Raw genomic sequence first — 288,358 nt, forward strand, 5'->3', positions numbered from 1 at the left:
AAAATAAGACCAACCTAAGTAGAACCAGTGTGGTGTAATGTAGAAGAGTATCAGACGGGGACAGTGCCAGATTTATGTATAAGCTAAACAAGCTATAGCTAAGGGCCCCACTCTCTCGGGGGGGGGGGAGTTAAAGGGGGGGAAACCTAGATGTACATTTCCAAAATATAAGATAAAAAACAAATAAAATAAAACCTAGATACAGCAACAGTGTTTTGTGTTGTGTAGGCTCCTATGATGTAAATAATGGGCCCTGCCTGCTAGCCCGCTCCCTAAAATATCACTGGTTTGCTCATTTCTATATACTGTATAGGGTGCCTACATTCTGCATGGACTGGTTGCCTAGCAACATGTGCAAATGACTTTAGATACCTATTAGGTCCCTAAATTACCATATAGCTTATACCGTATTCAACACAAAAAAACAGCGACAATTTGTTGTTGACAAGGGACAGCTGGACATATAAAGGGCCCCATTACCTTCAGTAGCTTAGGGCCCCATCAAACCTAAATCTGGCCCTAGATGGGGACTTGGGAATTCAAATCCCCACTCAGCCATGAAGCTCAGTGAGTGACCTTGGGCCAGTCACTGCCTCTCAGCCTAACCTATCTCACAGGGTTGTTGAGAGGATTAAATGAAGAGAGGGAGAACCGTGTGTGCCATCGCTAGCTCCTTGGAGAAGACGGTGGCATGAAGATACAATAAAATCTAAATAAATAAGGGGTGGTATTCATAGAATCATAGAGTTGGAAGAGACCACAAGGGTCATCCAGTCCAACCCCCTGCCAAGCAGGAAACACCATCAAAGCATTCTTGACATATGCCTGTCAAGCTTCTGCTTAAAGACCTCCAAAGGAGGAGACTCCACCACACTCCTTGGTAGCAAATTCCACTGCCGAACAGCTCTTACTTATTCAAATAAGTGCTACACAGACTAGACCCACTTAAATTACCGAACATGAGTAGATTAGGGCGATATATCTCAATAAATGTTATCTGAGTAAAACTTAGTTGAATACAACCCAAGGCCTTCTGGAACCTTAAAGACTAACACAGTTTATCACAGCACAAGCCTTCATAGAGTTGTGCCCACTATATCAGAGACACATGATAAAATGGACTCTAGTACATGAGAATGTATGACACACACAAAATGTGCTAGTCTTCATTGATTTTGCTGCAATAGACCAGCACAGCTATCCTTCTAGAAGTTGTTACAATAATTAGCTGGTTCTTAACATGAAAACTGTTGCTTGGCCGTCTTATGAGAAACGCTGTCCTTTAAGAAGGTGATAAATGGACAGGGTGATTGGGTGGTCTTTCACATTGTTCATATATCACAGGAGCCCATCTATAACTAAACGATGAGAACTCAGGCAATCACACAAAAGAGAAACTCCAAGGAGCTCCTCTATTAACAGGCCAGTCCAGTGAGAAGTCAATTGGCCTCCATGCTTGCAAGTAAAGAATAATGGCCCTGCCATCATTTCCTCTCAGAATGTAGACTGTTTGCATTCAGTCAACACTCCCATTTTATAGGTCTGTGGAGCCAAGCACTGCTAGACATTTGAACCTTGGGCTGCCTTCTGTCTGGCTACAACCTCATCTTCTGGAGCCAAAATCTTTTTAACAACTACACAATAACAGGTAATTAGGATGAAGTCTGCTAATCCTCTCTTTTAGGCCTTGAGGTGATGTATTTAGCAGAATCAGCTGGGGTGAAGGTTGAATTGCTGTTATCAAAGCCTGAGGTCACTATGTGAAAGGCTGAACTATGGGGTCAAGGAAATGTTAACTGAAGAAAGGAAAGCCCAGTCAGGTAATGTTCAGATTAAAATCACTCCATTGAGACATTGGCTGTGGTTCCCTTTCAAAATAAGTCAAATGTGTTTGATGTCTCTAGACTAGAGGAAAGTTGACCCATTCTTTAAAAACAAAAGAGCTTTCCAACACTAGTTGAGATAGTTTTCCACTCATATCTACATCCCTATCTTAGGGTCAAGTTAAGAGCTTAAGTTGGTATACCAATTATACTGCACTGTTTATCACTTGTGCAGAGGAGCTTTTGATAGCAATTAGAATTAATCTCAGCAGTTTTATCCAGAGTCAATACCCAGGTACAGAATTTCCATAGAGGAAACTTCCAGACAGAGAAGCCACTCTGTCACAATTTTGATGTAAATAAAGGGAAATGTAAGGAATTATACTGTGGTTGTTGTCCTGGAATGCTTTCATGATATTCCAGTCAAGAAGCTAGTGGAGAACTTTATTGTTGCTCTTACACCAGAAATTCTTGACTCCAGCAAGATACGGTACACCTAAAATCCTCTTCAGGATTTCAGTCTGAATACACAAAGGGCAGATGAGAATATGTCATACCCTCCAACATTTCTCCAATGAAGATAGGGATGTTCCATAAGGATAATTTTTACTATCTTACATCTTACTGGGTTGCCCCAGCCACTCTGGGCAGATTCCAACATATATAAAAACATAATTAAAACATTAAACATTAAAGAACACCTTTCCTATACAGGACTGCCTTCAGACGGCTCAGGGGTCAGATACCCTCCAACATTTCTCCAATGAAAATCAGGACATCCCTAAGGAAAAGTGGGACATTCCAGGATCAAATCAGAAACCAGGACGATTACTTTAAATCAGGGATGTCCCTGGAAAATAGGGACACTTGGAGGATCTGAGATGTATGATGAGATGGGACATGCCCCAGCCAATAAGTTTAAGTGCAAGGAATTAGTCTGAAGGGGGCTGCCACACTCACACGTGGAGTTTCTAACACAGGGATGGGTGCCTAAGTCTGTCATGGTTGATCTAATGCACAATCTGACAGCTAATTCAGAGCAGGGACAGCCAGCATGGTGCCCTTCAAATGTTGCTAGACTACAAGAACCCCCAACATCCCTGACCATTGGCCAAGCTGCCTGAAGCTGCTGGAAGTTGAAGTCCAACAACATCTAGGGAGTGCCTCCTGCCCCTTCCCACCCACAAAGCCAAGGTGCAAAGGATCCAAGACTAGTCAACTTATTTTTACACTGGAGTCAGAAAAACCCAAAAGTGCTTCTCTCCCTTCCCATCCATAAAAATGCAACAATAAGAAATTAACAAGCTAATAGTTTGCTGCCCTTTCAGATCCTCAAAATCATCTGCCTATAGGGGTGGTGGTGGAGTAAGAACTAAGAAACACAAGCGTGGGTCATCTGGGAAGATGGCAATATTGCTTTTAGCCCAGCTGTGTAGTGTTATCTGCCATCTTTTCCATTACAGTAATACCTTGGTTCTTGAACTTAATCCATTCGGGAAGCCCTTTCGACTCCCAAAAACATTCAAAAACCAAGATGCAGCTTCTGATTTGCTCCAGGAGCTTCCTGCACTCGAGCGGAAGCTGTGATGGATTTTCAGTTTCCGAAAAATGTTCGCAAACCGGAACACTTACATCCAGGTTTGCGGCGTTCGGGAGCCGGTTTGTTCAGCAACCACGGTAAGCTATTTGAGAACCAAGGTATTACAGTACTGTACATCCCTTGGTTCCACCTGCAACTTAGCAAGCATAAACCAAACCCCTTGAAGATGCAAGAAAGTCTGTAGTTTCCCAAATTAACTCTCCAGTCCCATCTGTTGGTACCATGGCAATAGATGTTCCGGACATCCCCTGCATGTCTGTGTGGACAGCCTCTCTTATCATCGCCTCATTATTTTCTTTCAGCGACTCAGTGACGTGGGTTGTGATGATACTTTAGCTGTTTAAATTGAGAGGGAGACTGTTTTCCCTAAACGAGACACAAAATTAGCACAGGCAGGTGCCAGAACACTCAGTGAAAAAAATGTCCGTCATGTAACTACTCCCACAATGATCCAAAATGCAGAGATGTGGGCCATGAAAGGAATATTAGCATCCAAAGGTGGGAAGCCCTCTATGCAATGCAATACACCACCTGGCTTGCAGGTGACAACTCACATGTTAACTGTAGGGAGGTGCAGGAGGGAACCCCAGATTTCTAAAAGAAGTCTTTTAAATAGTGAATCATAACAGTAGCAGGCACTAAAGAAACCTGCGTATCATTTTGGAAATTGTCATATGATGTCCTTCCTCAGCCAATTTCAAGTTTGCTTGGTTTTTATTTTTAACTAAAACTCATTTCTTGCTTCCTATATTTGGATTCCATGGTTTGTTTCTTTCATCCAAGTTTTAGTTGCATACAAAGGGATGCAAACTAGAATTCAAAAAGGACTGAAGCTTTATTTTTCCCCACCCCCCATATTGTATATCATCTATATTCGATCCCCATTTGTGCAGATCTTCCTGCATCAGCAGCTATATGGCAGCATTAATTAATCATAGAAGCAAGTCTAAAAATATCATTCTCTCATATATCATAGAAGCAAGTCTAAAAATATCATTATCACGTGTGTGTGTGTGTGTGTGTGTGTGTGTGTTGCTAATTTGTTATTCAGCTGTACAAACCTGGCAGACAGTAGCAGAAATAAACACAGACTTTTCTGGACTCCAAAGGACACTGCTACACCTTTATTACTTATTAAATTAATGGCACTGTCTCTGTAAATAAAAATAAAAAATGCAATGAAGTGGATACATTGTAACACACAAGACAATAGACACAAACACATAAATAAATGGAAAAGTGTGCATTAACACGAAAGCTGATACGAATGACAAACTTAGTTGGTCTCTAAGGTGCTACTGGAAGGAATTTTTTTTATTTTGTTTCAACTACAGCAGACCAACACGGCTACCGACCTGTAACTATTAATAAATGGAGTAAGCAACCATTTTCTTGAGCACAAATATTTCTCTGATGCTTAAGGACAAACAGCTATTCCATTTCCACTTCCTCTAGATGTTTCCATTCCCTCTGCACTCCTTATCTCCATCTTTAATTTCCTTGTTACAGGTAGGTAGCTGTGTTGGTCTGACGTAGTCGAAACAAAATAAAAATAAATCCTTCCAGTAGCACCTTGGAGACCAACTAAGTTTGCCATTTCTTTCATTTCCTTTTTAGCCTAAACCCTCAGCTATTGCGCACGCATGCGCACACTCACACCCCTTCATGGATCCTGGCAGAAAAAGAGACACTGTCATAGAGCGGGCAGGTGGGCCCAGCACTTCCAGTGACAGATCATGAGATATTACCGTATATGTTACTTTACCAACTAAAGAAGGACAGTGAGTAGCCACTCCAAGACAATTGAGCCCCAGTCTAATAGTGTCAAATCTTCTCAGTTACTCTCCTTCATTTGTTCCTTCTGTCTGCTACCTCATTGCAAAGCAGCAGTTACTGAAGATCTTTATTTATTAAATTTATATCCCACACTTCCTCCCAAAGGAGCCAGGATGGCAAACACGCAAGAGATAAAACTATTAAGACATCATTAAAACATCATTGAAAAAAATCTGCAAATCTTGCAGATGAAACACAGCTTTGCCCCTGTGGAATCTACTTTGCCTCCCTGTTTTTCATCACTTTGTATTTCCCCCCCAATTGCTGCCTTTTGTTTTTTAAGAGCGTAGGGTTCTGGGAAAGGAAGCAAAAACCACTACAACTATCTGTTCTGTTTTTCTCGTCAGCATGAATCTGGCTGGGACTACCCAAAATGAACAACTTTGTCTTCAAAATGAATTTTTTAACAGTAATCCAAATGGCGTGATTAATGGAGACTGCAGCAGGGATTGGAGGTGAGGAGTAGAAGTAAAAGTAAGTCTGTTCTTATGTAATAATTGTAAACCCATCAACGCTGACACACACATCCACATATATAGGTCTATACACACACAAGAGAGAGAGAGAAACGGGAGATGTTTTTAACAGACTGAAACCAGCATGGATTTCTTTAACAGTCATGCTTTTGGCCCCATGAACAAGGTCTTCACCCCAGTCTCCTGCTGAAAATAAACAGACCTCCCATCCAGTATCATTTTTTTGTCATTATATCTCCAATATCTGCATGCTGGATAACTCAGCCAGCTGGAGAATACTTTGTCTCGACTCCTACGGAACTGACACAGTTGTGAAATAAATTAGCCTTATTTCCCCTCCCAAATATAGACCTAAAATTCCTGCTTCCTGTGCTCCAGTGGGTTTTCTCCCTCTTCTAAACATGCCCTTCATTCTCTTGTTACACATTATTATGAATTATGGGAACATGTGTCGAGCACATGTCTCTAGACACACAGGCGACTGCTGTAGACAACGACAGGCTTAATGCACAAACCTGCTACCTTGGTGGCTTCCCTCCCCACCCCACACCCCCTGCTCCTGCGGGTCGAAGAAAGACAATTCTCCATAGGCTGTCTCCGTAGCCAAGCTCATCAGCACAAGGACAGTTTCCTTTATGCCTTTCAAGCTAAGACAAATGTGCTACACAAATGGAGGTCCAGTTCAGATGAAGCAGGGAGCATTCTTCTGCCCCTTTGCCCCTTATACCTGTAGTCACCTCCTCCCAGGAGGACTCCCTTGCTCAGCGCCTGGAGGCCCCAGTCCTGCCACTCACCACCTGACCCAGGGCGGGGCCTGATGGGCTTTAAAGGACTGTTCCCGCCGCTGCTGCTGGGCAGAGAGGTCTCCATTTTGTTTTGTTTTTTGTTTAAATTCCTGTTATTTTTTACCTATGTTATTTTAAACTGTATTCTTAGATTTAGTTTTAGATTTTGATTCATGTCGAAATTGTTTTCCATTCGGTTGTGTATTTTTTGATGTGGTTTATGTATTGTTTGTGACTTTTGTAATTGTGCTATTGCTGTATTGTTTTGATATTCGATTGGAAGCTGCCCAGAGTGGCTGGGGAGACCCAGCCAGATGGGCGGGGTACAAATAAAAAATTATTATTTATTTGTTTATTTATTTATTTATTTATTTATCCTTTGGTACTGATGCCTGTCTGCAGAGCAGCTCCATTAATATTGCCTACTTCAATGCCCTCTCCTTTTTATGATGATTTGTGCTCATAATGGTATTGGGGCAGTTATACGTGATCTCACTTTCACAACTGTATATGATTATAATTACAATTTATGCACCACCCATCTGGCTGGGTTTCCCCAGCCACTCTGGGCGGCTCCCAACAGAATATTAAAAACCTGAAAAAACACCAAACTTTAAAAACTTCCCTAAACAGGGCTGCCTTCAGATGTCTTCTAAAAGTCAGACAGTTTTTTTTATTTCCTTGACATCTGATGGGATTGTTATCAAACCATCAATTCTAGCACGCGGGGGGGGGGGCAACCTAAATTGTATAATTTGGCATCTCAAGGATTGGTATTGGTATTATAATTTGGATTGTATTATAATTTGGAATTGTTATATTGAGACTATTATTGGATTGTTGTAATTGAAAACTAATAAAAAAATATCATCAAGCAAGGGCGTACCCACCATGCGGCAAGTTAGGGCAGCTGCCCTACTCTAGAAGCAGGGCTGGTGGGCAGAGGCGGAGCACAGCCCGGCGGAGCGCGAGTTCGCCATTCCCGCCGCACCGCGCCGCACCCTCCCTCCAGCTCCCCGGCGCGCCCTCAGGCAAGGCCAAGCGCGGCGGGGAACCAGAGAGCGCGGCGCGGCGGGCGGGAACGCTGAACTCGCGCTCCGCTGGGCTGGGCTCCGCCTCCGCCTACCAGCCCTGCTGCTAGGGAGGGGCACAGCCCGGCGGAGCGCGAGTTCGCCGTTCCCGCCCACTTTGTGGCCCCTCCCCTTCTGTGCCTTGGCCCCTCCCCTTGCCCCCCCCCCTAGTTTTGATCCTGGGTACGCCCATGTCATCAAGAGATCTGATGGGAGGGCATTCCACAGGGTAGGCGCCACTACCGAGAAGGCCCTCTTGCATCTGCAAAAGTTTCAGAATACTCATATTGCTTGGTTTCCAATCAGTGCATGCCTCTCGTGCCTTGCTGCTGTAATCCTGTAGGTTTTTTTACCCGTAAATGTTCCAGGGTGTTGTTGTTCCATGGTTGTTGTGCTATAGTGCAAGAGAGGGCAATAGTGCAACAACACTGGAAAAGCATTACAAGAACTGCTAAGAAATCATAACGCTGTGTCAACGGTCCAGTCTAAACCCACCATGGATGCACTATTGATGCATCAGTGGCATATTGCAGAAATAAAAACCCTGTTTGTAGAAGCAACTGTATGGCAGGTTGTATTTTCGTATGTATGTGGGAAGGAAGGGTCCTATTGTGAGCCTTATAGAAGTGTGTGCATGCACACGAAAGTTGGTCTCTAAGGTGCTACTGGAAGGAATTTTCCTTATGGAATGTGCAGAGACATTTGGGAGGGGGGTTGGAAGCACATTGTAGTTATTGAAAGGGGATGGGGCCCTCAGAGTGAGAAATTATTTATTATTATTATTATTATTATTATTATTATTATTATACCCCACAGCCACTCTGGGTGGCTTCCAACACATATAAAAACATAATATAACATCAAACAATAAAAACTTCCCAATACAGGGCTGCCTTCAGATGTCTTCTAAAAGTTGCGTCCTTCTTTATCTCCTTGACATCTGGAATGCAGTGCTTGGAGGTAATAAAACTTCTAACTTTCTTAAGAGATCCAAATACCCATATACAAATGTGGTTACAAAGTCAGCCAAGTTGTCATAGCATATGCAAAAGAGTGGCTTCAAAATGCAAATGAGTATTTGGAGTCAGTCTAGGAAGGCAGACCCTTTGCTCTGATCAGAGAAACAGATATTTTCCTCTTTAAAAAAAAAATTGAAATGTTTAAACAGATATTCAATTCCCGCCCCCCCCCGCCCCCGCTTCTCCTGTCTTCTTGTTGCAGCTGGGGTGCACAGCAATTAACACGGAGAGATGACTTAATGAAAGGATCCTCCCCCCCCTTCCAATTTGCAGTTGAAGACACCACCACCTCCTTGCAACTTGTGTGGCTTTTGCTTCAAGTCCAGATAATTTATGACTCCATCTTTCAAATGATTTTATCAGCTGCTTCAGCAGCTGCCAAAAGAAACACCACCTTACATCACGGAGCTCACTCTTAACTCCATCAAAAAAAAAAAACACGAAGGAAATGACATTTGGCAAAGAGAGGGTGATGGGAGAGGAGAGGATAGTTAACCTCCAACTGGGTGTGATAAATGGCAAGGAGGAATGGCTTTCCTGGTTAGCTGTGTCCTAAAATCAAACAGGTTGTGTCCTACAAGAATGCACTCCCCCCAACACACACATATAACATCCTGTAAAGATGGTAAGTTTTATATCTACTTGTCTGCATCCCCCACCCCCACTCCACACACTACTGTATCTATATCTAATCTATCTATCATCTACCTACCTACCTACCTACCACTTAATTGCCAAAGCGGCTTCTAGGTTGTTTACAAGTAAAAAAAAAAGGTAAAAGGTAAAGGGACCCCTGACCATTAGGTCCAGTCGCAAATGACTCTGGGGTTGTGGCGTTCTCGCTTTACTGGTCGAGGGAGCCGGCGTACAGCTTCTGGGTCATGTGGCCAGCATGACTAAGCCACTTCTGGCGAACCAGAGCAGCGCACGGAAATGCCGTTTACCTTCCCGTCTGAGCGGTCCCTATTTATCTACTTTGATGTGCTTTTGAACTTCTAGGTTGGCAGGAGCAGGGACCGAGCAACGGGAGCTCATCCCATCGCGGGGATTCGAACCACAGACCTTCCGATCGGCAAGCCCTAGGCTCAGTGGTTTAGACCGCAGCAAAGGTAAGGTAAAAGACCCCTGGACAGTTAAGTCCAGTCAAAGGAGACTATGGGGTTGCGGCACTCATCTTGCCTCAGGCCAAGGGAACCAGCGTTTGTCCACAGACAGCTTTCCAGGTCATGTGGCCAGCATGACTAAGCCACTTCTGGCACAACAGAGCACCATGACAGAAACCAGAGCACATGGAAACACCATTTATCTTCCAGCCGCAATGGTACCTGTTTATCTACTCATGCTGGTATGCTTTCAAACTGCTAGGTTGGGAGAAGCTGGGACAGAGCAACGGCAGCTCACCCCATCGCAGGGATTCAAACTGCTGCCCTTCAAATCGGCAAGCCCAAGAGGCTCAGTGGTTTAGACCACAGTGCCACCAGGGTCTATATCTATATCTACAAATGAATGAGTTGCAAAATACCCAGTTTCATTTCCCCCCTCCCCATTTCTGTTTTATCTAAGAGGAAGGGAAAAGGAAAATTTTGTGACTAGAGGACTTTTGAAGTACAACTTGCAAACAGGATTCATTCTATTTCCACATGTGGCCGTATGTGTCCAAAAACAGCCACCTTTTTAAAAGATGGTTTTAACATGGTCTTTTTAAAAGAAGGCTTAAGGTTTTGTCTACATGTCTTCTTGCTAGCATCCGCCTCAAATAAAACTGCTCCAAGGTGGGCAGCTGGAGGTTTCAGTTATGTAACATGAATAAGGCACCTACTCAAGACTCCGTGGGGAGCACATTTGGCTGTGGCTGTGAATGCAAACCATTTTGCAGGCATCACGCTCATAAAAATAGTACTTTTATCACACTTATATCCCACCTTTCATCCGAGGAGTTCAAGAGAGTAGGTGCACATGGTTTGCTCTTCCCATTTAATCCTCACAACAACAACAACCCTGTGAGGAAGGGTAGAACTAGAAATGATTAACACTAGATACACACACACACACACACACACACACACACACACACACACACACACACGAGAGAGAGAGAGAGAGAGAGAGAGAGAGAGAGAGAGAGAGAGAGAGAGAGAGAGAGAAGGAGAGGGAGGGGGAGGGGAGGGGAGGGGGAGGGGAGGGGAGAAGGAGGGGGAGAGGGAGAAGGAGGGGGAGAGGGAGATTTTTGAACCTTGATCTCCCCAGTCCTACTCTGACACTTTAATCACTATCCTTTACTATCATTCTTTTTGCATACAGTAAAAAACCACAATCCGGTCGCATTTCCCTATGCCAGAGGTGAAGAGTCTCCATCTCAGTGGCTGAATATTGCCCTCCAGGCTGCTCTGCCTAGCCCTCAAGACTCTCCCCACCCCACCCCATACCTACATCTGCCCAAGACCTTCCCACACCCACACCCACCCACACACCCCGAGTGTTTTGCTGCCTGGAATGTGTCCTTAAGTTGTGATAGTGCTTCTTTCTTGCCTGGATGGAAGATGAAGATGTCTTGACTATGCATGTACATAGCATACCCTGACTCTTCCGGCTGAAATGTAGCCTACCCCTGTACCAAGGTTTCTGCAGCCATGCCCCAGCTGAGTTTTGCCACCCTTGCTAGCAACTGGAGAGGCTCGAGTCCCATTGCTTCCCCTGCCCCTTGCCGGAGACAACAACAGGCCTTCGCTGTCAGTCAAGCAGAAACTCTTCCAGCGCTGTGAATCGATGATGAAATGCAAAGGTTTTGCAGTGAATTCCCCCCCTCCTTTATTTTAAAAGGAGTGGGGCGGGCAGGACGGGGGAAGGGGCAGGAGAAGGGAAAAAGGAAGCGGTACACTTTGCTGAATGGGAGCAGCTCAAATTATGCTCAGCTGGTTTAGTTCACACAGTGACCCTGCCTGGCTTCCTGCTATTCAGATGTGTGACTTCCCCTTTGTGGTAATGGCCTGTGGCACTGGGCCAGGGAACGTTATTAATTTCAGAAGTGGCCTGACAGCAAACCCACAGCGAAGCGAGAGGAAGTGGCAGGGAGGCCATCTGTTGGTTTCGGCAGAACAGTAGGAGCCCGGCTCCGTAGGCTGAATGAGGAGAGCAGATTAATAATCCACAAAGAGGAAACTGCCTAAAATTATCCACAGACCTTTTTTTTTTTTTAGGGAAAAAAAGAAAGATCACTTGAGCTGCAGCTGGACAGGAAATTGCTAGGGCTGCTTGCACTTTTCTGCTTTGAACGACACAGAACAGGGAAGGCCGAGAACTGTTCAAGGCTGGCTTATAGGCAACAAAGCAGGTCTCTCTGTAACTCACCTCTGTTTATAGGCACTCACTCAAGGTTCAGCAAAGTTGACTTGCCCCACCACCACCACCCCATTCCACTGCAATGTTTTGTTTTCCATTCCCAACCTTACAATTGCCCATTTTTGCATGGGTCAGAATTTCCCCCGATTCCAGAAGCTTCGAAGCTCTTGAAGGGTGCTGCCTTATTTCTGTGGTTCCCAAACATTTTCAGTCCGCCGCCCCTTGGCTCCAGAAATTCATAGTCACCGCACCCTTCTCTACCCTCTGAAAAGCATCATTCAGAACTGTGGTTCGCACAACCCACTAAAGGACGAGAAAAACCAGCAAATATTGCATGGGAAGTATTTTTTGACGCATTCTGTCTAACGAAAACATAAGGGCGAAGGAAATTGATAGCGCAAAATATTTATCTAGAACTAGTTACCAAACATGCACAAACCGTTAGTATAGCAGTGAATTCGCAACAGAATCAATAGCTGTTACCCAAAATTGGCTGTCCTGTGACAGCTCTGAATCGTAAATACAAACAAACGGGACCAAAGGAAGTAGCTTTGAAAGTGATAAGAGCAGTAAATCTTTAAACAGGAAGTCAAGAAGGTGTAGTCCGTTTCAGGGGCCTAATCCAGCCCGCTGGTTGGTTTATTCTGGCCGCTGTGGCAGTTTATTTCCTGGGGTAAAATCCTAAACTTCAGTCCTAAAATCAACAACTTTGGGGTAAAATCATAAAAAAGCTCAACGACTTCAATCCTAAAAAAAGGTTAATATCTTTGGTTGGCCCTTTGATTGGCCCTCACAGCCCTTCCCTTCATCAAATCTGGCCCTCTTTGAAAAAAGTTTGGACACCACTGCTAGGCAGTGGCTTGGTCAATCATAAATCAAAGATCAGCACTCTTGGAGGAGCCAATCTCCAATGCCTCCCTACGGTACTGCCTGTTTAGCGCTTCCCCCCCCCCAGGTAATCCCACCCTGCAGGGGGTAGTACCACCCAATTTGTCAGCCACTGAACATCCTTCCTCATGGGGTTTGTAGGGAGACTAGACCAACTTGTACCGAGTGCCACCGCACACTTTCCAGTGCATTTCTCTATCCCTTTTCATATGGCAAAAAGTCTGTGATCTTGCCCAAGGCTTTCCAACCCACAATCCTTGTGCAACCCTGAAAAACTGTGGCTGTCTCACAGCACCCTATAAATGAGGAAGCAGCCACCGCCTCCTTTGGCGGGCTGCACATGAACCTTGGCTGAAATAAACAGGAAGTGGCAGCGTGCAGCATTTTGGTTTCTGCCGTGTGATTTGTTTCCCCTTCCTTTCAAAGAGAGTCATCCGGAGGCTTTTAGGGAAGGGACAGCGCTGTTCACACGCTGGTTGCACGAAAATTGCTTCCCTCACATCCCCACCCTTGCTTTCTCTGTGCAGCTCCAGCCCATGGGTTACCCAATGGCACAATCAACTGGCTACACAAGAACAGGGCTTTTCATTTGTGGAGTGTTTTTCCCAGGGAAACACACCTGGTGCCCTCTTGGCCAGTTTGTAGGCACCAGGCTAAGGCATTATTATCTACCCAGGCCTTCCATAGATAAGCTAACCTCCATTCATTTTTTAGGGGGTGAGGTAGGACTTGTTCTTTGTGTTGTGTTGTTTGACGAGCTTCCTTAAGTCTACAGCAGGCATTATTAAATAGGCACAGGTGGACCTGCAACAAAATGTTGCAGTTCAGAGTACTTCCTATTCAAGAATCTTTCTACTATATTCCATTGTATTGCTCCAGCCCAGGTTTTCAATTTTCCTCCATAACAGTCAGTAATCATGCTATGGGCAATGAGCATGGTCAGTCTTCATGCTGGCCACACAGGCAATGTGAGCCTAGTGTTATAAGAATTTTGAGGTCATATCTATATATATATATAATAACAATGGTTCATAAAACATGTACATGAATGTACAGAAACATGTCTGAAGCAGCACAGGAAAACAGGCCTGACTGACACCATTTTGACTATCTCTGACCAGGTGTTCCTCTGCAAGGAAGAAGTGGGGTGGGGGGAACCTTCTCATTGTCTCAGGAATTAAAGTGATAATCCCTGGCATCCTGATACCTGAGTGCCAGACAAAAGGGTGTGATTAACTTGGCTGGGAAACAGGGAAATGTAAATATCTCTCAATTTTGTTGATTAGGTTTTGGGGGCAGGGGGCAGGGTCCAGACTGCTCAGATTACTGCCACCAGACCTCCCCTTTCATGATGTACCTATGATGAATCTAGGGAGGGGGGTCTTGGGCTACACCCCTTCTGTGACATATGGATGATGCTTCTGGGGGGTGGGCTGAAACCAATTTCAAATTTCTTTTTAAGGGCAAGACACCTCTGTTTGGTGTTCCTTCCTTGTTCTCCTGCGTGAGAGGAAGGACCCTGTTGCAACAGTTTTTATTCTTTAATAAACTGTACTTTGCTTTTGACAGCCTTAGTTTGGTCTCTGTCATTCTACGGCCAGCGGCAACATCGTGCCTGCTTGCCTGGATCCTTGGGCTCTCCCTGGGTCAGGATCCATTTCTCTGGGTTCATAGGAACCAGCTTAAAATTTTACTTCACTAGGAATAACTATACAAGACACATCACACATCATACTGGGTGGTGAAGCTGGAATCTGCTAAAAAATAATCCTGTATGCTGCATAACCTAAGCAGAGCACTTTTAATGTGCTCAAAAGTGCTTCACGTACATTATCTTGCTATAATCATTAACACAACCCTATTAATATGAAGGATAGTGGTGTCCTTTTTTGTGTGTGTGGAGGGAGACAGAACTAGGGATGAGTTTTCTTACCAGTTTGATGCTATTTTTGCAATTTGTCTGCAGAGAGACACCCAGTGTGGTACGAATGAAAGGTCCCATTAGCCTAGCGGTAAAGGGAACTGGATGAACACAATCTCAGACTGAACGCTGTGTCTTCAAAAAAATATAACTGAGATCTTGTGGAGGATGCCCAAGACAAGAAATTCTCTCTACACATTAGGAAATCCTGTGTAAATTTTCACTGGCAGAGGAATAAGCAGCATACCCTTTATATGGGAAGTGAAGAGAGTGCCTTTGCAGTAGAGAGCTCACCTCCGCTTTTCCATGTTTGAAGGAAATGCAACAAAAGGAGTGAGAGAAGATTTGAAGATGAGGGCATGTGTTTAAAAGTCATGGAATCCTTTTTTTAAGCCCACTAAGAGAGAAGCAGCTCTAGAAACAAAATGCAGACCAGCTAAAACAATCTGTATGTCGCGTACAAGCATGTGGTTAGGGGAAGATGAACAGCTTTATTGCAGACTAAGAAAAAAGGAGATAAAAGAATAATTCAGCATTTTCTTCCCTTAGCTTGAGCCTAGTTCATAAATGCACCTTTGTCACAACAAAGGCTAGCATCAAAGGATGATTTGCATTTGTGAGCAAGCTACCCAAGATCTAGCATTTACCTGTCCCTCACTGCCTTATTGCACCTGTTCTAAACATCTTGAAAATTGCTAACAAGGTGATTGTACTTTCAAATATAAATAACAGCCCAGAAAAGGTGAAATATTCCTGGCAACAGGAACTATGGGTGAAATTCAGACATACATCCAAATGGTGTTTATTATTAATAATTATTATTAATTGTTATTATTATTATTATTAAAAAAAGAGAGAGGATTTACATTGCTTTGCCTTCAATAGCATGTTTATCTGCATGTACATCCCTCCCAGAGGTGCAGGAAAGGGGGTGTGGTGGGTGCAGTCTGCCACGGGTGTAATGACTGAGGGGGGGGTGGCAAAATGGCAGGCGAGTGGGCGGCACACCTCACACCCAGCAGCAGCTCTTCGGACTCTGTGGTGGAGAGCAGCCCTCCTCAGCCGTGGCGAGGCGTACCCAGCCGCAGCAGCTCCATTGCCGGGTCATGGAGGAAAGTGAGCAGTAGCTTCCCCACCCCTCTCCTACCCTGAAGTGTGACAAGTAGGAGTGCAGCCTTCGTGCCCCATGCCCCCGCTCTGGGCAGTGCGGCCATATGCTCCGCCGCTGAGCCCTCCCCTAATAAAAATGGATATGGATGCCTACTCTGCTGTGTTTCTGAAAGCACATCCCATTGAAAGTAACACAGTGCAAATAGATGACCCACATTCAGACATGCGCTTCCAGTTTCTGATCCGGCAAGTTCCATGCGTAGAGAAGTTTGCTTGTGCGCACTGATCATCTCCACTTTTAAAGGTTAAAAATTCAGCTAGCTGCACCGCTCTTCTGCAAATGACGAAGTGCTGAACACGATGGCAACTCTTAGCAAGAATCAAATCAGTCTAATTCTCAAATAGCCAAAAATAGTTATTTATTAATAATTTATGATCTCAACATTCTTAGAATAAAATCCCAACTTTTACACCGGCAAATCAGAGACACTCCCTTTTTTGACAATTGTGTGCGCAAGACCTTCTTGCATATTACACAGGTACACATGCTCACACCCACACACACACTTCCAGTTTTATACAAAAATAAATGCAAGGTATTGCATTTGAGGCGAAGCTCCCTGAAAAGTTTGTACAGAGGTAATGCACTGTTTAGCACAAAAATCGTTTTGTTTTGAATTTGATAATTTACAGAAAAAAGAATCTTCTGTTCTGAAGACGTAACTCTCTTCCAAAAGAAAAATGCAAACTAGGCTATTTACAAAAGGTAAGGCCAAATAAGTCATAATGAGACCCTATGTTGATGGCACACCCCTGCAAAATAATAATAATATCATATATATATATATATATATATATATATATATATATATATATATATATGCATATGCGCACACACCACAAAATATACTTTATCCATTCACAAAATGCGAGTAAACAAACCTCAAAGCAATAGACAGATTCCCTAAACAAGGAAGAAAGTTTGCCTCATTTCAACAGTAAAATCAAGCATGCTGCAAAAATGTATCCTTTGCATTCAAAAGGAAGAATGGAGAGAAAAATGACACCCCTTGAGTTGACCTCTTGTACTGTACCTATCGTTTTACTGATGTTGCTTATTGATTCAGGATTTAAAACTTTTAACATCAACCAAGCCAAGCATTACAAAGCTCTTGGCAAACAAAAATTCCAAACACATTTGAGCGTAAACCTCTCTTTGGCTCCTCTAAATAAAAATTGGGGGGAGGGGGGCACACAATTAGTCTTCACTGAAGACAACACAATATATTACAAATGCATTGAATACATTTCCCCCAGTCTTACAGGTGCTCATATAGTGTCCATTCTTCCCCCCTATCTGTATTTGGAAGTCCTCAGTTCCAAGTCACTGTATAGGTGGCAGTTTGTGCATCGAGCAAAAATACGTGGCCTACCTAGAGGCAAAGTCTGAAGAGTTTGTGGTGGTTGTATCCCTCCCCCGGAGAACTCAGCTAGTTCCCTCCCTTTGCAATAGCAGATTCCAAACTTTGTTAACCTTTTTATTTTTAAGCACACAGGCTGGCTACTGCTCAAGAGCAGCATCCACAAAACAGAACTGGATTCCTTTGCTGCCGTCAAAGAGAAGCATCATCGAGGAATGATCACACAACCCAATGCTGGAAGAGCTAGGACATGGCTGGTGCTCACGTGGACTGCAAGGAGTCTACCTGGAAGACATTTTGGTTGGAAGGGGTGGTGAAATACAGCTGCTGGCTGGGGACGCGGTTGTCACAGGGGCAGTTCAGCCCCAGAGTCCTCTCAAAGTCCAACAGCTGGCCCATGAAGTTGAAGTTGGGGGAGATGTTGGACTTCTTCATCTTGACAATGTCGTAGGCATCGTTCATGGACAAGTTGAGCTTCTGCATCAGGTAGGCAACCGTCACGGTGACCGAGCGGCTGATCCCTGCCAGGCAGTGCACAAGTACGCCACAATTCTTCCCACGAGCTTCGTCTGTGGAGGAAACAAGACAAAGACAAGAACCGTGAGATCTCTCTTCTTCTCCCAGCCCAAAGGTCACGCCACCAGACGAGACCAAACATGACAGAGAGCTTTGTTAGCTCCTCATAGAATTTGCATCGCCTTCCTTCCTACTCCCATCCTCCAGGCTTGCTTTGCATAGCGTTTTCAAAGCCTTGCTTTATTTGCCCTCCCAATAAGAGACTTATTTCTATTTTGACTGGGCCAAAGTCAAAACACAAGAGTTCTAGGCAGAGGTCTTCTGAACTCAGGCCTTGAACCAGCTTTGAATGCACCAGGAACAACATGAAAGCAAGTTACACCTCAATGTGGTACAGGCTTTGTTGAACTGTACCAGGCAGCCTACAGGGTGGGCTCGACTGTTCGGATGCTCAAGAACTGAAAAATACTCCCTGGACATCGGAGACTCAGCTAGGAGGAGCATAAATGGCTCTAGCCTGATTTGGCGTGCAAAAGGGAATAGTTTTTGCTTACTAGGGAATATTCCAGAGGGTAAACCTACACCTGTAATCTGAAATAGACTACAAGAGGAACTGCAGTGTGCAAATCTGTTGACCACGCAATTTGGTTATAGGCTGGTTCTGACCATATTCCAACCATGTTATTCTGCAGTTGGGGGTCAGAGGCAGAAAAAGCAGGTGTGGTCCCCCCCCCACACACCTTCCTGCCTATGTGTTGTAACATGAGCAGCAATAAACAACAACATGCTGTCAGTCACAGAAGCAGCTCATGGTGGATATGTAGTTGATGATCTGTGGTTTTAGAAGATGCCATCAACATTTGGAGGGCTTGTTTTGAACTACAGAAATGTGAAGTGTTTTATGTGCCTTTTCTGTTCCCTTTTACGACATAATGCATTTGTGTTGACGTTGTTAAATGTAAATTGCTTGGAGACCTTCTCAGGTAAGCGACTAAATACTAAATAATACTTCATAAGTTCTAATACTAAAAAGGTAAAGGTAAAGGGGCCCCTGACCATCAGGTCCAGTCGTGTCCGACTCTGGGGTTGCGGCGCTCATCTTGCTCTATAGGCCGAGGGAGCCGGCGTTTGTCCGCAGACAGCTTCCGGGTCATGTGGCCAGCATGACAAAGCTGCTTCTGGCGAACCAGAGCAGCGCACGGAAACACCGTTTACCTTCCCCCACCGGAGCGGTCCCTATTTATCTACTTGCACTTTGATGTGCTTTCGAACTGCTAGGTTGGTAGGAGCTGGGACCAAGCAACGGGAGCTCACCCCGTTGCAGGGATTCGAACCGCCAACCTTCTGATCAGCAAGCCCTAGACTCTGTGGTTTAACCCACAGCGCCACCTGGGTCCCTAAGTTCTAATACTAATAGGTCACAAAAATAATTTGGTGTACATTTGAAGTTCTAATACTAATAGGTCACAAAAATAATTTGGTGTACATTTGCCCTGGCATATAAATAGGGAAACCTTACAATGTCCCCATTTTTTTAATGGAGACAAGCAGATTGCAAAGGTCTATTAAATTATTCTCCAACTGTTGTGCAGTGCAGCTGAACAATGGAGGTATTCAGCTGTTTTAAAAGAAAGAGGGAAGTCACAGGGGACAGCCCATTAGGAGAAACAGGATGTCAACATTGCCAGAAAATGGGTTCCTTTGTAATATGAAATGCATTATAATGCCTGGAGATTAGTTTCTTTGTGGCTTCCAGCCTACAGTTTCTTCTTGCTGGGCTCAGATTACCTACATTCTGCTCTATTACCAGTATCACTCAATCAGATTACAGCACAGTATTCATTGACAGATAACACAATGACCCTCCCCAAAGAGGGGTGAGGGTGGGGAGCATAACTGAACTATTCCACAAAGAGAAGGGGAGCACTTCTCATATATTTTAGGGCAATACCTGCTTCTGAGAAAACAGTGGTTTTTATGGAACCCTCGTCTAGAATTCAATAGGGCATGCTTCCACATGAGTGGGTACGAAAATGCAAGCTTGGAGGCTCTAGGGGGTATACTGCTGAGTAGATGTACATAAGATTGCACTTTTTGAGAGCATAAGGAACTGAGGAATCAGGTCAGGCAGAGTTAAAGAAAACATTAACTACCAAAACACTGGAATCTCTCTCGTATTGTGTTTTTAAAAATTACTTGCTTTCTTTTAAAATAGTTTTCCTGGGCAAAATTCAAATATGCTGGCATGGAAATTATGACTTTAAAATACAGGTATCTAAAAGATCAACAACTTCTTACAAGGTTTAACAATAGCTAAACCCTGGCAGAAGTATATTTTTATTTCTTAGATCCCTGAAGGCTGAAAATTACAGTACATTAAAATAAAAATTAAACAAGCCATACTGCTAATAAGTTGCAGCAAAATCCTGTATAGTTCTACACAAAGGCAAGTCCCACTGAAATTTAACAGGGATGACTCCTAGGTAGGTGCATTGAGGATTGCAGGCATAATTATGCTACCTACCATACCACAAGACACACCCAACACTCACTTTGCAATTATTATAAACTAAATCTCACCTATAAAAGAGATGGCCTCGGGGAAAAACTGAGACAAGTTTTGGCTCCAGTGGTCAGAGATGGGGATCTGCTTGTATTTAAACTCGCCAGCATTCTCAAAGAGATTAGGCAGGTTGGGGGTGACATTCAAGATGTATTTAATGCCAAACTCTTCTAGAACGTCCAAGTTGGTGGAATCCTTGGCACAGCCCAGGTAGAGGTACGGCAAGATCTCCACTGGGAAGGAAGGCTGGTTGTTGGACAAGGGGCTGCCGTCAGAGTCGGTGGCACTGTTAGGATCTCGGTCAATGTCGGATTCAATGTCCGAAGAGGAGTCAGAGCTGATTCGGAGGCCACCCAAGCCCAGGACTGGCAGAGGGGGAGAACTGCTGCTACATGAACTGTCCAAGTTAGTTTCGCAGTGCAGGGCATACTCTGCCTGGAACTTGCTGAAACCACCTGGGAAGAAACGAAAAAAAGAAGGGAACTAATTTGGATGAGAGATCACTGTTAAGGCTTTCCTAACCACTACCACCCCACACACCACCGGGGTCAGTTCTATAACTGTAAGATGCAGAAGCAGAAAGCCACACAACAACATACAATTTGAGAAGAGACATACTGTAACTCTGTAGTGGCTTAACTGGTTCAACTGACTTTTGTCTGAAGCCAGACAGTGCAGGCAGCCCTGACCAATGGCCCTGCTCATCAGAAGGCAGCTTCCTCTGTTTCAGACCATTAGAAATAAAACTGGAAGCTAGGGAGGGTGAAAAAAAAGGGGATTCCCCTCTATCACGGCTGTCAGATTAAGGATTAAAAAAATATTTGTGGCAGATGCTGCTCCTGTGGAGTTCAGTAGAGGAAGGGGGATTAGGAAATGAATGGACAGTCCTGAGAATGACAGAATGGAGATACTGCAAGGGAGCCATTGCTTATTCTGCCATGGAAAGCGGAATTCTGTTGCCCACCAATAAATGCACTGGATCCTTTTACTTGCACTGGAACGAACATTAGGTGAAAGTGAAGCAGCCCAGATTCAGATTGCAAATTTTGGAGTATTGTTAAAGGGCAGGAAGTTGCCAGCGTTTCTGTAGTGACATCTTTTTAGGTATTTTGCCTAACCAGTGTAAAATGCATATCCCACCCATCATAAAAGAAATGAGCTATAAGGAGGAACCATTCAGCAGCCCTAAACTGAAGAGGACAGCACAGAAGGGGTTATAGCTCTTCCCCCACTCCACTTCCTATCCAAGATCTTGCAAGCGCCTTTGCTCTTCCAAAGAGAGAAGCGGGAAGCAATGGGGTTATCAAAACCATCCCTTCAGGGCATGTCTCCTTTGAAGCGGCTGCCTTTTAAGACCAGACAATATAAACCAGGCCCTTTTATTGCACCACCGTATCTCCCCTAGTCTCCCTATACGTAACACTTTGACCTAGTAACGCCAGACTCATCCCCGGGGCTTTGCCTAGTTTGACTTGAGGGAGGAGGAGCAAGCAGAAGATTTAGAGCAGCCGGCATATTTCGGAGTGACTTTGCGATAGATCAGCAAGGATTTAAAACGAAAAAGCTCGGCTGAGCTTTGGGGGGGGGGGGAGGAATGGAAAGGGCGTGTGAGCGAATTGTCCATGAATGAATATAGGTCTGAAAGGATTGTAAGATCAATTCAGGTGTTACGGTAAGCATCTCCCGAGAGGACACCCTGTTCCTTCTGCCAACCCACCCTCGCAAACCCGAGTCGCTCTTTCACACGCGGTTTTTGTTTTTTGCTAGGAAAAAGATCTAACACCCTTCAGGAGTTGGGATTTTCCCCGGAGAGTACAACCATTTAAGATGGCAAAGTTTGTTCTTCGGGTATAGTGCCCCATGTTAAGCAACTTAGGGAAAGGGGGCTGTGTGTGTCCTGCCCTATGGCTTTCCCTGGCAGGTTTTAAAAACAGTGAGATTTGCCCAGCATGGGGGTGGGGGTGTTTTCCTCCTCTGGGATTTCTTTCTCATTCCTTCCTTCCTTCCTTCCTCCCCCAATCAGGGACCATCTGGCAACGCTCCGCTGCGTACAATAGGGGGCGAGGATGCCTTGCGCCCAGACGCAGGGGGCTGGCGTCTAGACACTCCCCTGGCGGCTGGAGGGGAAGGGGGGCGGTTCCGAAGGCGCCGGGGGGCCGGGGATGAAGGGGGGGCGGAAGGAAGGAAGAACTGGATTCCGGGGAACCCGCTCCCGGGCTGGCGCAGCGCCTGCCCGCTCCGCTTAACCCCTTACCTTCCAGGAAGAAGGCCTTGCAGCCGTCGTCTTTGAGGCGCTTGAGGAGCAGCCCCAGGACGGAGTCCCCGGCCGTGTTCTCGTTCCAGTCGCTGCTGCTCTCGTCGTAGAGCACGACGGTGTCGGTGCCGCAGCGGCGGGCGAACTTCTCGCGCTCTTCCTCCCCGCTAGCGAAGAGGGCGCGCAGGGGCAGGTTGCCCTTCTGCAGGCGCCTCAGCATGATGCCCGGCAGCGCCACGCTGATGGCCGATTCGATGTGCGACGACTCGTACAGCTCCTGCGGGCGGCAGTCCATCAGCAGCAGGCGCTCGGTGCCCAGCTCCAGCTGCTCGTTGAGCCACGCCACCGTCTTGCACAGCGCCATGTCCGACACCACGAAAGGAGGAACGGCGGGTCGGAGCGTATCTAGCATCGGGGAAGGCGGACGGGCCGGCGGCGGCGGGGGCTGTAGAAAACGCCCCTCTCCAAAGGGCCACGCGGACCACTGGGGGCAGAGGGCACGGGGCGAAGCCGGTGCAAAGGCAGCTGCAACTCGAGAACTCCTTCGGCAAGCTCGCGGCCTCCGTTAGCAGCCTCCTCTTTTTTTGTCAATGAATCCTCGAATGAACCTCCCTAATCGCCTCTGCTTTTTTGCTTCTCCCGAATAAAAATCCAATTAAATGTGCTCAGATGCCTTTCTTCCGTGCAGCAAATGGAAATGCATTTAAATAAATAACTAGTTAGAGAGAAGAGACAGACCCTACTCTCCCTGCCGGTGTTATTGCTTTGCCTGCTTCTCCTGTGCACAGCTTCTCCTGCTTCTCACATCTTGCTCCACGGCCCCCCTCCTCCTCTTTCTTCCTAAGTCTTCGAGATGCGATCAATGTCCCTTTTAATCAGCCCTGCACGCTCTGCTGCTGCTACCGCTGCTCTCCTCCTCGCTTCCCCCCTTCTACCCCGCGCCAGGCAGTTCCTCAATGGATACAAACATGGAACGTCTCAATGGATACATTCTCTCGGCTGGCCAATCAGCGCTCGCGGAAGGGGCTGTTTCCGTGGAGACGGGCCGGCTGGAACAGGTTGTGTTGATGAATTGTTAATGAGTTTGTCATTCACAAAAACGGAAAGGAATTTCCGCTCCGGATAAGCCGAGTGCAAACAAGCAGCAACAGCAGCTCAGCGGGAGGAAGGAGGGAAAGGAAGGCGCGCGGGGGGGGGGGGACGGAGGGGGAGAGAGAGAGAGAGAGAGGAGGAGGAGGCGGAGAGCTAAGAGGGGAAGACACACAGCCGCTAGAGCTGCGCGTCTGCGGCTCGAGTTTCCTTCTGTTGCAGCTCACGCAGAGCAGCCCAGCGATTACACAACAAATGGTCCAATTAGAGGAGGAACAAAAGGCAGCCTCTCCTCTTCGGTTTTTTCGCTGCACAAGCGCCCTCGTTAAGGGCACTTCGCAGGCGCGCGTTTCCTCCTTCGGGCTCTCTTCGCAGCGAGGCGAGGGAACTTTTGCAGGGCTGATAAGATGCAGGAGGCGGGGGTTGGATTTTGCAAGCATATGGGGACACCCCCCCTCCCTTCCCATGGATTTTTTTTCCCGTTTCGGGAATACTGTACCGTAATGACTATATGCGTGCATGCTTTATTTTCCGCCCATTACAAACACGTGCGCTGAGAGTAACCATAATACATGCGGGCACACAAGTCCTCCAGGTCAGGAGACTGGCTGGGGAATTGAGAAAAGGAAGGGGGGGAGCCCGATCGCACCAGTGAGTGACCTCAAAAAGTCAGCTACGAGAAAGCGCGCCGCCGGCTTGCTGCGAGAGCCGCAGGTTTTATTCTTCCCTCCGGGCAAGCAGAGTTAATTGTGGAAGAAGGAGCCGGCTTTTCATCAGAGCGGAGCGTGGGCCGGAGTTAATGGGTAGCGGAGCGGACAGAGCCGCTTGGCATTTGCAAGGGTGGCTGCTGGCGCTCGGTAATTGTGGCCCATTGTTCCCACAGCCTGAAATCCAGGCCGGCAGAGCGGCTCTTCCTCCCCCTTCGGCCCGGGCGCTTTTCTTGCTATTAACCCTTCCTGGGCTTCCAAAAGGAATATTTCCCACGCATTAAACCCATTTCCCCGGAAACCCCCCCCCCCAAAAATCCTTCCAGTAGCACCTTAGAGACCAAGTAAGTTTGTCATTTGTATGAGCACATTCGTGTGCATGCACACCTCTTCAGATACCATTTCCCCACGGAAGTGCTGCATCTGCCACCGCTTCCTCGAGGGGGCCTTGGGGGAGTCCTCGGCGGAGTCCGATCCCCCCCCCCAACGCGTGTTTACTCGGAAGGAAGCCCCGCTGCCTATTCAGACGGGGCCAGCTTCCAAGAGGGTTCGCCTGCTCGAAAAAGAGGAGCAAGGGCCAATTCGTTGCGAGGGAGGCGAAAGGCCAGCAAACCACCCCGCAAGTTCGAGCAGGCACCTGACGAAGTGGTGCTTTAGCTCCGCGGAAGCTCCTGTTACCATAAGCTCATCGGTTAGTCTTTAAGTACACAGGGCTCTCTGCTGTTGGTCCAGGCTGGGCGCAAAAAATCCGCCTCTCTACAACGATCCAGCTCCTTTCCAAGGGCGCAAGGGATCTTTGGTACATTCCCCCTGCTGCTACTACTACATGCATGTCAAAGATACAAGGATGACAGGGCTACCCTCCCCCACCCCCCATCAAGTTTAATGCAAGCATTTGCTGGGCTACCCTGGGAAGAGGTTTTCTGCTTTTTCTATACTATCCCACAGTGATATGGTGGGAGGGGGGGGGCTTTCTTACAGAGTTGAGATTTTGCTAGGTATTACAAATGGGGGGAGCTGACCAGAGTGGCTGGGGCAATCCAGTAAGATGGGCAGCATATATTATATCATTATTTATCTCAGTGCATGTGGTCTGGTAGGGAAAATGCCCTTGGGTAGCCCAGTTAGGTGCAGCTGGGTGTTGTTGGCCTGCGGTGGGACACAAACATCGCTATATGGATTTGGCTTCCAAATTGCACCCAAATTGCTGTTCTGATTATGATGGTGGTGATTCATTTGCGGACACACGTGCTAAACCTTGTCTGTGGTGCCTACCCCTTCCCCCAAAGAATGAGACAAGAGACCAGAGCATGGGTTCAAATTGGCCACAACTTTATTGAGCTTCAGAAGTGGGGATCTTGGCATAGGCCATGGCAGGTAACCCTCTCAGCCTGTCTGGCTGAGGATATGCAGGCTGATGAGGTACAGTGGGAGGGGACTGTCAAGCGCAAACTTACACAGCATGCCCTTCCAATAACCTCAGCCCGGGAGTTTGACCTACATGCCGTCGCTCTAGGGCCAGGGACTCCTGATTTTGCCCTTTAACGGGCCCTGCAAGCGCCGCCGCATGGGAAGGGAGTATGAATGCTCCCCCCCCCAACCTGACTAAAAGATACCTTGCCAAGGCCTAAAACCGCCACCCAAGGTCCCTAAGGGCCTCGCCACCAAGAGTCCCCCAACTGAGGAACCATCACCCATACACTGTCATCAAACCTTGCTGTCCACCCAGTCCCTGGGTAGTGAGAGGTTCCTGCAGTCCCCTGACCAGAAAGGCCTAGAGAAGATGGAGCACTTCTTTATTTGGGCAGGCTTTTAAGTCATTCCTAGGCAGAAACATAACAGCACAACAAGATAAAGCAACTTCAGATTTCTTGCTACACATGCACACCCTTGTGCTTTCCCACTCTGTCCGCTTTCCTTCCTCCCCAGAGCGCATTAGGTCACATCAAACGCTAATAGCGGAATATCCTGTCCCCACATAATGGGAGAACGTGTGGGAGCTGCCAGGATGATTGTGTTGTCCACGACATCGGCTTTTATTGATCTGATAGAAGTTAGTTTCCCCTGCCCCTTCAGCACAGTATAGGAAGGAGGGGGTGTATGCCACCAGGAATTTCTACCATTGTGTGTGTGTGTGTGGCCTGGGTGATTTAAAAAAATTGCTTGGGGGGGGAGTTGCTTGAAAGGAATGTAGCCCAACAAGCTTCAACTGGACAGTTAACAGGTGGAGCAAGTCCCAAGGACTTTACTCTGAAACAAGGCATATAAATGACCATCCCTTTTGAGACAGTAACAATAGGGAGAAGACCAAACTATCAGGCTGCACAGCTCCTTTGAATAATCAGCTTGAATTATATCTATGGGGATCACTGTGATACACCGTGAACACATAGGATTATGCAGTATGGTATGTTGCAGGTCCTAGGATATGCCTCATCTGTGATGCCTTTGGGGCAATATTAGGTTAGCAACAGAGTGACAACAATACCGGGGAGTATAGGAACATGAATCTGGATTTGACACTACCACTTCCAACCTGACCCAAGCCAAAGTTTCTAATTTGTTGAAAAGCTTACACTAGGATGGTGGGTTTTTCAGCAAGAGTCTATAGTTTCATCAGAAGGAATTCTTTATTCAAACTAGCAAAATAAAAAAATTCCTTCAGTAGCACCTTAAAGACCAACTAAGTTTATATTTTGGTATGAGCTTTCGTGTGCATGCACACTTCTTCAGATACCAAACTAGGTATCTATTTATTCAAACTAGGTGTTTTTACCTGCTGAATAGAGGCTACCTAGATGTTTTAAATTGTTATGGATGAGATTAATCAGGGCTGTAAGAGAAAAATGGTATTGGCAAGTGCGCAGTGGAAAGGAAATGACCTAACTAATGGAGTCACTTCTCTTCTTTTGGAAAGATTTTCCAATATCACACCCTTTAAACAAAAGTTTCCTGGGTGGCTGATGGGTTTATAAAGTTACAAATAAAATTTGCATCATATATCGGATGTGATATGGCCTTGTTATTAATTTGTATATTGGCCTTCTTCCAAGGAGTTTAGAATTACGGCACAGTCCTGCTCATATCTACCCAGAGGTAGTCCCTATTGAATTCAAGTGGATTTACTCTCTGGTACAGGTGTATAAGATTGCGACCTTTGCCTCACAACAACCCTGTGGGCGATAGTGGCAAGCCCCAAAACAGCCGGTGAGCTTCATAGCTGAAGAGGAATCTAAATCTGGGTCTCCTCAGCTCAAAAACCATGCTCTAGGCAAGGCTTTCTTTGCACAACCCTGGCACAGCATTGCTGCAACGGGTTCTGTAGAGCAAAGAACATTTTGGAGGTGGCACGGGGTGAAGGAAGACTCAACCAAATGGCACTTCTTCTTTTTTTGGAGTCTGACTGATTTACGTTTAGTGTCTAGCTTTGGCAGGGATGTGATGTGACAGGCAAGCTGCTGTGCCATTGGCAGCTGGAGGGCATGGCGCTTGGACAGTTGACTTGCTTAAAAAAAATAAATACCCTAGAGGTACAGGTTGTGCTGGAGGCAATGGGTGAGTAGCTGACTTAGACCGAACCGCAGGATGATGCCAGGAGGCAATTGGAAACAGCATGTTCTAATTATGAAACACATGCACGAGCCCTAGCAGTGAGGGTGGGCGGGTGGGGCATATCCACAACAGTCCGTAAGATCGTAAGAACAACTCTGCTGGCTGAAGACTCATCTCAGCCAGTGCTCTGCTTTCAAAGTGGCCAACCCACATGCCCATGAGAAGCCTCCGAACAGAACCTGAACCACTGCATCACAGTCCCCTACCTGCAAATTTCAGTAACTCATATTCACAGCTATATTGCCTCCAACAGGGGAGGTACCATGTTCAATTGCTGTTTCTGGCTCATCCTCCATGAAGTTGTCTCATCCTCTTTTAAAGCCATCCAAGTTGGTTTTAAAAATTCGTGCACGTTTACTTAGAAGCCAGTTCCATTGAACTCGCTATTTTGTGGAATTTGGGTTGATCCCTATAAAGCAGGTGGGGATAACCTTTTGCCCTCTGGTCATTGCTGGACTACAACTTCCATCATCCTTGACCAGGCTTGCTTTGCTGGGACTGATGGGTATTATTGCTCTACTATAGATCTGTTGCAATACAGTTCTGTCATTTTAACCCCTACCTTAGAGGCATGTGGCTTGCTCTCCTTTCACCTGGTCCTCTTCAAAGATCCCCAAAGTGTAAACTTCTTCCTCATGACACAGCACTAAATTTTTTTTACCTGTTCTCTCTGTAAAAGAGTTGTTTTCTTCTGTGTTTCCAGGCTCCTCTTATTCCAAGCCTCTCTCTAGGCACTTGCTCTGACCCCTTGGGACTTAAGTCACAAGAGAACTGAAGGGTTGTTTTATAATCTGAAGAAAGTAAACAACTTCCACTTTTCAACACCAGTGCAAAAGTTAAAATGACAGGGGGGGGGGAAGAAGAATGTCTCAAATGTTGCTTTTCTGGGGTTCACATTAGGGAGACGGATGTGTTCCAACAAACAGGCATTGCTGTTCCAAAATGGGGGCAATTAGGATGCCATCATAGATAAAATAACCTAGTTTTCATGTGGAAGTTTTCTGTAGGGAGCTGAAATAATGTATATACAGAAGTACAAGCCCAAAACATCCAAGAGCAGGTGTTCAGGCTTGTATAAAACCCCGAACCAGATTGTACAAAAACCTGCTGGATAGCTGGGTGTTAGGATGCGTATGAAACAAGGTTGTTTTTGCTCAAAAGTTTATTGCAAAGGACTAACGCTCATAAGTTTAGGAAGACTTTTTACTGTCTTTAGATTGTTATGGGCTATGTAGCAAATGGTGCTTTGTGACAAGTAACAAGACTTTTCATCCCCATTACCGGCGGTGCTGTTACACTGATCATAAAACCATTCATTTTTCTCAGTTTATTATATTAATATAGTGGGCTAAGTGCCACAGGTATTGCACAATGACTGGTTGAACAGAGTCTTCTTTTCCCTGTGATTTTTAGCCTAGAGCCAATTTTTAAAAGACAAATTTGTGAGTTCCTTCCTCTGCTCTGCTTCACGCATGTGGCCAAGACGCAGGCCTACCTTACTGAACCCTGGGGTCTCACATCCCAGGGTGAGCCAGCATGGTATAGTAGCCTGGGAGACCAGGATTCAAATCCCTGCTTGGGCATGAAGCTCACTGGGTAACCTGGGGCCAGTATAACCTACGTCACAGTGATGTTGTGAGAATCAAATGAGGAGGGGGAGAAGCATGTATGCCACTCTGAGCTCCTTGAAGGAAAAGGTGGGCTATAACTGCAATAGATAAATCACAATTAGCTCTTAAATAGGATGGTTACACCCAATATAACCAAGTGACGGAACAATCTGATTTAGGATAAATCATTCCTTGTTCCTCAGGTTCTTCCACACTTCCTCCTCCTTCCTGTAATGGGCAAAGCAGACAATTATATCACAGTGGGGGTGGGGGTGGGAGCTCCCTCCTTCAGTTTGGGTTCAAGTGCTCTGTGTGCCCATTCAAAATCATCAGCAGAGATTATGAGGTCTGGAAGCAGTGATTGAAGCCAAAGGGCAATAAATTGTGCAGGATCATTCTCTTCCATTCCCTTGTCAAAAAAGAGGGTAAATATAAATTAATTCTCCTCTTTCGCATTTTCTGCCATCTTCAAGCTTGTTGCGTATATCTATATTTTCTTTTTTAAAATTCTTTGATCTTTTTTGTCATGGATTGTTGGCTTAGTTCTTTTGCTGCTGTCATTATTTCTGTTACAGTGTCAAACCTTGCATTAAATTCTGTCAGTTTCATGCTTCCATTGGAAGCATTAATTCCTTCCAAGTATTTTTTTTAATAAGCTTCTTTATGGATTCTTGTTGCACTGCAAATTCTTCTCTTTAAGACAATGTTAGGAGGTTGGGAGTGGGGAGTAGGCTATATGCAGAGACTCTTCTAATACCTGGGCTCCCCTTCCAAGTCTTGGAATAGCCAGGTTAGCTTCCTGGTGAGGTAATGGGTCATTAAGGTAACAAAGGAAGTGGATCTGTGCTAGACAAATGGGTGGGGGCCCTTCCCCCCCCAAATTGCTGGTAGTTAGGTAGAAAGAGAAAGGTCAGAGCTGAGAGCAGAGAGTTGAGTGATGTGAGCAAAGCAGCAAGTTGAGAAGACAGGAAGACAGAGCAATGTTCCGTTTCTGTTTGAATCCAAAGCTGTGGCTATTGGGGAAGCAAGACTTTTTTTGGGTGTTAATGCTGTGAACCCCTCCCCTGTAGGCTCAGATTGTATATATATGCAAATAAACCGTATATCATGAAGATACCACAGTCTCCACAGACCCACATGCCGAAGGAAACACAAACTCTGGGTAATCGCCTGGAATCTCATGGTTCTCAAAGATTGGGTTTGCATGCAAAAGTATTTTTAACACTTTATTTCTTCAATGAAGATGAGGCCTCTTTTGAGGAAGAGGCCTCTTGGCTAGCGTCCCTGTGTCCTATCTTGGGGCAGGCAGAATTGAATGAGGTCTTTTATTTGCAGCTTTCCAAAATCCTGTTGCATTCCCCTCTCCTTCCTTCATGGCTTGGGGTTTTTTTTTTTAGACAGCAGGGCTTTTGCTCTAAACTGTTCTTCTGAACCTTGGAGCAGAGCTTAGAATTAAGTGGCAATCTTCTTTTTTTCCAGGTCTCCCCCACCCCCAGCTGCCATTCCTTGTTGGTCTGCACTCTATAGATTCTATTCAGTGTGTGTGTGTAATGGGGGAACTTGCAGACCCCACAGCTCCCCTATGTTGAGGATGCATTGCTACAGGAGAAGGGCCACACACCATCTCTTTTGCTCATTTTTGCAGAAAGGGATTGAAAGAGCTGGCCAATAGTTCCCCCAAATTCTGCACAAAAGCAAAATGGATGACACAGCCAATAGGCTGCCGTGAACGTGCTGCTTAAACAAATGGGCACTGACTGAGGGCAACTTCCTTGAATGACAAAGCTGGAACTCCGGGCCAATCAATGTATCAATCAATTACAGTTATTTATATCCTGGCTTCCGAGATACTTCCAAGGAGATTTATAAATAACACCCAGGCACATTTTTAAAAGCTCAATAAACTATATCAACATGTAACAAGCCAACAGGAGTTCCCCTTAGGCAGATAGCCCAGAGGTGGGATTGCAAAGTCCAGCAAGTATCGGCTCGGAGATGGTCTTTACCTTCTGACCTCTTTCCTGGAATCCTTCCCCGAGGGTAGTTGGTAGGTGATGGCCCTCTGGGTTGGGAAGAGTCTGACTGAAGTAGGCTCTGAAGTAGTTTTCACCTGCTTCCATCTCTCTCCCAGAATATTTCGCTGTAACGAGACTTTAAAGTGGCATGACTAAACTCCCTGCAAAAGTCATATAAGGATGCCGGGCATCTTGAGGCAGGAGAACGGCATTCTGAAGGCTTCCTCTAGCCTGTACTTCTGCAAAACTATTCTCCTGCCGCAGCTTTTTTCTTTTCTTTTCTTCAGGGCACAATTCAAGTTTCCAGGTGGTGGTCCATAATATGGAAAAGGTTGCAGAACAATTGAGGATTTCTGCTCTTGGCCCTACGCTTGCTTTCCTCCCCCCTCGTTGGCAATGGAAGAAGTTAAGATTAGTTGGTCCACCTCCTTTCCTGTTCATTCATGGAACTCGGACAGTTTTGCAAGAGGGCATGAAAAGTTTTCTGAAATGGGGCCCATGTAAGAGGAAGTACTTTGCCAAACCATTTGCATAGATGAAGCTTTCCTTGAAGTGACACCCACTCCTTAACTTTCAGCATTATAAATCTTTTCTGGGAATAAAATTTCGGATGGAATTTTGCATAATAGGAACACACCATGACTCACACATGCAATTTTGAATGGTTTAGGGTCTGTTCCAGTGTGTGGGTGTCTGTGTAGGGCAATTATGTAAGTGTCAGGATAGCTAAGAACTTTTTACATTTGTGGCAGCATAGTTCCTCTCATGCTCTCAAATGCTTGTGTGAGGGATGTTATGCACTGAACTTCCCATGCATCTATGAAATGTTTAGCAGGATATTTTTTATAAATGTCTGATTTATTATTGTCTCAACACATTAGGGTACGTTGGCTTTAAAGAGAAAAGTAGTGAGGAGAGAGACATCTTCTAAGTTGTCTGGAAATTGCATTATAGAATAAAGCTATTCTATATTCCTGACATTTTCAATGCTAATTGAATTCATCACATATTTGAAAGAGAATGTTTGGATATAGTACAAGTGGGACCTGCAACAAAATGCTGCAGCATAGTTGCTCACGTACACTGTCCCAGCAATGTCGCCATCCAGGACAGCCTCATTCTATTTTCCCTTCCACCCTGACTACAGACACAGCATACATTTAAAGCATTCTTATACTTTACCAGCAAAGTATTTTGGTAAATTTAGTTTGTTAGCCTTCATCCAATTGTGTGTGGGAATCACATTTAAGAGTTTTGGTGGCGTATCTTCTATCAGAATGAGATTTCCAATGTACGGGGGTGATACTTTGGCCCCAGATATGTGTTATTTCTAAAGTCCCAAAGCCAGTAAAGACATATTCAGAGAAGGTAGACTTTTTCTGTGCAATGATGATTTGCCCATTTCTGGTTATTTATTAATCTTGTGGCTTTAATTTTCAATTACAAACAACAAAAACTATCAAAGTAAAAATGTGATGAAAATATTGAAAACGGTTTGGAAACAACTTTATTACAACTGACATTTAACATTAATGCTTTTGTGGGGTGCTTTTCTAACCCAATTCAGAAACCTGCAGGAAAATTCTCCTTACTGAAATGTCCCCAAACAATACGGTTATATGGTTTGTGCCAACCTGTTAACATTTAATAGTGCTGAGAGTCTGTGCATGTTTGTGTTAGTTCATCAGGCTCCCTTGGCTTGTCACCTGTTTGTTTGTTTGTTTGTTTGTTACACTGTTAAAATATTATTAAACGTTTCCTGTGAAATCTTGGACACAGCATCTGGTCTCCACAAAAAGCAGTGAAGGAAGGAAAAGGTTTAAAGATTTGCTGTTGCATCAATCTGGATTTTATGACTTTATTTTTACTGTGGCTTTCTCTTGAGCTCTATAAAATATACTTACACTTTCTTTTCATTCGTTCCCACAGCATGTGGCACAATCATGGGACTCCCTAGACAACAGCTTTACTGAGAAGTGAATCATTGCTATGAATCATCATCATTATTATTTAACGGATGAAAAATGGAAACTGAAATACTGGCCCACCTGTGGCTACTAAATCAGTTCATGGATGAAGGCAGCTTTGACCCCAGAATTCTCAGGTCTGATTCCATCAACCTGTATATCCACTAGCCGAGGCTAGCCCTCAGCTAGCTATTGTGTATCACATTTCACGGAACAACACCATCCCCAAATCTCTTTGTTCAGCACCCCCTTGTCTGGAGGTTCAAGACTTACCGGTAACTGCTCAGCGGTAGAGCACATGCTTTGCATGCTTCAATTCCTGACATCCCTAGTTCAAGACAGCCAATGCGATGCTTTCTAGATGTTGTTCGACTCCAACTCCCATCATCCCTGTCCATTGCCCACGTGGCTGGGGCTGATGGAATTTGCAGTCAATAAATATGGAGGGCATGATGTTGGTGACGCTTGCTCCTAGCGGAAAGGATCCAGGGGCTGGTGCTGCAAGCGGCTTCTCCATGAGATCCTGATCTTCTGCCACCAGTCAAAGGAGACAAGGTCTGATAGAAACCAATAAGATTGCTTCCAGACTTCCCTTCCCTTCCTTCCTTCCTTCCTTCCCTCCTTAAGATTCCGGGGAAAGAAGTGGAGTGGGGGTGGGGTCTGATGGCAATGTTTCTATTTTACTTAATGTACGTGTGAGGTTTTGTGTCAGCATCATTTGTGCAGGTTCTCTTTGCTATTCGCTTGTGTTCCTTTGGTGGTGAGAGAGGTTGGGGTTGGCCCTAGGGTGTGGTTGCTTGTTTGTGATTGGCTGTGGTGAACTTTGTTTTCACGGGTGAGTGGGGTGGGTGGGTCTTTTGAATCAGGTTAGCCATGTTGATTCATATGCTTTTGGTGGGTTCTTGTCGTTATCTTGTTGGGCTGTGTATGTGATCAAGGGGAGCCATAGCGGGGTGAAGGCATCTTCTTCTATTTGTCCCCATCTCAGTTTCAGTTTATTGGTTAATTTTTCTAGTAGGGCTGTTTCCCATAGTATTTGGTACCATTGCTCCATGCTTACTTCTTCCCACCCTTTCTATACATCAAATTCAAGCAAGCCACACTGACACCCTTGCCACATAATACCCGTTCTGCATTTGTAAGAACTCGGTCATTTAGTGTGACAACCACTCACACTTTAGAACTCCCCACCTTTTGAGATTAAGAAGGCTCCTTCACTTTACTCCTTTCGGCACCTGCTGAAAACATTCTTGTTTAGACAAGCCTACGGTACTTAGATGCTTAGAAAGTTGTGCATGGGCAATCTATCTGGAATATATTTGTCTTTCGAGGAGTTAGTGATCTGACATGGTTATCCTTCCTGCCCCCTGTTCCTTCCTTTCCCCTATCTTTTGTTAAGCTGTTTGATGGCTGAGAACAGCCTTTAATGTCTTAATCAGTTAGGATGAAGTGATACCTTCTTTGATGTTGGACATTGTTTGGAGAAAGTGAGGTACTGGGAGAGGGTGGCTAATGAATAATCTCCACTTGGCCAGTCTGGCAAGCAACACAGGCTAACAGGTAGCTACCGGTATCTATAAATTGGATGGTTGTGGGCAGAGTGTTAGGGAGAAGATCGTGCATGGACTGATGGCCGCAGGGCCGTGCAACCTGGGGCTACCTGGGGGATCACTTCGCCACTTCTTGAGGGCTTCCAAGTGGCAGATTGAAGGGCTTGCTTGGTATGTATATATTACTTGCTGTGTTTAGAACAAAACCTTTAATCTTCTCACTCACTTGTGTTTTGTATTACTTCTGAATCTCATTTTTAAAAGAACCACCTTGCATTTTGGCAAAACAAGATTCCATCAATGGTGTCTCCGAAAATTTTTACACATCACTTGGGAAGACAGGCGAACTAATATCAGTGCACTGGAAGAAGCAAATATCACCAGTGTTGAAGCAATGATTCTTCAACATCAACTTCGTTGGCCTGGTCATGTTGTGTGGATGCCTGATGGTCGTCTTCCAAAGCAACTACTCTATTCCGAACTTAAAGATGGAAAGCATAATGCTGGTGGTCAACAAAAGAGGTTTAAAGACTGTCTCAAGGCAAATCTTAAAAAGTGTAGTATAACTGGGAAACACTGGCCTGCGAGCGCTCCAATTGGAGAACAGACTTTACCAAAGGTGTCATGGGCTTTGAAGACACTCGATCTCAAGACGCAAGGGAGAAACGTGCTAAGAGGAAGGCACGCTTGGCAAATCCATACCGTGATCAACTCCCGTCTGGAAACCAATGTCCCCACTGTGGAAGGACATGTGGATCCAGAATTGGCCTCCATAGTCACTTATGGATCCATTGTTAAAACCGTGTTTATGGAAGACAATCTTATTCGGCTACGAGTGATCGCCAAAGAGAGAAGAGAATGTTAATCCATTTTAACTTTAGTATGTTTTAAAGTAGGGTTGTGGTTTTTTCTTGATTCCATGGTCTTATATTTTACAAACTGTTTTGAGGGTTGTTTTTTAGCAATCAAGTGGTGCATTCATTTTTTAAAAAATAAATGAAATACATAAATAACCTGTCTGTCCATGTCTCAGGACTGGTGAGTTCTGGGTATTGCTCACTAAGTGCAATTCACTCAGGGGAAGTTCTGTGTTTTAATAAATGCACAACCCTGCATGGTATTGTTCTTTCTTTGGGAATTGGTATTTGCACTAAACTGACAGGTGGCGAACAAAGGAAGCTACTCTTGCAGGATTCGCGATAGCCAAATAAAGCAGGGATAGAGAACCTGTGAACCTCCAGATGTTGTTCGACTCCTATTATTATTATTATTATTATTATTTATTTATTTATTTATACCCCGCCCATCTGGCTGGGTTTCCCCCACCACTCTGAGCGGCTTCCAACAAATACCAAAATACATTAAAATATCACAGATTAAAAACTTGGGTGTTTTCTAAATGTCAGGTAGTTGTTTATCTCCTTGACCTCCGATGGGAGGGCATTCCACAGGGTGGGTGCCACTACCGACAAGGCCCTCTGCCTGGTTCCCTGTAGCTTTGCTTCTCGCAGTGAGGGAACCTCCAGAAGGCCCTCAGCGCTGGATCTCAGTGTCCGGGCTAAACGATGCAGGTGGAGACGCTCCTTCAGGTATACAGGACCAAGGCTGTTTAGGGCTTTAAAGGTCAGCACCTACACTTTGAATTGTGCTCGGAAACGTACTCTAAAGGCATTAGAGTTGTAGCTATGCCTTTTAAATTTTTTTGTGAAAAAGTTAAAGTGGGCAGCTTAAAAAAAAGAAAAGGCTTGCCATTTGAAAATGTGTTCTAGCATGATGAATACCTGAAGGAGAACGTCATCTCCCAACAGGGTTGCCTGAACCAAAAGCTCCAAAACCTTCGTTACCAGATGTGAACAGATGACAAAATTAACTATTTGGCTCCTTGGGCTTGTCTGTGTTTCAGTGCTGGGCTTCGTTGAAAGGTCGAGGACATGACATGCCAGGCTATGCAAGAACAGGCAAGTCCTTCTGAAGCCAGTTTTTATGCCAGCATGATAAATCCTTTCTTTTCTGGTGCTACTAAACTAAGACTTAACCTTTCTCTCTCATTAAAGAATCTGGGTTGTATCAAATGCTAGTGCTACTCAAAGTGCAGACCTGGTAGAGCCAATGAAGCTAAGCTAGGCATCTCGATTAATTGCAGTGGACCTACACTGGATATAGCCGCCCTCTGATATTTTTTTGCACATTAGATGAATTCTTTTTTTCAGCTGTGTCACCAACCCTTTAAAAGCAAAAGCAAAAACACAAAAAACCCACACAGTTCTTTCCATCAGTAGACAGCACTTAATAGGACTGGCATGGTAGGAAAGAAGAAGAGCAAGTAGATATCTGGAAGCGGTAGAAAGGCAGGTCTATCAAAATAGTTGATTTATAATCAAGAGGGGTGGGAGGGGACCACTTAAATCTTCACTTACCTGGGAGTAAAGGTAAAGGTGCCCCAGACCATCAGGTCCAGTCATGTCCGACTCTGGGGTTGCGGCGCTCATCTCGCTCTATAGGCCGAGGGAGCCGGCGTACAACTTCCAGGTCATGTGGCCAGCATGACAAAGCTGCTTCTGGCGAACCAGAGCAGCGCACGGAAACGCCATTTACCTTCCCGCTGTAGCAGTCCCTATTTATCGATTTGCAGTTTGATGTGCTTTCGAACTGCTAGGTGGGCAGGAGCTGGGACCAAGCAACAGGAGCTCACCCCGATGCAGGGATTCGAACCGCCGACCTTCTGATCAGCAAGCCCTAGACTCTGTGGTTTAACCCACAGCGCCACCTGGGTCCCTACAGCGCCACCTGGGTCCCTACCTGGGAGTAAGCTCATTTAATTCATTGAAACTTACTGCTGCATAAACATGGTTAGGATTGCAGCCTAAATCATTCGTTCATGCCAATGTGTTTGTATACCATCTGTTAATCATGTTTTAGGGGCGGTTTACATAGCATAACATGGTTTTCAGCACTGCTCATTAAACCCAACTTATGCGACCTGTCAGACTATCCAGTTTGGGGGGAAAGTCAGAGTTTCCTAGGATCATGTAGGGTCCTGTGTAACATTCTAAATGGCTTGGTTGCGACAACTAAGGTAGGCTTACATTTCCTTTTTATCACTGCAGAAGGCCAACTCAAGATGGCAGGGCTGCCAGGGGATGTGTGCATTAGCATCCTTCAGGAATTGTGGGTGTCCTGGATTGCAGGCCTTTTCCTTTTCCTGCACCCCTGTTTATAGTTCCCTTATTCCTTTTTAAATAGTACAAGGCAATGGTGTCCACTTACACATTGCTGAAAGAGAGAAACTGCACCACTAAAATAGAGGATAGGAGAGGACACTAGTTAGCATAACATTTGCACATGCAAATCTACAAATACTATAATTTAACTAGAAACACAATACATCTCATTGCAGCAAGGGAGACCTGTGTGGCTGCCTAATCTGCTGCCCAGGTTTAAACCTCTGATGGAAGAGAGATGGAAACTAGCAGGTCTCCCTCGGAGACACTGAAAAAAGGCCTGAGTTTATCTAATGTGTTGATATAAATAATAATAATAATAATAATAATAATAATAATAATAATAATAATAATAATAAATAATTTGTTCTTTATACTCCGCCCATCCAGCTGAGTTTCCCCAGCCACTCAGGGCGGCTCCCAACAGATTAAAAACAGAATATAACATCAAATATTAAAAACTTCCCTAAACATAGTACTGTACCTCGTAACAGCAATGGGACACACAGAGTCAGCAGGGCCTCTGACATTCGTTTTTATATATGGGAGAAGGGGGATTCTTATCGCAACATGGCACAGCTATACAGAGTTGTTCATTAAGGTTATTTTGCCCTCTCCACATGTCATGCTCATGAAAGTAATATTCAGCTTCATCCTCTGCATTGTAAGAGGATATTTATCTCACTCTTTCAAAGGTGGAAGAGAAAGGCAAGGAGGAAATCGGAAGCAGGAAGCTAGCCTGTGAGAGGAGGCTGGGGAAGAGAGGAAAGTGCATCTGTGAATGCCAAAAGTCCATTAGGTTTCAGGAAAGTGGAAGGTACAATCGAAGTCACTAGCTGCTGTAAAGCAGTGAGGCTGAATGGAAGCCTGCCAGTTCACACCACTTGGGTGATTAGGCTTGCATCCTTCACCCTAAAAGAAAAAAAAACTCACACTGATCTCATTTAAACAGTAAGTCAATATGAAGCAATCCATGCCTTTTCCTTTGCAAGAGGGACTCAGCTGGCATTAGTGGCTCCTGTGATCTGCAGCACCTGTCCTTTGGGAAGATGGAGACATTATCAGCTTTTTATCACTTAACACAGGAAGGGATCCCTGGCCTGATGTTATTTATTCAGCTGGATGTATTGACTTTGTCTGAGAAGATCTAAGTGGAAGGCTGGGGGTTGGGTAACTTCAGCCTGTTAATTACCAGAGCTTCAAAAACCTTGATTTATGAGCTTATGCCCATGAATGGTTCAGAGTCATGAATCTGAATGCCTTTTGCTTTCAATGGAAATAAAGGCATCAGGACCTGCGAAAGATCCTACAGTTAGAGAAATTGACATGGTGACCTCCCGGATAACATTACACTAAACCACATTGTTGACAGGCTTGTTTCTGGTACTGTTTGACAGGCAAAGGTAGCTCACGGAGTCCATTCTGATACAGTGGCCCTTGACATTATGGGTTGTAGCCAAGGAAGTTTTACTCAAGAGTACAGCCATTCAAAGGAATGGAACTCAATTGGCCTAGTCCATTAATTTCACTGTGTCTTCTCTGAATATAATATTAGATAATAACCCAAACTTTCCAAATAGCACTCAGAAGTTCTGATACATTTCTCTCAAAACAAAGAAACAGAAACACTTAATTAACCTAGGCAGGTAGTGGGGATTTTAAAACAAATTACCTCAGAAAACCAGAGCATGTTTGTTGCCTTTCACTAAGGTAGAAAGAAAAGCCATTAAGACAAATCCTCTTCAAAGAAGATGAGTGAGGATTTTTGTTTTGCTGATATGGTACCCATGTTGGAACTATCCTGTAAGTAATTTAAAGCAGGCATAGGCAAACTCCGGCCTTCCAGATGTTTTGAGACTACAATTCCCATCATCCCTGACCACTGGTCCTGTTAGCTAGGGATGATGGAAACTGTAGTTCCAAAACATCTGGAGGGCCAGAGTTTGCCTATCCCTGATTTAAAGCATACAAATTAGTTATTCGAAAAAAATAATAAAAAAATCCTTCCTTTAAAAAAAATGTTTCGACTACGTCAGACCAACACCTGAAATTAGTTATTGTTATTAAATAAAGGTAATGAACTAAACAGGGGAACAAATGTTACTGGTTTACTGCTCATGGTTCACACATCACAATAGGCCAGATTCTGGACTGTGCAGGGTAGCCTGAAACAACACAGTCAAGAACAGAGAAGGAGCAAAATGTCCATATGGATTAAACCATTATTATATTATTATCATTAATCATCATCATCACAATTTGCCCAGCATGATCATACAGCAGCAGTACAATATCATGCCCTGAAATTGTCTTCTGTGAGATCATACCCACGTAGCTTATAATGGTCCATCTTACCTCTTGAAAGCAGACTGCTTCAGAACATGCAAAGTGTGAGTGGAGGGGAAAGAGTGATGGGATGCCACACGGTTTTCAAAAGGTCAACTGCAGATGCTGTTGGGAAAACACCTAGAAACGATTGTTCTCAAGAAGGCAGGAACTTTGTCTGAAAACAGGAAGGTCTGCCTCAAAAGACACCAGCAGATCCCAGTAGAGTTTGAGAAGGAAAACAAGCTGGGCGCCTCAGTGAGCTGCAAAGGGAAAACATCCCACTGGGTAACAAGACAGCATGTCGGGTAAACAGGAAAGGAGCAGTCAGCAGAGTGAGAGGTCTGGGGGTGAAAAAGGCTGGGGAGAGCTCTGATCTACGAGCATGATAAGGAAACTTGAAATGAAAGATCTCTTTGCACAGCCTGGCAAAAAGTGGCTGCATAAACATGACCCTGGAGAAAGAGGCACCGGCCTTCCGACTTAAAGTCGTGTGTGCTTCAGGGTAAGCAGAACCAGGTAAAATGAATGGTGGGAAACCATAGATTTCATTTGCTCTCATATGAGAGACATGTCCGAATTTCGAAGTTCAGCCCCTGGCATCTCTAGGAAATACAGGACGTCTTTCTGAGAGCTGCCGGTCGGTGCAGCAAACCAGATGAATCAATGGTGTGAATTGGCAGAAGGCAACTTCCTATGATCCTATGTGGTTACAGCACTGAGGTAATCACATTTCCTTTCAAGATAACGAAACCTTGTCCAATACCTCCTTGCTGTGTTCTGTTTTCCCTCTGAGTTGGCTAGTTAAAAACAGGACTGCTTGGAAGTACTAAATTACTGACAGCAACTTGCTGCCATGGGCTCTTCCCTTCCACACTGCTTGAAGCTGAGGCTTGAATATGCAGCTGCCGGTCAAATAGGAAAAAGCAACTTGAGGGGAAAGGGTTGGAGAGGGAAATGGAGGGGCAGGAAATAGTTAAGCAGGAATAGGGAGACTTTTTTTAGACTGAGGGCCACATTACCTTTTGGACAACATGTTGGGGGCCACATGCCAGTGCTGGGCGGGGCCAGAAGCAAAAGTGGGTGGGGCAATGAATATAAATGTTAGCTTTGTACAGTAGGTTGGTTTCTCCCTCCCTCCCTCCCTCCCTCCCTCCCTCCCTCCCTCCCTCCCTCCCTCCCTCCCTCCCTCCCTCCCTCCCTCTTTTATCCTGTTCTAAGCAAAAATCTGCTCTTATTCCCTTATGGGGTACACAAGAGCCTTATTGGGTTCTCCATCGGTCGGAGAATATATAACAGAGGCCAACCAGAGAAGTTTGAGAAGCAAAGCCTTTATTTGCTGTTGCAACAGGGTCCTTCCCCTCACGCAGGAGAACAAGGAAGGAACCCAGAACAAAAGAGAACCTCCACTTTTATCAGTTTCCCCATCACCAAGAAACACCCCCAATACATCATTCCTACATCACAGCTATGTAATCAATACCTCACAAAAAGGAGGGTTCAAGGTAGAAATCTGAGCACTTTTGACACCTCTCCTAGTCCTCCTATCACCCCTCCCAGGTGTGAATTCCTAAACACAAAGAGAAATTAACATTTTTATAAGAGTTGATCACTGTCTTTTGTTCAGAGGAGTCTTCCATTGTGAATGAGATACCACTGACAGCAAATTATGGCTCCCAAGTTGCTAGTCATGTGGAAATGTGCGCATATGCTGATCCTTAAGCCTTCCTTAAGGCAGGGTTGAGTCCAAGCGGGAGGGGTGCGGGTCTCTGGAGTGGAGCAGAGGCGAAGAAGGTGGTGTTGCGAGGGATTCTGGGTAACTGCAGCTGTCAGGTTCGGTCACCCCTCTCTGTTCATTAGTAATGGTGTCCTGCAACCCCCCCCCAATATTATTTTATTACAATCCATACAGGTAAGCAAGAGGCACTACGTCTACGAGGTTTCAAGCCAAGCAAAAACATTCAAGGGTGAGAAGCCAGGCCAATGAGGACTGTGTGGCCTGGGGAAGGGCGTGTTTGCCTGAGGAGAGTCCTGAGGGTGAGTTCTGGAAGGCCACATTCAGCCCCCAGGCCTCAGGTTCCCAACCTGTGAGGCTAAGCAGTCCCGCCCCCACCCCCTGCCTTTCTTCCTCCACAAACCTCTGCATTTCACTCTGCTTAAATGGGGTTGCGAATCACGGATTTGTCTGCACAGCATCTGTAGAGATGGGATCTGCTGAAACAAAAGGGTCTGTCTACTTGTGTGAGTCAGTTCTCCAGTAACCCAGTTCAAAATCGTCTCCTCCGGTGAGGAAAAAAGAGATGAAACATGATGCTTAGAAAGAACCGCCTGAGCCATGCAACTGGAATGTACAAGAAAGGAGCCAAAACAGTCGTGCTCAAACGATCCTTTGTCCTGAGCCTAGGCAATATTTTGCATTTGGAAGAATGATGTCAAGAATGTGGCTGTAAATGAAGTACGCATGGAAGTTTTGACTTGAGAGAGCCGCACACTGTGTTTTGAAGAGTTCCTACGAAACTCCCTGCCCCCAATATGCACAAGGGCTCTATCCAGTACTAGTCATAATAGGGTTATTATCTAGTGTTAGCCATATTTAGGGTAGACCCACTGAAATCAATGGACATGATTATTTTAGGTTCATCGTTTTCAGTGAGACTACTCTGCTTACAACTTAGGTTTTGGTCCTGCTACACCACTGACACCCTCTTCACTAAAACCACAAATGGTGTCCTAAATTGCAATATCAAGAGGTCTCTGTGGCATCCTCTTCCAACTTTTCAGCTGCCCATCTGACACCGTCCCCTCCTTGGTCCCCTTCTCCTCTTTGGAATCCCCTCAATTTTCTCTGGAGTTTCTTCTTCTCTTCCTTGTCGGAGGATTCTTTTAACGGCTCTGTGGCTGGCTGCTCTTTCTTCCTTCAAACTCCACAAGGCAAGGCTCTAGTAGAGTAGGCCCTTTCTTGCTCTCTCTCTTTCTCTTTCTCCACACTTGCTCTGGGAAAACTTATCAAGCGCTACAACTTCCATGACCACCACATTTTTCTCCACATGACTCACCAGCACTCCCACCTCAGCCCCATTCATCATAATCCACCCCTAAACCTTGCTTGCTTGCTCAGCACCATTCTTTCCAGCCATCTCAACCACATTGTCTCGTTTTTGGATCTCTCATCACTTGCCCTCCTCTTGCCCTCAACTAATGGGATAAACATCTCCCTCCAAAACACTACAAAATATCCATCATTTCCTCCCCTTCTCCCTGTTCCTGTGGCCTAAATGGGCTCAGGCATAGCTTTCTTTCTCATCCAAACTCTCTCTCTGTGATTCATCAGTTGCAGATCATGTATATTTCAACATCCATACTTAAAAATATCCACTTTAGTGGTGATAAAAGTGTCTCTCCAATACTCTGCCTTACTCCATTGTCCTGTGTATCTTTGCTGGGCATCACTCACCATTCTTTCCATCTTACATACCTGTGTGACCTCCATGAAATAATACAGCAATCACATGTCAATGTCAATTCAAGTTACACAGGAACAGTTTCTGATTCAAAATAAAGGCATACATAACCTACTGTGTAGTTTGACCTCAAGTATAAGCTTTGTTTCCCCTCCTAATTTCAGGCTAATTGGAGAGACTACCCTCTTGCCATGGGACCCAGGTGGCGCTGTGGGTTAAACCACTGGAGCCTAGGGCTTGCTGATCAGAAGGTCAGCGGTTCGAATCCCTGTGATGGGGTGAGCTCCCGTTGCTTGGTCCCAGCTCCTGCCAACCTAGCAGTTCGAAAGCACATCAAAATGCAAGTAGATAAATAGGTCCCGCTACAGCAGGAAGGTAAACGGCGTTTCCATGTGCTGCTCTGGTTTGCCAGAAGCAGCTTTGTCATGCTGGCCACATGACCTGGAAGCTATACGCCGGCTCCCTCGGCCAATAATGCGAGATGAGCGCGCAACCCCAGAGTCGGTCACAACTGGACCAAATGGTCAGGGGTCCCTTTACCTTTACCTTACCCTCTTGCCATACTTATATGCTTTGTAAGAAAGCAACCATGTGTTCAGCTAGTTATACTAAATTGTTTTCATGTTGTTTTATTTCTAGGGAGGATCCAAATAATTGAATCTACTTAGAAACCTATTCTGGCATTAAGCTACATATAGAGATAGAATAACAGCAACAAAACAATAACAATAAATTCATCATCATCATATTATTATTAGTTGTAAAGACCCTGTGTTTCAGAGAACATAGTAGCTTCTAAATACCACAGATTTATTGATCTGTCATTAGAGGCCACATAAAAACAGAAGTTTAGTTTAGCTTCAGAGACCTGTGATGCTCTCCTTTCTGCATAACATTTAGAGAACAAAAAAAGGTTGTTGTAGGTCATTCCCCTCCCCCCACCATATTTTTTTTTGTACTTAAGAAGCCTTCAGAAGCTGGTATTTCTTGAAGTGTGTGGGTGGTACTGTTTTGGCTGCATAAGCATGAATATCAGAAATAGGAAAAGCAACTTCACTCATAACCATATTGATTTATTTATATAGAAAGAGCTAGCTGTTATCAAATCTTTCTCTTTCTCTCCCCTGAGTCGCTGACTCCTCAGATGGAACTAATTCTGCTGATTAACTTAATTCTGTCCTGGGAATTATATATTCATTTATTTTGCTTTCCCTGGGAGAGGTAAATAAGGCCAGGGTCCAGGTGAGAACATGGAATCCTTTGAAGGGCAAACTATATTCTCTGCTGCTCCAGAAGGTCAAATCTAATGGGCTAAAGTTACAGGAGAGATTCTGTTGGCATGTTAGTAGAAACCTCTCAGGGATAGCAGCAGTTGGGCAATGGAAGCAAGTCTGCAGAGAGGTGAATGGGGTCTCTCTCACTAGAGGTTTATTGGATTGTTGGACACCCATGCATTCTAGCTCTGGATTTTCCCCAAAACAGTCATTTATTATTATTGATTGTAAGCCATCTTGAATATGGCAGGATACGAATTATTATTGGTAATAAATAAATAAATAAATAAATAAAGTGGCTAGACATGGTGGCTTATCTCTAATGGTGGTGGAATGGCTTCTGCTTACACCAAGCAGGGCACCTGAATTCCACCCTTCCTTTCTTTCTGATCCAGAACTCCCATTGCCCAAGCTTCTCCTTGGCACTGTGAGATCTGCTGAAACAGCATGGAGTATGGCATAGAGCAGGCATATCCAACAGGTAGATCGTGATCTACCGGTAGATCACTGGATGTCTGCGGTAGATCACTGGTAGATCATTGGCTCCCCCCCCCAAAGAAGCTGAACAACTGTGGCTCCCCTAAAAAAAGCTCAACATTTTACCTCCTCCCTGAAAAAACTCAACAACTTTGACCTGAAAGGGGCCTTCCTACTTCCTAAAAAAAGCTCAACAATTTTGACATGAACCCCAAAAAAGGGGGTAGATCACTGCCAGTTTTTAACTCTGTGAGTAGATCGCAGTCTCTTGGGAGTTGGCCACCCCTGGCATAGAGGACTACAAGTGCTAGGGGCATAGATGGAAAGAGGCTACTGCTCTTTTTTATATTAAAAAAACACAATTGAGCACCAGAATATCAACCAGATCTTCATGGCTCAGGTAAAGTCCTTTTACTTTGATTTTTTTGTTTATTTAAATTGTGCTAATCTCATAGCTGCACCCCCACGCAACCCAACTTCTGGTGCTTGTGACTGGCAGTGCCAGTCACAAGCACTAGAAGTAGGAAAGGCAGGCACAATGGGACTAAAGCTCTTCTGGCAATTTGGAGCAAATAAAATATTTGGAATCAGCTATGAAATAAGAACTTGAAAAATATGCAGCCATGGTCACAAGCGTTTGTGTCTTGATGTCTCAATGTGCCCATGAGTGAATGACCACCCAAATGATCTTCAGCTTATAGAGCATTGCTCGATATATTCACAAGTACGTCCTGCTGCATTCAATCCAGCTTACTCCCACTGGCGGAGGAAGAGGGGTAGGGGGGGAGCGATTCCGGTGGGGTGCCATCGTGGCTACCCTCCCAGCCCGCGCTGGGTGCCACGCCCCCGCCTGCTCTCTGTCGTCCCCCCCCCCCGTGCCTGTCCATGGAGCTCTGCTACTGCTTACTCCCAGGTAAGTGTGCAGAGGATTGCAGCCATTATCACCTTGAGTTTTGCCAGGGGAAGGGGACCTCATATATATATATATATATATATATATATATATATATATATATATATATATATATATATATATATAATCTACAGCTCTGGAAGAGATAGAAAGAGCTGTTGAAGGGAGAAATTAGCCATTTATTTCAATTTCATGCAAAGTGCAAAGATGACTTTCTTTGTAAATAGCAAGTACCCACTTGACATTTATCTAAGGGAATTCAAAGAACGCGGAGAACAGAACTGAGTTTGACTAAGAAGAACGCAAACCATCCGTAGGATTTTTGTTTAAAGTGGATTAAAATGAAAGTGATTGCAGCTCGGCTGCTCTCTCTTTCTATGCTAATAAAGCTATACTATAGCGTGAATTCATACCTTCTCTGTAGCTCAATATATGGTGTTCAGGCAGTGCCCAGGTGTCATCTAGTACAAATTTGCAACCCAGACTTCCTTCCCCTCCCCTGTCCCAGGGCAGGCTGCAGCAGGCTGAGAACATTTACAGTCAAACCTCCGTTTGCGACCGCCTCCGTTTGCGACCGCTTCGGTTTCCGACCTTCGCGGACCCGGAAGTGTTTACATCCGGGTTCCGCAGCGCTTGGATGCGCAGAAGCGATCTGTGCAGCACGTACAGAAGCGTGCCTTCGGCGAGCGACCGATTCGGGGAGCGGCCGCCTCCGCGGAACGGATTGTGGTCGCAAACCGAGGTACCACTGTACAGGGATCTTGCAAAATAGTCCGGTGAGAATATTGCACAGGGCCAGCTCAACCAAGAGCAAGCTGAGGCAACTACTTCAGGTCACAGGATCCACAGGGGCAGCAGGCCCCAATGTTGATTTTTATTCCCAATGCAGATCTCCCCTCCCCCCTTCTTCCCTGGTGGGGAGGGGGCCCACCTCAGATTCCAAAAATGCCTGATATTGCAGGTCAGGAGTCAGACCAATATGGGTTTCTCAAAACCATACATCATTTCATAAACATCTTAGCACATTCTCCTTGTAAAACATTTCCCTCCCCTATTCCATATATACAGCCCAATCCTATGCATCTTTCCTTGGAATAAATCACAGTTATTTAAAAGGGGTTTCCTCCCTACCAAGCACATTTTGGATTGATGCCTAACACACACACACCCCAAAAATACCTTTCAATCAGTGGAAGATACTTCAATTCCCCAGTTATCCAAGTTGCTCCTTTCCAGGTGTTATTGGACTATATCTCCCATCATCCCCGCCTAATGGCCATGCTGGGTGGTAGGTGAACCCATTTGGGGTTGAGCCCTGAGCCCAGAGAGCATCTCCCTCCCCCACCCAACCCCCTGCTCTACAGCATCATTTTTGAGCTGGGGCACTGAGAACAGGAGTATTCAAAATGCAGCTGCACTCTACATTTTTTTTATAAAGGCACCATGACATCGGCAGGTCCGCCCCCCCCCCCAATTCCCTTTCTTAACAATTCCCAATATCAAGCTTCCTTTCTTTCACTGCAACTATTCTCCGAGTTGCCATTTTCAGTAAGCTGTCTGTCACAATCTCAGTATCTCTCTCCTGGGTAATCATAGCCAGTTTGGAGTCAAACTGGTATATATGAAGTTGGCATGTTTTGACCAAACCTTGTATTATATGCCTGCTAGACTGAATGGATTTTGCCAGGTGTTTATCAGTTGGGTTTATAATAGTAACAATGCAAATTTCCTTCCTATCTGGTGAAACCGCTGGGACTGCTTCTTGCTGGGTAGGTGGGAAGGAATCAATATGATCAAGATTACTGCAGCGAGACTCCAATTTCCATCAGTAGTGATCTTATTGGGAAAGGTAAAGGTAAAGGGACCCCTGACCAATAGGTCCAGTTGTGAGCGACTCTGGGGTTGCGGCGCTCATCTCGCATTATTGGCCAAGGGAGCCGGCGTACAGCTTCCGGGGCATGTGGCCAGCATGACAAAGCCGCTTCTGGCGAACCAGAGCAGCACACGGAAACAGCGTTTACCTTCCTGCCGGAGCGGTACCTATTTATCTGCTTGCACTTTGACGTGCTTTCAAACTGCTAGGTTGGCAGGAGCTGGGACCGAGCAACAGGAGCTCGGGGATTCGAACCACCGACCTTCTGAGCAGCAAGCCCTAGGCTCTGTGATTTAAGACCACAGCGCCACCTGCGTTGATTTTATTGGTACTTCCCCAATATTCAATCTACTTACCGTAGATATTGTCTTTGTAACTTTGGCAAGGCGCTGCGATGTTATCTCTATTACGAAAGTGATGCATTATTTTTACATTTGTCAAGAGGAAAATATAACTCAATCATTACTAGAAATTGGGCAACCCAATATTTTCACATTTTCTGGACAGCTTTAAGGAAGGGCATAACAATTCCATATAATATATTTTTAAGCTGTACAGATTGAATTATGTATACTTTTTAATGAAATGAATAATAGTAGTAATTATTCTACTGCTGCCCAGACTGCTCTTTTGTAGTGTTTTGTTTTGTTTTTAAGCAGAGTTTGTGCATCCCAAAGTTTTCTTTATTTGGACAAGTCCTGCACTTTTCAAAAGATGCAATCCTTTTATGGCTTCTTTAATGCCACTGTTTAACCACACTGGTATCTTCTGGGCTTGTTCATACTCTTTCTAATCCATTGTCTCCATTTGTAGCTGAAGCTCTTTTATAGTGGTTTAAAATTGTACCCAACCTTCCTGAAGGGAATGGACTTTCCCGACTCCTCCCTCCACCTACTTTTTAAACAAAGCCCCTCAGTTTAAATAATTCTTTCTTCTGAAATTGGATACAACTCTGTCAGACTTTTAAGGCAATTTTCCACTTGTATGTTCATTAAAACCTGCATCGCTGGGGTCACAGTTCTGAAACTGTTTTATAACTGTTGAAATTTTTGTTTTGTATTTGGCAAAGAGGAAGTAACACAATATACTGTACAGTAACTAGTATCATGAAGCCCGTTAAATTAACGGGTGCTAGAACATATGGAGCAACTTTGGGGACATGCACCGAGCTGACCTAGTGGCTCTTGCTTGACATTGCTCGCCCACCGCCCGTTGTTTAAAACACACAGGCGAAACCAGGATTTATGGGGGGCAGGCTTTAGGTTTGGGGCGGGCAGAACCGAGTTACCTGCAATGCAATTGGTCAGATGAGTATTATTATTTATTTACTTGATTTTGGGGGGTGGAAGCTGCCCCGCCACCACTTAAACAAACAAAACAAAACACCCCCACGGCGTTCTTCCCCGTCTCAGCAAGGAAATGAAAAGCTGCCACGTTGCTGCTAATTATGAGCCATTTCCCTTCAATAATGCTCAGCTTGGTTGTTGTCACAGGGTTTGCCGTTCCCCTCAGGTGGGCCGTCTGGAGCGCTTACCAGGGAGTAGACCCCACAGAACACAGGGACTTACTCCTGAGTAAACACACGCAGGCTTAAGCTGGGCTCAGTCTCCTCCCCCTCACCCCCCCATTTATTTTCGCTCCTCCGGCTCCCCCTCAGCCCGACCAACCGGCCAGAGCAGACCCTCCGGTCCTGCTCTGCCACTGCCGCCAACGAACAACACATGACTCTCAAGCACTGACAGACTAATTGGCTGAACTGAGGGAGGGAGGGAGCCGAATGCCTTGTGTCTCTGCGCTCCAAGTCCCAACGGCTGCCCGTGGGGCACATGCGCAGTAGCGCGGACACAGGGACTGGACACAGAGACACAGGGACTTTATTATATAGGATGGTATGTATAATAAAAGGAGGATTCCCTGGTTGCCGAAATCCAGGTTGGGGCAAGTACTCCGTGGTGAGAAATGTCCCAGGAGAGATGTAAAATCACAAAACATGCAGCAAAGTAAAGCATGAAAATATAGGCTGTTAGACCTCAAAATATTCCCTTCTAAGTTGCTTCCAAAGTACCTCACTTCTCTGAGCATAGAAAGAAACCATGTTTGGTCAGTTAAAATGGTTTGCTTCAAATGGTTTCTGGGAGACAGTGGGGGAAAGCAGACGGCTCTGAATTAAGGAATGGCTTGTTAAAATGATGTTCCCCGGGGTCAAATTTACCTCTCCTTCTGTGCCTTGTAGCCACTGTGTCTGGGGCAACAGACACTTAACAATGGTTAATGTTTGAAAGGTACAATATGTTCTGTGTAACCAGACTGCTCGTTTCCTCTTCCTAATAGCTTGATTGCTATTGCAGGACGCTGAAGATTTTTATTTACCTCATTAGACCACAAGAAACAATGTCATTAATATTTAAGCCCTGACACATTTTTAAAGACAAAAAACCCTTAAGCCTTAGTAACCCATTAACTATTCTTTTTCTTTTTTTAAGGTCAACATATTTGATTCTAGTGTGAAACAAAGGATGTTGGAAGCACTTCATCCTTGATCACCACTAGATACACAAGCAGGTCCTTCAAAAGGTTTCAGGGTGGAGATCTCCTGTCCAGGCCCATTTCCAGGATACTCCATTCTACCACCTTCCCTCTCATTCCCCCAATTTCTCTCTCCAAACTGACACTTGGCATTCCATGCCCACTCACTCAGCATGCTCATTCTTCATTGAACTGTTTGGAGGATTTGCTCTCTTAGGTCTCCCCGGGGCGGGAATATGCAAAGCTTTGGGTTTTCATAACCCTGCTGCTATCTTCTTCTTTTGTATAGGCATCTTAGTGGACCACAAGCTTAACATGAATCAACAGTGTGGTGCAGCAGCAAAACAAGCTAATGCTATTCTAGGCTGCATCAACAGAACTATAATGTCCAGATCAAGGGAAGTGATAGTACCACTTTTTTTTGCCTTGCTCAGACTATATCTGGAATACCGAGTCCAGTTCTGGGTGCCGCAATTTAAGAAGGCTATTGACAAGCTGAAACGTGTGCAGAGGAGGGTGACCCAGGTGATCAAGGGTCTGGAAACCAAGCCTTATGAGGAACGGTTGAGGGAGCTGGGAATGTTTAACCTGGAAAAGAGGAGAATGAAAGGAATTATGAAAGCCATCTTTAAATATCTTAAGGGCTGTCACATGGAGGAGGGAACAAGCTTGTTTTCTCATGCTCTGGACCTGAACCAATGGATTCAAGTAACAAGATCTGAAATTCTGACTAAACATCAGGAATAACTTTCGGACAGCAAGAGCAGCAGGACTCTCCTTCCTTGGAGGTTTTTAAGCAGCAAAGGTCTTGGATACTTTAGTTGAGTATCTAGGAGTTTGGACTAGATGCCTCTTTGGGGTCCCTTCCAACTCTACAATTACATGATTCTGGCTACAAAAGGAGCTGCCCTCAGAAAACTGATTGTGTTATTAGTATGCATGACAAAGTATGCACACAAGTTTATTTTGTTGCCAATGGCCTGCACCATCCTCAAGATTTAAGAATGAGCATCTGCTACCACAGGGTTTCTGCATCTCTCTGCCAAATGAGGCCTATTTCTCAGTTTGTACCAGTATATTTAAGGGGAGCTGTCACTTATCACTTAGAATGCAGAACAAGAGACAGGGGCCAACTTACAGGCACAGGCAGGCATAAAGCAGACCTGTGTCACATCCAGTTGTCATGCTAACATGCATCACCACTGGCTTCTCCATGTACAAAATTGCTGTATCATCATTTAGCACCATTGACATTTATGGGGTAGCATGGGATTAACATTCTAGTATTGTCATTTCAATTCATTGGGCAGTGAATTTGCCTACTGAAAATGGAAGCATGATCAAACGTGGGCTTTAAGAATAAGCTTGTGAGAGGGGGCTCGCTTACGTATCGTGGACGATTCCCGCTAATTAAAACATATTCTGCTAATTAATACCACCGTAAAAGCAGCATAGCTGCACTCAACTTAATGAGCCTCCACTGGTTACATTGGACGAGTTGGCCCATTTCAATGAACCTTAAAAATACTTCTCTTGTTAAGTCTGTGGCGAGAAAAGTGCTCACGGGAGAGCACTAGGAAATATTCTATTGCCATATGTTTACTAATATGGGGCTTCCTGAACATTGCTTTCTGTTACATTAGAGAATCCCATCTCGAATAATTGCCTGAGCACATCCTAAATGGTTGGTTAAAGCAGAAGAGCACAACAGATACAGCAAGTAATTAAAGGATTATTTCTTGTTAACCCAACACAACAGCAGCACAACTGGGGAATGACTTCTAAACAGCTTTTAATAATCTTACAATAGGAGACATGTTATTCCCTTCTTCTGTATGCTCCAAATAGCTGAAGCCAAAGACTAAGGAGGAGAGTGAGTTTGACAAAGGCCTGTACAACTTGTGACATATAAAGGTTGTGTTGTCATGAAGATCAATACAGTCTACCATGTCTTAATGCCCCTCTGAGATAAATTATGATACACTATAGCCTGGGTTTACTCCATGGGTGGGGGAGTATGAAATAACATGTAGAGAATCTCAGTTTATGGCACAAGACTGAAGAAGACGACCTTCCAATCCTTCCAGCCCTATAATTCTGCACATGATGGTCACAGCATTACCGGATCCGCTTCTGAAAAACGGCAAGAGCCATTTCTCTCATTTTTCACTCCAGCGAGCAAATGGGTTTTGACAACAAGATGCAGAATTTGTAGTTCACCGAGCAGATTGTTTGCAAGGATGAAAATAGCCACCGGAGGCAGATGTTCCAAATACTCTCCAACATTCATTCATACCTACTTCCAAAACACAGATTCTCATTTCCTTCCATCGTGTCTCAAGGCATAAAGGGTTGAAAAGGAAAAAAAAACCAAAACCCTACAGTCATTCTAACTTAAGATGGCAAAACAAACACTATGCCAATCTGACAGAAACTTAGAGGCCTAGGTCATATACTTTACTAAATAATTCCATCTCTCAAGTGTGGACAGAATGCTCACAAGCTCCAGGGACATCTACCAAGCAATGTAGCCATGTGTCTGCAGGATTCACATAGGGCTGCCATACGTCGGGGATTTCAAAGGCGGAATTGACGTTCGGGGAAAATTTCAGAAAGGCGGCACTTTGTTCTGGATCTTAGATTGGAAAATTGCAAAAAATAATAATTGTGTTTTTGAAATAAAAAAAGCTCAACAACTTTTGGGGTGTTGTGCGTGCACACACAACATATATGTGATAATGTATTAATGCTTTCCCTCCTCAGCTATGGTCAGTGGTGAACTAGGCTTAGCATTATAGAGATGGAACAGATTATGGACACAAACCTAATTTTCTACAATGTGGCTGAATTGGCAACTAAAAACAGACTCTTGTTGTTATATTAGTATCTAATGATGGGGAGAAAGTACAATTACAAATTACAATCACAAATTTCCGCAGCAAAGTCCCCAAATCTGCCCACTGTATACAACTGCAAATCCAGCTTCACTCAGCCAATTTACTCCTTGGGCGCAACTGAATTGTGGTATTTTTCTTTCCATGAGACACACTTTCCCCCTCCTAAATAGTAAGAGGAAATGTCTGTGCGTCTTATGGAGCGAATGTGTGGTCGCTGGAGCCAAATTGTCCAGGGGCTAAAGGCAGAACTGCTTTTTTTTTTTTTTTTTTAAAGAAAGAGCTAAAGGCTAACAAGAGGGAAAGAGAAAGGAACCTGCTCAGCAGCTGATTGCAAGAGATCGGAGAGGGAGATAAAGGAGCTAGCTCTCTTCCCGGCCCCTTGCCTAGGCCTCAATTGTTGTCTGCAGGGGGAGACATGTGACTGGCTGATTAGATTATCTGTCTGGAAACTGCAGAAATGGGTCCCTTTCCTAGAGAAGCTGCAGAACTGTCAGTTGGACCCCATAAAAACAGGATTTTTCCCCCTTTGCAAGGAAACTCAGCAAATTTGAGCTGATCCTAAAAAATGGAGCTGTCACCCTTTGCAAAAAAGATGCACAACTCTGAGCTGACCCCCACTCCCCAAATGGGGCTTTTCCCATTTGCAAAAAAAGCTGCACAACTTTGAGCTGATCCTTAAAAAAATGGAGCTTTCCCCCTTTGCAAAAGAAATTTCCTCAAATATTTAATTGGGGGGGGGGGCAAAGGCACCTAGGCCTCTAGGAGTTGGCTGCTCTGCCTAGGACAATTCAAGAAAGCAAAATATTTTTTCTTGTTTTCCTCCTCTAAAAACTAGGTGCGTCCTATGGTCAGGTGCGAAAATACAGTACTATTTGGCAGTCAATTGGGAATATTACATTTTATACCTGCGGTTGTTTTTTTTAAAAAAACTTCTCCTTCCCAAGCCTGATGATCCCTTTAGTCATAATATATTCCCCAAAATATATTCATAAAAACAAAACAAAACTGCAAGCGTGACAGATGTTTTCATCCAGAAAGAAATACTACCTGCCACAGTCTGTCCTGTTTCCTGCCTCAAAGGGGCCGGCAGCTTTAATGTTTTGTTGACAGAGATGTGAGAGGAGGGAAGGGAACATGAAGCAGCAGGTCTGTTCCATGTGGCTCCGCTGGAGTTTACCCGCTTTAAAAAAAACCCAGCTTACAGATGCTTTAGCACCTTTTGAACTTCACGGAACTTTTTCCCTGACACAATTGCACCCAGAAACAACCCTCTGGTGCGAACATGCTTTGCTGTGCTTTCTAAATGATTTATCTTGCCACAGACCTTGATATTCAATACAGGTGAAGCAATAAAAACAGTAAAGCTTTCAGGTTCGACCATCAAGGGTTGGAAAGGCTTCAATGGAAATTAAATAGCATCAAGGTGGTTCCTGAGCCTTTCCTCTTTTGTTTCCTCCCCTTTATCTCTTCTCAAAGAAAAAGGGATTTACACAGGGGATTTGGGAAACAACCTTAGCTGGAGGTACCTTTGCTTTGCAAGATAAAGCACAACCCTGTGAAAAGATGACTCAGTCCCCGCTCCTGGCATTGTCTCCAATTTCTTAAAGCTGGATAGGAGTTTATGGGATTCATTTATCTTCCTGATCTATTTTATATGGCCTCCTTGTTGAAGCTTCTTCATGGTAAGGTAACATATAGAAACTGATAAGCGTCATATGGGGCTGAAAGCAAGGGCTGAACTACACATTGTTGTTGTTTAGTTGTTAGTCGTGTCCGACTCTTCGTGACCCCATGGACCAGAGCACGCCAGGCACTCCTGTCTTCCACTGCCTCCTGCAGTTTGGTCAGACTCATGTTGGTAGCTTCGAAAACACTGTCCAACCATCTCATCCTCTGTCGTCCCCTTCTCCTTGTGCCCTCAATCTTTCCCAGCATCAGGGTCTTTTCCAGGGAGTCTCCTCTTCTCATGAGGTGGCCAAAATATTGGTGCCTCAGCTTCAGGATCTGTCCTTTCAGTGAGCACTCAGGGCTGATTTCCTTCAGAATGGATAGGTTTGATTGTCTTGCAGTCCATGGGACTCTCAAGAGTCTCCTCCAGCACCATAATTCAAAAGCATCAATTCTTTGGCTATCAGCCTTCTTTATGGTCCAGCTCCCACTTCCATACATCATTACTGGGAAAACCATATACGGACCTTTGTCGGCAAGGTGATGTCTCTGCTTTTTAAGATGCTGTCTAGGTTTGTCACTGCTTTTCTCCGAAGAAGCAGGCGTCTTTTAATTTTGTGACAGCTGTCACCATCTGCAGTGATCATGGAGCCCAAGAAAGTAAAATCTCTCACTGCCTCCATTTCTTCCCCTTCTATTTGCCAGGAGGTGATGTGACAAGTGGCCATGATCTTAGTTTTTACATAGAAACAAATGGCAGTGGTGGCTGCTTCTGGGCAAAGCAAATATGTGAGAGGGCAGCCCCCAGCAGAGAAAGGGCAGGAGGAGAGCTGCAGTGGCACACACATTGTCAAATGGATTTTTGCAATGTGGTTCACGTGGGGCTGTACTTTGGGCTTGGTTCAGAAGCTGCAACCTGCGCAGAACATTGCGGTAAAGCTGGGAAGTGGCAAATATGGTACAAGAGTTCCAGAGATTGCACCGGTTAGCAAGAACAGCTGGCGGGAAGGCATGCTGCCATGGACCTGGCCTCCTGGAAGTGCTGCTGCTTACTGGAGTGGTGTGGTAGCGACGTGGCAGCAACGTTGCGGTGGGCGCATCTGTAGGATGAACTCCGCCAGGGCGTCCCTACCGCCTTGCCCTCGCCACACTCCCCCAGAACTATTGCTGGAGGCCAGGCCTACAGTGCTGCTCCTCCCCACTGGCCTCTTCTGCTTGCTGCCAGTTAACTTCCAAGCCAGGTACTTGTGTTGATCCATAAATGGCTTTGGGCCCAGGCAGGCAGTTGCGGCATCACCTCCTCCTCCCCTATATATGCCAGCTTAGTCCTTGAGATCAAGTGGACTGGAGACACCCTCTAACAATGCCATGCTTGCCATTGGAGGGACATGGGAGAAGACATCCTTAATAGTGGCACCCAAACAGATATAACAGGGCTTTTATTTCAGGGGGAACTCGCAATAACTCCGTCCTGGCCTCTCTCAGGTGGGCACCATTGCCATTCTTAGAGAACAAGGGAGGCATTCATGGTGAGTTCCAGCACCTCTTTTTCTAGAAAAATAGCACTGAACATACTAAGGCATTTCCTTAAGTTGACTGGAGATGTTTTGTCGCTCTCCTAGTGCTGCAATGCAAGCTGACCTATTGTTGCCATTTGATTCTTCAGATTTTATTATGTATTATATATTTTATGATGCATTCCAATCTGTGATTCGGTTGAATTAAGAGGAAGTTATAAAACCTTCAAGACTGCTACTTTTCCACTACCATTTCCCTCTGCCATAAAACAGGCTGCTGCTTCCATGGGTGGCAATGCAGCTACAGAAGCAAAGTGGTCATGGTGAAACCACCCTCACTGCTCTGCTGATGACCATTCCTATTGAAGCCACTGACACTTTGCTGAGCAGAGGTCTGAACTTTAGTGTATCCAGGCAGAAGCCCAACACACACACCCTTACCCTACTGTACAGTATCTTCTCTTTACAATGCCTCCAGGCCCAAACAAACAAACAAACCCAAACAAACAAACAAACCCGTTTCTGTGTATCTGAAGAAGTGTGCATGCACACGAAAGCTCATACCAAAATATAAACTTAGTTGGTCTTTAAGGTGCTACTGAAGGAATTTTTTTTATTTTGCTTCGACTCAGACCAACACGGCTACCTACCTGTAACTAAACCCAATGGAATACATGCATAATTTGTGCATGTGTGACATGAAGAATCTGGTGGCATATGCAAAGAATCTCAGATTTAGAACACAAAAGAGCACTTTCCTAGCCTGTAAGGTTTCAAATAATTAAGAAGTTGATACGGATTTCAGTTTCCTGTAGTCAGTGAGCATGATTTCCATGCAACTTGTACAGCCTTTCCAGGCAAGCTCCTTTGAGCCTGGTGGCGCCCAGCCCAAGCACTTTTCTGTTGACCCTATGTGCAATAATTATCCTTGAATTAAAGACCATTTATCCAGTTCCTCTTGAATATTTTAGTCATTAGGGGAATGAAAGAAATTTGGGGAAGCGAGAATTATGGCCAATGTTCCTGGTATGAAGTCTTGTCTTATTTTGCTCCTCTTTAAGGCAGACAAGGGGAAAGAGAAGACACCCTGTTTGGCGCAGAAATGATGTCCCTGCAGGATTCTTGCATGCCACAGATGTTCCTGCTCTTATACTAGCTCAGGTCTGCTCGTGCATCTAGCTCAGTATTGACTAGTTGTGGCTCCCCAGGGGTTTCCTACCTGACAATGCTGGGTATAGAATACGGCACTTTCTGCTGCAAGTTGCAACCTCGTTTTTCCTGTGAGTTAAGGAATGCCCCACATGCATCAATAAGAACTCACACCATGATGCATGGGAAAGGAATGGGGCAGATACTGTGCCGGCACTTGACTATACATGCGCACTGGAAACAGCAGAGTTTTGGACTGTGCTCATCATGTATGGGAAATACAAAATAGATTGTATATTCAGAAAAACACAAATATATATTTAATAAACGCGCACACACAAAATTACATGTTCAAAATGTTATCAATGATTTTTGGGGAAATCACTTACACCAAAGAGGCACATTTTATTTGCTTCATGTCACTGTTTTGTCTTCCTGAGAATGCATCTGCATTGTTTATTTTCAATCTCTGACAGAGAGTAACAGTTTCTCTTGGTTCTCTAAGCACTCTTTCAGTTTATCTTCCGTCAAAGTCAGGCGCTGCTCCAAGATTGACACAGTCTGTTAGGAGAACAGGGCAACAAATGCTTATTATTGATCGCAATGTTTTATTTACAAAATAACTTCTCTTAATACACTAAAGAAACCAGAGAAGTACAATATTTGATTCAGATATTCCACCATTTCAGTTGCTCATGGAAACTTTTAAAAATACATGGGTTTTTTTTAGCCGTGCTTTCAGAATGGAATATTTGTAAGTCTAACTCTAACACATCATGGTCTCAGCATCAAAATAAAACAAACTATTGGAGAAGAACTCTAAAATCCCCAAAAAAATTTCTGGCAGAGCATCCCTATATGTGCTGTGTATTCAGTTGTATCAGACTACATAATTGATTCAGAGAATAAAGCCTCCAGCTTCTATAACTCTGGAAACTAAAGTGCTGAGACATCCCCTTTCAAAGCTGATACCCAAAGGGCCACATGAGATGTTCTGCACACACGCCAGGGTTTTTCCAAATCTCTCCCTTCCCCCAAGCAGCTGTAGTCCTGAACAGCTGCAGGTAAGGCATGCGATGTGGAGACTGCAGGTGGGGAAGAATGAGTGAAACACACCCTCCATACCCTTGGAAGTGCCTTCTCGGGGGGTCCTCAGGTCAGAAAGGGCTTGGATGAACATCACAAATGTCTGAAATACTTTGTTGTATAAGAATCCAAATTTTCAGTGATATCTGCTTTCAAATGTATTCTCCACTGTATTGTGGAGCACATGAAATTGATAGGAATTGTGTTACTGAGAAGTGTTGAGCAGGTTTTTGTGGATGTAAGACATGTTCTGTGTTTCTCAGGTACCAGTGGAAATTGGGTAATGCTCTGATAGACCTTAATTACATCGACAATAACAAAAATGATTAAAGGATGGATTTGTTTTCTTTTTCTTGGTAATAATTTTTTTATTTTCACAAGTTTTACAAATTTACTTAAGTTTCAAAATATTCAAAATTTTGACTTCTCACCCTTACCTCAATGATGTATTTTATTCCCACCTTATAAAAGGTAAAGGTAAAGGGGCCCCTGACCTTCAGGTCCAGTCATGTCCGAGGGAGCCAGCATTTGTCCGCAGACAGCTTCCGGGTCATGTGGCCAGCATGACAAAGCTGCTTCTGGCGAACCAGAGCAGCGCACGGAAACGCCGTTTACCTTCCCGCCGGAGCGGTCCCTATTTATCTACTTGCACTTTGATGTGCTTTTGAACTGCTAGGTGGGCAGGAGCTGGGACCGAGCAACGGGAGCTCACCCCGTTGCAGGGATTCAAACCACCGACCTTCTGATCAGCAAGCCCTAGACTCTGTGGTTTAACCCACAGCGCCACCTGGGTCCCACCTTATACCTACTGCTTTATATAACATATTTTTATCTAATACAATTATCCTCTATTTCACCTATTACTGTTTTCATTCTGCGGCTGATGTGTTTTTTCTAGGTGCTCAAAGTACTTCACATGTAAAGCTGTTTGTTTTAAATCAGTAGATCAATCTACTAAGGCATTTGCTAATTGGGGTGGGGAGGAATTTGTTATTGGGCTGAGCAAATTTATATTATTGTGGAAAACTTCTTTCTCAACACTATTTTAGCTCAGGTATGTTAATTATGGTGGCATATCCATGCGATAAAGAGTAGCAACTTTTATTAAATTTAAAGTGCTTCTACTTCCTTCAGTATCTCAGAAAGACATCTATACTGGAATTGACATATGATACACAATTTCTTTCGCTGACTGATCAGAAGTCCTACTTCACGAACATTATATTGGTAATTATTACAACTCTGTAGATATATTTATGATATTATATATTTATGATAGACGAAGGGCTGAGGCAGAGAGACTGAGTGTAGGCTGCCTCGGGTCAGTGAACTTGTGAAGGAGTTACCATTTGCGAAGGCCCACCTGAGAAATTTTTTGAAGGGTGGGATGTCAACCTTTAAAATAGATAAATTTTGAACTGGGGGCCCACCCAGAGGTGTAAGAAGACAGGAAGAGTCCTGCTAGCTAGACCAAACACAAGGCCCAGCTGGTCCAATGTTCTGTTTCCACAGGAGCCAACCAGAAGCCCACATGCAGGCAGTGGCTCTTTCTCACTCAAGTCCCCCAGAAACTAGTAGTCAGAAGCTGAATTATGTGCTCTGTGAATCAGCCCACGTTTGGGTTTCATTGGATAACCCCGGCTTCTAATTATGAGAGGAGAAAAACATGCCTCCAGTCTGGTAGAGAAACCTGGTGACTGGGCACTCGCTTGACACACTTTCCTTGTGCACTTGCCCAACCTTATTTGTTGTAAATGAAACCTACAAAAAGAAATGAAAACTGTTTAATGAAGGGTCTCAGCTTTGTTATTTAACCACTCCCCTGGTAGCTCTAGGTCAGGGGTCGCCAACGTTTTTTGAGGCCGGTCTGGTCCACTCCACGGCAGACTTATTGGGCGTGTGCTCTCAAGCTATTTCCAGCGCTCTTTTGGGTCAGAAGAGCACTGGAAATAGCGTGAGTGCATGCACACAGGCGCTCCTCTGTCCCGGAAGTGCGTCGGAAATAGTGTGCACATGCGCACACACTATTTCTGGCGCTCTTCTGACCCGGAAGTTGGTCCCCGTGGCAAGATCCACGGAACAGCTGTGGGCCAGTTCCAGGAAGCTCATGGGCCGGAACTGGCCCATGGGCCTTAGGTTGCCGACCTCAGCTCTAGGTGACAAGGAATTGTATGCAGGGATGGGGCAGGCCATTCCTCCTCTGTGCCCACTAGAGGAAGCAAGCAGGCTGCCAGAGGACAGAAGCACACTCTTCCACACCCACATATAAAATCAGTGGGCCCCTGAAGGAGGAACAGGGCTATTTGTCGCTTCACCACTAGCCCCAAGGAGCCTAGTGATTTATTATTTATTTGCAGGCAATCCAGTACATGCAATGGTGTTGGGGATTTACTCACAAGAGTAAGAACATCCAGCTGCTCCACAATGTGTTCCAAGGCGTTAGTCAAAACTGGAGAAATGCCTACTGGCTCGTCCATGGTGTGCGCAATGTATTTACTTCCGTCTTCCAAACTTGTCCTTGTTGCTCTTGTTGTTCTAAAACTAAGTGCTGCTGCAGGTCTTGGCTGTTCTAAAACTGAATGCTGTTGCATGTCTTGGCTGTTCATTCCATCTTGCTGCATGATCCCTCTCTCTTGTTGCATGGAAGGTTGAGCTAAAGGGATACTTGGCTTTGTCTTGGATTAAAAGGAAAAGCAGAGGGTGGTAAGCTTGAAAATCTTCAGCTTCCTCTTTTCCCTTTTGGGAAGCAAACCTGAGAACTGCAGTTGTTACCCTGCATACCTGTCCTGTTCTCACAAAAAAAACAGAGGAGGCTCATCCTCAGCCTGCATCTTTTCTCTCTCACATTTCCCCAAAAGGATTTACTAACTCATAAAATTTTAATAACTCATATTCATTTTTCTTTTATTCTCTGCTGTTTTGGAAACTCCCAGAAGTATTTTACTTGTAGCCTTTCACTATCATGAAGTGGTTTACAAAATAAATCTCCCTGGTGACTGCTAGCAGGAAGACTTACCATGAGACTGAACTAACACAGTGAGATTAGAAGCCTAGTTTTGTATGCCCTTGAGGGTTGGTTCCAAGGCCACAAAGCAAGTTCTTTATGAGTTGGAGGGGCCCTACTAGGCAAGCCCAAGCTCTTAGGGCCACCTAAAGTAGCTCTTTAGATCTTAGCCACAGTTAGAAGTGTTACTGCACCGAAGCAGTTTTTGCTCCATGGAAGCAGTTTTGGCAGATTCCAGCCTTGAGTGTGGCAACATTTGAACCTGCCAAGTAGGCTGAGGTTATTGCAGACTCCAATGCAAAATAAAATAAAATCAGGACTATTTTTAAATAAGGTTGTAGGGGTGGGGGGCAGAGGCATTCTGTATGTATGTTGAAACACATATGGAAATAAAAGAAACATAAATTGAATTTTCTGTAGCTTAAATGTAAAGGGACCCCTGACCATTAGGTCCAGTCATGACCGACTCTGGGGTTGCGGCGCTCATCTCGTTTTATTGGCCGAGGGAGCCGGCGTACAGCTTCCAGGTCATGTGGCCAGCATGACAAAGCCGCTTCTGGTGAACCAGAGCAGCACATGGAAACGTTGTTTACCTTCCCGCCGGAGCGGTACCTATTTATCTACTTGCATTTTGACATGCTTTTGAACTGCTAGGTTGGCAGGAGCTGGGACCGAGCAACGGGAGCTCACCCCGTCACGGGGATTCGAACCGCCAACCTTCTGACCGGCAAGCCCTACGCTCTGTGGTTTAACTCACAGCGCCACCCGCGTCCCTATGTAGCTTAAATGATGAAGGCTAAAAAGATGGAGCCAAGTATTTAGCATCACAAAGCATCACAGAGAAACAAATTCTCTTCTCCACATTAAACCAAGGCTAAGTTCTTATTTATTTGTTTGTTTCGTAAAATTGATATACTGTTTGATTGTAGGAAAAAACCTCAGTACAGCAGTCCTGCACGAAGGTTGCTATAGTCAGTGTCCCTGCCATTTGACAGATACAACAAGCAGGTCTAGTCAAAGAGACCAGGTGCTGGTCTCTCTGAATCTATGCAAGAAGGAATTTCTTCCATGTATAGCTGCCATATAGCTAATGACATCAAACACTGGTACAATTCAAAGGCAAAAGCACATCCTTAACAGAATCTATTTAACTCCAAAGTATATCAGTTGTAAGAATTTTGCCTGCAAATAAACTAAGTCGTAGTGTTCTGGAGAAAGCTCACGCCATGTTATCCGACTCAAAAACCATCTGCATTTAATCTCTGGCCAGGCATCACACACATAAAGCACATCTGACAGCTTCCTGTGGAATACCAGGAATGATCTCATGACAAACAAGGATTTGAAGATAGGCTTTCTAATGAATCATGACGTTGGTGAGGCATGTACTTTAAAAATAGGATGGCCAGCTCCCAGTTTGCCTTCTGATGTTGAACTTTTTTGCACTGCTCTGTTGCATGCAAGGTGAAAAACACACACTCTACCTCTTATTTAAGAACAGACTAGATACGTAATATGGGAGTTCGTTAATAACTAGATCTTCACAGTGACCTATGCTTAAGGAGTAGCTATTATAGAAATAAATATCAGTATATCTGACTGCATTGTTTGGGAGGAAGCTTATGCATTTTACTTGGCAGTCTAATAGTTTATTAAATCACAAAACCAGATGACGATAATTGAATTGAATTTCGCTCAAGCAAAATAAATACAATTAGCCAGTTTGTAATCATTTCTTATTACTCCTACCATATTACTTCCTTTGTAGCCATTTGCTACTAGTCCTTTGATATTACTTTCTTTTTTCTTTATTATAGTGCCATCTGAATTCATGACACCTTACAAAGAATGAGAGAGCAGGCCTCTATCTTCAAGGCATATACAATCATACCTTGGTTTTCAAACAGCCTAGTTCTCAAATGTTTTGGCTCCCGAACGATTGAAACTTGGAAATGACTGTTCTGGTTTTTTAATGTTCTTTTGGAAGCCTAACGTCCGACGGGGCTTCTGCGGCTTCCGGTTGGCTGCAGCAGCTTCCTGCAGCCATTCAGAAGCTGCGCTTTGGTTTTCAAATGTTTTGGAAGTCGAACAGAATTCCGGAACGGATTCCGTTCAACTTCCAAGGTATGACTCTGTGTGTGTGTGTGTGTGTGTGTGTGTGTGTGTGTGTGTGTATCCTATCAGATAACACCCCCCCCATGTGACTGTGGAAGAAAGCAATTACTATGTACGTTTTATGTATTCCATCACAGCAACCCTATCAAAATTACTGGAATCTGCAATGGCAGCAAGACTTGGTGGGCTGCACCCTAAGCAGGTTAGGTTTTGAATTGGTGTCTGACTTTTGTACAATGTTACCCAGGGATGGGACACTTCAATTTCTGAAGTATAGCACAGATTTTTCAATTAAAGTTCACATTCCCTTGATTGATACAGAGTTCAGAAAAGTGCCTGAATATACAGAATAATAAAATGTTAGTAATAATGTCAATTTATTAAAAAGAAGTGATAAAAACTACTCTCTTAAGGTTAGGCGTTTTAATATGTTCAATTTCTTGTTCGACAGACTGATCCTATGATTCAAGAACAGGCCAAGCCTTAGGATCTTTCTACTGGCTTTACACTACAAAGATTGTTTGGCGCAGGACAACAGAGGAGTCAAGAGTCCTTGCACATCACAGCAGTTATACACAAGGAAGTTTGTACTGTTTTGGGGAAGGGGAGGAGAGAGAGCACGGCCAACTTTTAAACTGTGCACTGCTTTCTATTCACCTTCATAATCCACAGAAGCTCCAAGTCTGGCACAAATGTACCCTGCCTAATTCTATAAAATAGGGAATGGATAAGTACTCAAGGGAGGCTTCCCAGGGAGACAGAAGTAGAAGTCGCTTCATATATTCTTGCAGCTTAAGCCCTAGGAATGAGCTGTAAATCTGTGGCAATGCAAGGACCCCCTAAACCACAAGCGGCAAGACTAACAGGATTACCAGCTCCCTTAATGAAACTGACATTTTCACAGCTCACTTTGTTATTATTGCTAATTTAGCATAAAGCAGGTCAAGCTTTTGGAGGGCACCAGGCCATTTCAGAACAAGAAAAAAAAAACCTCATCGACTTGATTTTATGATAACATATGCAAGGGAAATAAACTCAGCTCCCCAGTTGCTGCCTCTGCAGCTGTGGTTGGGGAAGCCGGTTTTATTTATTTATTTGCTGAGGTTGACAGCTGTGCTATATTTAGCACAACTACAATGGCATTAAATAGCAGCTGCTTTTCAGCCATGGTCGATCGGAACAGTAAGTGGGTCTATATGGTCTGTTTGACAGATCTGGGTTTGGGGTGCGAAATATGGAAAGCCCCGTGAGTGTTGTGCTTCAGATTGCAAATGGTCTTAAAGGAAGCTTCCTGAATAGCTCGTAAATCAATGGTTATTGCTTAGCATTTTTAACAGAGAAAAAAAAATCTAGCCTATTACAGGTGTGCTCAAGGGCTGCAGATGCAGAGGCAGGAAAAGATCCATCCTGCTACAGATGTGCACAACAGGAAATGCCGATATTCATTAGTTATGTGAGCTTGATTAACCTGTCCCATCCTCTTCAGTGTCAAGTAAAGGTAAAGGTAAAGGGACCCCTGACCATTAGGTCCAGTCATGACCGACTCTGGGGTTGCGCACTCATCTCGCATTATTGGCCGAGGGAGCCGGCGTATAGCTTCCAGGTCATGTGGCCAGCATGACAAAGCCGCTTCTGGCAAACCAGAGCAGCACATGGAAACACTGTTTACCTTCCCGCTGTAGCGGTTCCTATTTATCTACTTGCATTTTGACATGCTTTCGAACTGCTAGGTTGGCAGGAGCTGGGACCAAGCAACGGGAGCTCACCCCGTCACAGGGATTCGAACCGCCGACCTTCCGGTCAGCAAGCCCTAGGCTCAGTGGTTTAACCACAGCGCCACCTGAGACATTGGAGAGAACATGGCATTTTCTACTCCAGTAGGTATTGGTTGCATATAATTACTTGCATAAAATTATACTTCTTTGTAGATATGAATGTTAAAACATTGCATTTTTATATTAAGCCAATGTTTTCCATGACCTTTTCATATGCTATATTTAATTTACATTTAAGAATGCAAGCTGAATTTTCATCTATCAGCAAAACAGGTTGAGTTTAAAAAAGAAAAGAAAAGAGGGCACCACCAGAGACTAAAATCATCAGGCTCTGGGCTCCCAAAGGTGAGAAATTCCCTGACAGGAAGTCAACTCTAAATATAAATGCTTCAGGAAGGAGAACATACAAGTGCCTTCATAAACTACAAAAATTCTTGTGAAGACCAGAGGCGCCAAAAATAACAATATGATCTCTACAGAGAGGGGTAAAGAAATGTCATAAAGGCTGGTTTTCAGTGTCCCTGCAAACAGCTGCTGCAGGAAGCTCTTAAAATGAGAAGGACAAATAACTCAAAACCGCTGAAACATTCCCACTATTTGCTATCAAAATAAAAATGAGCCAAGTTTTATTTGCAGCAAGTTTTCTCAGACCATAGTTAAGACCTTAAAGTGAAGCCTTTTGGCAATGGTGCAGAGCAACCTATCCCTTTCCTGGTGTGGAGTTCTAGCACCTTCTCCAAAAACAGCTTGGCAAGCTCTACCCCTCCTTCTTGCCTTCCCTATCTTGTCTTTGATGCACAAGAGGACATGCCACATGAATACACCACCTTTGTCAACTGGATTTTCAGTCTGAAATGGTGCAGAACTGATATATATGGAATCTATTCCAAGCTAAAGGGATGCGGGTGGCGCTGTGGGTTAAACCACTGAGCCTAGGGCTTGCCGATCAGAAGGTCGGCGGTTTGAATCCCCCCCGATGGGGTGAGCTCCCATTGCTCGGTCCCAGCTCCTGCCAACCTAGCAGTTCAAAAGCATGTCAAAGTGCAAGTAGATAAATAGCGGGAAGGTAAACAGCGTTTCCGTGCGCTGCTCTGGTTCGCCAGAAGCGGCTTTGTCATGCTGGCCACATGACCTGGGAGCTGTACGCTGGCTCCCTCGGCCAATAATGCGAGATGAGCGCTGCAACCCCAGAATCGGTCACGACTGGACCTTTACCTTTACTCCAAGCTAAGCAGTTCACCAATGCTGACTGTACATATCCTTTCCTTACAAAAATGATTAGTTGTAGTCTCCCTCCACTTGAAACACAGAGAATACTTAGGGAGCTATTTCACTCTCTCTTAATAGTGAGCCATCTTGTCTGCAAGTCTTGAAAGACTTGCTCCCTGCCTTGCAGGCTTTTCCGCACCTGGCCTGGGAGGGCAGCACCTGGACTGACTCCAGCTACAAAAGCTGAGTGTTGGACCTTCTCTTGTTAGCATAATGATTTCAGAATGGCTTTGTTCACAAGCAATAATAAACGTTAAGCTTCTTCTTCTTTCCCTACCAGCAGTCTCGCCAGACTAATTTTCTGCACTCTGCTGTGCTACACACACACACACACACACACACACACCAAAATCCAGCAGCAAGGAATGTTGAGTGTCAGTTGGAAATTTAAAAAAATGGAAAAGGGGGAGTGAAGAGTGTTAAATTGTTTGTTCAAGTTCCTAACAGTTCATAGAAAGGTACTCTGAACAGAACAATACCACTGTGGGGTGCAGACATGATATGCTGTAATATTTTGTTGTAGGTTGAAATAATATTTTGCATATATATGGATTTTGAATGGTCACACTGTTTTGCATCTAATCATCCTGGTAAACCTTGCAATAGCTCTGTAGAGCAACAATAGTAACCTGGGAGCAACAATACTAACCTTATTGCAAATTGTGGGAGGACAAGATGGAGATGGGCAAACAATAAGGCACGAGGGGAAGGAAAACTCTAGATGTACATTACAAAAGCACCGCGACTCTGATGGAAAGCACACATATTGATGTCATGTGTGGGACTAAGCTCAGGAGGAACAAGTTCTGCTGGTCTGAAGGACAAGGGACAATGAATAGCACTGACTATCTTGGTGCCTGAGATATCACTGGTGATGTTCCCACCTTTCCCTCTTTAAGAAAAGTGATTTAAACAAGTGTTTCTTTAAAGGCATAAATGTGCAAATAGCAGATAGCTCTTCAGAGGCCTGGGGAAGACAATAGTGTGCTGAGGAAATGAGCATCCACTACTACAGGATCAGGTATGCATGGCATTTGGAGAGTGACAGCAAGGGAAAGGTCACCCTTCAGAAGCTAAATACTTTGTTAGCTTCTGCTTTGATGTAGGTCGGTAAAACCCCTGGTGACTTTTGAGCCAGAGGCAAGATTTGAATCCAGCGCCTCCAGATTCACAGGCTCAGCTTGGTTTCTTTCCTGCTACACCATAAAAGATTGCAGTTTGTCTGAACCAGTTTTCAATTGTAATTACGGCCCTACTCTAGAACCACTGAATTTCTATGCCTTAGTTTTATCATGACCCATAATCTTACCACTTTCTCCCACTTCCTTCATAACACCACTGTGTGTGTGTGTGTGTGTGTGTGTGTGTGTGTGTGAAACCCTCTTAGATTCCAAGATTCCAAGAGCCTTTTGGCCTTTTGGCCTTTTGTCCAAACAAGTGCATGTCTCTCATTTACCAAACACAGACTGCATGTCTTTCCTCAAGGCTGCATTCTTGACATAGGGACACAATCCAGCCAGAGAGTTTAAACTGCCATGCTGACTTCAATGGGTTGATTTCAGAGGAAAACGGGCATAGAACTGTTCTGTTAAAGTGCTCAGCTTTAGCTGGAACATGCACAAAGGGGGAATGCAACAGGTTTTTGCATCTTGTAGGCATGGGCGTAGCCAGGATTTTTGTTAGGGGGCCAGGCCTTTTGTTGGGGGGGACCTCAGTTTGCTATGTATTTTTATTGAATTTTATTGATTGGGGGGCAGCTGTCCCTTCTCCCCCTCCCAGCTGCACCCACGCTTGTAAGTCAAGACAACACCCACATTCCTGTTTTGACTGTGCCCATTTTCAGGGGGTGGGTGTTTTTGGTGGCATAATTTGCAATGACTGGGGGGGGCACACCTCCCGCTCCCCATCATGTGTGTGACATTTATCCTTGGCACAGCTATATCCTATTCATTTTTAAATGAATCTGAAGGCTGTGTACTCCCATATGTGGTGTGTAATGCACATATATCTAAGATTTCCAAAAGGAGAGCAGGCAGACAGACATACACATGGTTATTCTGCAATGGCAAGGTTATTTCCCTTATCACCACCCATCTATATTATGTGTGGGTAGGTAGGGAACTGTACTATTGTTACTGAAGAGGAAAGCATGGGCTGTTGTGCAGAGGCTCATGCTTCGATTCCCCCAGAAAAATGGGCCTTACAAATATTACTAACAGAGTTAGCTATACAAATAGGGCAAGGGCAATGTTCTAGATTCAGATCCAGCACTGCTTCTCCGTGACTCCCTTTCATTTCAGTGGGGCACATCAAGATGGCTGATGGAAGCCTTCTGTGTCCTGTTTCAACTATTTGTGCTATAGCCATCGAATGCTTAAAAAAGAAATTGTTTACATTTAATGTTAAAGAACTAAAATTGTTTGTAAATGGTTCTGTGATTCGCAACAATATTTTCCACTTTGGAAAGCAGGCACAATTTGCTACCTAACCATACTTGATGGGATCTGAACAAGCTGGGCCAAAGATATGTGCGCCTACCACATTCAAGTTTAAAGCAGGGCAGTTACAGATTTACAGAGCTGCTGATTGCCAGCTTCATTAGCTGCTGGTTATGCTTACGGACTGGCAAAGGCATTTAGATCAGTAGTAAATCATCTTGTAGGTCAGCAGGAAGCTCATTATGGGCAGACAGTCCAAGTGACAGAAGCACTTTCTGAGAGTGCTAGAGTAGTAATTTCCTGTGTGAAAGGCCTGCCGCTGTTTCTGCATTCCTCAGGGTACAGTTCTCAGAGAATGCTGCTTTTCCACAGGAAGAGGAAGGAAGCAGTTGTTCGTGATGGCTGTGAGGAATTTTATATATGCCTCAGAATCAGCTGTGAGAATCAGCTTAGATTCCCAGAAAAATGGGGGAAATGAGAAGGTGTGAAGGAGAGAATTGGTGATGGAGGCAGGATGTCACAGTTCACAAGCAAAATACCCCATGAAGCTACCATGGGAAAGGAATACAGAGTGAGCATCCATGCCCAAATCCCACCGAGCCACCGAGGTGTTAATGCAGCGACAAAGGAATCCTCCTTTCACACAAAGCGCTTGGTAAAGACTATTAATGAACAACACAGTGCTGCACATTTTCACTTAATTTCAGAACACATATTCTAGATCTCTAGGATCTATTGGTTGCTATAGCACATACTGAACTATTATTTGTCTTTTCCAAGTGACACCTTTGGTCAAGAAAATACTCCCTAGCTGCAGTATACAACGGGGAGGTCCCACCCAGAAAAGTGGAGCAGCTCTTTACTTGTAGTTCACTGAACCAGAGTAGCCACCAACAGCTCTTGCCCTGGCATCTTTGGCAACAGTCTCACAGGGCTGAATTAAAAACCCTAGCAGGCAGCATTTATTGGTGATGGTCTACAAAAATCACATAATAAGAAATCTGAAAATAATACACCCAAAGTTTGCAATATATAGTTGCTGAGGCATGGACAGTCAAAGTATTTAGGAAGCAGCAACATCAAAACAGAAGGACAGCCTTTGGGCAAAAGGTAATCTGTAGCGTTGGATACCCTTGTAATTTGGCTGTAATTAAATAAATAAGGCGTGAGTCGCAGATGCTGTGCAAGATTTGGAAGTCAACCCTACCCAAACGTATGTACAGCTTTTTTATTGCTCTGGGTTAAAAAAAAAAGTATTAGAATCAATATTTGGATTATATTTTAGTTTGTAATTCATCCTTGGAAAACTTACCAGTAAATCAGAAGGTGAGGTAATATCTACGACAGGAGGGTCAAGTGTTTGCATATCTGTGACGTCGTAGCTGGGATCTATCTGTTGAAAATCAGAGTTAAAAATATTATGATTGTTTCATCTACGGAAAATGGACACAGGATGAAACCCTCAAAGACCACATGTCAAGAGAATATTCTCCTTGTCAAACTATTAAATGTATATCAAAATCATAGTTGTCAAACTATTAAATGTATATCAAAATCACAGAATTGGAGAACTGGAAGGGACCCCCTTTAATATAGGAATCTCAACTAGTAATCTCAGTTAGTAGCAGCCATTTACATACAGCACAATTTTATTCTGTATGGCATTTATCTCCTCAAGGTGTTTTGAGCAATTACTAGTTATAAGCCACATTCTTACTTCTAAGATGAACCAGTGCTTTTAAAAACGGTAAGTAAAAAAATGTCTGTCGGAAGCCTTATCCACAAATGCAGAGTGCTAACAGCAGGACTCTCACCGTGACAAAGCATCCTAAAATCACACAAAGCACACTAAAATACATCTGAGAAAGTCAAGAACAGATCAGTCACAATCAACGGCATGATGTTAAAATATCCCTCTGTCACATCAAAGCCTTTAAAAAGCTTGCTGACATAATTTTTTAAACATCAACAATTCTGTGCAAATGGCCTGGACATTGTTTTAACTTCTTCCATGGATGGGACTTCAAGCAAGGCCTCACAGAGGAATCTAGTGCAGTAGCTTCTGGATAGCTGCCCAACAGGGTCCATGTGCTCTTGTCTTCATTTAAGGCTAAGGCATTTTGTCCAACCGAAGCTTCCAAATTTTAGCAGCTTCTGAAGTGGATCATAAAGCTATTTCTACTCTCTTTTCCAAGTCACCAGATTTAAAACAGTTTTACAAAACTGGTGTGTGCATGTGTGTGCAAAATAAAGGATGGCAGAAGGAAACTGAACAGTTTAGGTTTAGGAAATTAAGACCCAGAGAACGTTTTATGGTAATCTCTTTGCCTGTGGCTGTAAAATCAATCCATAACCTGGTCCTTCATCACATATATTGCCCAGGTAAGATTGAAACTATAGGACACAGTGTAACATTTCCAGTATTTAAAAACATTCAGAGGGGGGGGGGTCGGGTCATACTGGGCTGTGCAAACTATTCTTAAATTTTAGTGCCATCTAGTGTCTGTTCGCCTTAGATGACAACTATTGATTTAAACTTTCTATGGAAAGCATAGGGGTAGAGCAGGGGTCAGCAAACTTTTTCAGCAGGGGGCCGGTCCACTGACCCTCAAACCTTGTGGGGGGCCGGACTATATATTTTTTTGGGGGGGGGGATGAACAAATTCATATGCCCCACAAATAACCCAGAGATGCATTTTAAATAAAAGCACACATTCTACTCATGTAAAAACACGCTGATTCCTGGACTGTCCGTGGGCTGGATTTAGAAGGTGATTGGGCCGGATCCGGCCCCTGGGCCTTAGTTTGCCTACCCATGATATAGAGCTATCCAATACTGTACAGAATCTTGGATGATACAATGATAGCATGACATGGCCTGCTATCAGCATTATTACTGGGCATCAAGAATATGACTGAGAGTATTATAAACCATCTACAGTTGGTAAATATAGAATAGCCATATTAAAAGGTATTATTTTTCATTAATGGGAATACTTAATAAACCCAACAATTATGGTGACTGCCTTTCAGTGCGTGCCACTGTTCCCTTCTTTTTGCATGTGCACATGTATTTCTGTCCTTCTCTGTCTACACCTGTGCACAAATATTTATTTAGTTGATAAAGATATGTACTGATCTACATTTGACTCCTAGCAGGTTAGCAAAAACGTGTAAGACAAGTACAAACACCTGCTGGAAATGTAAAGAAAAAGAAGGTACCGTTCACCATGTGGTGGTTGTGTAAAGTAATAAAAGCATTCTGGGAAATGATATATAATGAAATGAAAAAAATGTTTTTTAAAAAACAAACCAGCAGCTTTTTTATTAGGAATGATAGGTACTGGCATCCCAAAGGACCAGAGAAGTCTTTTTATGTATGCAACGACAGCTGTGCGGATGCTACTAGCCCAGAGATGGAAAGAAAACAAAGTCCCGACCAGAGACTTTATGTTTGTAAAACCAAATAAAAATTATTTTCAAAAGGGAAAAAAAAACTTGTACTGATGTACATGTCTGCATTAAAGGGAGGGGTGAATATTGGGGTCTGTGCTGGTAATGATTCAATGATTACAGATTTGAGTTACTGAGTGAACGCATTACTTCTTTACTGATTTGATAACAAGCTGGTTTTTGTTGGGCTTATTTAGGAACATGGGGGAAATGGACCATATAAAACCTCAGGGTCTGTAGTAGAGCAAAAGAGTAGATTGAGAGGGAAAGGAATGAAATAGCCTGGAAGAGAGACTGGTTGGCTGACATTCCAGTAAGCAATATTTTGCTGCAGGTCTCACTTGCAGGCAACTACTTGTTGACTTGTAAATAGTTAGATGTTAGAAGCCATAATGTTTACCTCAACAGATTGTGGTTTTGCATCATGGCGATGAGGTGATCGAGGGTAAATATCAAGAAGGTGAGGGGGTTCATCCCCATGTAATTTTCGCATGTGATTTTTAAGAACTTTCTTGTATTCAAATGCATCAAAGTTTGTTTTCCAGAACAACACCTGCAAAAAGTCATAAATAAAAATATTGACTGATGTTTAACTCACACTTACTTTTTTGGTTTTGCGGTCCTTGCATTTGGCACGAGGACAAAATAGAGACGCTGCTAGCTACCTTGCCTCTCTTAGGCAGGGAGGCATCTCAAGGCAAGACCTCGCAGATGCGCAAACAAAGGGGCAGGGCCTCCAATTATGTCAATAAGACTGTTAAGAAAGTATTAATAAAACACAGTGAACTCTTATTTGTTTAGAGCGTCTAATAAAATTATGTTTTACGTTAAGAAATCAAAATCTTTAACAAACCTGTGCATCCACACCACCAGAGACAAATGTTTCTCCGCCTTTTGAAAAGGCTACAGAGAGAACAGGTCCCTAGTCAAAAAGAAGAAAAGAAGCCTGATTAAAAATAAAATTAAAAGACTTAGTAGTGTTTATAATTTTAATATATTTTTCTCCTCCCCTTCATAATGATGCCTATCCTTTTTTTTGCCCATCATCTTTCCTATTCCAGTATACCTGAAGGAGTGTCTCGGCCCCCATCATTCAGCCTGGACACTGAGGTCTAGAGCTGAGGGCCTTCTGGCCCTCACGGTGAGAAGTGAAGTGACAGAGAACCAGGCAGAGGGCCTTCTCGGCAGTTTCATCCATGCTGTGGAACACCCTCCCATCAGATGTCAAAGAGATAAACAACTATATGACTTTTAGGAGACACCTGAAGGCAACCCTGTACAGGGAAGCTTTCAACGTTTGAGGTTGATGTCTCATTTCAACTTGTCAACTCAAAGCAAAAAAATAAAAAAATGGAATTTTTTATTAATATTGCCTGTGTCACAGGCAGAAATTTCATTTAAGCCCTTCTCCTCTTCCACAATGCAGTTTATATTGAGGCCATAACATTGTTAGCCATTCATTAGCATGGCCTTTTGCTCCCTTTTAAACAAAAATATAAAACACGGATGATGTTCATTACCCTATCCCCTGTGAAGTCCTGCTGAGCTTCATTCTAACTCTAGCCCAGTTTCAAAAGATACACAGAACTGAGCAAGACTGCATACAAATTGGAAACTCAGATAAACATATCGATAACACCCAGCTTCACTTTTTCTATCCCTCCAACTCTGTTTAGGCTGTCTCAGTACTGTTTCAAGCTAAGTAGATACCACTTAGTAATCCTTGTAATAGCGGCTCATCTCTCAAGCAGCAGTGGAGCATATGCCCGCGTGCTCCTGAGGGAGGCATGGCGTGGAGGGTGCCCTCCCAGGCGCGGGGTAGCCACTCGGGTACCCTTTAGCTGGGGGTGGAGCAAGCCGCCCAAGGCGGACATTCAGCACACTGCCCGCCTGCGACCCCCAAGCTGTCAAAATGAAGGGGGAAAGGGGAATGCCGCAGGCAAAGTGGCGCAGCTCCCCCCTTACTCTGATGGCTCAGGGTAGGCTTGGGAGTCGCGGGTGGGTGGCGCACCCAATGAGGGCCCCAGGGGTGGTCCGCCCGCTGCCCCCCTTCTTATGCCCCTGCTCTCAAGTCCTGTGTGAACTAATGCAGTCATGGCTGGCTGGGCCTGGTGTGACAGGTAGTCCAAAAAAATTACAGGGCACCAGGTTGGTGAAATCCAGGCCACTAAGTAGTATAGAAATTTAATAAATGTTTGAGCTCAAATCTGTTTCCCAGCAGAAGCAAAGTGCCTGCAGAATCAACAAGCTGCACCAGCACACTGCTCATTCACATTAAACCAAAGTTCATCTTCCTTGTGGCTTCACCTGATGTGTGAACCAGGCCTGTGTAACTCAGTTCAGTTCTCTTAGCCTTAACTCAGTGTAGGGAATCAGTTTTACTGTAATGTGTGAAGTAAAACAGCCAAAGATACAGCTGTTGAGCATTTTGTGTTTGCAAAGTTTGCTGAAGGGTTGTATTCACAGCCCAAGTGGATACATCCCAGTAACTTTGCATTTCCGCTGGAAACAATTATGTCTTGCAAGAAAGCAGCAATGCATGAGGTGGTCCTTAGAAGCTCAAGCAAACAAGAGGGTAGGAGAGAGAACAACGTGCTACCTCATGCCCATGGAGCGTGTACAAGAGCCTTCCTCCTAAAAGATCCAAAATCTTAACAGTACTGTCGCTGGAAGCTGTGAGGAGATAGTTGCCAGAAGGATGGAAAGACGTGCAGTTCACGCCCGCTCTGTGAACTGATTGAAGTAAAAAAAGAATTCAGATTTTGATAGCAAATAAAGGAGCCAATATCTGCACTGGCTAACACTGCAATCCACAGCATGCTTATTGAGAATTGTTTTCAAAGGCACTTACTCCCAGATACATGTTCATAAGTGTGCAGCTGAAAACTGATTCATTAATATAATAATAATAATAATAATAATAATAATAATAATAATAATAATAATAATTTATTTATACGCCGCCCATCTGGCTGGGTTTCCCCAGCCACTCTGGGCGACTTCCAACAGAAAAATAAAACACAGTAATCTATTAAACATTAAAAGCCTCCCTAAACAGGGCTGCCTGTTATAAATGAAATTCATTCTCTAACGAGCAACACCTTTTGTTTTAGCTCTGCAGTAATCATTGAAAGATTTTCTACCTATCCCCACCTCTAACCTTCCTGACTCACTGCCACTCTGTTATCCCTAAACTGTGCCTTTAGTTCCCTCTCAGCTGCTTCTGTGTTGCATTGTGGTTAGGACTGCATCATTCTGTTGAGCAAAACCCAGCAACCCTGTGTTCTTCTGCAGAATTGCACACAAAGTTGTTAACAAATACACAATAGTGCTGCTTAAGATGGAGACATATAACCATCAATTGAGGCCCTTTTTCCTATGCCTCTTCTGCGAGAGGTCGGCACCGTGAGAACAGGGCCTTTTCTACAGTGGCTCCCTGCTTGTGGAATGCTCTGGCTTGCCTGGCACCTTTGTTACATATATCAGGGGAAAGCATTCCTCTTCTCCTAGGCCCTTGGATAACTAAACATCCCATGGCCTTTTAAACTGTCTCAGGAGGGGAGGTATTGTTTTGTTTGTTACTAGGTTCTGCATTTTTGTGTTTTTAAATTGTAAACCTCCCTGTAATCCTTGGATGAAGGGTAGTAAATAATAATAATAATAATAATAATAATAATAATAATAATAATAAAGCTTTGTGACTCACATCAGTGAATCCAAAGTATTCAAGAGGCAGGCTGGGAACAGAAGGCACAGAGTTATCTAGTTCTTGGGCAGGGATAATCAATGTGGTGCTCACCTGATGCTATTGGACCACAAATCCCATCACTCATGTTCACTGGCTATACTGGCTAAGGCTGATGGGAATTGGAGTCTGTCAACATCTGGAGGGGGAAACGTTGGTTACTGTCCTAGGGTAAAAGATCTTACAGCTGAATCCCTGAACCAGCTGTCTCGAAACAATTTTTAAGAAGGCTGGTTAAATGAATGATTTGGAAAACCATCCATTTTCAAGGGGTTTCAAACCATGTGTAAGGATCTGATATGGGTTTCTGAGAGAATGGCTGTACTTTCGGATTCTCCTGCCCTGGTTTTAACTGAAAGAGACTGTAGACCAGAGGTGAGGAACTTTTTTGGTTCCATGGGAAGTATCCATATTAGATCTAGCTTTGTGGACCCACCTGTCAATCACCTGACATCCCAGTGCCATCAGGTGATTGGGAGCTTTGAAGTTTCGATGCTGAGACTTCAAAGCACCACACAGAGCTTGCAAAGAGACCTGCACAGTGCTTTAAAGTGCCTGAGGCTTCAGCTTTCTGCAAGCACTGGTTATGCAAAAGAGATCCAGACAGCTCCAGCTCTGCTACCCATCTGCTGGTGGTGGAGCCGACATCAGCTGTGCGAGCCAATCCCATAGGCTTTGGCTCTGCTGCAGATAGTACACAATGAAATGTACATGAGTAAACGAGAGCTTTTGGCTTCTGAAAGAAATGAATCTCCGCACATCGGCAGAGTATTATTACAGGGTTAGGGATGGGTCTTTGGGTACAGAGAATAAGAAGCTCAAAATCTGGACCCCTTCAACAACCAAATGCAAGAAAAGCAGAGCATAGAAACACAAGCTGCTTTTATTTCTCTCTCCTAGGTCAAGCTCAAAGTTTCTACTTTATTAGAGGATTGAAAAAGATACTTGTGATTTTTATCTACACTATTGTGCTGCCATCCTGTGGCTTAAAGTAGCAAGAACACTTAGTTCTTATTGAGGGAAAGCAGATGGATTCTTTTAAAGCCTTGATCAAGACCAGGAGTCAGCAAACTTTTTCAGTAGGGGGCTGGCCCGCTGGCCCTCAGACCTTGGGGGGGGGGCTGGACTATATTTTTTTTGGGGGGGGGATGAACAAATTCCTATGCCCCACAAATAACCCAGAGATGCATTTTAAATAAAAGGACACATTCTACTCATGTAAAAACATGCTGATTCCCGGACCATCCACAGTCTGGATTTAGAAGGTGATTGGACCGCATCCGGGCCCCGGGCCTTAGTTTGCCTACCCATGATCAAGACTTAGGGCTCATCCAGACTTCTGCCTGTCCTGCCACTTTTGCCTGGGAAACTCTGATCTTTAGCATGGAATTGGAGCAAACATCAACTGGTTTTTCTGCAAGTTGGTGTTTGCTCTGATTTAGCGCTAAAGAGCAAGTTTTCCAGGGGGAAACGGCAGGACAAGCAGAAAACAACTCTGACTCATGCTTTCTAAGGTGCAGTATTGAGGAGAAAGACCATGTTGGTCAAAGAGGAACGTTTCACTAAAACAAACAGCAATATCCAGACTATGCACCACTTTAAACTATAAGTAGAATATATAGCAACCGTAACTAGTATTACAAAGGCATGTTGCTACTTGGCTACACGTTTTAAATTTTTGTCTTTGTTTTTCTTGTTCACAATGCAGGGCCGTATGAGAAAAATGCAGTGTATTTATATTTATATCTTGCCATTCCTCCAAGATGAGGGACCCACAAATTCACAAAACACATTTGGTAGCCCTCCCTGTTGTGGCATGTTTGGCAAGCTCCTGTCCTCCCCCTGAACTTCAATCTGGAGAGGAGAAGGAGAAGTTCTCCCTATGGTTGAACTGTGCATTGGAGGCACTCCAAGTTACAGCACATTGTATCACAGACAAGCCCCCACCTTTCTCCTGCTCTTGGAGCTAGGAAGGGGTGGGATTCTTCCTGCATATGGACTGTGCTTCTCTAATGCTCAGGGTAGCATCAGAGGGAGTTGGGGGAAGGGCAGGGTTGTATCAGCAAGTTTTTGCTAGCTACCAAGACCAGCCAAAAATCTGGGGACCACTGACACTAGGAGCATGCAATGGGTTATCCTATGAAGTAAAATAGGGCAGAGAGGTTGCAGATTTTACATGGCCACAGAATGAGCTTAAGGAGCGAGCTGGGATATTAATTCCAGTCATTGTGGTCCTCTATTGTTTATCGCTGATACAGTTTGCATAGCATTGCTATACAGCTGCCATCTTTTCAGATTTACACACACAATGCTTTAGGAATCATCATTTACTATGGCCCTAAAGTGGAAATTGTGTCAGCAAATAAAACCAAAGAAACAACAAATGGAAGATAAGGGAACATACTTTTAAAATGGCTCGTGCAATTTATATAATTACATGCTGCTATATTAGCCATATGCTTATCAAATAGTCCTCTTTTGAAATATTAGTTTTGCATTTATGTATGCTTTCAGATGCTCAGAATGCCAGATTTTAATTCCTTCTGAAATATTTAAGCCAAGTCTGTAACATAGGCTTGTTTTATTATCCCCAAGTAAAAGATACAAGACAAAGGCTTGGCCAGTGAAGTTAGCGGCAGAGATATGATTGTAACTGGAAACTTTCTGGGATACAGCCGGCATTCTTAGTTACTAAGACCTCTACTACCTTTAGAGAACTTGCAAAAGGAATAGGTTTAGTAGCCTTTTACCTCGGTGCTGCTGCAATAATTTGTTTATTCGAATGTCCCAGATCTTCACTGTGTGATCAGAGCCTGCGCAAGCTATACACGTACCATCAGGACTGAAGTCCACATAGTTGGCAAATCTACAAGGAAACATTAAAAATAACGATTTGTCATTTGTTACAAGAACATTGCCATCCACTTGGCTTACTTTATTGGCCAATGGTTTTTAATGAGTTTTACATCACATCCTAAGGACTCAGAGCCATGCTGTCTGCCCTCACTGTTGTCTTGTGAGGTAGGCCACACCGAGATATGTTTATTTATTTCATAGTACTTACATTATGATTATTTAAAAAAAAACCTCAAATCAGTTTCCATAAAGAATAAAATGAAGTTGTTAGCAGAAGCTATATTACTGAGCAGGATTTGAACCTAGATACCCCTTGCCAAGATACAATACTTTCTCTTGACAGCCATGCTGGGGTCACTTGCATGTCAGAAAGTCCCTCTTTTCACAGCAGTGATGGGATGTTGCTTCCCTGACTTTCTGGCCTGCTTAAACTCCTATTTCCTGCTTCCCAAACTTATGTCCCACGGAGTGAGCCCCTGGAGACTACTACTGTCAGTGTTTGTCTGTGGCTGCCTTTGTCATATTTCCTACCCCTTTCTCTTGGTTGCCTGGCCAAAGAGTCTGAATCTCAGATGCTACCCCAGGATGGCTGTGTGCACTCTCAGCTTGCCTCCTGTTCAGTTTTGCAGCTTGAGGAAATCTGAACTCCTGCCTAGGAAGTGGCAGAATAGGAATTGTTGATACTGGCTGTATCATTGGGGCTGATGGTTAGGGGCACTGTGCATGTGTGTTAATGTGCACTGTGCATGTTGCCAAGCCTAGCCTGTGCTGATCATTGTGAGTTCATTGATTCCCTCCGTCTATGGGTGGCATGTGCATGTTGTCACCAAAAGTCCCTGACTGGTGAGTGTCATGCTAAGCTAAGTGGACTCTGTATGCCTCTTTAAGAAATCCTACTGCTGCCACAGAGATTTTCTTCTCCATCACAGAGGCACAAATACAGATTGCATTTCCTACACTTCACCTCCATCCACAAGGACAAGGCTAAAGTCTGTTTAGTCTTGCCCCGTGGAAAATGGCACTGATTCTAACCACTCCTTTCTGCCCACCTCTTAAGGTGCCCTGAATTTCACAAATATGTGAAAACTATGCTTTTGACCCCCTGCCAGTTTTCCGATGGCTGAGCTCCTCAAGCTGTCAATCATTCACCTCCCAAGTCCCACGACAAAAATGGAACAGTTTTGGCCATGTTTTTGCTTTCACTGTTAGAAACCCAAGCGATCTCCACCATGTAAGAGAATTTAGCTTGTGCAGTTTATGCTAGCTTAATGATACTTGGTGTTTCATTTTGGCCTGTACTCTGCTTATTTCTTTCCTAAGCTTTTTATTTTCAAAACAAACTCTAATTAGGAAAACTAGGGATTGGCTTACTACTTGGAATCATCCAAATTATTATGTGCTCTATATCTAAACAGCGTGCTTTCCAGGAAAGAGAAGTAGTAAAGGAAGGTATATAAACACAGCGGACTGGATTGCACTAGGTTTACTTTATCTGAGACTAAGGGCTTTTCGTTATAGCCCAAGCATGGCTATAGAGCAGAAGGGAAAACTAAAGCACACGGGAAGCACATCTAATACGTTACATCACCACAGATTACTCTGAAGAGCCAAACATAGTTACAAACCCCCTTCCGAGGCTTGTCTCTGAGTTTGGAAGGTTGGTCATGGAGACAGTGCAAATGGCGTTGCACCTCCAACACTTTGCTTCTCACAACAACTGAAGAGGCCTCTAGCAGATCTGCAAGTGTCACTACAACACTGCCACATTCCTTTCATATATGAAGACTGCTTACCCTTCATGATCTATTATATCATCAACACAGGTTTTGTTTCTTAAATCCCAGATTTTAACAGTTTTATCATCGCTGCAAGAAACTATTAATCTTCCATCTGGTGAGTATCTAGAAAGGAAAGAAATATACCGCAGCTTTAAAAATGCCTACATCTAGCATCTAAATCGATTGCCGCTTGCAAAGTTAGTGACCATTTTATCCTGAATTGAACAGACATGTGAAGCCGTTTTAAAAAGACAAAAAAAAGTTACTGCTTTTCAAAAACCAAGAAGGCAAAGCATGCAAACACTCACTTGGCACAGTGCACCCAGTGTGTGTGCTGGAATAAGGTAAACAAAAGACGTTGGCTGTAAACACTCCAGACTTTTACAGACTTGTCGTTGGATGCAGTAGCTAGAAACTGACTGTCGTACGAGAAGTTCACGCTACGGACTGCTGCTGTATGGCCCTTTAATGGTGTGGATTCACCGTGACTGTATATAAAATATGTTGCACATGCATTAGTCCCACAACCACATAACAGATTAATCCAATTTCCCCGCGCCCCCCCAACCCAAATCAAACCTAGTTTGTATCCTCAAAGAGACAGTTTCCCTTGCTTCTTTGTCCCACTGAAAAACCCAAAACCTTTTGCACAAAGTACAGAAAACGAGAGCAGAGCTGGGGGACTCAAGGGCCAAATCGAGTCCTCCAGAACTTTCTGTCTAGCCCTTGGGACTCTTAGGCCGCACCCGGTCCTTTGCCTGCCCTGGCCAACAGCCTCTTTGGCTGCTTTTGCCTGGCTGGAATGTATCTGCAAACTGTCATAATGCATTTTGCTTGCCTCAATGGAGATATGTGGGGGGTGGAATATAGAAGCCTTCGACTTGTATGTGGATAGAACACAGTCTATTGTACAAAGGTAAGAATAACATCCATAGCTCCACCCATATTTGCCTCTGGCCCCACCCACCACTTGCATACAACCTCCAGGATGTTTCCCTTGAGGGAATCCAAGTGGATAGCTCAGTTGGTTAGAGTGTGGCGGTGATAATGCCAAGGTTGCAGGTTTGATCCCTGTATGGGACACCTGCATAATTCCTACATTGCAGAGGGTTGGACTAGATCATCCTCAGGGTACCTTCCCAACTATGATTATATGAATATGGCCTCTCTGAACTAGAGGAAGGAATACTATGCCTAAGCCCAACATCCCTTCAGAAACCAAAAACCCTGGAAATATTTAATTTTCAGTAATACTTACATACATGGAATCCATAGCCTGGCTGTCCTATCTTGAGAAGCAGATGCCAGCAAGTTTCCATCTGGTGAAAACTGTACACTGGTCACACCTTCCAAGTGACCCACAAATCTGAAGGCTTTGGAGTTTGGCTTCAAGTTCCATATCATAAGAAACCTATCCAAAGAAGAGGTAGCTGGCAAGAAATAATTATAAAGCTCCACACTTAGATATCAATTTTGTGTTCCAACATAAAGGTCTCAGTTACTTTTGCTACCAATTTCATGAACTGATATAAAAATAAGATACAGAATCTAATGAAGGCCAGTCATTCTAGTATGAGATCTAGGACAATAATTCCACAGCAAATTCAGCCAAATAACAAACCAAGTTACCTATTTAGTGTTTGGATGAAGAATGGAAATGGGTAAGCAAACAGGGTTGTCACCACTTATTTGCATATTTTACAAAGACATTATTGTAAGGTGACCATTGTTAAATGCACTGTTAAATCATCTTGTCATGGAGCTGTGATGCTGCCATATGCTTATCCTTGGTTAGATCATCATCCAAAAGGCATTAAGAGGCCTGGGGCTGAGAAACACTCAGAAGTGTTAGGATCTTGCCTTAAGTTGCCAGAGAAGGTGGAGGGCATCAAAGCAAAATCAGTGCAAGTGAAACAAAGCCAGCAATTCTGTGTGCATTTCCTTGAACTCAACTGAGCTTATTGTTTCTCAGTAAACAGGGTGTGGCACACACAGCAGAGCAGAAATCCTATGCATGCTTATTTCAATAACTGGATTCACCCTCAAATAAAATGTGCATGGCCTTACAGCCTTACAGTGCATTTTCAACGTCACCCATAGTGCAATCCTAAAAATATCTACCAACAATAAGTCCTCCTTAGTTCAATGGGACTAACTCCCAGATAAGTGTGTACAATATGCCTTAAAAGACTAGTTACCCAACACTTGCACTATCCTCCCAAACTTGCAATCAAGGCAAATAAAAGTACCCCAATAAATGCAATAAATAGCAAATACCTGCTATTTTTGTTGGGAAATATATATTTGCTGTTAATACAGTCTTTAACTCTGAAGTGTTGAAGACAAATCATTTGGGGCAGAATTCCAAGGCATTCAGCCTCGGATTTACAACTGCCCAACAGGCAAAAGCTGAATAAATAACTTAGGGAGTATCCAAGAGACCACACAAATCATTTGTTCATTCATGCTTCAACAAATAAGCTTACCAAGTGCTCTAGTAGTTGGATTGAAGGCAACACAGGTGACTGCATCTTTGTGGCCTTTAAAATGACGGATCAAGACAGGATCCTCCTAGAGGAGAAGAAAACCTTCTGTAGTTTTCAAAGTTTATTTTAAACAGTCACCTAATCTGATCATTTGGTACGCGGGTGGCGCTGTGGGTTAAACCACAGAGCCTAGGGCTTGCCGATCAGAGGGTCGACGGTTTGAATCCCCACAACGGGGTGAGCTCCCGTTGTTGAGTTCCTGCTCCTGCCAACCTAGCAGTTTGAAAGCATCTCAAAGTGCAAGTAGATAAATAGGTACCACTCCGGCAGGAAGGTAAACAGCGTTTCTGTGCGCTGCTCTGGTTCACCAGAAGCAGCTTTGTCATGCTGGCCACATGACCCGGAAGCTGTACGCCGGCTCCCTCGGACAGTAAAGCGGGATGAGCGCCACAACCCCAGAGCCGTCCGCGACTGGACCTAATGGTCAGGGGTCCCTTTACATTTACCTTTTAATCTGCTCATTGAATTGCTAAATCAATCAATCAATCAATCAATCAATAAAATAGCACAATCAAGCTGTTAGTGCCACAAGAGTTGAAGACCCGGTTTTCACATAATACTTAGCACAAATATGAAAGCTCCTGGAAATGAGATTGCAGCTGTTTTGTCCTCCTCTATGCCTGCTGCTGCAAGCTCAGCTGTGGTTTGGCTTAGTGCGTTGCCTAAACCCAGGACTCATAGTTACAGCCAAGCCTTGTTCTATGGCTTCTCACTCTGCTATTTTTAAACAAGCCAGCTATAGAAACAGAACAATGATACCTTGTAACAATAAACTTAATACATGAAATAATTGTGTTAACCTCTATAGAAGCATGTTTTCTATTCTATAAAAGAAAATCAATCAAGGTGTCTGTTCCGAATTAATGCATTGTCTCCCTTCTCTTACTCCCTAATTGTTCGGTCAAATCATTTTCGAAGATTCAGTAGTGTGATCCTAACAGAACTTTCTAAAGAGTAATGTTTGAATAAACATGTGTAGGACTACACTGTTAGGCACATGCTAGCAATGCACCTTTCTAGTCAGCCAGGTACAGGATTCTGCCCAGCAAGGCTTTTTGTAGCTGTCCCGGTGGCCATGTGCAAGAATGGAGGTGTGCATGGAGGTGTGCATGGGGTATGTGGGATGGAAGAGCACAGTTCCGGGACTCCCCACCGCACTTCAAGCAACAGCAGTGACATAATATGACCGGCCCTCCTTTCTCTGGCTAGTGAATGAAAGGATAATGAATATTTCAAGTTAACATAAGAGCATAACAGCCCTTAAGGATCAGGCCAGTGTCCCCTCCAGCCCAGCACACTGCTTTCACAGTGACCAACCAAATGCCCACCAGGACCCGAGTGCAACACCACACTCCCTTCCTGTGGTTTCCAGAAGCATTACCGCCTCTGATAGTGAAGGCAGAGTATATAGCCTTATCCTCCTTGAACTTGCCCAATCCTCTTTAAAAAGCCATCCAAGTTGGTGGCCACCACCGCTTTGTGTTCACTTCTTGCAGGGAAGCATGGAGGAAGGGTGGCGGCAGACATCCATCAAGGGTTAGGCGCTCCTTCCTTTTGGTGCAACTCCTACCCCAAGCTAGCAGCTGAAGTGGCACCACTTCTTTCGCAAGGTCGCTTGCATTTATTTTCCTTTTCAATAGTTTTGATCGAAGATTGTGTGTGTGTGTGTTACAAAATAAAACAAATACTGTAGGTCGTTTGCATTTCTGGTCAAAAGATGCACTTCAGCTAGCTGCAGACCTTTGTTTTTGTTTATGTTTTTATATATTTATTAAATTTTCTGTTTTACAATTTAGAATACTCATTTAAATATCCTTAAAATATCAATGACTTCTCTTTCCACGGTTCATTTTACAAATAATAAATCCCCGCGTATTTTACATAAACAAAACCATTCAGCATTCCATTATTACATCCATCTAAATTTATTTACACTGTTGAATTTATCTTAATGCTGCCAACGTTTTCAATGGCTGGATATTTGTATGCGGCTCAATGCTGCACCTCCTACAAGCCACGAAGGAAGCACCGAGGATTTTCCCTCCCAGCTCATCGCAGGCAGCAGCTCTGCTAACATGGGCGAGGGGGGTTGAACCCGGAGCTTCCCGTGAGCCCCCGCGCTTCGTTCACCACACTCGCCGACGGAACTCCCCGCGACAAGGGAAACAACGACGCGAAAGAGGAGCCGCGCCCTGAATGCCCAGCGTCGCTCCCTATACAATCCTACCAGCGCCGCCGCCATCGGACTCCCGGGGCCTCCGCTCTTCCGGCCAACTACCTTCCGCGGCCCTGTCAAAATCCCCGCTCTCCAGACCATATCAGTCAAGTCCCGACCCAAGGCTGGCCCAGCCTCAGCCGCAGAAATACGCGGGCGCTCGAGGCGGGGAAGGGAGGAGGAAGTAGGAGAGCGAAGCAACGCAGCTCGGCCTCCTTTCGAAGCCGAGCTCGCCCATCCATGCCATCGGCGTTCGACGCGCCCTTAAAGGGGCCGGCTCTCTCCGAGGACGCAGAGGCGGTTGCCTAGCGACGGCGCGCGTGTCGAGGAGCTTTCGCGATGGCCTTGGGAGGGAGAAGAGCGCAAAGCAAAGAGGAAAGGGGGAAATGTCATCTAGAACTACGGAGAGAAGCGAAGGGAGGAGTCGCAGGCCCCGACTAAAGGGGGTTTCTGGCGGGTGCGCTTCGGCCTGAGGAGCGGGTGAGAGTGACGTTAGGTCAGTTCAGAAAAATCGTACTTCATGGATCTAGGAAGGTGGGCAATTTTTTCTCAGCTCCCCTCTGGGAAAATGCATACGCATCTATGCACATATGTGCATATGCACACCTATGTTTACATGCAGAGAAAGCTGCAGAAGTTAAAAGGTATCGCGGATGTGCAAGACTTTCTTTTCTCTTTGCCTTAAGCATGCAAACAGCAACACAACCCACTTCTGATATGTGGGAAGAGCCTGGAATATCTTGCATGCAAAGCTATTGCTATGCCATTGGGCTTAACAATGTCCAGTCTAGAATTATAAGGCAGAAATTCACCAGGACCAGGTTTTTCCAGAAAACGCACCAGCTCTTTAGCTCCTGGCGCAGAAGTTTGCAAACAGGGATTGGGGAGAGGGAGTGGCAATCCCCCCCCCACTGACATTCTATGACCATTATGTGTTAAATCTAATTAACATTAATATTTTCCATTTTCATTCTGATATAGGCAAAAATCTGCCCTTATTCCCTTATTGGGTTCTCCATCGGTTGGAGAATATAACAGAGGCCAACCAGAGAAGTTTGAGAAGCAAAGCCTTTATTTTCGTTGTTGCAACAGGGTCCTTCCTCTCACGCAGGAGAACAAGGAAGGAACCCCAAACAAAGGTGTCCTGCCCTTAAAAAGAAATTTGAAATTGGTTTCAGCCCACCCCCAGAAGCATCACCCATACATCACAGAAGGGGTGTAGCCCAAGACCGCCCTCCCTAGATTCATCATAGGTACATCATGAAAGGGGAGGTCTGGTGGCAGTAATCTGAGCATCCTGGACCCTGCCCCCTGCCCCCAAAACCTAATCAACAAAAAAGAGAGACATTTACATTTCCCTGTTTCCCAGCCAAGTTAATCACACCCTTTTGTCTGGCACTCAGGTATCAGGATGCCAGGGATTATCACTTTAATTCCTGAGACAATGAGAAGGTTCCCCCCACCCCCCTTCTTCCTTGCAGAGGAACACCTGGTCAGAGAGAGAGAGTCAAAATGGTGTCAGTCAGGCCTGTCTTCCTGTGCTGCTTCAGACATGTTTCTGTACATTCATGTACATGTTTTATGAACAATTATTACATATATATGACCTCAAAATTCTTATAACAATGCTAAGTTGGGTAAAGTTCACCGCAAAGTCATCTTCTGAAAGAACAAGGGCTTTGACACTAAGAAAAAAATGTGATAGTTACAGCAGCTTGCTTTGGCCACCATGATGCACACAGGGTTTAGATAAGAATTAAGATTTTTTTATTTCCAGCTCATTATATAAGTTTTTAAAACTTAAAACTGTACTGTGTAGTTAGCCTACCCGAGTGACTTGCCAGATAGAAAGGCTGAATCCAAGTGTTCATATTCAGAGACTCACTACACCAAGAACAGTGATACTAGGGGACCTAGAGAGGCAATCTGCTTGTGGGGCATGACAAAGAGCTCACTCACACCAATCCTGTGAGGTGGGGCAAGCTGGGAGGCACTGCTGCTTATATTTAGTCCTCGATAGGCTAAAAGGAAAGGTGGTGTAGAGATCCAGACTTCGAGTAGTTATAATGATCTGAGCTGGTGGCGGAGATACTATCCTAAATCCCTGACATGTTACAAGTAGCCAGAGCCCAATCTTCAATTCCCAGCATCTCTTCTTGAACGTCTGGAGGGTAGGAAAGCAAATTTGTTGGGTAACATGAACATGAGCAGCTCCTGCAGCTGGGCAAAATATCAGAGTTCAAATAGAAAGATCATGTTTATTTAAATCAGTAGAAGAGTAGAAGAAAGGGGAACAAGCTTTAAAAGAAAGCACATATAACTAAAGCAGTCCAAACTATTTACGAAAAAATGTATATTCATGCAAAAGCAGCATAGGTTCATCCTACGCAAGTTAAGGCAGTCTTCTTCAACCTTTCGTTCGGCACTCAGATTATGATGCAGCACAACTTCTTTTATCTCTGACCACTGGCTAAATCGGCTGGGAATGATGGGAGTTATAGTCCAGCAATATCTGGGGATCCAAGGTTAAAAAATGGAGGGGGGGAAATTGGATCCTCACTCCTTTTATCACAGGAGATATCTGTGGCAGGATCAGACTGGTAGGGTCCAGGATCCCAGCAGCAGGTGGAACTAGAGCAAATGGCAGGCAGAGCCAACTAATTCTGGCTTTGTCCACATCTTCCTCCATGGTGAGTTTTACAGGGATTGAGGAGGAGGAAGCTGACAGCCAGGCATCCCACCCCCAACTGCTTGCAGGAAAGAAGACAGGCAGGTAGGGAGCTGGCTGAATATATTTTGAAGGTGTGGCAGTACTGTATCTGCCCTTGTGGACAGGGCAGAACCCCACTGGGTTCCATTGAAAGGCGTTACAATTTCCCTACAATTCCTGAAAATTCCCAGCTTGGTGTCCATCTTGTAGCAAGTTATGTGAAATAGCTTGGCCAAGTTTCACCACTGTCAGCTTCTATAGAAGACTCCTGTACTCACTTCTTCCTTCTGCCGGCAATCATCAGCATGGGATTTTGATGAGGTGACTGTGCTCATTTAGGCACAGCACCATTCAAAACTTGAGTCACCATCTCAGCAGGAAAAGTCTCCTCCAGTGCTCAGATGTCATTTGACAACATTCGCCTTAAATTAATACATCATGAAATTGTAAAGAATTGCACACTTCCACCTCTTTTCACACCACCAATTCTTTTGTACAGAGTGTGGACAATTTCAGGGTGCCCATTCTGAATGGAGAATTGCCAGAAATAAGTATGCTGCTTTCTGTAGACGCATGACTGCAATGGCAATGCATCTATAGCAAAATTTTGTTTCAAATGAACTTAACATTAGGAGATAGATGTCTATGCAACTGAAGTAAGACATCCTAGTATAATGATTCCCTCCCTCCTCCCCCAAACACCTGGGCACAAAGTAAAGAGTACCCATTTTACTGCAAGTTCCCTAAAGCAGGCTGGAAAAAAACCTACAAAATTTACAGATTTAATCATCATCGTTATTAAATTTATTACCCACCTTTCACCAACTATTTGACTATTCACTGCTTCATACATTGTTAACCTAAGATCATGAAACATCTGAGAATTGCTGCTGCAAGGTATACCTGCCTGTACGAGGCTTGCCAGCAAACACTGCCCACAATCCTCCTGCATGTTAGGGAGATAGGCATCCTGTTTTTGCCACATGGTCTCCTTCCACCTCCTCAGATGTCTCACGAGGAAGGATGTTCAGGCAGCACAGGTCTAGAAAGGTTCGTCCTAGACTGAAGTAGACCACTCAGTCAGGCACCCTAGGGTGATTAGAGGGAAACATTGTATAAATGTATCATAAAATGACATTGTGCCTTTCACAGACTTTATAGTCAGGAAAGACCGCTTCAAATGATTCATTTCTGGTGTCACTCATTTGTTACACAGAGCATTTGTAAGCCAAAGAAGAAGAAAACAGCCTGTGTTCAAATATTATTTTATAGATCCTCACAATTCCTGACCAAGTACTGTGGATGAAAAACTAATATGTATTCTTGTGTTGTGAAAATAGCTAGAAGTTTACATTTTGTAAATGTGCAGTTCATTTTATTAAAAAAGTGCAATTAATATTTATCACGTAGTTTCTTTTATTTGCCATACATGCAATAACTTCAAAAAGAAAAGAGGATCAGGAAAAAAAATGCAGCTCTATCATGCCAAGATGCAATAGGATTCCTTGTGAACAAAAATGTGTTCACCACTATGCATTATTTTTAACTTCTATGTGATGAAATGGGACAACGGCACCCTGTTTCAATATTTCCAAATTATAATTTCTGAGAAATCCAACAGAATTTGAAAACGTAACAACAAAGGGACAAAAGCAACAACTTCTATGTAAAGATGTAAGATATGTATGGATATAGATACAAATTATTTGTATCAAAGTAACAGCAATAATTCACATTACGATTGTTTATTTTTGTGTTTGTTTGTGTTTGTTAAATTGTAATTTTAAATAATAAAGAATCATTTGTAAAAAAAAAACACCACAAAGTAACAGCAAGAATGAGACAGAATTTTCTGAATGAATATGGCAACCTGTGCCATAGCAGACATTATGCATGTTTAAAAGAAAGTTTCCTTAAACTGTTATTTAAACACCTGTGTACTTTAGTCACACTATATAATTTTGCAGTTAAACTTTGTTACTACAACTTCTGTTACTACGGGTTTTTTTTTTTTGTGTGTGTGTGTACCAAAACAGAGCTATTTGGAAATTAAACTAAATTGGTAATAGGGTACAAATCTGCAAAATATCCCTTAATAAACGTATTTGGATATGTCAAAGATATAGTACGGTAGGATTAGTGGATGCAGAGCAACTAAATATACTTGCAATAAATATACATTTAATCGTCTGTTACAATTAGAAGTAATAATTTATTCTTAAGGTGGGTAAATAAGTAGATTATAAGAATTTGGGAACTGGTCCACAGGGTAAAGTTAACATTGGGAAGGTACTTGAAGATAAACAGATTGCTTCATTTTTCAATGTACTACTGTAAATAATAATAATCATCAGATATTCATCCGTACAGGCTATTGGAAACAAGTTAGTGATTTATAGAATAATTCCAGTTTGCTTAGTACTTTTTATGGTTCCTTTTACCTTCCTTTTGTTGTTGTAAAAACTAATTATACATACTTGGAAACTTTTTTTATACTTGTGTGTTATACCAATAAAAAACCCCACCAATTTGAATAAAGATGCAAGGTTTATGTTATTTAAAATCTAGGTTTAAAAATAAAGTTCTCCTGAATTAATATCCATGTTTTTTCCCTTCAACATGCTCTCACATTTCTGAGAGATGAAAATTTTCAGGGGTAATATACAGTATTCTGTTTCCTTTGTATGAGAATGCACGAGAGACTTGGGGCAACTTTTTTATTTGTTTTATTTACTAATCTACAGGACGAGCATATCAGAAACACACAATAAGTAGCTAATCTTCTAGCCCTACAACAGGTTTTCAGATCATGCCCTTGCATTCAAAATTGCTTCACCTTTAGCCAGTTTATAGCTTCTTTCTCCCCAAATGTATAATTGCAGCAACTTGTTTCAAAAAAAATTTCCTATCTCTTCTCCAGCCAGGTTGGTGAGTATTTGCATTACAGTGGTGCCTTGCTAGACAAATTTAATTCGTTCCATGGGTCTATTCTTATAACAAAAAATTCGTCTAGCGAATCCCATAGGAATGCATTGAATTTTTTTTAAAAAAAATTTGCCCATAGGAACGCATTAATTGAATTTCAATGCATTCTTATGGGAAACCGCGAATTCGTCTAGCGAGGCAACCTCCGCTAGAAAAATCCTTTCTTTAAGCAAAAATTTCGTCTTACAGGGCGTTCGTTAAGCGAAGCACCACTGTATTTGTTATTTGGGTTCTATTCATGGAACATCATTTGCCATTAGACAAAAGATAAGATCCCCATTTCCATAATACAGCTATGCCCATATATGAAATACAGGACAAGGAAGAACTGCACTTACACCAAATGATAAATGACCTGGGAAAGAAAATAAGAGAATCTACTGAGGTTTTAACAAGAGGAAGAGTAGGATGTAAACATCAAACTGCCAGTGCCTTCTCTAAAGTGTGGTGCAATAGAGAGCACAATTCCAAAAGGCTTCAGAAAGTGATCAAGGGGGTTGAGCAACTCCCCCATGAGGAACGGTTACAATTTGGAAATTGCTCTCTAAAAGTTAGAAGTGCCAATTATCCAAATGTTGAATTGCACCATATGAACGGGGCCACAATTGTTAATATAGCCATACCTGCCTTCAGGATTCTGGCTCTTTCTCTCACATCGTAATTTCTGTATCTGCGCCCTTACAAATCCAGTTTAGCTTCCCTTGGCAGCCTCAGTTCCAAGACAAATATTCAACATTTCCCCATCTCCCCCATCTTCAATAATCCCAAACACTTGCACACAACAGAGTGCATCCTGTCCTGCTATACCCAAACATCCCAACAGATCCCAAACTTGTCAGGAAGTAGCTCCTAAGTATGTGCTACTGATTTGGTTCAGATGATTAATAGTAGAAATCGCCAACATGGTGCCCTCCAGAAGTTGTGAGCTACAACTCCAGTCACTCCCAAGCATTGGGTCATGCAGGCTGGTACTGATGGGAATTGTAATTCACAACATCTGGAGGGTACCATGTTGGCCACCGTTTCTGTAGCACAAATGTAGGCAATGTCTAGGAAACCTAAGGCCAGGTGCCAATATTTTCCAGTGTCTAGGGATAGAGGTGCACATCCATGAATTTGGCAGCTGATGTTGACTGAACCTGACTTTGACAGGGCAAGAAACACTGAGGATGATTGCTTTTGAACTCATGGAAGCTAGGTTTAGCCAGTGTGGTGTAATGGTTAAGGTGTTGGACTATGACCCAGGAGACCAAGGTTGGAATCCCCACTGGGTGACCTTGGGCCAGTCACTGCCTACACCAAAAGGAGCAGATAACTCACTGATCCCCATTCATGATGGGGATCAGGGATTACAATTGTTCCCCAGGAACAAGGAATTCCCAGTAAGTGTGGGTCATAAGCTCACATTAAGTCCCTGCCCTCACAGGATTGAAATGGGGAAGAGGAGGAGCATGGAACACCTTAACACAGTTAGTGGTATGAACTACTCTTGGCCACTGATCAAAGAGGAGTAAACCATCCACACTTTCAGTTTTGCTTAAAATCTGATACCTGTCTAGCCTACAAATGTTTAAAATTAGCCAACAAGTCCAAACATCGACCCTCCAGGCTCAAGCTTCTGTAAAGTTACCAGATGTTGCTGGTGAGCAGCTACACCATCTAAGTGTATTGTGTCCAATTCATGGCTGTGCAAGACCAATTTATAGGTGACTATCACACACATAACCAGAAGCATCACAGTAAATGCTTTTTTTTGTAATTACCAGAATGATCTGCAAAACAAGAATATGCCTAAGATGTGAAATTATTTTAAGAGCTGGAGAAGAATGGTTATTAGCAAAGCCAGATAAAAAATAAACATGGTTTTCACCTGAACAGAAATGGGAACGCATCTGCCCACACTTGGCTGGAATCTTATTATAAAGACAAGATTAATGATGGCCAAGTATGGTGGTTTGATGAAGTATATGAAATTCCAAGGCAAATAATTAAGAATTATGGACAACAAAAGTACACACAACAGAAGTGACATGTTTCAAGAGGGACTATTAAAGGGAAAGCATAATATCTATTAAAAATAATAAAAAAGGCAACGGCTATGCTAAGTGAAAATAACATTCATTGGTCAAATTCATTTGGACCCTAAATTCAACACAAGCACTTTTAACATAGGATTAACAGTCACCTTGAATTCAAACAATAATTTGTGTAGCAGGGATTCTACTGTTTAGTAAATACAAGTGGGTCCAGCAAGGAAGTCTTCTAGTGTTGAATTTTCCTGTTTTTTGAAGGTTCCAACCACACAGGCCCCTTTCCAAGATACTCCATTCCACCACCACCCTTCCAATAGCCAGCATTCTGTAGCCACAGCATGCCCAGACCTCATTAGGGATGGACGAATCTGCCGATTTCGGTTTCTCATTTCCTCCCATCTCAGATTCAGTTCTCCACATTTCCACAGCAATTTCTGAATTTTCTTTTTTTTAAATCTTCACAAAAATTCAATAATTCAGAACACATTTCTGCAAGCAATTTCACCTTGTAAATGCTGTACATTGCTTTCACTAAAGTCTGCAATGATACACACATTATTTGGCTGTGGAACTGCATTGTAATAATCAGAGGAATGTGAATTTCAAAGGACGGCTTCACAACCTAGTGTGGAAAATACAAATTAGGTAGTTTCTCACTAAAATGCAAACAAAATTGAATTTCTAACCCCAACACTCATTGCACTGCTTGGGTTGGGGGGGGGGTCTCCTCGGGGTTTCTCAAGTATTTTGCTTCCCCCACCACCCTGTTTATAGCCCCTCTTGTGCATGAATTGTCTGCAAAAATGATTCACACTCTGAGAATGAGCTTGCTATTGGTGGATAAAATGGCTTACATTATAAAGTGTCCTACGCTTCCTGCAAGGATCACTTCTGCTAATGGACGAATGTAAGAGACAACCAATTTCCACCCAGTCCTTCTCAGTGACTGCCTTCCTCAATGCACCATTACAAGGGGGTATCCTGGTCCTTAGGAGAAGCAGAGTGAAAGCATGAGATGCCCCACGGGAAGGAAGCAGAAATGCCCCAGTGAATGAAATTCTTTGGAACCAAGGCGCTAGTTACTAATCTATATACCATAAGTGGGGTCGACGCTTACTGCTGTTTTAGACAGTTTGGGTGTCTAAACTTCAATGGGCATGTCTAATGAGTTTATCTCATACTGATGTTAAGGGAACTAAATCTGAGAGATTTTACAATATGATGCAATGGGAGACAAGGATCATTCCGTCAGCCAAGGCCTTAAAATCTTAGACTAACTGCAAACATTGATACAGTCAACTAATATAAGATTACCTGCAAGACTGCCTGTAAGAAATTCTATTTGTGGTGAACTATCATACAGCAATGACTCCAAAACAGGCATTTCCTTGTTGTTGCTCCTGTGCTATGGATACCTTCCCTCTGCCATATGTGAAGCAACAACTACCAGTTGCTTCAGATGTCTCGTAAATATCTTTTTACCCAGGCTGTCCCTGATTCATATGATTGGGCCCCTTTTTTGGTTTGAATTTTTGCTTGTATATGTTTTGCTGGTTTTATGTTGTATTTTTGTATTAAGAAGATATTGTTTATTGCTTCTATGTTGTACTACTTGAAAAAAATGTTTTAAAAGGCTTTTAAATAATAAATACCGGTAAGTGTATGTGGTACATCAGCAAAATTGAAATATTTCCGAATTCTATCAGATCATTATTTGGAGAAATGAAATACACCCTCAACCAATATTGTGGGGTACTGCCCACATCTGGCCCAGATATATAGGAAGAGACACTAAGCCAAGGTTACAAGAGTTTAGAATCATACCCTCCAACATTGCAGAAGGTTGGACTAGATGACCCCCCAAGGTCCTTTCAACTCTACAGTTCTGTGATTCTATGATAGTTTTATTTCGAAGTGTGAGTAATTCAGATGAACAGAATATGTCTGTAGCTGTGATGCTCTGCATTGTGGCCTGAAGTGTTTTATTTGCAAATACATCCTGGTATTACTTAAGCTACTACAAAAAAGCAAGAAGGTGGTTTCAGAGAAAATACATTGCTGTTTTTGAGACTTAATTTTTATTTCAAAAAATTCATGACAAATTAAGCAGCTTACGTGTGACTATACTGTAACTGGATTAATGATACTTGGATAAATTCTATCTGCTATGATCCTAAATCAGGCTTCCTCAACCTCTGGCCTCCAGATGTTTTGGCTCACAACTCCCACGATCCCTAGCTAAGCAGGACCAGTGGTCTGGGATGATGGGAATTGTAGTCTCAAAACATCTGGAGGGCAGAGGTTGAGGAAGCCTGTCTTAAATCAAAGACTAGTTGTCTATGAAAAGTGCTAGAATTTCTAAACACCTCAAGAAAAAAAACAAGAGGAAAAATATTCTATCTTAAGGAGAAAGCACAAATGAGAAGGTCAATGCAGAGACAACTGAGTGAACGTTGTCATGAGTTTTACCCTTTTCTATTGGAACTACCTCATAGTCTTAATATATACAATTAGTTTTGCTCTTTATTCACAAAGAAAAACAATTCTGCTGCAGAAAAGAATTCTGCTGCAAAACCAAGGAACAGTGATCTAAATTAGTCATTACTGGAGCCCACAGGTGTCATATCACTATAAGTTAATTTTGCATGGCATGTTTACAATATTGCATAACATATTTACAATAGTTAAAACACTCAGCTGGAGAAATCCAAATTCTTGTCTGCTGAGCAACTGGATATTGTAACCATATCCATGTAGCTCATCTATGCTGGAGGAGTCTTCTAATTTCTATTCCAATGATGGTGCAGAAGTAGAATTCTTGTATAGGGACATTCCTGGAAAAATGAGTTGCCTATGTTCTACGATAGGTTCCTAGAATGTTAATTTGTCCCTTTCAAGCATGAAACACGTGCAACAACATTCACTGAGTTTAATTCGTTCTGGTGCTAAAACTGAATCAGAGGCTTCACCAGATTTTCTGGGTCTAACATTATGTGGATTGAATTCTCCGACCCACTCATAAAACAATAAGTCTAGTTACAGGTAGGTAGCCGTGTTGGTCTGAGTCGAAGCAAAATAAAAAAATTCCTTCAGTAGCACCTTAAAGACCAACTAAGTTTATATTTTGGTATGAGCTTTCGTGTGCATGCACACTTCTTCAGATACACTCTTCTTCATTCCCACCCACCCCCACCACCCTCTGTATATATATAGGGTCTGACACTTCTGTTTCTAGTGTATCTGAACTAGTGTATCTAGTGTATCATGCACACGAAAGCTCATACCAAAATATAAACTTAGTTGGTCTTTAAGGTGCTACTGAAGGAATTTTTTTATTTTGATAAAACAATAAAATATTTACATAAAATTTGGATATGCTGTGCATGAGATGCAAATTTGTCTTCCTTTGTGAGAGGAGTGGAGAGTCCAAACATAAATCTGTGGTAACTCCTGTATTGAAATGTTTGACGGAATGTGAACAGGTGAAACTTTACTCACAATTCTATTTCCATACTAGAAAATGCTTAAGCTGTTGAATTATGGCCTGCCACACAGCTGTTAAAGGCATAATAATTTACCCCCAATGCCAACCATAAACCAAAGCCTAGGCTGCAATCCTGTACCCATTTATCTGAAAAATAAGAGTCGTACTTATGTATACAGTGGTACCTCTGGTTATGAACGTAATTCGTTCTGGAGGTCCGTTCTTAACCTGAAACCGTTCTTAACCTGAGGTACCACTTTAGCTAATGAGGCCTCCCACTGCTGCCACGCCACTGACGTGCGATTTCTGTTCGCATCCTGAGGTAAAGTCATAGCTGCCAAGTTTTCCCTTTTCTCGCGAGGAAGCCTATTCAGCATAAGGGAATTTCCCTTTTAAAAAGGGAGAACTTGGCAGCTATGGGTAAAGTTCTTAACCCGAGGTACTACTTCTGAGTTAGCAGAATCTGTAACCCGAAGTGTTTGTAACCCGAGGTACCACTGTACCATTGTACTGTAGGATCAACTATGCAGTGAATTCTGGGCTGCTTTGGGAGAAATGTAATAAAATAAATGAGTGTGTGAGTGCCTGGTGATTTGGCTAAGTAGGAGATATGCCAAAGCAACTTTGCAAAGTTTTCACATTTTGCACTTGCCGTTGGGTGAGTAGATTATTTAACAGCCACAGTAGTATTTGCAGAAAATCGCTTATTGTGAGTACCTGATGTCTCACGAACTCACCACAGCAAAACTGCATGCTGGTTGAAGGGGGGGGGAAGGAATGGCTAACTACAGAGATTCAGAGGACTAGAGTATGAGACAGAAGCAGGAGAAATGCAGTAGAGGAAAAACAGCAGCTCTTTAGGACTCTAGGAATCCTCCTACTGCCTATCCAAACAACTCACTTGTTAGTCACAGCTCTGACTTAACTCATAAGCTAAAACACTGAAAGGCAGCAGCAGCCAGGCTGGTTCATCTCACAGAAATCACTAAGTACTTACTTTGTAAACTTTCTTTGTAGAAGAGCTAGAGACTTGATAAAAAAGAAAGCTTGTACACCGGTAACCTCTATGCCTGTCTCGTGGTGGGCCTGAATGCGGCTCCAATATTTAGTCAGCATTCATAATTCATTAAAAAACTTCTGCAAACAGAAATTCTGTACAAGTTTCCATATTATAAAAACAATACAGTACATATCACTCACACAACTCTAAGAAACAGATGCAAAGCTGGTTGCTTATTTAGAATAAAGTTATATATTTCAAACAAAATAAATACTTTGAAAAATTTCAGTCCCCATCCAGAGACAGATAAACAGCACATTTATTTATTTAAGTTACATTGAGCAAGCTAAAAAGCCTTACAACCAGAGAAAGCAATGTGGGGCTCAGCAGTTGAAAAGCAGCAACGATAGTTTGATAACTAACATAATATGGTATGTTGCTTTCACAGTAGTAACGTTATTGAACAAGTAGTCCCAATTTCAGATTACACTTACACTTGCTGTAAGACTCAATGTACTGTCGGTCAACAGCATCAAAATGGATAATTTGTACACAAAGTCTACAGTTCCTCAAAAAAAAGGTCTGAAATAATTCACAGTAGATTTTTGGACAGTAGAGTGCAATCATGACTACCATTCAGACAGAAAAAACCCCAGGATTGTGTTCAAATAGCAAGGTAAAAATGTAACAAGTACTATTACATTGAATCTCGACAGTTAAATTTCACTTATCTATATCTGTTGCAGGAACACTCTCCTCCTGGTTACAAGATTGTCACCTTCCCAAACTGTATTTCCTCTCCACTTACAAGAAGGAACCTCTGGAATAGCTGTTACATAAAAGTACAAATGTAGTGTGACTATATAGTGAATTTTCCAGAAGGGACTAGGAGAAACCATTCATGAAATTTGAATGAGTCGTTGGTTGACAGTGGGATACAATGTGCAAAACCTTCAAGGATGGCTATATATGCCCACTGAAGAGAGTTGGTTGAATACCAAAATCCTAAATATTTTACTTGAACATTTGTACATCATTTCATTGAAAAACTGCAACAATCTGCATTTGATTTAGGCATTACCTACCCAGTGTAGCCATTTCATTCTCGAGTTGTTTAATTCTACACACTACATATATGGTGCATCCTCTTCTCTTTACCTTGTTAGGTTAGCTTCCCCAGAACTACTCTCCTCAAACTAGGTCAAAACACCACCTACCATCAGAGCTGATGCATGCCAGGTTCCCTTATGAGAAAGGCACAGCTCTTACAAAAGGATTTAAAAGCAGATCGTTTTGAAGAGTGAAACCTAGGCGCCTTCAGCCATGACTCAGAACGCACAAAGAGCTACTGTCAAGGGTCCTGTTTCACTTTCCCACTCAGCAGTACTTTCATCAAACTACTTATCTGAGTTATTTATTCTTTTCCTCTTTGTTTGGCTTCACTGGCAAAAGAAAAAAAAAGTATCCAAGACTTGCAGGAGGAGAAAATGTTTTAGATGCAGAAAAGAAATCCAAAAGGAGGAACAGATTGTTACAAAACACTGCTTTTAGAAAAATCCAACTTTCAGAGACTCAATTGTATGTTTTCCAGCTTCTTGCTACCTGTGCTATTTTTGGCCCCCCCAAAAAACTGGTTTATAAGGATAGTCAATACTTCCCATCTGACTTTATTTCCAAGAATTCTGGTTTTCTTTTTTAAGTAGTCACGGGTAACCTTATAGGAGAGCACATTTTGCTGCCAATATTAAGACCTTTAAGCCTTGAGAAAATATCCAGCCTGATTCGCAAATCTCATCTGTTGCACCAATGAGAACAGTGAGTGATATTCAGCACTGCAGCAGTGAACATGAGACAGGACTTCCCCTTCCCTTAGAGCCACCTCCCATGCCCCCTCAAGCTGCTCCAGTGGGACCCCTAATCCTATGGGGCAGATTCTGGGGGCATGCAGGGGGGAGGAGAGAATGGTGAAGTTCCAAGTCCCATCGCACAAGCAAGACTCACTTGCAAAAGCTGACTGACACTGTTGGATATCACCCAGTGTATTTTTATTTATTTTTTTGGAAAAACTTTCATTAACTTCATTCTCAACAAAGCCACCAAAATCTATTTTTTTAAAAAACCAACAATTTGTAAAGATGCTGAATACTGTAAAAAACATTGCCGCATATTTATTTTAACAAAAGGGCCGATTTATTTATTTTTTTTACAAATGAATTTCAAAACAAAAAGAAAACATTTATGCTACCTACTAATGACTTTCCAAATGCCAGCAGCCCTCATGCTGTAAAGATACTAAAGATCAGAAAAAATAAACAGCTTCACTCACAGTTCACCAAGACAGCACTAAGCTACTGTGTTTAGACAAAAACAAAAGGACTAAGGTTCTGATGTATTTTGATTTAATCCATTTTGCCTGAGATAACAAAAGTATTTCAAGCAACTTCCATCTCATTGTCCTGCATTAAACAATCCTCTACTAAATTCTGAACAGAAGTTATTCAGTAAGTTTCTCAATTTTTAAATTTTGTACAGTTGCTTCAAAACCATTAAGTAGTAAATGTTTAAGAAACTAATTAGGACAGAGGCCATAACTTCATCAGAACACCACTGCTCATGGTTTCCCCCCCTTGTTTTTTGTTTTTACAAAGCATTAGTGTTACCTATTTGGCTATTAGTAGTAGCAATTTTATCTACAATATTTAACAAGGTAAGTTGCAGGCAAAATTTTAGTACAGTTTCAATAGAAACACCCTTTCCTGAAAATACAGCAGTATTTGATGGACTAATATTTTCTGCATCATTTATAAGGAAGCTTCCCATCTATGAACAGGAACAAAAAAGTATCTACAAACCTTGTAAACAGATCTGTATCATTTATAAACATAAATAATCCAAATTATTAACAGCCAACAGCAGAAATGAAAAATCATCATCAATTCAGTGATCCAGAGCTCCCTTGCCCTTTCCAGACCTCTCCTCAAAAAGGAACAAGAAACGAAAGCTCCGCTAAGACATTCTTAAGGGCCATTTTTAAGTACAGCTGATGATCCACAGGTCACTTAAACCAAGTTACTGTTTATCTGTCAGAGTTCATTATTACTCCCACCCCCAAAAGCACCCTCAAGTCTGGCAGAAAGCTTTTTTTAAAAAAATAAATCTACATTCGTACAAGTATATCTTCTTGTTGAAGTCCAAGACAAGAATACCATCTTGCCCATTTCAGTGGGTGAGTGAGAAGACCCAGTTTCAATTTGTTTCTTTACAATGCAGCTAATGTATTAACATTCGGCTTACAATCAGAGTGATGTTTCCAAACTATGTAGTGGGCTCCCTGGGGATGAAGAGGTAGCAGACTTGTTCAAGTCTGTTGTAAGATGAATTCCACTGTCAACAGCATTGTTATTTTTGTTGGGAGAGGGTGGAAGAGGAGTGGAGTTTCGTTTTGTTGGAGCATCATCTTCAGCATCGGTATCATCAATAAGGGGAATATGAGTCTCAGAATCTTCTATGCTAAACTCCGGATGCGTCATAAAATTGTGGATCGAACTTCGTGTCTCAGGTTTTTCTAATCCTTCATATAAGGAACTACGAAATGCATTCACCACTCGGATCTGCAAGGATGAAAAGCGTAAATGTCACTATACAGCAGATTTGCTCTAAGGAGAATACGGTTTTTATGGGTTTGAATCCACAGACAGCTAGACATGAGTGAACTGAATTTGTATGTAATGCAGTGGAACTTGCAATAGACTGTGAAAATAAAAATAAAAATGGAAGAGCATTTCAGGAGAGCACTGCCAAGCTTCAGTAGGAATAAAAATGTCAAGTGCCTGTAAAAAATGCAAAACCCTACAAAGCTGAACTGATGCTGCACTTATAAATTTAACATGGACTAAGTGATTAAAAAAAAATTAAGCCAATCTGAAAAATCTACTACAATTTAAATGAGTAAAACATTAGACTTCTGAAACCATAAAGATGGTAGGAATTTTGGAAGTTACTTTATAATCATGATGAGAATTGTGGTGTCTCCTGGAATTATGGATTGTCTGAGTATGAATAAGGCAATAGTAAGCAGTGTCAAAATAGCTGACATTCATTCTAATATCAAGGGGGGGAAAACACCCTTTACAAATGCAAATATTTGAGTATATACCATGCAGAACACTTGCATAGTCATTTGTATCACAGTTTGCAGAATCAAGAAGAAATACAAATATAAATACCATAAAATACTATCTGTAAGAGGCAGTTATTTGATCCCCACACATCATGTATTTCAACCATATTACATACCCACAAGCATACAGGCACATTCAAAAGACACCAAAACATATGAAACAGCTGATCCATGATTATGAATACAGATTTTAACCTTCGTAAACACTATATTGCAATTGCCTTCCAAACAACTGAAAAGGGCAGCATGATAAAAGACCTCCAATATTTTTTGCAGCTCATTCAGTTTTACAGCGAAAAGGCTACTTGCCTAGAACTTGTACATCTCAGTTTGTCAAATGAAGTTTAATCCTGTGAACAGCTATGAATGTAATGCTATCTTCTAAATCGTAATCCCATTATGACATTTCATATTATAACTTTTCTGCTATGAAAGGAAACCATCTGATCCTATTCCAAATAGAACCTTTGCAAAACTGAGAATCTGTGTTATAAAATTACTGGTGTTTTCACTTGTACAGCATGTAAATTTGATATTTATGAAAACATCCTCATTACAAATGGAATGCCAGAACACACATTCTTTAGTCAGAATACATATAGAACCAAGGGACAAGATTTTATTTTGAACATAAGCCTTTTTTAAAATCCCTAACAACTTCTTTTTAGTAGGATTATAGATTTTTGAAGCATCACCTCCTTAGTTAACCAAATGCTAGGTCAAAATGTGTCAGACAACTTATGCGAAAAGAATGTTTACATGGTCTACTCACATTATCAGCTTGTTTCAGGGAAGGGACTTGTGCAAGTCCCCTCCTCAATGATTATATTCTAATCTTGTGATATGCCTGTTCAAAGAAGAATCTCATACCCCAGCCGGCCCACCCTTGATGTTGCACTAAAAGTTTGCATTTCCAACATGACAAGGTTTTCTTTGCTATCAGAAGAAAACTAAGTCCAAGAAAAAAAATTCTTGTGCTAATGCATCAAAACTTCTAGGCAGAAGTCAACTGCAGACCATTTTAAAAGATCTATATTGGAAAGAGGTGTTACCTTTCAATACACTAACAGTGGCAAGCAAGTTGTGTACATGTGAGTTTGCATGCATTTTTATTCCTGGACTTCTGTATCAGTATTCATATAGGGCTAAGCAGCACGTGGAGGCCAGAAGACCACCAAATTGATTTAGACTGGTCTACTGGGAAAGACAAGGCATCCCATGCACAGAAAGGAGACAGTCACCAAACTATCAATAGGAAGCAACAGAAAAAATTGCTCACCCCTACACTTTCAGTATTATGGACACTATTGGAAATACCATTTATACTTACTTTTGAAATATCTGATGTTAGTCAAATATTTCATGTACTTTCTAGAAGTTTGATGTTTGAAACATACTGAAATTCAAGCGCATAAAGCTCTTGGACCGGGATCCAAAAACATACAAATCCCACAACATCAAGACAATAGCTGCAGACAAAGAAAACTTACTACAAGAGTTAAGCCTTTGGGGCCTTTCCATTTATATGGGTACCATCCCTCTTTCATGCCACTCAAATATTTCATGAGAAGCAGTATTTCTAAGAAAGATTTCTCAGAATGTCAGTGTAGTTAGGCACCTTTGTTATTTTGAAAACAAAAAAACCCACCAGGCACTTTCCTTTATGGGGGGGAGAACACCCACTTTTCCATTTCCAAGTATTTTTCAAAGTTGGCTAGAGATTGTGGTTACACATGCTTGAGGTATTTTAACACAAGTATTTAAAGTTCTAAGTTACGTCCTTTCAATCTTAAAGTATTACTAATTTTAGAGGGCAGTTAGCACATACAATGGCAATATTGTGGGTGAAAAAGGCACAAGAAGAAAAAAACTAAGAAGTAACCAAACTGAGGTTTACATATAGTTGCCAAGATGACCTGGGGGGGGGGGGAAATACATCAAATTACCTGATATAAGTAACTGACTTGAAACAACTACTTTGAATTAATGAAAGTATTTAGTTTCAAGTCTCAGTAAGTAACTGAACTCCTGCAACTTTGAAGGAAACCCTATGTAAAAGAAAGAATGCAACAGCTAGACTAGCGACTGGGAGCGGCCACCAAGACCATATAACATCGGTCCTGAAAGACCTTCATTGGCTCCCATTGCATTTCCAAGCACAATTCAAAGTGTTGCTGCTGACCTTTGAAGCCCTAAATGGCCTCGGCCCAGTAAACCTGAAGGAGCGTCTCCACCCCCATCGTTCTGGCCAGACACTGAGGTCCAGCTCCAAAGGCCTTCTGGTGGTTCCCTCACTGAGAGGTTACAGGGAACCAGGCAGAGGGCCTTCTCAGTAGTGGCACCTGCCCTGTGAAACACCCTCCCGTCAAGGAAATAAACAACTACAGTGATACCTCGAGTTACGAATGACTCGAGTTACGAAATTTTCGACATCTGAAGGGGGAAAATGGCCGCGCACTAACGAATTCTCCGACATCCGAAGGGAAACTGTGGGCGGCTTTAGATAGGGTTTCCCCGACTTACGAAGTTTTAGATGCGGTTTCTTCAACTTCCGAATGTTCCGTCTCCCCCCCACCCATGCATTCCTATGGGGGAAGTCGTGGTAAGCGGCTTTCTTCGACTTACAAAATTTCCGACTTACGAAGGTGCCGTCGGAACGGATTACCTTTGTAAGTCGAGGCACCACTGTATCTGACTTTTAGAAGATATCTGAAGGCAACCCTGTATCAGGAAATTGTTAATGCCTATTGTTTTACAATTTTTTATGTGCTGTAAGCTACCCAGAGTGGCTGGAGAAACTTAGCCAGATGGGCGAGGTATAAATAATATTAATTATTATTAAATTACTTTATTTACTCTTACAAAATGATGAACCCTCAATATTTTATGCATGAGTTATGCTCAACATGGATTTTTAAAGTTGGATTTGCAAGTCAAAGTTGTTCCTTTCAATATAGCTAAGCTAGCTATACCAAAGTTGTAATTCAAATTGTACTTCCCTTTAGCAAGGATATGAAAGCCAGTTACTTATATTTGCCAGCTTTAAACATTTAAATGAACTGTATTGTATATCTTCCTGCAAACAGTCATTCTTGAAGGCATATACTCAAATATTTATAACGTTTTCCTGAATATTTTTTAAGCTCCCCACTGCTAGAATCAAGGCACAATATGTGCAGGCTCACAGCTTTCATTGTAAATCAATAGTTGCAACTGTTCCACCTGTGTTGTAGCCCTCTACGGAAAAAAAAGGGTTTCGAGGACTCCATTTTGTGAGAAAAAGTATGAAAAGTCTTAACGATGAATTTAAGGACTGAAGAAGAGAATGAAACGTTAGGTGTGTGAATTAGGAAATGTTAATTTCATGCACTTAGGAACACGCACTCACACCCCACAGTAGTAGAAGCAGTAGTAGTAGTAGAAGTAGTAGTAGAGGAAAACACTACATGTGTAGGGGTAGAAACATTTGTTACATCATGATGCTGGCTGGCGATGGAAGGTTGCCGCCTTAGAGCCCCCTGAATAGAAGTTCCACTCTGGAAAGCATTCACTACATCCATCTGCAAGGAATCAGAGATTGTGACAGCTTGCTCAGCAAGAGAGAGAGAGAACAAGAGAAAGGAGCATCCCATCTATAAAACATATAAAAAGGTAAAGAAAAAAAGGCACTTTTATAAAGCAGGTAAAGAAGCAAGAGGCGCATTTAGAGATGAAGTAAAGAAGGAATTTGAGGGATTAAAGAGCCAATCATTTGACCACATAGCAAAGAGTTCAGTCACACCGTTTATAGCTACCCCCCAACCAATGCCAAGAACAACGGGAAGATTTATAACCCCCTCATCCCTCACCATCTCCTACCTGTTCCAAGACCATACCTGAGTTTGTATCCTGTTTAGGCCCCTAAACCACAATATCTGACCACGCCGCAGTTCTCTTTCAGCATGATCAATCTCCTCTACATCTTCTGCCAACTCTTCTTCTGGAATCTCTTCCTTCTGGGTTCCATGACCAGCTTCTTTAAGGAATTTCAAGTGGCTGGTTGGAATTGTTGATATCAACTACAATCATGAGAAAGAAGTTAACAGGCTGGTCAAAGCTAATTATAACACAAGCTGTGATGAGGAATTCTGGGAATTCCAGATAAACAACTGCGATTTCCCACCCACCGACCACAACATTTACTTTAAACCTTATTTCTAACAAAGCAGAACAGACAGTGACTAAAGGAGGCTATGGCAAACAGTAGGTAGCAAGCACAGCAGCAATAGATGCAACCAAGGCAGCTTAGTAACCGACAACTCACGGCAGCAGGAAAAGAGATTGCTGGCTGCATTTAACTGTGCCACTCACTGGCACATTCACTCAGGTGAATGGAGACAGAAGCAATTTTTAGTGATTTCCTCCACTTGCCCCCCACTGTGTCCTTCCTAAATATGCTCCAGAGGGTTTCCCCAGACCTTTGCAGCAGGTTTAGGGAGTCGGGGGGGGGGTGCAGGGAGGAAGACAAAATTGCCAAAAACTTGCTCCCCATTCCACTGAGAGAAGTCTTACCACCAGGTGAGTGACACTGCTAGCAAATTCTTCCTTTCCTAAGTTCCCTACAAAAGTGGGAGTAATGGAGCAAGTTGCTTACAGGGGGAAAGCCACACTTGCTACAGGAGGAGTGTAGGATGTACGGTACACACACATATTTTTTCAAACAGAAGCACTGATAATTCCAGCAAGAGAACTGCACAAAAAGCTGTTGTTTCTTACCTGGCCCCAGAGAAGTGTTCCCATTCCTAGAAAAATTGACCAGAGCCATTGTTCTGCTGTAAGCTCTGAACAACTGAAAGGTTTTCCTCCAAACTGCACAATGACGATCTGTTAAGAAAAATCACAAATATTATCACTACTTTATTTTTAAAAGTCGGTGCTGGCTATGCTGCACCAAATATTTGACCCGTCTATTCCGAAAATAAAACTCTGAGCTATTTTTCTGTTGGATTTTTAGAGCCCTCCAGAAGCTTGCTTTTGTCAATGCATCTGGGCTACTGTTTGTCCCCACCACTGGCATCTTTCGGTTGACAGCTAGGTCATGATTTGTGAAGCCTCTGGGAAACTGTGATGGGGTGATATTGTTATCTCTGCTTCCTGGAATGTTATAGTTTAATTGTAGTTTTATATTGGTACTTTAATATTTTATTTTATTATGTTGTATTGCATGTACATTGCCCTAGGTTTCCTTTGGGAAGATGGTTGGAGGAAAAATGCAATGAAGTAAATAAATCAATACAAACTATGAATGTGCATTATTTGCATTTTAAGGGGAAGTCACCAGGGCAGTTCTGGGAGGAGACATTCATTTTTTTGGAACCATACAAACATATTTAATACTAGTGTCGTTCAGCCCGTTTAGAAAACGGGCGCTAGAGGATATGTGTTAAGGGCAGGTCCCTCATGGAGGGAGAGCGTGCGAGGGGAAGGCGTGAGGGGAGGCGGAGTCTGGCGCTTGGGCCTAGCCTCCCTCAGCCATGGCGCGTTTTGGCGCGGGCTTCGCCTACGGCGACGGGGAAAGCCTGGCCGCCGGAGCCGCAGCAGCAGGATCCGGAGCCGGGGGACTGGGAGGCTTTGGCGGAGGCGACCGGCTGGCCCGTCAGCAGGAGCGCCACTACCAGCTCCTCTCCAAGCCCGTTCAGTAAACGGGCGCTAGAACGTGTGAGAGGAGCGGCACCTCTTTATTGAGGCTTTTCCTGACTGTCAACTGAGGCGGGGGGAGGAGAGAACGCATGCGCGGCCGACGGCCCGACCAACCGACCCACTGACTGACTGCTGAGGTAACCCAAGCGCCGCCAACGGCCTTCCAGTTCCTGCTGCGCAGGTGCGTCAAGCGGGTGGGTGGGGAAGGAGAGCGGCGGCGGCCGTGTGAGGCACGGCACGGTGGGAACCAGCCGGGGAACCTCGGCGAGAGCGAGTTGCCATGCCCACCAACTTCACGGTGGTGCCCGTGGAGGCACTCGGCGGCAGCGAAGAGGGCCCCGGCGCGTTCCCCTGAGACCCGCGACGGCGGCTTTCTGTCCCCTCTCGCAGCAGCGTCCGGCTCCCGCTTTCCTCGCGCCCGCTCGTATTTGCTGGTCAGCAGCACGCCAACCGCTCAAGACCTGAGCCGGGTGGCAATGTGAGAGGGGAGTGCGAGGGCGAGCGGCGGTTGGCAGAGGGGTGGGGAGAGCGTGTGTGTGCGCGTGTGCAGTCTCTGCTGTCCAATCCCTGTGTCCGTGGGGCACATGCGCATTAGCGCGGAAAACGGGACACAGGGACTGGACGCAGAGACACTTGCATATTATTATATAGGATTCTAGTGCAGGTCTCCAAAACACTAGTTACTACGGTAATTCTGCCACATAAGAAGAGTAGTTTGGATTTGATATCCCGCTTTATCACTACCCAAAGAAGTCTCAAAGTGGCTAACATTCTCCTTTCCCTTCCTCCACCACAACAAACACACTGTGAGATGAGTGGGGCTGAGAGACTTCAGAGAAGTGTGACTAGCCCAAGGTCACCCAGCAGCTGCATGTGGAGGAGCGGAGACTCGAATCCGGTTCACCAGATTACAAGTCTACCACTACACCACACTGGCTGGATTTAAGTCACATACGAAAAGATCAGATTTCCAAACAAAATTGTTTTAAATGATCATGTTGGATCTATGAATTCATCAAAACAATGGGCAGAGATAAGGACCTTAACTGTCACCTGTATTTTATCTCCAAATTTAAAGCATTTCTAAAGATGTCAGCCAAATTACATACTATGTTAGACGACCTGCTAAAGATGCTGTATCCTGACATATACATATAGAGAGGGGGGGGGGAACTTTGGCAACAAAAAGTAAAAATTCTTTATCAAGTACTGTAACTTCAGGAACCAACCCACCTGTACAATAAATGTGCCCAGAACTATGGTACAGAATATAGCATTATTGAAAATTCCTTCAAATACATTCCTTTCCCCGTGGATTTTTCGGGCATTTATTTCATTAAAAAGCTGCATCATAACAAATGTATTAAACACAATAGTATAGTGCTCTGAAGGAGGTGCGTGAAGAGGTGCATTCCGTCCACTATCAATGTCAAATATTTTTTCACCTGTGAAGGGGAGATTAACACTCTCAGTATCTTGTGTTGATTTAGATTTTCATGTAAGACATTACCATGTAAACATCAAATACTGAAGAGTTCATTTGAAGACTGAAATAGCTATTTGAGAGGCAGTCACAAAGCAAGCACTTAGCTTCTAAAAAGTTAAAGCTTAGGAATCTAAAATTCTTACCAGCAAACAGGAGTGTAAAGACAACCACAAGCTGATAGCAAGCATGGCCCAGAATATTCTTCATCATTGTTCGCGAGATGAGAGGTTTATTTCTACCGTAAGGCTTCCTCAGCAAGAGAGATTCTGTGGGTGGTTCCGTTGCCAAGGCAAGCGAAGCCAGTGTGTCCATTATGAGATTTACCCATAACATCTGAACAGCTTTAAGTGGAGAATCCTACAAAAACGATACATTTCCTAATACATAAACACAAATATCCTAGAAACCAACAAGCCATGCAGCAGTTAAATATTTTCTCCAATGAGGTTTGGTACTGTGCTTTTAAAAATACATCTAGTAAATTCACTCTAAAAAGCTAATATCATCAATTTATACAAAGTGTGCATTTTCACTAGTTGAAAATGAACGCATAATACCTACTTGTGTAATACATGCTCCCGTGAAAGCAACAATTACTGCAACTACATTGACAGTAAGCTGGAACTGAAGGAATTTGGAGATACTGTCATACACATTTCGGCCCCACATAACTGCTTTAACAATGCTTGTGAAGTTGTCATCGGTGAGAATAATATCAGATGCTTCTTTAGCTACATCAGTTCCAGCGATACCCTGAAAGAAAAATCCCAAAAAAGTCACAACACCATTCCAGCTATACACATTGCAGTTAAAAAGTGCACACACAAGTCCTGAAAACACTGGTCCAAAAATTACTATCTTTCAGTGGTCTCAAGCTTTGCTTTTAACATATATTTCAGTATAAAAGCTATTATTATGATGCACTATCTTGATAGCAAGTTTAAGTAATATCAAATGGTAAAAAGAATAACTATTGTGTCATATCCAATTGTTTAGGCTAGACACTGTCAGCATTTGTATATAAAAATCAGTTGCAACAATTATTAGTTCAGGTTTCTATCTGGAGATAGAGAGTTGTTGGCACTAATATTAACTGACTTAATAAAACATGCAATCCAATCCTTTGCACATGCAGAAGAAAGTCTGATTTCAATGAGTCTTAGTCTAACGTACTCACTACAGAATTGCAATGCATAGACTCTACAAATCTTGAAAGTGAATTTCATCTGTTCCCATTAGGGATGATTACTGATGAAGCGGGTGGTGCTGTGTGTTAAACCACTGAGCCTAGGGCTTGCCGATCAGGTCAGCGGTTTGAATCCCTGCGATGGGGTGAGCTCCCGTTGCTCGGTCCCAGCTCCTGCCAAACTAGCAGTTCAAAAGCACGTCAAAGTGCAAGTAGATAAATAGGTACCGGTACAGCGGGAAGGTAAACGGCGTTTCCGTGTGCTGCTCTGGTTCGCCAGAAGCGGCTTTGTCATGCTGGCCACATGACCTGGAAGCTGTACGCCAGCTCCCTCGGCCAGTAAAGCGAGATGAGTGCCGCAACCCCAGAGTGGGTCACGACTGGACCTAATGGTCAGGGGTCCATTATGAAGCATGGCACATAAGCTAGTTAAAGCTATTCCAGTACAATAAACCCATAATGTAAGTATCTGAAATGGCACATTTTGGCTTCATTTGTCCTTTATCAACATTTTTTGCTTAGAATAGCCTGATGCTCTAAAGCTTCTTTTGTTAACCTCCAATGCCACTAGGTGGCACAGTAGTACAGTTCCTGAATGTCCCATTCACATTAAGCAAATTCCACAACTTCTAGTGGAGGAAAGCAATAGGTTTTGGAATCTAGGCATGGTCCCTTACGTATCATTCCAACAAAGAAAGTAGTCAGCTACTTGTGTCAATATGATTATGAGCTACAAAATCTGAAAAGCTGCTAGTGTTAAAAACTGTTGGTAGCATAAAGCATGTTACATATGCAGCAACACAGCTATTTCCCCCCTTTTATTCAACTAAAAAAGGAAGTGTAATCTTAAAATGCTACTACATATTGGAGTAGTATGCAGGGAATCTGAAGCTTCACCTCCCACAAAAGCAACAAGACCAATTCATTTCTACTTCTTGGAATGATCAATGGACCAGATTCAAAAGAAAAAACACACACATAGAAGCATTCATGGTTCAGAGTCATGTAAGTGACACCAAATTCTACAGAGATAAGCTAGTCTACACTCATCTTAATTGCAGTGTCACAATTACACTATGACAAGGAAAAGGAACAGAAGAAACCTGATCTCAGCAATAAATGCTCAAATGTAGTATCAGCTTAGCATGAACCACATTAACTTCTCATGACCCAGCACGCTTCAGATTAAAATGGCCAAAAGTGAGTTTCATACAATCTGACTTCAAGCAGTGACAGCAAAATTTCTCTCTGAGGTTTTCTTCACATTCCGTTTTCCACTTCTTCCCCCACTATCCGTTCAGAACAGCCCTGAGAATGCTCAATGATGTCTTTATATGTCTTTACACAGTCCAAGAATTTTAGCTATTTTAGCTGGTATTATCAAAACATAGGTTTATTGTGCCATCTCCACATTAATAGCTTCAGGTTCCTACTTTTGATTTTAGATTCAGAGACACAAGTTACTCCACATCCCACCCTCCACCAAGAAAGCTGCAATATTATATACTGAAAATTCAAGTTGTGCTTCTATCCCAATTGACACAGTGAACAGATGGCAACCCAACTACAGTCCTGTTTCACTTTTCATACATGTGTAAACCTGTATATGGACAGAAAGCCGGGGGAGCTGCAATCAGTTTTGCTCTTGTCACTGCTAAGTGTAAGTTAGATGTATTCAATCTTTGGTATAGATCCAAATGTTCATTACAATGAAAACTGGCAGTGCAGCTCAGCAAGGAGCACTTATCAAAATCAGTAGACAACAGTTTAAACTTACCATGGCAAAGCCAACATCTGCTTTTTTCAATGCTGGGCCATCGTTGGTACCATCACCAGTCACCGCTACAACTTGCCTCTGTTCTGAAACTGTGCTGTCTATTATACCTAAAATGGAAGTACAGATATACGAATTACCATCAAAATACAAATCATGAGGTGATGTTTGGCCTTAACCTAATGTTATCCGTATTAACAAGAGATATGGCCTCCTGATCCTAAAGACCTTTATCCAGTCAGTGAATAATAATAATAATAATAATAATAATAATAATAATAATAATAATTTATTATTTATACCCCACCCATCTGGCTGGGTTTCCCCAGCCACTCTGGGCGGCTTCCAACAGAAAAAAACCACAGTAATCTATTAAACATTAAAAGCCTCCCTGTCTTCTAAAAGTCTGGTAGTTGTTTTCCTCTTTGACATCTGTTGGGAGGGCTTTCCACAGGGCAGGCGCCACCACCGAGAAGGCCCTCTGCCTAGTTCCCTGCAACTTGGCTTCTCGCAACGAGGGAACCACCAGAAGGCCCTCGGTGCTGGACCTCAGTGTCCGGGCAGAATGATGGAGGTGGAGACGCTCCTTCAGGTATACTGGACCGAGGCCAGTGAAGAGATGTCCTTGAATAAATGGTTGGACGTCTTTTCTAAAATACTTTGCTTAAAATACCTCTTTAAAATTTTGCCCTTTAATGCCTGCAGAGCAGGGTTACAGATTTGAAGGATGACCTTGAAAGCCCTAGATACAGGATTGATAGGATCAATACAAGTATCATGGGCTAAAATAAAAAGTTTATTCTTCCCACTCCCCGCTCCAAAGGAAAGCAATCCGTTATAGTCAACTCTTCTATTTGAGAATGCTTATTTACCTTTTACCAGTGTGTGTTTGTCAGTGGGGGATGATCTTGCAAGCACACGAAGCTTGGGCCAAATTTTGTCTATTCTCTCTTGTTCTATCTGTGAAGATAATTTAGATTAGCTTAATAACTAAGCAAACTTTCAAAAATCAAAAATCAAGGGAATAATATTAACCAAACTTACCTCTCCTTTTTCATTACGTATTCGTCGGTTGAATTCTTTACCTTCTATGCATAAGAAATCTTCACCAGGATGCAAAATGCCACATTTTAAAGCGATAGCACGGGCAGTGTTGATATTATCACCAGTAACCATACGCACAGTTATACCAGCACGCTGGCATTTTTTTATTGCATCTGGTACCTAATTTTTATTTTGAAAAAAGAATAGTTTATGAAGAAGCTTTGCTACATGGACATGCTTGAACATTATTTATCCACAACTCTCTGCCCTCCAATCTCCTGCTTACTTAATCTCAAATTGTCCTTCAGTTGAAATAATATGCCTTAACACAGTTCCATAGATAATTTTGTATCATCATGTTATTAGGCATATATTCCAAATATAATCATGTATATTTGGGTGTTAATGGCAGGCAACAAGTGGGCACCTATAACAGTTAAGCTCCTATAGCTTACAGTTAACTTAATAAATGCACTTACCACTAAAAACATTTGGGTGACCCATCTTTGAAAGGTTTTTAAGGCTGAGAGAGAGAGACTGGGACTGAAGTCTCCTGTTTAACTAATGTATAAAATGTTTCTTGCCATTTTGAGACAAAGCCTAATTCTCAGACATTTGACACAAGTTTTGTTATCAAACCCTGTACCGCAGCAGAACACTTGCTATCTAAGAGAACTACGACTTAAGCTTGATCAGCAGGGCAGGAAAAAAACATTCTGCAAATGTCTAGTAACTTTTAGATTAAATGCACATGCTGTTTATACTAAATATTTCTCTCATTCGGGGTATTTAATTAGGGTTTTTTTTTAAAAAAAAAGTAGCTGATTTCCACCACCACCACCTAATGCATTAGAGCATGGATAAAGGCATGTTCTTAAAGAGGCACAGGGATCCACCTCACCTCACACAAATTCAGGATGTGATATATTTCCCTAAAAATGACACCATCTGTAGCAGTTACTTTTCACTCACAAAAGGGACTTGAAGATGGAACTCAAGACAATCAAAATGAAGATGCGAATTTATCTTTATTTGGCTCTATTAGGTCTCAGGAATTATTTTAATGCCTTGACATGCTTACACCTGTTTTCGAAGTAAAGTATGGCATTGTTTCCAAACAATAAGTTATTACTTTAGCAAAGAATGTTCTAAAACACACTTTAATGAAGATTTTCCGCCTACCTCATGCCTCACAGGGTCTTCAATGCCTACAATAGCAATACATGTAAGCCCAGTGACAATGTCATTTTCATTGTCCCATTCTGGCTCAGGTTCTCCAGCTGGGAAGTCTCTGAATGCCAGACATATGGTTCTGAGTCCCTCTGAGGCCATAGGCTCAATCACAGTTTTTACAATATCATCACGGTCCCTTGGCCTGAACACTTTGGGTTCACCATTAGCGCTCAGTATCTTGAAGCATCTGAAAACAAAAAACAAACAGTTTTCAAGATTCAGAACACTTAATAAAAAAGGTCATCTGCATCGCAGGTACTTTCTAGGGCTAACATTAAATATTCCTAAATCTTGCAGCAGCTAGATACACATGCATCCCAGCACAGATTTCATGAAGAACATGGTTGCCTTCTCATCCCACCTCCCTGTATGAGAACATTTTTATGCCAATGTTTGGTGGTGGTGATAGGGAAGGTAAAGGCTAGTGAAGGCACAAAAGTGGAGGAGGGGGAGGGGGAGGGATTCACAGTACGGCATTCCTACCATGTTCTAGGAGTATCTCCCAGGAGTTTATCCTGCTCCCCTTTGCCAGCATCTCACAGCCCAGCAGTAACAAAGGTAAGTCAAATGCACCCAAAATGGGAAAGGTTTTCACTCAGATGTTAAAAACATTTGGACAAGGCTCAGAAGAGTAGCAAGATCCGTTCCAGTAGGAGGTGCTGTAGTCCTGGCATTGTCATATTTTATATATAGGGTAAGTGCTTAGCAGATCATAAAATGCATATTCATATATTCACAAGAATGTCAAGGCTACAAGCCAACTCTACAAGTCTTCACAAAAGAGGGAACTGTTCAGGAGCTGAATTGCCATGTTTTCCTACAGACCCCCCCCCCCCATATCTTCCGCAATCAGTTCAGTGACCTGTAAGATAAAGTACATGATAGCCTGAACTGCAAACGCAAAATGACTGTTTCTAGCTCCCTTTTCACCCAGTCCATGTGAACAAGTTTACCCTCACTGACCACCAAACCTTGCAATTAAAAAGTAAGAAAAGAGTACAATTCATTCAATAGGCAGATAATGAAAGCTATCATCTTAAAGGGAAGACTAGCAGGAAATACTTCACTGTTTCTATGATTAACCAACAAGATTATATATCTAATCTTTAGCAAAAAGTAGTCATTGCATCACACTATGCAAGAAGCTTTCATAGAGACTAAGCAAAGTTAAATGCAACATTGTATTCACCGGAGACTTGGAAGGTAACTAGCTTAAGTTTGGGACAATGAAGCATTCAGATATGTTGCAAGCCTTAAAGCAACATCTTCTAGGAAAGGTTTCTAAATTAGCTAGTTCTAAGAACTCCTGACTTGGACAATGAAGAAATACAGCGCTTAAATGCCAAGTAACTGAAGGTACCATTTCAGGAATTTCATCACACCGTTACATGATAAAAGACCACAAAAAAAGTTAACTTGCTTTTTAAGTACTATCTCGGAGGCACCCTTGCTGAATATCCGGAAACTGCCATCAGAGTTCTTTAACACAGTACTCATGGACTTTCTAACAGAGTTGAAGGTGTAGACTTTGTAAAGTGCCTCTTCTGGTATTTCATTTCTAACATCCTGGTAGTCTCGTTTCAAATCCAGAAGCAGTCCCAGCAAGGCACATTCAGTTTTATTACCAACATGACGGGGCAAGCCACCTTCCTTTTCAGGAGGCTGAAAGACAGAATAAACCCTTGAGAAGGAATTTGTTTCTGGTTCAAGGAAATAATGAATAGGCAGCAGCTTAGAATTCAGCATCTCAGAAATCATACACTGAAGGTTCACAAGTTATATGCTGAAACTGGATGCAAATTTTAGCTTACACACATCTTAAAAGTATATGTCACTGCTTAGGGGGCAGTTTAATGTTCATAAAGTGCAACCAATAGCAAAATTTATATTACTAATTTGTCTTCTCAAGTCAGAGTACAAGCACTAAGAGTCAGAGACAATTTCAGGAGTCATATTAGTTCTTAATAAGCTGTTAAATTAGATTCAATGAGTAACTAAGGGTCAGTTCTTACAGACTGGCAGAGTAATGGTGCAATGAGAAATGTCAGTTGCACATTTCAATACCAGGCAATGGGTAAACAAGACACAGAGACACATTTGTAGATTGGTGTTCAGCATGCCATGGCCCTTTGACCAAGGCCAAACAAAAATAAAGGATAGTGTCATTTGTAAATATGTCCTTAAATCAGTACAACTGCTAGTTTGCAGGTATGTGGGCCATAATGCAACACATAAAGCCAAACTCAATTCACTAACCATGCTCTGTAAGCTGCTCAATAAACTTGTTTTTGCTGCCTACCTGAGACTGCAAAAACAGGGGGTGTTGAGCACTGTCAGGCCACACAGAGAATGGTTGGTGTTTGGCTTGATGAGTCTGCTAAGGCAATTCTTGCATATTTCACTGCTCTTCCCAATCAGAGCAACAGATAAAATACTGAAAGGACAAGAAAGCTAAAATGACAAGTGAAACTTTGTGACTCCAGAACAGTTTCAGTAGATCATATACATTAGTTCTTGAGAAATTTGAACTAATTAAGCCATGATTTAAGTAAGCCGAGGCATAAAATGATGATTTTCAGAATTAACTGATGCTATTTTATCCAGAAAATAGACAAACTTTTAATTTATTATTATTTATTATGCTTTTATTGTTATTGCTATATCCCAGGAAATACATTTCAACCTAAAATGCATTGAAGAGCAACGTAGAGCCATTTGGCATTTCAAAAACCAAATGTAAAATAAATATATAGCCAAGGAAGCTCAAATATCATACCATATTAATATTCATTTCAATTACCGTATTTTTCAGTGTAGAAGACACCCCCATGTATAAGACGCCCCTATTTTGGGGGACTACAAATTAAGAAAACACCCCCTCAGCACTACCCGTATATAAGATGAGCCCCAATTTAAACCTAATTTTTTGGTTTAAAAAACCCTAGTCTTATACAAAGAAAAATACAGTATATTCCCAATAGTGATTAAGAAGGATCAAAGCTTTCCCATCAGCTTAGTAATCTTTCAGTAATGTACATAGTAAACATGTTTATTATAGAACTCTGAAGAATTTAAATGAGAACAATCCTTCCAAAGTTATAAGACCTATTGTTTCAATGGGAGATGTTAAAACACATGCTTTAACTCTACCACTGAATCAATAGTTTCCAATATACACTTACCAAGATTTTGGAAGTATAAGCAGAGTTTACAGAGATTCCTGTTACAAGGTATGACAAGGTTTTCTCAGGAATAGCTTGTGCCTCAGGAATTTTTTTATAATGTTTTTCACTGATGTAAGCTTGGACTACTGTCATTCTGTTCATTGTCAATGTTCCTGTTTTATCTGAGCAAATGGCTGTTGCATTTCCCATTGTTTCACAAGCATCCAGATGTCTGACCAAGTTATTATCTTTCATCATTTTCTATAAAAAAGGGATTAAGTCAGTCTAACAACATTAAACACATTTTTAGAATTCACTTTCATTGTGCATGCTGAGGCTGAGATTCCTCCATAATAAATATTCAATGGATATCTCATATTTAAGCGTTATAATTAGTATCCAGAGGGTAAAGATAAAATCAATTGGCAGATGCATCAACTATAAGGGTTATTTTAACAAGCATATTCCTTGTGTTTGGAAGAGTTACATTTAATGCTGAGTGATTACTTTATGACCACAGTGTTTGTAAATATAGGTTGATGCAGAACCAACAGAACAAGCAGATAAACCCTTCAAAAACATTTCATTGATCCAGTTTCTTAGGAAAAACATCTATGAACATATATCTATGCTATATAGTGTACTACTATACAGAAGCATAGGTTTCTCACACGTACCTTTACAGAGTAAGCCAGTGAGATAGTAACTGCAAGCGGAAGACCCTCTGGAACTGCCACAACCAGGACAGTAACACCAATGATAAAGAACTTCACAAAGTACTGAATATATATTGGTGTACATTCAGCAAGCCAAGCACGTTTCTGGACCCAGAAGGTATCAATTACAAAATATAATACAAGAATGATGACTGTGACTGCAGACATCAGCAATCCTTTTAGGAAGAGATGAGAACCAGTTAATCATTCATATTATTGACAAAACTATAAAAATAGGTCTCAAAAACTCATTTCAAAATTTTAATACAAAGTTAAGTTTGAGAAAAGATCTACAGTTGAATGCCTGTTCATTAATAATCTGGCATTAAGGATGAACACTAAATAAGCCGTACCTGCTTTGCCAATCTGAACTGCTAGCTTAGTGAGCTTTCCTTGAAGAACCGATTTTTCTTTCTTGGGCATATTGTTTCTTTTTTTGTCGTCTCCATCACCACCATCTTCACTTTTTAGGGGCTGCATTTCCATCGCTGCACCATCCTGAGCTTTTGCTAAGTTTAAGGGAGAAAATAATAGATAAACCACCACTCCTAACACTATAGAGTAAACCTCAAATTAAAGATGTAGTCATTGACATTTGTTCTATATCCAGAGCAGCATGTATTTAATATTCTGAAATTCAAGGGGTGAAGGATAGATAGCAAGACTGGCTTATGTGACCAAATTTCCAAAATTTAAACAGGATGTATCATGTTTACTTACTTAATACCCTAGTGACTACCATTGACTTCCACAAATCCACAACCATTGACTCCCTACTCCATGTTTGCCTGCTTTGCACGCCTCCAACAAAAATCCTATTAGCTAAATTCTGCAAACTACAGAAAACTCTAGGAAAAGGAATGGTTTTTGCTTAGTTTTAGGCACATGTCAAATGCAGGGGGAAGGCATACATGCATCCTTTCCCCCAAGTTTTTCTCCAGTTCAGAGAACTCAAGGGGTGTTTAGTGGAATTCTCGTTATTCCTGCTGAGACAAAGACAAACAGCATTCTGACATGCCCAACACAATGACGAAGGGCACTACTCATTGCCCTTCTTACCTGAGTACTCCACAGGGTTGGGGTGCATGAGAGAGGGCTCCATGACAAACAAAGATATGCAGCTCCCTGGATACAGTTATTTGCATCTCAGGCCACAGAGAATTTAAAAAAATGGCTTGTGATAGTAAACATGGGTCTGTTGCTGAAATCTTCACTAACTGGACATCACAAGCAGAGACAGGGAAAGTACACCAAGGGAAAGTGACAGTGGGCTGCCATTTTCAGACACAATCCTGTGTTTATAAGAACAGTGCTATACCCTCACAGAACACGGCAATAGAATACTGACTTTTCAGACTATCAACTGGCGTGAACTTGCTATAAAACCATGGTCAGATTGAGAGGCGGCCACAGAATTACATCCTTCACTCCTCCTCCACATTTGAGAGTGAGCCACTTGGAACCCCAGCTAGAACTCCGTATTAAGCAAAAGTCCAGCTTGGCTTTAACTTTGGTGAATATTGGCACTGATCGAATTCTTAACTGCAGTTTAAGCTCTGTGTTGGGGGAAGGAGCATATGAGCCTGTGGTCCCTTTTCAATCTCTTAAACATATTTAAGAATAGGGGAGGAATTCAATGTTGTGCTTTAACAAACAGCTTGCCATAAGGAACAATTGTTCCTCCCCTCCCCTCACATGCTGTTCTAAGGATGCTCCTGAGCCAGCGCCCCCCACAGCCAATTTTTTTGGGTACAGACACCAGAAAGGGGAGAAGGTTCCATTGTGCAAGTGGAAGTCCTTACATAGCGCTTCCACTGACAGGGTGCATTTGCTGAATCCCAGCAGTTCCATATATCCTAGGATAAGATTGTGAGGGCAAGTTACATCTATTAGATGCAAGATTAAGCTATGTATAGTTTTAAAATGTGATGCACAAGTTTTGCCTAAAAGTTATGGTTAATCCGGCTTGCTCAAAAATCAAGTTAATGTTGTAAGTACTGTTAATTACCTTTGTTACGATTTTCAATAGCCCCATCTTGTTTTTTACCTGCCAATAAAAAATAGTTGTTTTTAGAAATCTAGGATCAAAGCACTTTTAGATTTGGATGAGATCTTCTGCTCAATTATCTAGTTTTAAAGGGCAACAGCATGAAGAGGAGACTGTTTATAATTTCTCTTATAATTGTGAAGTCTGCATAAGCGTTTATTGCTGTGCTGGATGAGGCTCTTTCAGAGTAATTGAGTAGTTTTCTGGACTTGAGGAATGCATACTAATCTAAAACCATACTAAATGTATTAGCAACTAAATCAGGTTCTTTTAAATGCCAGGGTTGGGAAAGGGGCTGATGGCCACCAGGATCACAGCATGCAGGGAACTGTGGCTTAACCCTTCCCTCCCCAGTCATGATATCATTGAAGATTCTTCCTCACATCCCATTCACCTTCAGAAAAAAAGCTCCCATTGACACTACTGGTAGTAGGAGGCAATTTTCATTTCAACTGTGGCTGTGAAAGAAAGGGCTCAATCTCCTGCAATGTTCCATATGAAGTTCAGCTCTCCCTGTGCCTAGTATTAAATATAAAAAAACTTGACATAATTGCTAATGACACATTTAGAATCATGTCTTGCTTGATGCTAAGGTGCAGATCCCAATGTGTTTTAGAAGACAGTTGGAATGTTCAGATTTAATTTCACTTAGAATAAGCCTGCAATTCTTTAAATGTTGTAACAGTGTTCAACTGTTCAGAGGCGTCATGGTTTGGGGAAATTTTATGCCTCTGAACATCGTGACAGGAGCTGGAAGGTGATTAGTTTCATATATAAGCTTACAATACATATGTACAGTGGTACCTTGGTATTCGAACAGCTTAGTTCCTGAACAACCCGGAACCCGAATGCTGCAAACCCAGAAGTAGGTGTTCCGGTTTTCGAACTTTGCCTCGGAGGCCGAACGTGCTCCTGAGCTTCCGTTTTCACTGTTGCACAGTTCATTTGAGACCCCCCCCCCATCGTAATAAAGGGTTTTTGCATCCTGTTTTACCCTTGCGCAACTAATTTAAGCCCCCCCCCCATCGTAATTAAAGCCTTCTGTTTCTGATTGCAGTGTTCTGAGGTGATATTTGGTGCTTTTGTTTTTGCTATTTTTTGTGTTTTTGTTTGTGTGGCTTTTTCATTTTTGTGACTGTGGCTTGTTTTTCATTTTATGATTGATTGATTGATTGTGTGATGGATAAAAGCCCCCTATCCAAACAATGACTACCATCAGTGCAGGTAAGAAATTTTTTTTATTTTTTTTATCAATACTGTCTTATTTATTTTATAGTACAGAACATTGATTATTGCTTTATTTTATGGCTCAATGGTCTTGTTAGTAAAATTCATGTTAAATTTTTGTTTTAGGGCTTGTTTTTTAAAAATTGGAACGGATTAATCCATTTTGCATTACTTAATATGGGAAGGTGCACCTTGGTTTTGGAATGCTTCGGTTTTGGAATAGACTTCTGGAACTGATTAAGTTTGAGAACCAAGGTACTTCTGTACTTATAAGCTCAAAAGTTGAAATCTTCCTCTACCCCCAACCTCAATGAGTTGTTATTCTATTCATGAGAAACAGGGGAAGTGGGGGATGATTTTAACAAATGAGATTCTTTTATAGCTGTAGTTCAAATGAAATGAGATGAAATGTTTCTGCTACTCCTTTTACTGGTTTACCCAGTACAAGGATGGAGTGCATACAGCCCTAAACCTCCTCACATTACCACTTCAATTGCGTGTTTATTAGGTTACAACAAGTAATAGAATTGCTATTAATCAAAGTCCTGACATATCAAGATTAGTAATGGTGAGTTTGACATTAATTCAAGTAAATGTGGAGAGATTTCTCAGTATTGATTAGGTTCACACTAAAAAAAAATTCTTTGAGTTCTGAGCTAGAGCCAGGTCATCTATGAGGTGCAATACAAACCAAAGAGGTGAATATCAGTTTCCAGGTGCAGCAGTGTAATTTTAAACAATATCTGAATACTGTCCATAGCTGCCAAGTCTCCCGTATTCCCCGGGAAACTCCCGTTTTTCCAGCTGTCCCCAGCCGAAAAAACGGACTTTTTTGTTTTATTCTGGCGCGGCGGCCATTTTGGAACTGGGCGGAGCATGCTCAGAAGCGACTTTTGATGCTGCTTTGCCCAGTTCCAAAATGGCTGCAGCGCGACTTCTGGTGCAGCGGCCATTTTGGAACAGGGCAGAGCAGCATCAAAAGTAGCTTCTGAGCATGCTCCGCCCAGTTCCAAAATGGCGGCAGCACTACTTCCGGTCTGCTACTTCCGGTCCAGTCTCTTATTTCTCAGGCCGGAACTTGGCAGCTATGATACTGTCCCTCCATGGCAGCTGTTGTTTTATACCTACCTATATAGGTATTGCAAAAAAATAAAATAAAAAAATCTCAGGGGCCAGAGGAGACGGTTAACTTCAGAAGGGACACAACAAATGAAATGACCTTTCTTTGAATAAAAAAAAATACCTTTCAGGTTTTTTTTCTCTAGTATAAAAGAGGGAACACCCTATAGTCTATGGAGTTTACCAATTTCAGGCGGCCTCACTTAACACATGCTATTTTTGTGATACTGTTAAGAGCACTTGAGTGATTGTATTAAGTGAGTAATGAAGTGTCAGCTGAAGCAAGTTGGGAATGTTAATTTGAAAGACTTCAGAGACAAAATTGACTTACCCTCTTGGACAATGGAAGTTGCAGAAGCAGGAGTTCTATGCAGTTATTTTGTACCTGCCTACATTGTTATTCTGCATAGCCAACACCACTTGCAGACATTCTTACAGAAGAGAAGCCAACTACAAAATGCATCTCTAAAGTCCGTCTCAAACTTCATGCTTACTTTTCTTGTCCTTTTTCTCTTTTTCTTTCTTTTCTTCTTCGTCATCACCTCCAGCACCAAGCAAGGTAAAGATAATTCCAGTTTGTGAGTTTACACCTACAGCAGTAACTACCATTCGTCCAGAACCTTCCATTACATGAGTACCTGAAATGTGAAAGCATTAATATTCATGAAAAGTTCCAGACAGGCTTATGCTACAAGTTAGCGAGAAACTTATTACAATACTTTCATTAATTTCCTATAGCAGAAACACGCATTTGATCAATAAAGGATATTCAGAAAATATAAAGAAGGGTTTTATAACACCCAAGAAACGCTAAGCCAATAAAAGCCATTCAGTAAGACTATAGCCATTTGAAAATTTTGTGCCTACCAACAGTCAGCTACTGGCTAGCCAATATACAGCTGATGTGCAAGATCACTGGTAAATGCCTAAAAACTGGCACTATTGCATTTATATCCCCCTTTCATAGCCACCTTTCGACTAGGTTCTCAGGGCAGTATACATATGATTACTCCCATTTTAGCCTAACAATCTTTTTGGAATGGGTGTGTGTGCAATTTTAGGAGTAAAGAAGTGCACAAGTAAACCCAGAACAGTCACCCTTTACATTATGAAAGCCCCCCTGCAACTATTTCTCCTCCAGCCAATCGCCTTCTCATTCCGGCCCGTGGGTTATTTGTGGAGTATAGCAATTCGTTCACATTTTTTTCAAAATATAGTCTGGCCCCCCCACAAGGTCTGAGGGACAGTGGACCGGCCCCCTGCTGAAAAAGTTTGCTGATCCCTGCACTTGATCCTTCCCTGCCAGCACTATAGTGGGTCACCCATAAGAAGCCCCAAACTGCTTTGGATAAGGTGCAGGAAAAAATAAGAGCTGCCATTGTACTTGTTTACCAATTTCTCCTACTTTCCCAGTCCCTAGTTTTTTGGGGGGGAAGGGGGGTATTAAATGTGAGATGGGGCAGCTGAAAGGAATGTTTGAGATTCCTGGAGATGTACCTTCTGAAAGGATATCTCTCTCAAAATAAAACAAAAGTCCATTGTATTAACAACTTTCTCTACATTTGTAGAAACAGCCAAGGCCCATCTAAGCTGGAAGTAAGATGGGAGTAAATCTGCCACATTATGCCTGTATTATTCCTCCCTTCCTGGATTCAGAGTTTTGTTCTAGTGATCTAGCCAGCAAGCCATGCTGCTTTGTCCACCTGTTCCAGATTTTCCAGCAATTCATATACTGAGGGAAGTGAAAGTATTGTGCACTGTTGCACAATCACAACAGATCATACATTGGGGGCGAGATGAAATGGAAGAAATGGAGCAAATGCTGAAAGAAAAGGGATGAACAGATGGGTTCTGAACTGCAGAGGTACAAAAAGGAGAAAAACGAGTTGGTAACATGTTATGCAGACACTTGCAAGCGGGGAAACAGATGGGCTGCAGACTTGTGGTGGTGAAGACACAGCATGTGCTATGGGGCACACAGAGAAGGAGGGATGTTTAACAGAGGCCAGAGAAAGAAGAAACAGTACTATGGGAGCAAAGCCAAGGAGGGATTAGCAGAATGCACTGAACACAGTTACAACTGTAGCAAAAAATGCTTTTCAGTAGTTAATGCAGCTGCCATGCAGTCATGCTGGGTTAATAAACTAAAGTGGCCCCTGGAGGAATTTGAGTTGGGCGCTCCAGTAAAGTCCTTTACGCTAGAACTGCTTTTTATAAGACATTTTATTACAGTGGTACCTCGGGTTACAGATGCTTCAGGTTACAGACTCCGCTAACTCGGAGGTAGTACCTCAGGTAAAGAACTTTACCTTAGGATGAGAACAGAAATCGCGTGGCGGCAGTGGGAGGCCCCATTAGCTAAAGTGGTACCTCAGGTTAAGAACAGTTTCAGGTTAAGAACGGACCTCCAGAACGAATTAAGTTCTTAACCCGAGGTGCCACTGTACAGTTATACAAAACTGCAGTGTAGCATTAGACTGGACATAACATTCTTAGTATTAACACACCTATGTATTATAATGCATGATATCAAGTTGATAGGGAAGGAAGTTTCCAAAAGAAAAAACACATTCCAAAGAAAAGACCACATTTCAGCATTCCCATAAATGCTGCTTTTCCATAAGCTGCTAATGCATCTAAATATTGCAATCAGTCCTGTATATCTGGAGCACATCTGAGTTTCTACTGGAATACTTTAAATCTTAGGCCATGATACACACTCCGACAAGCCCCATTAGGTTAGTTAAGGGTAGTGTTCTAATAAAATCCATTATATTTCAAATGATTTGTAAATATACTGCCTTGCAAAGATAATGCCTATCTACCTCAAGTGCACTGAACTGAGCAGATGTAAGTATCACCAACAGCAAACTCAGGTAGTGAGTGCTGACAGATATGAAGCCAAAACAGGGCCACTGAGAAATATCAACATGCTCGGGAGAACGCTCAGTTTGTTATTGTTCATGGCTATACTATATAAGGTAGTGAATCAGTTAATTCCAGACTGGCAATAAGGTTTAAATCTGCATAGTCTCTGGAGTATAGTGGAAATCAGTAGCTGTCTATTTACACAACTGAATTCTGTCAACTAGAACACTCTGCAGTACTTCTGCAGTCTTAACCATATAACTCACTTCAGGCTTTGAATGATTTCATCTTTATTTCATTGATGAGGAGCTAAATGAGGGCATGCTGACTAAATTCAGAGAGTCACCACATCCATATTACTAGCGTCTAATAAAACTACTCTACGAACAGTGTTTGATATATATGGGAAGTTGAGACATTTCAGCGATGCACACTTGCTTAAAGTAATCACTTTAAAGATACTTGTATGTCTGAAATCCTATCTGTTGTTAAGACCCATCTTTCCGGCCCTGAGAAGGTTAAAAGCATGATACATAATACATAAGAGCACTAGATCTTAGCATGCTGTCACCTAGAAAGACAGTGTTTCACATAGCCTAGTTCTTGAAGTAGGAAACTTTGTCCAGTTTCCAAAATACCTCATGCTCAGTTCTTAGCTATCATTTGATCACTCACCTGAGAGCAACATAGGATCTCGATCAGATGTTTTCTTAACATGATCAGATTCTCCAGTCAGTGAGCTTTCATCAATTTTGAGGTCATTTCCTTGTATAAGTACACCATCTGCTGGTAAAAGGTCACCTAAAAGAGCCCAAATGGTACTTTTAAAATACATTCAATAAGAAGTTACCAGAGATGACATCATAAATAAGTATATTTACCATATTTTACTTGTGCAATATCACCAACAACTATGTCAGCTATAGGTATCTGGATGACTTGGCCACCCCTGATGACAGTAAACTTCTGCTCTTGTTCAATGCGGCTTTGCAATCCCCTAAATTGTTTCTCTTTACTCCAGTCATTGAAAGCTGTGACTAATACCACACAAACGACAGACAGGAGAATTGCAGCTCCTTCGATCCAGCCTGTTTCACTTTCATCCTCGTCTTCACCAGCTGCTACTGTTCCACATACTGGAAAAAGTAAACAAATAATCAGCACCACATACTCAAATCTTAATATTGTTCTGCATTAATCTTAAATCTGAAATTTATTATCCAAACTTTATTGCACAAGAAACCCAATTATACTGACTTAGGCCCCATATCAAACACACAACAAAGCTTGAGTTCAAAAAATATGGTCAATGTTCATATTAGGTAAAGGTAAAGGGACCCCTGACCATTAAGTCTAGCCATGACCGACTCTGGGGTTGCACACTCATCTCGCATTATTGGTCGAGGGAGCCAGCATACAGCTTCCAGGTCATGTGGCCAGCATGACAAAGCTGCTTCTGGTGAACCAGAGCAGCACAAAGAAACACCGTTTACCTTCCCGCTGTAGCGGTCCCTATTTATCTACTTGCACTTTGATGTGCTTTCAAACTGCTAGGTTGGCAGGAGCTGGGACTGAGCAACGGGAGCTCACCCCGTCGCAGGGATTCGAACCGCCGTCCTTCTGATCAGCAAGCCCTAGGCTCTGTGGTTTAACCCACAGTGCTACCCGTGTCCCTAATGTTCATATTATGTGGGTGCAATTAGGCTACCATGACAATGGTATCCTACCACTATATTACAAGTGCTGTAGGAATATTTAGTTTAAATGTATCAGTCAACAAGGGTTATATACACACAGCAGTTTAAAGTGCATTCCACGAGAGCATACTTTTCATGTCATCCACATGATTCAGTCGTCTTCCAAGTGGCAGTCCACACACCCCCCCCCTTCCACAATATAATTTGGTGTTTCCACTGTGGACACAGACATTCTTTTTAACTCACAGCTTTGTTCAAGTTTAGTACATTGGAAAACTTGCACCTCAAAAATAAAATTACCTCAATGCACAATTACCTGTGCACATACCCACAATGGACCTCAGGTTTCCGGAACTCTGGGACAAGTAAGGAAGTACTAATTGAGGGGAGGGGACAACACCTCACAGTGAGAATACATCCTATCAAGCACACCACGCTAGTGCACACCTGTGGCTCCTAACTGGTGGTCTGTGGAGCCCAAGGGGTCCACAGCACCATTTACATAACAAAAACTACCATAACATTTTCAAAAGTAGGATGTCTATGGCTTGGCTATTCAAAAACAGGGGGTCTGCAGAACATAAGTTAATTGTGAACCACTGGTGTAGACAATAAAATACTTAAAGAGTTCAAATGAATGCTCATGTGTGGATGAAAAATCAGATCTGTGTGACACACATGTGCATTAAGACTCTGGTATGTATACAGCCAAGGTATCTATGCCCATGCAGGGTGTGTGGGTGTTTCTGGGGAAATATCCCTAAACCTCCCCCTTGGAGCATTCAACAGTTAAAGCAGAAGTGGCTTGGGAAAAACAGAGGGGTTTGCACATTGCATAGAGCTTCCCTGCCTTTCACCTTTGCCCACTACAGGTGAGTACACAGAGACTATTAATAACAGGCCAGATGTCTATGTGCTGCAAACAGACCCATGCAATCTCTATTCTTCCTGTCTATACTAGATTTGCCATGATCTGGAAGTGGAACAAAGGACTGACGGGGTCCTTGCTGCTCTCATTTCAGAGAGGTAAATGGAGGGCTTGTTGCAAAATTATCGGCAGTTTTGAACAGATATTCTTATGCTTGATCATTTTTTGTTGACATACAGTGAATGTGGAAATCCCGAGGAACATGACTCCTTCACACTTCCCACATAAGATGTTTTTTCTCCATTTCCCAAGACTAAGATGCAACCGAACGCAGAAATATCAGCAATAGAAGCTGGTATTTAACTACATTAGGAAGAAGGCTTTAACACAGAAGTAATTTAGATGTAAATCTTGATGTATTTTAATTAAGAACCACTCCTAGATAGTCAAGCCCAGGTATGGAAAACCTTTGGCCTGCCATATGTTTCTGAACTACAATTCCCATCTTCCCTGGGTACTGACCATGCTTGCTGGGGTTGATGGGAGTTGTAGTTCAAGCAGTATTTGGAGGGCCAAAGATTCCCCACACCTAGTCTAGTCCAGGCATTCCCAAACTTTGACCCTCCAGATGTTTTGGACTACAATTCCCATCTTCCCCAACCAGTGGTCCTGTTAGCTAGGGATCATGGGAGTTGTAGGCCAAAACATCTGGAGGGCCGCAGTTTGGGGATGCCTGGTCTAGTCCATAACTAGAACATAAGTAAAAGTTCTGGTAGCAGAGCTTACATCAATACTTAAAATTCTTTTCTTGTGATCATAGGATTTAAAGTTTCTACCTTTTCCATTGCACATAACAGATTCCCATATTCAATTTTTAGCAGCTATAGGCTTATAAAAAGGTAGCATGATGTGGACCAACTCTTGGCAGAGTACTACAAGATTTCTGGATAAATATGTAAGCAAATTTGATCAACCAAGAACATCGCCCCTGAATCTCTCCCATTTATTTCAAGATAAGAGTCTGATCCATTCTGTCCAATAACATATTCCAGGTTCTAACAGATTAAAGTCAAGGATAAAAAGAATGTAACTGTCAGTAGACAACAAATTAGAGAGGTGGTTAAGTTTTCATGTTTTGCAGCAAAATATTCCCCATGAGTAAGTCTGATGCTGACACACACACACACACACACACACACACACACACACACACCCCACTAGCGGAGGTCACATCAGTATTACCGTACTCATTTTCGAGGATTAAGTCTATTTTGAAGAGTTTTGACAAAGGATAGTCCTATTTACCCCAAAGAACTGAATCAACTGATGTCAAAGAAGAAAGAAATGAGAGAGAATGGGTATGTTTTTAAACTCTCCAACTATCTATTAAATGATTAATGCAGAACTCTAGATGTGAGAAGAATGGCAATAGTTTGACATAAAAGGTACAATGATGGGCAGTACATTCATTATGTTATCTTTTTCCAGTGCATGTATATCTGGTTCAGAGTTTAAACACATCACCCAGGTCAGATTACTTTATGCCCAAGAATAGGGTAATGATGGGAATGCCTGAACAAGAGAACTGCTAGTCATGTTTCAGTTCTAAAATTCAGTCTTGAGCCTGTTTGGAACTCTTTGGCTGAGGTTATTCATAGGTGTGGCCTTGGATGTCTCTAATATACATATGACTTTCTGTTGTTTCTCTCCTTTCTATCAAAACTAGGTTAGGCAGTGGACATTACGAATCAGTGTTTGGGCATGGTAATGAACTGGGGAACAGGCAATAAACTGAAACTCAATCTAGACAAGACAGAAGTATTATTAGTGGGTGGTCTATCCAACAAGCTGAGTGGTGCACAATCTGTTCTGAAGGAGGTTGCACTCTCCCCAAAGGAACAGAAGCATAGTCTAGAGCAGGCATCCCCAAACTGTGGCCCTCCAGATGTTTTGGCCTACAACTCCCATGATCCCTAGCTAACAGGACCAGTGGTCAGGGATGATGGGAATTGTAGTCCAAAACATCTGGAGGGCCGAAGTTTGGGGATGCCTGGTCTAGAGGGTGTTCCTGGATCCAGCACGGTCTCTTAATGCACATGCATCTTTGGTAGTTCAGAGAACCTTTTTATCAGCTCAGAATGATATACCAGTTTTGATATTATCTGGACAAAGATAGTTTTGCTATAGTCATCCATGTTCTGATAATTTCCTGTGGGGTTTGCTCTCGTCTGCTTCTGAGCTCAATTCAAAGTGCTGGTATTAACATTTAAAGTCTCAAGTGGCTTAGAGCCAAATTACCTGAATGATCATTACCTATAGGCCCACTTCTACATGTTCCTGCCAAATTAGCTGAAGTGGAAGCCACAAGGGAAAGGGTATTTGCAGTAGTGGCACCCATTATGGAATATTTTCCACCCCCCAGGAGTTTACCTACATTGTGGTATTTTTCAACACCTTGTAATGACCTTTTATTTCCCCAGGCTTTCTTTGTTTGTTTTATTACTAAAACATGTTGCACTATTTGTTTTCTGTTGCTGGTTTTATTATGTTGCTGTTTTAACTGTTTATGATTTTAAAACCAACTTCATGGTTTTAACGTGTGTGAACTGCCTGAAGAAATTGGGGGGGGGGGCAGTACAGGAATGTTGCAAATAAATGAGTTTGGGGTCAACCTGGGAATAAATTTTTACTTGATTATCCTGGATCTCACAGCTTTTGAAACCATTCAGCACAGTATACTTGTGGATCACCTGTTCAGGCTAGGACAGGTTTTGACAAATCCACTCACTAGGTTTAATTATGATGATAGCTTTCCCTGCTCTTGCAAATGAGGTGGTGACACATTTCAGTTTTACTATTGTTTGTGATTATTTGCTGGGGACATCATCTGGCCCAGTTCTTCCATGCCTATGCTTTTTCCTTGGTTTCCTTTTGGCAATGGCCTAAGTCAGTGTTTCTCAACCAGTGTGCCTCCAGATGTTGTGGGACTACAACTCCCATCATTCCTGACCACTGATCTTGCTAGCTAGGGATGATGGGAGTTGTAGTCCGAAAACATCTGGAGGCACACTGGTTGAGAAACACTGGCCTAAGTGAGGCTCTCTTACACTATGGGCTTAGTAAAATAAAAGCAAACGAAAGGGTAAAATTCCAGTTGCTACCCCACCCTGGCTGAGTAAAAAAGACAGGGTGGAGAACAGATGTCCTGCAGTACAGCTGAGCAGGAAATGAACTGGGGAGAGGTCATCTGGCCCAATCAGATGACTCCTGCTCATTTGCATCTTCTTGTCCAGTGGCGTGAGTGGGTAGAAATACCCCATCCAGAATTCACTCCCCTTTTGTTGATGGCATTCTTAAGTTTAAATTATACAATTATTTGAAAGATTGTTCAAATTTCCAATTAAACCCTAAAGGCTGCATTTCAGCTGTCTGAGAAGCCTTCGTTAAACTAAGGTTCCTTGTGTTTTACAAGTTGAATTTTTCAAAAACAAGCAGCCTTAGAATCAAATTACATAATTGGGAACAGCTAGAAATTAGGTAGTGCTTTATCAATTAAATAAAACAGATTTCTCTCATCTCCTCCCCTTTAGAACACTGTTCATGAGAGGCATTAAGAGCACAGTGATATGCTTGACATTGCATTATTTAGTCAGATCACTTGCCATAGTGGTTGGTGGAGGAAACAAATCACCATTCTGATAACTTTAAATCAAAGACAATACACACCAAAAATTTGTTTCATCATTAATTCCATTTAAAAGCAACAACCCCATTCAGTTGAGGGGGGGTGACTGCTGCTGATAAATACAATCTAGTTTATGGGGGGGACTTTAGGGTGTTAATCACTAAGTTTTACTCAGAATAAACCCATTTAAATTAATGAGCATGATGAAGTTAGGTGCATTAATTTCAATTTTTGTAATAAAAATTTAGGTATAAAATTAATAAACATGTTATTGGTCAAATTCCATACTTTCCCCCGTATTCTGCGGTATAGTAGAAAACAATGCAAGTATCCAATACTTGAACTATAATTGTGAGGAAGGAGAGAAACCATTTAAATCAACCTACATGAAGCCTGAGTTACTTAATTTTAAGACAACTTCTGCTTTGATAAATTCATATGTTGTTGTTCTGTCTAAGTGTGACAGACAATCTGCGAAGTCATGGCTTAGAAGTTAGAGACACTTTATTACAGTGACTTCAATACCTATCAGGCAGGAGTCAGCTGTGGAGCGAGGTATGCTGTGTATGATATGCTACAAAGTTCCATCTTCTGTCATACTTTTTAAAATTTACATGAAAATTGAGAGATAATATGAACAGGGGGGGGGTTAATTACATCCTATTTCTCCTTTTTGGTAGATCCACAAGGTACTAAATTCTTTAAATGGTACCTATGGATAACAACTGAATGCATGATAAAAGGAACTGAAGGAATAATACATGATAAAGAAATCTAGGCTAGACTGATTTTATTGTTGGCGATACTTCTGGAGAGGACTTAATTTCCTTGAAGAGCTGGGCGTGCAAGAGATGGTATTCCTAGAATCTCAGTTAATCACCATAGCCACGAATGCTTTATACCATCTTAAGATTTTTAGGCCAACTACACCCACTCATAGAAGATAGTATCTCTGCTGCATCAAACATGCTTTTATAACCATCAGGGTGGACTGATGCTGCACTCTTGTTACCATATTTGTAAGTCAGGATATGCATGAACCTCATGTAGCGCATTCATGTGATCCAATCCTGGCTTCTTCAGAGGTCACTAACCCCCATAATTCTTGGTTCACATATAATGGAAAGCCATGGTTAATTGCAGTTGCCTGGTTTGTTTTTCCACTTGATCAAAGGAAGAAGTGAAGTGGAAGCAAAATGTCTACATTTGAGTGCATGATGGTTGTGCACATCCAGATTTATTAATCAATGATTTGATTTTCTAAACTAGGCAATCATATGGGTGCATTCAAATAACATCCAGAAAATCTAGTTATCTCCTGCTTGGACTACTGCAATGCACTCTACTTGGGGCTACCTTTGAAGGTGACCTGGAAACTGCAATTAATCCAGAATGAGAGATCTGCATTGGCTCTCAGTACATTTCCGAGCACAATTCAAAGTTTTGGTGCTGACCTTTAAAGCCCTAAACGGCCTTGGGTCCTGTATACCTGTAGGAGCGTCTTCACCCCCATCGTTCACCCCGGACACAGATCCAGCGCCGAGGGCCTTCTGGCAGTTCCCTCATTGCGAGAAGTGAGGTTACAGGGAACCAGACAGAGGACCTTCTCGGTAGTGGTGCCCACCCTGTGGAACACCCTCCCATCAGATGTCAAGGAAATAAGCAGCTATCCTATTTTTAAAAAGACATCTGAAGGCAGCCCTGTTTCAGGAAGTTTTAAATATTTAATGCTGTATTGTTTTTAACACTCGATTGGGAACCACCCAGAGTGGCTGGGGAAACTCAGCCAGATGGGCGGGGTATAAATATATTATATTACTGTATTATTATTATTATTATTATTATTATTAAACTTCATTTAGTTCCAAAAGCAGCAGTGCATTACATAGCCATTGGTAACACATTAGCACCTGTAATGGCACAACTGCAGTGACTTCAAACCTATTCAGTTCACAATCTGAAGTGCTAGTTTTAACCTTTAAAGCTGTAAATAGCTTTGGTCCAGATTGAGCAAAGCAGCAGTAGAAAACTTGTAGCTCTCCATATGTTGTGGGACTATAACAACATCATCCCTGATAACTGGCCATAGTGGCTGGCGCTCATGGGAGCATGAGTCCAATGATATCTTGAGGGCTATGAGTTCCTCACAACTGATCTGAGGAAATGATTATCCAACCCAAAAATCATCAGGAGCGACCCTATTCCAAACATATTCTGAGACCAGATTAATGTATGAGCAGTAGTTTCTTTTCAACAGTATTACTGCACGCTGTCCCAGTGCCAAAGTCATATTCTCTTCTTCTAGAAATAGGGTGAAAACCTTTCCTACTGCTACCCTTCAGATCTATGGCAAAATAATAAGGCCTTCATTCAATGAGTAGGCTTTAAAACAATACTGCCAGCCCCCCCCTCAAAAAAAAAAACACATTTTGCCTGCTGCTGCTATGCAATATACAACGCAAGCATTTTAGGATGATTTCTGATGTTTGGGCACGGTTGTATCAAGTTAATTGGAGTGCTTATGTTTTATTGCAAATAGCTGTGAGGACTCTCTAGAGTTACATGGCTAGGCACAGCTTCCACTCCACCCCACCCCAAGAAAAAAGCATCCATATCTAACAATACACAAAATAAAGGTATGTACAGAAATGAAATATGCTTGAGACATGTAGGAAGCTCAGTTTAGTGGATCTTCTAAGCCATAATCTAAAGCAAAAGAGATTAAAGAGAAAAAAGTGTAGGCACTGATTTTAAGAAGGGCAGCAGTTAATTTTCAAAAGGGCAAGTGACAAGGTGACTTATCTGAACTACTAGCATGCCAGTCCAGTCATATTTAGCACACCAGCATTTGCCATGGTAGTCACCATGCAACTTCTGAAACCCGAATCTCTAAACAAAGTTCATGGTGCACATTCACTGCATGCTTGGAGACACTTATCCTGTTATCAAGATTTCATGTTAAAGTGTGGAAAATACTGGGGGGAAATGTATCAGCCTTGGTACAATGGTTAAACTGTTATGTTAAGACCCACAATTGACCAGATTGGTTTTATGCCAATATTTGCTTTTTACTGGAGGTAGAACAGGAAGTAGTACTTATTTATATTTATATGCTGATGAACAGGAAGTAGTACTTATTTATATGCTGCTTCTGTGCCAAAAGCTCCTAAGCGGTTGACAACTATAAAATCAATTATAATTAAAATGCACAACACAACTTGAATGGGTCATGAAAAGATTCTTAAAGTATGCAGTCAAGCAATCCCATTAAAAAGTATAACAATTGAACAGTTAAAAAAATAGCTAAAAGAATACGATCAGAAGTTCCGTTGAGGGGAATGTTTGCCTAAAGTGGTATGCCTTTAGGAACCGATGGAACACCAATACTGATGGGGCTTCTCTTATTTCAGAGCCAGAAGTTCCTGTATTCCAATGCTTCAATTTAACTACAGTGGTACCTAGGTTTACGAACTTAATCCGTTCCAGAAGTCCGTTCTTAAACCAAAGCACTCTTAAACCAAGGTGTGCTTTCCCATAGCAGCGGGGGACTCAATTTACAAATGGAACACACTCAACAGGAAGTGGAACATGTTCTGCTTCCAAGGCAAAGTTCACAAACCAAAACACCTACTTCTGGGTTTGGAAGTTAACATTTACATTTTCACTTCTTGATGAGAGCAAGGAAGAGAGAGCATGAGCTTAGGTTCACTCCAGGAAGGAAGGGGAAATTAAAGAGTACACCTCAAAATTACAACAATCTCTTACAATAGCAAATACATTGTGAAAGAACTTTAAATATTTGGTTCAAGTGCTGACTAGAAGTCATTCTACAAACCAGAATTTGCTTATCATACAGTTGTACTATGAAGCAATTATAATAATGAAGCAATAAAACAACTTAATGACTTCATGCAGACCAATTCTGCAATACAAAGATTTCTGCAAATGAGACATGAAGGCTGGCAACATCAAGCCTGCCATGTGGGAATCTCTTGCAGACGACAGACAGGTCATGTAGCCACACCAGTGACCAGAGGAAGAATGATCGCTGGGAGGGGGGCAAAGAAAAGAAACACCGTGCTTCATCTGCACCAGCACAACCAGACACCTTCATCTGCCCCAGCTGCAACAAAACATGTCTCCTCCATATCAGTCTCTACAGTCACAGCAGCTGCTGTAACTTTCTGATGGTTTGACTTCACCCACAAAGGTACATGCCTCCATTGTCTCCCAAGACAGAAGGGTGCAAACAACAACATAACCAAAACATAAACTGGCAGACAATACCCAAACTCTGAAATACATTTTGAGGTACACAAGTATAAAGAAACAAACTCTTTACTTACCTGCTTCATTCCCTCCTGGTGGTTGGTAAAAAGAAAGGCCCAATGATACTATGGCTGCAATTTCTAATATAATTAATGTAACATCCTGTAGTGCTTCCCATACTAATTGAAGAAATGTTTTTGGCTTTTTAGGAGGTATAAAGTTCTTCCCAAACACAGCTGCTCTCCTTTCTATATCTGCTGGGTTTCCACTTAAGCCTAAATATTAAAAAGAAAAATACAATTTTAGAGCAATTTCATTATCTATTACATCATTTAACAAATCCCTTTTTGCTACGTAATTCTACAAGTATATGTTGCAAAGTTGCTCTTTTGTTATTTAGTGAATTTAACAGGACTCTTTATGTCAGGGGTCCCCAGACTTACCGGGCTTCGGGCCGGTGCCCGCCGCGCCGACCGCACGGCAGGCCGGAGGGCAGGGGAGTGCGCGCCCGTGCGCATGCGCACACACACACGGTCGGAAAAAATCGCCGAAAATCGCTTGTGCGCATGCATATGGGCCTCCCCCGACCCAGAAGTGCATCGGAAATGACCTCTTCTGGGTCGGGAGAGGCCCATACGCATGCGCACAAAGGATTTTCGGCGATTTTTTGCCGATTTTGAAGATCGCCGCCGCGCCGCGCGCCGTAAGAGCGGGTGGTGGCAGCGGGCGTCGTCGCGGGCCGGATTGGGAGGCCAATTGGGCCGCATCCGGCCCGGGGGGCGTAGTTTGGGGACCCCTGCTTTATGTCTTATGCTTTCTAGAAGTTACAGAGGTATGCAATATCAAGTGGAACTCTACTGTAGACGTTTCTAACATGGGGAAAAGATAGCTGCAAATTTCTCCTACCCACAGTGTTACTTGACTAATAGTGGTTTTATTTGAGTTTTCCCCACAAATATATGTGCTGCAGAGTCCAAACAAAGCAATTCCCAAAAAAGTCAAGCATTTGTTTTGGAGCACATCATTCCAGCTCCTGAAATTCCTAGTCACTTCAGAAACTTGAGTTCAACAAACAGGAGAGTTAAGCAGAAGTCTATTTCTGTTTTCCCAGTACAAAAGTAATTCTTTTTATAACCACAATGCACAACATGGCAACACCTATCTAGATGCTGAACATCATAATCATATCAGTTTATTGTGAGGACCATGCCTTTACACAAATACGTATCTACACAACAATAATTAAAAAAATATTAAGGATGCTGAACATCAGGAAGCAAAGCTACATCTATAAGGGGTATTTTCATTTTTACAGTACTAGCTGGAACAAGCCCAGGTTTCTCCCTTACACATCTTATCACTTGCTATCTGTGGTATTTCAGTACTACATTCAACCGGACCTCATACTCATCCACATTTCAAGACGAGTGTAGTACATATAGAAGCAAGTTGCGGACTCACTGGGAAACCTTCACCATGACTACTGAAAGCTTCTTGGATGTTTAAATAGCTCTTCAGTTGAATATGACAGCCCTCTCACAAGAATCATTTGTTATCCAACATGGATGATATTTTTAACACAATTCAGGCCAGACTCTGTATCCCTATTGAAATTAGTTTACAAGTTCCATTCTATTATTTTCCAATGAATTATTAAAGACACAAAAAAAGGATTCTCCCCACTTTTTAATGTAGAAATCGCTGTAAGCTGAAGAGGGTGGGGAATAATATCATGTCCTACTCTTTCATATAAAACTTAATGGAGCAACATTTATTCATCACATTGTGTCTCAAAATTCTGCTCCAAGGATTAATGAGAAAAGGAAAAAAATACAAAAGCTGGAACAGCAATCACTGCATCCCCCCCCTCCCCCTGCTACAGGAAGGAATTATTCAAGAAGGAATTATTAGCAGCAGGAAAAAGGAAACACTTCTCTTCCTTCAGGCTACTATACCATAAAAAGCAACCGTCCATTCTATAGAGATAAAAAGGTTTAGCAAAAGATACCTAAGCATTGCAGGGTACTAGAACCTGGAAACAGATACTACCTTGTAGAGTTTGGTGCCTGAACATTTCAAGACAAAATTCTTTTCAACCAAACATTAGAAAAATCTCAATGGAGGCACTCTGCTCCAAGAAAAACAACATGCACACCTCATAGATATGCCCACTCATTTTCATAATTCTGTGATTTACAATGTATCTGTTTTTTTTTAAAATACATTTTATTCCAATTTTCCAAATTCAACAAATTAACAAAACCAATCTTTTATACAAAATCTTATATTCACATCTTTTACCTTGCTCCGCCGAGCTATGACTTCCCCCCCTCCCTTCATGCGGGTTTCTTGTTAATTCCCTTTTTTGCAGTTCCTTTTTTAACATATTGGTCAATTCGTACAATGTATCTGTTTTAACACTTTTGCATTTGTCTTGTCTTTCTGGCTGTTCTGAGTAATTAATACACTACTAGCCCCAAACAAAATTCATTTAGGGAGTTTCAGATTCCACAAATTTTGAGGGTAAACAAGGCAGTCTGTGAACAATGAGTTTAAGAATGTTAAAATGTTCTCCAGCATGGCACAGAACTGATATTTAACACAACTGTAACTAGAAGTGTTTACAGAATAACATTTGTATTGCTGCTGGAAGTGCAGTATTGCATGTAAGAGGTTTCCTCCTTTTTCTGGAAACTAGTGACTGGTGGAATTTCAAAAACAAGAACAGTGATCTTAACCTGATGGTATTGAGTGTCTTCACCCATTGAGAGCTAGTTTAATGCCCAAACATAAATTGCCAATTATAGAGTCATTTCATATCCTGCTAATTATGGAATGGCTGGGGTAGGCATTGGACAAATTAATTGATTTACTACATATTAAGAAGTTGGGTAGCTGTGAAACTCTTCCCACAGGCAACAAAGGTTTAGCAGAAAAGCACCATCTCACTATCTTGAATGGTTTATTTAAATCTTTATCTTATTTTTTTCTTCGAAAGAAAATGTTTAAAATAGTACATTTAAACACATACCACAAACTAAGGTTTCGTTGCCTACACACACAAGTTCCCTAGACTGGGGGGGGGGCATTGCTGTTCCTCAAATTCAGTGCATGTGGCTCTTGCTCCAAGGAAAGCCTTCCCCCAAACCTGGTGCTCTCTGGATATTTAAGACTACAATTCTCATCGGTCCCAGTCAGCATAACTAATGGGAGTTTTAGTCCCAGCCTGGCTGGGGAAGGCTGCTTTAACAGCTCATTTTACTTTGTTACCTTTACCAACATGCAGAAACACAAGATTTAAAGGATTCAATTTGAGGCTCCTATCAACACCCCTAGGCATCGTTCTAACAACCAACCCCTTATAACAGAAGATGTAACTTCTGAATGGATTTTAAGTACAGCTGCAAGCTGCAAGGCATTTGTGCTAGGTTAACCTTAAATATTCAAGGAAGTATGTAATATGTATTTCTACAAAGTTTTTATGTACAACACCTTAAGTTGTCTAACATTAGTAACTTCACATACTACACATAGTTTACAAGAACTAATGTGTAGGAGAACAGTAGGCTTTAATCAACATCTTATTAAAAACCTGGTACAATCAAATAAGACTAACCAAAAATGAAAATGTCAAATTTTACATCAAATGTATTATGTTCTTCTACCTCAATAACTATTGTCCCAAATTTTGTTACTAACTCTTAAGCGGTGTCCAATTGTATAAATGTACAGACAATTGAAAATATATATATATAGTAGATCCAGGCCAGGAATTTCAGCCACTGACCAGTGAAACATCTTAGGCAAACAATGAATGCATCTATACAGACCTAAATATTTTTCAATATAAATTTTCCATATAAATGAACACACATTTTGTAACTTTTTGAATTGAGATTCTTACCTTCATTTGGAGAAGTTTTCAATCTTGTACAGATTCCATGTGCATCTCCATAGCAATCTTGTATTTTATGCAAAGCATCTGCAGAACGCAATTCCATAAGATCACGAAGCTCTTCAAGTGTAATGCCAAAGTCTCCATGATTGGAATCTTTTATAGTGTATTTTACACCACTGTATGCTACCGAGTTGTTAGCCATGTCTCCCATGATGTATAGTGTTCAAGGAAGAAGTTATTTCCAAGGAAAAACAATTTTTTATTTGAAATATTTCCAAAAGGAAAATCCTTCAGATATGAAAACCATCAAAAGTGCAGATATAAACCACCCAAAAAGATGAGAGCCATTAGATACCCTTTCCAGGAGTGTTATCTTGAGTGCAATCCCATTGTTGGTTCCTTCATTCCAATCCAAATGAAAGGGGAATACAATCTGCAAAAGAAAGAAGATCATAGCAATAAGATTCAACATTGCTCACAGAAGCATCACAGCCTATTATTGTCTGCTATGCATCTGGCTGGGGATGCAGGTGGCACTCTGTGTTAAACCACAGAGCCTAGAAGGTTGGTGGTTCGAATCCCTGCAACTGCTCCTGCCAACCTAGCAGTTTGAAAGCACATCAAAGTGCAAGTAGATATAGATAGGTAGGTAAATGGGAAGGTAAACGGCATTTCCGTGCACTGCTCTGGTTCGCCAGAATCGGCTTTGTCATGCTGGCCACATGACCTGGAAGCTGTACACCGGCTCCCTCGGCCTATAATGCGAGATGAGCGCCACAATCCCAGAGTCGGTCACGACTGGACCTAATGGACTGGACCTTTACCTTTACCAATGCATCTGGCTAAGCAGCACTATGACACCTCTGATACTCAGTGCCTCTTCTCTACCTCTGATGTTCTGCCAAGGGCCTACCCCATCATTTACCTATCCACTCCTTGTTCTCTTACCAAAACTTTGCCTCCTCGAGGCTTCAATACCAAACTAGCTTTCCAGTCCACCTTCCTGCCCCCTACCAGTTGCCCCTCTTCCTCTACCCACTATTTTGACTATAGTCACCTAAATCATCCTCTGTCCTCCCATTTCCTGGTTGCTATCTCCCTTACCATTATCATTCCTCTTGTCCACATAATCAACCTCTTTGCCCTCTGGCTCTTTCCCTCCTGCATTCATTCTCCCTCATAAAAACACTCCTTAGTCCATCTTCCCTCTCCACATCACCCCAGTTCCCTTTTTCCTTTGCCTCCATAACTCCTAGAATGTGCTTGCCTGTTTACTCTGAACTTTTTTACTTCCCTTCCAAATCTAGTCTTGACCCCCTCAATCTGGTTTTGACTCTTTGCATGCCACTGAAACTGTTCTTTTGCTCTTTAAAGCAAAATCTTCAGTCCTTATTTTTCTTTATCTCTCTTGCATTTGATCAGTTGGTCACACACGCTCTCTTTATTCTCTTTAAGCCTTAGGTCTCTGCTATGCTGCCCTTGCTGGTTCTCCTCTTACATACTGCTTTGTTGCTTGCTCTGCCTCTCTTCCTGTTTCCACTGTGCCAATATTTTAAACTGTAAATGCCTCTCGATCTGTCCTCTCGATCATCAGAATGTACCAAGCATACCAATGGTGTTATATAAATTCAATGAGTTAACAAATACAGCACTAAGGTAGTGAAGTGAAATGCTCAAGTTTCTAAGTAGTAAGATAATTGAATAACGGAAGCTTTAAGACTCAAATTAATACACCCTTTAAATCTTTTAGTATCACCATTCACCAACGTGCAGTTTAATTTTCTTGGTATCAACTTGAATAACTTTACAGTCATACCTCTGGTTAGGATTGCTGCGGGTTGTGTATTTTCGGCTTAATAAACCCGGAAGTGTTTACTTCCGGGTTCCGCCACACGTGCATGCACAGAGGCATTCTGCATGCTTCGCACATGTGCAGAAGTGCTCTATCAGCGCTTCACGCATACGCAGAAGCACCGCTCCGGTTACGTACTTTTCGGGGTGAGAACGGCACCCCGGAATGGATCAAGTACGTATCCAGAGGTACCACTGTACATTAAATTGAAAATATTAATTAAAGGTAATCAATGGGGACAACAAGGAGATACTTTTACAGATATTTTGCAGATCCAAAGCACACTCACTCAACTTACTCAGTTGTAACCATATCCTGAGCTTCTGGCTATAAGCTGAAGTCAGGACTGAGCTTCCTTTATGACAGGGGTCACCAACCTAAGGCCCATGGGCTGGAAGCCAAACTGAGCTACTGGCGCAGCATGGCGTGGGGACTCGCTTCCGCAGTGCTGGAAATCGCATCTGCGCAGACGCCAAAAATCACGGGGGCACGTGCTCATGCAATCCAGCCCACGGAGGGATTTCCACGGGATCCAGCCCAGGCAAGATAAACCTTGCTGACCTCTGCTTTATGGACATGCCCTAGCTACCATAAGCCACTATGCTATGTAAATAACTAAATTACAGGCCAGGTTAACCAAAGCAAGGCAGTCTTCAAGCTATTTTACCTCTGAACAACATATCTGATATAATCAGTCTTAAAATTAACTCCAGAAACCTTCTTCCCAGCAGAAATGCAAAAGGATTCAAATGATTTAACATTTTCAACTTGCCATATACTAAGAAGAGACACCACTCACAACATCAATCTCTTGCAGGAATCAACAGATACCGGTACCACCTTATGAAGAAGTCCATTGCATGATGCTGGAATCAGGTCCTCAGAGTGGCAACATCTACCCTTTGTGACTCCTTCCAAATATAATTCAGCCAAGTGTCATCTCTATTGTCTTTTTATCACCTGCTGAATACTTTCCTTTTCAACAAACCTTCTAAGTGGAGATTTTAATACCAGCTGGTATCTCTATTGGATTTGAAATTGATTTTATATATGTAAATGCTGCTGCTGTTGTTTTTAAGTTGATTTATATGTGCTTAGCTGGTTTTATATATGCAATTGTGGACCAGCTGAGCTTTGTAAGAACACTACTTCCCCAGATGCTGTCTGGAACACTCATGTAGGCCCACTCATACATTGCAGTATTGCAAGCAGTGCAACATAAGTTCTTATCCAAAATATTGGGGGTATCTAGATCTATTCTAAGGACCTAGACAATTCTAAGGAAATTGCCTGATTAGAGGTGGCTTTTCGTTCAGTGGCAATGCTTACCCAGAAAGTGGCCATCACCTGTTGGCTTAAGACAGTTTTTTGGCTTCACTTCTAGTTTTATTGGTATCTGAGGAAGGATTCCTGGGAAGCTAAGATGTATGCACTTTTACTATTTGGGCTTTTCATTAGCCCACTTGATTATGATGGGCTACAATTGTGCTCAGTTCTCCATATGACTTGACTGATGTCAATTTTCAGACCACTATAGAACTAACTGTTGGGTGCTCCAATACAATATATAAAGATTTTGTCACTCTTCCTGGGAAAGTGCCCCCATTATTTGTTCACATGAGTTAAGATGGCTCCTGATTAATCCTTACAGCTGACAATGGTGAAAGGAACTATGGGACTCAGTATGGTGTGGCAAGAAATTGCCCAGATGGATGCCCCAAAGTAGAGGACTTGGCACACTTTTTAACAGAATGCCCTTTGTATTCAGATTTAACTATTTGATATCTCAAGCCCTTAAAATGTGGGGATCAATAACTCCATTCCTATTGGCCACTAGAAATCACAACAAGTCATACAAGGGCAGCCAAATGTGTCAGATTGGCTCATGAATACATTGAAAGCAACTTTGCTCACCCAGCAATGGCTATCAAGTTATATAACCAGTCATCAATACCCCTTTATTGGCAGTGCTCACAAAAGATTCTGGGGATCGAAAACAACATTGGGACAGCCTGATAGATGCCTCCAGTTATATCAGTGCTAACAATTTTTCAAGATAAAATTCCAAAATGATGCAGAGTGTATGAACAAAAGGAGAAAAGTATGCAAAACAAGAAAAAAATAGCTCTACATATGCATCAAGAAAGCTGTTTTTTTTTACAACTACCCAGGAAAAGATTTTGAAAGGTTCACTGAAAACATCAACTTGATGTGCTGCAGCGGAGAAAGAAGTAAATCCAGTTTGGGGAATGATTAGGAAAGCAATTAAAATGCCAGATAATATCATAATGCCATTAGATGAGCGCTGTCCAGCCACATTAAGAATACTGTGTACAATTCTTGTTCTATGAACCATAAAAAGGAACATATAAATTTATCAATGAATTACAGTACCTTTACACTGAACAATGGTTGAAGTGGATGCTATGGTTTAGTTTGAAGAAGAGACACCTAAAAGGGGGGGGGTACATGGAAAAGGCTTATAAGGTTACAGAAGTGGTAGGGTACAAGTGGTAGTAAATAAAATTAACTGACAGTAGGTTCAGGACAGGAAAACAATACTTACAGAACATAAGAGTTTTTTAAAAAATGTTATTATTGGTATTTTAAAAACGGTAAGACGTATTCATGGAGGTCTAGCAATGACCATTAGCTATGGTAGCTAAAAATACAACCTCTGTGTAATAAGGCAGCGTAAAAAGAAGTGTGAGCAACACAGCTATGAAAGATAGATCTTCTCCGCAGCACATTTAGGTATTATGCCCCATTGTCATTTCCTTTGACATGGTATAAGGAGAATTTACTACTCCTTTTAAAAGGATTATAATTATTGCATCTCATCTGGAAGGATTTGAGAGACAAAAGTGGTGGCACAGAGTTGGTAGTGCCCACACCATGTCACTTAAGCTGCCTTACATAGTTCCCAACTGAGAGTAATCCACCTCTTGGAAAGCACCCCAGACTGCTTCACTCACAGTAATTTATTTTCTTTTTGACACTGTAGCATAGCATAAGTCAAAGAAAAAACAAAAAGGTTTACTTTTTAGTAGGTTTGCTTAGTGATACACTAATGCAGAACAGACAGATATTTGCGTATGTGACAGGAATTTCTGCTCAAATATCACAGTGCTGGCATTTACTGTACAGCTGGTAGTATGGAAGAAACACCAGGAGGAGCTGTGAAATTATTATTTTGAAGACAATTTACTTTAGTTGTGGAGCCAACAAATTATCTCTTGAAATGTGTACACAATTCTGCTGATGGACTCTAAGGAATCCATGTTCAACCCAGGTGATTGTAATAAAGTATGAATGGGTGTTCATTCCCAGGATGTTCAAGGTTGACTTTGTAGCACATGTTTAGTGATGTAGCAGTCTGGAACCCCCAAAGGTGGGAGATGAAGTGTGCATCTGTGTGTGAGGAATGAGGACTTACAATAATTACTGTAAGTTGCCTCTGTGCCTTACTAGCTCATGCATTCTGCATGTTAACAATATTATATTTAAAGTTTAACACTACCCTTCTAAAATCATGTCTCTCTTCCCACATAGGGATAAAAGAGATCCCCTTAAAAGCAATGACTAGCAGTATCATTTCAATCAAGATATATTTCATAGCTAAACAGAATCCAGATGCTATCCATAGACCCTGGCTTCACATCTTGTCAATATCGCCAATTCTGATGACAACATGCTGCAAGCTTACATAAAGGTATCAAACTTTGTGCTCCCAAAATGAATTGTACCACTACAACATGCTATTTTGCTGACTTTAGAACTAATGTGCCATCACAAGTAGGTGAAAAGTAAAAGCTTTTAACACCCAACACCACCACCGGTGTCTGAGCTGCAAAATATTTTTTGAAACATTCAGGAATCGAACTATTCTAATAGTTCATTTCATAACCCACAGTTTAATCTTTGGAGAATACTATGTAGAAGGTTTGACCTTCAGCTACACATTATCAGCAGCCCAGCTCCAGTGAAGGCTCCCAAAGTGATTATCTTAGGAAAGCCTTTGCTTAAATCTAATTAGCTCAAAAGTCCTTACAAATCTGTGAAGCACCACATTGCAGCCGTCAGATAGTATCTTAGTTTTGCTTTCTTCTTAGTTTTCTAGCATTACTAAATATAACTGCTTACTCAACAAGTATTTAAACAATGTTTTATTAACATTTAACACTGCCACAGGGCAGTCTCAACACAATTAGTGTTTTCAGCCAACTTCAACAAAAAAGAAAAGAAAAATGAGAGCCTATTCATTACTTCCAAACATGAATCAATTTCTATTGATGATTCCACTACTGAGCAGTATAGAAATTTAATAATAAATTTGGTAAACATTGGCCAATTTAATAGAATGAATTATATAACCTCTCCTTCACTTGGTGCCACTTATACAATTATTACTGAAGCATGGCAGTTTCATTGAACAAATATATTTTGTGCAGACAGTAAGGTGACATGAGGTATGTGATATTATCAATATTAAAATTAATAAACTTGTGTACATCTTTCATTGTACCACAAGTATTTCCAAAGGCAAAATGAACCTGAAGTGCTCGATAAAGAAATCATTATTCCACTGCGTAACCTTTAGACTTCTCTAGTATTTTGGAAGGCTTTCAGATTGAAACCAATCTTCTCCCATTTCAGAAAACAAACCAGGAAGGCCCGTGTGTGTGTGTGTGTGTGTGTGTGTGTGTGTGTGTGTGTGTGTGTGTGTATTACTGGGCAAGGACAGTTACATTCTGGTAATTTAATTATGTGAAGGCAAAATTGAACTCTTAGACCCAAGCATTCAATCCAATGACTACCTCCCAAAGATGCTGGTACTCAGATCAAGGCTTCTGGAAAATCTAAGGAGGCACAAGATGTTTGTCTGTAAGCAGGACTTTCTGTGACAGTACTCACCAATATGGTGCACCAGCACCTCAGGTTTTTTGCTGCCTTTATAAGCACTACTTTTAGCTACTGCTTTTGTCCCAATGGGCAATGCTTTAGATGATTTTAAGATTGTGATAAACAAAAACAAAGAAGAAAAATGGCAGCACATAGTAATTCTGAAATCCATATTAGGCTACAAGAGTAGTTAGCTGGCTGCCTACATTCTGTATGTCTATATGGTACACTATACTGCCATTCTTTTAATTGCAAATACTGAGCTTTAATATTTTAATCATACTTGTTTCTAGTTTTAAAAATTACAGACTAGAGCTTCAAAAAGTATATTAAGCCTGAAGAATCCAAAATGAAGTATTTTTGACACCCACAACCTTGTTCCCTGGTCATCTGTACATCTGTGCCTATATCCCTCTACCAAGAGCAATCATTCCAATCCAACTAAGTGAATTTTATTCTATATATTTATTGTATATACCACGTCTATTATGGTGCTTAGACTGCTAAAACATTTTCCCATATTAGTCAGAATCAAGATTACCCTGGAGGAAGAAAACCCAGTGTAGCCTCTGCTCAAAGCAGCAAGGTTAATAAAACAGAAGTATTTGGAAAATGTGCAGTAATCTCCTCTCAACTAGTCACATTACTGAAAACTAAACTTAGTGATAACAATGTTGTCAATACTGCCTGAAAAACATTCAAATGCTAGATAAGCAAGCTACAAAAATATTTCCATTTCTGCATCTAAAAAGATGTAAATTTATAAATATTGACGTATATAAGGGTCAAATACTGGTAAGCTCTCTCATCCAGCACCAGTGTTGTCATTGCCTCTCAGAACCTCTGCAACTCCTTTACCCACAAACAACCCAAAAATCCCCCTGTTCTGGAACAATATAACTGACCTACTAGACTTTCAAATCCAACAAGGCATCACAATGTGGGTTTTTCCATTTTTTTCTGAATTGATGCAGATATGATTTAGCATGTTTATCTGAATTACTATTCTACATAGCTCTACAGTCAAGGTTCCTTCAGCACAAGGATTTCCGTTTTGCTGCAGTTATCTCCTCCTCTCCATTTCCTAAATCTATTCTGGCAATTCCTCCAACCCTCCAAAGAAGATTTGTTGATGGCACATAAGGGGGAAATTCCTGCTTTGCTATTAGGAATCCTTGTGGAATAGGCTTCTACTATTAACACACCAATTTAGTTGCATACAGCCCTGATATCATGTTACTATTAAAACTTTTTTGGAGGGGAGGGGAGTTTCCAAAAGTCAAAAGTGGTAGACTTAAATACAACTGGGGAATCAAAGTGCTCTTTAATGTAATTCTATATTTAAAAAAACTCAATTTACTTTGAAATTTTTATTAGGATTCTTGGAAGTATTTTAAACACATTTAAATAGGACACACTTCCCTTGCATGATACTTTATGTGCATAAATGAGGAGTAATTACTTGATTTAAGTTAACTGCAACTTTGATTTTATATTTGATTGGATATGTTTCTATTCTAGCTGTCAGATCCAGCCTGTACTCAATATGTTGTATGAAAATATTAACAATGCACCTTCTCTATAGAAATCAGTATTTGTGAAAAGTTTTTAAATACTGTACATACTCTATTATATTCTGACAGTATATAAGCCATTGCAAATGTTATACATTTCTATTTTCCCTGCCCTCACGTCCTGGATGTTAGGGGACTCTGTTTAGGAGCTATAATGTTGTGAACTATCCTATAATCCATGTTACCAAACACTCTTGCAGTAGGTAGACAAGAAAGCTTTAGTAGAAAGGTAAAAGTAAAAGGACCCCTGACCGTTAGGTCCAGTCGCGGCGACTCTGGGGTTGTGGTGCTCATCTCGCTTTACTGGCCGAGGTAGCCGGCGTACAGCTTCCGGGTCATGTGGCCAGCATGGCTAAGCTGCTTCTGGAGAACCAGAGCAGCTTAAAGAAACCCCGTTTACCTTACCGCTGGAGTGGTACCTACAGTATTTATCTACTTGCACTTTGACGTGCTTTCGAACTGCTAGGTTGGCAGGAGCAGGGACCAAACAACAGGAGCTCACCCCATTGCAGGGATTCGAACCGCCGACCTTCCGATCGGCAAGCCCTAGGCTCAGTGGTTTAACCCACAGCGCTTAGGCAATTGATGTATTACAATTTAGTACCAAACAGTGTGCAGAGTATTTTCAATTTTTGTGAACTTATGCTGAGCAATAACATGCATGGTGGAGAAATCCATTTAAATGCAAGCAGTATCTATGAACATCTTTTTTGTTGCAACATACACAACTTTGTATGTCGACTTATCCAATAATTCTCCAGCAAGTTCCCACTCATTCCAAACAAATGACTTGAAGATTAACCATTTGGGCTGGTTCAACCAACTACAGTCAAACAATGTCCAATATTTCATGAAACAGCAATGGTTACCAGCTTTGGAACTAGAAATATTTTTGTTTAACTTCTTTATCTTCCAGTTTCTAAAGCTACATATAACAAACAAATATATATCCCTTCCCACAAGAAACATTCCATGCATATACAATGCAAATGATAGCTGCAAATATTGAACAACCAAAACCAGAGCACAGTGATTTAAGTCAAGATATATATGGTCATCTAAACACAACCAATTACTCTCAGATACATTGATTGATTGCCTTGAAATCAGCAAAAAGGCATTAAAGTGATCAAACATTTTACCATTGCTATTCAAGAACTGACAAAAAATGTAAAACTTAATTTCTGTACCATACCAAAGAACAGACATCTTTTCAAGTCATTCATCTGTAAATCAACTGAATAATACATGCTCCTTTACAGCTTAATATAGTTAAAACAGGGAGCAGCTGCACAGGTATTACATACCGTAGTTGTAATTGCAGCTACCCAACAGCTTTTAGAGGATGTCAATGGCAACATGTTAAAATTCAAATAAAGCTAAGTAGTTCAGACAAATGCTTCAGACTATTTTATAGAAAGAGATTCTACAGTAGGCTTCATCAACCTCAGCCCACCCAATGTTTTTGGCCTACAACTCCCATGATCCCTAGCTAGCAGGAGCAGTGGTCAGGGATGATGGAAATTGTAGTCTCAAAACATCTGGAGGTCAGAGGTTGAGGAAGCCTGTTCTACAGCATCCAATAACCTTCCCTTCTAAATACACCATAAGAGAAATACAAAAGTACAAGCCATGACATTCCCAAATAGTTCAACACGCATTCACTAGAGGTATTCTCAGTAATAGAACCACCATGTACAATTTAGCTCATACATGCATTATATATTTATTTGTTGGATCTGTATTCTGCCTTTCCATCAAAGGATGCTCAAGATAGCTGTGTTTATAGATAGAGCTGGCAACAGCAAAATTTTGTGATGATAATATGTAAGAATATTCAGCCATTGTGTGTGTCTGTATTTCAACTGGGGAGAAAGGAACACTGCCTTCCCAGAATTAGTTTGCACAAGATGGGAAAATAGAACTTTTTCACATATGCTAAGGAAAATGAACAGCACCTGCCAACGGGACTTCATGTACTCCTAGAAACTAGAATCAAAGTCATCTGAGTGTTTTGAACATCCTCAGAAAGAAAAAAGGTCCATCTGGGAGGGAGCAGAAAGTAACTGTTTTAAGGGCACAGTGTTGCACAGTGAGCACACAGTCAGGTTTGAAGGATTTGATTTCTATTAGTAAGTGGATATAAATCTTAAAAGTACACAGCTTTCTAAAGAATTTTCATCCTTTAAAAATGTGGAAGCGAACAATTGCTGGCCCACAGCTTTAACTTCCCGAGCCCCATTGAAACCTAATACTATAATTGGCAAAACTGAACAACCTGACACATCATCGTATTACTAACAAAACTTCTCTATTATGCTTTAGTTAGCATATATTCTTAGCTGAGATATCTTTATATATATTGTCTCCTAACTTCCAAAGCATAACCAAAATTGAAGCTCACTGATGTATCACTATTATGTATCATTGTAAATATATGCCACAGCAAAAACTGAACATTTAGTTACCAACTTCTGAAAAGCCAGTAAGAGGGAACACACATGGTATTTTTGTTCTACCAAGAGGTTCCCTTGAGGGTGGGTAGATTTCAGCAATATACGGGACTTGCAAATACACACGCACAATTCTAAATTTATTGGTAAGAATGAAATGTCAAAATAAAGTGGGTTTGTGATCTAGTCAACAAAAAAATGAAAAGAAATTTCTTCATCGTGTTTTATTTTCTAATAGTTATAAGTTAATAGTTTTACAAAAATCCCATCTGGCTATAAAGCTGAGGTTACAAGTTCCCTTTTGAATTAAACTCAAAACAATTGCAGAAGCCACTCTCTACAGCTTTGACCCTGCTTTAAACCCAGTTACGTTATACAGCTTGCCAATTTAATTAAAGATACTAATTTCAAATTTGGTTTTAATTAGGCCAGACCACCTCCCCCAATACAGACCAAGTCCATCTTTAAGATTTTCAGAGAAGTCTTTTAAGAAGTAGGCCTTTGAAATACCCTCCGAAATGCCTTCCCTTAGGTAATTCATGGGGTGAATCTTGACTCTTAATTTGTTATTTCTCTGTTCTGTACATGCGTGTTTTATATGATATATAGTTTTGCTTCAACTTGACTTTAGCTAGTCCAGAAAATTTTATGGACGGTTATGGTTGCACTTTTATTGCTTTTATGTAAACTGCACCATAATTGCACCATTTCTGTTGCTATAGTAACCAAATGACTCAAAAGTTCTAAAAGGTGGTTGCCAAACTATAGTCCGTGAGCTTCATGCTGTTGGTCCTATTTGTGACTGAGAAGAACTGTGGAAGCGACAGCTCCTCGGTCATTCTAAGGCTTTGCACTGCATGCTGTTGGAGGCCGAACATGTTTTGCAACCCAACTCTTCCATGGCTAGTGGAACAACCCACATTCCCCTTCTCTCACAGTCACCCTTCCTTCTACCGTATATTCCGGTGTATAAGACGACTGGGCGTATAAGATGACCCCCAACTTTTCCAGTTAAAATACAGAGTTTGGGATATACTCACTGTATAAGAAATACGACCTGGCGTATAAGACAACCCCTGACTTTTGAGAAGATTTTCATGGGTTAAAAAGTAGTCTTATACGCAGGAATATACTGCAAATCAATTTCATTTTGGAAGTGTGGAAGATTACTGGATGAAAGAGGAAAGGTAGCAACATATTTTACCCAGTCCTCCAACTCTAGTTGCAGTAGCAACTGACATCAGTTCCGGTAGCCCTTCCCACCCACTCCCTCTTTTGGAGTATGTGCCTGTGCACCAAGGATGTGGCAGTCAGCAAAAGACCTGGTTGAAGAGGAATGTTTTTGTCTGGTGCCTAAAAAGATATAATGATGGTGCCAGATGAACTTCGCTGGGGAGAGGATTCCACAAATGGGGAGCCACTTTTTAAAAATCCCGTTTTCATGTTGCCCCCCTCCAGACCTCATGTGGAAGTGGCACACGAAGAAGGGCCTCAGATTAAAATTGCCACAGAAGAGTAAGGTTGAATAAAAGTGCATGAGATCAAGCTTCTAAGGCTGTAGCGCTATGATATCTACCACTGATCTCAGTGGGGCATGGGAACTGCTACAGGATGAGGCGGAGGGAGAAAGAGAGCCAAGTTGCAACTATGTTTAGAAGAGAAAAGTGGCAGGGGAAAATAACAACAAGTTTAATAGGATTTTTGAAGATAACAGAGATTACATCTAGAGTGCTTTGAGTAGAAGTCTTTTCAGTCCTTTCCCACCCGTTTCACAGATGACTTGCCTTTTGCAACCAATCCCACCTACACACAAATTCCTCAATAAATTCCACCCATTTCTGTTTCATATGCATCCAATGCATTAAATATTTGCATTCATTATAATTGTGTTTTATTGCTTCTTTCATTACTTGTACATTGTATAATTTAATTCCATGAATTCAAACTGTATTACAACAAAATAAAAAATAAACAAACAAGCAATTAAAAGACAATTTAAAACCATACAGCATCTGACACAATGCATTACAACTGTTGCAGCTGCTAGAAAAACCCATTGTGGCCCACCAAGACCCTCAGCAAGTTTCCAAGTGGTTCACAGAAAAAAATGTCTGGAACCACTGTTCTAAACTCACGAAAGAGTCAAGAGACAGAAAGGCAACATCTGTAAACTGATGAAGCATGAAAGAATAATAGCATCTAAGCATCTACTAATTAATTTCCAAGAAATATTTTAAGTGCTCACTATGAACAGGTGAACTCTGAACTAGAGCTACAGGGTTGGCCTTGTTTTACCCTTCACAGTGATACACAGCTACTGATGTAATCAGGATCCACCTATGGATGTGTGTTCAATGTGACACCAACAGGTTGATAAGTAAAATTCTGACCATGGAAAATGTAAAGAGCTCAGATAAGTGTCTTATTTCTATCAATTCTATAGAATTTTATAGAACAAAATGAAATTTTGTTTTATATAATGAAGTTTTATACTACAGCTTGAAACTTCTGTGTTGGGGACTTCCTATTTTAAACAATATTTTGAAGTGGTAAAAGCAGCCAGTAAATTCATGTGTACAAGTGTGTTATTTGTACCAGATTTAAACAGAACCTCAAGGGTGATAACTTTATATTTTATCACAGCAAGGGACTTTTTCTATAGGCAATGAACGGTAGGGTTAGAGTGAGACATTGCATGTTGTTCTATGTACCGTAGATTTCCTCTGCAAAGTTCCAATTTTTAAAAAATGCCCCCCCCCAAAAAACCACCCAATCCTCTTGCATTTCTCTGCTCAGACTGCCAAGGCTAGAGAGACTATTTAACTCTTTCTCCACCTTTTCCACACTCAAGTGGCAGTCTGCAGAGGCTAATTTTGATTAATAATAACAGAAGAAAGCAACATGGAATTCTGTATCGTAACTAGTCTGTCTTTTAAGGAGCTTAAAAACAGGATGAGCTGTAGTGTCGTATTTGCAACTAGGACAAAGAAGGAAACCAAGGCCATTGAACAGGTGTCCTAGCAAGTTCTAACTGTGAACGTTGAGTTAAACAAAATTGCTAAGTTGAAAATATATAATAAATACAGCCATTTTGTATCACCATTTTAAAAATCACCCCAAATCAAATATTACAGAGGAGTTATGAAAGCTTGCTAGCTGTGATAAAAATATACTTATTTCTACTAATTTTAAGACACGGTATACAGTTCTGAACACACTGGAGGCAAGAAAAATCAAGTTCAGCTTTGTTTCCACTTTGTTGGAGGACACATGATTTTCATGTAAAAGGTAAAGGACCCCTGGATGGTTAATAGATCCAAACAATGTTAATTGGATATAATGTAAGATGAAACAATTTAGCCCAGAGAACAGAGGAATAAAGTTGCATACCTGTAAGGCTAACATTTATACTGTGCACAGGTGGTACAGATTTTGGACTGCATCCAACAACAGTTCTCCTCAAAGTAGGCTCAATGAAATTAAGAAACGTAAGTAACTTAGGGTTGTCAAATTCAATGGGTCTATTCTGAGTAGAACTTAGTTGGATTGTGCATTATGTAGCACATCATTGATATGGAATTTGCCACAATAATATAGAGTGGCAGCCACTGATTTGGTTGGCTTTAAAAAGCAGATTAAACAAATTCTTGGATAATAAGGCTATCAAGAGCTACTATCCATGCTAGCTGCATATCAAGTATCTCCAGCATCAAGAGGTGGGAATTCTCTAACTAACAGCTGCTGTGAGAATGTTGTGATGCTCATATCCTGCTTGTGGATTTGCCATAGGCATCTGGCTGACCACAAGATGTTGAACTAGATGAGGTTTGGGTTTGGGTTATTATGTCTTTAATGGTAGACATTTTGGTAAAGGTCTGAGAAACAGCCCATAGGATTGCATGGTCCTTCCCAATAACACCTCTTCAAAACCATCCACACCTTGATCATGGGTTAAATGTTATCAGTATGTTCCAACTGTTGATGTTAATTAACATTTGAACTATTAAGACCTTATGACTTTGTTGTCACAAGATTGCCACTATATGACCTGGCTACCCTACTGAACAGTTTTCCTTTGCAATGCATCCCTTTCACTCCCAATCCGAAGCATGACAAATGACTTCATGTGGTATTAAAGAACTCCCCCAATTCCTGGCTCTTTTGCACTGCTTAACAGCACTGTAAGTTATACTCACATTTGTATTCAACAAAGTAATCCTGTTAGCATAATGACTTTCTGCCTATGCAACAGGATTTTCTTTTCTGTGCCTCCCCTCCCGCCCCCAGCAACTGATCTAGAGGGTTAGCAGGGGCATGTCAGGATGTTTAGCATTGAAGGATGATTTTTATTCAGTTATGAAGTGGTGGATTCCCAGGCTACCACCAGGTGAACACGTGTATTTTCCTGGATTGCCTTGTTCTGTTTTGTTATTGGTGTTTTTCTTCTCCACTTTCTGAGATTGCATCAATGCAAGATTTAATTGGAATACAGAGAACTGGCAAACACACTACAAGATTTAACCCCTGCTCATCAACTCACAGAGGAGGTTGAATTCTGCTCAGTTAGGGTGACCCCATACACTTTGCAAAGCTGACCCACAATGTGAGATGAGAAAAAGATCTGGCCCACCAGACGAAAAAGATTCCACACCTGTGAATTAGCAGAACAGAATAGGGTATTTCTGTCTATGTTTTTTAAAAACGTATCCATGCTTTACACTATTTGAGAAGCTACTGTCTAATATGGATCGAAGACTGGTAATACAAAATCAGGATATATAGATAAATTAGAACAAGGGTTTGTGAAAACCCCATGAAATGCCTTAAGGATGAGCAAGAAAGTCTTAAAACATTTTAAATGTTGTATTTGGGTGTAAACCATACAATCAGTTATCTGTGTTTTTCATTCATACAGCAGTGAAGTTGAAATACAATCAGTTATCTGTGTTTTTCATTCATACAGCAGTGAAGTTGAAATACTGAAAATGATAGAAAACTGAAGGATCAGAATCAGTATAGTATATTTTTGATGGTTGGGGTAATGAAATGAATTTTATAATACACAGCACACACACACGGTTTACTTGACAGAAAGCTTTTAAGCAGATTTCTTATAACGGATGACATGTGTAGAAATGCAGTTTGATTTTTGAAAATGGAATGTTTAACACTTTGTTTGTTTTAATTTGTATGCGAACTGTTGCTACTTGTTGTACAATATATTTCAATTCATAATAAAACTGAAGGACACCAATGTATCTGTCATGTGAAATAAGCACATGCCATGAATTCCAAACCTTAACCTTTCACAGGTCCCACTGATGTTTTTGAAAGCTTTCAAAATATGAATCCTTAAGAAAGGCATCAACAAAACTGTTTGCCACATTCACGAAGGTGAGTGTGACTCTGCTGACTGGTGAGCACAATGAGAGAAGCAAGTCAGTCTCAGCACTGAAGTCGCAGAACTGAATAAAAACTAAACAACAACCACCTATTAATTACAAAACATGAAATGCTGGAGTTAGTTTGGCAGGTGCCCAAACAGCCTTGGTGATACAGGTCCAAACCACAAAGTCTGTCCCTGCCTAAAGGCACTTATGATCAATGCCCAGCAATGCATTCTCCCCACTTCATCTTTCCTTTAGGAAAGGCAGATGTGCTCAGGACTGGACCCCTGTGCTTAATTTAAAGACATAACCCCCCCCCCAAAAAAACTCATAGATAAATATCGCTGGGGCTTATTTCCCAGCTAGATACTTAGGATGTGTAGTATTGGAAGTATTCTACTTCTTTACATGTGGATCAGTATCTACCACTAGAGAGTACCAATCCATTTCTCATTTCTTTGCTTATTTTCTATCCCTTCATACTGTTATGAAACTTCAGCAATGTAGAGGCAGTGATCCTCAAAGGCTACATTTTAAAATGTTTCACTAACTTTAAGCAAAAAGTCAGATTCTGGGAACTCCAAGTCAACACAGTTATGTGCAATTCAGGGTTTTTCCTCTGGGACTGATGGGGGCTATAATCCATAACATCTGAAGGTCACCAGTTTGGGGAAGGCTGTCCTACATTCCCACAAAGCCTCAAGACCAGGAAAATCTCCATAGTAGTATTCAAGGGGGTGTGAAGAACTGCAGCCAGCTACCAAATTCTGTGCAAGTATTTTGAGTACACAGGTTCCTGTGATTCCAATCATACCTGTATACAGAACTAGCAAAAAACCAACCAAAATATTTCAGTTTCTGAGTGGAAAAAAAAAATCTCAAAGCTGAAATAATGCTAGAGATTCCTGTGCAAATATCCTAGTACTGTATAAGGTAAAATAAGGTGAATGACACCTGAATGCTTAAGTCCAGTCAAAGGCAACTATGGGATGCAGTGCTCATCTCGCTTCAAGCCGAGGGAGCCAACCTTTGTCCATAGACAGCTTTCCGGGTCATGTGGCTAGCATGACTAAACCGCTTCTGGCACAACGGACATCGTGACGAGTGCCAGAGCGCATGGAAAACCATTTACCTTCCCACCATAGCGGTACATATTTATCTACTTGCACTGGTACACTTTCAAACAGCTGGGTTCACAGAAGCTGGAACAGAGCAACAGGAACTCACCCTGTTGTGCAGATTCGAACTGCCAACCTTCCGATCAGCAAGCCCAAGAGGCTCAGTTGTTTAGACCACAGCGTCACCCGCACAGCGCTGTATAAATCAGCTTCCCCACCTACTTCAGTATCAGAAGGAAATATTTCTTGCATTACTTAGCAACATCATTGGTGCTTGTACAAAAGTTTAAAAAGTTCCACTGTTTAATAATCTGAAGATTACATACAAAAGTGCTTCTACGTTTGAGATATCACACACACACAACCTAAATATTAAAGTTACTAAAAGCAGATTTGCCTGCAACAAGCAAGTTTGTAGGAATGAATGTTGTTTCATGTCAGAATACCAGTATTAAACAGTCTAGTTACTGACTTCAGCTGAAAACATGAGATCTCACTAGATGGCATCATTTGTCTCCATTTCCTAAGATTGCAATTACTATATTGATTTAAGCACTATTTGTACTACTGAAGCAGGTTCTAAAACACAGCCATAATCTGCTAAAACCAGTTGTTGCCCATTACCCCTTCCCGACTATTAAAGGAGTACTGTGATGCCATGGAATGTCTGCAAACATCCGTAAGCTTAGGAAAAACTTGCCAGGGGAAAAGTGTTCATGAACAGTGCAGTTTCCATATGGAAAGATGTGGTTACGCTTGAGAGAAAGATTTCACACTAGGCCTACAGACCAGAGACATGCATGCTGTTGGCAGTAGAGGCAGAGACAGGTGTGCAGAGCAGGTAGTTTTAAGGCTGGAAACCAGTGTGATGAACACTGGAACTACAGCAAGGAGGCCCAGTGAGCAGTGAGCTTCAAGACAGAAGGCCTGAAGTTCAGGTTAGTCATTTGACCATTACATAACTATCCAATAATGGTCAAGAATTTAAAGCACCACTTTAGAACCACAAGACAGGCTATGAGCCCAGGTTAGCTTGTGAAACTGTGAAATTAACTATTTGTAGCTATCAGTGATACAGACAAGGAATTTTGTTTAAAATGAAATAAACACATCACATTTCTTTCTCTAAGGGCCTCAGAGCAAACTTAACAGCCATTTAAAAAAAATATGTTGGCTTTTAAACATGCTTATTGACCTAATACAGTGGTACCTCCGGTTGCGGACAGGATCTGTTCCGGAGTTTTAGTCAGATCCCGAGGTTGACCACTTCTGCGCATGCATGCGCAGCAAAACACTTCCGCTTTCACAACCCAAAGTTTACATTACCAAGGGTAATGTAAACCGCGGTGCTTCCAGTCGGGATTCAGGCCTCATCATGGGACTGAAACTGCCTTGGTCGCACTGGTTGATGATCTCCGGCGGGCTAGGGACAAAGGTGAGAGCTGTTTCCTAGTTCTGCTGGATCTCTCAGCGGCCTTTGACACCATTGACAATAACATCCTTCTGGACCGTCTAGAGGGGCTGGGAGCTGGGGGCACTGTTATACAGTGGTTCCGCTCCTTTCTCCAGGGTCGTGTCCAGAAAGTGGTGTTGGGGGATGAGTGTTCAGACCCCTGGGCTCTCACTTGTGGGGTGCCTCAGGGGTCCATCCTCTTCCCACATGCTTTTTAATATCTATATGAAGCCACTGGGAGAGATCATCAGGGGGTTTGGGCTGGGTGTTCATCAGTATGCGGATGACACCCAGCTCTACCTCTCTTTTAAATCAGAACCAGTGAGGAGAGTGAATGTCCTGTGTGAGTGCCTGGAGGCGGTTGGAGGATGGATGGCGGTTAACAGATTGAGGTTGAATCCTGACAAGACTGAAGTACTGTTTCTGGGGGACAGGGGGTGGGGGTGGGGGACTCCCTGGTCCTGAATGGGATATGTATGCCCCTGAGGGACCAGGTGCGCAGCCTGGGAGTCATTTTGGACTCACAGCTGTCCAAGGAGGCGCAGGTTAATTCTGTGTCCAGGGCGGCTGCCAGCTCCATCTGGAACGCAGGCTGAGACCCTACCTGCCTGCAGACTGTCTCACCAGAGTAGTGCATGCTCTGGTTATCTCCCGCTTGGACTACTGTCATGCGCTCTACGTGGGGCTACCCTTCAAGGTGACCCAGAAACTGCAATTAATCCAGAATGCGGCAGCCAGACTGGTGACTGGGAGCGGCCGCCGGGACCACATAATACCGGTCCTGAGAGATCTACATTGGCTCTCCGTACGTTTCCGAGCACAATTCAAAGTGTTGGTACTGACCTTTAAAGCCCTAAAGGCCTCGATCCTGTATACCTGAAGGAGCATCTCCACCCCCATCATTCAACCCGGACACTGAGATCCAGCGCCGAGGGCCTTCTGGCGGTTCCCTCACTGTGAGAAGCAAAGCTACAAGGAACCAGGCAGAGGGCCTTCTCGGTAGTGGCACCCGTCCTGTGGAATGCCCTCCCATCAGAGGTCAGAGAGATAAACAACTACCTGACATTTAGAAAATACCTAAAGGCAGCCCTGTTTCAGGAAATTTTTAATCTGTGATATTTTAATGTATTTTAATGTGTGTTGAAAGCTACTCAGAGTGGCAGGGGGACCCGGCCAGATGGGCGGGGTATAAATAAATAAATTATTATTATTATTATTATTATTATTATTATTATTATTATTATTATTACTGTACAGGGAAGGGATCGCCTACACCTAAGTAATGCATGTAACACAAGACTCTCCTTCAATTGGTGAGCAGGCAGGTTTTACACCTATCTTTTCCATCATATTATGCCACTACAAGGTGCAGATCTCCAACTAGAAAAATCATTTTGCTTTATAATTTTTAAAAACTTTCTAACACAATGGGCAATATTTCACCAATTTACAAGGCTACCCATCTATTGTAGCATTGAGTAAAGTAGGAATGAAAGGGGCAGAGGGAGCTAGTAATACACTTGGCATAGTAATGGGGGGTGGGGGTGGGAGTACTTTGTGCTATAAGGAGGAAGGGGATTGCTTGCTTTTAAAAGGGAAGCAGGCTTCAATTAAAATACTTGTATCTTACCCCAAGTTTATAAAGATAATCAGCCTCTCAAACACAGAAACTTTCCATAATGCTTTAATTTATCCATTCAACATGAAAGGTAGTTTTCCTCCCTCCAAACCACTTCTAAAACACAGCTTTTTATGTGAAAAAGAGCCCAAATTATTTAAATGTTTGTACTGACAGGAGGAAAACTTCTACCCCTAAGGTACAGCCATCCAGTTTAAACCAAAATTAGTATTCTCTTCTGCTTCAACAGGGTGTATAGTCAGAGAAACCCTTTTCAAGTACCTACTACTACTGATGAGCTTTGAGCTATGGCTGCAAATACACACACACAGGCTTTTCTAGTTCCCTTTCTTACAACAGCCACATCCTGTACCCCCAAAAGTTGCTATTCAACCAAGATTCAAACAAAGTGCATAAGAATTCGACCAGAGGTTTTAAATCACTCACAGGTGCGCTACGTTAATACACTGGAGCAGGATTTGATATCTACCCAGGTATTCTATGCTCTTTCCTCAGACTACACTAGTCTGATTTTAGAAACATATCACCTCAAATCAGTATAAATTGTACTACAACCTTAGATAGTTGCTCAATTAAATTTAAAAGGTACCTCCAATTAATTAGCCAGTAGATTTTAAAGAATGAATGTGTAATATAAACAGCATTCTTAAACAAAAATTACAATTGCAAGGAAAGTAACAGTGCCATCTTTATTTTATTTAAACATGTTGTATACAACTTTCTATAAATACTGTACAAGAAATACAATATAGAGGTATTCCTTTCTATACCTGAGAACATTGAGAGAGAAATGATAACTGATACATTACATATGTAGAAATTCTGACTATTAAGTGGATTAAGCCAAAGGCCCATCTGGTCCAACAACCTGTTCTCACAGTGGCCAACCAGATGCCTATGGGAAATCCACAAGCAGAACCCAAGTGCAATAGTACTTTCCCCCCACTGTGTTCCCAGCAACTGGTATGCAGAGATATAATGTCTCTGACCCTGGAGTGGTAGGCTTTAAACTGTGGAAACCTGAGTATTTTAAATGGCCAAATGTCTGACTCGGCTTTCTCAAATGTATGGTATACGTCAGTTAACCTCATTAAAGCAATCTTGATTGGCCATGAACTTGTCAAAAGATTAAGTATGACTAAATTTGCTAACAAGGAAAAAACATTGTTTTTAATAATGTATTTCTGGTACCACTTAATACCACTTGTTACTTATAGTCAGAATGTTGATAGCAGGTGTGTGTACTATTGACCAAACTGCCAGTTTAGACTTTATGGTCACTGAAGCACGTTTAAACACCTTTCAGGTAGCAGTCAACACAAAACCAACCTTAGTACCAAGCCTGATTACAAAATCCAGCACAAAAAACCCTCAACCATCTACAATTTAAGATGTGCAAGGGTACATAGCCAACAGAATTCATCTGTCTTCAAAATGCCTTTAATAAAATAGCATTTTCCTTAGGGAAAGCATCCAACTACGATTTAATGGAGTGTTTCCCAAACTTGGGTCTTCAGCTGTTTTTGGACTACAACTCCCATCATCACCAGATAGCAGGACCAGTGGTCAAGAATGATGGGAATTGTAGTCCAAAAACTCTCGACCCAAGTTTGGGAAACACTGGTTTAATGTGGCATGCTAACCAGGCCACTGACAAGTATTCTAACAGGGAGGTGCTAAAGCTGAAAAGGTGCTTATTGTAACCTTATTAAAGAAAAATACAAAATGTAAGGGATTAGGTGGCAAGATCAAAGGTTCAACTCACTCCTTTAACAAAGATCACCTCTGCCTTCACCACCCATGAACTGCAGAAACATAATGGAAAGCAGGAGTGTTTGTGGTGAGCTTTTGCAAAAGGCAGAAAAAAGTTGCATATGCCTTCTGTAGGAGTTTAGCATGATGGCCACATAAAATGCCTCTCCCTTTCCACAAGCCTGTCCTGATGTCAAATGTTTGACAGGCATCAGGACAACCACAAATAGTGGCTGGCTATCGTGCAAAATAAAAGTTTTGTGGATATCTGCAGAAAGATACAGTGGTACCTCGTCTAGCGTCCACCTCATCAAACGCCCGTTCCATCGAACATCTGTGGCAAACCCGGAAGTACCAGAACGGGTTACTTTCAGGTTTGCCGCTCGTGCATGTGCAGAAGTGCTAAATTGTGCTTCGTGCATGCACAGAAGCACAAACCGCTCCGCGTGTGTGTGCTTTGTCCAGCGTCCTTTTCAGCCAGTGACCGGAGCTCTGAAACGGATCCCAGTCACAAAACGAGGTACTACTGTACTTTCTTCAGATTGAAGGGATCTGTCATCAGTCTCTGGATCTTTGGAATCTTTTGAAAGGAAAATGCAACATTCTGACAAAATATGCTTTGTTCCATGATGCTTTCCAGTAGAAAAAGAGAATTAGACAGCAACTTGCCAAAGGCTACCTGGAAATCATGGTTGAACAGTCAGTTGAAAACATTGAAGCAGGAAATAACTCGGTATGACTTAGGAAGACCTCAAAGACTAGAGAAAATGGAATGTTCAATAGTTATTAACTGGACACAAATGGATAGTTGGGTTATCAGAGAAGACTTTAAGTATAATATTTTTGTGATGTCTCAAAGCAACTACACGTCAAGATTGTCAGATCTGATAAATAAGGTTTTAATATTCTTATCTGATACATTAATTAAAACCCACAGGCCCCAAGCAAGATCTACTCTCAAAGCCTTTCCTCTTTTTTAGGAAGGGTGTGGGGACACGTTTCAGTGGCAAAACCTGCCTAACGTACATCATGCAAACCAACTACGTGCCACTCCTTGGATATGTACAGCCCCGGACTGCCAGGGAGATTCTAAAACTCATTGTTTGCAATCTTATTTGTGAGCCAGCTTCAGTTGCATATCAACACACTTCAGTTATGTTTTGTGTTTCTCCAAGCTCAGAGTTTTCAGTAGAGTTGGCATCAGTTTTTCCATTGTGTTTCAACCAATCAATTTAACTATGTGCTGTACCTGTTATATGAAGATCTCACCATGTGAACTGCTGGAAGTTTAATCTGCCATTTGGGGTAAGTAGGGTTGCTAGCTCTTCAACTGCTCAGGCTAGCTGTGCCTTTAAAGGCAGATATTATTAGGTGTCATTGTTTATTTGCATGCTGTAAAGATATTCTGCCTAGTGATTCTGCAGAAGCTGCTGTTAAGGCTGAAAAACAGGCCAGCATGGGTTGTCTGGTCAGTTGGCAACCCTAGAAAAGATAGATTTAAATATGTGAGTGAAGAAACCAATGGAAGTACAGATATAAACAAGGATGTAGATGTACAAGAAAGAAAAATGGGTAGCAAGCTCTCAGAGTAGCACATTAAGGAGTGAGCAAAAAAAGAGTAAATGTTAAAAGATGCAGGTGCAGATAGACTTTGCGGTAGAAAAAGAGGAAAACAGAAAGGGTGTGCAGAAAAACCTGCTGGTATGGAAACATGAGAGTGCCACAGAGTGCAAAGAAAAAAGAAGGATTAGAGGTAGAAGCACAGAGACCCCAGGTGGAAAGGAAATATAAGGAGATGGCAGCAGACTGGTGAGAAAAGTGTGCATGCTCCAATGTGTGGAGAGAGAAATATAGGGAAAGAATGTTTTAATAGGTAAGAGTACAGATAGAATGTGTTATGTGCAAAAGATTGGCAGACTGAATTGTATTAAGACACAGACTGTTCTGAAATTAAAATAGCCGTGCAGCCCTCTTGTAACAAAAATGAAAATAGCCCTCAGTGCTTTGGGTTGCCTCTTCCTATTCTGAAGCATCAGGTGTATCACAACTGGAGATGGGGGTCTGATCTATGACTCAAAAGGTTTCCTGGGGACAGATGTATGACGTGCGTTTTCCTGGACAGTTTATATATTATGCAACATGGACATGGTAACGTATATGAACATCTACTACGGTAGCTTGAACACTTAACCACAAGTTTGGAGACAGGAATTTATGCCTAGCATGAAAGCACCTAGTGTAGCCATGCAATTTCCCACTCACCTGCTTGTTGAAAACTGCACACTGCTCCATCACTGTGGAGAACTACTTCTGGGACTTTAAATCCTGGAGTACAAGAGAGTATATGTGCAGCCACCAACAGAATATGTTTTCTATACTTAGAAATGCAGCAAAGGTATGGGCAGCAGCTCTACAGAAGAAGTGGGGCAAGAAAAGATAAAGGCAGCTGGGAGAAAGAGAAAGAATCCTGTTAAGTGAAGGAGGGAGTTGGTAAGTGCTGCTTCAAAACTTAAAAGGCAGAGTTAGCAACTCCGAAGGTATTGGCATTTCTATTGCAAGGCCTGTCAACTTCTGCTTTTCAATTTTATGGTATACAGTATTTGAGATTACATTTTACAACATCAGGAACGAACAGGCAAAATGTTACCACAACTAGGTACCAAATGAATGAGATCCACAAATGTGTATCTGTATACCCATTTAAATTTAGTTCAGAAAGGCTCCTATAAGAGTGCAGAACATATAACATGAGAGGTTATTATGTATATGGGGGAAACTTTCTAGGTCCCAACCATGTTTAAAGCTTTATAGGCCCATGACCAGTACCTTAAGTTGTCTTATACTCTAAAAGCACCCCAAACCTATGCTACTTGATTAAACGTTGGATCCATTCTTCTGGACTACAAGATCTGCCAACTACTGTATTATTATTACCATGATCCAGCATCCAAAATGGCTGACTGAGAGACAGACAGACAGATACACACAAACCATTTTAATATGAAGTTCAGATTAGCTATAAGGTATTCATTAGCTCTAAGAAATGGAAGTTACATGAAATGTAAGAGCGACAGCTTTTCTACTTATAATATGCAGCATGATGGTGGTCTTTGGTGCTAGATAAGCTGCCTCCTCCCTAGATAGAAACTACCCAACAGTGCAACCCTATGCATGCTTACTCAGAAGTAATTCCCAATGTAATTCAATAGCACTTACTTCAAGGTAACCATACATAGAATTACAACCCAATTTGCAAGATCCAACATACATAGATAGCAAGTACTTTCTAGTATTATAGGTGTGTATAAGGTGTGTATGCCCATAAATGCCCAGCGTTCAAGGTAAAATGAAACAATTTTTCTTAGCACAAAAAATATTTACATTTTAAGGGAAATTCTCCATTACAACCTGCAAAACACACACACACACACACACGTGTGTGTTTATATATATAGGTTTATTATGCAAAGGATAAGGGACAACATGCCTTATCAACAAGAAAACTAAACCATTAAGTATTTTCATATGTACAGGGCTGCACCACCCACCTAAAACATATAGACTCAGTGTCCATTCGCTACCAACTATCCAAGAAGAAACACTGTCACCTGCCTTTATTAGAAACTAGATCCCAAGGCAGTTGGACAATAACCTACCAACATGTGTGCCCAATAATAAAGTGTTTAAATCTTCATGAGAGTCATTTTTGCTGGTTTTTAGAATCTTACAAGATTTACCACCTGCTATCTTCGTGCCAAGACTAACTGTAGCATGAGTAACGCATTTCAAAAGAAATATTGCTGAATACAACTGATAAATCTAGAAGTTTTTTTCCTTCAAAAAATAGAATTTCTATTCATTGTGAACAGATCAATTTTAATCTCATGTCAAAAACCATTTCAGAATGAGCCACAATACTCAAGTTGTCACCTGTGAAACATTTATAAATGAGGTTGCTACAACCATTTCAGAACAGATCACCTAAAATAATCTATATTTACAAACCCAAAAACCAATGACTGCTTGCTATTACTTAATTTTGCAATACACAAGGGTGGGATTTCAGCGTATTCAGTTGCAGTTATAGTCTGTGGAACACGGCCTTTAAGTAGAAGCAAAATGCAAAGGCATCTGCTTCCCTCTGGTTTGATTTTAATAGGAATACAACTTGCAAGGTAACATACATTTTAGTATAAATATTCACTATTATCATTATTGTGTATTTGCAACACCAGAGGTACTGCCCAGAAATAACTATAGAGATAAGTATACATCTCATGTAGCCTGTGTGTCATCTTTGAAACACACCATGCTGCTTGCTAATTCTGAGTTTTAAACTTGAAAGACAGTGAGTTCATGCTAACTAGAAACAGTCATGGGGTTTCATATTGAAAATATGTTGTAGAAACTTAGGAAGCTGCATTATGCCAAGTTAGATTACTGGTCCATCAAGCCCAGTACTGTAATATTAGAAGGGGCACTGCTAATCAATAATATGAAATGCTCCCCTTGTCATAATCAGAGCATCAACACACATAGCTATGCTCCTCTTTCTCCATAAAGACAGCCATCTAGGTGATAGATTTGCTACCATTGCATTAATCCACACAAAAAACTGTTTTACAAATAGATCAACACCTAAACAGAAACAGTTTAATCCATCTTTTATTTCAACTCCTTTTTCTATTTGCATCCACTACGCCATAAATACTGTCACTTCTGATCTGATGATCATGTAGACTTCCACAATTGGAACTGAAGTTCTAAAATGTTAAGGACCATAAGGTACTGAAAGGTACTTATTTAATGTGTGATTATTTCTTCATACTTAGCCTGCATTACTATAATAAAAATACTAATTAGTATTTAAGATCAACTGCCAATGGGGGGGGGGTGTTTTGGCCAAGAGACCAATTACTACATCGGGTATGGACATTAAGTGTGTATTTCTAGTATTCCTATGGTATCTCTTGTATGAATATAAATTCTACATAGTGATGCTAAACCATTACATTGTGCCTTTTGATACCCTTGGCTTTGTTCTCATTGCCACAGGATCTGCATTTGGTTGTATACATATATACTATGTGAGTGTCGTATCTATCCCCAATTTCTATGGCTGCCTTCCACAATGTGTTGCCCTATGGATTTCATCCAACAGTATTTCTCATCAGCCTCAGCCAGCATAGCCAATGGTCAGATATGATGGGGATTGTAGTCCAGCAGTATCTGAAGGGAACTACATTGAGGAAGATTGCTTTATGACATAGTAATATTTTACATTTCTATTTCTTTTGGAAATTACTAAAGAATTATTAACCTCACATACTTCATATATCTTTGGCAGGGGGTAGGCTGAGGCTACAATAATAGAGGCATGTTTTAAAGGCAACAAGTGAATTAATGGCAGAGATAAGTTTTCAACCAGGGACTTGCAGGCTCCCAGTCTCAGCCACCAACTCTTAAATGGATGAGCAACCTAAGCTTGATTTACAATGATAAAAAGCAAGGCATACTACTCTGTGAATCAGCAAATACATTGAGTTCCTATACTTGCATTCGTAGAATGCGAGCAAAGCAGTTCAGTTATCTTAAACATCTCAAAGGGGAGGGGGTGAGGGATAAATATAGCACAAGGGAAAATGGCATTATTCAAGACTCTTACAACAGAATTTAATCAAATCCACAGACCAAGAAGAGACAGGTACTTCAACTAGGAACCTCCTACCTTGTTCTAATGAAACTGGATCTTTGCCAGCATAGTCTTCTACATTAGGAGTGGTTACAGTAGGTACAAATTGGCAACAACAAGGTCAGATACTCCAAATGTTTATCAGTTAGTTTCCAGGTAAGTTGCTCACAAAAGTTTTTCCTCCAACTATATCCAACTTTTTACATCCAGGAAGTATATGCGCCAGCTGTCTGGAAGATGAATGTGAAGATATTCCTGGTCACCCATCTAAGTTCCCTTTGGGCAGATAGTAGTGTGGCAAACAAGCAGCGCTTTCTTCCTATGAAGTACACACAGCAATGTTCCCCCTCAATCCCACACCTCATCCCACTACTGCCACCGTGAAGGCATCTTCATGAACTCACGTGGTGTTCACATCCAAAGGTTAGGCAAACCACTTGGCGGAGATGACAGGGTCATGAAAACTTTCGATGAAATGGGATAAATCCTAAAGCCACCTTCCTCACATACAAACGCTTGCCCCGGGGAGGCTGCTTTGGTCAGCCTTGCCGGCCCACGCGGCATTCGAGGGCGCTTCCAAAATGTTCATAACCGACACATGCAACTAAACCATTAGTAAATCACTTTAACGTCGTGATAAACCACACAGAGGAGCTCGTGCAGGGAGAGAGAGAAGCCTGACATCCCGCTCTATTTCCAACCACAACCCCTGACTTGAAAGGAAGCAGTCAGGCTTAGCAGGTAGGAGCAGGAGGACCCTCGGCCGCTACCCTCCGGCTCCCGGCTGCCTTCCCCAAGAGGAGAGAGGCTGGCCGGGTGGCTGGGCGCCCCGCAGGGCGGGTAAATAGAAGCTCAAGGCTGCCGAGGATGATAATGCCGTGCATTGGCGGCGACGTAATCCCGGCTACTTAGCCCGGCAGAGCAAACCGGAGACCAAGAAGCACCTTCACCTAACGGGCGCCCGGCGGCCCATTCTAAAGAGCAGCTGCCGCCGCGCGTCGGCGGACCAACCGGAGAGGCATGAGGGGAGAGCTCTCTCCCTTTCCCTCGCCCAGCTGCCGGGCCGGCGAGGAGGGGGCGGGCGGGCGGAGGTGCTGCTCCCGGGCTGCCCTCAAGGTCACGCCGCGCCTCGCATCGAGGCGGCCGGCGTGGGCTCCCCGTGGGAAGGAGGGGCGCGAGCAGGGCCCACTGCGCCGGCCAGGTCTCCTGCTCCTCACCCCCACCCCGCGGTCGCCTCCTTCCGGCAGGCTAATCCGCCTCGCCACCTGCGCCTCCGGAGGTGCCCCGTCCTACGCCCTCGCCGCGTCCTCTCTTCGGGCTGCCCGGCCGCACGCTGCCCACCCTTCCGCCTCTTACCTCAGGGTCCGCTGCCGCCAAGCCCCACACGCGGCCAGCGCCGCCGCCACCACCTCCAGTGCCTGCCTGCTGCACAGGGTCCCCCCACCCCGCCCCAGAGCGCGCGAGCCCCAGCCGCCGCCAAGCCCGCCTGAGACCGGGAGGGAGGGGAGGGAGGGAGCTGGCGGCGGCAGCAGCAGCCGGAGCGAGGGAGGGAAGGAGGGAGAGGGGGAGGAGGGAGCCGGGCGCCCTGCCCCGCCCTCCGCGGTAGCTCCCCAGCAGCAGCGCCTCGCCCTCGCTAGTCAGCGGCAGGCAGGCGCGCGGGCAGCGCTCGGCTCCCTTTGCGGAGCCATATGCCGCGCGGGAGGGAGCCGCTGCCTTTGCCGCCTCCCAGCCACAGGCTCTCCTTCTCTGCTGCCCGCTCGCTCGCTCGCTCGCTCGCTCTCCACTGCGAGGGTCGGCCACTTACTAGTCCGTTCGCCCGCTTCTCCTGAGGCGAGCCGTCCTCCCCAAAGCTACGGTAGCCACCAGGTTCCGAATCGGCTCGGACCCCCCCCCCTCACTCACACTCACTCACACTCACTCACACGCTCTCCCCGGTCCCCGTCACGTGACAGGGTCTCGCTTGGGTTGGAGGAAGAGGCGGGGGTCTGAAGGCGCGGCGCCTTCACGGGTAAGGGGGGGCGGGGGGGAGAGAAAGGGCGGAGCCTCCGATTGGCACTGGCTCCTGAAGGGCGGCGCGTGCCGATTTCTCCGCCTCCCCTGCCTCCCGCTATTGGTCGGAGTTGCCTGACGTGCTTGTTTCCATGACGTATGTGGGTCGGGCTGAGGCGTTTGATGAGGCCCGGCGGGCTCCGGGTCGTTGACTTTGCCACGAGCGTCTCCCTGGGGAGGGGCGGGGGGGAGGCTAAGGCGCTTTTGCCCCTCCTCTTCCACCTCCCTTGCACGTCCCCGCTCCATTGGGCCACCCCATCCCCCCACAAACTGCGGGCAGGGGGTCGTCTGGAGCCCGCGCGGGTCGCTCTGGCCGTTGACTCACTTCAGGCTGGGAAAGGCGAGGAGCGTGTGGAGGAGGATTTGGGGGGAAAGCGGGGGGAGGGGGCGGTTAGAAGACCCAACTGCCAAAGCAGGCGGAGGTCGCCGTTTGTCAGCTCGCGAGCGCGAAACATACGCCCTCGAGGAGACCGCAGAGAAAACTCCGAGCGGCGTCTGCGATTGAAATGACAGAACGAGAGAAGAGACTTCGACGTGCCTGAGCAATGGGCCGTCTTAGGGAGGAGCGGGAGGTGGGCCTGAAGGGGTTAGAAGGCAGTGCACACAAGCCAATGCACACGACGTTCCCTCAGAGGGCCGGCATTTACAGACACAGACCACGGGAGGAGGCAGAGGCGACCCATTTCCGTCACTGACACGATGATGATGATGATGATGATCCGGGAAGGGGGCGCTGGGAAAGACAGGATCTCTCGCTCTGCCGCCTGTCATGTCTTCCCTGTCAGAACAAAGATGACGACGCGTGCTGCTGCTTCGTGTTTAGTCACTTCCTCGCCTTGCCAGAGCAGTTGCTTATGAGGAGCCTCGCGGCAGCGTGTGCATGAGAGGAAGAGGGTGAGGGACAAAGTGAAGAGCTGCCGTTTATATTATAGAAGATCATATATATAAAAGCGAGGTGGTGCTCAGCCTTTAAATCCGTATTATTCTCCATCGATGTCGCTAGCCCAGTCCTAAACTGTTTGGTCCTGGGGATGCATTATAGCTGGGTGGCTTCCATGCTCTCTGTGGGTCAGCCGCACACACGGAGTTGAAATGAAAGTTGAGGTAACAGGGAAATGATACCAGGGAAGATTCCGTTCACGTTTGGAGGAGAATCCTGCTTGTCTTTCGCCAGACATCATACAAAAACACTGTGCCCAGTTTGTTTGTAGGTCCATGCCTGTTTTATGCATAGACCTGCACCAGGTCCAGGACTTTCTGGATCTGTGTCTGGAAGTAGGAGGAACAGTGATCCACTGTATGGTTCCAATGTGATACAGATGTCAAAAAATACAGGAAACACACACCCTGGTACAGACAGAGCATCAATGATGACAGTATTATGGAACCATGAGGCTTCCTAATCATCATATTGGCGCCTTACTGAACACAGCTTCCGCCTAAATCAGAGCTCCTGATTTAGCTGTTGTTTCCACCTTCTGCTCATTGGCACTGTATGCCCAAAGAGGGGCAGATACTGTTCAGTTCTCACAGACCGGCTTTCACAGGGCTTCCCTAATTTCTGCGTCCTCTCATTTTGCCAGGTCCAAATACAGTAATGCTTATTCTTAGGCTGGTCTACACCCATTGTCTTCCAATACACTTGTACTAAACTTAGAAGCCACATGAATAGAGTGCACTCTGAAGTAGTGCTACCTCTTGCATAATCTTATTCCTTATCATAAACTAATACAAAGCTCTCACATACAATTGCAATAAATGTTCACATACAAAAATGTGTCATAATATGTGTCAGAAAAATGTAAATGTTACCAGGGTGGGGACATTTTAAAATATTAGGCATCCTGCTTCATTGCCCCCAGCTCATCCCAAATCTGCCTCTGGATTCTGACTGTTGAAACTTGTGCTTGGCACAGCTGAGTGATCTTTATGTTCTTCAGTAAATTCAGTAAGTTTTGCATGTTCTTCAGTAAGTCCTAGCCTTATAACATTTTTCTTCTCTTGTGTCTTCTCATATCACTGGCAAAGCTTCCTGGGTGAGGTAGGGCTGGCTAACCTTCATTGTCACTGTCCATGGATGGAGCAAAAGATGCCATTTCAAAAGCACAATATTTACTCCAAAATCAGCAACACAGAGGAGACTTACTTGATTTCTCACAATACTCTTTCTGATCAAAGAAAGCTTTTTCTGACCAAAGAGATGTGGTGAGAGGGTTGTGGAGAAAAGCTAAGTGCCTGGTTATGTCTTATACAATGAAAGACGAAAAAGGACATGATAAAAGTTTTTCCTAATCATAAAAAAAATCTTAGAATAATTTATTCTCTTTAATCCCATGGCTAGCACAAGAAGAAAGAAATATAGAGGACAACAGTGCAATAGAAAGAGAACAGAAAAGGAAACAACCAATTTAACTAAATGCTTTCTACCTGCATTATGAGTTGGGCACTCTCATAAACAATCCCAGCACTTAATGGGGGTCCCCATCAATGCTTAAAGTAATAATCTAAAATTTTTGTTTGAGATTCTTTGTGAATTTGATCATATATAATTCAATAGAGCATGTGATATAAAAAGTATCTTTTTCTACCTTATCAGATCTCCACTACCCAATACTTGGGTAGTGAGGACATAATGGGCCCCAGACTGTAAAGTTCTGTGCCTTGTGCATACATACAAATGATTTTAAAGAAACAAGCCTGGGATGTTTGAAATTATGGTGATAGGTTGGGGCATGGCAGTGGGTAGGGTGAGGAGAGGCAATGCAGGGCACACTGCCTACTATAGAACAGAGCCCAAGAGTCAGTATAAATATACCAGTCAAAAGAATCCTATCAGATCTGTTGAAATGGCTATATACTACAGTAGTTTATGCTGTTTCTTATTTAGCCTCAGTTTGCCTCCCTCACGGCAAAGTTCTTCTTTAAAGAATGCAATCAAATAAGAGTCACTGCAATATTTATTTCCTTTCTGAATGCAGCTGAGTATTACCTTATGCCAGATATATTTAGGTCAATTGAAAAATCAAAACAATGAACAGACACATCCTGCAGACTAATTTATGTGATTTTCTTGCATGTCTTCCCAGTAGGAGAGAATATACAAAATTCTCTTTCTTTCTCTCTGCAGATCAGTGTCCTCATCTGTACTGATCACTGTGGCTCAGCAAGACTTTCCCAGATACTGTATTTTAAAAATTGCATTTGGGAACACAGCTTTTGGGACTAGCAGATGTGTAACACTCAATTCCTCATTTTCTAGGTCCTAAATGGAAATGGTAACTATAAAAAGCTAATGAGATAAGTTCTTAAGGTTCAGATACTGAACCTGGTGATCTCACTCTCTTTGAAATGCCATTTTTAATGCTACAGTTTTGCTTCTTCTTTGGAAATAATTATATCCTTTTATTTCCATAAACAAGAGAAAAAGGTAGCAAATTCAGATACACATTTCCTCTCATCTACCAGGAGGCCTTAAATATAAAGCTGGCAAACCCTGTGGTCTGGTGGTGTGGTTTCTTAATTCTAGATCAGTCTAGAACGATATTCTCATCCACAATTTTATTTTATTGTGGATGAAAAGGTTGACCTAATTCGGCAGTGTCCACCAAGGTTTAGCACCAGTCTGGCCACTTTTTAAAGAAGCACCATCTCCCTGACCAGAAAACCTATCCCATCACTATGGGATGGTGAGATGAGATGAGTGGTCAACACTTGAGCACTGTCTCCAGTGCCTCCTTGATACTCTGGGCAGCTGCGGGATATGAAGCAAGCCAGATAATGACTAGAGTACAACTGACACAAGTGAAGTCGATCGAGAGGAGGCCAGTGCACATAATGTGGCAGTGCAATTAGTGAAGAAGGCTCATTTCACAGTGTCTTGTATCCTCCAGCAGCCAGCAGGCAGAGCTCTTTTGGGTGGGTCAGAGGTTGCTGAGGGCTGCTGGGTCTGGGTCTGGCTTCGGTCACCCTGGTGGGTGACCTTTGCTGAGAGTGAAACAAGGGTGGCACATTACCAAGGTCCACCCCTGTTGGGAGAGTGTTTCTAATGTCCCAGGCAATTACACTACAGGGTGCCATGAGGCATTATCTTGTCCCCTATGCCATTTAACATCTACATGAAGCAATTGGCAGCAGTCATTAGGTGCCACCAGTATGTTGATCGCATTTAGTTCGATTTCTCCATGACATATGGAACAGCAGAAGCTGTGCATGTCTTGGACTGGTGCCTGGGTGCAATGGTGGGCTGAATGAGGGAAAATAAACTGAACTTTAATAATAATAATAATAATAATAATAATAATAATAATAATAATAATAATTTATTGTTTATACCCCACCCATCTGGCTGGGTTTCCCTAGCCACTCTGGGTGGCTTCCAACAGAAAAATAAAATAATCTATTAAACATTAAAAGCCTCCCTAAACAGGGCTGCCTTCAGGTGTCTTCTAAAAATCTGGTAGCTGTTTTTCTCTTTGACATCTGATGGGAGGGTGTTCCACAGGGCGGGCGCCACCACTGAGAAGGCCCTCTGCCTAGTTCCCTGCAACTTGGCTTCTCGCAATGAGGGAACCACGAGAAGGCCCTCAGTATTGGATCTCAGTGTCCGGGCAGAACGACGCTCCTTCAGGTATACTGGACCGAGGCCATTTAGGGCTTTAAAGGTCAGCACCAACACTTTGAATTGTGCTCGGAAATGTACTGGGAGCCAATGTAGACCTTTCAAGACCAGTGTTATGTGGTCTTGGCGGCCGCTCCCAGTCAGCAGTCTAGCTGCTGCATTCTGGATTATTTGTAGTTTCCGGGTCACCTTCAAAGGTAGCCCCACGTAGAGCGCATTGCAGTACTCCAAGCGAGAGGTAACTAGAGCATGCACCACTTTGGCGAGACAGTCTACAGGCAGGTAGGGTCTCAGAACTGCGTACCAGATGGAGCTGGTAGACAGCTCCCCTGGACACAGAATTGACTTGCGCCAAAATGACTCCCAGGCTGTGCACCTGGTCCTTCAGGGGCACAGTTACCCCATTCAGGACCAGGGAGTCCTCCACACCTGCCCGCCTCCTGTCCCCCATAAACAGTACTTCTGTCTTGTCAGGATTCAACCTCAATCTGTCAACTGCTATCCATCCTCCAACCACCTCCAGGCACTCATACAGGACCTTCACCGCCTTCACTGGTTCTGATTTGAAAGAGAGGTAGAGCTGGGTATCATCCGCATACGGATGAACACCCAGCCCCAACTCCCTGATGATCTCTCCCAGCGGCTGCATGTAGATGTTGAAAAGCCTGGGGGAGAGGACAGAATCCTGAGGCACCCCACAAGTGAGAGCCCAGGGGTCTGAACACTCACCCCCCCATCACTTTCTGAACACGGCCCAGGAGGAAGGAGCGGAACCACTGTATGACAGTGCCCCCAGCTCCCAACCCCTCTAGACGGTCCAGAATGATGTTATGGTTGATGGTGTCAATAGCCGCTGAGAGATCCAGCAGAACTAGGAAACAGCTCTCACCTTTGTCCCTAGCCCACCAGAGATCATCAACCAATGCGACCAAGGCAGTTTCAGTCCTTTAAATCCTGCCAAGATGGGGGTCGCTGTGAGTGAGTGGCCGGTTGCCTGCTTTGGATGGGGTTGTACTCCCTTTGATGGATCCAATTCACAGTCTGGGTGTGCTTTGTTACTGTAGCCTCAGGTAGCCTCGGTGGCTAGGAGTACCTTTTATCAGCTTCAGCTGGTTTGACAGCTATGGCTGTTCCTGGATAGTTTAGCTTGACAATCATAGCTGTCAAGTTTCCCCTTTTCTCGCGAGGAAGCCTATTCAGCATAAGGGAATTTCCCTTTTAAAAAGGGAGAACTTGACAGCTATGTTGACAATGTTAGTTGGTAACTTCAAAACTGAATTACTGCAACACACTGCATGTGGGGCTCCCCTTGAATTTGGTCCTAAAGCTACAGTTAGCACACTTGCTGAACAGAATGACAACCTGTCACTCCTGTTTGGAACTCTGCACTGCCTGCCAATTGTATCCATGCATCTATGATCTTAGGCAATGCACTCTTTGTGGGGCTGCCTTTGGGCCTGATCTTGAAGCTTAAGCTAGTGCAGAATACAGTGGTTAGACTGCTGATAGGGGCAGACAGCCAACAGCATGTGAGACCTCTGATACAACATCTGCACTTGCTGCCCATATGTTACTGGTCCAGGTTCAAAGTTCTTGTGATAATATACACAGCCCAGAACAACTTGAGCCCAGGATATCCTAACGGCTGCCTGTGCCTTTACATCCAAGCTCAGTCACCGAGTCCACCTGGGGAATAGATGTTAGTTGCCTCCTGTGTTTCAGAAGGCTGACTAGAAGCTTCATACAGAAGTTGGACATTTAGAGTTGCTGGTCCCATGCTATGGGAATACTCCTCCAGCAGAGATTTAGCAGTCATCATTGCTGCCAACCTTCAGACATATTTTGAAGATATTTTTATGTTGAAAGGCTTATTCAGTTGCTTAAACTTTTAAAAAGTGAGCCAGCCATTCTTATTATCATTTTGTATTGTTTGTTTGGTGTTTTATGCCTTATGTACTTTAATTTTTGTTGCATACTACCCTGATATTTTATTTGAGAAGCGATCTATAAATATTCCAACAAGCAAGCAAGCAAGCAAACAAATAATGAACTTGCACTAGCCCATATTGGTAAAGCCTCACTCCAGCATTCTCTGTCTAATGGGCAATCCATGTCTTGCAGATTTGCAAAAGTAAAAGAAAATACTACATATTAGTACAGCAAATCAGTAAATGTCCTTTATTAACCTTAGTATGGCAACTATGCTGGCACATCTCTACTTTTTAAACTTTTTACTCCAATATTTTTAATGTGGATCTTGTAATCATATTACAAAATCTAGAAATGAATGTTATAAGATTAATTTGACAAGGTTGCCTTAGCCTTCTTTTATTACTCCTTTATTACTCTACATGTGGTGGGCAGAAAAGAGGGTTTATCACATAATGCTTTCCTCTTGAGTAAGTGGGAGTGGAGATTACTGTCTTCACACTAGCTTGTTGTCAGCAAGAATAGCTTGCCATAATTAATTGCTACATGAAGTAATTTATTCCTTTTCTGAGCTAAATGGGTACCTTGAAGTCAAAATGCCTCTTGCAGTAGCTCCTGGGGATGTATGATGGTATGATGCACAACCCACCAAGAACATAAAAAAACAAAACTAGTGTATTGGTCCACAAGGGGAGGGAACCTCCAAAATCCACAGTTGGGCAAAACCTTTATTTGGACTAACCAGAATGACACAGAAGATTCTGAGTTTCCAGAATGCTTTGTCAGGCAGGATGTTACACAAAGCAGGGGTGACAGGGAGGAATAATCATGATAATCATAATCATAGTTAAAAATTAGGCCAATGTTGTTGCCTGTCCTGACCCTCACTGCTGAATTTCTGTTTCTACCGAATTCTTTAATGCACAGATCTGAGTGATGCATAGGCAAGGCACAGCATGTGAATGACATAGTTAAGTGTGAGCTGAAACGTTGACCCAACAAGCTACACACACTCTGTCTCTTCCTATTCCACAGTGGAGTGGGCACAAGCCTTAGCATGGCAAACAACAGGTGTCTGCGCTCTAGGCAAGCAAACAGGCACTTCTGTGAGTGGGCTGAACCTGTGAGTTTTGTTTGTGCCAGTGCTGGCATCTCCATGTCCTTGGAGCTTGCTCAGTATCCTAATTTCTCTCAGATGCCTATTCCTAGCTTTGAGTCTGATGCTGGTGATCCCAACATTGGGAAGCAGGAGGCTAGTTAACATGATGTCACAGCACTGCGGCCCATAGAGCTAAAGACTTCCATAACCACTTTTGCCTGGGCTCAAGGAACAACTTGCCTCTCATACTAACTTGTAGTTCAACAGCACAAGCAGCAGGTCATGGCCATGGAATGTGGGATAAGCTGCAGGGCTGTCCCTTTAAGGGAGTTCTCCAAAAGAGGTCAGAGGTAGACTGGTAGTCTTCACTTCTGAACCTCGCTGGAACAAATGGTTAATTAGGAGCTCTCCTTGGTCCTGTAACAACCAACCTTCCATGATGCTTCCTCCATGGGACCAGTAGCGGACAGGAAGGGACAATGTCCATTTTTTCTCTTGACAAGGTATGACAGTATTAATTAGTGGTTGATCTGTTACTGCTGCTATTACTGTTGTACTACTGTGAAGTATTTATTTAAACACCAATCCTGTCTGAACTGCACTGGCTACCAATTAGTTTCTGGGCCCAATTTAAAGTGCTGGTTTTGACCTATAAAGTCTTATGTGGCTCAGGATCCCAATAGCTCCATGCCTCTCCCCTTATGAACTGACCTGGACTCTGTGATCCACTTCTGAGGTCCTTCTTCAGGTTCCTCTCCACACGGGAAGTTGAAAGAGTGGCCAAAATCTCCCTGAAGGTGTTGAGATGTCATTCCCGGAGGTTGTAAGCTGCCCATGATTGAACATGCAAGCCTAGTAGACCTTTATCTTGTTCAGTGTTGCACATTGCCTGGATACCTGTGTTAAAGGCAGTATATAAGTTTTTCTAAGGAATAAATATACCAGATGGTAACATCCTATGGTGTACATTTAAATTAGTTGCCTGTATTGCCCTGCCAAGTGATGATGATAACTTCCTTTCATGGACTTCTGATCAGATGCAGAACTGTGGTGTGATTTTCTCATTGCTTGGCAGGAGGTTTTAATACAGTTTTTTTGAAGTTGTGATTCATGCCATTGGCTGACAGTGGTGGCGGTAAAACTTATAACATGATGCTCTGCAATACATAGGGAGGACTTCTAAATGTTACAGCAGAGAGCGAAAGAACTCACCACAAGGATGCTGTTTTCACCACACTTTGCTTAGTGTGCATACCATTTAGCTCAGTTTCAAGACTCAACAGACCCTCACCAGTAATCCTGTTCCAGACATAGGGAGCAGCATGGCAGAAAGTGCAGGGGCCAGGAATGGGACAAATGGGACAACCTGTGCAAGAAAGGAGGGGCTGGGATTGAAGAGCATGAGGAGAGGCAGAAAGATGGAGAGTTTTAAATAAGGGCCTTGCTGGTAAATGTTGGAATGAAAACTAATGCATCCACTGGGTTTTGTGTGTGTGTGTGGTTTTTTTTCCAATAAAAGCAAACCACTCTGATGTCAGTTTGATGAGATCTCAGCAGTTCTCTTCACAATGAACTGCTTCTTTTTTCGATAGTCTATGTCTGAGGTCTCTCTAAGGAGATGAACTTTTTCTCACAAGCAACAAAGAGCTATAATTATGTCATTGATTAAAAACCCCTTCAGAAGCAAATACACAAACTATACGAAATAAGAAGATACAAAATATACCAAATATACCAAATACACCAAATACACAATATACCAAATACACAAACTATACGAGATAAGAAGATACAAAATATACCAAAGCTACTCTTGTAAAAGAATAACAGACTCACTGCTAGCTGGAAGAGTGAAATAACAGACTCACTGCTAGCTGGAAGAGTGAAATAAATCACTTGGATGCCTCTAAGTGCAATCCTATACATCAGGGTGGTCCAACACACAGCCGTTTGGGGCAGCCCTTGCCCTCAGCCCTGCTAATGCCATTCAGCGGCTCTTCCACCTTTTCCCGTCCTGAAGAGGGAGGGTAAGAGCTTGGCCCCTCTTCCCTCAACAACAAAAAAGCACTACCCTGATTGACAGCTGGGTGGTGAGTGACCGCCTGCCAAAGATTGCAGGGGTTTGGGCTAGATGACCCTTCGGGGTCCCCTTCCAATTCTACAGATCCCCCAACTCAGTTAACGACTGGCCTGAAGAGGCCACATGTGGGGGGAAGACGGTGGGGGGGAAGTGGGATAGACGGTGGTGGCTGTGGCAACTGGCAGGCAAGTGTGGTGGATGTGGCGGCTGTTGTCCCCCTCCTCCCCAACCCCATGCACTCTTCTTCATGGGGCTCAAATCATTTGGACTAGAAAGCTTCTAAAATAATGTCATTATTATTGTTGTTGTTGCTATTAGTTTTATTTATACCCCACCTTTTTTTTATCCTGACAGAGACTCAACGTCCCTGACAGGGAGTCGACCTATTAGTTGTGTATTTAATCATATATATTCAATTTAATATATTAAATGTGTATATTAAATAATATTAACTATAATGAAAACACTTTAATTCATGATATGTAAATTTAATTCCGTGTGTGACCCACAGGTTCTGTGGTGAAGTACTCTTGTGGCACACTTGGTCTGAGAGGTTGAACCACGCTGCTATACTTCTCTACTCAGAAATAAGTCACATTGAATTTAGGAAGGCTTATGCCCAGGTAAATGAATTGCAGCCAGATTTTCAGTTCTAGTGTGGTGGAACTCCCATGGTTTTTGGAGGCTGTTTGCCAAAATTTGCAGTAAATTTCATCTATAGAAATTTAGCAGATGCCTTCCCTATCACTTCATGTTTAGAAACTTCATTAATGAGCTCCTGTATATCAGGATAGATAGAAAGAAAGATGGCAGCCCTACTGTTGGATTTTTATAGACTTGATTCTCACTGCTTAGAAACTTCAAAAACTAGCACTCCTTACCAAAAAGACCAGTTAGACAGAAGAGCTTCTCCTGAAATAAGATGACAATTATTATATTTTTTCTCTCCTTTTCCTTGGTCCCCAGCATTTTCATATAGATAATACATGAAAGCTGTTAAGCTAAATGGTCTGTATGAGTAAGACTGAAACTTTTATTTGTTAATTTTATAGAGCTGTTAGTTAGAGATAAACACTTTGACTCCTACACTCATCCTAATCTCCATATGTTCAGTTATCATAGCCACATAAGCACACATAAGAATAAAATTTCAGGAAACAGTTATCTGCATGTCACAATAATGTTTCCTTGGAGGTACTAATTTCTATCAATATATTTGACTTTCATAGCCTTACTAATAATTACCTACAAAATCTATATACTTAGTACCATGTTCATAAACAATAGAATCTCTGCTTCTCAGTAAAGGTTTAACAGACAAAATAAATTGAGCTTTCAGCAATGGGACTTTATTATTTTTTCAGTGTGTAGCATAATATTTTCACCATGATGGTATGAAATATGTCAAATAAACTGTTCTTAAAATATTTTCACTACATTCCTAAGATTCCTTTATGCCTGATGCCCCAAGTAAGCCAATGAACCCTACCCGCTACTAATACTTTCAGAATAAGTGTCTCTGTGATTTATCATCCTTAGTTTTTTTTTAATTAAATGTTTTATTTACCAGAGAATTGGAGAAGGGGTGGTCGTCCAGCAATTTTTCCTTCCACCAAACTACCAAATATCTCATTGCATCTTTTATTTATCTCTTTTAAAATTAAGTGTGTCATATGTTTGAAAAAAAAGCATTTGGGGATGGGGAGGGTAATATGTAGAGTTAGTTAAAGGAACTGTCTGATGCTATGCATGTTTATTCTGAAGGACTGAGTTTAATGCAGTCTACTTCCAAATAAGTCTGCCTAGGGTTGCAGCCTTAAGGAATGTTGATGTGGATTCACAATGGGTCATTAACATTGCCAATTTCTCCTGCTACAAAGAATCAGATCTTTGCAAACCTAGTCTTGAAGATTTTCTAATGTTTAGGCCTGACAAAGAATGAGACAGACTCCCATTTCTCCTGGTCAAGAGAGCCATGATACAGTTGCAGGAAAGGGAACATAAGTACTGATTCTAGAAAAATAATTAATGAAATGCTTGTGTAGCATAGAATTTATTTTATGTTTGAAGTGAGTCAAACCTAATATATTCCCCCTCCCTCCACTTTGCCTCAGTGATGTAGATTGCATTTGATTTTTGAAGGCTCCATTTTCTGGTGACAATGCACGCTAAAAAAAATTGTTCTAATGACTCAATCATCCTACACATTGAATTTAAAACAAGGAGGATGCCTCATACCTTCAAGAATCTTTGCAAATGGTCTGACACAAACCTCCATCCTTATACAATTATCCATATATTTGGCAAATCTTTGCTGTATATGGTCCCAACTTATTAGGGACTCTGGCCACAAACTAGGGGCCTTTCATATATTAGCATGTGCTTAACTCAATAAACTCAGCTGAAACATTACAAATAAGCCTGCTGCTTCAGCCTCTGAAGTGCATTCTCTTGACGAGCCCAGGAAACACATGCACAACCCTTTATGCTCTTTTTCTGATAAGTAATGTGTAATCATTAAGATTAATCCTCTTTTTTATGAGTAACATCATTTCGTTGACTGATGCTACCTTAGTCCTCCAACCAGGTCAGTGTTTTCTCTTGACTTCCTGTCTTTCTTTCTTTCTCTTCCACCAGAGAGAGATTGTGATGGGAAGATGCCTCGCCACTTATTTGTGTCATCGGCTTAGTTCTTACAACTCAGTAAGCCAAACATGCGTAATCTCTCTGAGCACCTCCTAGCAGCTTTGCTCCTTCGCTGTCCTTTTTGCTCCTGCAATGTGCTAAGCTAAGGTTTGGGCTTAGAGTGTCATGCAGTGGCATAGCGTGGGTTACCAGCACCCAGAGCAAAGCAAGTATTGCACCCCCTAACCCGTGTACCCTGCTTGGCACACTCCCAAACAATGTACAGTGGTGCCTCGCTAGACGAACGTCCTGTAAGACGAATTTTTTGCTTAAAGAAGTGATTTTTTGAGCGGAGGTTGCCTGGCTAGACGAATTCGTTTTGCGAAAAATTCATCTAGCGAATCGCGGTTTCCCATAGGAATGCATTGAAATTCAATTAATGCGTTCCTATGGGCAAAAATTAAATTCAATGCATTCCTATGGGATTCGCTAGACAAATTTTTCATCATAAGAATGGACTCGTGGAACGAATTAAATTCGTCTAGCGAGGCACCACTATATATAATCAGTGTAAAGAGCACCTAGGTATTGATGGGTGTAGTTGACAGAGCTTGCACCAGCCCAAGGCTTACTCTATGTGCTTGGCGTGTGAGAACTGCCCAAAGAGACACAGACTAAAACAGAATCCCATCCTTCGAATTCTGTAAATCACTTATAGAAAGCAAGATGTAAAGTAGAAAGGGCTAGATTAAGGAGTCAGGAAGTTTAAAAGGAGCTGTCGTATATGGCAGTTTTCCAAGATTTCAGGCAAATATGTTTGCTTGCTTGTTTATTATATACCCCACCTTTTATCTAAAAAGCTCAATGTGGTTTATGGAGTGTGGCTTCTTCCTATTTTATCCTTGCAACAACTTTGCGAGGTAGGTTAGACTGAGAAGCGATGACTGGCCCAAGATCACCCAGCAAGCTTCATGGCTGAGCGAGGATTTGAACCCTGGTCTCACAAGTCCAGTCTAACCACTCTAACCACACAAGTGCACTCTAACCACTGTATCACAATTATTCTTCATTGTTATTTTAATTAGAAATTTTAAGTAGTTTTCAACTACTTAACTACAATCTTATGAATTGATCCTGAGAGCATATAGATTCAAAGCATGTGCTGGATCTTTGAGTCATACGTTCTCCCTACGTTGCTCAGCTACTTCTCTACAATGTTATCAAATGTATTTAGCAAAAATCCAGACCCTTTTACTCCCTTATAGGATCTGATGGGAAATGAACAATGGTAGTATGGCTCTAACAGAGAGCTGAGACTTTGCATCTACAAAAGAAATACTGTTCTGCACAGCCCAGAGTCAGTTGTCTGATGCATGTATGAAAAGGTTGTGCAAAGATGTAGTGATTATTATGCGGACTGAAATCCACACATGACTCGTTTAAACTCAATAAACTTAAAAATAAAAAACCCAATCAATTTTATGACCCATCTACAATAATCTATAATAAACCCATGTTAACCACATTCTTTTCTCTCTCTTTTCTTGGAACACATAAACTATAATTACTTATTTCATTGGAGCAGTCTACAGCAGAGTGCCTTCAGGAAATGACTTACATAAAGAAGCTGCATGAGAACAAATCTCCTAATGCTAATTTATCTATCCTGATCTTTAACACAGTTTTAGCACATTCTTTTGCAGACATAAAATAAAAAGTGCCTATATATCCACTTTCCCTGAGGTCTGGGCTGCTATTAGAACCCAGTCCAAGTTCATCCTGAAACTTGGATTTTTGGGAAACAAGATGAAAAGCATAACAAAATCATTCCTAAAAGCATACCCACTTATGTGTGCAGTGGTTTCCGTCATGCTAATATACCCTCTCCTTCATGTGTTTTCTATGAGTGTGCAGTAGCTCTCTGTGTACACCGAATAACAGGATGAATCAGGGTGTTCCACGTCATGGAGGTAGCAGGTGAGGAGCCTGCTGGAGGCGGGCTCTGTTCACCATCCACATGTACCCCCCTGGCATGTGCCCCCACCCCAGCTGCCCAGCTGCCCAGTCCACCAGGGGGGTGCAACACTTGCCCCATCCCAGGTGCTGGCAACCCTTGCTACGCTGCTGATAGCCACCACTATGGTGGTGGGTGGAGGGGTGAGAAATAACTGGTTGTCATAAAGATTTAGTAGTCCATGTCATGCCATTGTTTTCTTTAAGCCCGCCTAAACAATGGATATCACACTGTGAAGAGCAGGGCATAAATAGAGTTCAGAAAATGTGCTGCTTTAGAGTGATAAGGAAGTAAATTATATGATATGGTCCATAATCCTTTTGCTTCACCCCGTATGTGTCACATCTGATTGTCAGAGTATGGGTGGCATAAATTAATTAATTGTAGATGGTAAGTTTTCACTTGCCAGCACCGCCACCTCTGCATTCTTGTTTTAGTGATAGCAGTATTTGTTTTGAAATGTGTGTGCAGGAGCACTCAAAAAATGAGTCCAACACTATTATACAGTACAGTGGTACCTCGGATCAAGAACTTAATTCATTCTGGAGGTCCGTTCTTAACCTGAAACTGTTCTTAACCTGAGGTACCACTTTAGCTAATAGAGCTTCCTGCTGCCGCCGCGAGATTTCTGTTCTCATCCTGAAGCAAAGTTCTTAACCCGAGGTAGTATTTCTGGGTTGGTGGAGTCTGTAACCTGAAGTGTCTATAACCCAGGGGTTCCCAAACTACGGCCCCCGGGCCGGATGCGGCCCAATCGGCCTCCCAATCCGGCCCGCGACGACCCCCGCCGCCCGCTGCCGCCGCCCGCTCTTACAGCGCGCGGCGCGGCGACGATCAGAAAAATCGGCAAAAAAACGCCGAAAATCCTTTTTGCGCATGCGTATGGGCCTCTCCCGACCCAGAAGAGGTCATTTCCGATGCACTTCCGGGTCGGGGGAGGCCCATACGCATGCGCACAAGCGATTTTCGGCGATTTTCCCCCCGCCCGTGTGCGTGTGCGCATGCGCACGGACGCGCACTCCCCCGCCCTCCGGCCCGCTGCGCGCCCACTCCCCTGCCCTCCGGCCCACTGCGCGGTAAGTCTGGGGACCCCTGCTATAACCTGAAGTGTCTGTAACCTGAAGCATCTGTAACCCGAGGTACCACTGTATGTGCCGTCTTTGCTACCCTGAAATGCTGATCTAGGGGAATTGGTTGAGGGCCCACTCACCTGGCTGCATGAGCGCATAACAAATCTGCATGTAGTAAAACACACACCACACACCAAACATGCTTGTGAATGCCATTCTTGGTTAAAAGGAAGCAGGGCCAGAGAGACCCACCTCTGATCATTTGTTCTGGTCTGATCAAGCAAATCAATCTCAAGGTTAGCCAATGGACAATTTTCAGCTTCAGCATGTTGAAATAAATTAATACATGCAAGTAAGTGCATTTCCCTATGGGCAATGCTCACTGGCATTACCATAATTTGTCCTAGTAAGTGAGGGGGAAATGATGGTGATCTTGTGCAGACACAGTGAAATTTATAATGGATAAAAGCAAAATGATGGGGATGAGGGTGGGGATAAAGCCGCAGTCCTATCAGGACCCGGTTTGCGGGATTTAGATGCTACATTAATCTCCTAGGTGCAGTGAAAGCATGTCATGTGCTCCTTTTTATCACAACCCAGCTTGTTTTTGCCATGGCTTTCCTGTTTTGTTGCAACGCTAAAAATATGAAACTGATGACTCATCAGTTCCAACCAACATATATTTCAGTTGTGTGGTTACACAGACACACTGTAAATAAGCAATTACCATTGTTGCTGGGAGATTTATTTTTTTGTTGCCGTGCCAACAATACAATTCTAATCTTTGTAGTTATGTTTACAAGAGAGGTGCTGGAGAATCTGAAGATCAATCAATGTTGATCAAAACATTAGACAGTTACTTGGCATCTTTATATAGATTTCTGTCACCTTTTGGGCCAGATGAGTTTGTTCAGGCCCATTAGTGCCCTGTTATGGAAAGCAGGGACGCGGGTGGTGCTGTGGGCTAAACCACCAAACCTCTAGGGTTTGCCAATTGAAAGCTCAGCAGTTTGAATCTGCACAGTGGGGTGAGCTCTCTTTGCTCTGTCCCAGCTCCTGCCAACCAGGAGTGACAGGGGCCAGGCAAGTCGCTCACAGGGGCGGGGTGGTGATCTATCAGGGTGGGTGGGTGGCGCTGCGAGCTGTCCATATGGTAGGCAGCGTGGGGTCCCGAGCTACCGCATCACTCCCAGGAGAGACGCATGGCTCGGGCGCGCTGCAAGTCAGGCCCCACGGTAAGTGCCGCCCCCCCGTGGTGTGCCATTTTGGCACCCCCCTCAAGGATGACACCCGGGGCAGGGCACATCCCCCGCACTCCCCTTCCTACGCCCCTGCTGCCAACCTTGCAGTTTGAAAGCATACCAGTGCAAGTAGATAAATGGGTACCACTATGGCGGGAAGGTAAACAGTGTTTCTGTGCGCTCTGGTTTTCGCCACGGTCATCCGTGCACCAGAAGAGGTTTAGTCATGCTGGCCGCATGACCCGGAAAGCTGTCTGTGGACAAATGCTGGCTCCTGCTTCCAGAAAGCGAGATGAGCACTGCATCCCAAAGTTGAATTCGACTGGACTTAACCTTTATTATTTAAAGTCCTTGCACAGCTATTTATACCAGTGCATATTCAAGTCCAAAGCTGGTTTTCAACACTGCATTCTAATTGTGCAGATTTGGGACTCATTTCACAAAGGCACATTTAATGACAATTAGAGATATTATGGTTGTCAAAAGGAGTGTTAAAGCATAGGATCTGAATGAATTGCATTACAATGTTAGTGTTGCTTGCAGCATGTCATCTTCATTGTGATGAATTTTGTTTCCATGAAATTGATCTGTACTGGGTTTTTCACCTTACACTGGAGTTGAATATAGCCTTAGAAAGTGTCCTTTATATCTATTACATTAATCATATCTATAGGTATTATCTGTGTGGATACGAAGAAGGAATTTCTGTTTAAAGTATCATTGGGACATTTTAATTTTTTAAAAAAAAATGGCATGTAACTTTACAAAGAAATATATTTGTTTAGAAAGTCGGCCTAGGAAAAGAAAAGCTTCACTGACATTTTAAAGCTATTAAATTCATTGTAGAAAACCATCAATATGCATACGGTGCTAAAATGCATTTTAAAGGATAGGCTGCAAGCAAAGTGATATTTTGTATGACAGAATTTTTAAAAAGCCATCTGCTGCATTAAGAACATTTGATATTTCACCATGGTATAGGCATTTGTCATCAGTGTGACTCAGATGGCATGTAATTTGCTCTTGAAAGTATTCTCCTGCAGCCCTGTAGATTTCAGGAGTCATTAAATGGAATTACCAACAAAAGTCTAGAGAACAGCAGTAGGCTGCCAAATAGCTGGGCTGTAGATCTTCAAAGCCTACCTCTGGTTCCTTGCTAGGATTTTTTTTTTTATAAAAAAAATCTTAATGTGTCAGCTGTAATTATACTCAGAAGTGGCATGATACTAGGAGATGCAAGTATAAAATGGTCTTTTGCTAGTGCTTCTTGTTATAAGAGACAGTTGAAATCCTTTTGGATTTTTCTCATGGTGGTATATGGAAACGTAAATATACAGCCTTCACGCTTGTATATGACCAGCAGTGCTAAAAGCAAGAAACACATTTTGCAGCAGGCATCTATTAGCTTGGAAGGAAGGTTTCAAACCTCACAATGCTCGTACAAAAAGCTCACACTGTTTGTGTCCACACCATCTGTGTCCTATATTTTTCCATCCTGTATCCCCTTTCATCTTATTCTAACCCTTATTAAATTAAATTTAGCAGGCCAGGGACTATAGAATTTTATTTATTCCTTTTATTGAATCAGCAGTGTTGGGCAACCACCTTAATAATGAAGAGATGCCTGTACCACACACATGATAATAAGTGTTGGAAATGTAAAGAAAGAGAAGGGACGTTTTATCATATGTGGTGGACTTGCCCCAAGGTAAAAGACTTCTGGGATAAGATTTATAATGAATTAAAGAAAATGTTTAAAAATACGTTCATTAAGAAACCAGAGGCCTTTTTGTTGGGGATTTGGGGGGGGAGATACCAAAGAAAGAGGTTACGGTTTTTTTGTATGCCACAACAGCAGCGAGAATGCTGATAGCACAGAAGTGGAAGACACAGGAGATACCTTCAGTGGAAGAATGGCAAATGAAAATGTTGGACTATATGGAACTGGCTGATCTGACCGGAAGACTCCGTGACCAGGGGGAGAAAGCGACAGAAGAAGAATGGTCAAGTTTTAAGAGTTATTTGAAGAAATATAGTATTGTAATTGATTAAGAAGATAGGGATTTTTGAATGTTACTAGGAATTGCAGCGTAGTATGAAAGTAAAGTGAAGAAAGATAGAGGACGAATATATTTACAGAATATTAGAAAAGAGGAGTGAGATATAGTAACCATAGAAATGGATAATGAGCTAGAATTGCTATATGTGATTAATAGTGAATCGCAGCGAGTAGGGAGCAGAGGAAGTCGTAGTAAGAAGATTAGAATAAAGATTTAGAATTGTGATATTTTTCTTTTCTTTTTTTCCTGTTTTGTATTTGTGTGTATATGTATTCTTCTACTTGTTTTTGTTATTGTATTGTTACTTTATTAATGTTAAAAAGAATAAAATTTTTTGAAAAAAATAATAATAATGAAGAGATGCCTGGGAATTTGGGCCATTCTTGTTCATGAGACTGGAAATCCTCGAGGCCAGAATCCTGACTGTCTTCAGTAACACTTCACTGGGGATGAATCGGGTCCCAAAGCAGCATACAAACATGGCATGATTCTGGGTGATTGATTATGGTCAGCACACAGCTGTAATATGTGTACATCCAGGTGATCACTCTATAACCTAGACACAATGCTCTTATCAAACTTAGAAAAGTGGGGAATCCTTCCTTCCTTCCTTCCTTCCTTCCTTCCTTCCTTCCTTCCTTCCTTCCTTCCTTCCATAATAAAAAATACAGAGGGTAAAAGCATGAAGATAAAGTTAAGACCCCATGGCGTGCTATGGTCCATGGGGTCACAAAGAGTCAGACACGACTAAACGACTAAACAACAACAAAGTTAAAATGGAATGGAAGGAAATCCTGTTAGAATTTTCTGATCAAGTAATACACTTTGCTTTATCACTCCAAGGTGTGCATTAATGTCCCAGTGGTGTTATTCTGTGCAAGCTGCAATATTTAAGGTACCTCCAGTTCATAGTGATGAAGCAACATCTCCTCAATAAATTGCAAGAGGATGTAGCATGCTACAATTGCAAGGGCCCTGTCAGTCACATAGGTTTCCTACTTTAAAGCTGCTGGGATTGATTTCACTGAAAGTATAAGACTGATTGCTATGCTCACTAGTTTCTAGTTAATCCTAGTTTCTTCTTCATTATCATATTTAACTGAACCTCCTTTGCAACCTTGACCCCTCTCCCCTCTGCCTCGACTCTGAGGGCTTTTCTTCATTGTCACCGTAGCCTTGGCTATAGAGTTTTATGGTAGCTCCTCTGCGTGCCATTGGATGAACTGCTCTGATGTCACATAGAGGCTTGCCAGATTTGGTCTCTGAGGATGCTTTTTGCTTAGGTTTTTTTAAAAAAAACACAAATGAACAAACAATTAAACATCTATATCTATATTCAGAGATTTGTAAGGAAGTATATAAATTTTAAGCATTTCATGAATGTGAGCATTCAAAAGCAATTTTGTGGGTACAAATTCATCCAAGACTTTTGAAGTTCTTTGATAATATTGTATTTCACACTTAAGAACCTGATTAAGGAAAATCCAGGCCTCTGTGTCATGTGCTTCTTTTAGCTGATACAAAATCAAGGCATGGGTGAGTCACTGGAAGCACATTGTATCTGTGCTGCAACATCTTCATTCCCTAGCTACACTGGTAGGGAGGAAAAAGACACACACACCCCCATGACTTTTATATTTGAATGTCTGAAGACCCATTGAAGAAATGCTACTGTGAATAGCTGTTCAACCCAATGCCACAGTATGCTAATGACTTAGGCACATGATAAGCCTTGATCACATTTTCATAATACAGCCTGCATTCTGCTCCCTAAAGACATATACTGTAGCAGATAATCTAAATGAAAAATGTGTTCGTGAAATGTTTCTTATGAACACCTACCTGCTCAGATGCCTTTTTACGTCAAATGCTATCATAATTTTATTGAACAAACTGCATATTCAGCTTCTTGCTTCTCTTCTTATGCTTTATACTGAGTGGGGCTGCTGGTCCATTCAGGCCAATGCTGCTTTCTCTGACTGGCAGCAGCAGCAGCCCACAGATTCAGAGAAAGATGTTTCCAGCCCCACTTCCTGAGAGCCTCATGAATGGAAATGGAAATTGAGGCAGGGACGTTTTGCCTAGAAAGCACGCTCCCTACCACCCAGTTGCAGCCTTCCAGTTAGTACTACTTCTGGTGTGAGGGCATATTTCTTTTAAAGTACAGTATACTTTATTTTATTTTATTTTAAAATCTCTCTGTTGGACAGGATCAGTCAGTGATTCCCTGGCTATTCAACATTTGCAGACAAGGCATTATGTTCTACACAAAATATGCACACTCCTTTCCCAAAGGTTAAAAACAAACTTAAAAATGAATATTCAGAATTATCACATGCTACCACACTTTTCAGTCTGTATATTCAAATGCTTGCATGAGCATCTCTTTAAATGAATGAATGAATGCTAGTATGTGGGTAGGTCACTGGGATGAAGCTCTGAGAAGGTTTGAGGGGAAGCCAGGAGGCAGAGGTCATATTTTGGTTTCTGTTAGCTGGAAGCAAAGAAAGAATGGCCATGTCATTTTGATTTGCTGCTAATGGTCATGCAAGGGGGGGGGGGGAAGGCAATGGAATAGAGAAGTGAGGGAAAATTAGGCTCAAGGCAGAATAAAGTACCGTAAGCAAGAAATGGCCAACCTTTAAACAACATGCTTGAAACCCTCATACTGCATGTATGATATCTATAAAGGGAGGGAAGCTGCTTTGCTGTGGAGGGATAGTTATTTTTCTCCCCTTTTACACGTTGGCTCCATGTTCACATAGCCTATGTTTTAACTAATTCAGAGCTCCAAGGATAAAAGGTGTCTGTAAGCCAGCAAATAGACTACACTCATCCCTACAGATCACTCTGCGACAGATTGAAAAATAGTCTTCGTTTTCTTTCGTATCTCCAGAACACCATCTGTGAGAGAACACAACAGAATGGAAATTGCTCATGCAAAATGAGTGGGGGAAGGAGAAATGGCAAAATTTCACAGTATGTGGCTTAGGGAAGTTGTTTGGCTGGTTCTTGCAGCTTGCTGTCTTGGTCTCAAAGAGTGAGAGAGAGAAAGGAGGCAACTTGGCATTTTGGAGAGCAACTTCCTTTCATGAGTCAGCCAAAACCAAGACTATGAATGATACTTCAGCTCGTCTATCAGTGTATGTGACTGCATTTGTTCAAATGTTCAGGAGCCATTTAAAATGGAAGCTTGAGCAGTCCAAGGAGTGATAAAGACAACTTCAAAAAAATAATAATCATAGACTCCACATTCTGAATATAGGTAGTCTGGCGTAAATCAAAACACAGATGCAGAATAATGGTTGATGTTGGCTTGAGCTCCTTGATGAATTGAGGTGTTGCTATGCTGACTGAGATTATTGTTGTTCTTTTGCACACCATGGACTTGTTCTGCCATGAAGCCCTCCATGTTCCTGAGAGTTTGATTACAGAGATCTAGGATTGTTCTTCAAAGCAGTTTGCTTTGGTAGAATTTCAAAGTTGATAGTCCTGGTTGTGGCTGTTTTTTAGCCCACTGAGAAGGGGGGGACAAGGACATGAGTGTGTCTATCAACAGCCTGATTAATACTCTTGAAAAGAACAAGAGGGCCCTCCACTGTGAGTATGGCAACAAGTCAATGCTTTTAGCTGTGTGATTCTGGGGCGAAATATGTAAGTTTATCATGCCCTGGACAGAACAGGGTGGTCTTTCATAGTTTGCAGCCCATCTATTGCTTGTACAGCTCAAAATATGAAGTATGGTGTTTCCATGCTGTTGTGGTTTTCAGGTGGGCTTCAATCACATACCAGCAAATTCAGGCTGTGCAAATAAAAGTTGATATGTAGCTCTTGCATAACAAAACTGCTGCCTACATTTCCCCCAAAATGGTGATAAGCGATGGGAAAAGGCACAAAAAAGTGTATTTGTGTGATGTATCATTGCCTAACTTTCTTGCAAACAGGAATGACTGCTCAAAAAATGGTGGACATCAACAAATCTCCCTACAAATGAATCAGGATGAATGCTCAATAAACAGGTGATTTGGAAGTGTCATTTGTTACGATATATTCCTAACAGATGAAATGATAGAACTTGATAGAACAATTTGGAATTCATATTTAGACAGGGACTAGGTGGTGACTATGGAAGAATTCTGCAATTTTGGGGTTGGATGAAAGAGGATCAGGGATAAGAAGTGCAAGTATCCAGATTTCTGACTATTGGGACCCTTCTGATTTGTGAGCGGTTAACATACTGCCAAGTTATTTTTATGCTTTGCCCCATTGAAAATGAAAGGAAACTTTTTTCAGACTTGATTATATCACTGGGAATTTTCCATCAGGATCCACTATGACAACACAATCCCAAGGCCACTGGGCAGGATTATGGCCATGGATTACATTTCGAATCCACATCATACTGTAGAGCATCGGTTTTAAATGCTGATGGCCCAACCAGAAGTTCTACAGAGAAAGTGCCATTAGCACGTCCTCTTCCAACCCAATGGTTTCTGCATTGCCATACAAATGTATTGTTGGAACCTATTGGGATCTGTCAAATGTTTCTTTTTATGAACACTTATCAGATTCTGAAATAGAGATCATTCCCTCAAATCATAAAGCACCATTACGAGATTGCCTATGAAACTGCTTTATTCTAACCGTTTCCAGATGTTACTCTGAACACTCACAGAAGAAAGAGTGGGGTAATTCCTGCTGGCTCCACCACTGTGCATGCTCCCTCAAAGACTTCATAAAGGGAATGAATAATACGACAGATGAGCAAGCCTGGTGGGAAATCTACAGATACTTTTTAACATTACCCCTTTTAATTAGAAACTCATTCCTTGCAGGCCTAATGGAAGGAGTAGGTTTTAATGTGTCTGGCATACAACTGCATAATAGGCTTCCATTTACACATACTTAAATAATTAATTATGAAGAGTCGTTAATGGCAAGACTAGAACATCATCATCTAAAGCAAATGCTTCACAGTTGACTTTACTGAATAGACAATGGTAGGCTCCTAATGAACAATTCATTTTTTATAGTTCTGCATATTGTTTTGACTACTATTTACTATACTCTTTCTTGTCATTTCTCTCCTATAAATATTGCCATTGATTGATAGCTTTTAAGTTCATAATTTGAAATGTAATGTGGAAACCTTGGGTCTCATAGCTTCTGTGACATCATTGCAGTTCAGCAAATGGCTGATAGGAGAGCACATTTCAATGAATTGTTTTCCTCATCCAAGTCCTGAGCCTTGAATGGTGCAGAAAAATCACCCTTTGTGTGCAGGTGAGTCCAGAGGGGTTATCTACCATAATCAGGCCCAGACCCAGAGAACCCCAAGTCCTTTGATTCTCCCCCCTCTTTCAAATCAAGGCCCCAAAGGTATGCATACAAAGGGATACAGAAAAATCTCAGAGTCAGAATCCAAGCTGTCCAGTGAGGAATTCTATGAGAAAACTTACAAAACAGCATTGCAAGTGCTGAAAAATATTGTTGAGGATTAACCTTTTATAAACTTACATGAACTTGAGTTGAACTAGTTCATTTGGTAAAAAGAACATGCCTGAACTAGATCCTATTTTGGCAGGATGAGCTATAACTAATTCCTTTTTAATATGAACTTCTCAAGCCTTGCATGGCATCCATATTCTTCAAATTAGGCTCTGCCACAAACCAGAGATATAATGTTGCTGTTGCCAGGGACCCCGATGTAATCTGAGCAAATTGCTGGTTTGTGCATAGACCATACATTTCAAACCAAAATTCCTGCAAACCACTGTCTTCTTTAATCCATCTGGGATGCAGTATAAATGTAGGATGGAAAAGTCTATCCTCATTGATTGAGAAGATCAGAATAATAAAAGTCCTGCTAGATCAGTCTAAGACTCATTCTACCTGAGCATCCTGTTTTCCCAAAGTGGACATCCAGGGAGTTTGTAGACCATAGCCCAGGCATCCCCAAACTTCGGCCCTCCAGATGTTTTGGCCTACAATCCCCATCATCCCTGACCACTGGTTCTGTTAGCTAGGGATCATGAGAGTTGTAGGCCAAAACATCTGGAGGGGCTGCAGTTTGGGGATGCCTGCCACAGCCCTTTCCTGCTGTTGCTGCCTGGAATGCCTGTATATGGAGGTTCCTATCACTACCACAGTTAATAGTCATCGACAGACTCCCTGAATTTGTGCAATTCCCTTTCAAAGCCACCTATGCTGGTGGCTGTCTCCACATCTTGGCAGCAAATTCCATTAAGTACCATGGGAAGAAATACAGCCTGTCTTTTCTGAATTTACAACCAATCAATATCATTTAGCTGTTTCTTGATTATAATATTGTGTGAGAAGGAAAACAGCAGTATTCTATCTACTTCCTCCAAATTGTGGATAATTTTTTGAACCTCTCGATAATCCGAACTGATCTTTTATGTACGGTACTAGGACGTTGAGATATCTTCACAAATATAAATCCTTTCTCTTGACTATATTTTAAAGGTTAGCCAGCTGACTCCATGGCAGAAGGAGAATGTAGAAGATTGTGTGGGAAAGAATGGAGTCAGAATGAGACATCTTGGTTTCTTAGAGACTCCAACACCCCACATCATTTCCTGCACAGACTGTACAGCTAAAGAGGCCTCAGTTACCAGAGCCTACTGCTCTCAAACAGTCTGTTGTTAGTAACAGATGACTCACACCTTTTCCACTGCAAGCGGCACAGTACCAGTGTGTGGAATCAGGGGCTTTTCTTCTACAGAGAGGAGCAATGTAATATTGGGCGCAAACAGCTTTCCCTTTCAGGACACATTTTCCCCAATGTTCAGAAGAAGCTGGGAGACAATGTTCCAAATGGAATTTTTCTAAACTTCCAAGGAATGCAGCTGGACAATTAGATGAGTACATATTCAATGTGACTTGATGGAACATTTTTTAGGGCACGGACAGGCAGACTTCAGGGTTGTCAGATCTACTTGTTTGTTTGAATGTTTTTATTTTTTACTAGAACCCCAAGATCTACCAACCAGAGCCAAGTGCAAAAGCCACATATTTTGGATTAAAGAACAGTCTGCCTCTGAGCATGTTTTGAGCCTAGGGAATTGTTTTCAGTACCAGAACTGAACTAAGTTGAGCTCTCGGAAATCCAATCCTGGTTAGCTTTCTATGTTTCAGTAGCCCAGTTTTCAAAGAAGAAGTCATTTTATTGTCAAATCACAGATCCTTGCTGGTTTATTGCCCAGGGCTCTGATTCCAATCTTACGTCTAACTAACCCCAGTTCTAGAAAACAACTGTAAGACCACTACTCTATTTGGAAGGCTTTTAGGGGCTACAGTCACCCTGTAAGTTTTATTTTAAACCGAAGGGTAGGATATTAGTGAATATCACTGATATGAGTGAAAATTGACACAGAAGCACATGTTAATGCAATGTCATAAAAAAACCCAGTTGCAAAGCACTTTAGGGTGAGCCATTCCAACAGTAGAATACCAGATTAACATACAGTGAGGAAAGATTGCAAGTCTTTGGTAAACATAATCTGAATTGCAGTTAAAAAGATAAGGTAGTGTGTTGTGATGCAGAAGATTGACTGGCTCTAAAGGTCATCACTAATTTAAATTTAATTAAAAGAGATACCCTGAGAGCAACACACCCACTAGTTCAATGGAATGTTGATAAAGATTACAGGTGTGCATTTTAAGCTTATTTGAGCAGATTTACATCTCACCCTACTGTTCTAGCCACATGGCTTAGGTTGCTCACCAGAGCAATACTCCGTAAAAATAAATACATTCTTAAGGGATAACACTCAAAAGGAACTGAAATGTATAGAAAACTGTCTCAAATGTCTCTATATATTAAGTACACATTTAGGTGAAGGTGTTCAGCATCACCACCTGCAGCTCCAGTGTACCAATGGGTGATAAAGCTTCGATAGCATCACATACTGTATTACATATGAAGCTTTGATAGTATCACATACTACATAGTTATTGAAGTAGATGGTTTTATATGCTATATAGTTAGGTTCCTCGGTCTCTCCTCAAAAGTGACCGAGCAGTATATGACCCGAAGAGCATATCTGGTGGAGACTGATTATACTTGCAGCAGAGATCTGCAGAGCGCTGAAAGCCTTGAGCCAATGATAGACAAAAAATGCTGTTGGGTCTACTTCAAATATAGAAAAATCTAGAACAGGGCAGCCAAACTGTTCATACCAGGTGGGCCACAAGGGTACTTTGACATGGAACCTGTGGGCTGCACACTGCCTTGTTGTGTGGGTGGTGGTAGTGGTGAAGGAACGAGGCCAAAATGTGACCTCCCAGCCCTCATGTTGTCTTCCCAAATCTGGCTAAGACAGGTGCTGGGCTTTGGGAAGGAGGTGTGAGGCTCTGGCAGAGTTCTAGAGCCCTCCCATCTCCTTTCCAGAGCTGGGAAATGGCTAACTAGACTTTGGGAAGGAGGTGGGAGGACTCTAGAACCCTGCCAGAGTCTTCATGCTGCCTTCCCAAAATTCAGTGCCTCACTTACCTAGCTTTGGGAAGCTTGGGGATGTCAAATGTTGCCAAGGGCCACAGAAAAAGGTCTTGAGGGCCACATGCAGCCCTCAGGTCACATGTTGGACCACATTGATCTAGAGCAGGCATCCCCAAACTGTGGCCCTCCAGATGTTTTGGTCTACAACTCCCATGATCCCTAGCTAACAGGACCAGTGGTCAGGGATGATGGGGATTGTAGTCTAAAACACCTGGAGGGCCGAAGTTTGGGGGTGCCTGATCAGGATGGAACAAATAAAACTGTTAAGCATAAAGTAACTGTGGGATTTCAAAAATTATTTTCGACACTGAGATGACTGTGATTGCGTCATGAAACAGAAATAAGAAAATAAGTGTTGTAATGTTCTTCTTAAAGGGGGGGGAGTGAGATGTAATGTAGGTGGAAACCAACGTGTTCCACTAAGTGGGTGCATGTAGGGGAGCAGTTCTACCTGAGGATTTCAACCTGGGAAGGCAGCTGTTTTGAGATCCATTACATTAAGAGTTGAACAGCGTTAAGCTTGTTCCATACCTTAGTCTGCTGTGATATAATTCTACAAAGTTTGCAACAGCAGATATTACAACACCACCACCAGCAGCAGCAACAACAACCCTTTTGATGAATGGGCACAGGAATCTCCCAGTGCACAGCAGGAGCTCCAGGAAAGATCCAAGGTGGATTGGGAGAAAGGCTTCCCCATCTATGATGGGGGAAGGGAAGCCCCTTGCACGCATCCCTTTCTCTAGTCCAGGCATGTCAAACCTGCGGCCCTCCAGATGTTTTGGACTACAATTCCCATCTTCCCCAACCACTGGTCCTGCTAGCTAGGGATCATGGGAGTTGTAGGCCAAAACATCTGGAGGGCCACAGGTTTGACATGCCTGCTCTAGTCGTATCAGATGGGAAGGGGGAGAAGCACAGAAGACCGCCCTTCCCTTTTTCCTGCATACCTCATCCCATGCATAACCTATTCTTGACTGACTGCATAGGGCAGGAGTCAGCAACCCTGTCAGATACTGTTAGTTAGCAACTGTTGGCAGCCCCAGCCAGGGTGATGAAACTTGCAGCGCAGCCGCAACCTGAGGACTGCAGGTTCCTCACCCTTGGTGTAGGGACATGCGTACAGAGAAGGTTTTCTGTACATGTGGCCTAAGTTCTGGCAGCATTGTGGACTGCCTGAATTTTGCAACGCTAGGGAGGTGGTGCTTTACTCATGCTTCTTACATTATTGTGATAGGAGGGCCAATCCACCCTTTTCATAGTGAGAAAGAGCCATTTCCTATGGGAGTGTCATGGCTGTTTCTATGGAGCATTCATTCCTGCAACCCACACCTGCAACCAAGCATATGTTCACATTAGGAGGTTAAAACACAGAAAGATCATCTTCCCCTGCTGCTTATAAAGTCACATTTGCACAGTGTTGTTCACATCAAATAATTCTGGGTAATGCAGAAGCTCCCGTGGTCTTGCAGTGATATACTCATGTCATTAAAAATGATTACTTTGCCCTAATGGGCAAGATGACTTCATCTGACACTTGAGATCTTTTTGTTATCCTCACCCCTGCAACACCCGCCCCCAAAACTCCTATTCATAAAGCTATCATCTGCACATATGTGAGGGCTGTCTCAAATGTTCACATTACCGCTGACTCTACATCCAGTGACGAGAAATACACACCAGGTGTTTGGTTTTTTGCCCAAAATAAACAAATAAAGGATCAATATGGATTGTGGCTAATGGAAATATGAATGTGGCTTTAAAAGTTAGCAGTGGGAGTGCCCTGGATGTGGAGTTACCACTGATTAACCTATTTGTCTAGGGAGGTCCTCGTTCAGTAGCTCAAGAAAATAAACAAAATATCCATTCCAGTCTTCTTCAGTGTGTCAATGTGACACTGATATCTGCCACTAATTCTAATTTGTGTGACTCCCAAATGGATTAACAACATTTTCCTTTATGCTTTTATTACCAATATGTCAACTTTTAGGAGACAGCATAGCTGTGTCTAAGACTCCAGTCTTAAGCGTACTTATTTGGAGATTTAGCTCTATGGAGTACTGCCAAGTCAATATGTTTAGGAGCTGGACAAGCAAGAAGTACTAATTGCTGTGCAGTGGGGCCTGTGAAAGAGAACTCATATGTAGATTGTGTCCATTGTGAGAAAAAAAAACTATTGTGCCTTTAGCATAAATACATCTGGGAGCTATAGGGTGTTTGTATTGTTTTCATTAGTCTACTGCATCCCCCAATGGTACTATTTGAAATTAACTTAACACTTCCTTATTCTATAAATATTGTATATGCATTTCATTACCATTTCATATAATTACATTTGCTTCCAATAAAAGTTCCAATAATGTTTTTTTTTTTATGCAAACATTATTTGCATAAACAGCAACATGCAACAAACTTTTCCAAGTTTCTTTCTGGAACAATTCAGCAGTAGCTTGGTACGCCAAACCATAAGTCTTTAGCAAATGAAGAGTTGCCAGATATACAGAAGCTTCTATTCTTTTATCAGTAAATACCTCTGGGTTAGCCCCGGTGTCAGTTTACAATAGAAAATTCCAGGCATTGCTCAACAGCAAACAAACCCAACCCTTGAACTTAGAATCACTGTTCTTTTAACAGTTCGACAGCAGACAATCCATTGTTTTCCATTTGTTGCATACCTATCAGTTCTGATGATTTATCTCATTTGAGCGCCCAGCTTCCAACATTGTTTTGCGGCTAAAGATTACTAGATTAACCATCCAGTCACGTATCATGCAGAAAACAAATATAAAGAGAAAAAAATGCACCGTGATTTAATGCATGTTTACTTAGAAAGAAGTTCTACTTTGTTTAACTGGGCTTGCTTCCAGATATGCCTGCTTAGCTGTGCAGCCTTAGACTCGACAGTTTATGTCTTTGTCATAAACCACAGTCCTTACTTGAGTTTCTGGAGTTTTCATTGACAAATTGTATCGATCCTTTCCCCCCTTCAACATAACCATTAATCCTGACCCTCTGAAAATGAATTGTCCATGCCAATTCCCCTTACAAAACACTTATGGTGTTTGCTTTACTACCAAGACAACAACAGCAAAAAAACACAATGGATAGTTGTTCACTGGTGTCAAATGCCACGTTTTAAAAAAGTTAGACAGCCCAGAAAAATGGATTGGGGGAAAAATCTGTTTAGGAATAATCCTGCCTCTGTAGAAGGTCTGAAATTGCCTAAAATATGTCCGGTTGAGATTTGCTACATCTTTCTCTGGAATTCAGCCCCCCAAACATTCTCTCATTTTATGAATGTAATCAACATGTAGCAAACAGTTGTCATACCAAAGGCTAGGAAGAGTACTTACCATATGCACAGTTTGTAAAATGTCTATGAAATGCAAATACTATGAGAAATTACTCATTATTTACAGGAAACTGCACCCTTCTTTCCCCCTTAGGAACAGAAGGTTTTGACAGACCTATATTAAACTCACATGTAGGGATGTGGGGAGACATTTGATTCCAGTTTGCCTTTCAAGGCAGACCTACCAAATCCAAGCTTTCTGGAACAATAGGAGATGCAAAATACAACAACCCTTCAAAATCTGCACTCTTCTGAATTTTGCCATGAAGTTCTTCAGCCAAGTAACTGTCACGAACTGCCAGAACAATGGGGAGGAGGAAGAGGATCCTGGCGAGATGGGGGACACACCGGGGCAAGCTGGGGAGGGGAAGGAGAGGCTGACGTAGGAAGTACTCATGTGGTGATGGAGGATGGTGAGGGGATGGGGGTCAGTGCACAGGAATCAGAGTGGCAGGACCCATCACCAGAGGGGCCCCTGTCTCCATGAACATGGTGGGTTCTGAGGCATAGAGAGCAGTGGGTGGGGCGCTCCAGGAGGCAGAGGCAAGCAAGGGCCCATAGTCCAGCTCACTAGCTGGCCAGATGGGGCTTGCTAGCTCTGGGAGGAGGTGTGTGTGATTCCTCCTTAGCTGTCCTGTTCCAGCTCTTTGTATCTTGGGTATCTTTGACCAGCAGTGTGGCTCCAGCGCTGGAGGGTTCCACCAGCATAGCCTGGGCGTTCCTCCAAAATATCCATAGCAGGGCTTCTGCCAGTTCCCACAGCCCTTCAGCCAACCGATCTTCAGTAGAAGACTGCACCCCAAAGCTTGCACTTATAATAGCAGGTAAAGGCAACTCATAAGTGCTGCCCAAACAACAAAAGTTTACTTCACGAAGGGCTTAAGATTCCATCAAGACTTTGAAAGTGATATGCTGAAATCCTGGGCTTAGCATTGTGTAATACATCATAATGCTCTTTCATGCAGAGTTTTGATTTACTTTACAGAAATCTCTGTGAGCTGGATTTCTGACTTTTGCCAATATGGGCACAGACTTAGGCCCACTCTATTAACTTACTTCTAAATATATGCAATGGAAGCCTAATAATATTTGTTATTTCATTTGGGGCCAGGAAGGAGTCAAATTAAATTAGGGGTGCATGTTAGCTACTTATCAGGCCACAGAAGCTTCTCTGCGGATAGTTTTGTCCTATTCGGATAAGAACAGGACTCCAGTGCTTTTAATAGCTGCATAGGAACAACACTGGTTCTCTTGGGTTGTACGACACATGCTATTTTACTTGGGACTGATTTAAATGGGACTGGTGTTCACATTTTAGAACTGGGGGTTAGGTTTCACTGTGCATTGAAGTGTTATGGAAAATTGCCCCTAAAATGCGCAGCCTTTTAGGAAGGACAGATGCGGGTCGGAAGCTCCAAAATTTGCACTAAGTTCAGCTCCGCCAGGAAATGACAGAGACCACACAATGCTGTCAGGAAAAACAAACTGATCCTTTTATTACAGAAAAGAAAGAACTACAGCTGTAGGGTCCCTGCCTCAAAGAATGTAGGAAGGAACCCCGAGAAATGGTGCATCTCCCTTTTATACCTTTCTGTCCCCACATGGAAATCCCTGGACTGGGAGGGATGGGAAAGACAAGGAAAATGGGTGCTGATGGGATTAACTGGGTGTTGATACGGCTATTTCTTCATATGATGAAATGTCAATTGTTCTCCTGTTGCTGATGGGTTTCCCTTTGTTTGATCAGTCTAGATGGGAGTTGAGGTGGCCGGTAGATGTTTTCCCCCAGGTCACACAAGGATGATCCCTGGGATTATGTAAAAGGTGACACTTCTGGAGGTTTGAATAAACTGTCCTAGTTAATCCATTTTTGTCCATGTGTGTCTTTTGAATCAGGGTGGCTATGGGGCAAGGTTCAGGTGGGCTGGGTCATGCAAGGGTTATGCAGCATTTCCTTTTACAGGAGACATATCTAATACAGAGAATTCTATGCAAAAGGTAGTAGTCCTGATATATAAAGGTTCTGAGACATAAAACAGCAATTCTAATACAGAGAGATCCTAGCACACGTCATGAATAAGACAGCAATTCTAATACAGAGAGAATCTAGAATAATTTAAGGGAAAAGGTTCTGTAGTGATAATCTAAAGGAGTCTGGGGTGGAGGGGAAGGTGGAGAAGGGAAATGTGTGAGCTTATGCTAACGTTGAGACATGTGTGCATATGCAGATCCTTAAGCGTTCCTTCAGGCAGGGTCGTGTCAGCGGGAGGGGTGAGGGTCTTTGAAGCAGAGCGGAGACTGGGAAGGTGGCGTTGAACAGGATTCTGGGTATTGCAGCTGTCAAATTCTGTCACCCCCTCTGTTCATTAATAATGGTGTCCTGCTCCCCCCATATAATCTTCTATAACAGAAGTATCACTGATTTCAAAAGGGTGAAGGGCAAAGGTAAAAGTGATGTTAAATGTACCTTTCTGGTAGGCTGAAAATTATCAGGATCACAGGAGGTGTGGAGGGGTAACTTAACCCTTTCTTTCATGTGGCAGTCCTGAAAGACATCTCTCCTCTGAAGTTTCTACCGGGTATTTGTATCGGCAACAATGAGGGATTCCCCTCCCTGACCAACAAATACCAACATCAGAATAGATTTTCCTCAGGACCACAGCAGTGGAAGAAGAGTTAAACCCCTAAGTCTGATTCTTACCAGTTAAGGCAAAGATGGATTTAATGTCAGGTATCATTTGGTGCTTAGGAATGCCTCATAGAATTGTAGAGTTTGAAGGGACCACGAGGGCCATCTAGTCCAACCCCCTGCAATGCATGAATCTTTTGGCCAACATGTGACTTGAACCCATGACCATGAAACTGAGAGTCCCATGCTCTACCAACTGAGCCATCTCAATCCATGTTTCAGACTTGTACTCCTAGAAGTCTGTGATTTAAGAAATCCCCCGCTCTGTATAGTGGAAATGGGGAATATGGGGAAGAGAATGAAAAAAAGGGAAGAGCTGAAAGTGCACATTGTCACATAGCAAAGCAGGACAAATAACAGAAGTGGAACATTTCCGAACTTGCCAGGTTAGCCAATGTTCTGGCTGTTAACGGGATAGAATTGTCAGCACTGGGAGCATTCAATACCTTGATCGCTCACAAGATAAGTATTTGCATTTTCCTCTTAGCAAAGTGATAGCTGAGAACTCTCCCTTGCGATGTATCTGGCCACTCAAGGCTATTCATCTCCAATTAACATTTTTAAATTAATGATTCACAGGCAGACAAATAACACCTTCTCCGGCATAAACTATATACCGTAACTAAGGTATGAGCAGTCAAAGGTAAGATACAGCAAATGAATAGTACCCTCCCAGGTGTTAAGATCAGCATGCCGGTGGGGCCCTCTTGGTAGCTTCACCTTCTTCAGAACTCTGTGGCAGCCTCTAAGGTGTGGGATTCTCTCCACTCAGAACTGTTTCTGGCTCCTTCACTAGACAGTCTTAGGTGAATACTGAAGATGCTGCCTCATTTCTCTGGCCCTTCATGCCCGAGATGTGCGTTTTCAGGGCCCACACCATCCCCGAGACCATACTCCATTTTAAATGTTTTTAATTCTGAATTAACTACTGCAACCCACCCTGGGACCTGCTGGTGGAGGACAGGCAAGAGCTTGACTGGTCACATTGGCATGGATGTGCTGGAAGTTACAACTAGGATTTTAGGTGAGCACCGTGAGGCGCTTTTCATGAAGAAAGCTGGTTTCCAAGGCTTCCCCCTCAGGGCTGTGGGACCCATGGGTAGGGGATGGAGAATCATTGGGGGCAGCCACCAGGAGCTGTGGGGCCTGTGAATGTGCATGACTCCGGAAAGGTTTCCTCAGCATCCAAGTTGTTTAATTTATAACAAGCAGATATAGTTGCCTGTGACTCCAGCAATAGTTAGCACATACTCCCTCTGCCAACATTTGACAGATGAATATAGGGAAATGCAGACACTCCTGCCTCCTTCCCAGAGTCTGGTCAGCCTTTGCTCAGCTTTGGGAAGGAGACAGGAGGACTCCAGGATCCCAACAGAAGCCTCTCATCTCCTTCCCAAAGCCCTGTAAGCCTGTACCTGGCTTTGGGAAGGATGCACGATGCTATGACAGGGTCTGAGAAGTGTCTTGCCTCCTTCCCAAAGCCCTGGAAAAGCTTGGTAGCTTTGGGAAGGACTACTAAATCAACCCACCCCTGTGTTGCGAACTTCAGACTAAAGACAACAGCAGCAACACGTGGACCGATGAAAAATGAGGGCATAAATGTATATCTTTATGTACAGTGGTACCTTGACATCCGAACGACTCGACTTCCAAAGGTTTTGACTTCAGGTCAACAACCCCGGAAGTCTTTTCGCTGTGCGCGCCTTGTGCGCGCATTCTGCGCCTGTGCAGAAGCGGCGCGTGGTTGGCGCTTGCGCAGAAGTGCAAAATCGCGCTTTGCGCCTGCGCAGAATGGGCACTTCAACAACCGAAGACGTCGACTTAGGAAGACGGCCATGGAATGGATCGTCTTTGTAAGTCGAGGTACCACTGTATATCTTTATAAATTGCAGCGAAGCGATATTCCAAAGTACAGTCCATATAGTATCAAAATAAAATTCATCCAGTGATATAATTTGAATGCTTAGCGATATCTGTCAATGCAAATAATAGCAAATCATAGACAGTGATCCGGGTAATGAAACTGTTTCGACGTGGTCTTCCTCAGTTATATATATATCAAGGACAATAACCAGCATGAACAAGGTTCTTAATAATCAGAAACACTAATTTTCATCCAATACAATAAAGGTATTGGGCCCTGCTTCATTTCTGGGACATTTCTAAATTGAATCGGAGACAGTGATGGCTTCTGCATTTCCGGGAATGCCATGGTTAAATAGTGGCAGTGGGAAGGTTTGTTAGTCTCCTGCATGGACCATGAACATTGCAGATCTTGCAAAGAAGTTTATTAAATATGACCCTAATCCAAGCATTCACTTGTGTCTTCATTCTAGGATTTGGCATAAAAGTTTTTCCATCATTTTTTGTTTTTGTTTTACTTGAAGCCCACTTATATATGAAGAGAGGAAGCATCCCTTCTTCTCCTTAAAGAGGATAATATAAAGTTTCTCATAAAAGCTCTCATGATTCCAAGAGTTGAAAGTTTGGCTTTATTAATTTGGGCTCGGAGCATTTCAGATAATAAGGCTGCTGCATTAGAAACATGACTGACTGCACCTCACACCAGCCACCTAAGTGCAGCTGCCAAGCCGTATGTTCCATATGGTTCTGGCATTTTAATTACACAGTTATTTAAATATGCAAAATAATCTATGCTATGTGAATGGGGTGTTCTAGTGGAAAGGAAGTTGGTTTTAAAAGATTATTTGCACTGAATGTGAGTGATAAGTGTCTGTTGAAGCCATGGGTAATTAGTTCTGTGTTCTTATAAATTGTCAGATGATCCTACACCATCATCCTATCTAACAGTGTTAGAGAATAATAAGGGGAAAAAATGTTTTCAAAAATCTGTCAAATCTTATTAAAAGAGCATTACTAAGAAAAACCTCATGAAAAACAGAATAACAACACACAAAATGGAACTTTAGATGAAATATGGCTTTTTTAAAAAAACAACCAGGAAAGGGATAGCTTTTGTTTATTTTGTTTAACAAAATTTGTATGCTGTTTGTTTTCAATAAAACCTCTAAGTGGTTTACAAGAAATATTAAAATCATCACTAAAACAATTAAAGATAGATAATTAAAATTAACAGCAAAGTTTTTTAAAAAACATATCAGCATTTCTGTGTCTAGATAGGCTTGTATGAAAAAAAAATGCTTCAAACAGATGCTAAAAGGTGTCCTGTGAAGGCTGATGTTAGTAGGCCTGGTGTCTGTAAGCTGCAGAGGGGGAAAACAGTTTTAGATAGCTAGGCATTTAGATAGCTAGGCATTGGACTCCTTGAAAAAGTGGGCTAAGTGGGAGGTAGCTGCTAGTGAACTAGAAGAGTCTCCTTGGTGTGGGGTGAGGTGGGGTCCTAGGGTAGGGTCCTTAATGGTAGAGACACTTGGATTCAGATGTCCTAAATGAGTGCATGACACAATTCTGTTGCAATATTATCCCATGCTGATACTCTACAAGACAACAGGGATAGTATTATAGTTCCCATGGAAGAATGGGGACGCGGGTGGCGCTGTGGTCTAAACCACCAAGCCTCTTGGGCTTGCTGATCAGAAGGTCGGCAGTTTGAATCCTCGCGACGGGGTGAGCTCCTGTTACTCTGTCCCAGCTCCTGCCAACCTAGCAGTTCGAAAGCACAACAGTGCAAGTTGATAAATAGGTATCGCTGTGGCAGGAAGGTAAATGGCGTTTCCATGCGCTCTGGTTTCCATCATGGTGTTCCATTGCGCCAGAAGCGGTTGAGTCATGCTGGCCATATAACCCAGAAAGCTGTCTGTGGACAAACGCCAGCTCCCTCAGCCTGAAGCAAGATGAGCGCCACACCCCATAGTTGCCTTTGACTGGACTTAACTGTCCAGGAGTCATTTACCTTTTAGTATAGTTCCCATAGAAGAATTTTCAGAAGTCCTTCCATGGCACCTTTATTTATTTACATGTATTTCATTGTTCCCTCATTGAACTCAAGGCCAGTTATATGGGGTTCCCAGGTGGTCTCCCATCTTGGCACTGCCCAGAAGGCAACCTGCATAACTTCATCAAGGTGGCTGAATCAAGCAAGGGATCCCAAACCATGTACTGCCTTTTCTGAGCTTTGCATTCCACACTTTCAGTTTAATACTAGAACAATGAATTAGCAGCATGGAAAGCAGACAATTTTAAATTTAATTAGGTATGGTTAGGTTGTGATTTGTCCTATAAGGCTGTATGCCCTGGCAAGACCTTCTGTTCAGTCACTAGTTCTACAAGTTGGCTGTGACCCTGTAAGCAAAGAGAGTTGTACATGTTCAACAAATTGGCTTCAGTGTAAGTTACAAGGCTTACAAAGATTAAGAAATGCATTTCTAATAGACTTTCCTGGCTTTCCTTCCCGAATGGGGAAGTCCAAAGCAGCTTATAACAAACAATAAAAATGTATTTCAAATCATAATAAACCTGCATTAATAGAAAACATTCCAAGATTCAAATAATAAATCCACAATAAAATCAGCCAAGTTTATTAAAACCATTCATGTGTCTTATCCAAAGACCTGAAGAACTAAAAAATGTTGGCATCCATCTGTCTCGGGAGACAATGGAAGAGTGTGTCTTCTGGGTAAAATCCAAGCTCTGGAGAGTTACACCGCTTGCAGTGGCTGTAGAGACCAATATGGGAGAGACATGTTGTATTGCAAATGGGGCAGATGAAGAAATAAAAAATGTATCTTGTCAAAAACTCAGTGATGCACTCCCTTTCAGGGTCCCAAAGTTGGAGAGTAGTAATACAGAAAAGGATCTGTTTCCTATGGCTTCATAACCTTACGTTGCACTTGTATGCATGTCTACCATTGTGTTTAGGGCTGTGATCTTAACCACACACCCAAAGAAATACAGGACACAACACCATCAACTGTTCATAATGCATGGGTAGCTTTATAAGGCAGAAGGAAAGCACTCTCAGAGATCCTAGGACCAGGGCATATTAATAATCACCAGCACCTCAAGTTGGATCTAGAAGCAAACTAGAAGTCAATAAAACTGGCTGGTCCTTGGTGGCTGAAAATACTCAGTTCTGCTTACACCTATCAGGAGATGAGCTTTTGCATCAGCCGCAGTTTTCAAACTACTGTATCTTCTAAGGCAGTAAATCAGTTTCCAGTAAAAGATACAGATACACTTTGTTTTATTGATCAAACTGCCACAGACTGGCCTGCCTGGATAACAAACTGTTTTGTCATGACACTTTTCTTGTAAAACCTACCCTTTGATCCTATCCTGGGCCCCAGGTGGTAGATTTGATTGAGGCTTTTTAAACAACTGCCCATTTTGCTGCAGATTTGCTCTTTGACCTATGAGTGTTGCTTGGAATTTCCCCCAAGGCACACTTTAGACCCTACTGGGTTTATATTACTGCTTTGTCTCTGAAGCTGAGTCTAGATTTCTGATGGCAGTGAAATTTGCCAGGTGCCTTTGGACTCTATTCTAGGATGCTCATCCTCTATTCCATAATATTAATCTTCTGACATTGGGCATTCCAATTTATTTCAGAACTTCTAAAAATCCTTCTTTAAATCTAAGACCACTGACTGGCAAATAAAACTTAAAACATCTCTGTGTGGTTTTAAATTGCCTCTTGTTTTAAGGTGCCAGCTTTCATTTGAAGACATGTTATTTATTCTCCAGCAAGCCAGAACAACCCTAAAAAAAGATTCATTTATAGACTTTTTTCACATGCCAAACATGATTAGTTAAGGCTATTTACGCAGCAGTGACGAAGGGGGACACAGATTTTGCAAAAATTGGCACATGTTAAGGTATAGGTAAGGTATATCCTTCCAACCTAGCAGTTCAAAAGCACATCAAAGTGCAAGTAGATAAATAGGTACCGCTCCAGCGGGAAGGTAAACGGCGTTTCCGTGCGCTGCTCTGGTTCACCAGAAGCAGCTTAGTCATGCTGGCCACATGACCCGGAAGCTGTGCGCCGGCTCCCTCGGCCAATAAAGCGAGATGAATGCCACAACCCCAGAGTCATCCGCGACTGGACCTACTGGTCAGGGGGTCCCTTTACATTTACCTTAAGGTATAGGTATAGACACAACTTTAGAAATAATTGCAATAATTTAAAATACAATGCATCTCACCATAGTGAGGAAGACTGTAACCAAATGACCTGTGCGCCTGTTGAGTTTGCTGTCCCAGTGATCAACTTCAAGGACCTTCTCATATATCTTTAAATCAGACTTAGATCAGCAGTCCCTCAAACAGAGGATGCCTTCAAACAGAGGACCATCCACAGTAAAGTACGACACATAGAATCATAGAATCATAGAGTTGGAAGAGACCACAAGGGCCATCCAGTCCAACCCCCTGACAAGCAGGAAACACCATCAAAGCATTCTTGACATATGCCTGCCAAGCCTCTGCTTAAAGACCTCCAAAGAAGGAGACTCCACCACACTCCTTGGTAGCAAATTCCACTGCCGAACATGGTGGCCACAGTGCAGTACTCTGTCCTACTTCTGACCTTTATGCTTCCAGTGGACCACAAAGAATGTCTACTACACACGCACAAACACAGTGCTTCTTTCTAAAAAAATAGGTGCTGGTACTCACCATGAAGTTGTTACCGTAAGTGCCACACTTTTTAACAACAACAAAAACAGAGGTGCTGGTACTGCGTTCTCCTGAGTACCCCCTGAAAAAAACAAGGCACTGCACACACCTATAATTGAACCAGCTGCCACCCTGCCACACCACTGATACTTACCTGGGCAGGGCTGGGTTGGAGCAGTAGCAAGGTCAGGGCTATGTGAAGATGCTCTGTTGGGGGCAACATGGGGCCTAACCTCACTGCTACCCTCCCCTGCTCCAGCCCCATCCAGTTAACTGACAGTGATGCCTGTGTTGGGAGGGTGGCGCTGTGGCACAATCAACCCCTCTTTCCAGGGAACTCTGGGAATTGTAGCTCTGTGAGGGGAATAGGCATCACTCTCAAATGACAGCTTTGGGGGAATCCATGACTGCTTAAAGTGGCATCGTAGTGCTTTAAATGTATGTGTGCATGGGGTTTCTTTCTGGTAAGTGGTTGGGCCCAGAAGGAAAGGCAAGCAAATGGGCAGCAGCAGCAACAGTGGGGAAGAGGTGAGCCCAACGAGAGCAGCTTGCTCACCTCCCCCCAAAACCCCGGACGCAGCATGGCTGTGTGTCTTCTCCCGTTCCCACGCATGTTGCAAACCACCCTTCTTATGTTGCAGATGTGATCTTCAGATGCAGGGGGGTATATACATTTAATAAATAATAATAATTGACAAGGTGTGAGTTACAAGCCTTGGTCCTTTGTGCACAGCTCTTAGTGATTAAACTTGTTTCAATCCCTAGGTAGAAGACACACACAAAAATTACAATATTACAGGATTTATCTGTTACGAAATAAGTTTTCCATTGTGTGTCACCTTGACTGAGTAAATGTATCATGTTATAAACTAAACTCATTCAGAGCACAAAGGAGCAAAAAAGAAAAATGATTCTGAAAGGCAGAGGCACACATTGACTTTCATGCTTCCTAAGGACAGGTATAGAAGTAAAATATGAAACATTTCTTTTATTCCTCATAATGGTTCTGGGAATCTTCCCAGCTATACAGATTGAGATGAAGTGAACCAAAATATTTCAAGACACCCCACGGCTATCTGAGCTCTTAAAGAAGAGAGAACAAATAAGAGATACTTCCCTCAAATTTCCAGGGAGTCTGGGTCATTTTGCTGATGAGAATTGTTTATTTCAGGCTGCCTTAAAGTTCTTTGTGGTGGATGTAATAACTAAAAAAGAGAAGTGTATACTTAAATTTCACATATTTTTCCATTCCAATGTATTAATTCTAGATAAATGTGCCTGGAAATAAATTCCACTTAACATCATGATACATGTTCAAAGATCATGTTCTGCTCAGAGATGTCCAGGCTCTGCCACACAGTGATTGATTGATTGGTTGATCAGACATATTTATTATCTGCCCTTCATCTGAAGTTCCCAGAGACCAGAAACGGCACAATCTAAACAAAACAAAAGAATTGAACAGCATAAAGCAAAATGCAGTTCTATGCTGTTCAAATTTGATCGGTTCAATTCAATTCATTTACAAATAAAAACTGCAGTGGCAGTGCCCTGTCCATCTCTCTCTCACACATCCCAAAGCTTGAACAAAGCGGTCAGTCCATCTTCACCTGCCACTGAAACAACATCAGTGTCTCTGTGAGATGTGTGGTGGCATATGTTGAAGAAATTGATTATCCAGACCCATTTCAAATCTGGCATCAGGCCCAGTTTTGGCACTGAAGCTGCCTCGTCTGTCTTGATCAATGACATACAAGGAGAGAAGCAGGGAAGTGCAACCTTATTAATCCTTCTGAACCTCTTTGGCGGTTTTTGGACAACATTTCCCATGGCATCCTTCTGGATCAGCTCAGAGGCAAGGTGAAATGGCCGTTTTGTTGCTACCTGCAGAGATTGGCAATGGGACACATCGACTTGGCCCCATGGCAATTACGTTGTGGAAGATCCAGCTGGTTTCTATCTCTCCACCCCCTCCCCAATGCTGCTTAACATCTATATGAAGCTGCTGAGAAAGGTCATCAGGGGATTTGGGATACAGTGTCATGAGTACGCCGATGACACTCAGTGCTATTTTTCTAGAAAAAGAGATGCCGGAACTCCCCATGAACACCTCCCTCGTTTTCTTAGAACAGCAATGGCGCCCACCTGAGAGGTGCCAGAACTGAGTTCCTTCCAGCTGGAAAAACAAGCATTGATGATACCCAACTCTCCATACTATGTGAAACAGGAGAAGCTGCGTGGCATTGGGCCAGTGTCTGCAAGCAGTAATTAGTTGGATTAGGGCTAGTAAACTGGAGTCAAATCCTAAGAAGACAAAGGCCCCTTGAGTAGCCAGTCCTTGTGTCTGGGAACTGAGTAGATGGTCTGTTGCACTGCCTCTGATGGAATGGGTGCATGGGGTAATGGTGCGCTTACATTTATCTCTGTCGCTGAAAGTCCAAGTGGTATTAGTGGCTCTAAGTGCCTATACTAGTTATGGCTACAGCCATATTAGATGACCTTTCCAACCCCACAATTCTATGATGCTATGATTCATAGCTTTTCAGAGCAAGCTTTTGGACCTCACTTATCGTTAGTCCCCCACATCTCCCCATTGCAGCACTTCTTGTCCCTACTTCCAGACAACTGAAATTGTGTCCCCAGTACAGTGGTGCCTCGACTTACAAATTTAATCCATTCCGAAGGTACCTTCGTAAGTCGAAAAACGACATTGGAAACACGATTTTCCATATGAATGCATTGAAAACAGAAAAATTTGCAAGTCGAAGCAACCCTATCTAAAAATTCGTAAGTCAAAAAATCCCTATCTAAAACCACCGCGGTTTTCCCCCCAGATGTCGAGACATTCGTAAGTCGAAAAATTCGGTTGTCGAGTCGTTCGTAAGTCGAGGTACTACTGTATTAACCATCAAAGACTACAGTGGGATTGTTTTAGATGCTGATTTGATTGATTCCCCATTTTGCAGGTAGCATATTCATCCTGTAACATACCATAAGCGATGTCTTAGGAGCAGAACCTAGCTGCAGTTACTAGAGTGCCACATGCATTTGTTACATAACCCGTTGACCAGATTCGTGTTCAGCCTTGTCTGTCTAATTATACAGAGTCTGGGAATACTGTACGTATGTTTCTTCCTCCAGTAACTAATTAATGAAGGCTGAAATAATTCATGATGAATGTAACAGAAGTATAGTGGCAGATACTAAAGCTAAGACTTGATCTACTTTCTCACCATCCAGCAGACTGTGAATATTATGGGCACACAAAGCACACAGAATGCATTTTTTTAAAGCCCGTACCCAGTTATAGAAAAGGAGCATTGCATTATAAATTGATTGTGTATGTCAGATTAATCTCTGAAAATTATACGGCACATTAAACAGCATTAAATGCACAGGGAATGCATGGCTAACCTTAAAGCCAGATTCTATGCTTTGCTGTTCAGGGCCATGCTGACCTTGCTCACTCAGAGGTAAATTCCATTGAGTTCAGGGTTGAGTCTTACGGTTGATATAATTTTCTAAGCACCGTACATATAAAAGATAGTTCTTGCCTGTAGGCTCACAATCACATGATACAAAAGGAAAAAGGAATGAGCGGGGCAATGGGAACAGTTGCTCCTTCCATGGCTAATGGATGGGGACAGCTTGGTCTGTACCTTGCCAATGCCTGCTTAAGAAGCTTGAGGTACCATGACACAGAGTTCACACACAATCTTATGTGAAGTCATCTTTGAAGAAAAGCTACTTCTGTAACCATCTCTATGGACAATCGTTGACTTCAAATTCTCCCCCTGCCCAAACTAAATAATTGGGGATAGTTGGTGGTAGAATTTAAGCTTTTATAGACAAGGCCATGTTCTGCAGCACTACTGCTCACTGATCCCAAGGCTTTCTGAATACAGTGGTACCTCGGGTTACAGACGCTTCAGGTTACAGACTTCACTAACCCAGAAATAGTAACTCGGGTTAAGAACTTTGCTTCAGGATGAGAATAGAAATTGTGCGGCGGCAGCAGGAGGCCCCATTAGCCAAGGTGGTACCTCAGGTTAAGAACAGTTTCAGGTTAAGAATGGACCTCCAGTACGAAATAAGTTCTTACCCCGAGGTACCACTGTAGGGGGAACTATGGTGAACAATCTATTGTTTCCACTTTATTTTTTATAAATGTCCTCAGTAGTAAAGTTGTGGATCTTCTTATTAATTACATGATTTGATTAACAGGAAAAACATATACATCAGAGATTGGAAAGGGATTCCTGTGCCAAGTACATTATTTACAACACTAACGTGGGGAATGAACTCGAGTCTCCTGGCATATAAATGGTCAGAAATCCTATACGGTGATCTATGTGAAGAGTCTCCACATTGCTGGGAGGGAGATCTGATAAATAGCATGGGTTATTTCTTTGGTCTGCTGCACAGCAAATGGAACTTGGCAAAGCACTTCCTTGTAGCTTCCTCCCTCAATAGTCCAAAAGGATTTAGTGGTTGAAAGGCCTTTGGAACACTACTGGCATCTCCTCCTCCAAAAAAATACAGTACAGCAAAATGAAACTGGTATGATGCTTGGGTGCCTGTGGAAATGCATTGCAATTTGTTGAAATCGATGTTGCAGGACTTTTGCATTTAACAACACATCGTTATGGAATTCACTGACACAAGATGTGGCAATAGTCACCAACTCAGATGATTTTTCAAGAGGGATTGGATACATTATCAAAGGCTATTGATTATGATGATTATATGGAACCTCTCATTTAATATTGCTGAGGATCACTTGCTGGGCAGCTATAGCAGAGAAGGGATCTTGCCTTCATGCTTGGCTCACAGACTCTGATTAGCCACTGAGTGAAACCTGATGCTGGATCAGATGAAACTTTGGTCTGATGCAGTAAGAGGTTTCCTTATAGTCTTCACTTAAAAGAGCAGCCCAAAGCAATGCTTTGATTTCTGGCAGAAACCAAACAGTAATTAGAAAACTTATTTAGGCACGATCCATTGAAATGTCTCTGGCACAAGGCACACCAAAATGAACTGGCAGTCCATGTGGGTGCCCAGTTCTGCCCAGTTTCATTTGTATTTTGCTTGATCTTCTCCAGGTGCAATTTATCGAGCAGTTTTAGTAACGGTGTATCACTTCTGAAATGGAATGTATTGGCGTGTTGGAATTTTAACGTGGTAGAATGCCAATAAGAAATAAGTAATTTTCTGTTGATTTCTCTCCCCCCCCTCTTTCAACTAGCTGAAATACTGTCATTAATATGCAACTTCCAGTTCCCCTATTTTACATATATTTTACATATCTCTGCAAAGTAACCATAATTCTGTTTAAAGCTGGGTAGTTTGATATGACAGACAGACCTTTTCTTTCTATTTTGAAAACTAAAGAACTGTAAGAGAGAGAGAGAGAGAGAGAGAGAGAGAGAGAGAGAGAGAGAGAGAGAGAGAAATGCTGTCTTGCTTTGGGGTTGATTGCTTTTAAAAAACATGGTTCTGAGGAAAACTGTTCTTGTTCCATTCACATATGAATGTGCAGCCGAGTAACAAATCTCACCATGTGTCTCAGCTCAAATGCAGATGTTCTTTTTCTTCTTCAGGAAAGCATATATTATAAATAGCTGGAATTGCATGTATGTATATATGTAAGAGAGATAAGCTGGGTTTTTTTTGTGGGCTCTCCTTGGCTTAAAATGTTTGCATCAATTCAGAGAAGGATACTGCATCTGCATGACTATTCCTCATGAATTATTCTTCCTGCAGAGAAGTGGTACTTATTGCCTGGAGAGGAGATTAACTAAGGACTGGAATGACCCAAATATTCCATATTTAATGCATAACCATGGTTGGCGCTTGCTGGATCTCAAAAATAAATTCTCAGAATGGCATTTCTACGTCCTGCTGCAAAGACCTTAGATATACAGAAAAAGATATGCAGAAGATATGTGGATATAAACTGCAAAGACCTTAGATATACAGAAAAAGATATGCAGAAGATATGTGGATATAAACTTCCCTATATAGACAGGGATCCCCCTAGTAATTTCCTCATCAATTTCCCCCTCATTACACAGTGCCCAACAGTTTTCCAAATACAGTGGTACCTCAAGTTAAGAACTTAATTCATTCTGGAGGTCTGTTCTTAACCTGAAACTGTTCTTAACCTGAGGTACCACTTTAGCTAATGGGGCCTCCCGCTGCCGCCGTGCCGCCACTGCACGATTTCTGTTCTTATCCTGAAGCAAAGTTCTTAACCCGAGGTACTATTTCCAGGTTATCTGAGTCTGTAACCTGAAGCGTCTTTAACCTGAAGCGTCTGTAACCTGAGGTACCACTGTAGCTAGGATTCCCGCACAGGAAGTGTGGGTATATATGGCACATAGTTGCACAGTTCCATGTTTCATACCCAAATATTCTGTTTTTCTTTACATCAGCTTTGCAAGTAAGTTCACGAATGTTTCTGACTCATATGATGATTGACTACTTCTCTGCTCGCATAGGACTATTTTTTGTAATTTATGACATTTAGTTGGCTTAAAGAAAACAAATACTTTCATTCCTAGTCACTTTGATTTAAATATTACTTGCCGCAGGCTCCTTTAGCATATTAGGACCAGGCAAAATCTCCTGCTCTCCAAACAGATAGAAGTGCATTTGCTTTCCCATTTCAGAGTGTATCTCTCACTGTGGATGAGGCAACATATGTTATGAAGTCATCTCTTAGAGTGCGAGACACTAATGACTGCATACTGTTTTGGTGACAGCGGCAGAGGCCTGGCCTGGCCACGGGTGAGCTGGAGGGGGTGCATGAAAATTCTTTCTCACACAATGGACAGGCGTCGTCATCAGCCTCAGCCAGGCATGGGGATCATCGAGACTCTTCTACAATTTGAATTCAGGTGGGCCATTCACGGACAAGCTAAAAGCCAGGACTTATGGGGCAGTCCTGGGTGAAGCTTACCCTTGCCTGGCTTTGCTCAGATCCACCTTTAACTGATTTAAATCAGCTTGGAACTGCTGGAATGCAAGCACTGGCAAGGTGCCTTGGAACCCACACGTATCAACTGCCCCATAGAAGCCAACTCCTAAGGACCAAGGTCCCTTCGTCCCCCAATAAAATATTTGAGAGGGCTGCCCCCCCCAAGTTGATGGGCATTGTCATTTACATGGTGTGTGTGTGTGTGTGTGTGTGTGTGTGTGTGTGTGTGCATCATCATGTGATCAATTATGTGGGGTGGAGATTACCTGCCCCCCCCAATATTATATTCAAGTTTTGATTGCACCACACTCTTATTAATAGACAATATTCTGATGTGCTGGAAGATCAAATGAAAACATAATAAGAAGCTGATATGAGCTCTAGGTGAGTGCCAAAAGAACAACATTAATCCAAACAAAGGAAAATGGAAGTTTGCCATGCCAGAGACAAAATACCCAGCACATAGCTTAACCAAACAGCCATTGAAACCATAGCTTAATGTCCCATCTCATTGAAACAACAAAGCCGCTGTATAAAAAATTGCTGAACTCATCCCTTATCAAGCAATATTTATTCTAAACAAGACAATAGTGCCAGTGCCGTTAGGCCATTTATTGGTTCAGGTGTTGCATTTTCTTGACTGCTGATCCATGAGCCTGTATTCAGAGAGGGCACCAGCAGAAGCACCATGTCAAAGTATTGGAATGCAAATGAACCAACAGTGACATTAGGAGATGCCAGGTCCTATATTGTTTATGCTTCCAAAGCACTAACTACCCAACTGAGCTGTACTCGGAGAGAAAAACGGTTCACCTGTGGGAAAACAATAACCGTGGAAACAGACTTGGAACACTCATAGAGCAGATGTCAAACCTTCAGAAATGAAAATAAAGACCCAATTACCATCTATCAAAATGGAGTGCGGAAATGGGCATACGTGACTGAGCAACATATGATGCCAAAGTGGTCCAGACAGAAGAGATCTACAGAATACTAAAAGTCTCGACCTAATGAGGATGATTATTTAGTATTTATTCAATTTATACACCACCCTTCACCTGAAGATTGCTGGGCAGTTTACAGTATAAAAGCAAAGAAGGACATAACATAATAACAAATAAAACTATACCCCCACTCGGTCTAAAATTAATTAGCCAAAGGCCTGGGAGAAGAAAAAAGCGGAGCCACTGCAGAAAAGGCCTGTTTTTGTGTTGCCACTGTTTGGACCTACTGTGACTGCTGAGCAATGAAACTCCTCAGTGACTGTGAACCACAGTTTCAGGTTAACCTACCTCACAGGGTTGTTAAGAAGTTAACACGAGGCTGAGGAGGCTGTATACACTGCCCCAAGGGCAAAACAACAATGTAGTTATAATAGCAAAATCATCATAGGCTTTCGGTGTGACCATGTTTCAACTTACATTTCCTCATCTGTAAAATGGGAACAATCATATTCCTCAGAGAGAATCTGTGAAAACGAATGAGCTATAAAATATAAATATGTAATCTTATATAGTAATTGTTTGATTTTCAAATTTACATGTCAAAGTTTTTTATATATTATTCTATTTAACAGATTTTTTATAGAAAAAACTTCTCAGCCAGAAGCCATCAAAAGTGCATACAATGCTTAAAAAAATTGAATAGGCTCTCAATTGAGCTTAACACAAATGGATTATGAGCAAAAGAATGACTTAAAATATAATATATGCTATATTAATTATGATGATATACATATTCCTGAACTGAAATACTTGCTTATAATGTTTTCCCCCCTGTATCTAATATAGAGGTTTTTTTCCTATTCTGAGCTGAGTGGGAGTTTGGGTTATTTTTAACTCTGCTGTTTTTTGTGTTTTTAAAAACCATCGCTTACTTCAATTTTTCAATCTTACCTAGAAAGCAAAACATGAAGCAAGCCACACCATAATTGCATTGTTGGTATGCCAGCAGATGTAATAATCTATTATATCTTTGAATAATAAAGACAAAAACTTGATTATCATTTAAATACTGTTAATATATGCCTGCGGGTTAGCCAGGACACCAGGTGTTCTTCAACACAAAACAGCAATTCATGTAAAATTACTAGTTTCTGTTGGTGATTATTTCTTCCTGACTCCAGTCCCAAAATATCCCCGCTGTTTTGTTTGCACTGTTCATTGTTTCCATTCAATTGGGGAGGGGGGTTGTGCACATCCGTGTGGGGGAGGGGGTGGGAGAAGATGGCTTGACACTCCTGCGCTAGCAAAGGAGCAGAGCTAAAGTGCTCTGGAATTCCTTACTTCAAGCTAACAACACTAACTCAGCAGCTTTGGGTCTCCCTCACTGTGTAACCGAAGCCCTTTAATCAAGGGGAAAACAACAGAAAAATGACAATGAACCTTGATAGACAGTTTCTGAAAACTACCGGTAGGGCCAGACATAAGAACAGAAGAGCCTCTGGATCAGGCCAGTGGCCCACCAAGGCCAGCATTCTGTTCCCATAGTGACCTCTGTTTTAAAACAGAGGCTGGATGCTTTAGCTGAGATTCCTGCATTGCAGAGGGTTGGACTAGATGAGCCTTGGTGCTCCTTCTACCTCTACGATTCAATGATTCTATGAACTAGATGCCTACAGGAAGCCTGAAAGCAGGACCTGAGCAATTTATTGTTATTATTATTAATTCAATTTATACACCAGCCTATACCTGGAGGTCTCAGGGAGGCTCACAAACAAGACCACAACATATAAAATCAAACCAGCAACACAGGACTCTTGCCTTCTTCAGCTTCCAGCAACCATTCTTAAGAAGCATACTGCTTCTGAGCGCATGTGTCGGAAAGTGCTTCCCAACTTCTCCATCGGATTAGCAATTTACTGATCGCCACGTGTGACACTTGCAGATGCGTACTGCAATGTATTGCAATGTATTGTTGAGCTGAGAAGCTCTGATTTGTTGACATTTTTCAGAATGTGCATTCATACCTATTCTTACATGGAAAAATGTTTCATATAGAAATTTTGCAACTATCTTACTGGCACTTAGATATGGAGCTTTCAAAAATGGGTGGCTTGAGAACTGCTTGAAATCGATACAATGCAATAATAGCAAAAACAAAGAAAGCCTTTGGTGAGCTGTTGGGACATTTATTGCCATCAGAGCTATTAATGTGACGTCACATCAGAGCACAAAACATACAAATATTTTTTTGTTTGTGTGTATAAGCAATTTAAAAAACAAAACAAAACACCACACCACCCAAAACCAACCTATGCAGTCTTCAAAACCTCCTAGCTATTGGCTACAAGAATGCTGGCTCCACCATACGCCAATAGGTTCCTTTTACAGCCTAACAATATATGACATGGGGGACCCATAACTAGATCTCCTGACAATTGTTTGTGCTGTATTTTGCTCCTGTCTTGGGGAGTGGGTGGGAGATATTTGAGCAGAGGCGTGGAACTGCAGGATGAGGTACTTAACCCTTTCTCCCACTGCTCCAATTTTCTGATCTGAAAAACACCTCCTGAAACCTATTATTTCTGCAGGGAGAAACAGGTGCGCTTATATTGCCCACCCCCTGGGTCTGATAACAGATTTGAAAAAGGGATGATTTAGATAAGGAAAGTGACAAACATTCCCATGCCTAGAACCACAGCTCCAGTTAAATTTAGAGCCTTCTATTACTGCACAAAAACAAACTTTTTGAGATCCAGTTGCAAATCTTCTGCATAATGTGATTTTTAACCTTAGCCTAAGGCTGAACTGCTATAGTGTGATGACATTCTATTGAGCTGCCCAGCTGCTAAGTGGATAAAATAGTAGCACAAAAAGCCTACAGAAGAGGCTTATGTAATGTTGGTTGAGAGGCAGATGCGACTACAGGAAAATTAGTTTGGGGTAGCAAAGAGGGGGCAAAGACTATTATTAGGGCAAGAAAATATTTAATCCATTCTGTATAGGACTTCTGTATACTGTGGCTGAAAACTGGGGGAACAAATGGAAGGATGGGGAGAAAATGGGGCGGGGGAGCATCTGTCAGCCTTTGGAGTTATTTCTGGTGAGAAGGGATGCAGAGAGAAGATCAGCTATTGTCTGGATGGTATACGGTTGTCAGTGTTGTGCTTATGGAGTGGGGAATGGTATGCATGAGAGTGTAACTAGGATTTATGAATGAATTAGGGTATGAATGGGAAATCAATACAGAAAAGTTATTACAGATCTCCAGTAATGACTGAAGTGAACAGGGCTAGCCAAAGACATTTTGCTGCCTGAGGCAGAACAGCCAATCTCCCAAGTACACAGCACCCAAAGCCAGCCAAGCTATTTTTGGCGGCCAAAGTAGAAAATCTTACAAGCACCTCTCCCTCTCTCTGGAAGTAAAACAACAACAACAACAACAAACCAATAACCATAAATTAAATAGCTAACCATTTGCTGCACTTTCATGAGACCCAGAATCAGATGCCTGAAGTGGCCACCTCACTCTGGCTCATGCTTGGCCCAGTCCTGGCAGAGAAACAAAACATCTTATTGAAGTAGTCATTAATAAATCAATTCCAATGAGCTGAAAGCCAAACTATTCTGCCCCTCCTCCCTGAAGAATGAAGAAGGGTTCTGTGCCTCACTTCAACTCTTCCTTCTGTTCTGACAGCAATAAGTGCATATGGCACATTTTCTTAATGAAGGTCTCTTTTGGTACAAGATGTTAAAGATTCGAGTGAATCTCTCCATTTAATTGGCACTCCATGTTTAAAGGTCAGTCCCTCTGCCCAGCCATCCACGTTCTCTCTTTAATTGCCAGTGCACATCACTAAATCACCCTGTTGTTTGAGTCATATGTCAATATCTCAACCTGAGTTTCTTGATCTCAGAGGAAGAGTAGACTCCAGAAAGTAGGTAAGTGTGTGGGCAGAATTTTCCATTTTGCATGCACCAGCATATTGTCTTTGAAATTACTCCCCCCCCCCATGTGGAAATAAAAGCTTCCAAAAGGTAGACCGGCTTTTTTAAAAGCCACGTACAAAAACCATGAGGTCTTTATTCTGAGGGAACAATTCACCAACTAGCCTAGGGGTTGTTGGGCTGAGTGGCACCTCATCACACAATAGATGTGTCACATTCTAAGTTTGGTAGCCCCCAGACTGTCAGTATTTTGCCAGAGGGATTCAAGCACATGCCAGAAATTTAGGTGCGATTCAAGAGCTCTGTTAAAGAAACGATTAATGCTGGGGTAGCTGTATCGTGTGTGAGTGCCTGGAGGTGGTGGGAGGATGGATGGTGGCTAACAGATTGAGGTTGAATCCTGACAAGACAGAAGTTCATGGGGGACAGGAGGCGGGCGCAGGTGTGGAGGATTCCCTGGTTCTGAATGGGGTAACTGTGCCCCTGAAGGACCAGATGCGCAGCCTGGGAGTCATTTTGGACTCACAGCTGTCCATGGAGGTGCAGGTCAATTCTGTGTCCAGGGCAGCTGTCTATCAGCTCCATCTGGTATGCAGGCTGAGACCCTACCTGCCTGCAGACTGTCTAGCAAGAGTGGTGCATGCTCTAGTTATCTCCCACTTGGACTACTGCAATGCGCTCTACATGGGGCTACCTTTGAAGGTGACTCGGAAACTACAACTAATCCAGAATGCGGCAGCTAGACTGATGACTGGGTGCGGGCGCCAAGACCACATAACACCGGTCTTGAAAGATCTACATTGGCTCCCAGTACGTTTCCGAGCACAATTCAAAGTGTTGGTGCTGACCTTTAAAGCCCTAAATGGCCTCGGTCCAGTATACCTGAAGGAGCGTCTCCACATCCATCATTCTGCCCGGACACTGAGGTCCAGCACCGAGGGCCTTCTGGCAGTTCCCTCGTTGCGAGAAGCCAAGTTGCAGGGAACTAGGCAGAGGGCCTTCTCAGTGGTGGCGCCTGCCCTGCGGAATGCCCTCCCAACAGATGTCAAAGAGAAAAACAGCTACCAGATTTTTAGAAGACATCAGGGAGGCTTTTAATGTTTAATAGATTACTGTGTTTATTTTTCTGTTGGAAGCCACCCAGAGTGGCTGGGGAAACCATGTATGTATGTATGTATGTATGTATGTATGTATGTATGTATGTATAAATAAATAAATAAATAAATATGGCTGTTATACATTCTTGAACCCATGAAAAAAATAAAACCTGAAAGCATCCTGCACTTTGATGTTGTATGGTAAAGGTAAAGGGACCCCTGACCATTAGGTCCAGTCGTGACTGACTCGGGTTGCGGCGCTCATCTCGTGTTATTGGCCAAGGGAGCCGGCATACAGCTTCCAGGTCATGTGGCCAGCATGACAAAGCCACTTCTGGCGAACCAGAGCAGCACACGGAAACACCGTTTACCTTTCTGCCGGAGGGGTACCTATTTATCTACTTGCACTTTGACGTGCTTTTGAACTGCTAGGTTGGCAGGAGCTGGAACTGAGCAACGGGAGCTCACCTCGTTGCGGGGATTCGAACCGCCGACCTTCTGATCAGCAAGCCCTAGGCTCTGTGGTTAAACCCACAGTGCCACCCACGTCTTTAACTTTGTAATCTGTGCTATAACAGAAAAGCACATGGGCCCCCGTCATATGGATATCAGTGATCATTAGCATGCGTACAGCACTGGCATTTATCCTGCTTTTATTTTTTTAAAGCCTAGTTGTGTTACATAACTGTGATAAGATAGTAAGAAGAGCAGTGCCAGGCAATATTATATTTCTTGTCTGGTGGATGTTACTTAGCCTTCAGCCGTGTCCCTTTTATTGCACCACTTGAGGCACAAAACAGGCCCCAAGAAAAGCCCCGGGCGCCAACTGTCGGGTCTCATTACCTCTGTCAGCTCCTTCACTTTCTGACTGAAGGGGGAAATTCTCCTACCAAGCGAAGCCTGTCACAGAAGCGAACATTTTAAAACACTGACAGAATGAGTAATTAGGATCTGTTCATTAATAAAGGATGGAGCCACAATCTGAAGCTGTCAACCACAAATACAATGTTAGTACAGCTGTGCGAGGTTGAAGCCAGCGAGGCTACGCTGAAGAAATTGGACAACCTTTTATCCCATGCTGTTTTGTTTGGGGTTCTGTAAGCAAAAAGCTCTCTCCCACTTGCCTCACCCATTGAACCCTGCCATTAAGATAACTGTTATTTTCCTGTCAGAGATCTTAACCTGTGGGACAAAACCTGCCCATTGAGAAATATATTTTGCCGTCACTCTGCACACCACCGGCCCAAATTTATTTTTCTGGTGCTGCCATAGTCTCTGGTTGTTCGAGGCCAGCTTCTCATGTAGCCTTCAATGGCAAGGCTCAAGGTGAACTCCTCTAACAGAGACCAAATATCTAGGTTATTTCAGTGTCTGCAGTCAAAGCTATTCCAGGTCCAGGGGGATATGGATGTGTCCCTGTTATCAAGTAGATTATTTCTGGCTCTAATGGAGCAAGAGAAGAAGCATTCCATGCATGCCCATCGGAAAGTTTTTAAGTGTAGAAGATCCTCTTATTCCAAAAACTTTATGAGGGGCTATTAAGTCTGTATAGTCCCTTCTGCAGGATCTCAGCTTTCCTAACTCAAACATAAGAGTTGCGTTCATTTTTTTCTTTGTTCATCAGCACCATGACATCTATTTCTATACACTTTACATTTCTTTTGTGTGTTTTCTCTCAACTGTTTCCCCTGTATCAGTTTCTAAAGATCTATTTGGCTTACATTTTAATATCCCAGCCAAATTCAATTTAGTGTACATCCCCCCCCCCAAAAAAATGCAATAATTCTACAGACAATCTGTGTTGCATGCTGTGCAGCAATTTATACCTGCAAAAAAAACCCCACAAATCACTAAGGTTCCATGCTTTCCCTTCTAATTCAGCTGTCTGCAAACTCTCATTCAAACTTCTCTTAAACCTTTAAATCTCCCCCATTAGCTTGAGGATAGTACACAGATGATGTCCTATGTTGCCTAGTGGTTCCCATTCCAAAGGGGCAAACCGAACACCATTACTGGAAATCAGTTCCTCAGAGTTAATACAGGACCACCAACAGTAAGCAAAATAGTGGTTGGTGACAAGGACACTATGGGACTAATGGTCAATGTTACGTTAATTTTCATTGCTTTTGATTTTGCTGCTGGGAAAGCATAGGATCGTGACTAGTACATAACACTGGCTCAGCAGTGGCATTGCTGGGCTGTAATATCAGGATGCAAGAGTGAGCTTCCAGCCTGTTCTCTATTTCGGTTTTGGTTTCCCAGTTCTTTTGTATACCTTTTTATATCTTTTATTCCATAATTTTTTTATCTTTTTTGAGTCCTTCACCTGTCTGCTAAGAGGTTGGCATTTTCCACAATTTTTTTCTTATATTCATTAATTTTTTCCCAATCCTTTTCGATTTTCTGCACTGGTATCCCCTTGGTTTCTCCTATTTTCCTCACCAAATTTTGATAATTTATTAATTTGATTTGCCAATCCTCTAATTTTGGAATTTCATCACTTTTCCATCTTTTTGCGATGAGAAGCCTGGAAGTCACAAAGGGTGTGTGTGTGTGTAGGGTAAATAGGTGGATGGGGACTTTTTTTCTTCTTTTCCTTTTCTTTTTTGTATCTGCAATTGTGGTTGGATGATATTGTGCTAAATGGTACGAACCTTTTTTTTCTCTTATTTTAAACAAGTACTGTATTATTGTATTATGGAAACTTAAATAAATAATTAAATAAAAGGATGCATGAGTGAGCTGGCAGTCCTGGCTTAAATTGCTGCCACCTACTCTCTGGGTAGCCAGGCAAACTGTGTTCTCTGTCTCTCAGCCTTTGCCTCCCTGATGAATAGGTGATGACAATATTTGGCTGCCTTACAGATCTGCTATAGATAAGAAATACTGAGAAAATGTGCAACACCTCAGAGACGTGAAACTAGATTATTATTATTACGCACTACATAAATGCAGACGATTGCTATTCTTAACTTTAGAGGTTCCCATAGGTTGATGACATTGATTTAACCACCAACTGAGTTTCAGCAACTAAATTAAAAGTATCAATGGCGACATGATAATTGCTCATATGATAAGCTGGCCATTCTGCCTTCCACTGCCTTTATAAGGTTTGATCTCAGCAAATGTAATTGTATATAAGCCAAACATATTTTCTCTGCCTCACTTTTGTTGTGGGCTTTTATTTTTTTGGATGTTATATCAATGGTTTCACATAACTACCGTAGACAAAAATGTCTAGGCACAGGAATAGCTTTTTTCCTTGTGCCATCAAATTGTTGAATCTGTAGTTGTGGGTGGAAGGGAGGCCAGTTGGTGGTATGGGGTCTTTTCGCTGTGCTGTTGTATTGTGAGGGGAATACTGTTTGTATGAGGTACGTTTTTTCTTTACATTGCAATGTAGTCGAAGCAAAATTCCAAGTATGGTTGATACTTGGCCAATAAATTATTCTATTCTATTCTATTCTATTCTATTCTATTCTATTCTTAACTGAACAGTTATTGGCTTAGACGTTGCCAGTAGGTTGGTGCAACTGCACAAACCTCCTTGAGATATGTTTTTTTTAAAAAAGAAAACACGGAAGCGCTTCCTACAATTATTTTGCATGACTTAAATAGGCAAGATTAAATAGTCTCCATTGATTATTCAGTTGGTTCTGCTGTGCACTTTCCTCAAACAATTGTGTACAGGTTTGGGATCTGAACAAGAGTTTATCTAAACCAAAACATCTGTGGCTTATGACAGCCTTGATTTCCCGCTGGAGCATATAACACACTGCAGTATCACAGAATGTTTTGCAGACTCCATCCGCTTTGCACTTCTACCTTTCCCCCTTCTTAATATGACACAGCAATACAGGGCCCTGAAGGCAGAATTAGCAAGAAGATATTTGCATCTCCACATAACTCTCAACTTCCAGCTTGACAGCGAAGGCTGAACTTCTGTTCCCGTTTCGCTGCTTTGCTACACACTTGTCCAAACTTCTCTTGCCACTTGAGACAATCAGCTGTGGATTATGCATATCATCATTCCAGATCTTCTCTCCTGGTATGCATTTCCTAGGTTAGTAGAAAGACAATCTAGATAAGCAAAAACAGTGACCAGTGGCATGACCAGGTGTGGAAACATTATCCTGAAAACATTTTGATTTTTCACCAAACTAGTGTGCAATATATAGAAATGTAGGTCAGTCAGTTTTAGTAGGAGATGGATATCTAAGCAAGCAACTGCTTCTGCTTCGTGCTTTCTTCCATCATTTAAGTTTCTTGTCAGTTATTCACTACAACTTACCTTCAAATCAACCAGCTGGTTTAATCAACAGGAAATTACAATCAACTGCAGATCATTAACCCTGAAGTGACACTGTAGCAAAGGATTTTAGAAATTTTACGGCAACACACTGCCTTTGACTCATTGCCAGAGTCCATTTTATATGGGATGTGTAACCCAACTGAAACTGGTTTAAGTTGTGCAAAGGGATAATTTGTATCCTTGTCGTCAGCTACTGGGCTGCCTTTGGTACATAAGATCACCAACTGAGATGAAGCTACTGAAATCCTAGGGCATTGAAAGTTCAATTAAGGACATAGGGACAGCTTTGATCTTGAATTGGTGAGCCTTGGTTCATTTGCCACACATTGGATCCTGATGCTCTTTCAAGTGCTTCTTTTAAACAGCTGCAGAAGAAGGCAGTTCTGCTTTGAAGTGGTCACTTTGCCTGCAAATACACCTTTAAAGAACTCTAAAAGAGCCGGGCATCTGAGCCTGTGACAGTCTGTTGTACAAGTCCTTCTGAGTTCACAGACAGGACGTATCTAACAGCTCCTTTGGTGCTGAAATAGTCTGTCGTGTCAGCTCTTCCTTAAAACATGCCAGAAGGCCTCCCCGGTAGCATATGGGATGCTGCTTCTCATGCATAGGGGCCAGAGCAGCATATTAGGCATAGAAACCAAAGTGCTTGTTTACAAAGCTATTGTACTACCAACCTTACTATATGGACCACTTATAAACGCAATCTCCAACTCCTTGAAAGATTCCATCAACGGCGTCTCTGAAAATGTTTACACATCACTTGGGAAGACAGGCGAACTAATATCAGTGTACTGGAAGAAGCAAAGCTCACCAGTGTTGAAGCAATGATTCTTCAACATCAACTTCGTGGGACTGGTCATGTTGTGCGGATGCCTGATGATCGTCTTCCAAAGCAACTACCGTACTCTATTCCAAACTTAAAAATGGAAAGCGTAATGCTGGTGGTCAACAAAAGAGGTTTAAAGACTGTCTCAAGGCAAATCTTTAAAAAATGTAGTATAAACACTGACAACTGGGAAACACTGGCCTGTGAGCGCTCCAGTTGGAGAACAGCCTTTACCAAAGGTGTCATGGGCTTTGAAGAAACGCGATCTCAGGACGCGAGGGAGCACCTTTTGGAAGGAAAATCACGGTTTTTCAAACCAAAGCATTAGAGGCAATGCAGAAACTAGCACAAAGAAAACTCAGATCATATAATTGCTGAAGGCCAATGCCACACTTTCAAGGAGCTGCCACAAAACCTTGTAGTTTGGGATGCTGCTCTTCAGGATTCCAGCTACCCCATTCCAATTCCCTCCCTGAATTTCTCGCACACACCCCGACATTTGGTCAGAATTCTGTGGCATACTCTGTCCTCATTTAGGGGCTGCTTTGAGGGAGTTGTGTCCCCTTCTAATGATTTTTCAGAAGATTGCTTTGTACCTCTTCCAACTCTGCTGTGCCTGTAGTTTTTGTACATCTCAAGTACCTCACATACCTGTATGTAGACTGAGTGTGGTTGGAACTTGTGTATTTTGATATACTTATTTAAAAGGTTTTTTTTTAAAGTTACCCCAAGCTCTAAGATCAATACAGTTAACACTTCAAGCCTCACCATGTCTACTTAAATTAAATGGGACTTACTTCCAAGTAAATGGGGTTAGCATTGCAATTAAAAATGTGTTCCCATTCTTGGTTGAGGGTGGTGGGCAGGATAAATAGATACATTGCAGTGGCAGAGCAACATTTAATCATGGTGCAATGAGTTTATGGCCACCAGTATCCAATTCTAAGCACAAGGGGCAAAGAAGAGGACAGAGTTTGGATGTGGTGGAATGAGAGAATCATAGGCAGAATCCTGTTTGCTTAGAACAGGGTGGGGAATCTCAGGCCTTAGGGCTGAATGCAAACTCCCAGGTCTCTCTATTTGGCACTCAGAATTCTCCCAGGCCACACACCCTCTTTACAGCTACAGCCCTCAATGTCCCTGCTTCATATCCGCCTTCAGTGTTCTTGCATGGCTGGAATGTGTCCTTGAACACTGATAACACTTCTTGTTTGCCTGGATGGAGAATACAGAGGGATGTGCGTAGAAACTAGCCTAAGGTGCAAAAGAAAAAAATACATTTGTTGCTACATCCACTTTTTGCCTTGGGCTCTTCCCACCCTGGCATGTGTCTCTTGGAAAGTTGCCCACAAAGGAAAAGGACACCCCCCCCCAAAAAAAGCAAAAGCTGAGAAGTTGTCTTTTCCCTTGATGGTGGTGCACAGAAATGCTAAAAGGAAAGAGGCAATATAAGCAAAAAATAAAATAAAATAAAAATCCTCAATGCAGTGAGTGGCAGAGCCCAGGGTGGCAGGCTGGCCACACTGGAGGACAGGATTCTAATTAATGGCCTTTCTTCAACAAATGCTAATGGGGAAGCATCTCATTGAACATGGAAGTTACCAGGGACTCTGTATGGCTGCTTTTTCAAGTGTGGCTGAGCTGGCTTTTATTGGAGTTATAGTGCTGTTGCGAGGTTGCAGGAATGCAATGATAGGACACCAGCACTGGTACAGCAGGACTAGCTTGATTGTATTAATTGTAGCTTTCTATGGATTGAGAATATGCTTGCATGAGTGGCTCCTGCCCTGTGCTGTTGGTTGTTATCCTGTGACAGGATGCTGAGCTGAGCTTCTCCTCATAGTTCACAAAAACTACTCACTTCGGTTTCCAGTTTGCTTCAAATGCTTTAGGGTTGACTAAAATGGACTGATGAACCAGCGCTTTACCCCCTTGCATAATCTTCAGTTCTGGCAACTCCATTAAGTTCTTGTGTCTTCAGATCTCATATGATTAGCGCAGGCAACTTAGAAGAAACTATGAAGTCTGCAGATAACACCAGCGACAGAGAGCGCCTGCCCCACAAAAGCAGCAGGACATCACAAATGTCCAGTTGAGTTTGGACATTGCCACCATGGATTTTGCATGCTGCTCTGAGCAATTTGTGCAAAGTTGGTGGCTTTGTTTGCCTCCGTTTATGTAAGAAGCAGCAGCAAATGCTGATGCCATTGTAAATATACAAGGAGCTGATGCGGGGCCGGCCCAGTACATTTTGGCATCTGAGGCCAACTACAAGATGGCATCCCTTCACAAGGGAGGAAGAGGTGAAGATCTACATTGGGAACAAGGCGGCAGTGTGTGTGTGTGGAGGGGGTTGTCAATTCAATTTTACCTGACCACTGAAGTGGGAATCAAAGGCTGTTGCAGGAGGGGAAAGGGCCCACTGTGAAACGGGCCAGGTGGGTGCAGTCTCCAGAAAATCCCAAAAGGAAGGCCCTGCCATTTACTTCCTAGGATTGGGAGGAGACCAGCAGTTCCACCTTTTCACCAAGAGTCCACTGTAAAGGTGGCATCGCAGGGACTGCTAAGGAAGAGGCAGATCTGTTTTCCAAGGAGTATGTGGCAGCAGCAGTGGGTGAAGGATTCCTTGGAGGCCAGATCTGCTGCTGCTGTGGATCCTGCTGCCCAAGGCAGTTGCCTCGCCTTCCTTCATGGATGGGCCACCCCTGGGCTTATGCCACTGCTTCCCTCCATCACCAATCAGCCTCCACTAAAGTCGCATCCCTTCCATTTATTTGTTGCCTCCACACCTTAGCCATGCCACTGTGCCACCCCTCTGTACCCTTAAAATGTATCATTTTTCAAATGATTTTAATGTACATAAAGAAAATTGGTCAGTCTTGAGCTGTCTTTCACCTGGTACAATGAGTGTAGGGGACTGTGTGTGTGTGTGTAGCCTCTATTGAACACTCAGTAACATTGGGAAAGATTGAGGGCACAAGGAGAAGGGGATGACAGAGGATGAGATGGTTGGACAGTGTTCTCAAAGCTACGAACATGAGTTTGACCAAACTGCGGGAGGCAGTGGAAGACAGGAGTGCCTGGCGTGCTATGGTCCATGGGGTCACGAAGAGTCGGACACGACTAAACGACTAAACAACAACAACAACATGGCCCAAACTAAACAGCACTTGTTTCTGAAAACATGACTCATTGTCCCCTCAACTTATTTCTGCCTATAGCATACATGTCTTTCGAGATATTTATTGATTTGGCTGTTGCCAACGCATCTCCCAGTCACACAAAAAACTCAAAATGATTTGGCATGGCATGTTGTTCACTAGTGGCAGTTGAAAAGCTAACAGGTAAACATTGTGATTGTTCTATTGATTTGTGGTTCAGTTGGAAAAACTCAGCTGGGCAGCTGAAACTGACCATCATGGCTCAAAATACTGACTGTCTTTTGCAGGACTGAATCTTGCATGACCAGGAAGAGCAAAGTGTGGTAAGTAACCTGAAAAGCGAGTTTTTAAATAAATAAATAAATGGAATGATGCAAAAGACCTAGTAGATCTCTGTGAATGAATTTAAAGGCAGCTAGAGAAAGAATTCACTTATTATTGTGAGAGGGTTGCCTAAGACAGATTTCGGCTGGTCTCCTGCAAGTTGGGGTTCCAGGCTCTTCTGTCTGCTGTGATAGGCCATAATTCACAGTTAGAACACTTTTTATTTTATTTTTTGAATATCTGGGAACAGAGGTTCGGCCAGTGGAATTTCCATTTTAAAAGATTCCAGGGGAGAGGGCTAAGAAAAAACTGATCATATTGACACAGGGCTTTCACATGCAAGCAGCAATTCTTCAATGCAGGTGTTTCTCAAGCCAGCATAGTTTTTGATGGCTATTGTTTGAGTTTTGAATGATCATTTGAATGATGGAGATTTGTCTTAATTACTAGCCCCGTTCAGACTGAATGCACAAGGGCCATGAAAGTGGATGGGTGTGGGTTGTAAGCGAAAGCCCTGTGTCCAGGGATCCAATGCCCCGGCACAGACCATAGTGCAAAGGTCTGCAAAGTTACTAAAGTGCATTCTGTTGAATACACTTAGCAACTTCCCTGAGATAGGGATCCTTGTCTTATCAGAGTTTCCAGCCATGGTGAAATTATTAAGTATGTTCAATCAAATGCCCTTAGAAACCCTTTGCAGACCTTTGTGCTAAATGCGTGAAGGTCAAAGGAGGACCATAGGCACCCAGGGGGGTGGTGTGCCTCATTGCCTATCTCTTTAGCCCACAGAGGTTCATAGAAAGAGTCATGATCAGGGCGAAGACAGTGTTCGTTCTGTTATAACATGCATTACATAGAATCATAGAATTAGAAAGTTGGAAGAGATCCTGCAGGAATCTTTTTGCCCAACATGGGGTTTGAGCCCACAACCCTGAGACTGAGAGTCTCCTGCTCTACCAACTGAGCTAGCCGAGGTTAACATTGTTTGGATCCTGTTTTCATTTTGCTTTGTTTGGTTTGGTTTATCCGGTTCCAGTTTTCAAAGGGCTCCTGACAAAGTGACCACTGGTGCCACCCTGACCCGTCGGTTGATCTGCCTCCCGATAAACCAGAGAGTTGGGAAACAGGTGGGCAGGATACCCAGACAGGCATCAGTGTTAGCACTGGTGGGCCCTGCTGGGTCTCTGGCAACCCAGGTGCTTATCCTGGTCCTGCTTTGATTCACCATTTAACATGTCAAGTGCCAGAGGCTGAAGTAAGTCTAGGAGCTGTTATCTCAGAGGAGCTGAGCATATAAACAAAGGCCCAAGCTTACACAATGTTTTTGTTCACACAGTATCCATGGGAATCTGGAATTATTATTATTAGAAAAAGAGGTACTGCCGCATTCTTTTCACCAGTGCAAGCCTACATACGTAGATAAGAAATATATTTTCATCTGAGTAAAATATAGATTCCCATGAGACTGTTTTTGTATTTATTTTTTTTAAAGAAAACTCCAGAGGGCAAAGTGTTTCAAACAGAAGCCGGTCCCATCTCCACAGATTTCTTTCAGCAAACAGGAGGGGAATGTATTTAAATTAAAACAGTTCTAGGCTACAGGCTTTTGAAATGTGCCCAGAAAATCCACTGACACCCTCTTGTAGTGCATACCCTCCAACATTTCTCTGATGAAAATAGGGGCGTCCCATTCCATAATGATAATTTTCCTATTTATACCCCACACATCTTACTGGGTTGCCCCAGCCACTCTGGATAGCTTCCAATATAGTTAAAAACATAATTAAACTTTAAACTTTTTTTTCTAAAAAAACCCTTCCCTATACAGTATTGCCTTCAGATGGCTCGGGGATCAGATAACTCCATACCCTCCTACATTTCTTCAATGAAAATAGGGACATCCTACCATACCCTCCAACATTTCTCCAATGAAAATCAGGACATCCTAAGGAAAAAGTGGGACATACCAGGATCAAATCAGAAACTGGGACAGAAATCATGGACGTCCCTGGAGAATAGGGACACTTGGAGGCTCTGGTAGTGAAGGGGGCAGGGAAGGAGAAAGCTGATTTTTAATGTGCCGATCTGGACAACTCACATGGTATCATGGAAAGGGTCATTGCCTGTATTGGTTTGAAGCTATGACCTCAAAAATTAACTCATTTTTAATCTGCAGGTTAAATATTGGGACGGGAGGAACAGGAAGTAATGCCCCTCCCGAGACTCTTATTTACAAAATGAGGTCTTGAAACAGCAATATCAACATAGGCTGCAACATGGTAAAATGGCTGAAATGCTATGTGTAATGATAAGAGAAGGATGGGGAAGGATTGGTGAGCCTGCAGGTACTGTTGGACTACAACGTCTGCAGGGTTGGCCATTGACTATGCTGGCTGGGACTGATGGAAGCTGGAGTCCCATAGACCACAGGTTCCCTATCCATATTTTAGGAAATTGTGAAGGTTCAGAGTTTCTCTCCATGTGTGACTAGTCTCTGGCAAGATACTATCCCACAGTGTAAGCGACCACAGTGTCAGGAGTTTGTGCAGGAGCCGGGCCCTGGGACCAGCAGGGCTTTGCAGGACTGGGATCCTCTTCGGCTTGTTCCAGGGAGGCAGGGCGCGGCCGCACAGGTGAGGCCACTTGGTATTTGCTGCACCTGGTGGCAAGAGCCGGCAGGGGATATAAGGCCAGCATTTTCCCTCAGCTCTTTGCCACAGCAATGCACTCGCTGCCTTGCTGTGTGCCTCCTTACCTTTTGACCGTGACTTTGTGCCTTGACCCTTGGCCTGTGACTTTGTGCTGTCACCCCCGGACTTGACCCTTGGACCTCTGCTCTTCGGACATTTGTGCCTACCATCTTGCCCCCGGTCCCAACGTTCCTTGCTGGGACTTCGCTCATAAACAGCCCATACTGTGACACACAGATGCTAAAATAATGCAATGTATCCCACCCTCAGATCTGAAGATGAAGAGGGAAATAGGATAAACATAACAGTGAATAATAAAACATGTAAACTACTTGGGAATGTCATGGTTTCGTTACTACATTTTGTTTGTTATTGCACCATGCCTTTTCAAATATCCTCTCCACCACTTTCCCCCTTGTGGTGATACAAAATGGCCGCCGTACTGTGAATGCCAGTTGCTGTGGACCCCAAATGGGGAGAGTGCAGTGGTCCATATGGTCTGCTTGAGGGTTTCCCATTGGCATCTGGCTGGCCCTGTGAGAATGAGATCTTGGACTAGATAAAATTTTTGGTCAAATCCAGCAGAGTTTTCTTTTGTTTTTTTCTATCTGGTGTATCCACAGGCAAAACATACACTTTACAACGCTTAGGAGCATGACTGAAGATAATATTTAAAAGGAAAGGTAATGAATGGGTGAGAACTGGCTTACAATTATATTCCAGGATCAAAGGACTGCAATCTGCAGAGGAAGGACACAGTTAAAACAGCTCTGAAGCCATATATAGAACAGGCCTGCTTGTATTTCTGCCACAGTTATCTGGTATCTCCCTATTTCATTTTCTTTCCTCTGTCTCTTTTCTAACCAGAGTTTTCTACAGAGGACTAGAATACTGCCCCAACAAGTATGGCAATGCAGCCACTGCTTCAGAACTCCGCCAGTGCAAATTCGCAAGGCAACATTGTAAAAGGCAAATGATTTCAACTTCCTCCAGAAAATATGCAGCATGTATCTTGGCAATAAGCCAGCAGGCACTAAAAATAAGTCTTTAATACCTCAGTCCATTATAGCTAAATTCGTAAGTATAAATTCTAGAGCCCTTCTTTTAAACTTAACAATTCATGACTATAGCACAGTGGTTAACAGAAGCATGTGGGAGAGAAGGGATTGGAATTCATATGGGAGATAGTGGTGTCATATTAGAACAACTGTGTCTGGAATCCCTATAAAAGGGGCATTTGTGGCCTTGGCAAACATTCGTTTGATAGCTGGAAGGTGCTCCTCCCCCGTTCTTCACCCTACATGCAAGTATTCATTGAAATAATGAAATAACCATGTACCAGGCATTCTTGCTTTAGGGAGAATCTCCCTGGAGTTTTTTTTTTTAAGCAAAAGAAGAGCATGCTATAATTATTACAAGACATAAAGAAAGTAAAGATGAAATAATGTGGTTCTTCCCAGTGCTTAGGACCAGGAAGTAGCAGGGAGACATAAACAGAGGCTTTATATAGGGTTGCTGGATTTTCACTTAAAGTGAATGATTAGTAGGTTAGTAGGTTGTGGGGTGGGCAGATTGCATCCTGAGATTCTATTCCTTACACAATTTTAAGTGGAGGAGCCTTGTCATTCCCCCCCCCTCCCTCCGCTGTGGGGCAACCCATTTCCGCTGGGATTTCCCTCTCCCTTCAGACAACCAAGTCAGTTGTGTATGGAATATGATTGCATAAGTGTCATGGTTACCTTTTACAAAGGTTACTGCAATAACCACATTAATGTCACAACTCTTACCTCCAATTCCCACACCACTATGAAACATCTCTCTCTCTCTCTTTACTGTAACTTGACATACAAAATTTAAGGGTGCAGTTTTTTGTTTTGTATATTTTTAAAAAAACTTTATTCCCACGCCAGGAAAAGTTTCACAGCATGCCAGGCACTGTTAAAGAAACAGAAGCAGAGCTAGTAAAAATGAAAATAAAAACTGGCAGTCTTCTGCTTAAGCAGTGTTCCCAACAATGCTTACTTGGAAGTAAGTCTCACTGACCTGAGTAAGCTCCATGTTATATCCATGTGATTTCGGGAAGGTTGTCCAAAAGCTATGGGTCAGAAAATTATAAGACAAAATGATTTTTTTAAAAAATGAAATAAGTACTTGAGGAAGATGTACATCAAGCATGTAATCCAAGTCTGGTGTTTTGAATAATGCACATTTTTGTAAATGCTTTCAGGATTGGAGCTCAATATCAAGCACAAAGTCATTAGGCTGTCACCTTCCTAAACATAAAGATTGACACCTTCCATCTGGTTCGCAAAATGCCAGAGTACTTTCTATCTGTCAAACTGTAGAAATATGGGATGCCCCCTATAATTCCCACTTAACATGGTGCCCTCTGGGTGTTTTTGACTACAACTTCCATCAGCCTCATCTAAAGTGGGTTGGGAAAAGCTGGATTAATCTAAAATTGTAGCATGCTTAGCGTTTTCATTGTGAGTTGAGACCCATTAAGTGTTACCCAGTGCCTCAGACCACGTTCATCCTCTGTCCCAGTCCACAACATTAAAAAGTATCATTTACAACCACTGTGGTCCAAAACAATGCTGTATTTATAATCAGATAACTGACAGTTAATGGGGAAAACTGAATATGGATTTCTGTGACTCTATGCAACACTTCTTTCAGTCTATTTCACATTATTGAAAGGTTACAACATTGCCCAAAGCATCTTGTTTTCAGTATCTACAACTTTGTTTAGAAAACAGTCTGAAGGAATCTAATGTACTATCTCTGAGGCCATGCAGGTGTACCTGATGAATGAGATGCTGGCTTGGAACTATATGTACCATGCTCAGAGTGTTCAAGATTCTCCCCCCGCTTTTGATTGACATCCTAGTCCTATGGTACTAACCAAACACCTCTGCCACTGCTGCTAAAGCAGCCTCTTGGGCTATGCTGGTTACACCACTTCTAATGCCTGAAAGGCCCTCAGCTTTCTTCTTTACCACCTTAAAAGTGATGGCACCATGTAAATCTACTACTGGAAAGAATAAGCCAAACAAAAGTATGCCCCTGTCTGATTTCTTCCCTTTCCCTGACCCCAAAGACCCTATTGTATAGGGGTGTGCATCCTGTTTTGCTGCTTGAGGCAAAACAGGCACTTTCCTCCCTCGCTGCTGCTGCTGCTCCTTTGCCAGTGTCATGCCTCTTACCTTCTGACGAGATCTCACAAGATCTTGTGCACTCCTTGAGATCTCGTAAGATCTCTCTGGAAACTGGTGCCAGTGGTGGTACCACTTCAGCGCTGGTGGCAAAGGCAGTGGTGGCAAGATGGAGTCCACCACGCAAGGCAAGCGCCTCCTTTTGCCTCATCAGGGTGGGCCAGCCCTACTCTTGTATCGCACAGATATAGGAAGGAACAGGGATGTGAGAAGCCATTTGGGCCAAGGGACAGCTTATTTAGTTTGTATCTGAACTCAGCCCCTTGAGCAGGTCCCGAAATGCCTTAGGATCTCATACATTCTTTGATTGTGTGGTTGCCACTTTCATTACTGGGATCCCACACACTTGTAGCATAACCATGGAACTGGGAATGATAGAGGTTGTGTAAATACATAGTAGGGAGTGGCTGTAGGTGTCAACTCCCTGGGCCCCTGGGTGCCCGAGCACCCACAAAATTTCCCATGAAGGGGCCAGGCACCCACAAATTTCAGTGCCAGGGCCATGCACGATGCATGGCACCCATGGCCCCAGGCACCCACGGTTGCGGGGCCAAGCTGGCATTCTTGGGAGTGGTCATTGCATTGATACTGAAGAAGCACCTACACCACTGGTCCCCAGCTGGTGGTCCGCAGGCTGCAGGGAGTCTGCATAACCCACCCCTGGGGCCTGTGGCACCATTTACATAACAAAAGCTACCATGGAGATATCAAAATTTTCAAAAATATGGGGTCCATTGCTTGGCTTTTGAAAGACAGAGGATTCACGATACTTAGCTAATTGGGAACCACTGACCTCCATCTTAGAGGTCTTAGTACAAAGGTGCGGAGAGTTACTTCCAGTCAACCTGTTTACTGAGCATTCATTCCGTATGGTTTGCAGGGAAGTTATACCACACCTGCTGTTTATTGAGTGTTCATTCTAATTCGTTTCTAAGGGGGTTGGACAAGATCACATCAAGCAATTGGCATCCCATACTTTCCCATGTATCTTACCATCACAGTTGTGTTGCTGTTGTTTTTGTAAAATAAATAAATGGGAGTGGGTTTGTTGCACCTGAGTGCCAAATCGGCTTTCATTGTACAACCTGAATCTGCTGGTATGTGGTTTAGGGACAGCCTGGAAGCTGCCTGGCAATAGGCTGTTGGTGCTATAACAGCTTACTGTTAACAGTCCTGAAGTTGCGCAAACTGAAATCTGCAGACTACAATTTGCAAACTGGAACCTGCAATCTGCTGCAGCCAAAAACCACAAAAGAGAAATGAATCACATTCTTTCATCAGCCCTTGAAAAGACACACGTGGGATTTTTGCGCTCAGAAGTTCTCATTTGAGAAAAAAATAGTAGGTAACCACTAGTGAATCGTGGTAAATTTTCAAAGGGAGCATTACTGGCAGTGACAGATGGCGGAGAACTTTCACGGAAAGCTTTCCTCTTCCATTCTCCAGAGCATTCAAACATGGATTGCTTAGAAAGTTAGTCAAATGAACTCAGCTGTTGAGCTGCCTTCCATAAACAGAAGCAGTGAAAGAAAGAAAAAAATGCCCAGGCCATTTAAGATTGTGTAAACGACACCAGCATTTTCTGTATTATTATCGTTTTACAAGCAAGTAAACAGAACACCTTAATGACTGGGGATGACAGCTGACGTGTTCAACAACTTTGCTTATGGGGCAATAAAAGTAAATCAGTGACTGAGCAAGAGAGGAAAGGAAAATAAATACAGATTGTAATAATTTACAACCATAGAAAATAAAAGAGGGAATAAGCTACAGTGGAAAGAGTTCTATCTAAGCTATAAAACCCTAAGTAGTCATTTATCTTATCACTTAGAAGAAGGGGTAAAGAGCCTGAATTGTGTTCTTGAGTATTGAAAACGTGCTGTGCACTCATTGACTTATTTTATTCTCATCCGTACATGAACTTGATACTCCAAAGGCAATTTGAAGGAACTGAGAGAGGTTTGCCAATCTCTTTGGTTTCCTGTGCGCAATTTGTTATTTGGCATTCTCTGAAACTATTCTTCACTGTCCATATGCACACAGTGGACTAGTCAAATGTCTGGACAATTTTTATCTTATCAAAAGATACACCCGCTTTCTGAAAAGATGGGGTGCAAGTCTGAGTTATGCAAAAGAATTGTAGATAATGAAGCCATTGTCAGACTCCAACTCCCATCTTCCCCTGACCACTGGCTGATGGGAGTTGAACTACTAAAACATATGGAAGGCAACTTCTCGAGGCTTTATGCAGTTCCCCTTAAAAAGAGATCTGGATTATTATATCTGGCAAGCATCTAACTCAAGGGGTTCCCAAACTAAGGCCCGGGGGCCGGATGCGGCCCAATCACCTTCTAAATCCGGCCTGCGGATGGTCCGGGAATCAGCATGTTTTTACATGAATAGAATGTGTCCTTTTATTTAAAATGCACCTCTGGGTTATTTGTGGGGCCTGCCTGGTGTTTTTACATGAGTAGAATGTGTGCTTTTATTTAAAATGCATCTCTGGATTATTTGTGGGGCATAGGAATTTGTTCATATTTTTTTCCAAAATATAGTCCGGCCCCCCACAAGGTCTGAGGGACAGTGGACCGCCCCCCTGCTGAAAAAGTTTGCTGACCCCTGATCTAACTGGTCACATGTTCCAAATACAAGTAGTTTCCACTTGCAAAACTTTACCTTGCAAGGGGGGGGAATCTTGTTTGCTGTTTAGCTCTTAAATGACTTCTGACTGAGCCTCTTGGGCTTGCTGATCAGAAGGTCGGTGGTTTGACTCCCAACACAGGGTGAGTTCCCGTTGCTCTGTCCCAGCTTCTGCCAACTTAGCAGTTTGAAAGCATGCCAGTGCAAGCAGATAAATAGGTACTGGTATGGCAGGAAGGTAAATGGCATTTCTGTGTGCTCTGGTTCTGTCAGGGTATTCTGTTGTGCTAGAAGCAGTTTAGTCATGCTGGACACATGACCCGGAAAGCTGTCTGTGGACAAATGCCAGCTCCCTCAGCCTAAAGTGAGATGAGCACCACAACCCCATAGTCACCTTTGACTGCACATAAGCAGTCCTTCACCTTTACCTTTTTTTACCACATGGTATACAAAAAGGCCCTGCAGGAAAAATGTACAGTCCCTAGTCGGGTGGTAGGTTTGGACTACAAAATGTTTGAGGCATGGATAAATAGGGATGAAAACCTGAGGGAAGATGCATATCATATAAACTGTAAGCGGATTTAAGGAACACAAAATGGAATCTTTTCAAATTTGCTCGCTTTGTTGTTCATGGTTTCATTTCTTAGGGGCACTTCCTGTCTCACACTCTGGTGATCAAGCTATGTTGCCGAAACCCTTGCTTCTTCTTTTTTTACAGCCATTTTATTAGGCAAACTTGGATGTTTTCACTTTCCTCTCACAGAGGTGCAGTGCAGGCTACATCAGTGAATTGCACCAACACTTTGCAGGAGAAAACAGCTAGAGCAAACATAGGCTGTGAATTAACAGATGCAGACATACCCTAGGAATGTTCACGAAGATAAGTGTGCCATCGATACAGAATCTGGTGACATTTGCAGATCTGAAGATCTTTAATCCCTTGCATTTTGCAAATGAAAGTCTCATAGCCACATCAGTGAAGGACACAAATAAGCCCAAAAGCACTTGGACAGTGCTTTTATATAGATGCATACAAAATAAAAGATATTCTGAGAAGGATCCCAGAGGTCATGGGATTGGAATTTTGTAATCTAGACTGTACTTGGCCATCCAGCGAGGCCAGTAGTAAATCCAGTTATTCTGATGATGTCTTAATTTTCTTACACGCCACAGGGGAAACAATAATCAAAACCAGGCAAATGTAATCAATTTCTGCACTGTTTGCTGTGGGGGATAGAAATGCTGCACTTTTAAGACGTCTGTAGTTGCAGTCTTTTGGTTTCCCCCTTTGAACTCTAGAATGCTGAATCTGCCAGTGTTTGCCTGCATAACAGGGCCGCCAATGAAGACTGAATGGAGTCATTTAGCTCTTACTGCACTATTTCTCTAATCAGATGCTCTGCTGCTGGAAGCGGAGTCAAAAGTTAACTACCCTGAGCCAGTGATAACAAACCCATATTACGCAAAAGCTTTACAACAGCTGGACCAAGTCCATCACTTTTTTTTTTTTTGCAGGGGAGGGTTCAAGTGATGGGTGAGTTCAGTTTTGAAAATGTGCAAGCAACAAACATGTCTGAAGGGAGCTACACCCCCCCCTCAAAAAAGCATATGGCTGTTTTAGTCTCTCCATGTCATATATCTGTATGTGGTCTATATAGATGTGGATAGTATTACAAATCAATCCAGATTATTGTTCTTTCTTTCTTTCTTTCTTTCTTTTAGAAAAAGATTAAATAACTGCTCTAGGGTACCTTGTTAATGATTTTTAACTTCCCTACCGGTCAGTTTAGGTTAATCAATTTTATTTTAAAGCAAACAAACACGGATATTCTTATTCTTATTTTTAAAAATTGGTGAATTGCCTCCCACAACAATAACAACAAAATCCTGAAGTGAAGTGAATTTATTTATCACGGTTGGAGACCAGCTTGTGAAACACAAATGGAACTACAATCCCAAAAGCAAAACACCATAACCAGACACTGGAAAGATCTGCCAGGAGCAAGCATGGACCAATGGTACCAAATAGTATGGGAAACAGCCTTACTTGAAAAATTAACCAATAAGCTGAAACTGATATGGGGACAAATGGAAGAAGATGGCTTCACCCTGGTATGGCTCCCTTTTATCACATACACAGCCCAACAAGACAATGACAAAAATCCACTAACAGCGTACAGATCAATATGGCTAACCTGATCCAAAACACCCACCCACCCCACTCAAACATGAAACAGAAACCACCACAGCCAACCACAAAAGCATAATCATACCCTAGCTAGGCCAACCCCATCTCTCACCACCAAAGGAACACAAGCAAACAAAAGAGAACCTGCACAAGTGACGCTGACAACTCCCCCCCAACATATATTCAGTAAAGTAGAAACACCGTCACCCGAACCCACCCCCACCCACCTTTTCCCCATCTACCTCTTTCCCCCCTTTCCTCCCCAATGTCTCAACAAAGGAAACTGATCTGTAAAAATGTTATCTCTGTAAACCAAGAAAATCCTTAATTAAAAAAACACATTTAAAACAATATACAAAAATGGATTTTAAGTTTAAAAATGGGGTAGGCATAAAAACACACAAAAACTTTAAGATAGACTACCATAGGGAAATGACCCAGAGTCCCCCATGGATTCGAGTTTGGGAATTTTCTTAACAAACTCATTTGAATCAAGGGGTGGCCTGCGCCTACAGTTCTGTGTGCAGAATCTGGCGACCGTCTGGGTCGTCTTGATCCTGAAGTGATGTAGATGTAGAAGAATAAATTAGATTGATAATAATACCTAAACATACTGAAAAACAGGCCCGGCCCTACGTGCAGGCTGGGTGGCGCAGGGCACCACGGCGCCGGCCCGCCAGGAGGGCGCCGCGAGCTGCGCCCACCTGCTGGCCGACCGGCCCGCCGCGCAGCTGCGCCTGCCCGCCCGCCTGCCGCGCAGCAGCCCTGTTGCGCCCGCGCGGCGCCCACCCGCCCACCGCGCTGGGAAACGGGGCGGGAGGGCGCCGGAACGGGGCGGGAGGGCATCGAAGGGATCCGGCGGGCGCCGGAGGATCCGGCACACCACGGCGCCGGGAGCGCTTAAGACGGCGCTGCTGAAAAATAGGGTCAGAGTAAAAAAAAACATTCAATCACTGGTGCTGTTCAAATCCCCAGGAAAACAAGAACTTACTTGCCTGGCGTCAGACTAATAACAAGGTTGGTGCCAAGGAGGCCTTCCTAGGGAAAGCACTCCATAGATGGGAAGCTACTTAGAGACCCATTTTCGTCACCACACTCCAGACCTCTCTTGGAGGGCCTTAGATGACCATCTCGGGGTCTGTGCAGGTTCATATGGGGAATCTGTACAGTGCATTCCTACACACCTACTCTGATGAAAGCACTTTTGAATCCAGTAGGACTTACTCCATCATAAATTAAGGTTACCAGATTTTTTTTCAATGAATCCGGGACACTTTCAACTTCAGTGGATTTTGTATGGAGACTGGTTTGTAAATCTGGGGACTGTCCCCGGGAAACGGGGACATCTGGTAACCTTTTCATAAATGGATTACAGCCTTAATTCTTTATAAAATGATTTGTGTCTGTCTGTCTGTCTGTCTGTCTGTCTTATGCACAATATTCAGTCAGGATAAAACCTACCTTCAAGCCACAGGCATAGCAAACAATTATTTTATCTCCAAGTGGAACTGCAAATAACAATCCTCTCTCTATAGAACATTATTGGGATTGTATTTATTCATTTACTTTTCTAACTTGTCCAAGTTTGAAGGCTCAGATTGGGTCCATAGCTGCCAAGTACCCCGTTTTCCCCGGGAAACCCCCGTATTTTCTTACCGCTTCCCGCAGGTGTCCCGAATGGCAAAATACCCCGTATTCCCCCGGATTACTGAGCTCCTGCCGGCGGCCATGTTCTTATGGTGCCGTGCCAGCACCAGAAGTTGCTTCTACGCACTGCCGGACATGCGTAGAAGCGACTTCCGATGGCGCTGTGCCCATTTCCAAAATGTCCGCAGCGCCAGAAGTCGTGCATAGAAGCGACTTCCGGTGCCGCGGCGTTGCTGATCCCGGATTTTTCAACCCGGAACTTGGCACCCATGATTGGGTCATAACATTTAAAACAAACCCACACCAAAAGGAAAATATATTTCACCACTCCCAGTTAAGTTTGAGTATAAAGGTCTTAGGATAAGAACATAAGAAGAACTGTGCTGTATCAGGCCAAAGGCCTATCTAACTCAACATCCTGTTCCACAGTGGCCATCCAGATGCCTATGGAAAGCCCACAAACAGGATCGGAATACTTTCAAATGATGCTTAGCACACACATCTGAATGATGGGGAGCCTCCAGAGGAAGGCTAAGAACTTGAGTGACGCTCCTTACCATAATTATTTCAATCTTGTCTTCTCGACTCACTTTCAAACATCATGCTTAATATATTGAATTCTTGATGGCATCTAGACACAAAGCAGCATATAATGTCTGTTCTGATATTTGTGGAGTAGGGATATTTTAAATTAAGATATCCATGTAGGACAGTGGTGGGGAATCTCTGGCCTGCAGTCTTAATTAGGCTAGCCAGATCTCTTTCCTTTGCTTGTACCGTAGCATGGTTTGGCCCAAACAGTGCCTACCTGTCAGTCACCTGACATCATGTGACTTTAGGGTCAGGACAGATAAGCTCACAGGACCAACTGAAAAGAAAGAACTCGAAGGGTTACAGCTGTTATCACCTCTGACTGTTGGCCATGCTGGTGGAAGTTGGTGGCGGGAGTTGGAGCCCAACAATCTCTGGAGTGCCACAGGTCCTCATGACCTGCCACCTAAAAAATAAGAAATGTCCCTGGAAACATTGGAATCCTGCAGTTAACAAGACTGGTCGTTTTCTTCTTTTAAGCCCATAGCATAATGGAGACAACAGCAAATGGACACCAACTGGAAATGTGGATAGCTCACAAGGACAGCCAGGCTTGATCTCAAGAAGTACTATTGAAGATCTGAATAAGCACATATAGATACTATGGAGAGAAACACGTACACATCTATTTATCGGCTTACCAGCTCAGTCCCCATGCCTCTCTGACCCTTGTATGTTGTTATAATATGAACTGAAAAATACCAAATAAGAATATTATGTTGAAAAATAAAGCAAAGTTCTAATTGGAAGAGGCTGGCTTCTGACTTACAAGAAAACACAGAAATAGATTGGTCGTGCGTTGTAGACTATCTAAAAGTCAAGCCTGGTGTTTGCCATGGAATACAGCATACAAAATTCAGCAATTTTCAACCCTGCGTTAATCAGGAAATAAATGTGGTTTCTCGGGCAACTCTATTTCAAATGTGTGAAACACACCCACTATGTTGGTAAAAGTGAGGTGTTTTAAATGGTGATGAATGGTCATTGTACAGTTTCATATTTCCTTGAGCTAGATTTGATTCTACAGCAGCGCCAAGTACCTGCTTAATTCATCACCAGCGCTGATACTTGGAAAATAAAGCTAACACCCTGATTCTCTGAGTTCTTTGTCAAGAGAATTCCAAGAGAGTACCTGGAGAACTGAAGCTTGAAAAATGCTACAGGACTACATAGGAAGTGAAAGCAATTCTTTTCGGTCGGGCTAGGCCAAACCTTTTAAGCATGAAATGAGATATTCTGAGGGGACAAAATGCTCTATGAACCTCTCACCTCTGCTTCCCTTATTTTCTCCTTTTTGCAGCCCTGACCCACCTTGAGCCAGCCACCATTTTAGCCAATGAAATTTGCCTCTGTGACGACATCACTGCAAAAGCTAGCTCAGAGTGATGGCGATGAGTTTCATTTGCCCTCACTGAAGTCATCATGTAGACAAGAGGGCTACATGATTACATTATGATCCGTCGGTATGAAAGCCAAATGGTCAGAAAAGCCCCGAAAACAGCCAGTTGGGACTTACATTGGAGCAATACCATCACACCTGAATGCCGGTTACTAGAGAGGAAGTGCTATGTATGTGCCCATGTGTGCCATCCTGTTTTGAACTCCTCCCCAGTCAATTATAATGGGAGGTACTTTACACAAAGGGTTGAAAATATTTGTGCAAAAGTGTGGAGCAGGGAGAATGTCTTACTGTTTCAGCTCAGCCCTTTGTTCCATCTGCCCTGCATATTAAAATAATCTCTGACAATCTTGAGGAGTTACACGAAGAATGCTTAAAAATGCTCACTTTACAGCTTATGGTGTAAAAGGGGGTGGGGGTGGGGGTGGGGAGGAATCATTTTATATGAGTCAGGCGTGCAAGTTCCACTGAGAGACTCTATTTAACTAGGTCAGCCAACACCGACAGTCATAGCCCTTCTGCATTATTAACAAACTACAATGAAAAAATGCTCGCTCACATGTTTACCTTCCAGCAAACATGTTAGCAGCAAATGCGTCCCATTCCAGCGACACACCCTGTTTTCTATTAATGACGATTAATCCTTGGATGAATACTGACTTCCCCCCAGCTATGGCCAGTGCATTTCTGAACCCTAATATCCAAAGGGTCGGGAGATGTGCTTTTGTAAATAGGCAGTGATCATGTCAGTTGTCTAGCCTAACTCATATGTTTGGAACTGTAGCTCCTCTTGCAAAACAGTACTGCTCAGGCTGGGGTGGGGGAGAAGGACCAGCTCCGGGCATTTTGATGAAGGAGGCAGAAATTTCCAATCCTCCCCACCAAAGTACAATACTGAATTAACAGAGGAATCCTAAGCACCTACACTCTAAAGTCAGTGGCACAGTGCTCAATGGGGCTTACACCCATGGAAGGTAGCAACCTGAGTCTGCAAACCGAAGCAGGAAGATGAGGGAGCAAGAACCATTAAAACAGGAATGGGGAACCTGTGTTCTTGGACTCCAACTCCCCTCAGCCCCAGCCAGCATGGCTACTGGTCAGTGGCTAGCCCAGGCACCCCCAAACTGCGGCCCTCCAGATGTTTTGGCCTACAACTCCCATGATCCCTAGCTAACAGGACCAGTGGTCAGGGATGATGGGAATTGTAGTCCAAAACATCTGGAGGGCCAAAGTTTGGGGGTGCCTGGGCTAGAGGGTCTGGGAGTTAGAGTCCAGTGATGGCTTGGTGTGGGGAGTCATCCTTGCTTCAAACACAGGGGCACTGAGTTTTGAGGAAGCAAGCATGGTATTGTGCCGAATGTGACTAATCGGTTGTCCTTCAAGTGGGGCTGCCATACGTCCTGATTTTTCAGGACATGTCCCGGAATCCGCCTCTGAAAATGGCATCCTGGATTATTTTTCGAAAATGGGGCAAATGTCCCAGAAAATGTGCCGAAAATGCCTAAGAAAGATCCAGAACTCAAAAATTATTGTAGCTTTTACTAAAGAAAGCTTGACAACTTTTTGAAATTGGGCAACCCAACTTTAAGGCTGCAAGCTTATTTCTGCCTTATGGCAGGGCTGGCCTGGTGTGAGTGTGAGTAATAGTAGTTAGAGTCTGACCCTAGCCATGTTTTCTTAGAAGGCAGCCGTATTGATTTCAGAGGCCCTTTTTAAACAGTCAGATGTGCTTAGCATTGCAGTTTCAGTCAGTAACCTTGATGGTCTGAGAGCAATTGCTCACCGCCATCCCCAGAAGCTCTTCTTCCCTGAAACCAGTGTTTAATCTTTGCTTCTCCAAGCTCATGTGACAAGCAGGGGTGAGGATTTCTTATCTTAACAGCCAGAGTCCATGATCTGAAAGCTCAGGATGCCTTTGAAACCTATGTATGCTACCTTGCAATCAAATGAAGGCAACTGCTCTGATTATCAGGAGAGTGTTAAAACCCCAGTCACCAGGAAACATCTTATTCATGTCCATTTATTTCCTATAAAGTATCTCAAAGTGATTTAACAGTAAAAACAATTATGATGATTGGAGCCTTCTGAATGCGAGGCAGACACTCTACCACTGAACTACGGGGGCGCACAGTGGTGTGGAATCCTTTCCTGGCTGGTGTGTGAAACAGTCCTGTGTTTAGTGTCAAACAAGAGCGCTTTCAGATATTCACATGAGAAAACCATCATAGTTCTCTGCAGCGAGTGCCCATCTCAGTGTGACGTAGGCTGTATCTTCTACCATCAAATAATTGTTAAAAAATAACCTGAAATTCATTGTGATATGATCAGGTGTGGACTAAGAGGCCACTCCATCACAGAACATGCCCCTGACTTGCTTTGGCAAAGGAACTCTGCCCCTTGAAGCAAAAATAAAAAAATTCCTTCAGTAGCACCTTAAAGACCAACTAAGTTTTTATTTTGGTATGAGCTGAAGTGTGCATGCACACTTCTTCAGATACACTTGAAACAGAAGTGTCAGACCCTTATGTATATACATAGGGTGGGGGTGGGTAGGTGGGAATGGGTGATGGGCTGATGGGAGTGGTAAACCTGTAGATGGCTGTTATCATGATCATGCATAATGAGATAAGAATCCAATGTCTTTATTCATCCCAGGTGGCTCCATGGTGATCAAGCTTTCTTTAGCGCCTCAGCCCTTGCTTTCCCCCCGCAGGACCAATTGCAGCCATCAGCAGTCGTTAACAGCCATCTACAGGTTCACCACTCCCATCAGCCCATCACCCATTCCCCCCACCCACACCCACCCTCTGTATATACATAAGGGTCTGATGCTTCTGTTTCAAGTGTATCTGAAGAAGTGTGCATGCACACGAAAGCTCATACCAAAATAAAAACTTAGTTGGTCTTTAAGGTGCTACTGAAGGAATTTTTTATTTTTGCTTCGACTCAGACCAACACGGCTACCTATCTGCCCCTTGAGATGGGTTCATCTGAACATTGGGGTTACTGGTATGTTCTGTCCCCCTTTAAAACCATTTTTGAGCCAAAATAATGTATTTCCTTTAGCAGTAACTGGAGAACATAAAGTGGAGGTATGAGCGGGGCCCAAAACAGGGGACTTGACCAGCGCCATCAAAGTAATCTCTAGCAATCCAGCTGGTTGCATTAAACCTCTCCTGACCAAACCCCAGTCATGCAACCATGAATGGCTGGGTTGTCAGGGACCCCTACAATAACACTAGACTAATCCCCCACAAACATACAGTGCTACATATAAAATCTCTCTCTGTGTAACATTTAAGATCCTCACTCTCTGAATGCGAGGTTGGTGCATATTTTCCCGTGCTCTGCTTTTCAGTAAGAGCAAAGTCACCAGGCAGAGTGGCAGGATGGTGTGACCTGCAGGCACGCACCTGATGATTAGGAAGCAATTCAGTGTTCCAAGCCTACTGTTGAGTCACCAGCAGAGATATATTGAATTCTATCAGTACTGAAATTCTCGTGTGGGAGGCTTAAGTCTTGAAGTTCACAATTAAAATAAAAGCCAAAACAGTAGTGTAGATTTACTTTCAGTCTCTCAGCATGTGTGATGCCACTTTATTTAAATATGTGTTTCGGAATTTTCTGCAAACACATAAAGTTGTTAATTCAGATTGCAAAATATAGTAAAAAAAAAAAAAGTCCCCATGATTTGGACAAGAGGGAAGTGCTGAATTTCATGGCTCAAAATGCAATGGAGATGGTAATTGTTGTTTGCATTCCACCCCCCCCTTTTTCCTGGGCTTCTATCACCCATAAACACAGCTGTGAAAAGTCTTAATAAGGAACACCAAATAAATCATCGTTCTTGCTTGCTACTTTTGTAGATCGAACTTTGAAGGCTCTTTTAATTTTCCCTTCTTGCTAATGCTAGCTCCAGCAGGCTTTTCCTCTTCCTCTGCTGTCATCCGTGAACAGCTATTCTATCAGGCTGCAGCAAAAGAGATAAGAGAAGCAGGGCCACTCCACTGGCTTTGATGGAGCTGGTTCCACCAGGCTGTTCCTCTCCCTCAGCTATTATTTTGCAACAGCCATTATGTTGGACTATGGCAAAGAAGAGAAGGGAAGCAGATCCCTCCACGAGCTTTGCCCTGTCAGGCTTCTTCCTCAACCAACCTGCAACCTGGCAGCAGTCATTCCATCAGGCTGCAGCAGAGGGATAATATTTGGTATGAATTGCTTTCTATTCCAGCTGGTTATTATGTGAACTTTGTAACGGGTCCCAAGTTCCCATCCAATCATTTTTCCTTTTCCACTTTTCAGCTGAGACATAGGGCCAAAATTCTTTAAAAAGACAAATAAATAACTAAAGCAATGTCTAGCATTCTGTTTTCCTGTCCTTACAACTCAGAAGGTATCTGTTTGGTGAATGAGGCTTGCCAGACCACAGACTCAACAGAAACTGGCTTTCTACAGATCTCTTGGCCTTAATAGAATGCAATAGCTCAATCTCAGATTTGTTTTCTTCTCACATGGTCCTAATGACAGAAGCTGATTTAGGGCAGTGTGGCCAGATCCACTGGACTGGGCACTGAGCCTAGAGGGTACTGCAGGGCATTGCAACTATGTCATAGTGAATTGAGGAGAACAGAAGGTGAGAGGTAGGGGTGCTGAATTTTTGGCTCACACAGCTGCTGAAATTTGAAAGACCTTGCTAATGACTTCCTCTGGGTAGAGTGACATCCTGGAAGATCCCTGCAGAGACCATCTTGGAAAAGGACCATATCCACTGCCCAGAGCCAGAATGGTTGAGAGTTCAGCACCAAGATTCTCCAGTCATGCATTCACTTGAGTAGAGATAGTATGGGCTGAAGCAAGGAGCAGAGTCTGCCATAGATCCTTGAAGTCCTCTTTGACTAATGAAGATGCTAAAAGGAGCTAGACAAGGAGGAGACAACTCAAAGCCATCAGATCAAAAGGCCTGTTGACAACAGCAAGGACTGTGTCTGAAGATCTGAACCACAGGAGCAGCCGCACCAAGAAGGTACAGGAACTTCTCTTCCTCTCTGCCTTAACAGGACAAACCATTCAAACAAGGGATTATTTGGTGCACGGTATTTGGAATTGAATACTTGACCCTATGGTGCATTTTCTGAGGCCAAGCACACATAACCTCTTGATCTATATATTTGGACATTTTCTCAATGGTCCAGGCATATACAAGAGAATATATGTTTTTCAATGTGCATCCTGAAACCAGCAGAAAAAAGACAGTGTCACCCCACTTTCCCAATTCACATGTGGATTTTCATGTAACTGGGAAGTGGCCCATTGGTATAGCAGAGTGGACCATGTCAAGAAGAAAGAGACAATGTATGAACAGACATAATTTATATTGTAGTACTCCCTCAACCATGACTGACAAATAGTAATGCCAAGTTTTATGAGGTTATAGCAGGAGGACTGACTTAGAACTCTCTTGCATAAATTAGAGGTAATCAGTGCATTTCTGAGAGAATCAGGATGAACTTGATCCATGTGCCCAACTCGAGAAGCTGCAGATCTGTCTGAATCCCACTTAGATATATTTTTATCCTACCACCAATTTAATTATGCACCAGTCACATAATTGCCTAAGCTTTTATCCAAATAAACTCTGAATTACTTTTCACGCAGATGCACACTTTTAAAAGCAGCAGAAGGAAATGGGCAAATCTTTTGAGAAATTATTGCTGCTGTTTGGGGCATTGCAACTGCATTCTCAGCAATAATTTTAAATAATGGCGTTAAAAGCATGAATGGTGCTCTTGAAAAGAATACTGTGCAGAGGACCTGCAAAAAAATTAAGTGAGGTGGCATAGACATCTCCCTCGGGCTTGTTATTAAATGTGTAGTGCTTCGAGGGCTTCTTTTCAATGATGTATTAAAAACCCACTGCTGCCATAGGAACAAAAGAAGGATGAAGCCACTGGTAAGTTGTCAGCGCTGAAGAACGCTGTGACTCACTGAATTCTCTTTCACAAAAATGAAGTTGGCTGAGCATTAATGACAACACTAATAATAAAAATAAAATGCATGCATCCCACCACCTTAGCTGGCCAATGAATTTCAAAAACATACTTTATTAATTATGAATTCCATTATGAAAATGTCACGTCTGCCCAGGGGTAGATCTCCTATGAAACTAATGAAGCTTAAGCTTCAGGGCCCCTAATCTGAAGCAATTTTACTCCACATTGTTTCATGCGGGGGGGGGGGGTGTTAATAGACTCAATTTGAGTCACACGACTCAAAAACTATAAAGCATAGCAAATTTTTATTCACACCAGTGACTCTGACATGTGAGATAATCCAGTACAGCAAATTTAAGGAAATCTGAGATGAAGTAGCTATAAATAAAATAAAATAAAATAAAATGTGGTAATCTGATGTGGAAAAATCCCATTGAAGAAGATAACAGTTGTTACCCAGACCTCATTGCTGGGTGCAATGAGGGAGCCCTATAACAGTCTAGGGCCTCAAAAATGTAGGTCCACCACTACATCTGTCCTAAACCAGGGATGTGGACCCTGTGATGATGCTTCCTGACCAGCTCCCTTCAACTCCAGCCAGCAAGGTCAGGGGGATGGGAGGTGGAGACAGGCAACATCTGGAGGGCCACAGGTTTCCCATCCCTGTCCTGCATTACCTTTGTTATATTCCAGTGTCGGATTCAGTATCTCTCTGAACTCCAGTTGCTGGAAACCTCAGAAGAGGAGAGTGCTGTTGCCTTCAGACAACAGTTGGTGGGCTTCCCGTAGGCATCGGGTTGGCTTTCTTATGTTCTTATGACCATCTTGAAATCTGCCTCTCAAACGTCTTACAGTATTGCCCCCCCCCAACTCTTTGTTAAACAGCTGATGACTGCCAAACTCTTGGACAATTGCCTGCAATTATGTGGGGCATAGGTTGCAAAGATGTTTGCATCTCTCATTCTCTCAGAAAGCGAGAGCGAGGGGGTTCTGTAGCCTACAGCAGAAGTGGAGTCCAAGGAAGACCCGTCCAAAGTCAAGTTGGGTAGGCAAAAAACACAGTAGTGGTGAGTGGCTGTAATTCTCCACTGACAAGAGGGGATTCAGTTTGCAGTTTATTTCAAGTTACTCAAACAATGCTCTGCTAAGTAAAAAAGAAAAAAAGATGCAACTCCAGCCCTCTCAACGGAAAAAGTTCCTCACATCCCATGAGATCATCCAAAAAGAACAGCCTTTCATCTTGTGCGGTAGTTGTTTTGTTCTCAGCCAGAATTCTGTCCAAACTGAGTTCAAAACGAAGGACATGCGAATTGCACTTTTGAACAGTGTAACAGGCAGCACACCTAGGGACCAGCATAATAAGCCTGATAAAACAGGCTTTTCTATCAAACTCTTTTAAAGAGCATAGCATAGGCACTGGTAAGCATCTGAATGAAAGACAATCGTGGCTTGCACTGCACAAGATTTGTGTGAGTCACTCTGAGAGTGGTTATTTCTTCACCAGGGACCGGAAGACAGACAAACACCAGGCCAGGCACATTTCGAGATTTTGGCCCACAGTGACTGGCTGCATGTTGGGGGCTTGATAAATGGCCTCTTGTTTTCACATGAGCCGTGCATGATAAGGAAAGTCATTGAGTTCCCATTGCTGTATTATCAAGAGTGCATAATGTGTGAATTAAGTGCCTTCCCCTAGCAAGAGAGACTCCAAGTGTCTAAAACAGATAAAGGGAAAGAAAAATGTCAAAATCAATGACACAGAAGCAAGCTCAGCAGCTCCTTCTGCAGCAGCCGGCTCAAGCTGTCTTTATTTTATGCCACTTTTATCGGCTTGAAACTGCTACTAAGATCGAGCCTGCGATGCAATGATTCCCCCCCTCCCTCATAAGTAAGGGTCAAACAAACACAGTCTAAAGCCTGACCTTTCTAAAAGGGGATTACCTATAAATAGCAATGGTTATCCCTCACAGTCTTCTGCACAAGGCAACCACTGGCATGAAGAGGAGATCCTTTCCACTCGTTCTTTCGGGAGAACTTGGGAGAGGCACAGGGCACTTGCCGGCCAGGAATAGCCCAGAAGAATTTGCCAGGGATCAAGTGCAAAAAAATAAAAAATAAGGCCAGGCAGCTGCCTCTGTATCAATTCCCTCTTGGCCCCCAAAATGAGTTCCAACCCCTCCCCAGCCCCCAGTCTAAAGCAGAGAGTGTGGAACATTAAGGCTTTATAGCTGAAACATGTCACTTGTAGAACTCGTTGATGAAAACCATAATCTTAACCACATATTTTTTTTTTAAATGGGCTAAGTACTGTCAGAAACTGTTTGTTCAAACCCCAGGGAGTTTGAATGCTAGGGTGAACGGCTTGGCATGCTTCTGCTGTTCCATTCAGCTCTTCTCTTTGAGTCGTGAAAACCAACTGCATTGGCCACTAGGCAACCAGGGAGCAAATCAAAAGGACAGGGGAACAAAGTGGCGCTGTTCATTTTTCATACAGAAATGGTACAGTGCATTCTAGACAGGGAGCTTTGGTTGAGGCACAGTTTGTTGTCAAGTAAAGAAGGCAGGTAATGTAAACAAATAACTTCCGTACCTGTGGTTTGTGGTAAGGCCGTCTTAAGGAGTTGTCTCTAAAATATCCCATGCGGTGAAAATGGACCTGTGGTGCATTTATTTGATTGTATCTCCTGCTCTCTGAACATCTCAAATTTCCAAAAGTCATATGATCAGTAAATAAATGTCTGGTTTTTGGAGAAGCCTCTTAGGTGTCGGTGTTATGGATGTAGTTTACACGTTGGCAGTGGGATTGAAGACACACTGGGGTATTTGTGTGGGTAGCTGAGGAAAGTTTGGGCACACATTATGCCCGTGTTTAGCCAAGCTGAACTGCACCTCCAGCACAGCAGATGTAGTCTGCCTATCCAGAGAAATGCTGTGAGATCCTGCCCTTCCTGTTGGATATGGGAAATGCAGGTTCAAATAACTTTATCAGTGATTAATCTCACTAGGCAGGTCACCTAATGTTAGGCACAACCCCCTCTCTTGGTCTCCTTAGTTTACAGACTTGTTGGAAAATGTTGATCTGGGCTCCTCAGAGGGAAGACAGGACACAAATGTAGCTAATAAAGAAATCTATTCACCAATAAAACAACCCTCAGAGCTTCTTTCATGTACTACCATGTCAAGCGAGTGAGTATATGAGGAAGAGAAGAACTGGGCAAAAAAGAGCACTCAGTTGTGGGAGGAGATAATTTCAGGGAAACTGGAGGAGGAAATGGTCAATTTCCTTAGCAGGGGAGAGAAACAGGGTAGGCGAAATTAGAATAGGAAGGTTTTCACAAAAGTTCCCATTTCCCCATCTATTTGTCTTCATTCTCACTCCCATTCTCTGTTCTGAAACTTTGATTAGCGAAAGATTGATTGAAATATTGATAAAACCGATGCTCCATCTCCAAACCTCATGAGATATAATGGGCTTCAAAGAGATGAAACAAAAAATGCAACTAGATACAACCAATAAATGATTTGAGGACACTTCTGTGCAGTAACATCTTGGGTCCTGCGATTGCCAAGGGAGGCTCTGTTGTGTGTGTGTGTGTGTGTGTGTGTGTGTGTGTGTGTGTGTGTGCTGTGGCTGGGGGTTGCCTGGTTCATGCTGACTTGTGGCATGGCTTTCTCTGTGGTAATTCCCCATTTGTGCCCTCCATGGTGAGGTGCACCTGTTTCCCTCATTAGTAACACTCAGGAGGAATTAGAGAACATTCCCGTTCCCTTGGACATTTAATGGCTGAAAGATACTGTTTCCGGCAACCTTGACATTATTAGCTATGAGGGTATGTTACTGTTTTTAAATGCTTTTAAATGTTTGTAAGTGTTCTAAATGTCCTTTATTATTTTTTAATTGTTTTAAATATTTATAAAATTTATTTTTAATTGCCACCCTGGAATCCTTTGAGAGATTTAGAATAAGAATAAGAATACTGCAGCCTGATTTCCAAAGCTCCTGGAAGCTGTCTGTCTTCAGTTTTCTGAGCACCAGAGTATTATTTTTCAGCAAGGGATGTTGATTCCCCTTTATTGCATGTTGGAGAGTGCTTAAGGTCAATTATAACATTGCAATCTCTCTGATGCGTAGTGGAGCCAGGCCAGGTCAAATAGGAAGTAGACTTGAGCTCATTGACAGAAGTGCAGCTAGGAATGCCCTATTGAAGCTGTATGTAAACAGCTACCTGGCACTTTCTGTAGAACTGACTCAGACTGTAAGTTGATACCATAATGCAGGCATGTCAAACCTGCGGCCCTCCAGATGTTTTGGCCTACAACTCCCATGATCCCTAGCTAGCAGGACCAGTGGTTGGGGAAGATGGGAATTGTAGTCCAAAACATCTGGAGGGCCGCAGGTTTGACATGCCTGCCATAATGGGTGCCTCAAAATGAAATACAAACCAATTACTGTAGTGTGTCCTTATTCAGCCATTTTGTGGAGTCCTGCAGATTCCTGACCAATAAACCACGCATCCTTCTTGGCGGCAAAATGCACACTTCATGTTGGCAAAATTGCATGTATTCTTCCTGCAGTTGAGACATGATAGCTGTTTATCTGTTCTTATAGATGATGCAGTCACTATCTTTTTTCAAAGCAGCCCTGAGGTATGGGCGAGAGAACTGCAACTCTCCATACTGAGCAATGGCTCCTCAGCAGAAACTTAAGTCTAATTGTGGCCTCATTCTGTAGCTTAGTGCAACACACTGCAATGGCCGCATTTCCTTCTTGGCAATCTTTCAAGTGGGCAGGGCCAGAGGCCGAAGTGGGTGGAGCAATTCATGTAAAGATTGCCTTTGTGCGATAGGCTAGTTTCTATACACACTCCTTGCTGTCCTTCATCCAGGTTAGCAGAAGTCATTATCAGCAAGGTCGAAGCACTCGAGGGTATGAAGCAAAGCCAGTGAGAGGGGGAAGTTCTGAAGGCCTGAGTACACTGAGGGCTAGTGTAATGGATAATGCTTCCCTAAACAGGGTCAATGCAGTGACAAGGTGTTGCAGGACAGAGCTGTATGTGCCTGCCAGCCTGCTCTGCCTCCTTTGAACTAGCCTGCTGTCCTCAGGAGGCTGCTTTCTGGTCACCAGTGTTGAAAGTAAGATTCAACTACCATTCTAGTTAGCTTTTATACAAATGGGGGAGCAGGCACTATCCTGTTTTGTGGCTCGGGCAGCAAAATGCTTTAAGCCTGCTGGGGCCCTGAGCTGACCTATGACCAGGCATAGGCAAACTCGGCCCTCCAGATATTTTGGGACTACAACTCTCATCATCCCTAGCTAACAGGACCAGTGGTCAGGGATGATGGGAGTTGTAGTCCCAAAACGTCTGGAGGGCTGAGTTTGCCTATGCCTGCCTATGCCTGTTCTGGGTCAGCCAATTTTATATTTACTCGTATAAATTAGTGTTTTGTAGTGTTAAAGATACCCTGCCTCCCTCACCCATCCACCCACCCTAACAAAGAATAGAGATGTAAATACACCCGAAAGTTAATGTTTGGTTGTAAGTATTCCAGGTTTCAATCATGAGACATCCAATACGTCAGTTCAACCCAGGCTTGTTTACACAAATCAAGGGATTTTCGGATGACTCTTGGAATAACTGTGTAAGCAATAACATGGCTCCATTTATAAGCTTAAGCATAAGTTGAGGACAGGAGTCATCCGAAATGCTCTCATCTGGTTTTACAGTATTCCAAAGCAAATGAAAAGGTCACAGTTGCTGCATGAGCAAACTCAGTAAATGGTTGCTGAATAAACTGTTCCTTCCTGCAACACTTTGAAGTGTGTCCGTTGAAAACGGAACATCGCATGCCATGCTTTTTGCAGCCATTGTTCCATTGTGGGTGACTGCTTTTCACTTCCCATGCTTTGCGATGTTTTTTCCTCAGCTGAGTGGGTGTTTCGGCTGTGCCCCTAGTCTAAAAGCTACTGCTAACCACTAACCCACCCTAGCCACACGCTGTAGAACTATAGCCTCCCTTAAGCAGGGCTTGCATTGTTCTGAAGCTCCGCCTGTCCATAATTTCATAGCTGATTCCTATTAGCACAGCAGCCTAGATGCCATTTTCACACGGCTGGTACCTTTGGTGCACACAGAACCCATGATGCAGTGCAGCAGCACAAGGGAGCCACAGAATCCATTGTTATCATGGCTTCACTTGCCTTTGCCCAGAATGATGCTTGCTAAAATGTTGCCGTTTTATTTTAACCTGGGCTCATGCTTTATAGCATAGATCTTGTTCCTTTATACAAAAGCAGTTGGATTAGAGCTCGGCCTTTGCATGCGTCTAAATAGAATGAAGGCAGCAGCAACGGTGGCAGCCGGGAGGTGAGGATTACATCAAAGCTTTCAGGACACTCAGAGTACTGCTACTGGAGCCAAGGGATTTTCATGGGTGCAGAGGCACAAAGTAACCCCTCTAATCCCTTTCTCACTGGCTTACAGCCTCCGAAGAAGCTTAATAATTAAAGAGGAATACAGTCAAAGTGTTTTTAAGGACATATGGCACAGCAGATTATTTTAGTTGCTTCCGAACGGCAAACGCATAGCAGGCTCTTAAGGAGAAAACAGGGGCTGATTCCCTTCTTTTTGTCGTTGCCTGCTCCCCTCCCAAAACAATAGTTTGTGCCTTATGTGGGGAAAGAAGCTCACAACAGATAGAAAAGGCATTCAAATCCTGTAGAAGCCGAAACAACCAGCAAAAATGCTGTGCTCCTTTGCACAGGGAGAAGAGAATACACCACACTGAACATAGCGGAATGAAGAGCCAAAGCAGGGACATGTGCGCACCCCCCCTCTTCCTTGTCACATCTAACAAAAATGTGTGACATGATGTCACTGCACTGTATGTGTCTCTCCATCAGTGCTTCACATCATTGGCTGCCTGTGCAGGAGAGCTACATGGTGTGATGACAATGACTCACACCAGGCATTGTTTGTGTCAGATACTAGAAGGGGGGAAAGGAGAAAAGGTGTGGAATGGTGGCAGATCTGTCTCTTATACCAACAGCATGGCCCTCTCTTCTGCAGAAACATGCTTAGTACAGGTCTGCATAGGTTCCATAGCTGAAGGCCAATTCACACAGCCAATTTGGCACAGCGAGCGACTCTCCAGCCGACCTGGCCTTGAGACAAAGTGCTTGTAATCTTGATTCATCATTGCACTATGAACGTAACTCGCAGCTCAGCCTTCTTTTTCTGCAGCGGGGCAGCAAATCCAGGTGGAGTCTGAATTGTAAGCTGTGTTTGTGTGAAGAGAGCACAGCTGTGCCCCCTCCCCAACATAATACCATTTTGCATGCATTAAATGTTTAGCAAAACTTTCCTGCTCTTCTGAATGCCTCGCAGGACACAGCATGAGTTTGTAAATAGGTAATATCACATTAAAATATTGATGGATCGATGTTCCAGGGGAGGGGGTGAAATGCATTTTTAATAAAGGCGCATCTAGATTATTTTCACGTAGGCCATGTGTCACCTGATCCTTCAAGTTAAACAAAGCTTGGCTAGATCAGTATCGTTGGGTAGAAGGTATGGAGCCGAATGCATTGGATCTCTTGGGGTGATAGGCGTAGGTAGGAGGAACACAGCCTAGAAACAATTGTGAGTATTGTGAGGGGGTGGATGAAGATAGGCGCAACAATGCTTAAGTTTGGCAATGGTGGGAAGAAACTAAACATTATGTACTGTATATGGTCAACATGACAATGGAGTTGTGTGCACATGTACACCTCTCAGTGTGCTAATCAGATCAGTATCGAGGTGTCCTGTGCTGACCACAAGTGTAATGGTATCAAGTTGGTGTAGTCAGGCTTGTAGCAGGCCACAGGCCACAGTTGTGGGACCTTGGACAGCTCCAACTTAGGAACTTGATCTGATAGACCTAAAGATCACCTTTTCTCCTTCCCAAAGAGGGGAAAGCCTTACAGCTCTGTCAGTTCCTCTAAGTGTGGGAGGCTGAATGCTTTGATGTTGTCTTGAGGGTCCTTGTTTAGGAGTGAGTGACTCAAGGGGCTTTTAGCTAACTTACTCAGAACCTATCCATGGAGTTGGTCCAGCACTATCCGCAGTTTTCACGGCTACTCCTTTTCATCTGGCTAGACACTCCTCCACTGCGTCAGAATTTGAGTGGCTTTTCAATGTGGAAATCAGGAGCAGATAGTGTGGTGGGGCTGCCCCACTTACCTGATTTCCCCCAGCTGCTGCTTTTGAGCCATCCAAGTTGGTGCCCATCACTGGGAGCATACTCACCCTAACATGTGCATGAGCTATACTTTTCTGCAGAGTACAGCTCATGCATACAGGGCTTGCATGCATTAACACTTACATGTGTAGGTCCCTATGCAGATGGCAATTTCAGTACATGGAGATTGGAGGCAGGTTCTTCAAGCATGGGCTCAGTGGTAGAAAACAGCGAGGCTTCAGATATCTATTGAATGCATAGCTTTTTGCCCAAGCTCTCCCTAACACATATAATTGACCCCTGTCGCTTTGAGATTTTGAAATATTAAGTGATTTACGCACACATTTAAATCAATAAATAAAACCAGGAAACTAACTCTAAATAGAGTTGTGACTCGACTGCTGCTTTCCTTCAGTTCAGTGGAGCAAATTTTGGGTCGTCGTCCCTGCAGCATTAATGATCCCATAGCTTGGAGAGGGAACAGCCTGGGCACTGGCTACTCAAGGATCGGGAGGGGGGACATAGTTTTGTGCTGCATTTCCTGGTGCATGCACACCAGAAAACATTCTGTTCCACCCTCTGATGAAGTCCAACTCATATGAAGGAGCAATTGATTCTGAATGTTAGCCATTTGTAGCTCATTAAGGAAGTGCCAATTAACCCAAATGACCTGCATAATTGAATTTCATGGACATTGGCACTCCACTTCCAGCTTCGTCTTTTTTGCCAAAACAGAGAAGTGCTATTAGAAAAGCTTTTTTTTTTCATCTACTTTGAAAGGAATTGTGGTGATTTACCATAGCAGACACTGCCTTTGATTTGGATCAGCTCATTTCTTTAACGCTGACCATATACGGCTACAAATAATTCCAGTTTGCCAGAAATATATGCCAAGGGAAGAGGGCATAAATATTTTAATCAAAATAGTAATAATATTAGGTGGCAAGAATTCAATGTAATGAAATCAGAGGTACCCTAAAACTGAAGAGAGGAAGATAAACTTTGAACAGACGAACTAAAACTGAGAGGAAAAAAGCATTTAGAAATGAATAAAGAGCGAGAATAACAAACATAGTAGCCACAGTGCTGTGTGCGTGGGTGTAACTCTAAGAGAAATTTGTACAAACCTAAAGAAAGATGCGGGTGGTGCTGTCGGTTAAACCACAGAGCCTAGGGCTTGCCGATCAGAAAGTCAGCCATTCGAATCCCCGTGACGGGGTGAGTTCCTGTTGTTCGGTCCCTGCTCCTGCCCACCTAGCAGTTTGAAAGCACCAAGTGCAAGTAGATAAATAGGTTCCGTGCTGGCGGAAGGTAAACGGTGTTTCCGTGTGCTGCTTTGGTTCGCCAGAAGCGGCTTAGTCATGCTGGCCACATGACCTGGAAGCTGTACGCCGGCTCCCTTGGCCAATAGAGCGAGATGAGCGCCGCAACCCCAGAGTCGTCTGCGACTGGACCTAATGGTCAGGGGTACCTTTACCTTTACCTTTTATGGAAAGGTAAAAGGAAACAAATTAATGAAGTGTAAATCTTTAAAGTAGGCGTTGTTTGATGGAAAACACTAAGTCATTAGAATACAAAAGAACAAATAATTCACATGAAACCCTATTATTGAACTTAGGGAGAACAGAAAGAATTGACCCTATACTGAGCCTTCCCAAAAGTTTGCCGACTAAGTACAAATCTAACATAAATGGGAGTATGTGTGTGTGTGTGGGGGGGGGAATACATCGAAGTATTGGTTTTTAATTTTTAGTAAAGGGTAAACAATTTGGAGGAATGTCAATAGTCTACTGCTCTTCTTAAGGCTCTGCTTTCCCAGGCATATCTATCTATCTATCTATCTATCTATCTATCTATCTATCTAATTTGTAAACCTGTAGATCTCAGAATAACAATGCTGTTTACTGACTTCAACAGCCCTCCCACAAATAATTGTGATTGGTGTGCCCTGGGAAAATCATTCTCTGTGATGAAATCCTAGACCTGCCCATCAAAACAAAAGATTCACCCTACTGCTCCATACCCTCTGTTCCCTCACCTCACTTGAGCCCAGGGTGGTTCTCTAGTCACTTTGTGACTTCACTTTAAAAAAAATATATATATATAAAATGCAGTGGTCATTTTATTGTACCGGTAAATGCAAAACTGCAGTGTTTTTTGGACATCCAAGTCCACAAATCAACTCGGGTCTTTAGGGAGTCGCTGATCTGATTCAAGATCCTAATGGCACAGTCTGACTTGGGCATGTGAAAACCTCACCCAATCAAGCCAATTTGCCTTACAATTTTAGCTTCTCATAGAGCTGATTTGCACAGTGTGTTTGTCTGCTATTCAGATTAGTCAAGAATCCCATAATTACTTGGTACTCATTTTATACAAATTGTTGTTGTTTAGTCGTTTAGTTGTGTCCGACTCTTCGTGACCCCATGGACCAGAGCATGCCAGGCACTCCTGTCTTCCACTAATAGGCACTTAAATTTATACTGCTGTTTAGATAAAGTACCCAGAGCTGTTCCTTTAAAGATTACAGGTGGAATGCACACAGTTTAGTGCTTGCTTACACGGAGAAACAGAAGTTTTGAACCCCAAGCCATAGAACTTAAAAAAAAACCCCTCATAATATCTAATGTCATACATGCTTCTTTACACTGAGTGCTCAGCTAAGCAAAATGTTTTCCCAGTAGCTCATACACTAAACTTTATGCAAGTTATAAAAGAAGCTTATCTAGTCCAATAAAAAAAGAATCTTAATAAATGTCTTGACCTTTGAAACCACAAATGTCGATGGGAAAGAAGATTTTCAGCTATACAGTATATTGTAGTATATAATAAAAAATTTTATAGAGAGATGCTTTGAAACAATGGTAGAAAATTATGTTGTGAGCTTACCAGTACTGGGAGCCAGAGAAAAAGGTTGTCTCGACCTCATTAAGTTAAAATGTGTGGGTGCTGTTTTAGGTGTGCTTCCAGTATGCAAAGCAGTTTACAAAAAAAGACAGAACAATAAAATTATCAATAAGGAGCATTAACAATAATTTAATACATTCAAAAAATAAAATAACAATGAACTAACAACAGATTAAAAATTCCATCAACTTTCTAAATATCTCAGGAGGCTTCCCTAAACAAAAATGCTTTTAACAAGCATTGGGAAAAGAACAGCAAAGACACCTTCCTGATTTCAATAGGATGGGAGTTCCACAGCTACATGCTGCCATACTCAAAGATTTGAATTCTTTAAAATGTGGAATGGGTATTATTGTAACAGTGATAGTTCCACTGATCAAAGCAGTCAAATGGTAAGGAGAGCTACATCTCAAGAGCTATATTTGGGCCACTATGGGCATTGATTGAAATCTGGGCTGTTCTTAAGGGTCGTTTGTTTTGGTTTTATAGCCTGATCCACAAAGATGTATGGGGGGGCGGGGCGAGCTCCTCCATTGCCACTGTTCCATGGAAGATGATCCAACAAGCATTAAGGTATCAATCAATGGTGGTCTATCGCCATTGCAAGACAGTCTACATTTGCTGTCACATAATTCTGCTGTATTGTTTTTAACTACACCATACATATAAAGTGCATTCAATGAACATGACCCTCCCCCAAAAGAATTCTGGGGACTGTAGTTCCCTCCCACAGGCCTACAGATCCCAGTACCCTTAACAAATCACAATTCCCAGGATTCTTTTGGGGAAAATAATGTGTTTTCAATGTATGCTGTGGATGTGCCCTTAAACCTTGGAATTATTGACAGAGTTCAGCATCTGCTGCATAACTATTAGATTGCTGTACAAGAGCAAATTGATCAGGTTATAGGTCAGGCATGACAAATAACATCAGGGAAAATAACTTAAGGGAAAAAGTTTATCGCCTCAATCAAGCAATGTGCCAAGATTGTTGCACACAATATGATCCACTCTGATTACCATTTCACTTTTAAAAAAAACAAACAAATAACAACAACCATCGACAATTAACACAGTAATCTAAATATATCACTGGCATGAATAATTGAAATGGATCTTTGGCCAGTCAAGACATTACTCAGGTTACTTTTCAAAACGCTCCTCTTTTATGACTATTAATAACAAAAAACAGCTGTTTCCTCAAGAAGAAAGTGCATTTAATATTAGCAAGTTACACAGCTGTTGAGCTTGGGTGGTATTGTAAGAAGGACTAGCCTAGGGATAGCAATGTTGGAATGCACTATGTTTTTTAAAGAGTTTTAAGGGCATTCCGCCCATGTGGTCCTCACAGATTGGGAAGCTGAACACACAAGATGGCACCTGTGTGATGTACAAGCCGCCTGTGTTTTCTCAACGTGACCCTTATCGTTCTTTAACATACACAATCAATGTATAGTTCCTGTGAGAAGGGGGAAGGCCCTGTCCCTTGCAGCAGCAGGCCTGTTGGTTGAAGACATTTTGGCACCTAAGGCAAACCACAAAATACCTCCCCCTGCCAGGGAAGAAGGGGTGTGTGAAGATCTACATCGGGAACAAGTGGGGAATAAATATCTACAATGGGAACAAGGATGAGAGAAGACCAGCAGCACCTCCTATTCACCAAGAGGTGGCATTGGGGGGTCCGGTTAAGGATGCAGCTGATCCAGCTTCCAAGGAAGTTGCTGCATTCCTTGGCGGCCAGGTGCACTGTGTGGATCCTGCCACCTGAAGCATTTGCCTTACCTTGCCTCATGATTGGGCCGGCCCTGATTTTTCCACTGGTTTAAACAACCAGCTGTGGTTGTGTGGCTCCATCCTGTATCTCTTGAACCAGACAGTGTTGATTTTAAAGAAAACCAGATTGAATCTTTTCCATTGGCATGCCCTCAAGCACTGAGCATTCAAACCAAGACAATGCAATTCAAATTGTTCCTGAAAGGCAGCAGATGAATATTTCAGATATAAATATTTATACATGCAGAAGCTCTTGGTTGCAAGGCCATTTTGACAAACAGAATTCTTTGAGTTACAAACAAATGATTTCCTAATGGATGGGATGCAAATGTATTAATAGACAAATTCTGTTTAATCTTGCAGCAGAGGTGGAGGAAAGATACTTGGTTCAGTGACCATTGCATCCAGGATCTGAATGACTTACAGTTGCCAGGACAGAAGATGCTGGGTCATCCTTTGATTGCCCCTTCCCATTCAGGCCAATGAAAAGAATTAAAAACACCAGCTCTATGGCTGGCATAGTTTTAGGGCCTTTTGGGGGGCATGTTGGGAGAACAAAAAGGCGTAAGATCTCGCAATCAATTGGATCCTTCAGTGTGCTTGGGGCAATGACTTCTCATTTATGGCCCCACAACCACTGGAGCACCCCCAGCAGAACAGCAAACAAAAAGTTGCCTGAATGGATGACAGGCAAAGACCAGGAGCAAATTTGGATCTGAAGGACCCCGAGCCTGCTCAGTCACCTGATGTGCCCATGTGAAAATGGAAAACAACCTCAGAAAGGAAACAACAACAACAACAACATGGCTTTTTTTCTGCTTCTCTTGGGCTTTGGAAACTATGGATCCTCCAGCAGGAGAGTTCCTAGACCCACTGGGAGGATTGTTTTCTCTACAGGTGTGTACCCAATCAGCTCCTTAGATGGGAGATCACTAGAGGCCCCATTGAAAGGCAAGAAATACCAAATACACATACACATTATTTTTCTATCGTGAAAATGGTTATGCATTTTTCTATTGTGAAAATGGTTATGCATAAGAAAACTATCCATCAAATATGAAAACAGATAATATACAGTTCTACATATTTAACATATTTGAGATTATAAATAAGCATAATAAATATTAAATGTGCTAAAAAGACCATAGATATTTTAATAAAGAAATACACAAATGCACATTTTTACTATTCACACCCAAAAATATCACTAATCTCTCCCCCCCCCCCAAATGTACTTTTAGCTATACTCCTGATGTGGGAGAAAGACCACTGCATGTGGACGAAAGTTTCTTAGAATGGTGCTACTCAAAGTGGTGATCCATGAACTGTGCTGAGCCATGAACAGGCTGCCCTGCAAGATGATTTTGCTGCTGTTCCCACTTGTATAAATCTACAGTCAAATGTTGAGACTGATGGGCCTAGCAGGCCTTCAGATGGAATAGCAGAATGAGAAACCTCTGCCAAAACAAAAGGTGAAGTCACCATGTGACATCCTGCCTGTATTTACTTATGTAAAGGTGGAAGATTCTGCGGCACAGGCTTAACAGAGTTATGGTCACATCACATGTGTGAAGAGTAATCTTAAATTGTTCTCTCTCTATATATATATATGTATGTATATATATGAAATGCAGAAAATACAGTATCTGGAAATTCTAAATATATATAAATAAAGTGATCATTCACAGTAACAATGATTGGTGGTAACACAATCATTCTAATTTTGTTATGCTAGTTAACGCTTTCAGTGAGCCAGGAAAAATCCATCTCAGTTCCAAACTAAATTAGAAGAGTAAAACTTCTTAGTACATTTTAATTCAGCAGTTTTGAACTGGAGGCTTCCTTTGAAGCTCTTTTGTTGAAAAGTTGAAGAAAGGAAATTTTAATTAATTGGCTTCTTAGATCGCTCGTCCTCATAACTGATATATTCTTCTACAAGCTCAGGTGCAGTTTCTGTGCTTGAATGATGGGGGGAAATGTCAAAAGGCATTATTTAAATCAGACAATCACTTGCCACCGCCACCCCCCCATCTGTTTGAACCCAAACCATGTTATCTCCTAAAAAAAAACCACAATAGCAACAGGTGAGGAGCTGGAATCCTTCTTTCTCCGTAAATTCAATATTCAATCATCAACTTTCTTTGAACACCAATCCTGAAAAGCTTTGAAACCTTTGCTGAGCAAGTAAGTTGAATGGTAAATGAGTTGCCCTGCCCTTGCATGAAGTCTTGGGTTTGCAATTTTGGGAGAGGGGAGACTGCCCACTGGGGAGCAGGCTGGCTGGTGTGGCCCCCTAGATTTAAAGGCCCTAGGCTTCAGCCTACTTAGCCTATACATAAATCCGGCACTGGGTCAAGATGGCGGCTGCCCCTCTGCCACCGCCATCACTGCAGCATCAATGTCCTGAACGTGTACTGTAGTATTTATTTATTTATTTAGCCACGCCCCACCGGGCGACCAGATTGGTCGACCCAATGCGTGACACAGCCGGGGACTCCCTAATGGCGCAGGGGCTAGCCACACCCCCTGCACAGAGGGGAGAGCTCGTGATGAGCCCGCAAAAAGGAAATGGCTTTGGTGGGCAGGCACTCAGGGGCTGTAAGAGGTTGCTTTTTTTTTCAAAATTGCCTGGGGGGGCCGTTTGAAACCAGCCCGGGGGATGCAAGTGGCCCCCAGGCTGGACTTTGGACATGCCTGGCCGACGGTGTGTAGACATTCACAGTAAGCGAGCCAGTGGCAAAGTTTCAAGGTCACCGTTTCTTCTAAAGAAATCTGCTGCTCATTACCGTGTTTCCCCTTTTTTAAGACGTAGTCAGAAAGTAAGCCATGGCAGCATTTTTTAGCATTAGTGAAATCTAAGACACCCCCCGAAAATAAGACATACCTCCATGCGAGACCGCCGAGCGCCCCAGCCAGCCAAAGGGGCCTGGAACCGGCTGCTGTTGCTGCAGTGAACGCATGGAGCGCCCTGCAGCACCTGGCCTCTTCTTTTCTTTTTTTTGGGCTGCCCGAGGCCTGCCGCCCCGCCACCGGAACCGGCGGCTGCAGAGCGGAGCGCTCCGAAGCAGCGAGCGCTCGGAGCGCCCTGCAGCACCTGGCTTCTTCTTTTGCGGGGGGGGGAGCTGCATGAGGCCTGCCGCCCCGCCGCTGTAACCGGCGGCTGCAGAGCGGAGCGCTCCGAAGCGCCGAGCGCCCTGCAGCGCCTGGCCTCTTCTTTTTTGGGGGGGGGAGGAGCTGCCCGAGGCCTGCCGCCCCGCCGCCAGAACCAGCGGCTGCAGAGCAGAGCGCTCCGAAGCGCCGAGTGCTCGGAGCGCCCTGCAGCGCCTGGCCTCTTCTTTTTTGGGGGGGAGGAGCTGCCCGAGGCCTGCCGCCCCGCCGCCGGAACCGGCGGCTGCAGAGCGGAGCACTCCGAAGCGCCGAGCGCTCGGAGCGCCCTGCAGCGCCTGGCCTCTTCTCTTTTTGTTTGGCTGCCCGAGGCCGGCGGCTGCAGAGCGGAGCGCTCCGAAGCGCCGAGCGCTCGGAGCGCCCTGCAGCGCCTGGCCTCTTCTTTTGGGGGGAGAGCTGCCCGAGGCCTGCCCCCCGCCGCCGGAAGCGGCGGCTGCATAGCGGAGCGCTCCGAAGCGCCAAGCGCTCGGAGCGCCTTGCAGCGCCTGGCCTCTTCTTTTGGGGGGAGAGCTGCCCGAGGCCTGCCCCCCGCCGCCGGAACCGCCAGTCTGCAGCGCCGAGCGCCTGGAGCGCCCAGCAGCGCTGGGCAGAGCGCCGAGCCAGCAGCCTGCCACCTCGGTGCCGCGCAGAGCGCCCAGCAGCACCCCGAGCCAGTGGCCTGGCCCTTCCGAGGAGGCCTTAAGGTACAAGGCATCCCCTGAAAATAAGACACCGTCTGTTTTTTTGAGTAAAAAAAGTTATAAGACGGTGTCTTAAAAAGGGGGAAACACGGTACTACGGTAGGCAGATTAGTCCAATCAAACAACTATTTTATTTTGGTGGCATGATAGTAGAATTTCAAATTAGGAACACTCAGACTTACCTGCTGTTTCAGTCCTTGAAGTATGCCCTGTGTCTACCTATTTCATTTGTTTGTTAACTTTATTTTGTCATTGGACAACGTTAGAATAAAAATATAACAAGAATATCTGGGGGGAAACAAACAAAACCTGTGGCAAAACATTTATATGTATCACAGCTTTGTCCCCACAAAGCAGACCCCATTTCTAGAAGTTTGATTTAACGGCAAAATTCAGCAAATCATAAATGGGTTTTGTTGTATCCTTATGAATAAGCACACTAAGATTTTTTCTGTAGTTTATCAAGCGTCCCTTGCCCCCTACCCCCTGTCGTGATATCCATAGGCAAAGAAACATTTGTCATCTGACTTTCAGACGTTGACTTCATGCCTGGAGACGTTATGGACCCTGCATCACCCCTACATTAGGGATTGATTTCAGTTCTGCCCTGTGGTCATTGCATGCGGTCCTCTTTCTGTTCTGCTGCATTTCAGCTTCCCACAAAACCTGCGTTGTTCATCTCAGTGTCTACTGTGGCAAAACTTTCTATAAACAATTGTGCAGTGAATTCCCTAATCATCTTGTAGCTAAATTCTGTTACTACGCGTCAAGACTAAGACACACCGTGACATCAATCAACAACAATGATAAAGCCACCTATTAATTCTCAGCGGACAATAGTTAAAGGGAACTATCCCTCATTAAATTTTAACCCAATTTTAAATCAAAATAGGATTATGAAACAGTATTATTCAAAGATAATACTCAAGAACTATCTATTTTATGTATTATTGGTTTTCTTTTTCTTTTTTTGCTGGTCTATGACCGTAATAAAGATATTACTGCATATTCTTCCGTACCATTCATTTCAATGAAAAGGAAACACAATGGAAATTTGGGGTGGGGAGTCATCAGTTGTGTATTCTTTGCACACTGAAACAACAACAGTGGATACTGAACGTATTTGCTGAATTGATTTCCATTCCAGACCTGGGACAAATAAGCAAACACTGACACTTTCCACTCTCTTACATTCCTATTCTACAGTTATATATATTTTTTCGATCTGTTGCCTTGGATAGTGATAGAATGCCATCAAGTCCTGCCACTTGGAAAGAATTCCCAGTGTGCAGCAGTAAGTAGCCACTTCAGGCTGTGGGTCTGCCAATCCCAACTTTAACCTAGTAGCTGATGATCTGTGTCACAGGTCACCGAAACATTTAAAGGACACAACCATCATTTATTTATTTGATTTCACAGGATAAATATGGCACTTGGGTTCCAAGGAGCCACCCTTAGTTTATCTCATGATCTTTGTTCATCAGAGCATGTGTAAGTTTTTTTTAAAAAGTCAATTGACTTTGATTTAGCATTTCTATGTCCCTCATTATACTAGAACATTTGCTACATGTCTTCTTCCCAGTGTTCTTCACTGGTATTTTATTTTGTTTTAGTGCATGATACTGGAAGAAATTAACAATCGTGATCCTTTTTTTTTAAAGAAAACCCTACTCCAAAAGAGCTTGCTTTGTTCAGTCAAAACTAATAGTTCCCTCTGACCTTCGCCACATCTGCAGATGGATTAAATATCCAAAACAAACAACATAGCACAGGCTATCTTTCGGGGATTTTGATGAAGTTATGCAAGTCCTTCTTCCAACAAGGTAATTAAAAGCCATTTATTTACTCAACAGCCAGTGTGGCGTAGTGGTTAGAATGTCAGACTAGGACCAGGGAGTTGTTGTTGTTTAGTCGTTTAGTCGTGTCTGACTCTTCGTGACCCCATGGACGATAGCACGCCAGGCACTCCTGTCTTGCACTGCCTCCCGCAGTTTGGTCAAACTCATGTCCGTAGCTTCGAGAACACTGTCCAACCATCTCACCCTCTGTCGTCCCCTTCTCCTTGTGCCCTCAATCTTTCCCAACATCAGGGTCTTTTCCAGGGAGTCTTCTCTTCTCATGAGGTGGCCAAAGTATTGGAGCCTCAGCTTCACAATCTGTCCTTCCAGGGAGCACTCAGGGCTGATTTCCTGAAGAATGGATAGGTTTGATCTTCTTGCAGTCCATGGGACTCTCAAGAGTCTCCTCCAGCACCATAATTCAAAAGCATCAATTCTTCGGCAATCAGCCTTCTTTATGGTCCAGCTCTCACTTCCATACATCACTACTGGGAAAACCATAGCTTTAACTATACGGACCTTTGTAGGCAAGGTGATGTCTCTGCTTTTTAAGATGCTGTCTAGGTTTGTCATTGCTTTTCTCCCAAGAAGCAGGCGTCTTTTAATTTCGTGTCTGCTGTCACCATCTGCAGTGATCAACGAGCCCTTCATGGATCAATGCCTTGTCGTGGCGAAGGGGCTTGAATAACTCAGAGAAGCTATGAGCTATGCCATGCAGGGCCACCCAAGATGGACAGGTCATAGTGGAGAGTTTTGACTAAACGTGATCCACCTGGAGAAGGAACTGGCAAGCCACTCCAGTATCCCTGCCAAGAAAACTCCATGGACAAAGACAACAGGACCAGGGAGATAAGAGTTCAAATCCTCACGTGGCTAAATAGCTCACTGAGTGACTTTGGGACAGTCACTCCCTCAAAGCCTAACCTACTTCACAGGGGTGTAGTGAAGATTAAATGAGGAGATGATGGATCATGTACACCACCCTGAGCTCCTTGGAGAAAAGGTGGGATATAGATGCAATGAATGAATGAATGAATGAATGAATGAATGAATGAATGAACTTAATGCAGACAGGTGGGGAAGGGGATATTTTATTTCTCAGATTAAATGAATACCACAGTGAATTTAACTATCCATGGGGCACTTTCCTCAAATACAACCCTCCAAGCAGAAACCCCAAACCCCCACCTTCCAGTTCATGCAAGTTGCTTTGGCTGAGATCCTATGTGTTACTTTACTCGCACAGGTAACTGATTTTGGGGTTTAACTTAAGAGACACCAAATAACACCTGTATCAGACTAGAGAGAAGTAATCATCCTGTAAATCAAGCGAGAGACTGAAATACTTCTATTTCAAATGTCCCCACCCCCAGAGTACTCTGTGTTCTTTCCAACAAAAGCAAATTTTACTCTCGCTGTTAGCTAAGGTTTAGCATAAGATCTCTTCTGTTATGCTGCCTGTGACCTCCTTAGATCTTGTCACAGCCCTGCTGTGCGGAACGAAATGGAATATTGCAATGCTTGCTCCTGAGGGGAGATTCTGTCTTCCTTACCTTTTGAAATAAGTAAGTCTTTTGGCTGCAATAATCCACTGCCATGTCAGTCTGTATCCATGGATCAGCTTGCTAAATTTGTGTTTTAAAAATCTCACGACAATTTGCCAGCATCTTAGTGCAAATTTCTCCCATAGGCACATTTTGTATGCAGTTTTGACTAACACATTTCTTTTTGTAAGCAAAATTTTCCCTAATATAATGTATTTTTGCATGCAATTTGTGGCTGATGGAACTTGGAGTTCTACAACAATCTAGAGGGCACTATGTTGACTACTCTATCTACAACCACATCTGATCCTAATTCTGCATTTACGAGAACATGCCTGAAAAGAAGGCTGTTCATCTACTATGGGTTGTATGAAATGATGATTATTATCCTCCTGCATCAATTGCTCCTGCTTCATCAGCTCTTCATTGCAACCTCTTATATGTCACATTGTGTAGCCCAAGCTAGGTCTTCTCTTGCAGCCTATGCAATGCTCATTGATCCAAGCTATATGGCACCATGGTGCTGGCACACTGCAAGACACTTGCTCATCCTCTTCTGAAGCTTAAAATCAGACCTGCTCAAGGCTATTGTGCCACCAGTGCCATGAATTTCTGACAGCCACATCTTTCAGAGGTTGTGTTTCTCAAACCACTTTGGTTCCCAAGCTTGGTTGGGGTTTGATGTTCACTTTGTTTGCTTTAAAGGACTCAACCTCTTCTCGATTCCTCTCTTTGTTCCCCCACGCACCAGAACAGAACAGATCGTACTAACAAATGCTAATGATTTATTGCCAGATCAGGATTTTATTTTATTTTTTTGCCCAGTGGCTGGCATGTATCAGCAAAGAAAATTTAGCAAATATTCAAGACCAGCTTGATTCAAAACAAATGTACTAATTGTTAGTGCCTGCTTGCGCCACGTAGTGTTTCCTTACTGCTTGTGTCCAGTGCATTCAGTATATATTGCTAATGATACTTCACACTTGGAAAGCACTTAAAAATATTCGTTTAGCTCTTTCATGAGCCATTATCAGACAGTCACGGCAAAACAAAACAAAACAAAAATGCGGGAGGGAAGGAATAGTTAGGTTAAACTCCCCAAGGACAATATCGGATTAGAGTTTGACTTAAGCCAGGAGTTGATGTGTTTTGCTATCAATATAGAATGCGGACTATTTGGATCCATGCCAATCAGGATTCAGGCCTCATCATGGGACTGAAACTGCTGGTTGATAATCTCTGGCGGGTTAGGGACAAAGGTGAAAACTATTTCCTAGTTCTACTGGATCTCTCGGTGGCCTTTGATATCATTGACCATGACATCCTTCTGGACCGTCTAGAAGAGCTGGGAGCTGGGGGCACTGTTATACAGTGGTTCCGCTCCTTCTTCCTGGGCCATGTCCAGAAAGTGGTGTTGAGTGTTCAGACCCCATACCTCTCACTTGTGGGGTGCCTTAAGGTTCCGTCCTCTCCCCCATGCTTATAAAGCCGCTGGAAGAGATCAGGGGGTTTGGGTTGGGTGTTCATCAGTAAGCGGATGATGCCCAGCTCTACCTCTCTTTCAAATCAGAACCAGTGAAGGTGATAAAGGTGTGAGTGTCTGGAGGCAGTTGAAGGATGGATGGTGACTAACAGATTGAGGTTGAATCCTGACAAGACAGAAGTACTGTTTGTGGCGGGACGGGGGCGAGCAGGTATGAGGGACTCCCTGGTCCTGAATGGGGTAACTGTGCCCCTGAAAGACCAGATGTGCAGTCTGGGAGTCATTTTGGACTCACAGCAGTCCATGGAGGCGCAGGTCAATTCTGTGTCCAGGGCAGCTGTCTACCAGCTCCATCTGGTACACAGCCTGAGACCCTACCTCCCCACAGACTGTTTCGCCAGAGTGGTGCATGCTATAGTTATCTCCCGCTTGGACTACTGCAATGCACTTTATGTGGGGCTACCTTTGAAGGTGACCCGGAAACTACAACTAATCCAGAATGTGGCAGCCAGACTAGTGACTGGGAGCGGCCGCCAAGACCATATTACACCAGTCTTTAAAGACCTACATTGGCTTCCAGTACATTTCCGAGCACAATTCAAAGTGTTGGTGCTGACCATTAAAGCCCTAAATGGCCTCGGTCCAATATACCTGAAGGAGCATCTCCACCCTCATTGTTCAGCCTGGACACTGACATCCAGCTGTGAGGGCCTTCTGGCGGTTCCCTCACTGTGAGAAGTGAGGTTTCAGGGAACCAGGCAGAGGGCCTTCTTGCAGTGGTGCCCAGCCTGTGGAATGCCCTCCCATCAGATGTCAAAGAAACAAACAACTATCTGGCTTTTAGAAGACATCTGAAGGCAGCCATGTTTAGGGAAGTTTTTAATTTTTGAAGTTTTATTCTGTTTTTAGTCCTCTGTTGGGAGCCGCCCCAAGTGGCTGAGGAAACCCAGACAGATGGGCAGGGTATAAATATAATAATAATAATAATAATAATAATAATAATAATAATAATAATAATAATATTGTGTGAATAGGTGAATCAGATACCCGTGTCACCTTTTCACATAATAATGACCCAATTTATGGGGAGATGAATGAAAACTAATGCTCACATCTGCAAAAACAAACTCTGGATCATGTGTAATTCAAATCTGAGGCTCTTGATATGACACTGTCAGGAGTATGGGTAGGAGTCAGGCTCTGGGGCCTGTAGTGCTTTGCAGGACTGGGGCCTGCCTCAGCTTGTGCTGGGGAAGCAAGGCGTGGCCACACAGGTGAAGACCTCAGCTTGTGCTGGAGAGGCAAGGAGTAGTCACCCAGGTGAGGCCACTTGAGATCTCACTGCACCTGGTGGCAGGAGCTGGGAGGGATAAGAGCCCAGCATTTCCCTTCAGCTCTTTGCCACAGCAACGCTATCCCTGCCTGGTTGCATATGGCCTCTTGATCCTTGCTCCTTGGACCCTTGCCTTGCTGACGTCTTGATCCTTGCTCCGTGGACCCTTGCCTTGCCGACGTCTTGATTCTTGCTCCGTGGACCCTTGCCTTGCCGACGCCTTGTACCTTTGCCTTGCTTCTTGTTCCTTGAACCTTTGCCTTGCTTCTTGTTCCTTGAATCTTCGCCATGCTTCTTGTTCCTTGAACCTTCGCTGTGCTTCTTGTTCCTTGAGCCTTCGCCTTGCTCCTTGTTCCTTGGACCCTTGCCTTGCCGACGCCTGGATCCTCGACCCTTGTACCCTTGCTTTGCCTTCGCCTTGCTCCTCGACCCGTGGACCTTCGCCTTGCTTCGTGTTTCTTGAGCCTTCGCCTTGCTTCGTGTTCCTTGAGCCTTCGCCTTGCTTCTTGTTCCTTGAGCCTTCGCCTTGCTTCTTGCTCCTTGGACCTTCGTCTCTGCCTTGCTCCTTGACCCTGCAACTGCCTGCGGCTGGACCCTCAGCCCTGCACCTGTTCCTGCTTCTACACCACCATCTTGCTTCTGGTCCTGACGCCCGCCGACCGGACCGTGACAGACTGCTTGAATGTGGCACAACAAATTGTTTCAAAGACACCTTGTGTTATGCACCTCCAGGCAGTGCTGAATTTATGCACAAGTTAAGCAGGCTAAATCTTAGGGCCTCAGGTTATGTGGGGCCTCTAAATACATTTTTTTAAAACCCTAAATTTCAAGTTTTACATAATTGCATAATAATGCACATTTTGGGTAATGCTACGGGGCATCTTAAACTCAATGTAGCATAGGCTGTGTCCACAGTCCCTTTTACTCTGCCTCCGGCATGCTCCCACTGCTGGCTTGGGAAGTGGTGTACATATTACATTAGCTATAATCTGTATCTAGCCTGTTTTTTAAAAATGGTTTTGATGCGTTTTCCCCAAACCAGCTCCAATCTGAATTGAGAATTACCAAGCTCTGCTTTAAGCTAGTGATGTGTACTCAGCCTCAGAAGCTCAGCGTTGTCTTAATATGGCCCGGCCTATCAAAATGTTTTATAGTTTTGGATTTATTAAGTTTTTCAACCCACTTGCAGACACATGTAACCACGATCAACAATGTTTCCCTATGGTGTATATTTAGAATGAAAAGTAATTTCCAAGGTAGTCTCTTTGTCTCCAGCCCCTTTGTGCTCAACTTCCCTCTTCACATGAGTAATGAATGAAGACGACTAGCCTCTTTCAAGCATCTTGGAGTAAGGAATAGTAAATTACTGCTGGAAGTAATTAAGACTCAATATATTGGTCCCTGAATGTGAGCCTGGAATCATCAGGGACATGACTGCAGTGTCAACACATCCCGCTTGGTAAGACTGCAATCGGGATCTGCTGCATTTTGCCCCAAAACTTTCCCTACACCTGATCATGCTGGTTCTCAAATGATTCCCTTGCATGCTGAGAGCAGCTTAACTTCTGCATCAGAACCACTGCTAAATGTATTTTTTAAAAAAAAATTGGAGCACACTTATATAATTTGATAAGTTAATGACAAAGTTCTTCCGGTCTTTCCTCCACAAAATCAGTCCATGGGTGTAAAAGAGAGGCTTCTCCTGCAATTGCCCAGGGCAGGTCTCTCTCTCTCTCTCTCTCTCTCTCTCTCTCTCTCTCTCTCTCTCTCTCTCTCTCTCTCTCTCCCCCACCCCCAGCATGCTCTTTGACATTCATGTGGCCAAGCTAGTCCTGCCTGATCAGTTGCCAGGTAAAGGTGTGTCAGCTGAAGTAGTGGAAATTTCTCTTCATCTTATAAATAGTTGAACAGCCTGACTTGGTGAAATGTGAAGCGAGCAAATATTCCATCTTCTCCTCAGAGGGCAGATCGGGATTCAGTCTATAGTGCTGTCATGTCAACAGTGTCAGCGCTGCTGTTCATGATGCCATGGCACTATAAGTTATTCATGCGAACACCACCAACAAAGGTTTAGCTTCACCCAGGGATGAACATCTACCTGCAACTTTCTCCTTGGTTAGAAGAAGCAAAAAGGCTCACGGGCCACTTAATCTGAGACGGAAATAGACTGCACAGCCTCTAGGGCCTGCGTGTGTTGCAAATGCAGAAATGTGACTGCATGTCATGGCAGAGAAAGGGCTCCCGGCACAGGACTTTTTAGGAAAAGGGAGGGGGGATTATCATTAAAACCCTAATGCAATGTGACTGGCTTACTTGCCATTTGCTAGGGAAAACTGTACATTTCCCTTATGATCATGTTTATACACTAGCCTATTAGCAGGCTTTTTTTCCTTTGGCTTATCCTAATGCTTCTTGGCTGAGCACCCTGACCCTTGTTCTCTGATGTCTTAAGACAGATCTCCATCAGAGGCTTTTAAATCACAGTGAAACGGCAAGAGTGCTCCTAAGCCCTCTCCCTCTCTCTCCCCGCTGAAATAATGGGTTTCTGCCTTCATACTAAGAAGAAGAGGAGGAGGAAGAGGAAATGCAATGGCAGCATTTCAGATCTGGTCCCGTGCCCAAAAGCATGCTAAATGCAGCCTATTGCCATTTTCTCATTTCTAATTGATAGGGCCCTGCTCTAGAAAAGAATGTCACTGGGCATCATTCCCTGCGCCTTGGCGAGACATCATCATCTAGTGGTAAAAGCAAGGGACTGTGAATTAAGAGGCAAGCATCTATTCTTAGCTCTGTCGTTGACCACTCAGGAAATTGGCCCCAGCAAAGAAGAAAATGGGATGATTCTCCCCACCCCACCCCCAGCAGCAATATGGAAATATTTTTAATAAAATGAACATTATTATAGTAATAACGTTTTTCACCGTTCACTTTGGGGACCATGTTCCTGGGTGTAATCCTGAGTACCCTCAGAAATAGGTTATATTGAAACCAGTAGAGTTTAGGTCCATGTAAATGAGATAGAGGTGAAGGCCTGAATTTGATCCCTCCTCCCTTTTTTGGGGGGGGGGAGCACAACTAACAAGCATATTTTCTACACTAGGCTACAATGATGCAATGGGAACTCTCACTTCCTGTGGTGCAGCCTTGGGGGGCTCAATATCTATGCATAGGCAAGTAAGTTTCTTGTAAAAGTATTGCCACTGTAGCTGTTGAGGGAATGTGCTTGAAATGTTGCTCTGTAATCTTCTTTGTCTGTCCCTCCAACTTCGAAAATGGGTTAGAAATGTAGGAATCTGCCTCACTTGAAGTCAGACTACTTATCCACATTGCTCACAGAGAGTTCCTGCTTACTGATCCTTCTAACTGGACATGCCAGGACTTGAACCTGGGACTTTATGCATGCAAAGCACATGTAAATAGGCCCTCATCACATGTATGGGTATGTGCTGGGAGGGGGGTATGTTTAAAATGGAGTATATACAGGTCTAACTGGTTTTCCACTTGTCATTTTGCCCTTTCCCTGCCACGTTCCCCTGGAAAACTCACTCTTTAGCACTAAATCAGGGCAAAACCTCTCATTTTCCCCGAGGGGAGGGGTTGTGAGCGGGTCTCACTTCCCGTGCTTCGCAGGGGGCGTGGATGGCCCACTGCGTCAGAGAGTCCCTGGTCTGTGTCATGCCCGCAGCCAGCCAATACGGCTGGCTGGGGTGGGGGACATGGTTTGTTGCTCTTAAACGAGCGCATTCTGTAACCAATAAAGTTGTGGCCTTTTTAGCCCATTAACCTAAAATACTCGTGCCCATGTGTCCTATTTCATCATAAAGCGGGGGACAGGGCCTCGAATCACAAACATCAATCCGGAGAAAACCCTATTGACATTTGCTGCAATTCACACTTCTGTGTATGCCGTCCCTATAAAGCATGGTTTCCTCATTGCCTGGCTCCTTTCCAAGGGGAAAACCTCTCTTTAGTGATAGATTGGAACAAGTGGCAATCTGGGAGGAAACCCAACTTGCCATTTGCTTTGATTGAGCACTAAAGATCAGTTTTCCTGTGGAAAAGCAGCAGAGTAAGTGAAAATGTGGGTGACTCCACGACGTTGGACAATTAGGGGTGTTTGTGAAGGATGTTAAGAGGCAGGTGGAGGCCGGGGGGGGGAGGGAGAACTGGGAGAAGATCCTTAATCCTAAGAACCATGAGTAGAGCCCTGCTGTATTATGCATGGGGCTGCCTCTGAAAATGGTTCGGAAATTGCAGCTGATGAGGAATTTAGTGGCCAAGCTCCTCCAGAGGCCTTAGTTGCTGAAGGGCAGGCTTCTGCTTGTGCTACTGCTGCCAAATAGCTCCCCATGCAAGGGAGACAGAGCAAAGCAATTCAGGCTTGCCCCACTACCTCTCAAATCTCCTCTACCCTTATTAAGTTACAATACCATTTTACACTCTTGCCTACAAGGCTGACAGGAAGTTCCCAGAGGCGGCCTTTGATGGGTCAGTTTACTTGGGTGGAAACTGGAGAATTTATTCTCTCTGTGTGTGTTTAATATGTGTTTACTTAGAAAGATAAGACGGGAGAGGCAACAAGGTTTTAAGATAGTCTTCAAGGCAGCATCAATTCCCACAGAGAGCAAGCAACATGCCCTTGGGCTAATCCTAAATCTGCTTCCAGGCAGGCAGCTGGCATTCAAAATGGTCAGAGTTTACTTCAGCTCCCAGCCAAGCAAGTAAAAATGTGCTACAGCTGCTAACCACCAGTGGTCATTTCTCAAGCATCTTCCAGACATCAGTGCCCACTGAGGAAGCATTTTAGTTTTAGAAGAACCCAGAGCAATGGCCATGTCCTCACTTGGAGTGCTGGTCCAATTGTGTGACGTGGTTTGCGTCCATAGTCCTTGAGTTACCATGCATAGACAGTGTGAGCCACTCTTCACTCTTGCTGTGTTCAAACATCCCCCCATCACTTTGCAGATTTCTCTCAGTATCGCTACAGTTGTTCCAGTGGCTGCCAGTGCCTCAGCAGGGAGGATCAGATTGGAAGCATGGGAGTCCTTTCCTTTTTCCATAGTTAGGAGTCCTGCAGTGAATCCTATGCTCTGTTGCCACAAGACTGGATTGGATTCCAAATCCATGCAAACGTGTGGTTCAGTTTGTTAGCTGCCTACCAAGAGTACTAATCTTTCATGAAGCATGATATTACCATTTAAAGCTCTAACCCAAAACTCTTGTTCTCTGAGAATTGTATTACACAATTAAGCAAATTGCCCCGAGGTCACACAACAGTGGAACGGAAGGAGCTTTATTTGCAGTCTGCAATAGACATGCATCTGTGAGTGGCTGACGTTAGAATTGTCTATGGGATGGAAAGAAATAGGCCATTACCTGCAAATCTAGACTTAAATAGCTTCTCTCTCAAACTAGGCAAATCTATATTTCATCTGACGCTCACCAAATTAGTGTTACACTTCTTAAACTTCACTGGAACTGATGATAAGCTTACATTGTGTACAAAATGGAACTGTTCATCATTGCACACAGAATCCCACCCGGGTTTCTGAATGTGGATGATAGCATTATGTAATGCCATCTCTACTCCTTTCTTGAAACCCGTTGCATTAGCAAACATGGTTGGCCAGTGTTGCTGGACTGCAGTGCCAATATCCCTGACCATTGACCATGCTGGCTCCTATTGATGGGAGATGGAGTCCAATGAGGGTCATAGGTTCCCATAACCCTTGGAATAAACAGAAGCTCTACACTGTTAAGCTTGGGGCTCCTTTATTCCTTCTGCTGACCTAACACTTGAAATCAATAGAATGTGGCCTTTTCAGGAAACAACCTGAGATACAAACATAGGAAACAGGTAGAGTATCATAAAGCAGTGGTCCCAGTTGATAATGCATTACAGGGTCAAGCCTGGCTCCAGGATCTGCACATCCCAAGGTTTAAAGTATGTTCAGATTGTGCTGAGCTCTGGGACTTTCATTTATTCTACCTTGAGAGTGCAGTGTACCAGCTAGAGCAGGGTTTCCCAAACTTGGGTCTCCAGCTGTTTTTTGAACTACAGCTCCCATCATCCCTAGCTAACAGGACAAGTGGTCAGAGATGATGAGAACTGTAGTCCCAAAACAGCTGGAGACCTAAGTTTGGGAAACCCTGAGTTAGAGCAGTAGTCAAGAGCAGGGATATTGAGGTTCCAATTCCTGCTCTGTCTCTAAGCTTAATTGTTGTTGTTGAGCCAGTCACTATCTCTCAGCCTACCTTATGGTGTTGTTGTGAGATTTTTGTTGGAAGGCATAAAAAAATACTATATGCAGGCTGCTGTCACAGAATACTCTTTATCAGGAACGGGTGGCGCTGTGGTCTAAACCACTGAGCCTTTTGGGCTTACTGATTAGAAGATTGGTGGTTCGAATCCACACAATGGGGTGAACTCCTGTTGCTCTGTCCCAGATCCTGCCTACCTAGCAGTTTGAAAGCACACCAGTGCAAGAAGATTAGTTACCGCTGAAGCAGGAAGGTAAAGAGTGTTTCCGTGCGCTCTGGTTTCCATCATGGTGTTCCATTGCGCCAGAAGCAGTTTAGTCATGCTGGCCACAGGACCCAGAAAGCTGTCTGTGGACAAATGCCAGCTCCCTCGGCCTGAAAGTGAGATGAGTGCCGCAACCCCATAGTCGCCTTTGACTGGAATTAACTGTCCAGCGGTCCTTTACCTTTACCCCCCCCTTTTTTTACTCTTTATCATTCTATAATCTGTAGATAAAAGTTTTCTAAAGATGCCACAAATACCAAACTGTCTCTCTTCCAACCTTGTCATTTGAGACCTTGTAAAGATCATCCTATGCTTGACCACTACTCAGGGGCAGAAGGCATTGCCAAGGGCAAGGACTTTAAATGTTTTCCCTTTGTGTGATTTCTGTAGAGACCTTTCCTCTTGTAATGAAGAGCTGCTGGGTTTTTATTTTTTAACGCAAAAATATTTAATAGGGTTAATAAGTAGATTTGTCATTCTGGCAGTCCGACAGATTTGACAATCTCTCATATTTTTTCATTTCACTGTGCAGAATGCTAGCAAAAGAAAGGTGGCTGGCGGTCAAAGTTCTTCCCTTTTTAGCAATCTGTTCTTGCACAAGATTTATTTTTCCATTGTATCAGCTTTTTACAAATGAGACCCACCCTGAATGCACAGTAAACCGTCTGTGAACTCTGCTCCTGGCCTTTCTTGATGGCAAATGTTTCGAAATGGGACTGTTTGGAAAGTGCCTCTGCTAAGAGCCTCGTGAAGCAAATGAGGCTGATATTTAACATATCCACTGCATACTGCTCCATCACATTTGAAACTGCCTTTTGCTGTGCCAAATTGTGGGTCTATCTAGCCTAGTGCTGCCAACTTTGAGTGGTGGTGGCTTTCTGGTGTGTCCACTGAGGGACTTAGCCAACATTTGCAAGCTGAGTCTATTTAAAAACAAACAAACAAAAAACCCTATGTATTTCAGGGATGGAACATGGGAAGGCTAAGTTCTATCATATTATTTCTGGGCCCTCTCTACAAATGAGGGTGAAGGCCCAAATAATTGCAAATAAAATTGTCTTACTTTACAGATTGGTAGGGCTATCAGAAGACAGTTCTGCTATCTGAAACATCTTCCAGTTGAAGGGTCCAATCCAGTACATATAAAGAACTCTAAGAAAGGAGAGCATCAGGGGCCTTGAAATTGCACATCAATGGCATACCCTGCAACATGCTGAGTCCCAAGGCCAGGATGTGCATCTTCCCATCGGTACTCCCATGTGAATCATGTGACCCGTGCAAAATCACAGAGCAAAAAAATGTGGTGGGTCCCCCCCCCCTCTGTTTTCACAGTGCCTAAGAACAAGCATTGTGGGGTGCTTTGTAAGTTTGTGCCCCCCCCAAAAGAGCTTTTTTTCAGGGTGAGATCTTGGCACGAAATCACGCAATATCACTGCAACCCAAATGGCCACCATGCTCTCATGAGGAGAAAAATGGGATGTCCTGGTTTTCCTCCCGGGATACTTGTAGCCATGCAAGACTGATCAGGCCCACGGGTCACAATCTTCCCCACTGTAGTGAAATGGATTGTGTTTCTTATTAAAGTGCAGTATTTCCAAATTTGCACCTGTTAATAAAAAAATAAGTATGTGCCACATTTATGCATATCTGTGTCAACTTTTATTCTCTCTTGAGTGATGTATTTCCTCCTTTGGGGTGAGGTGTTTGTGGTTACCCTAATTTCCGCTGCTATGTGCTTAGCTCATTCACCACTTCCAAAGGTTGCATAAAACCTAACAACAGCACCACACACACACACACACACACACACACCCTAGCTAAAGACCTCTTAATCATATTATAAACCTGGATTACTCTTATTAAGTAGCAATACATATTTTCCACCCCTGTTGGAGTCACTGTTTGATGTGGTTGGCTGGAGTCCTGTGAGACTGGAAAAGGGATGAGAAATGAGATGCCTAAATAATGAATAGATGAGTGGTAGAAGCATTCTCTCCCTTTCTGCTTCATGCACTTCTGTGTGTGGCATTTGTAGGCTGCAGCTCTCATGCCGATGATAATAAAACTATGCTGCTGCCTGCAACACAATCGAATGAAATGAGACCATTTCCCCAGCCTTAGCTTTGCTTCCTGTTATTTTCCTAAATGCATTCCCTCCCCCCCCCTTGCTAAAAATATACAGCGAACCTTTAAAACGGCAGAGCTGCTTTTGGCCTTGCTATCGTCATCCAGATCAATTTGGAATAAAGTCCTCTCTCCCAATCTATTCTAATTTCAGTGTACACTCTTGCCTGGCTCCTTGCCAGAATGAAGCTCAGCGAATGGTAAATACTCATTGATTCGCAGGCGCACAGACTTCCCTGCTATGGAAGGAGTTTCTGGATGTACCGCCACCCGCCACCCCACCCCCTCCACTCCACTGCACATTTACACATCTATAAACATCAAGTCGGTGTCAGTGTTGAGACATCCGGCACTGCAAATGTCACGAGGGACAGAGGATGCCACTTCCGCGAGCCGTCCATGCCAGCGACCATCCTGAGCCTTGTCCGCCTGCCCCATCTTTAGCCCCACCCACCCTAAGTCACAACAAGCATGCAAGATTAGGTTGTACTAAGCTGATTTGAAGCAAACTGGCTGAAGCCAGATGACACAGATTTCAGATACATTTTTGCTGGGTGACGATTAAGGGCTCTTCTCTATTCAGACTTAGGCATGCCCATGATGATTGATTTCCATGAATGATCTTTGTGGACTTAGATTTCCCTAATGCTACTTTGGTACAGATCAGAAGTTGAACACTAAGTGCATGTTTCTTGGACTGGTAACTCAAACATCACGAAATAAAGCACAAGAATAATGTAAGCATTGTGTGTGTGTGTGTGTGTTGCATGTTGTTATATGCCGTCTCTCTCTCTCTCTCTCTCTCTCTCTCTCTCTCTCTCTCTCTCTCTCTCTCTCTCTCTCTCTCTCCCTCTCTCAGCACTTACCGAATTTTAACCCAGTGCAGTGGTACCTCAGTTTCCAAATGTCTCTGTTGATGAACATTTCGGTTTTCAAATGCTGTAAACCCGGAAGTAAAGGCTTCGGTTTTTGAACACGCCTCAGAAATCAAACGTGTCGCGTGGCTTCCGCTGAGTGGAAGATCCTGAGGCCTCGCTGTCAGCTATTGAGTTTTCAGTTTTCGAACGTTTCAGAACTCGAGCAGTCTTCCAGAATGGATTATGTTTGAAAACCGAGGTACTGTAGGGTCACCACGCAGACTGAAGAAACTTCGCCACGCAGCAATAGAGAAAAGGAAAGTAAATTTTATTGTTTGCTGACAGCAAGCAATGGCTCAGAGGATACTTCCTAAAGCCGAGCCCAGAACAATGGGTGTCTCAAACATACACTACAGAACAATCAATCAGATTGGCTCATTTAGAACAAAGAACTACCAATCGGTGAAGGCAAGGCCCATTCTGTTTATGAATTTATGAATTTATGAATTTATGAATTTATGAATTTATGAATTTATGAATTTATGAATTTATGAATTTCATCTCCTCCTTCTTAGAAGAGCTCATCCCCCACCATATTTGGGACATCCGGGATTACCCCATATTGGAAGAGCTCATCCCAACCTTATTTGGGAACATCCGGGGTTACTGTGACCCACTAAGTTACCTCTGTCCTGGATCCTGCATCTCCTGAAGGGCAGGCATCCAAAGCAATTTCAGCTTGGCCTATTCCTATGACTAAACGTCCCGGACATTCTATAACCAGGTGGCTTTATGTAAACATAGGCAATGCTGACTGTCATAGGGACAGTATCTTATTAGGGTGAAGGGAGACAGAATATAGGATTTTTCAGAAAGGCAAAATGGCTTATATTCCTGAAGTTATATACCTGAGAAGCATATGCCATTTCATGTACCCGTGGCCTATGCCCACTCACTTCAATACCACTGTACTAGAATGTATCTTCCAGATGTGTCTGTTTGGCTTCTAGAGTACAGTACTGTGCTTCTTTCTTTAGTACTGAATATGAGAACGACATCTAAAATCTGTTCTGTATTGGGCACTGAAGTCTTATCCGCACAGAATAATGTGTACACAATGAACACGATGAGAGTGGAAGTGGAATAGCATCACAGGCTCTGCCCCCTCCCTAGGTTTCCATGCATCTGTTTGGAGGCTTGAACTCAGTAAATGCGTGTTTAAGTTGTCCGTATGAGTTGTGCATATGTGTGCCATCTTCTGTCCACACAGTTGCAGATGCTACGAAAGTGAAGATCCCAGATGTGCTACAGAGCCCGTGTCTGCACCATTGAACAAAAACTTACTAATTATTGAAATATTTATATGCTACCTTTAATCTAAAAAGATCAGGTTACAGGGTGATTAACAATAATAAGTTTTTAATTGCTTTAGTTTTTAACAACAACAACAACAACAACAACAACAACAACAACAACAATTTATTTATACCCCACCCATCTGGCTGGGTTTCCCCAGCCACTCTGGGCGGCTTCCAACCGAATATTAAAAACAGTACAGCATCAAACATTTAAAACTTTCCTAAACAGGGCCGCCTTCAGTTGTCTTCTGAAAGTAAAATAGTTACTTATTGCCTTGCCATCTGCTGGAAGGGCGTTCCACAGGGCGGGTGCCACTACCGAAAAGGCCCTCTGTCTGGTTCCCTGTAACATCACTTCTCGCAATGAGGGAACCGCCAGAAGGCCCTCGGTGCTAGATCTCAGTGTCCGGGCTGAATGGTGGGGGTGGAGACGCTCCTTCAGGTATACAGGACCGAGGGCGTTTAGGGCTTTAAAGGTCAGTACCAACACTTTGAATTGTGCTCAGAAACGTACTGGGAGCCAGTGTAGATCTCTCAGGACCGGTATTATGTGGTCCCGGTGGCCACTCCCAGTCACTAGTCTAGCTGCCGCATTCTGGATCAATTGCAGTTTCCAGGTCACCTTCAAAGGTAGCCCCACGTAGAGCGCATTGCAGTAGTCCAAGCAAGAGATAACCAGAGCATGCACCACTCTGGCGCGACAGTCCACGGGCAGGTATGGTCTCAGCCTGCGTACCAGATGGAGCTGATAAACAGCTGCCCTGGACACAGAATTGACCTGCGCCTCCATGGACAGCTGTGAGTCCAAAATGACTCCCAGGCTGCGCACCTGGTCCTTCAGGGGCACAGTTACCCCGTTCAAGACCAGGGAGTCCTTTTAAAAATATGCTTTTCATCTAGTCCAGCAACCTCTTCCCACATTGGTCAATCAGATGCTAATGGGAAGCCAGAAAGCAGGACCCAAGGGCAACAACATGAAGGCCCTTTATGCCACTTGTAAAACCTTGAATTCTGACAGAAATGTATTGGCAGACAGTCCAGCTCATTCAGAATGGGTGTAGCATGGTTCTTGTTAGTGATTTTATTCAAAAGGCATTTTTATTCAAAAGTGGTGGAAAGCTGCACTTTCCACATTGCTTTCAAAAGCAACCTCACATAAAGTGCATTACAGTAACACAACCTAGTGTGACAACAAAGATGTGTTTGTTTCTTAAGAATGGGGCAGCTTCCTCCAATTTTAATCTGTGTATTATAACTTATTATGAATATTTTGCTCATGTGTCTTCCTTCCAGATTTGAGGAATGACCAGAAGAGAGAGTCCTTCTGGGTTGTTTTCTTCTGTTTTATATCTGTATTTGCCATTCTGTCACAATTTGTTTTTTTAATGTGATGGCTTAATGCTCCCAGTATTAAATATGACTTACACAGCTACCTTATCAAATACGGCTGCTAGATTTGTACGACAAACTGAAACACACTTCTATCTAAAGCCAGAAAGGACAGGCCAGGGAGCACAATATGGGATCATTTTAAAAATTAACAAAATTAACTAAGTTTTTGTTTAGTGTTTCTGGTCTTAAAATGGCCTTTGAAAATGTTAAGATATAAGAATTAGGAATATGAATTTTCTTTCTTTCTTTTTTTGTTGTGGTTTGTGTATTTTGTATTTTTGTGTTTTATGTTTTCTTTGTGTATTTTTGTATTCTGTATTTTTTATAAAATGAATAAAAATTA

The 288,358-nt window shown here is 42.8% G+C and overlaps 3 protein-coding genes across 12 annotated transcripts; all 3 read right to left on the minus strand.

The window, feature by feature from the left end:
* Positions 1-16,261: 16,261 nt before the first annotated feature.
* Positions 16,262-23,614, minus strand: DUSP6 (dual specificity phosphatase 6). 2 transcript variants are annotated; one of them, XM_035128345.2, is made up of 3 exons: positions 22,622-23,604; positions 20,385-20,822; positions 16,262-17,857 (listed from the first exon to the last, which is right to left on the minus strand). In XM_035128345.2, the coding sequence occupies exons 1-3, from the start codon at positions 23,031-23,033 to the stop codon at positions 17,550-17,552; spliced, it is 1,158 nt and encodes a 385-aa protein (XP_034984236.2). In that variant the 5' UTR covers positions 23,034-23,604; the 3' UTR covers positions 16,262-17,549. The 2 variants fall into 2 exon arrangements, with proteins under 2 accessions (XP_034984236.2, XP_060135675.1); XM_060279692.1 differs by lacking the exon at positions 20,385-20,822 and having other exon boundaries at positions 22,622-23,614.
* Positions 23,615-58,769: 35,155 nt separating this feature from the next.
* On the minus strand, positions 58,770-91,240 carry POC1B (POC1 centriolar protein B). 3 transcript variants are annotated; one of them, XM_035128250.2, is made up of 12 exons: positions 90,366-91,240; positions 84,478-84,562; positions 83,250-83,421; positions 82,300-82,479; positions 82,007-82,114; positions 80,108-80,223; positions 76,212-76,345; positions 74,466-74,534; positions 74,013-74,165; positions 71,472-71,552; positions 61,955-62,233; positions 58,770-59,033 (listed from the first exon to the last, which is right to left on the minus strand). In XM_035128250.2, the coding sequence occupies exons 1-12, from the start codon at positions 90,429-90,431 to the stop codon at positions 58,935-58,937; spliced, it is 1,542 nt and encodes a 513-aa protein (XP_034984141.1). In that variant the 5' UTR covers positions 90,432-91,240; the 3' UTR covers positions 58,770-58,934. The 3 variants fall into 3 exon arrangements, with proteins under 3 accessions (XP_034984141.1, XP_034984142.1, XP_034984140.1); XM_035128251.2 differs by lacking the exon at positions 90,366-91,240 and adding an exon at positions 86,765-90,154 and having other exon boundaries at positions 83,250-83,402; XM_035128249.2 differs by lacking the exon at positions 90,366-91,240 and adding an exon at positions 86,765-90,154.
* An 8,025-nt stretch (positions 91,241-99,265) lies between these two features.
* ATP2B1 (ATPase plasma membrane Ca2+ transporting 1) lies at positions 99,266-170,936 on the minus strand. Of its 7 annotated transcripts, XM_060279693.1 has the most exons (23): positions 170,283-170,387; positions 168,963-169,156; positions 141,111-141,537; positions 137,284-137,481; positions 127,569-127,823; positions 127,363-127,488; positions 124,314-124,457; positions 121,435-121,473; positions 119,780-119,935; positions 119,388-119,602; positions 118,729-118,971; positions 116,967-117,208; positions 115,496-115,733; positions 114,314-114,493; positions 114,142-114,229; positions 113,273-113,379; positions 110,871-111,062; positions 110,453-110,666; positions 110,057-110,268; positions 107,900-108,007; positions 107,020-107,202; positions 106,618-106,704; positions 99,266-102,575 (listed from the first exon to the last, which is right to left on the minus strand). In XM_060279693.1, the coding sequence occupies exons 3-23, from the start codon at positions 141,313-141,315 to the stop codon at positions 102,261-102,263; spliced, it is 3,747 nt and encodes a 1,248-aa protein (XP_060135676.1). In that variant the 5' UTR covers positions 141,316-141,537; positions 168,963-169,156; positions 170,283-170,387; the 3' UTR covers positions 99,266-102,260. The 7 variants fall into 7 exon arrangements, with proteins under 7 accessions (XP_060135676.1, XP_034982512.1, XP_034982510.1 ...); XM_035126621.2 differs by lacking the exons at positions 168,963-169,156; positions 170,283-170,387 and adding an exon at positions 170,849-170,936; XM_035126619.2 differs by lacking the exons at positions 168,963-169,156; positions 170,283-170,387 and adding an exon at positions 170,731-170,844.
* Between the last annotated feature and the right edge of the window lie 117,422 nt (positions 170,937-288,358).

This window comes from Zootoca vivipara, chromosome 10, assembly GCF_963506605.1.
Source record: "Zootoca vivipara chromosome 10, rZooViv1.1, whole genome shotgun sequence".
Lineage (NCBI taxonomy): Eukaryota > Metazoa > Chordata > Lepidosauria > Squamata > Lacertidae > Zootoca > Zootoca vivipara.

Excerpts from the sequence above, each read along its gene's own strand:
- DUSP6 (XM_035128345.2), bottom strand. The coding sequence starts at position 23,033 with ATGCTAGATACGCTCCGACCCGCCGTTCCTCCTTTCGTGGTGTCGGAC. Across the intron at positions 20,823-22,621 it reads CAAGGCCTTCTTCCTGGAAG|GTGGTTTCAGCAAGTTCCAG; the intron begins GTAAGGGGTTAA and ends GTTTCTTCCCAG. Across the intron at positions 17,858-20,384 it reads CGAGGCCATCTCTTTTATAG|ACGAAGCTCGTGGGAAGAAT; the intron begins GTGAGATTTAGT and ends TTTCCTCCACAG.
- POC1B (XM_035128249.2), bottom strand. The coding sequence starts at position 86,854 with ATGGTCTGGAGAGCGGGGATTTTGACAGGGCCGCGGAAGGTAGTTGGC. Across the intron at positions 82,115-82,299 it reads CACTGGGTGCACTGTGCCAA|ATACTCACCAGATGGAAGAT; the intron begins GTGAGTGTTTGC and ends TTTCCTTTCTAG. Across the intron at positions 74,535-76,211 it reads ACACGCTCCATGGGCATGAG|GGACCTGTTCTCTCTGTAGC; the intron begins GTAGCACGTTGT and ends CTTTTTGACTAG.
- ATP2B1 (XM_035126621.2), bottom strand. The coding sequence starts at position 141,315 with ATGGGAGACATGGCTAACAACTCGGTAGCATACAGTGGTGTAAAATAC. Across the intron at positions 114,230-114,313 it reads TACGTAATGAAAAAGGAGAG|ATAGAACAAGAGAGAATAGA; the intron begins GTAAGTTTGGTT and ends TTATCTTCACAG. Across the intron at positions 107,203-107,899 it reads GAACACTTCTCTGGGGCCAG|TTGATATCAACAATTCCAAC; the intron begins GTAAGAAACAAC and ends TCATGATTGTAG.